This window comes from Tiliqua scincoides, chromosome 2 (genome assembly GCF_035046505.1).
Source record: "Tiliqua scincoides isolate rTilSci1 chromosome 2, rTilSci1.hap2, whole genome shotgun sequence".
Lineage (NCBI taxonomy): Eukaryota > Metazoa > Chordata > Lepidosauria > Squamata > Scincidae > Tiliqua > Tiliqua scincoides.
The window spans coordinates 112,623,897-112,912,254 of record NC_089822.1 but is presented as its reverse complement, the minus strand read 5'-3'; the positions used below and the strand labels follow the sequence as shown (position 1 = coordinate 112,912,254).

The 288,358-nt window shown below is 45.7% G+C and overlaps 3 protein-coding genes and 1 pseudogene across 4 annotated transcripts; 2 read left to right on the top strand and 2 right to left on the bottom strand.

Annotated features, from left to right (window-relative positions):
- Window positions 1–65,741: 65,741 nt before the first annotated feature.
- On the bottom strand, window positions 65,742–65,860 carry LOC136642518 (5S ribosomal RNA; annotated as a pseudogene).
- Window positions 65,861–97,969: 32,109 nt separating this feature from the next.
- Window positions 97,970–220,744, top strand: PDE4A (phosphodiesterase 4A). 2 transcript variants are annotated; one of them, XM_066613584.1, is made up of 15 exons: window positions 97,970–98,528; window positions 151,649–151,834; window positions 153,534–153,570; window positions 157,222–157,295; window positions 160,325–160,374; window positions 164,715–164,827; window positions 193,617–193,710; window positions 202,893–203,071; window positions 205,162–205,260; window positions 206,624–206,788; window positions 207,830–207,929; window positions 211,771–211,925; window positions 214,995–215,117; window positions 215,781–215,963; window positions 216,803–220,744. In XM_066613584.1, exons 1-15 carry the CDS (start codon window positions 98,272–98,274, stop codon window positions 217,175–217,177), a joined length of 2,190 nt encoding a protein of 729 aa, XP_066469681.1. In that variant the 5' UTR covers window positions 97,970–98,271; the 3' UTR covers window positions 217,178–220,744. The 2 variants fall into 2 exon arrangements, with proteins under 2 accessions (XP_066469681.1, XP_066469682.1); XM_066613585.1 differs by lacking the exon at window positions 97,970–98,528 and adding an exon at window positions 132,703–132,968.
- Window positions 220,745–230,574: 9,830 nt separating this feature from the next.
- On the top strand, window positions 230,575–247,651 carry KEAP1 (kelch like ECH associated protein 1). Its single transcript, XM_066615002.1, has 6 exons — window positions 230,575–230,731; window positions 237,762–238,424; window positions 241,113–241,798; window positions 244,121–244,326; window positions 245,278–245,454; window positions 246,667–247,651. The coding sequence occupies exons 2-6, from the start codon at window positions 237,882–237,884 to the stop codon at window positions 246,831–246,833; spliced, it is 1,779 nt and encodes a 592-aa protein (XP_066471099.1). The 5' UTR covers window positions 230,575–230,731; window positions 237,762–237,881; the 3' UTR covers window positions 246,834–247,651.
- A 29-nt stretch (window positions 247,652–247,680) lies between these two features.
- Window positions 247,681–250,680, bottom strand: SPC24 (SPC24 component of NDC80 kinetochore complex). Its single transcript, XM_066618008.1, has 5 exons — window positions 250,509–250,680; window positions 249,330–249,474; window positions 248,571–248,663; window positions 247,970–248,046; window positions 247,681–247,874 (listed from the first exon to the last, which is right to left on the bottom strand). Exons 1-5 carry the CDS (start codon window positions 250,678–250,680, stop codon window positions 247,768–247,770), a joined length of 594 nt encoding a protein of 197 aa, XP_066474105.1. The 3' UTR covers window positions 247,681–247,767.
- Window positions 250,681–288,358: the final 37,678 nt, after the last annotated feature.

Here is a 288,358-nt window from a genome sequence, read left to right as displayed (position 1 = left end):
TGTCTGACTATAGTTTTACCTGATTTATAGTTTTAGTCTGATTTTACCCTAGGCCAGATCCTGAAAAATAACCTACCAGTAATTGTAACCTACAGTTCTTAGGTAACAGTCTCTAATTTATTTTAAAAATATATTTTAAAAATATTTTAAAAATATAGTAAAAGATAATTTTCATTCTTTGACTTTTTCAATTCAGATCTTTACAACCTTTTTGTAAAACACTATCAGAGTAAGTGCACTGTAAACAACATACCAGTAGAACAGTGTTTCCCAGCCTGGGGTACATGTACCCCCAGGGGAACTCGACAGTACCTTTAGGGGTACTTAAAGAATTGAATAATAATGGCAGAAAAGGCCGGTAATGCTCCAAAATGCCTTGCAGGGCCAGCAAGGCAGGAAGTTGGCTGTGAAAGCCCCACCAATAGCTAGTTTGGAGTCATTAATTCATGTATAATTCATGTACAGTGGTGCCTCGCAAGACGAAATTAATTCGTTCTGTGAGTCGTTTCGTTTTGCGAAATTTTCGTCTTGCGAAGTGCGATTTAAAACAAACCAAAAAAAAAAAAAAAAGGAAAAAAATTCGTCTTGCGAAGCACGGCCATAGAAAAATTCGTCTAGCGAGTCACCAAAAAAATCACAAAACGCTTTCGTCTTGCGAGTTTTTCGTTGCGCGAGGCATTCGTCTTGCGAGGCATCACTGTATAAAAAGCTGAAGCATAATATGGAAAGGGATTAATCATCAAGAATTTCTCAGGACACTTTTGCTGCTAAACAGTGAAAAGGCATGGTCTTCAGTTCTTCAAACAGATTAAAAGAGAAAATACTATGATGAATCCATGAAATATGGGTTTTCATGTAGAGGAGAGGAGGGCTTATATTAACATTAACATTTTGCTAATATAAGGGATACAATTTATGGAAATGGGCTGCCAAGGGGTATGCAAGTGAAAAACGGTTGGGAGAACCATTAATCAAATCCTTCTTTAAGATGTGTGATGTGTTAAGCCAGAAGCTCTACATATAACACACAATTTATAACACATAACTGAGAGCATAATTCAATTCACATAATTCAATTGAACATAATTCAATTCACAGTGAAGAGACAAGAAACAGGGAATGGCTGTGAGCAAGTGCAGTTGCACCCTTATTTACACAGTAGACCCATGTCTTTCCATGGGTGTTATTCTTAAGTAATGGTGCACTGAATTGGGAAATGGAAACGAGGATTACATCCTGGTGTTTAGAAAAAAGACCTCTGCCTAATGTGAGAGTTATTATTAATATAATAGAATATTTTGAGGCACACCCAGAGAAGAAATTAGGATTAATCTTTGTAGAGGCACATAAAGCATTTGACAGAGTAAATTGGAATTTTATGATACAACAAATGTATCAGATGAATTTTGGACCAAAGTTTATAATAATTAATAGCGAAGATATACACAAAACAGACAGTGAGAATAAAGATAAATGGTGATATAACAAGAAAGATAGAAATCAAACAGGGAACAAGACAAGGATGTCCTTTATCTCCATTATTATTTATTTTAACTTTGGAAGTATTGAACAACATAGTAAGAAGAGATGAAAGAATTGTTGGAGTGAAGGTCCAAAAAGAAGAATCTAAGATCCAGGCATATGCAGATGATCTTACTTTCATTCTTGAGGATGCAAAGCAGTCCTTAAAATATTTGATAGATAACTTGACAGAATATGGAGAAATGACAGGACTGAAGATAAATTATGATAAAACGAAACTAGTAGTGAAAAATATTAGAAAACAAGAGAAACAGCAAATACAAGAATTTGGTATTAATATTACAAATAAAGTTAAATATCTGGGTATTATCTTAACAGATAAACCCAGTGCATTGATGGAAAATAACTATTTAAAGTTAATGATGGAGATTAAGAATGACTTTAAAAGATGGAATAGATTGAATTTATCGTTGTTGGGGAGAATAGCAACAATAAAAACAAATGTGTTACCGAAAATGCTATTTTTACTCCAGACAATTCCAGTGATATTAAAGAAATCATTTTTTGAAGAACTGAATAAAGTTATGGCCAACTTTATTTGGCAAGGTAAAAAAGCAAGAGTGAAGATGAAGCTATTGCAAGATGCTAAAGAGCGAGCTGGCCTTGGAATGCCTAATTGGGAAATTTACTATTATGCAGCAGCAATGAACTGGATAAAAGACTGGGCAGAACTGGAAAAATCTAGAGAGTTGAAACTAGAATTACATGATCTGCAGGTTGGTCCCCATGCCTTTATGATTTATGATAAAGCTAAATACCACAGTTACTTTAAACAACATTTGATAAGAAGGGCACTGTTATTTGCTTGGGAACAAATCAGATATAAAGTTTATGGGAAAATCCCGAGATGGGTCAAACCACTAGAACTTAATACAAAGCCAGTGTGGATATGGGAATCACAAAAATAAGAAATATGACGACTTATTAGACAATAAAGCAGATCTTTATTCAAAAGAAGAGTTATTGAAGAAAGGGATTGGCTGACAGAATTACAAGTTAAAACAAGATGGATGGAAGATAAAAAAGAAGGAATCTGCCCAGTGGAGACAGAATTTGATAAAATATTCTTATCAAATGAGGAACACTATATTAAGAAGATGTACCAATATTTCTTAAACATAAAAATGGAAGATGAGTTGGTAAAAGAGGTGATGATCTTGTGGGCAAAGAATATTGGACATAATATATCAATGAACAATTGGGAACAGATTTGGAAAAGAGATATGAAGATAATCAAAGCAACAATGATGAAAGAGAATAGCTATAAAAATTTTTATAGATGGTACCTACCTCCAGACAGGCTTGCAAAATTGTATCCTGGTACATGTAATAAATGCTGGAAATGTAAGGAGGCGAAAGGATCTTTTTATCATAAGTGGTGGCTCTGTTCTAAGGCAAAAGAATTCTGGAGAAAAGTACTTATAAATATTCAAATTATTTTTAAATGTGTTATACCCTTTGAACCAGAGATATTCCTATTGAATATTTTTCCTGAAAGCTGTAATAATGATACAAGACATATCATTGTATACAATTATTGCAGCAAGATTAATCTATGCTCAGATTTGGAAGTGCTCAGAAATTCCAATTATAGTTATGTGGATTAAGAAATTATATGAAATTATTGAAATGGATGTCTTAACTGAAAGATTGAAGGATGGTAAGATAGAAATAATACAGCAATTATGGAATCCGTTTTACAGATGGATAGATAAATGAGTATGAGTCAATCAAGTAAAATCAAAATAGACAAAATTAAATATATTAATGTTCATGACAATTATAGATTATAGATTAGAGTGAAAGTTAGAAATAATACAGCAATTATGGAATCCGTTTTACAGATGGATAGATAAATGATTATGAGTCAATCAAGTAAAATCAAAATAGACAAAATTAAATATATTAATGTTCATGACAATTATAGATTATAGATTAGAGTGAAAGTTTTCTTAAATTGGTATTGACATTATAGAATGGAGGAAAGTGGTAATTAATTTTTTTTCTGATGGTGATTTAAAATGGTAATAACTACAGTTCTGCGAATTCCCAATGTTTTTCCCCTTTGTATTACCTTTAACCCATGTATATTTGGTTCCTGTATCCCTATCTTTATTCAATAAAAAATAAATAAATAAATAAATAAAAAAGACCTCTGCCAAGCATTTGCAAAATGGAACAAGGCTACAGCAGGGTCTGCTAGAGAGGAGGCGGATTGCTTGTTTTAAATAGAAGCCTTGCATTTTTCTCAGAAGGAGAAAAAAAGGTTAACTTTGGCTGCAGCTTTGCCCTGAAGGGGTTGCCTTAGAGATTAACAGCCCTCTAATTATCTCTGCATTGCTTCTCTTGAAAAGATCTGACCCTTGTGACCTTGCAGATAAGGCAGGTGATGATCTAAGCTTGATTTATTTGCAGAAAATTCTCACCCTATAGACAAGTATCTATGGTACTTGTTAACTCACAAGCCCTTCTGGTCACGATAACTTCAGTATTGTTTGAAATTAGTTCCCGTTCGGACTGATCCCACCAGTGATTGAGCGCAGAACCTGTCACAGCTGCTGGGGCTCAAAACGGGGTAAGGAAAATCATTGCTTAAATAGGATGGGGAGATGCAAATATTCTAAATGCAAAAAAACCCCAAGCATTTGGACTCTGATTCACACCCTGGTAGAGTATTCAAATAACTTACATCCAGTTTTCATTTTCTTTCATGCAAATTGCTTTACCTGCATAAAAAACCTGAAAGCTTATAATCCATTTGCAGCCTCTGTGCAGTCCCACACTGGCAAAACCTGCCCATGCTCAGGCCAGCCACAGAACCTTCTCTTGGAAATGCAAAGTGCTTCCTTTTCTGTCTCTCTTCCACCGGAGGGTTTCTCACCCTTTCCCTCATATAATTTTTTTTATACTGTCTTTCCAGCTCCAAAAGGAAGCACTCAAGGCAGCTTACACAACCTAAGTAAATTAAATAATAAAACACTAAACAATAAAAACAGATAAAATAAAAACACAATAAAATCAGTAAAAAAAAAATGCACAAGTAACAAGGCAATAAAAAAACCCAGTGGTAATAACTCTGCATTATATGGATAGAGTGGAGAGGGGGCTCCTATAATAAAGTTCCTTCCTTGCTGTTACAAGTGACTATCTCCTCCTCAGCTGGTGGCAGCCTGAATGTTGCTTGGAAACTTCAGTGTTTGACGGGATGTGAAAGCTCCCTCTGTGATACTGGTGTGATCTGGGATGGCATATCCACATGGATAAATCACCCTCTCCTCTTTGCAGTGGTGGACCTCAAAGTGACAAGGCAGAGGCTTTGTTTGGGTGGCTCTGTAATGAAGATGGATTGCCCTCAAGCACAGTGTCTATTTAATTAGGCTAATTGATGCTTGGTCATTAACCTCCTGGGTCAACTGAGAGCTCTGACTGGAGTGTAAAAGGCACTAATTGATGACTTGTCTAGGTGATGGGAATCTCTTGTCAAACATTGCTCAGTCAGGTTCAAAGCCCACTCCACATTTGAACAGAACTGGATTCCTCCAAGCCATTGTCTGAATTCATGGTTCTAGACCTCTGCAGAGATGGAGTACAGGTTCAAAAATTTTAGGGTGAAGACTGATGTAATACTGTAATTACAAATAAATCATACTGGGTTCTTCACCCATGGTGTGAGTCCAGCTTCACAGTTGCATGATGGACAGATAAACCAGCAAGTCAAGTGTTGCGTAAGCTCTCAGTCTTGCCCTTTCCCTCACCCCTGAGCTTCAGGTGGATTGCCCACTTAAATCCTTAGAGCACCCAATGTACATTTATCGATCAATACATTTTAAGTTTTTTTTTTTTTAATAAAGTCAGGAAAATGGGTGCAAAACTGCTCCAGGGTTTTGAGGGAGGGGAGGTAAGTTTCATGGGCATTAATCAACACAGATAGTTTTGATGCAAAGTTGCAAAAATATCTCAGCAGAGTTTGACCCTGGAGATTTGAACTGAAGTGCATTTGAACTGATCCCAGTGAGAATGTTTCTAAAATGTGCACACATCACAATGACATTAAATTCAGACACAGAATTGTGGAGTTGGAAAGTTCCCACAAGGTCATCTAGTCAACCCCCTGCCTCTAGTAGATAATCATCATAGAGCACTCCAGCAGGTGCCTTTTGAGCCTCTGCTTGAAGATCTCGAGTGAGGGAATGTCCACCACCTCCCTCAACAATATGTTCCACTGCTGAACCGCTCTGACCAACAGAAGGCGGGGGAATCGGAATTTATTCCAGATGTCCAATCAGAATCTTCTCTCTTGCAGTTTGTAGCCATTGGATCTAGCTCTACTCTTGGAGGCAGTTGTGAACAAATTTGCTCCTATTCCCATATGGCAGACCTTCCAGTTATTTTATTTATTTATTTTTATTTTATTTTTGCCCAACGGGCACACAAGGCGGCTCACAACACTTTAAAAATACCACATTAAAAACAATTTAGAATAATTAAAAAATCTAAAAACAAACAAACCCCATGGATTAGCATATAAAAAGCAAGAATGCCAGCCAGCCTGTCAACAATTAAAAGCTTTTTGAAATAAGAAGGTCTTCAGTCCACGCCGAAACGTTAGCAACAAGGGAGCAGTTCTCAGTTCTAAGGGGAGGGTATTCCACAGTTCGGGGGCCACCACCGAGAAGGCCCTCTTCCTGGCCACCGCCCCTCTTACATCTCTTAGTGGCGGCACAGTCAAAAGGGCCCCCCCAGATGATCTAAGGGCACGGGCAGGATTGTAGGGAAGGAGGCGGTCCCTCAAATACCCCGGCCCCGAACCGTAAAGGGCTTTAAAAGTCAAAACTAGCACCTTGAATTGGGCCCAGAACAGAACCGGCAGCCAGTGTAGCCGCCGGAGCAACGGCTCGACAGAGTCAAACCGACGAGCTCCAGCAACCACACAAGCAGCCGCATTCTGTACTAGTTGTAATTTCCGGACCGTCTTCAAAGGCAGCCCCACGTAGAGTGCATTGCAATAATCTAATCTAGATGTCACTAGGGCATGGGTTACTGTGGCCAGGTCCGCGCAGCTCAGGTACGGTCTCAGCTGGCGAAACGGCCGAAGAGTGCTTTGAAGAGTGCTTTGAAGAGCATTTGAAGAGTGCTTTCATATCCCCTGTCAGCCTCCTCTTCTCCAAGCTAAACATACCAAGTTCCCTCAGCCTTTCCTCATAGGGCTTGTTTGCCTGTCCTCTGATCATCCTCTTCACTCTTCTCTGAACCCACTCCAGTTTGGCTACATCTTTCCTAAAGTGAGGTGCTCAGAATTGGGCACAGTACTCCACATGAGGTGTGACCAAGGAAGTAAAGTGAAACCACTACTTCTCATGACTTGGAAGCTACGGTCCTATGGTAGCTTGAGTTAGCCTTCTTTGCAACTACATTATGCTTGCTAACTCATGTTTATCCTGTGATCCACTTCAAGGCCAAGATCCCTCTCACATGTTGTGCTGCCAAACCAGGTGTCCCCCATTCTGTAACTGCATGCAGAAGATTCCAAGTTTAGCCCTTTGCATCTGCATAAAGATAGACCTTCCTGAAACCTTGAGGGAACTACCACTAGTCTAAGCAGACAGTACTGGACCTGATGAATTCATACTGACTCTGTACTGGGCACCTTTGTATGTTCACATTGATATATGGTTTTAAAAAAAAACTAGAGCAGAGTTTCTCATGCTTGTGCGCAAGCTGTAGGACGGTTCTGTGCTTTATGGCAGGCAATCCATTTGCTTTGCTTAATTTATTGTTCTAACAATAAAATAAAATGATAAAAACAAAATGTCTGTATGAAGATATTTGGAGATCAGAATCTCTGATGCAGTGATTGAAATGTCACGTATAAAAAGCGGGCAGGCAAACAGAATTTAAACAAACCCTCTGGCAAGTCATAATACCCCTTTACACCTAATTTGGCAGCAGCTACTGGCAGCCTCCTTAGTCATTGCCTTTTCACTGTCCTTTCAGACTGAATGAATAGTGATCAAAATCTTTTTATATTGACACGAGTAGACCTTTGTTGGTGGAGTTTATGGAGAAGGCAATGAAACAAACAGTAAGTGATGCCCATCTTCACAAGCATTTGCAATGTGTGTCAAAAGTCATGCTCTGCATTGCCTGGAAATACAAGGCTGTGAAAACTCATCTTAATTTGGAAGCCCTCAGTTACAGTAGGAATACAGTAGGAATTCCGCACAGAAATGCTGCTTCAGCAGCAGCAGCAGCAGCAGCAGCCGGAAAAGCAAAACATTTTCACTGGTGGTATCACCATTGTTTTGATGAGTACCTGATTCTGGGTTTATAATGTTCAAATGGTATTACAAATGGGGTGCTATTTTCCTCCAGACGTTCTTCCCCTATTTGTAGTGTGCAGTGAAATTCTGTACAACATTTAAAAGCAGCTGCTAAGTTCTTTAAGGTTGATCTTTTACATTAGGTGGAACTCACTAGTTCATCTGTGAACTATATGACTAGAGACCAACTAGCCATTTGCCTGTGTGTGTGTGTGTGTGTGTGTGTGTGTTTTCCCTCTCTTGTTGGGTCAGTTCTCCTGACTTTCTTTTGGGATGGTTGTCCCTCAACCAGATCTAACATCCAGTCTTGGTACTATGTGTGCTCTGTTGAATTCTTAAACTGGGCCTGGGCCAGTGAAATCATAGTACAATTCCCAGGACACAATCAATATTAAGACCCTAGATGAGACCCTGGATTTTTTTTTTTTTTTTTTTTGCTTTCTTTCAAAACCTCACTGGCAGCCCAATCCTATCCAGTTTTCCAGTGCCAGTGCTGCTGTACCAACGGGGCATGCACTGCATCCTGTGGTGGAGGGACAGGTATAGAGACCTCCGCAAAGTAAGGGAACATTTTTTACCTTACCTTGGGGCTGCATGATGGCAGCAACTGATGCTGGCAAGTTGGATAGGATCGGGCCCTGAGAGAACTCACAATTATTTATTAAATTTATGTAATGAATTTATAACCAGCCTTTCTCCTGTAAGGGCACTCCAGGCAGCTTGAGCTTATTCTTGAATTAGGCCAATTAAGGTTTGTCCACCACTAATTTTTAAGAAGTGACCTGTTTTGAATGCTCACGGCTTGCATAATGGCCTTCAGCTGTGTCTCTTGGCAACGAAGGCTAATTCTAATCCTTATCAACATGAAAACACACTTTTCAGAAGTGTTGCTTAAGAACCACAGGCAGTAAGTTACCTTGGTTCGGTTGGGGGTCAACACACAGTGGTACCTACTGCAGGAGGTGGGTGAGCTTATCAGCATTTTTGCATGATCTCTAGTCACTAAATGTGTGGTGTTCTGCTACCCACATTTCTTAAATGCTGTTCATACACTTCTGTGAATTCAAGCCTCCTGATTTGAAACACACAGACTACGCTTCATTTCTTAGTGAAGTTCTTAATCCAGACATGGGCCTTGAATAGAAAGAGCAATTGGAGATGACTGGGTAATGCCTCAGTCCTAAGGGACGTTTACACCACTGGAATGAGCATTCCAGCGGTACTAACAAGTTTACACCTGTCATATGCGCAGCCATGCCTGCAAGCATGGCTTGGCTGCCACCACCACAATTGACTGTGTCCACATGAGGATGGGCAGCGGACACTTGCCACTGGCAAGAAGCTTGTGCAGGGGTTGGGAGTGAGGTGGGATGGGGGGATGGAACAGGGCAGAAGAGAGGCATCAGGGGTGGGAAGGAGGACCGATTGATTCTCCAAAGGGAGTGGGTTTGGCAGCAGCAGTGCCTGCTGAATCCTAGCCCTCTTCCTAGGCCCGATCCACTGTGAATTTGTGCCAGTTCTGGAGCTGGTGCAGATCTGAGTTGACCCATGATAGATGTTTGGGCTTATCCCAGGGCAAAGTAACATTTGATCCCAGAGCTTGGCTTTCAAGTCTTGCTCCCAGGAGCCTTGCACCCCAACTCCCAGCACTAAATAGGAAGATGCACAGAGGCTTCTGTTTAGAACCAGGAAAGCAAGTCGGTCTGGGGAGCTAGACTCTCCCCAAGTCAACTTGTAAGAAAGATAGAAGTGGTAATAATCTGGGAGTCAGCCCTTTGCCAGGCTGAAGAAGCTAGTCATTGCTGTCAGGAAACAGAAAATTCCAAAATGCCACAATTTGATCTTTCTAAATAATCTGAAGCTGAGAGCCTATTCACTCATATTCACATTTGTTCCTTTGCCCCAAGGAGGCCTCAACATGCCGAAACTCCCCTGTGGTAAACAGCGGATGCCACAGTTGGCGCTTCTGCATTGCCTTGCAGAGGGTTAGGTAGGATTAGGCTGCCCAACGTATAGCCTTTGAACAGTACTGAAGCCAGGATACTATGAGGTCACCAGCTGGCCATTGCCATATGATAAATATATATTTTTAATCTACTTTAGAGACTTTTTGGAGTAGTTTAATCTGCCTAACCTCCCCCAGTACTAGATGAACCTGTACACTCTTCCAAACCTGAAATCCATATACAAAACAATTGTTGTATGTTGAATGTTATGATTCATTTACTGGAGTTTGCTCATTTTTAGTGGGAGGGGGATCTTAGCCTTAGAGGCAATCATGGATCTCCCAACTTCAACTCTAACAAATGGGATGCTCTGTGCTTCCAACCATGCATCCCTTGATGATTGTCCAGATGGAAACATGGCACAAGCAAATTAGTGGGAGCAGTGAACATAGTGACGTCTTATTAGAGGAGGGACAGATGGTGTTTCTATTTTGTTGGATTTAGTCCAAATAACTGGAATTGGTCTGGGCCTCTTCTGGTGAAAAAGGAGACAAGGAAGCACCTCATAGTCTCTGGTCTCCTTTTGCAGAGAACTAAGACCATCCATGCCTTTTTGCCTGGCTCAGATAGATTACTTGTGACAGCCAGACATGCACTAAGGCCCCCTTATTGATTATGCACTTTCCTCATGCACGACTTCTTTGACTGGGTTGAGGTGAGAAAACACTGGCTGTGATAGACATTGACAGGCTTTCCTTTCTGCTGAAGGCCCCCTAGAATCCTTTGGACTTGTTCTCAGGGCAAGAGAACTCCACTGAAGCTGTTAACCTTGTAGCCGGTGTATTTTAGCCTGTCTTCTGACCTACCATTTAAACTTTTGTTCTTGCAACTGCAGAGGAGGGCCCAGGTTTATTCCCATGCTAACCATGTTCTGCGCCTGTGTGATTGTGGCTTCACAGATAAACTAAGCCATGCTAAGGAGGTATGAACAGTTCCCTAAGTGGGAGACAGAGATTCCTCCCACCCAGTTTTGATTTGTCTCAACATTCTAGCATGGTACTCTGGTACCTTGTCCATATTTGGCAAGAAGACCAACAAGACCGCAGACTGGTTTGAAGCCCACTCTGAGGAGTTGACACCAGTCATTGAGGAAAAGAGGAGAGCTCAAGCAGCATACAAGGCCTGTCCCAGTGAGCGCAACCTGCAGGTCCTCCGAGCTGCTCGCAGCAAAGTCCAGCAGGCTGCCAGGAGATGTGCTAATGACTACTGGCTCCAGCTCTGTTCCGAGATACAGATAGCAGCTGACACGGGCAACATCAAGGGGATGTATGATGGTATCAAGCAGGCCCTAGGTCCAACACAGAAGAAAATTGCCCTTCTGAAGTCTGCAGCAGGCGAGGTCATCCAGGATCGGGCGCAGCAGATGGAACGCTGGGTGCAGCACTACTCTGAGCTATATTCCAGAGAAAATGTAGTCACCGAAGAAGCGCTGAACAACATTGAGTGCCTGCCTGTGTTGGAGGAGCTTGACAGTGAACCAACCCTAGAAGAACTTCACGTGGCCCTGGACTCCCTTGCCTTTGGCAAGGCACCAGGAAAAGACAGCATCCCTGCTGAAGTCCTAAAGTGCTGCAAAGAGATCATTGTCACTGAGCTGCATGAAATCCTCTGTCTTTGCTGGAGAGAAGGTGGAGTACCACAGGACATGAGGGATGCAAACATCGTCACGCTGTACAAGAACAAAGGCGACAGGGGTGACTGCAACAACTACCGCGGCATCTCTCTCCTTTGCGTAGTAGGAAAGCTGTTTGCCCGAGTTGCACTAAAGAGGCTCCAGGTACTTGCAGAGAGCATCTATCCAGAATCACAGTGCGGATTCCGAACCAACAGGTCCACCACTGATATGGTATTCTCCCTTAGACAACTGCAGGAGAAATGCAGGGAACAGTGACAGCCACTCTTTATAGCCTTCATAGATCTCACGAAGGCTTTCGACCTGGTCAGCAGGGATGGCCTCTTCAAAATTCTCCCCAAGAGCAGATGTCCACCCAGGCTCCTCAGCATCATCAGATCTTTCCACAAGGACATGAAAGGCACTGTTGTCTTTGATGGCTCCACATCAGACCCCTTTGACATCCGAAGCGGAGTGAAGCAGGGCTGTGTTCTTGCGCCAACCTTGTTTGGGATTTTCTTCGCTGTCCTGCTGAAGCATGCCTTTGGAACTGCAACAGAAGGCATCTATCTCTGGACCAGATCAGACGGAAAGCTCTTCAACCTCTCCAGACTGAGAGCAAAGTCCAAAGTCCAGCTGAAATGTCTGCGTGACTTCCTCTTTGCCGACGATGCAGCTGTCACTACCCACTCTGCCAAAGATCTCCAGCAGCTCATGGATCATTTTAGCAAGGTCTGCCAAGATTTTGGACTGATGATCAGCCTTAAGAAAACACAGGTCATGGTTCAGGATGTGGACTCACCTCCCTGCATTACAATCTCTGCGCATGAACTGGAGGTTGTCCATGACTTTGTGTACCTTGGCTCAACCATCTCCGACACTCTTTCTCTCGATACCGAGCTAAACAAGCGCATCGGTAAAGCAGCTACCACGTTTTCCAGACTCACAAAGAGAGTCTGGTCCAACAAGAAGCTGACAGAACATACCAAGATCCAGGTCTACAGAGCTTGTGTCCTGAGTACACTTCTGTACTGCAGCGAGTCATGGACTCTTCACTCACAACAGGAGAGGAAACGGAATGCATTCCACATGCGCTGCCTCCGAGGCATCCTCGGCATCACCTAGCAGAACAAAGTTCCAAACAACACAGTCCTGGAACGAGCTGGAATCCCTAGCATGTATGCACTGCTGAAACAGAGACACCTGCGTTGGCTTGGTCATGTTGTGAGAATGGATGATGGCTGGATCCCAAAGGATCTCCTCTATGGAGAACTCGTGCAAGGAAAGCGCCCTACAGGTAGACCACAGCTGCGATACAAGGACATCTGCAAGAGGGATCTGAAGGCCTTAGGAGTGGACCTCAACAAGTGGGAAACCCTGGCCTCTGAGTGGCCTGCTTGGAGGCAGGCTGTGCAGCACGGCCTTTCCCAGTTTGAAGAGACACTTTGCCAACAGTCTGAGGCAAAGAGGCAAAGAAGGAAGGCCCACAGCCAGGGAGACAGACCAGGGACAGACTGCACTTGCTCCCAGTGTGGAAGGGATTGTCACTCCCGAATTGGCCTTTTCAGCCACACTAGACGCTGTGCCAGAACAACAATCCAGAGCGCGATACCATAGTCTTCCGAGACTGAAGGTTGCCAGCTCTGGTATTGAGAGTTGTTTGTCCCCAACTTCTTCATTTGGTTCGCACTGCCGGGGATTCAAGTCGCTTAAGGCCTTGCTCTCCACATCCTTAAAATGTGATATGGAGTCGTGGATTGAATGTATGGTACCTTTCTCTTAATAAGGAGCAATGGCAAACTGCCTGCTGATAAATTTGCCTTAGGGAAGCCGGTTGGTTCACAGGAGTCACTTGGCATGCTGGGAATGCAGGCTGTCCTTATAGTTGTCAGGTTGTTTTTTCATGAGTTCAGCTTGCAACTCAGCTCATTTTTATGGCTTGTAGGATGACCGCACATACCTTCTGGTCTCCTTTTCTTGATCATGCACATTCTTTATTTGGAACTTTATAGACTGTGTGAAAGCTCTGGCCATGATGGGCATTGCTGTCTTGAGTGCTTGGGTAGGCAGGCAAGCAGGCTATAAATTGTCAAAACAAATGTTGCGCTGTTGCCTAGCCCTCTTCTGCCGTGGCCTTGGAAGTATGTGCGAGAGCAAGTGTGCATGATTTGGCTCTCAGCTCTAGATTATTTATTAAGAGTAAATTGTGGCATTTTTGAATTGTCTGTTATTGCCCCCAACCTGAGTGCCGGGCATGCTTAGAACCAGGCCTCTGGACGTGGAGAGGCAAGCACTTTATTAAGTGGCTCTCAAGACATGCTCTCCATTATACTTTCAGTTGCCTCTACACTATGGTAAGAGGCCAGATTACTTGCATTTTTTGGATCACGCTCTCTGTCAATGGGTGTTTACCAGGACTAGATGCAAAGTCATACCTTCTAATATCTTGACTGGCAGATTTAGTAGTTTAGTCCCAGAGTATGTGCATGTGGTCAAGGGACTGTTGAATCATTGCAGCACATTCGGTTGGATTGTATCTGGTACCAGAATATTCACCTGCATTATTTGAACTCTTTTTTTTCCCTTCTGGGCCGATAAGGATAAAATTCAATACATGCTGAGAGGAACTAATAAGGAGTTGAACAAGAGTGTAGTTTATGATATCCAGCTTAGCATGCAGAGACGTCGCAAGCAGCTGGAATCTATTTCTGAGGCTTAGAGCACAATCCTAACCAACTTCCCAGCACTTACCTAAGGCCAATGCAGCTCCAAGGTAGGGGAAAAACATTCCCTTACCTTGTGGAGGCCTCCACGACTGCCCCCCAACTGCAGGATGCACCACATGCCCCATTGGCACAGCTGTGACAGAGCTGGAAAGTTGATTAGGATTTGGGCCTTAACTGGTGTTAAGAATGTTTTTGTCAAGTTTTTGCTGTTTTGCTATATTTTTACTGTGTTTTGCTTTGTTTGTTTGTGTATTTGCTAGTTATTATCTATTATGCAAATAAAGGTTTTGGATTGGATTGGAATTGTCTGTTTCTGGAGGGGGATGGCCAGCTTCTACAGTCTGAGGAAGGGCTGCGCCCCCCCCAGCATGATATTGGCACTTCTGCCCCTCCTACAGGTTGACTGTACACTTTGATATGCACTGGGGATATACACTGACTGTACAGGTTGATATACACTGGGGAGTGTATATCTCCCCAGACAGAAATGCTTTCCCAGCTCTAACAGAAGCCTCCGTGCATCTTCTTATTTAGGGCTGGTAGTTGGGGCTCAAAGCACCTGGGACCAAAATGTGAAAGCCAGTGCCACCCTTGGGCTCCACCCTCTGCTTGCCACTGTTATTGCACCCTGCCCTGTGCAGTGAGAGGATACCTCAGAGACTTCATTTCATGCAGGGCATCTGCTGGGTCAGATTCCAGTTCAGTGCCATCATTGGCAACCTTCAGTCTCGAAAGACTATGGTATCGCGCTCTGAAAGGTGGTTCTGGCACAGCGTCTAGTGTGGCTGAAAAGGCCAATCCGGGAGTGACAATCCCTTCCACACAGGGAGCAAGTGCAGTCTGTCCCTGGTCTGCCTCCCTGGCTATGGGCCTTCCTTCTTTGCCTCTTAGCCTCAGACTGTTGGCAAAGTGTCTCTTCAAACTGGGAAAGGCCATGCTGCACAGCCTGCCTCCAAGCGGGCCGCTCAGAGGCCAAGGTTTCCCACTTGTTGAGGTCCATCCCTAAGGCCTTCAGATCCCTCTTGCAGACGTCCTTGTATCGCAGCTGTGGTCTACCTGTAGGGCACTTTCCTTGTTCACCATAGAGGAGATCCTTTGGGATCCACCCATCATCCATTCTCATGACATGACCGAGCCAACGCAGGTGTCTCTGTTTCAGCAGTGCATACATGCTAGGGATTCCAGCTCGTTCCAGGACTGTGTTGTTAGGAACTTTGTCCTGCCAGGTGATGCCGAGAATGCGTCGGAGGCAGCGCATGTGGAAAGTGTTCAGTTTCCTCTCCTGTTGTGAGCGGAGAGTCCATGACTCGCTGCAGTACAGAAGTGTACTCAGGACACAAGCTCTGTAGACCTGGACCTTGGTATGTTCCGTCAGCTTCTTGTTGGACCAGACTCTCTTTGTAAGTCTGGAAAACGTGGTAGCTGCTTTACCGATGCGTTTGTTTAGCTCGGTATCAAGAGAAAGAGTGTCGGAGATTGTTGAGCCAAGGTACACAAAGTCATGGACAACCTCCAGTTCATGCGCAGAGATTGTAATGCAGGGAGGTGAGTCCACATCCTGAACCATGACCTGTGTTTTCTTCAGGCTGATTGTCAGTCCAAAATCTTGGCAGGCCTTGCTAAAACGATCCATGAGCTGCTGGAGATCTTTGGCAGAGTGGGTAGTGACAGCTGCATCATCGGCAAAGAGGAAGTCACGCAGACATTTCAGCTGGACTTTGGACTTTGCTCTCAGTCTGGAGAGGTTGAAGAGCTTTCCGTCAGTGCCATATTGCTACAATAAATGTATCTGCTGTGCAAAGCTTGTGCCTTCCCTTCCAAATTCAGCACAAGCTGAACCGTCTGTTCAGAGCCCCTTATTCTCTGTGGTTAATAACACTGTGGTTATCCTTACCATTTGGCTTCATAAATGGTTGGTAGGATCTTATAGTTGCCATCCTGTAAAACATAGTTGTACATAATGCACTTCACTTGCACATTCTTGTGCAAGCATGAAGAATTTTGGTCTTGATGTAATGTAGCATGACTAGACCTTCTTGTAACTTGTATCTTTAAACACACCTTTTTGTTCAAGATCATGATTTTATTAAAGTGCACTTTTTTGGCATTGGCTTGCTTGTGGTCCAGTTTTAATTCTGAATGCAGACTTTGGAATTCTTGGGAGGAAGCTGCAGGGAAGATGAGGTTTGGCCTCTGAATGAGTTTCATTGCCCTCTGAAGTACACAGTTGGCAGTGTCTTGCAAAAAAGAGTCTTTTCTGTAGCAGCCCCTACTAGGGATTAGACTAGTGTCCTCCTTGTCAGCATTCCTTTGCCATTTAAAAACTTTTCTGTCCAAGCAAGCTGTTGTTCCTTCTACTGTCTAGAGCAGTGATTTTCAATCTTTTTCATCTCATGGCACACTAGCAAGGCACTAAAATGGTCAAGGCACACCATCAGGTTTTTGACAATTGACAAGGCATGCCATGCTGGCAATGGGGGCTCACACCCCCATTGGCCCTACTAATAAATGATCTTCCCTCAAATTCCTGTGGCACACTTGTGGACCACTCACTGCACACTAGTGTGCCACGGCACAGTGGTTGAAAATGGCTGGTCTAGAGTTTTGGTTCGCTTCGCTTCTGTATTCATTTTTATTGTTTTTTTGCCGCTTCTTGTGTTATGTTTGCTTTGAAACACTTTGGCTTTATTATTTGGGGGTTTTGCAATGATTCCTAGTCGTTGGGGCATCTCTATTTATGGAATGGAAATATGTGGTGAACTTGTAAATATAAAAAAATAGATAAAATAAGAATATTCTATGATACTTTTAGTGGCTCCCTTTACACACTTTTTCATCATTGCAAAGTCTAATAGTTGGCATTTGTACAAAATCACAAGGAGAACAAGTGAAAAAAACCGCAAGTTTCAAAACTAACAGCCCAATCCTAACTAAATCCCTGCGTGGTGCTGCAGCAACACCGGTGCCAGCTATCTGCATCCCACTGAGTATTTTTGACTGCTGGAGGTCTCCCCAGGGTAAGATCTAGCAGCCACTATGGGTGAATTTGAACCTGTGCCAGCAATATTGCTGGTGCAGATCCAAGTTGATCTGTGCAGGTGGATCAAGTCTGGGAAGGGGGTTTGAATATGGTGTGCACTGGCACCGCTGAACCAGCCCCCCCCCGGGCCTGATGTGCCCACCCCCACTCCATCTCCTTCCTATTCCATCCCTGCCCTCCCGCCACCCCTGCACTGGACTTACTTGTCCAGTGTCCCAACAGATGCCAGCGTTGTCAGTGGTGCTTTTATGACAGCACATGCCAGTGGAACAATGGCATAGGATTGGACCTTTAGTTTAAATTGTTAAATTGGACCTATAAATCCAACTTTCCCTCCTGACCAGCGGATGCTATGGAGGCAGAGTTGAAAAGCATGAACTGTAATAAAGCACCAGGGAAGGACAAATTATTGTTCTCTGCACGGTAGCCTGGCTAGCAGGCTGGAAAGGTTAGCACTTTGCTGTATAGCCCTGCCCAGGCAATTTATACTGTTCGCTGTGCTGGCTCTCCATTTGTATTGTATGTTCTCAGATCTGCTTTACTGCTCAAGACAGAGTGAAGCACATTCAGCCATCCTAAAGACTGGTTGTCTGCAATTCCATCCACCCCATCGTTGATTTAAAACATGCCTATCTGAGGTATAGTTCTGAAGTTGGGTTCTGATAGCACTCAGAAGACGTCGTTTTGCTACATAGAATCGTATTGATACAGTTCCTTATTACAAGGAGTTGAGCAGCAGAAGAGGCAAGGAAAAATTACCGCTGGCGGGGAGAGAATGGAAAGGGCCATTTGAGTGTTGGAAAGGGCTAGAAGTCCATTTTATTTAGTTGCTGGTACCACTAGAAAGAGGTGGCTAATACTGCAGAGAGTTTGCCTGTACAGGTGGGCCTCCGTATCTGTGGATTCAGTGTCTGTAGGTTTGGCTCAACATGGGTCCCCTGGACCAGCATTGAACCAGACTTGGCCATCTGGAGGCACCAGGAGCTATGCTCTGTATCCACAGGGGGTCCAAGGATGGATCCCTGCGGATTCTGAGGCCGCACCTGTACTGGAAATTGTTTCAATCAGGGCCTTTCCCATCCCTGCTGATGCAGCCTTGCCAAAAACAAGCATGCTGTATGCAGCGGGGTGGTGCTGGATTGGAAGGCTCAGGAGGATGGCTTCTGAATTAGAAAAAAGAACTTGTCCCAACTATTTATGTTGCAAGAACCACAGCTCTGGTTACTATGAATCTTGGAACTAGGACCATGGCACCCTTTTTTACTGCTGGCTCGTTGCGGAGACATGCTTGGAACTTCTGATGAACCTCCCAGTGGGGGAACTAAATGTCAGTGTGATGTGACTGAGCTCAGGGACAAGACTAGGCGGATTTGCTGCACTGTGGTAAAAGTTGTCTGAATTTATTCTGGTAGCGCCAATGTCTCCTTTTGTACAATTCCATTCTATCTAAAGAGAGTCTTGAATGTTTTCAGGGTCACCCCCTCCCTGTAAAATGAATTTCTTTGTATTGTGTTTTTTATCTATATGCTGACATAGAAAAGCACTTCACCAAACTGATTAATGGAAATGGATCTTTCCTGCTATTGTTGTTTCTTAGGTCTTTGCCATCCAAATCCCTCATACCTCCAGGTGAGTCTGACCTTTGCACAGTCTGGGACGGGGGGGGGCACAGCAAGATCTCAATGGTCTGTTGCAGGGCTTGATTTGAGTTACACATTAAATGAATTCAAATCATGCACTTGAAGTTTGTTAGTGTTGGCTTCCAGTGTTTGAATGAGAAAATATCCGAGTTTGACATTTTGGGGTTCAACATTAGAATTCCATTTTGTCTGAATGCCAGATTTCAAATATTGATAGCAAATGTACATCTAATTTGTGTGTTGATTCTTTAGCATGGTTGTCACCATGAACCCCCCTGTGGCTGGAGTCAGTACATAGTACATCAGTAGTATCCTAAAAATGGTAGTTGTACGTGTACTTCTCATGTTGTATTAGTGGCCTCTGTGGGGGTGCAGAACTGCCTTGAGAAATAACCTCATGGTCCAGGGGATGTGACTGGTTCTTTTAGATGTTAACTGAAGCCGCATGTAGAACTGAACTGAAGCACAAACCTCCCAAACTTTACAACCTTCTTCATGAGCATCCTGGCAATGTTGCCTTTCTCTGCCTATGCAACTGAGCAGTGCTTCCCCTCTCCCACTTAATCTGTGTAGCAAGCCACTGAACAGTACAAAAAGGGGTTGGTGTCATCTACTTGGCAGGGCAAGACTCTCTCCCTTCTTTCTCCCTATGAAGTTAGTGTTTGTGGTATGACAGAATCTTGCTGCACTATCCTTAATTGGCTAGGATTGATCAGTGAGAGAGGATAAAATAGTGCAAGGGCAACAAAGGTTTACTGCTTCAGATTTCAGGGTTTCAGAAGGTGGGTGCCTCTCTCCCTTTCTGAAGCCAGTGCTTGATTAGGGACCCTGTCTACAGATCTAGCCGCTCTGTTGTAGAACAGAGAGTTAGTGCTTAGTTGGGGGAACCAGAAGATACAATACATTTAGAGCAAAGGGTGGGAGGTCCAAACTCCAAATGCTTGAGAAATGCTTCTCTTGGGTAATTGTAGCAAAGTCAGACTTCAGAAAAGGGCACGTTTCCCCTGCATAAGGTTGGCTTGGGGAAGAAAGATCTATTGGGATTCTTGTCTCTCAGCCCTCTGAAAATCCTGTGTAGATCTATCCTCCTTCTTTTTACCTGGCTATAATGTAGAGTCCGTTTTTCTGGCTAAAGGGAGAAGATGTTGTATGCCAGTATTTGGGGAAGGGGGAATTGGGCTGAAGCAGAGTGTGGTGTTTTGATAATTGTGCCCAGGTCTGTGCTGTATCCTTAGTATACGTATGTTCACATGCACCCGCTCTGAGACTCTGAATCTGTACCAGGCAGCTGTGTGCTTATTGCCTGTCAGTGGGTGGAAGAGACTCTCTTAATGATAAATGTCACCCAGAGGGGAAGGTGGAGAGGAGAGAGAATGAACCTTTGAGTAAGCTAAGGAGTTTCCTTTCGTTTGATTGATTTCTTAACAGAGTGGGGCTGTGTGCTCGCCATCCGTCACCCTGATCAATGGGGCACGGGTTTGGGAGATTACTTGTGCTTCAGAACTCCCTCACGATGAATTACCAGCCTGGTGCCAGAGATCAAGGCAGCAGCCCCAACACCCACCCGCTGAGAAACCAGTTCTGTCCTCCAATCAATCACAAATTGTTTTCTTCCTCAAGCCCTGCCTGAAGGCACTTTCCTTTTCTTATAACCCTCTCACAAAGCTAATGATAGGCAGGATTTCCTTTACAGCGAAGTGATCTTTAAAATAAAATTCGTATTTTTAAGTTCATGCGTCAGAGCAGTGGTTCTCAAACTGGTGGGTCGCGACCCACCAGTTCATGTAACACTTCCCCCGTCCCTTTAAGAGGCAGGGGAAGGGGAGGGAGGCAGTGACGCGATCTCCAGGATGGCGCAGCTAAGGGGGGCAAGGGGGGTGCTTTTGACTTACTTGGCATGGTGTAGGGCTGCATCAGGCTGCAGGAGGTGCGGGGAGCCCTGCGCAGCCCTCTGTAGCGCTTAACTGAGGCTTGGAACCTGCAAAGCATAGAAGCGGGCGCAAAGCAACTCCTGCAAAACGGACGTGCTTTGCGCCCCCTTCTATTACAGGTTCCAAGCCATGGGGAGCGCTGTGCAGGGCTCCCCGCACCTCCTGCAGCCTGATGTAGCCCTACACCATGCCAAGTAAGTCACAAGCATCCCCCTCGCCCCCCCCTTAGTGGTGCGATCCTGGGGATCGTGTCGCTGCCGTAGCCCCTTCCCCGCAAGAACTTACTGAGGGAGTAAAGCTCCCTCAAAGTTTGAGAAACCCTGCTTCAGAGGAAGGTTGAAGTTGTTTTCTCACTCCCAGCTAAAGGGTGTAGAATAAGGTCCTGAATAAAGAACTGACATCTGCACAGTCCCGATCCCCAATATAAACTTTGAGTCCTTTCATTGCAGTTTCCGACTTGCTTGGAATCCAAAGCCCCTTCTCTCTCTCCCACCCACCATGGGGGTGGGCTGTGTCCCTGTGGTGTGATCTCATGCCACTGATACATGTATGTGAATCAAACAACCATGTGGGGGTTGTGGGATTTAAGAGCAAAATCATACTTAAAACTGAGAAGAGAGAGCAGAATTTGGAAAAGAAGCCAGCATCATGTCTGTACCAGGCCCTTGCTGTAAACTTGAAACTGTAAACTTGATGCAAAATCATCTTGCGTGGCAACTGGTGTCAGTAGCAGAAGCAACTGAAGGAAAGGCACAAGGCACAAAATAAGGGGAAAGCCAGTAGTCACAGCAGCGACAGGTGGAGTCATTCTTAAGGCTCAGTTGAGTCATCATGCCAAACCATGGTTTGCACTCACCATAATTTAGAATTCAAACCATGCATTGAGCTTCCATTCATAGAATCCAATCCTATCAGTTTCCCCTTCGCCAATACAGTGGCACCACAAAAGCTACCATTGCATCATATGGGGGGGGGGGGAGTTGTGGAGGTCTCCTCCAGGTAAGCAATCATTTATTCCCTTACCCAGGTTAACCCTCTACTGCACTGAGGGGTCTAATTCCTTTAGAACCACTTTGGACTTGAAACATAGACAAACCTTGAGGTGATACACAAGACTTAGCCATGGCTTTTGGCAGAGACCTGAAAGATGTTTCATGGAGGCTGCTGCTAGTGGCGGTCTATAGGTCCCTGCATCATAACAAGCTGTTCTCAGCTGGGAATGTGGTTGTCTTCTAATTGTCAGTTAAGCAGATGGGCCTGATGCAGAGGCATCTGGAAGGAGTGAGCACAGAATGTGCTGAGGAGAGAACAAAGTCCCATACCGGGAGTGGCACAGGATTAGGCTTGAAAGGGCTAGAGACTGGAGCTGTCCTTTTCTCATGTTCTCAGCCGCTTCTGATTGCCTTGCAGACTTAAAAAGCAGTTGCATCCATATGTGGATGCTGGAAACAGCAGCAAAACACCATCCAGGTGCTCAGCAGCGTAATTTATGAACTCGGTTAGTTGAAATATAAGCAGCTTGTTGTTTTTAAACAACATTTCAAAGCTGGATATATGTACTCCTTACTTAAAAACAAATTGAGCCACCCCCTTCTTCTGTTTGAAAAGAGCATCATGGTGAGGCAGGGGAGAAGTGATGTAATAACCACAAAGGTATTAAAGAAGAAGGGGCAGTGAGCATGAAAGGAGCTGATGGCAGCTGCCTCTCCACATCTCCTTGGCCACCCGAGCTCCTGCCCTTTGAAAAGAGTGATGTAGCTGGCTGTGGCAGGACGTGGTGGTGAATGAAACACTGAAAAATGTAAAAATGGGGAGGGAGCAGAAGGGGTTGTCTTCTGGACCTCATTCTGCCATTTGCTCCCCCAGGTTGAAGACTGCCTGACTTTTAAGGCCTATTGGAGGGCCAGTCTTGGTCTCTGTCTGGATCTCTCTCCCCCTCCCCCACATGCACCCACCCACCATGGCTGCTGCTTTCCCAGGAAGGAAACTCCTGTTCATTCCAATGGAAAATTAAGCATGTCAGAGCCATGTTTAATAAATGTGTAGTTTGGTCTTAAGCTATGAGTGATAAGAGGCTGTGATACTGCAGAGTTTCCATTTCTTTATGGAGTCAGTTTTTTGGCAAGCATATTGTAATAATATTTTTGGTTAAGCAATGTATTTTTTTTTTTAATTTAACAAACCCTACCCATGGCACTACTTAAAATGTGTATATATCTTGCTCTTACATATAGTACAGTTGATCCGTTTGCGGCTCATTGTGCCTTTTAAGAAGTTTTAATTAAAAGTTACTTGAGGTCAAGCCCCATATTCTTCCTGGTTTTTACTCCACCATTAGTTGCTGAGAATGGAATCAATATGTCATTATCTGGCTTGTGGGCAAGGGGAGGGGGGAAGAATCAAGCTCTACTGTGAATGTGTGGCTTATTGCAACTAAGCTGCTTTCTTCTCTCACTCTCAGGCCTAACACAGAGTTTGATATTCTAACAAAAAACGTTCAAAAACCATCAGCGTTTCCCACGGATGTAGTATATATTTGGATGCAAAACCCATGTGGGTTTCCTTATCTGTTAGTTTTCCCTTAAGGAATAAGTGAAGTACCTTCTTAAACTGTGAGTTTGGAATCTTCCATGGGGGCTTAGGGAAAACTCATGCGATCATCCAATATGCATGAGTTCTGCATCCTTGGAGGAGGTGAGATGGTGACCTTGAGTAGACTGTCTCCTTCGTCAGAGCTCACTCTCCCTTCCCTCTTTCCTTCCTAGTAGTCCCTTTAAATATAACAGGAAGTGCTTCTGGGCAAGGGCTTCATAGCAACAAGAGTGTCAATTTTTCCTTGACTCCTGTGTTGTTAAAAGTAGCCTGACATACAGAAATGTCACAAGTGAAGTTTTTCTGGGCGTGAAATGGGAAAAGAAGATTCACCTCCCTAATGTCTGAGTGTCAGGATGCTATTAGACGTGCAGGAGCGTGTAAGAGATCTTCTGATCTGATGGTTTAGCAATAAAGTGCAAGTTTTGTGACTTTTCTGTTCGACAGGGGAGGAAGGATAGTTTCGACAAGGTTATCTTCATATTAGTGTGTGCACACAAGCTAGGTAGAAGCCTTCCCACTTTCATGAATGTTTGCTAGGAAAGTGTGAGAGGCAAAATGTGGAAGGCAATACAGGAGCACTAAAAGCCAGCCATCAAGAAGTTGATTGACTAATTCAGATTGATATATGAAAAGCGCTTATGCAGCCTTGTGCCCTTAGATTCGCCTAATCACAATGTTGCACTGACTTAAAAGCCACAACCTGCCTTCTATGCATTTCCTAAAAGTACAGGAGTCCTGCACCTCCTGTCCTGTATCTGGGGTTGTACCTCCTTGACTGCCTGTCCCGGAGTCCACGAAACCGTCCTTGTTTATCTACTTTCCTATCAGTAATGCACAGTTAATGAACTCCTTAGGCCCCTGTGTGAGGTTTTGTCCAGTACCACTTCTTCCTTGTCCTGTGCTTTCTCCAAATTCATGTCCCTGTCTCCAATTGTTTCCTTTGTTTCCCATCTTGTTTCCCAGCTCACTGCCTACTTTTTCTAGCTTCCTCTAGCCATTTTGTGTTTTGCCTAATTTCATTTCCTTGTAGTCCCGTTTCCCTTTTCGCCAACAACATGCAGCCCTTCCTGACAGCACTGGAGGTTTCTCAAGGAGCCCCGCCTCCCAATAGACTCTTTCCCCTTCTCTTCTGTCCTATTCATCAAGCTTTATTTTCCTCAACCATCCCCTCTCTTCTTTCTCATTCTCTTGCTTGCTTTCTGAGCTTCCTCAGCTATGCTGTCTTTACTTTACTTCCGAAAGTAAATTGTTCAGAAATTGACCAATGAATTTTTTCTAAGTTCTCAGCCTACCTCACCAATCTATTCCTGTCTCAAAAATTTTGGTGAAGTTGAAATCACAGCATACAATATTCTCTTTCCTCACCGAAGCCGTACTATAAACATTCAAACACTTTGGTTCCCAGCTTGGCCAGTGTCTTTTTGCCTTAAGCAAATACACTTTAGAGATGCAAAATCTAGTTCATTTTCAGCTGCAGAAACATTTGCTTCTGTTATGTTATGTTACGTTCTTGCCAAAACGTAAATTTCAGCACCTCAGTGTCCCCAGACTAAAAGGAATATCTTGAAAGCTTCCCCCAAAATAAGTGTTGAAATTCAGAGAGTTGTGTTTGGCCCTTTTTTTTTTATCATCAAAAAGGAATTTTGTGGACTGCTTGGTTGGTTGTTGGTTAAAGCATGAGGAGGGGAGTGTTCTGAACAAACTTGACAGCTTGCCCTTCACTGCTGTGCTGCAGGGGCACTGCTCATGCCTCATCTACTTGCAGGCTGCAGAACAAGGTGGCAGAATTATTTGGTGCACTGAACTATTCCGCAGAAAATGGGGAGCATGCCGCTTTTTGAATGCCCTCCATGCAAAGAGAAAAACCATTCCTGTGAGTAGAAAACTGGCACAAGAGGGATTCTAGTCCAGCTTTCTCCCTTCTATGTTAGGTGCCCCCCCCTTACTTTCTGACTTGACTTTTCTACATACAGGAATACTCAAAAATTTCTGGAGTCATATTGTCCATTCTAGCTATTGTCCATATTGGCAAGATATGGCAAGATATTGTCCATTCTAGCAAGACTGCATGTACAGACCCAGGTCTTGCTCCTGTCTTAATTCTAAGAAGGATGAAATGTTAGAAGCATTCCTGTTGCATCCTCATTTAGGTGAGCAGCCTGTAGAAGCCTCGCTTTCTGACTAGCAATCTGAGTATTTTGGCCCAATCCAGCACACACCCACCCTAGCAAAGCATGTGCTGCATTGGTGCTAGCCATTGTGAAAGTGCTGTAAAGCACTTCTTGATGATATAGCAGTTACCAGCACTGCTATATCATCAAGGGTCTCTGCTGGCTGTGCACACTGGCATAAGAAGCAGCGCATGCCAGAGGGGTAGTTTCTGTGCTGAGCACCAAGGGGGTGAAGAAAGGCAGTGGCATGCCCCACATCCTATCCCTCCCAAGCCCAATGTATTAACATGGGTGCGTGCAGACTTGCACCAGCCATATATGCAGATCCTTCCCCTGGGGGCTGGGGATAAGAATAGGCCCTCAGTTTGGCTGTACTTGTCATAAGAGGCGACTGAACAGCCACCGGGTAGATGGGACTCGTCAGCCTGGGAAGGCAGCTCATCTGAGAGAAGGAGAACTCTGATCCCAAACCTCCACTGCCTTGTGGCTACATCCAGTTGTGGAAAAGGCTTCAGGAGTCAACCTCGAGGCAGAGTCCCTGAGGCAGTTCACGGCTGAACACAGTCACGTTCTGGCAACTCCTGCGACGCCGCTGGAACCAACCGTATTGGCCTCTGCCTTTCCATTGGACCATTTCAGCGACGTGGAGAGGGGGGATTTGCTGCATGGGTAACAGCCTATCCTCCATACCTACTTTACCCAGGCTTCGCGCTCTGGAGAGGACACTCTGTTCCAGAGCCACCATTCAGAGCGTGACACCATGGTCTTCCGAGACTGAAGGATGCCAACATGATATGCAGATCCAGCTAGACCTGTTGCGCAGGCTGAGGCTTTCCCCGGGGCAAGGGGACGAATGTCCCCTTACTTCACAGAAACCTGCAGCCTGCAAAATTCCCACGCAGGATGCAGCACAGCCTGCACTGGCCCTGTTGCATCAGTGTGGGGAAGTTTCCCCTGGATTTGCTGGTATACTTCTTAGAAATGCAGAATCAAGGAAGCCGTCTTGTCATCTGAGGCTCCATTGACTGACCCACAGAACAGAGCACTTTGGGAACCTTCCATTGAGGACTATTGCTCTTTTATGGAGCAGTGGAAACAGTAGTTAAATTCCCACACAATTCCACCTAGGTAGGAGGCCTTGGGGAGAGAACCACAGTCATAACTGAATGTGTGTCTGGGTTAAAGAAAACTCCACAGAAACTGAGACTGGAACAAGATTTCCAGATGGAATAAGCTTGCATGCATTAGCATTTTGCAGTGCTGTGGGGCTGACTCTTCCCCAGATTGGGCATGTTTTGCTTCACGTGGTCAGAGATGAAAGGCTTGGGGAGAACGCAAGCAGAGAATAATGCTAGAGGCAGAGATCTTCTTTTCCTAGCCTTTGTGAAAGCCCCTGCAGCCACCTACTGTTTCGAAATCTTTATTAGAAACTCACACTCTCTTCCCTTTATCTTTTTGGATGACTTGATTGGTTTGGGGAGTTTTCTTAATCCTACTGTGGCAACTGAATTCTGAGGATCCTGCAAATGGTACCAGATTCTACCACAGATGCTTATATTCCTGTCACTGTTGCTATACACATTCCTCAAACTGTGATCATAGCCAGGTGCATTAGGCTGTGGCATTTGATGATTCTGGAATTTCCAGCTTTTCAAAGTGCAGGTGGTGAAGGAAGATGAGCTTGTATAGGAAGCCTCCAAGAGAGTACTGAGAAACCTCTTTCTGTCCACCTTAGAAAAGGTCACTGATTGTAATAAGTGCAAAGTATACCCATAGAGCAGCAGTTTCCAAGCTTATTGCTGCTGCAACGCCCTCAGAACCTGGAAATGAGTGGCAGTTACATGGGTTTGGAGGTTGTCACAAGCCTCCAAACAGTGGTAAGAGGATCAGGGCAGGTGGGTAGGCTGGCTGGCTTTCCCCAGTGCACAGTTTTCACATGCTGCTGCAGCTCTACCTGCTACGCTGAGCCTCCTGGTGTTGCTTGGAGGCTCGTGCTGCAGTCTCCCAGTTTGGCCAGTGCTGGAGCAGCAGGTAACCCGTGGCACCCTGGCAAGTGCCTTGTGACATCCCAGAGCATAGCGATACACAGTTTCACTATGCACAGGAAACTGCTGCCATAGAGTATTTGGTGACCTTGTATTTAGTGTGATTGTTTTCATGAGAGTGGGTGTGCAGGACTCCACCCTTGTCATGGGTGGCCGTGGCCATGGGCTGCTCATTCTCTTGCAGTCAGTCTAGAACAGGGGTCGGCAACCTGCGGCTCTTTTAGCTGTCTGCTGTGGCTCTCCCCCCCCACCAGCTGCCTGAAGTGGAACAGCCCAGAACTCCATTGCCTCCCACTGCCTGAGGTGGGAATGGCAGCAGCGCCACCCGTCCCATACTGGGGGGGAGGGCTTCCTCCCGTCCACCTGGCGCAGTCTCAGCCAACCGGCAGCTCCTGCCAGGCAGGCGTTGCTCAGCCATGTGCCAGACGGGCTGCGCTGAGGCTGAGAGACTCAGCGCCCCCCTCACCGCTGTTCCTGGAGCGTGGCCTTTTTGTGGAGGCAGAGAGCCTGGAAGAGGCAAGGCTGGTCGGAGACGTGCGGGGGAGGCAGCGCTGCTGAGGTGATGGGCAGGAAGGAGCGAGGTGAGCGGCCGTGGCCTCTGCGCAGCCTTTCCCTGAACAGCTCCAACTCAGCGCCAGGAGAGGCTTTTCCTCCACAGCAGAGGAAAAATCCTGCGTGTCTACTCAGAAGTAAGCCCCATTACAGTGGATGAGGCTTACTCCCAGGAAAGGGTGCCTGGGATTGGAGCCTGCTCCTGTGCATGTCTACTCAGAAGTAAGCCCCATTACAGTGGATGAGGCTTACTCCCAGGAAAGAGTGCCTGGCATTGGAGCCTGCTCCTGTGCGTGTCTACTCAGAAGTAAGCCCCATTAGCGTCAATGAGGCTTACTCCTAGGAAAGAGTGGCTGGGATTGCAGACTTAGAGCCCACTTCTGTTGGTGGGGCTTTTTAAAAAAAAAAATATTTTCTTGTTTGAGAAAATGAGCAGTGGCAAAGTCTTGCAGCCACCCCCTCACTGACAATAGTTCTTTACCCAGCATGTAATTAGTCTGTGGAACTCCTTGCCACAGGAAGCAGTGATGACAACTTGCCTAGATGCCTTTAAGAAGGGATTGGACAAATTTCTAGAGGAAAAGTTCATTAAGGGTTACAAGTAATAGTGGGTAAAATATGTTAATGTATGAGTTGTTTTTTTTTAAACTAAAACCTCAATATTCAGGTTAAACTGCCGTGTTGGCACTTTGTGATAAATAAGTTGGTTTTGGGTTGCAGTTTGGGCACTTGGTCTCTAAAAGGTTAGCCATCACTGCACTATAGTTTTTTTATACATAGCATAAAGGTAAAAAAAAACCTATATATGCAGTGTTATCTTCATTTTAGATGTCAAAAGGGTTTTGTGGCTCCTGAGGTTTTCTTTTCTCTGGAAAACGGGTCCAAATGGCTCTTTGAGTGGTTAAGGTTGCTGACCCCTGGTCTAGAACAGGGGTGCTCAATAGGTGGATCACGATCTACTGGTAGATCGCGAGGCAAAATGAGTAGATCGTGGAGTGCCGACCCCCCCCTTCAGGTGCCTCTGGGAGGAAACACCGGGAGTAAGGCCCATTGTACTCAATGGGGCTTACTCCTAGGTAAGTGTGGCTAGGATTGCAGCCTCACAGCCTAATCCTAGGCATGTCTACTCAGGAGTAAGTCCTGTTATACTCAGTGGGGCTCAAGGTACACCAACATACATTGTACACATAAATGTTATATGTTATGATGGCGCGAACATTGTAAACAAAAACTCTGGTAGATCTCCGGGCCTTGCTGGGTTTCAAAGTAGCTCTCGAGCCAAAAAAGTGTGAGCACCCCTGGTCTAGAAGATCAAGAAGTGGCCTGGTTATGAGCTAGACTGAGGGACGACAATTAGCCAATATATGTGTTACCATTTGTAAATAATAAAATTTACTACTACTTTTTGGTGGCAACAATGGGCCAGGTGTCTAAAGGGGCCTGGAAGTGACAGTCCCTCTGTGGAACCATCTCCATCAGGTGTACAAGCAAGAACTGGGAGGTTGAGCAATATAGCTGGGAAAGAGTAGCAGGGGGAGAGCAACTGGCCCACCTCACCCCAGCAGCGTCTTTTCTAGTGGCTGTCTGCTTTTGCATCTTTTTAGATTGTGAGCCCTTTTGGGTCAGGGAGCCATTAGTTGTTTGATTTTTTTCTCTGCAAACCGCTTTGTGAACTTTAGTTGAAAAGCAGTGTATAAATACTGTTAATAATAATAATAATAATAATATGGGAGAAAAGCACAGGGGGAGGAGGCTTCGGGAGGAAAGGACAGGAGATTGAAGTGCTCAGCACCCTCCCTTCTAACTGAACTTGAAATCCTGTTCCCTCCCCACCCATAGTTTATATCTGTTCTGTTGCAATCCATGTTCCGAAATCATAGGTCTGTTGTCATCATGCCTAATTAGACCCTCAAAATGCAAGTTCTGCTTAGGGAAGCTGCAGTGTGGAAGATTTCTAATGGCTGAGCTGAAAGGGGGATCTCATGCTTTATCTGTAGAGATCTCAGGTTCAATCCTGGTTGTCCTCAATCTTGGGTGTTTTCTTAAAGGATTGTAGCCTACTGGATTGAGACAAACCAGCATGCAGACTCTGTTATCATATTCTCTTATAGGCTAAGACCATTCGTGTAACTGTTTCAGGAAGCATTGCCCTCACACTAACTTCATTTGCACTTAGTCAAATCTGACTGGCTGTGCAGTATTGCTACATCATCACATTCACTATGTGATCCCTGATTGGCTGTGTTTTGGCTTTGTTCATTGTAGGAACGATAAAGAAGTCCTCATCTGGAGGGGAGCACTAGCAGATAATGGCAGCAAAAAGCAAACAAAAAAACAGATTTAAAAATGTGAGCATATCTCATATTTCAGGATTTTGGAGAAAAGTAGTTCTGGTGCCCAAGACTCTTAATCCAAAAATTCCAATGGGCAACCCATGGCCACAGTTCTAAGTTTTTGCCTTTTCTTCAGCTTGCTGTCATTTGCCTTTACATGATGACAGGCTGGGGAGGGGTCACCACCCGCAGAGCTTTTTTTGAAATGAAAGGCATTACAGAAATGGAAGGGTTCATTCTCATAAGCACCCCTGAAATGTCAGCTGCTGTTCCCTGTCACTCAAGAGGATAGAGCTAGCGCCACTGTGTGCTCTTCTCTCTTTTTTTCTTTTTTATCTTTACTGCTACTGCTTGCCATCCATGTAACATTTATCAGATGCAAACCTAACTACCTACAGTCATACACAGTATTCTTCAGTCAGTGATCTTGGTTCACTTTGAAGTGTAGTCCTCTTTTCAGTCAAAGCATCTGTCTAGATGTGCAGATCTCCCACTCCTCCTCCCCCCTCTGCCACTAATTGAGAATTTATTTTCCAAAGAAAGAAGGCTGAAGCTTTTTATTTAAAACTCTAGACCTGGAGGAAGATAGAACACTTCCATAATAATAAAAATAGCATCTAGACCAGGGCCAGCTGATAAAAATTTAGCCCTATCTATTGCTCTCTCTGCAATTAAGGTTTCATAACTGAAAGATATTAAATTTTTGAGTATATGTCAGTGCAATCCTAACTTGCGCTGGAACCGGCAGGCCAGTGGGCCTGCACTGTATACAGAACAAGTTTGGGGCTGGCTGAGGCTTGGCCCAAGGCAAGGGGGAAAATTCCCCTTACTCCGGGGAGAGCCACAGTGGCCTAATGGATCTACTCGAATCTACAGCACCTAAAGAGGTGGCACAGAACTGAGCAGCCTGGAGCCGCTCTGTGCTGCCCAAGAATGGGTCTAGTATCCAGCATAAGTGCTTGATCCTTGCCCTGCTCCCCACCCACCCTCCCCCTGTCTTGAAGCACCTCTTCCTCATCTCTTCCCCACCCTTCCCGTACCCTCCCCCAGACCCCCGTGCTGGCCTGGAAAAGCCAGCATGAACTTACCAGTCTCGGTCGGTCTGACCTCCACAGGTCGGCGCGAGTCCTGTGCCAGCCCAGATGACTCACACAGAGGCGCAAACGTGCATTACGGCATGTTTGCAACCCTCTCAGGCTAGTGCAAGGGACTTGCGCCAGCCGAGAACATCCTTAGGATTGTGCTCTGTGTTTTGCAGCCTGGAACACCTTTCCATTTTGTTTTATCAGAATATCTACTACAATTACTGTCAATGTCGTATTTCTGATTTTCATTTGACTCAGGGATCAAAGCTCAGTGTTAATGCAGTGCAAAAGCTTGCACCCCACCGGTTGTGCCTAAGTCAGTGAATTTTGGTGTTCTGGGTCATGATCCATACCAACTGTAATTGTTTTGACGAAGGGCAGCTCACAGATGTTGTTGTCTCCCGCCAGAGCTGGTGTTGGGGTTGGTGATCCCTGAGACCCAGTCTGTAGCATCCACGTGATGGTGGTGGAGCAACTCTCCACCACCCATGGTTTCAGGACCCACCCATGTCAGAGGGGCCCCCGGAGAGCTGTTTGCCGAAGTAGCCCTGAAACCTGAAGTCAGCTCTGTTTACGTTAGTCATTTGTACAGTGATGGATCTTCTCACTAGAGCAGCTGCGTTTTGGGCAGCACTGCTCCTTGACAAACCAGCATGGGAAGGTTTGTACAAAAAAACCAGCTCTTTCCTAAATGTCTGTTTCAGACAGTTCTTATTATTTTCCTAGGTTGACTTCCTGAGCACTCTGGGAGTACTCTCTGGACAGTGTTCTCTGGACAGAATGTCTGCAGACAGCCTATGCCAATACATCAGTACAAAACAGGGTGAAATTGTGAATGAAAAAATGGATGTCGCTCCAGACTATGAAGCAAATTTTTTAACTGGATCATAAGGTGCCTGAGATGCTGCTAAAAAAAGATTTGTCAGAAGAATTCAACCTGGGAAGATGTTGGTGTGGGCTGAGTGTGTCATGCTGCACCATGCTGAGGGTGAGGAGATAAACAGCTCTTTGTGTTTCATAGTTAGCTAAATAGCACCCGGTGACTAGTGGCAAAATCTTGAAAAATCTTGGCTAAATACATTCATTTAGCTTCTGGCCTCAGTTATTTGATTGCTGGTTCTGGGAGATAGGGACTCAGAGTCCCATTGTCTTGCAAAATCAAAGATGCACACAATTGCCTCCAGTCTCTTTTAATAACCTTTTGGAGTGGCTCCAGTAATGGGTCTCATTGGCACAGATCACCACAGTTGAGAATGCCACCTCTATAGGTCTATAGACTTCCCAAGACGAAATCCTCTGCTGCTGTAGCCTAATAAGGCAACTCCTGTTATCTATTAAGAGGGGATTGGACAAATTTCTGGAGGAAAAGTCCGTCACGGGTTACAAGCCATAATGTGTATGTGCAGCCTCCTGATTTTAGAAGTGGGTTACCTCAGAATGCCAGATGCAAGGGAGGGCACCAAGATGCAGGTCTTGCTGTCTTGTGTTGTGTGCAATCATTGTCTTGTGTGCTCGCTGAGGCATTTGGTGGGCCACCATGAGATACAGGAAAGTGGACTAGATGGGCCTTTGGCCTGATCCAGTGGGGCTGTTCTTACGTTCTTATCTGACTCATGTTTATGTATAAAGCAAGCTTCTAGTGATAAGGGTACTTGAGTGATGTGGTGAAAACAGAACACTTAATTTCTCATGGTGATGCAGGGCCAAGTTCAGTGGATAAACATTTAGGAGGAGCTCTGCTGAATCAGACCAAGAATCCGTCTTTGCAGTGTCCAAAGCCCACAAGCAGGACATAAAGGCAACAGCCCTCTCTTGATAGCTCATCCCCTCTGACTTCCAGACAATGAGATTGTTGGAGCATCCCATCACCAGGGTGGTGACATTCCCCCTGCCATGCAACCCCCACCCCCACTGTGCCAAGTGTTGCAATGCAGCAGCAGGTCTGGGCCTGACAGCACCTGCTGTGCAGGCGCAACTGCGCGTCCCACCGAAAGTAGTTTGGTAGTGATGCGATGACGTCATTGTGTCATTACGCACACAGCTAATTGCTTCTGGGGTGCGCTGTTTGCAGCCATTCAGAGCCATGAGAGAGCAGGAGAGCCCATCCACTGCCAAATGTGACATGGAGCCCCCCTTAGTGAGGACTTAGTAAGTGTGCCTGTCACCCCTTGCCCCATTCTGGCACATGGGCACCTCAGTTACCCCCTCTTAGTGACTCCACTGCTTCCATAGGTATACTGCCTCTGAACCAGGATGTTTCATGTAGGAGGGCTAATGAATCTGCCCTCTAGAATGGTAGATTTTGAAAAATATATCATGATCTGTGGTACTGTGTCTGCAGCTCAGGCAGTGTTAAAAGTTCTAGCTCATAATTCATTTTACTACCCAGTAACCAATGGCTAAGTACATTAGGATGTTCCTTCCAGGCTTATTGTGAGGGTGAGAGTATTGCAGAGAAGGGGAGGAAACAGTTTGCTTGCTAGTAATGACCAAAGTTTGTTTGAAAGGTACCTAGTTTTGCAGTTACATTTCTTCAACCATAAGCAGAAGCTTCTTGGTGACACATCTAGGGTGGCTCCTTGAGTTAACAAGCTGTCCAGTTGCTGTGGCATTGATTCTGTACTACTTCTGATGGATATTTTTCCTGTGATGTCCTTACTGCTATTATGCCTTAATATTGTTATAACTAATAACTCAATCTATAAAGTTTTATTCAGGGTTGTTATGGCTAATTGACAGACCTCCAATGAATATGTCTGGGTTTCAGTTTCACAGAAGTCAGCTGCCATCACCTCTTGATGTGACACTGATTTTTTTAAAGTTAATTACATTGTGTGAAGAAGCACTTTTCCTTGCACATATCTTGCCAATCAGTTTCACTGGATGATCACAAGTTATGAGAAGGATGGAGAAAGACTGCATCCTAGAAATAAGAGCACATCTTGTTCAGAGATGCTGGTGATGAGGAGCCCAGAGTGAAAGCTTGAGGAGCAGGTACTGAGTCATCGCTGCATGCAACTGGGTGTTGGTAGAGCAAACTCTTTGTGAGCAGAAGGCCACCAGTCTAGTCCCTGGAATTGCATCTCCAGGTAGGGTGAACCCTAGGGTGCAGGTACCATTCCATGGAGATAACAGTGAGCTAGATGGAGCTCATGGTCTGACTTGGTAGAAGGCAGTTTCTGAGCTTCATATGAACAGGGTGCAGAGTAGCGGGCAGCCAAGAGAGAGTTTGGATAGGTAACAGAATCTGCAGCACTAGGGACAGTTCCCAGATAAGCAGCATGCAGAGCTAAAGGGAGGCCACAGATTTTGGCTCAGGCCTTGAGCCAAAGGGATGTCCAAGTCATCCCTGAGTGGAATGCAAAATGGGACAATGTTCTGGCTTGGAGCTTTGCACCTCTACACTACTCACTACTACTCCTGACAACTAAGTTTCTTTCACAGTTTGATTTGTGAAACAAAATCAAATCACTCTGGTTCTCTGTCCATTTGTTGGTTCTGAATTGCTGTCCTTAGGATGACTCATGCACACTTCTCCCTCAGGCTGGACACTGGAGCATGTGATACCTCTGAATGTGTTATATATGTCTCCGACTTGCTTCTTGGGACTGGGACTTGCAAGAGGGCAAGTTCTTGCATTGCAGCTCACTTGTCCAACACTCTGAAATTCTGATCCCACAAGGAAACAGATGCAATAATGTAACCCATTCAGGAATATAAGCAGTGCTGCACTTCCTGTTCTCTGTGTTATTACCACTGAAAATGTCAGTGTAAACATCCATTCTACCCTTATCCCTAATTGCATGCACTCTTGTTTGCGTATTTGTGTATGGCTGTTGCTGCGAAGATGGATCAAGACTGGAGCTCATCCGTGTGACAAATATTCTAGTGCCAATTTGCGCTCCTTGAAATCTGAAGTCTTGTCTTCAGCAGTGGTCTACTGTGTATTTAGTGAATTCAATACATGTCTGAAATCTGCACCACTGCACCCCTCACATCTTCTACTAACTGCAGTAACAACCATCCTGTGTTGAAATGTATATGCATAGGATGTATATGCAGGAAGGATAGTTTGTCACACCCCCAAACCTGCCATTTCACTTCATGGAAAGATACAGTGTAATAACTGCATGCATTTCTGGTTTCCTGGCCACCTAATGATGATGATTATGATAGCAATAGCCTGACCTTGCCCAAACCATAGAATTGGAGAGCATCTTGGGCATCCAGTTAGTGTGAGTGTGCAGAAGAGCCAAAGTAGAGCAGTGGTTAGAGAGTTGACTTGGAGGAGGTGATAGTTTGCTTCATTTTTCCATGTGCAGAATTGGTTCCTGCAGTAAGCAATCTAACAGAGTTATTATGAAGACAAGCACTAAAAGATTGATAAGATGTTGCAAATTAAAGGGCTGTTTGAATGGAAAATAGTAGTCATTAATGTGGAAATTTTGTTAGATCAATATTGGAATAAATGCATTGCAGTCTGCCACTGCTAAGTACAAATTGCCAAAAGAGTGTTGGAAGTCTTTTGTTTGAAGTTATCAAATGAGGTCAAGATTTAAATGCACGCTTTGCAAATTCTTGGCTTTGTTCCAGCTCTGGTTGTGACTTGGCTACTGAAACAATGTCTTTCTTGAACATCTGTGCTTATAGCTGTAGTGAAAATCTCTGATCCCGCCCCCCCCCATTTTTGCCTTTTGTTAACCTCTTTTGGACCTTTTGTTCTCTCCAAGGTTTATGCAATGCCTCAATGCAGAGTCACTGGAAGACTGTAGCCATGTCTGCCCTCCTGTGGTGGCAATAATTGTTTGAACATCTTCCCCAAACTGACCAGTAAGAAAGAATTTGGCTTTGAACCAGTTTATTAACTGTGAAGCCCTCGTGATTTCCATGAGAAGGAAAAGTCAAGGGCTAAGGTCATTGCACTTTAAGTACCCAATCCCTGGTAAAACCTGGTAATAAAGCAGGGTCATGTACCACCATCCCTGTGTGCAATTGCTGTGTCCATATTCTGGAGCATCTGGTGCTTCATAGGGACTCACCTGCCCACTTAGTTAGGTGCTGGTGCAAGGACTGTGAGCCTGAACTGAAGTACATGGAGTAGGGAAGGTATCCATACAGGTCATGTTTCCGCTTGTCTTTTAATCTCTGCCCCTACCTCTTCCCCTGGCTACCCACCTGGTTATTCCTTACCTGTGCCTCATTTTTGCCTTTACTGTCTCCCCATTTTTTGGTTGCTTTTATCTTTTCAGCAATGTTTAAATCCTTATTTGCTTCATCTGTCTGCTCTCTTGGGAGGGAGTCGGGAGATGGTTGCTTCACCTTTCCAGCAGCACAGCAGGGGTGTACCAAACTACTTTGGCGAAGGTGGAAAATCCAGATGTCATCTCCTACTAATAAGTAACATGGTTGAAATAAAGGAGAGCAGTGGCTGCACCCCTCCTGTTTATTTCATAGAGGTTTGTGTGAAGGCAGTACCAGATTTAGGTATAACCTAAACAAGCTACAGTGTAGGGCCTCACAATCTACAAGGGTCTAAAAAATACTTTTATAATTTGCAGGGGGTGGCTTTAAAACATTTTTGTGCACTGAATGAATAGGGCCTCACCAAGTCTAAATCTAGCACTGTACACAGGAGAACACCACAGTGGACTGTACCCTGGGATCAGATTTCTGTCTTCCTTTCTGCTGTTCAGAATGTGCCCTTGAGGCAGCTGATTCACCATACCTCATGGTAGCATTTCTGCTGCATCTCCTTGACCCTGATGTGCTTCTGAGCAGCTGTCACAAGACAGTTTGCAGGGCAATAATCCCTGAAGAAAATGGATAGAGAGCAACCTTCTCCTGCTTCCCTTTAAATGGGTAGGAGTGGACAGCACAGGCCTATGCACAACTTCTCAGAAGTAAGTCCAGTAGGACTTGCATCCAGGAAAGTGTGCACAGGATTGCAGCCCAAGTGCGAAACCCTTGGAAGCCATATTCTTGGAACATTTTGATGTGGAACTCAAAACAACTGGTTGTGTGTATGTGTGCATGCTCGTGTGTCCATGTGTGTGCGTTTTCATTCCCTTCTCATGTGAATCTTCCTTGGTTCCTTGCCTACTAAGTGGTCCATGTTCCAGTCTGCCTTGTTGGAGTGGAATGCAGAGGAAGAATGTTTTTTTCTCTCTCTAAGCCAAGGAAGAAAGACTTTGATGAAGAAAACAAGGCTTAATGAAACATGAGTTGCTAGTTTTTCATTTGTCACCATAAAAACATCAAAATAGCTCTCATAATGCCAGATTCTTCCCCAAACTGTGGCTGAATCTCAAATATCCACATACCACTTCTTTCTCTAGGCATGGGTCAAAACCTAGGAGGGGGAATTCATCATGTTCTGGAGAGACTGTAAATACATGTTTTGGGGTGCAAAGATGTTTCAAGGGCAGTCTTTAGTAGGAAAACCACAAGATTTGCAGTATCTAAACAAAGTGCTCCCAATTTCACAGAGTTGTTGCAGGAATAAAATGGGAGAAGGAGAACCATATGTTCTCTTTAGTTCCTTGGAAAAGGGCAGGATAAAAATCTCATAAACAAGCAAACAAAGCAAACTCTCCTAAGGGATTCCAAGTTTGGCAAACCTTAACCGAATGGATTCAAAATGAGAGTATGCAAATGGAAGAGGACTGTGCTAAATCATTGAATCTGCTTCCCTGTGCTTGAGCGCAGTTTGCTTGGGGCTGCATTTTAGGCTTTCTCAGGACAGCAACAATAGGTCTGTTCCCAAAAGGAGTCTGATCCAAGCTAGCAATGATTACATCAGAGACTTGAAACAATGCAAAACCAGGTTTCAGGCTTGCGCAATATTCCTTTCAGATCATGCGTGTTCCTTGTAGCATTTAGGGGTTATCTAAAGGATCTCTGTATCTTTTACCAAGAAAGTGTGTTGTGACGGACTCGAGGTCACCTGTTGAGTTTCAGGGATTTGAGCTGGGATTTGAACCTGCATCTTCCCAATTCTAGTCCAGTACTCTAACCATGACATCACACTGTGGGAGGGAGAGGGAGGGGAGCCGTTAAGGTCCTTAACAGCGCAATGCTATCTTGTGCTGGTACAGGCAGGCCAGGAGGAGGCCTGTGCTGTATCCAGCACAAGATAGGGGCCCAAAGTGGCTCAGCTGGAAGCAAGGGGAAACTCTTTCCCTTACCCCCGGGTAAGCCACCACAGCCCCAGTGAATCTCATCAAACTTATACCATCACTGCACTGCTTGAGGAACAGGGTTGGGATCCATCATAACAGCCAGGTCCCAGCCCCGCCTCCCGTTCTCTGCCTGCCTGCCCCCAGGCTGCCCTCTGCCTGCCCTCCCCCCGCCCTGGAACCCCTCCTCCCTGCCTCCTCCCCACCCACCCCAGACCCTTATGTTGGCCTCTGCGGGCTGGCGCACATCCCTGCACCAGCCCAGCTGACTCTTTACAGCATGTTTGCAACCTTCCTGGGCTGGCGCAAGGGATTCACACCGGCCCAAAGTGCAGTCAGGATTGCTCCCTAAGTCCTGCAGGATGTAGTCATGTGGAGCCCAGAAGCAGGGACGGGATTGTTGGATCTTATTTACTGGCTCTTAACCCTTTCATAGTGTCAACCACATCCTGGGTCATGCTGCATGAGAAGCTGTTTGACCACTCTGTCTTTAATCACCAAATTATTAGCTAAATTCTGTGCCAGTTTGATACTGTATTATATGTTTCAGGGACAGTTGCTGGGTGAAAAATCCCAGCCAGGGTATGGGCATGATATAGTTTCTGGGAGCTTTCCCACTTGTCAACTGCTCTAAGCACATATGTATATTTGGTATATTCTAGAATATTCAGCCTTTGAAATTGCCTTCTGGGTTAGTGAGCTGAAGTTCCTGTATGCAGTCTGCTTTGGTTATGCCAGTGTCTCACAGCTATGGCGATATGAGTTCCATGAATGTGGCATGTTCCATTTTGTGCAGTGGCAGAATATAACATAGTCCTTGAAAATCTGGAGATCATTATGTGATCCATGCAAAAATTGCAATTATCACTTGATTTAGGGGAATTGTTCCTTCGTTGCATTAACCGACTACCCAGTGGTCTTCAGTAAGCTAAGGGTGATAAGCCTGCCATATGTTTTCCAATGCTTAAACACACGGAACTCACCTGTAGTTCCTGGTTTGAAAGGTACAACTTGTTCCCTAAGCTCTGCCTCATTCTCCCTCAACAATGTGGTGATGGTGTTGTATTGGCCCTTTCCAGAAGGTTTTTTTTTTTTTTTAAATGTTAATAATACTTGGCATTTGTTGCTCAGAAGCATTTCTTCTGGTAGCAATTATTTTGTGGTGAAATTTTACTTCCCCCAAACTCAGAACTTCAGGATTTCAGCAGAGGAGAGAATAAGCAATTTCAGTATGAGCTCAATCCTATGCATGTCTACTCAGAAATAAGTCCCAATATAGTCAGATAAGTGTGGATAGGATTGCAGCCTATGTTGCATTTGTGAGCCCTGAGCAGAATATGTTTGTGCAAATGATACAGGGACCTATTGGCTAGTGCCTTGGTAATCAAAAGTGATGAAGAATTAAAACTTCTGCCATTTGGGTATTCTGTTGTATGCTCTCCTCAAGCTTTTACTTGTGGTGTTTTGTTTTTTTTAAGATATCAGTAGCTCTCCCAAAGCATTACTTAAGTGGAGCACTCGCCCAGCCTTTAAAAAAAGGTGGGAAGGAGAATGAAATAAATACTGTACCAGCAAAGCTGTCTCATCCTCTGCATCAACATCCTAACCTCCTCCAGCAAGTCCACATCATTTCTCTTATTTGTTTGTGTGTGTGTGTGTGTGTGTGTGTGTGTTTGTTTGTTTCAAGGCCTCTTGCCCATACCTCCTCTAATAATTGGCCTTGGGCATGACTTGAAGATGCCAGATGCAACTACCTTGGTGACACTAAGCAGGTCTGAGACGGAAGACCACTTATGAATCATAAGTATTGTCCCCTTGGACTCAGTGGAGGAAAACCAGAATGTAGAATGTATGTAGTAATTTTTTTAAATCCAGATGTGTCAGCTACATTTCCCCTACTGTTGATGGCACAGATAAAATTGGCAGAGCTCCCATCAGTGAAGGAAAAGATAGAGTGCATGAGAACACTGCTTTCCCCCCCGCCAAGTCTGCAGACTTCGTTGGGGTCACAGGGAGGTGAAGATAGCCAGTGAGAGCCTATCATAGTTCCAAATGAGGCTGCAAAAATCCAAGTGTTGTATGTTTCAAGTCAGTTAATTTATTAAATAATTTCAATAATATAAAGTTAAATTTGGATAGCATTTCAAAAGATTAGCCACAATGAACTTCTTTCTCATTGGCCAAAACACTGCAACCTGGGGACAGTTTAAATACTGAATGGGTAATGAGATGGAAATACTGCCTGCATGTTTTTCTGTATATCTCCATATATTTAAAGGACCATAAACTTGCATTTTCATTTTGATAAATGAGAGCTGAAGATTCAAGGAAGGGAGCATGCCCCTGGCCTAGAGGCAGTAGTTTTTCTGCTCTGCTCTGGTCACAGCCCTGCCACTTGTATGCACAGCGTAACTGCCTCCGATTACTTCTTCTCAATTAGCAGTGGGTGACATTTCCATAGAACCCTGTGACATATGCAGTAGTCGCAGGATTTAAGCATGGAGATCAAGGGCAGGACAACAGTTGCACTCCATAAAAAGTAAATAACACAAAAGGGCCAAGTAAATTTCCAGGAACTCCTTGGCACTGACATGAAGCAAGGATGGAGTTCTCTTGTTTCCTCTTGACAGTAAAGGTCACTAGACATGAATAGTTGGTTGTTTGCAAGAAGGCGGGTAATGGCTCCCCTATGCAAATTCTGTAGAGCCTTTGACATTTTCAAGGAACCTCTCCTCCTCACCATTGACCGACACTTGCCTTTTTACAGCATTCCACTTAAAGGTTAAGAGCAGCGTGTGATGTAGCATATATTGGTGTAAATGTATGTCCGATGAGCAGTTATCATCTTCATGTCATGTTCTTTTTTTCTTTACATGTCTTCAGGCAAACCTCTAAGATGCACATTTTGTTTACTCTCTTCTATAAAAAAACAAATGACCCCCAAAGGTCAAAATGGATATGGAGCTGGGAGGGCAGAATTTAGGGTGAAAGTATACATTACATGTAAAAGGATGTTTAAAACCCCAGCAGCTGATTCATCTTTCTTCTGTAAAGGAAGAAACAAGTCTGAGATGGGTGTGATTGCTTGACTGTTTCCCCTTCCACCATATATGCTTCAGATCATACTAGCTTTTCTCTTTACTAGGAGTGTGTCTGTGTGTGTGTGTAAAAAAGTAAATTAAAGTGTGCTTTTGTAATGACTTAACATTGATTCAGTTTGTCTTTGTTTGGAGAAGCTTTTTTCTGCTTGGTGATAGCCAGTTCAAGGTCAGCAAGCATTGGGCTTGATCCTGCAATCAATTAGACTTCAAATATATGACCATAGATGGCATTTTGAAGTTCAACCTTAGGAGAAAGCTAGGGTATGTATGTGGCATGTGGTCCTAGAGAATCCTAGAGAGTCCTAGAGAATCCCATAAACAGCTGGTGCCATAAACAGTCAGCTGGTGCTGACTGCCTCTCCCTCTCCTTGAATGCTTCAGGTTGGTTTGTAGAGATTCTACAATACTAATCTTGAAGTAAAGTGCACATACTTAGGCCAATTTTAATAGATCAGTCTAATCCTGGTCTTTGAATTTATATACATGAAATGTGTAGTGAACAGTTCCAACACAAAGACAGAGTCAATTCCATAAAAGTCGATACTTTTAGTTGATAAAGTGTGCTGTTGGGGATATCCCATGATGACACATCCTAAACCAGTTATGTTTTCCCTGACCTCTGGCAACTCTAGTGCCTGGCTTCTAGGATATCCACATCCCCTCAAGGTGTCTGTGCCAAGCAATCCTTTGTTTAGTTAGATATGTGAAATGGGCAGTGGAAGTATTGCAAGAGTATATATATGTATCTTAGATAGAGATGGGAGAAAACAGCTTAATTTTTTTCCACTGATTTTGGTGTTTTCCAGTGGTAGAAGTGCAGAAAGTGATGTTATGTGTTTTTATTCAACATTTACATAGTAATTATAGACTACATTCACTTTAAAAGTGTACTAGGGGCAGCAATCCTGACAGGGACCTGGGCCGGTGCAAGTCCCTTGTGCTACTTGTGCTGTCCCAAAAGTGTCACATCTGTGCACATCTGGCCTCCCCACACTGCCGCAGGCCCCAGAGACAGGGTGAGTTGAGCTCAGCTGGTGCAGGGTGGGGGGGGAGCATGGGGAGGGTTCGGAGGAGGTGGAAGGGAGGTGTTCCGGGGCAGGGGAAGGGCAGGTGGCAGGCATTCCTGGGGTGGGCAGGTGGGGAGTGGGAAGCGGGTCCAGGACCCGGTGGTTATGTCAGATCCTGACCCCTTTTCCCAGGCGGCACAGAGCAGCCAGGCTGCTCCGTTCTGCTCAGATCTGTACCACCTCCTGAGGTGGCTCAGGTCCGAGTAGACCCACTGGGGGCCTCTGCAGCATGACAGAGGAAAAAGGGAAGCGATTCCCCTTGCCTTGAGCTTCACTGCTTTCGGCCCCAAACTATTCCAGCATAAATTAGGATTGGACTGTAGGTGATATAGGTGGTCGTGTCAGCAGATGCAGCCACCCATGCACCCCCCATTAAATAATAAATATAAACTAAATAAAATGATGGGGTGTTTTTTTTTGCAGATTTCAGGGTGGGTTTTTTTTGTTTGTTTTATACAAATGAGAAGTGCAGAAAGTGGTGTTATGTGTTTTTATTTCGTTGTCACTGTTTTCTCCCACCTTGAACCACACATGGAGAGAGAAATCTGTTTTGTAAAGTGAGATTAAAAGCCAAAGGAACATGTCCTGAGAGCAAAATTGTCATAGGCTGTTTGATAAAGGAAAGTGGGTAGTTCTTGCTGACTGAAGGTTGTGCTTCAACCATGTTTAAAGTGCCCCAGGAATGATCTCTTTGGCTATAATGGACCAATAGGCCTGCATGCCTGGGATTTCTTCAGTTGAAATAGTCATTGAACCAATTTGACTGGTTCTACGTTGAACAATCTGTATTCCAGGAAGCAAGAACCAAGGCTAATCCTCTTGACACCATAGCACCAAATCCATTGTTTTGTGTGAGTTGGACACATGACTCAGACAAACTGAAGGCTGCTCTTACAGCTTTGGTAGACTGGAGAGAGTCAAACACCAAGCTATATTCTCCTGCCTTTTTGAAATCGCAGTTAGAGAATTGCATCAAATATCTTGGCGCCTGTGCCGAGTGACTCATTCACATAGGGGAAAACTCGTAGAAATGAAGAGAAAGGAATAAAGCCCTTTAGCGTTGAGCAGCCAAAGCTTTTCATCAGAAGCTAAATGGTTTTAAAAGGGCAGATGATGCAGGAAGCACCATTTTTTGCTCTTGTGCTATGGCGCTTCTTTCCACCTGTACTTGCTCTGGGTGTGAGAGAGGAGAGGAACCGACTGGGGAGGGCTTGCTCAGGTGTGGGTGTGCAGTACAAAAGATGGACCTGAGCACCTCTTGGTTTGCAGGAAAAAAGAATGAGGGGGGGGGCATTTGATAGAAAGGCATGCCTGTGGGACTGGGGAGAAGTGTTTGTAGGTTTGCATGCATTCTTCAGTGCACTTTTGTTCTGCAAGTGATTGGCCTGCTGAACTGGCATGCAAAGAAACAGAATCAATGCAGGTGTGTGTGTGTGTGTGCGCGCGTCCCATGCGGATTACTATTAATCCGTGCAGACTAGTTGGCTTAGCACAGGTGGCAAAGCATCTGTCATACCAAAAGAGTGATGGTAGCCCCAGCTACCCCCCTCCCCATGGACATGCCTACTGCCAGTCCCTTGTTGGTAACTTTCAGCTACATTTATTTCCAGCTTGTTGCCTACTTCTGCTCTCATTCAACCCGTGCAGAGCAGCAGATGCTGAGTCTAGTGCTAATCTGTGTAGTGCTCTCAGTACCTTTCTCTGACACATTCCTCTTGCAGTGAGCTTTTTTCAAATAAGCATTGACCTTGTCGATCTGTTCACTTTGGACCTACGTGTCCCACACACCTTTGCCCTCTCCTGCGCGAGAGTGCCTTTGTAGCTGTTTGGTGACGTTAACATTGCAGCACTGCTTTATTATTGAAGCCTTTGTCTGGAATCCCCAAATGCGTACCTGTGAATGTTGAGTATGGGTGGCATACCCGTGCGCAGGAGTATACCTAGGGGAATGTGTGCGTGGCTGCTTGCTTGGCAGCTCCTCAGAGCAGATGGTCAGAAGGAGTTTGGAATGAGCGATTACCAGGCAATTTGGAAATCCAGCTCCACAATCAATGGCAGAGCTGGCACGGAATTGTTAATGAGCGTGCCCAGTATCTGTGCGTGCGAGAGGCGGAGAGAGAAAGGAAGCTGTTGTTACAAGCATCATCATTTTTGTTCTTCTCAATCTGTTTCTTTGGAGGTTGCAGGATAAATAGATGCAGAAGTAAACAAACAAAGACCCAGCCTGCTCCACCAACCTGTTTTTTTTCTGGGAATATGTTAGTTTCCTCCTGTCTGGATACTGGTATGAAATAATGTCTTGGGGAAGGGGATCCTTAAAAAACACCCTCAAGAGACCTAAAATAGGATACGCATGGGACCTTGTTCTACACAAAAAGGGGAAGAAGGTACTTAAATGGATGAAATAGCCATTCCTTGGAGGTGGTCTCACTAATCTTCCTAGTTGTTTGTAACTCTAGTAGTGAATGAAACTGAGTTAATGAGGTGCATCTCTGCCACAGAAAGTGTTCTGTTTGTTACAAGCACAGAAGAAGAGCTAAGGGTGGGTGAATAATGTGGGCATTTGGAATATATAAGAGCAACATTTGCAATAGAAACCACCAACCCAATCACCTTCCGTTGGTTTGAGTGTCCAGCCAAGGAAAGTCAACTTCAGCTGCTCTTTAGGGCATGGCAATTATCTAACAAAACCTCTTCAGCACTCTGAAATCCTTGCCCAACAGGTTGTATCCCAACCAGATGTTCAGTTAGAAAGCTTTGCTGGGAACCAGGGATCTTCCTAAGGCCAGTGGCCAAACCCTGTGGCCAGACAAACAGTGAACAGGCCATAAGTTGGGGCTGCAGCCTGGCCATTAGTATGCATGCATGGCTTTTATAAGACACATACATACATAAATACACTCACACTAAAGCAGTTGCATCATTGGTTTTGGAGCCAGCTTGCTGATAACCAACTATAGCCATAACCAACCAACTGATAACCAACTGATGCCATAGCTTGCTGATAACCAACTATTGTGTCTAGTTGTTTGGATTGTCCCCAGGTAGAGTGATGGTTCTCGCAGCTGAGGCAGGTCTGAGACCAGTTTTGCAGCTGCCTGTGTTGTCTGTGGCAGCATTCCACAAATGTATTGGCAGTGGCACCACTACATCGCTACATGGGGAGTTACCGAGATAGAATTGGGCTGCTTGTGTTGTACTTAGTCTATACAAACAACAATGGCAGGATAAGTGAACTTTCCCCAGCCATTCTAATAACATTTTCACCTGTATCCATAGTTAGTGAGATTTTAGAGAGATCGTTCTAGTTTAGCAACTTCATTTAATCTCCATATGACACCAGGCAACAACCCATTTAAACAGTTAGTATCCCAATATAGATGTATAGCAGAGAAAACTAATCCACCCACTTCCCTTCATCCACAAATAGTACTGAGTTTAATTCTAGACGTTTTACCTTCCCAGTGAAAGGTCTTCAGTGTATTCTGCCACTCATGTATTACTAGGGATGGCAAATGGAGTTTTCTGAATGAAAAATTAATCTTTGGCAATTCAGATTAGGAAACAAAATGCATTTGACCTTTCCCTCATGCCATTTTCCACTGCAAATTCACCCCTCCATTTAAGGAAGCAAATAACTTTAAATGTACCACCATAGGAGCAAATACCAGTGGGGGAAGGCAGATTTCCAACAGGAGAACAGCATGGAGGAAAGGAAAAGTAGGAAAGTCCTCTTCGTGTGCACTGCAGTCACAAAACAGAGAGAGAGAGAGAGAGCGCGCGCGCACTTGTCTGAAACACAATCCTAGGCATATTTACTCAGAAGTAAGTCCTATTCTCTTCAGTGGGACTTACTCTCTGGAAAGTGTGCATAGAATTGCAGCCTTGTGTAATTTGGCCCTAGCATGGTCACCCTTCTAGATGTGCATCTCTGGACTTACCCTCTTGTGATGCAACTGATGCTTCTCACCAGTTGTGCACCATTATCTGCAGAGGTTCTCACTGCTGCCTCCTATGCCTCTTTCTCCTCTCTTCCTTATAACAGCATGATTTTGCAAGGCTGTGGTAAGCCATTGTAATCATTTGGCAACAGTGGAAGAAAGCTGTTATTTTCATTTCTTAGAATTGTTGCTGCATGCACCAGAGGCCTCCTCTTCCTGCAGGAGGCAGGGGAGGTATATCTATGGGCATCATGTTTGACAGTTTGAAAGATGGTCCATTTCATCCTGCCAGTCACTTTCTGACTCAACTGTATTTATTTCTAGCTCTTCAGAAGGGAGGGCAAGGCAAGGCGGAATATGAGAACGTTGCTGGGAAGATCAGTGCACGTTTCAAGGACTCCATGAATATTTTTTAAGAGCCAGGTATGAGGGAAGCTGACCCAGTTCTTGCACTAAGAAATGGACAGACCCACTCAAGAGACTACCACAGAATATCCACCCCATTGGGACTGATTCTTGAGGATTCAGGGAGCTGGGAGATGTCTTGAGTCCACTGTGTCGCCCTTCTTGCCTGACCACAACATCTTTTCTGACTTGCATAACATGGATGGAGCCCAATCTTCTGCCCTGCAAAGTCCTCTGGTGGGGCTGAGTTGACTCTTGCCAGTGTCAGGATTTGGCATCTTTAGGCTACTGCCAATGTCCAAGGTCACGGCTGTGCCCATAGCCTTATGTGCTGGTGACAGCAGCTCTCTCAGTTGAGACAGTCACGTGCAGCCCAATCCGAACTCCCCACGCAACGATGTAGTGGCGCCAAAGTGGCATCCGCTGCATCCGGCAGGCCTCTGGGTGGTTCTTCAGGGCAAGGGAACATTTTTTCCTTTGCCCCAGGATAAGCCCGTGCTGGGCTGACGGGTCTACTTGGACCACTACGGGACTACTTGTGCCAGTCACAGAGTCCGCGAGGACCCATGAAGGTGGATCAAGGCCAGGAAGGGGGTTTGGATACAGCTGTTCCCAAATGAACACACACACGATTCTTTGGATTTTTGGAGAGGCAAACAAACAGGCGACAGGAGAATTCAAAGGACTTCTAACATTTACTCGTTTGCAAACGGGACCCCCAACACACACACACACTTGGAGGACCCCGAAGTATTACAATGATCCAGGTTTTATAGGGCCTTTTAGATAGGTGAGGGGGGACAGGAGCACACAAAGAGAGCAAAACACATCCATGGGAAGAATAACAGACCAACACAAACAACATTTGGCATTGTTATCAGATCAACATCTTGGAGGGCAATTCGATACGCATTGGCAATTTGTTTACAGAGATATCCATTACAAAGGATCTGGTACTCTATGCATCCCTTTTATTTGTTTATGGCTCTTATTTATGACTTTCTGTCTTACCCTTGTGAACCCATACCTACAGCTAGCTTGTTCTTTAAAAGGGACTTTAGATGCTGGCTTTTGGTCAGAGGAGAGCCTTATGGGTGAACTGGGCATCTTGGGATATTTCCATATTGTGAGCTGGGCATATTGATATCACAGCAGACATAGCTGCCACTAAACTTACCCCCTTCCCGGTCCTGATCCACCATCCTCCTTGCCCTCATTGCTGCCCTGTTCTGCCCACCTCCAACCCTGTGCCAGCAGGCATCCACAGGTTGCTGGTGTGCAGAACTGGCTGCTTATTCCTGCATGTCATGTTTTGTGACTGCTGGAAAGTGCAATATACCGCCGGAATGCTTGTTCTGGCAGCATACAGCTCCAGTGGGATTAGGCCATTAATTTTCACTGTTTCCCTCCTATCCCATCAATCAGAGTAAGCCCCAGCATGAACCATGGCGGCGGCACCCAGTTAGGGCTCATGAATGGACCTGGAAATAGTCGTGGTTCACTTCTTGCAAGACACAGCAACTTAGGAGATTCTAACACAGTGGTTGAAAATGGCTGATTTAGGAGGTAACTGAGGGTGTACAGTGAATCCAAATAGGAAGGCTGAGCACTGGAGTGCCTGAGGTCAGAGCTTGTTCCCTATGCCAAGAAATGAAGACATATTAAAAGAGATTGTGGCAACTGGATCTTGCTATAGCATAATCAGTGGCTGTGGGCAGTGTCCCCTTCACCTGAGGTTAAAGTATTTGGTAAACGTGTGTCCAAGATATAGATCTCTGACTCTTGCAATGGCGAAAGGTTTCCCCCACTCTTCCAGAGTGACTCCTAGCAGTGCTTACCACATCCTCCCACTTCACTGAACTATTAAAGCCATCCATCAGGGCGCTGCCAGGCGGCCCCATTAATAATGGATTGGCAGCATGAGTTGTTTGTCTGGAATGGATGCTCCTGAGTGGTCGCGGCAAAAAAGCAAACACAGTTGGGGCAACTGGTGGAGGGAAATCGGCAGCAGCACATGATAATTTTTAACATGCAACAGAGGAACAAACTAGATAGGAGCAACCCAGCAAACATTTGTTTGTTCATATTCTCTTCCATTTACCTATGAATCTGGCTGTGTGTCTAATTTGCATGCTGAAAGGGGTGCTTAATGCTCTCCACTACTTGAAGTGGAGGAAGACAACACTATGTATGTATCCTGCACCTGAAAGGGGCGATAGAGCTAGTAAGCTAGCCAGGTGGGATACGAGGGCTTCTCCTCTTACCCTTCCACTAAAGCTCTCTTTGGTATGCAGATTGCTATTCTTGGGCGCTTCTTTTTCCCTCTCCTTCTTCTCCTCTTCCCAGCTAGATAGTGAGCATTTAGGCCCCGCTCTCACTCCCTACCCAAGTGTGGTATTCCTGTAAATAAAATATTTGCTTTCTTTTTTTATGACCACATGCCTTGATCTTAACAGAAGTCTGTCATATCCTGCTGTGTAAACCAGCTATACTTTACTAGCAAGTTATGAGTCCAACGCAAAGGGAGTTAAAACAATCAGGATGGCTGCACAACAAACAGATGGAAGAACTTCAGACCCAAGATTTAACACTGTGAATTATGAGCTTTGAAAATTCAGGATGAAAATGTGAATGATGGAAGATGACTTGCTGGAAGTTCTTGAAAGCACAAGACCACAGGAAAATCAGGGTGCATGGGCTAAGAAAGATAAGCCAGCAGTGGCCCTCATCACCATTCCCAATTAATTCATATGAAGAGAAGGGGAAAAGCTTGTGAAATGTGGCAAAGCTGAAGGGATTTGCATGCCAAAAGCAGTCTCCAAGACCAAATTTAATTACCTAAGGCAGTGGTATTCAAACTGGGGTGTCGTGACGTCCCAGCCTGTGGGTCCTGACCTCTGTCCCCTTAAGGGGCGGGGGCAGCCAGGAGACAGGGGGAAGGCAGTGGCGCGATCCTGCAGATCGCACCGCTCAGGGGGGATGCAGGGGCTTGGCTGCACTTGCCCAAGCCTCCTGCAGCCTCTCAGGGGTGTGGGGAGCCCTGCGCAACCTTCGGCAGGGCTCCCCAGGTCAAGAAAAGTGAAAGCAGAGCTATCGCGTCCCGCTCCGCAAAACCGGAAGTGAAGCATGATCACTTCGCTTTTCCTTCTGACAGGGCTGCAGGGACTGGGGTGCACCCTCCAGTCTCTGCAGCAGCCGTTCCTGTGTGCGACGAGCCCTGCACGAGCACCTGCAGGGCTCCCCAGGTCAGGGAAACGGAGAGTAGGGTGATCACGCTCCGCTTCCGCTTTTGTGGAGGCAGATCACTCCACTCTCCCTTTCCCTGACCTGGGGCACCCTGCGGGTGCTCACACAGGGCTCCCCACACACAGGGACGGCTCCTGCAGGGCCTGGTGAGTGCATCCCAGTCCCTGCAGCCCCCTGAGCGATGCGATTGTGTCGCTGCCTTCCCCCTGCCCCTGCTCCCCCTGCCCCCGCAAAGACTTACTACGGGTTTCAAACTCCCAGAGAGTTTGAAAACCACAGACCTAAGGAATTGTACTGAGACTGAATAATAATAATAAATAATACAGGTATTTATATACCACCTTTCTTGGTCTTTATTCAAGACTTTATTCAAGGCGGTTTACATAGGCAGGCTTATTTAAATCCCCATAGGGATTTTTACAATTGAAAGAAGGCTCTATCTTTCAAGAGCCACAAACAAGTCAGATGTTTTGTTCTGATCTGGCCTGCATCCTGGCCTCCATCCTCCCATGCTCAGAGCAGATGGAATAGCTCGGCTTCAGCTTGTTAGCTGCTTCAAAGTTGCACGGTGCCGGTGGCCTCGAACTGGCGACCTTGTGGATGTTATCTTCAGGCAAATGGAGGCTCTACCCTCTAGACCAGACCTCCTGCCCCATTTATGAATAATGGGGACATAAACTTGCTGGCTGTGGAAAGGAGATTCCTGAGGAAGACCGTATTGCATTGCTATTAGTGAGCCTGCCAGATTCATTTGGGCCAATTATAAATGGAATCAAGGCAAAGCAAGACCAAGCAAGTCATGGCAGCTCTTGAAGAAAAAGCAGAAAGAAGGGAGCACATAGTGAACTTGCTGGGCAAAGGATCAAATTTCACTGCATTCAGAAACCAGAGGTCTATGTCCCTAAATAAATGCAAATCAGTTGCCATGACTACTGAGGCAAAATGCAGATCAGCTCCCAAGTCTGTGGTGTGTTCCCTTTGTAAAAGCACTCAAAGTAACAATATCAACCAGCAATGAATTCAGACAAGGTAGTTCAACAGAGAAGAAACGAGGAATGCCAGTTCCAATACCAAGCACAGAAACTTGGATGCGATGGAAACAGATTCCAACTTACCATGTTGCGTAGACTCAGGATTCACTGGTCACATGACAAATACCGTGACAAAGACTTTCTCAAACAATGATCCGCAAATGAAAGTGGAGCTGCCTGTGGAGCTGATAGGAAACTAGAAGATATAGCAACAGGCACTAGCCGTGTGGTGCTATACTGCAATATGCCAGAAGGCTGCAAAGCTGTAGAAACTGAGGCAGTGCTATACTTGCCTGAGCTGCATTATATTAACCCAGGCACAGACTACATAACAGTATGCAAAGCAGAATACTTCAATGAAAGTAAATCCCTATGCACAGACACAGTGGGAGACACTGAGGAGTTCATTGTAGTACAGGGGTGCCCAACCCCGGCCCTGGGGCCACTTGCGGCCCTCGAGACCTCTCAATGCGGCCCTCAGGGAGCTCCCAGTCTCCAATGAGCCTCTGGCCCTCCGGAGATTTGTTGGAGCCCGCAGTGGCCCGACGCAATTGCTCTCAGCATGAGGGCGACTGTTTGACCACTCACATGAGCTGTGGGATGAGGGCTCCCTCCACTGCTTGCTGTTTCACGTCTGTGATGCAGTAACGGCAGCAAAGGAAAGGCCAGCCTTGCTTTGTGCAATGCCTTTTATAGGCCTTGAGCTATTACAAGACCTTCATTGATTCATATAAGTTCATCTTTAATATATTCATTTATGTAAACGTATGTAAATTTATTCAAATTTTAAATGTAAATTAATTCTTTTTTTCCCCGTGTCAGAGAGCTGATGTTGCCCTCCTGCCAAAAACTTTGGACACCCCTGCTGTAGAAGGTGAAGCCCAGGAGCAGTCTGTAGCAGAACTCACCCTGAGGAGGGATGTAGCATAAAGAAAGAGGAGCTAGAAGGCGCCATTCAGGTGCTCAACCCAGTCCATGAAGCAGTGGCACAACTAGGGTTTGCATCACCTGGTGCGGGAGGCAAGCGCGTCATCCCCATGATAGACCTCCTCCCATGCAGTGGGTGGGACAGCATCCCAAGTGGTGGGTGTGGTGATGTACCATCACCCCACCCTGCTTGTTTTTTGGCTATACCTTTTGACAGAACACAGGTATTTCAGTGTGGTTTGTTTCATTGCATTCTGCTGAAAATTTTTGCATTGAATGGGATATATCATGAAGGCATTATTCCTGTAAACTGTGATTTTAGCAATTTTGGTCATTAGCACCCCCTCTGTGTACATCACCTGGGGCGGCCTGCACCTCCCTAGTGATGCCACTGCCACAAAGGGAGTTCCACCTGGGTGACTGTCCTTACCTTGCAAGAATGGTAGCAGTACCAGGACCCACCACATGGAAAGAAATAAAAAAGATTCTTACACAGAAGCAGAAAAATGGATAGGAACAGCACAAGAGGAGCTGGAGGTGCTCCACCAAAACAAGACTTGGACACTCACACATTCCCCAGGAAGGCGAACTGTGTGGGATACAAGTGGATCTTCATCTTGAAGCACAATGCAAAAGAAGAAATCCAGCAATACAAAGGTAGGCAGGTTGCCAAAGCCAGAGCTGGTCTTAGGAGCCGTGGGGCCCAACTGGAAATTCTTTTGCAGGGCTGCCTCTACTAATTTTTTTTAGTTCTTCGGTGGAGCTACACCGAGAAAAAACATCTGTACCTTCTGTGCAGGTGGATAGGACTCCTGTACCTTTAGTGGTTGTGCAAAATAGGCACCTGGGAGGTCATCTGGAGTGAGGAAGGGAGTGCATGCTCAGTCCACAGTGCTCCCCAATTCTTGCCCATCACCACTCTGTCTACAGCAGCCTGCTCTGGAGTGAGATGGGTAGAGGATGGTGCTGGGAGATATGAGAGCAGGGAAAGAGTGAGGCTCACATGTTGCTGGCATGGTACCAGTTTTGGGCCAATTGGAAGCAGCAGTGGGCAGAAGGGTAGTGTGGGGCCCACACCATGTGCAGCGCCCAATTGCCTACAAACTGGCCATGGCCAAAGGATACCCCCAGAAATATGGTGGGGGAAAAACCTTTGCCCTTGTAGTGAAACACATCACAATGAGAACACTCCTGAATGTAGCAGCAGCGAAGAAAATGTATGTTGAGCACCCAAATAGCAGAACTGCCTTTCAACATGGAGAATCAAGCCAGACACTTGTGTCAAATAGCCCCCTGGATTTGGAGAATCAAATAATGAGAAATGGGCAGCGCAATCCGAACTTGCGCAATATCAGGAAGGCCAGCTGGACTGCCCCAGCGCGAGTTTCGGGCTGGATGTGGTCTGGCCTGAGGTAAGGGGAATTACAGGCCCTCCCATCACCTGCCCTCTCCCGTCCCAAAACACTTCCTCCCCACCCTCCCCACATGCCCTTCCCAGAGCCTAGCACTGGCCAAGCTCAGCCAGTGCAGACTCACCTGTCTCTGTCAGCACAGAGGCTGGATTTGGCCTCTGCAGGCTGGCACACATCCGTGTGCTGCCCTAACTGACTCCTAAGGAGGTACAGACATGCTTTACAGCACATTTGTGACTCTCCCAGGCCAGTGCATGGGACTCACATGGATCATGGGCACAATTAGGATTACGTCCTAAATAAAATTCTCATCAGAAAAGGCTTAATGCAGGGGAAAACTGATATTCTGTCTTGGTATCCTACAAAGAGAATCTCCTGAGGAAGCATGCCTAATATTGTCCCCCTTATCTGATGATGTGCCAGCCTCTGCTCCTCTCATTCCTTAATGTTCTAGCTCAGCACTCTCCTCCCCTCCATATTTTCTGCTCTCTGCTCCCCTCTTCCTTTTCCAACTCAGAGAGTGGAAGGAGAAGGAGGAACAGATGGAGTCAAGCAGACAGACAGGTGATCCCCACAGATTTGCTGCCTCAGGCAACCAGTTCTGTTGGCTTCAAGGTGGAGCCAGCCCTGACCTATGTTTTGATGTATACTGAATCAAGATAGAAAGGGGAACAGAAGCTACCTGCTTAACCAAAAGCAAACAATTCTGGAAGTCACAGAACACTAGAGCCGAAAGGAGCCTACAGGTGGCAACTCCCATGGTGATGAACTATCTAAAGCAATACGAAGACAGTGAGTTTGCATGAGAGCAAAGAGTTCTCTGAGGGTATGGGGAATCTCCTGTATATAAGCACAACAAGGCTAGATACAGCGGCAGTGGCAGAAATCTTATGCAGAAAAACTAGTTCATGAGTGAAATGGGCCTGGAATGCAGATTGGCAAGAGACCTGGAAGGAACTGCATGTCTCAAGTTAAAGCTCCCTCAGACAGCTAAGCTAGTTTAGTGGGATTCATTGGATGCAGATTGGGTTGGAGACAAAACAGATCACAGGCTATGTGTGTTCAAATGTATCTTCTCAAATAATTATTGCTACCTGAGCTAGACAAGTCCGATCTATTCCCATGTACTGGCGTAAACTCTCAAGAGAAGATGGGTTATAAAAATATAAGGGGAAATTACAGCTGCCGGTTGGATTTGTGGGCTGCTAAGAATTTCAGCCAAAACCTGTATGCCACAAACTTCCTGGAAAAAGCTGCCAAGCTCATGCATATATTCTCTGTCACATTCACAAGCATCACACTCGCACACGAACAGATGTATACTACGATCCCTGCCTATTCATCCCACGCAACGTCTGTCCCTCTGTAATTTCTCTATTTCTGTTCCCATAATCTAACCTGTGTGACTGAGAGACGAGAGAGCAAGAACTATGTATAGACACAATTTGGTGTATCCTTTTGGTTGCGGCGCACCCAGAGCTGTGCATATTAACGTCGTCTTGCACTCAGTCTTTCACAGACTGAGTTCCTGGTTCTTTTTCTAATGTACTTATCTTTATCACATTTATATCCAACTGTTCCTCCAAGGAGCTGAGGGTAGCCTACATGGGGTTGCCTCCCATTTTATCCTCACAACAAGCCTGTGAGGTCCTGTAGGCTGACTAAGTGAGAACTCATATCTGCCTGGTCCAATTCTGTTCCTAGTTCATAACACGACACAGTCTCTCTTGAATAATACTGTAGTGTAAGAGAGCCAGGATGGTTTTGGATTTGGACCTAGACCTGGAGGATCCAGATTCAAATTCCCGCTCAGCCATGAAGCTTCCTTGGTGACCTTGGGCCAGTTACTCTCTCTGAGCCTCCTCTACCTCACAGAGTTGTTGTGATGACAAAAGGAGTGAAAGAACTATGTACACCACATCGAGCTCCTTGGAGGTAGGGCATTATAAAAATGTGAAAAAGAAATAAAAATAAATGTTATTCTTTCTGCACTGGAGCACTGACTCTTGGCCTGAGGATTATAATGTTCAGTTCTTTAACTGAAGGATTACCTTCCCCCATAAGAATCTACTCTTACCCTGATGTCTGCTCGGGGACCCTTTTGTGCATCCCACGTTTGCCCCAGGTGAGATCAGAGGTGGCAGCTTCCTCTCTCTGGAAGTCACTCCCCTGCAAGGTTCATTGTTCTCTTTGTATTATTGCTCACTCAGGACTGACTTCTTCTCTCAGGATGCAATCCAGAGAGAGAGAGAGAGAGAGAGAGAGAGAGAGATGAGAGAGCACAAGTCCCTTGTGCCAACTCAGGAGTGTTGTGAACATGCTATAAAGCATGTTTGTGCCTCCATTAAAGTAAATTGAGTACACAATTGTGTGCTGGCTCTTGAAGGTCAAATCCAGGCCCTGCATTGCCCAGACAGGGTTTCTGCCAGCCAAAGAAGGTGCAGGGACTTGGAGAGGATGGCAGGAGTGTGGAATGGGGCCATTTTTGGATAGGGGAAAGTGAGGGAGGGCAAACTGGTGGGTGGACAGCGCCTGTGAAGGGGTTGGGATCAGGCTGAATCCTAAGCCTCTGCTGAATCCTAAGCCCCTCCTGACTAGTCTGGCAGTACTCTGGCCAGTCTGACCAGTCTGGCTGCTCGAATTTGCATCAGCTGATGCAGATCTGAGTAACCCTATAGGAGTGGCTGGGGCATGACCAGAGCTGTGCTCTGATTGCATCTGGAGCCAGAGGCTTTCAGGGGACAGGAGGCTGGCTGTGGGCCGGATAGAGGCTCGCTGCGGGCCGCATCTGGCCCCCGGGCCGGGGTTTGGAGACCCTTGCTCTAAAGCACTAACTATATTCATGTCTGCTATTATCCAGTCTCAGCTATGGTGGGGACTTAGAGAAATGTCTTCATTTCATTTGTATGAATGAGCGTATTACCTAGGTACCTAGATACCTAGATTTTTGCCAAGTAATCAAGCTCCAATTCTCACTTCACCTTATCTCTGGGTCAATCAGAGGGCAGAGCCTTTCAACTCTGAACAGTTTCCTTTCTCCCTAAGCTTAGGCAGGCAGCTGGTTAGTTGCTATAGTTACTTTCCTGGGACATTCCAGCCAAAGTTAACCTTTTATTCCCCTCCGTTCCCTTTTGCTGCTGCAACCCTTTTGCAAAGGCTTTGCATTTGGCAGAGGTCTTTTTTTTCAGCACCAGGATGTGATCCCCTTTCCATTTGAAGCAACAATTCCCAGGCTACAATTCAATGCAGCATTACTTAAGAATAAAACCCATGGAAAGCAGTGGGTCTACTTCTGAGTAAAAAGGGTTGCAAATATATGCAGCTGCATCTCTCTACTGTGAATTGAATTGCACACTCTCTGTTATGTGTTATGGGTTGTATGTAGTATGTAGAGCTTCTGGCTTAACACACTAGACACCTTAAAGGTGGATTCAATTCATGGTTCAACTTTTTTCACTTGCATATCCCTTGGCAGCCCATTTCCATAAATTGTACCCTTCATATTAGCAAAATGTTTGTAATTAATAATGCAAGCCTTCATCTCCTCCATATGAAAGCCCAGACTTCATGTATTCATCACATATTTTCTCTTTTCATCTGTTTGAAGAACAGAAGACTCTTCCTTTGCACTGTTTTGCACCAGAAGTGCGCTGAGAAATTCTGGGTGATTGATCACTTTCGTTTCAGCTTTTTTACTGTGATGGTTTTCAATCACTGGTTCATACATGAATTGATTACCAAAAACTAGCTATTGGTGGGGCTTTCACAGCCAACTAGCTACCTCCCTTCCTGCCTTGCTGTTCCTTGCAAGGCATTCCTGTCTTGCAAGGCATTCTGGAGCAGGACCTGCCTTTTTCTGCCATTATTCCATTCTTTTTCAATTACCCCTAAAGGTCCTGTTGAGTGTCCCTGGGAGTACATGAATACCAGGTTGGGAACCACTGTTTTACTGGTATGTAGTTTACAGTGCACTTACTCTGATAGTGTTTACAAAAAGGTGGTGAAGACCTGAATTTAAAAAGAATAAAAATGTATCTTATGATCTTTTACTATGTTTTTAATAAATTAGAGGCTACAGTTCTTAGGTAACGATTAGCGGTAGGTTATTTTTCAGGATCTGACCTGGGGTAAAATCAGACAAAACTATAGTCAGACACCCCCCTAAGTTTAACCCCTGACTTATCCGAGGGTCATAGAAAATTGCATGATTGTTGGCTCAAAACCTGCCCTCAACTTATCTGTGGGGTCAACTTATAGGCACGTATCTGCGGTATTTATGCATGGTTAGTAATAGCCCTTAAACTTTAATAGTAGAAATGATTTTTAGTATAGGCTGTTACCTTTTGTCTGGTTACTTATGCATAAGTCTGTTGACTTATGTTGAGTTGGTGGGACCAACAGGTACACGTGTAAACAAGGTTGTAGTGTCATAATCCATGGTACCATATGTACAGTTAAAAACAGTGATGCATAAAATACCTGTCTATTTTCCTAGTCTCCAAGGCTGTTGGTGGGGTGGGGTGGTGTTGCTCTTACAGCACAGTCCTACACTTATCTACTCAGAAGTCAGTCTGATAGTGTTCAGTGGGGCTTTTTGCCAGGAAAACGTGTATACATTTGCAGCTGTAAGCTTTTTGTCTTAGACACCATCACTAGTCTTACTCCCCTCTGAGTTTAGTGCTTGGTCCATGCATCTGGTCCCAAGAGGTGGTGCTAATGACCAAGCCAGAATTTTTCTTTCCATCTGAATATGCTGCAATTGCAAGCCACTTGAGCAATTTTTTTTGCTTAGTTCCCATAATAATCCATTGTGCATTGTTTGCTTCAGATAAGTTCCAGACCCACGTTGAAGCTTCTCTGGCTGGAGGATTAAATCAAGCCAGACCTGCTTTCCATCTTTTCACTCCCTCTGCTTTGTTGTTTTCATTCAGGCAGATGTCTGCATTTAAAGCTTAAACTTTCAGCTTTCAGTGCCACACATAGTCCCCTGGAGGGTTGTTAATCCAATAGCATGATGGCTGAGCCGACTTGCCTGTCTCAGCACTGAAGAATTTAGAAACCAGATGGCATTGATCAAGTTGTCACATTTTGTGACTCCAGTAGTTATGTAGCATCTGACCACTGGCTGCCCCTCAGGAGGGCATGTTAATAGCCAGACATAACAGAAGCAAAGGTGGCACTCAGGCTCTTGCACAGAATGCCAAGAACTTAGCTGCCGCTAGGGCTATACTCTGTGCAACATACTTCAAAGCTTGTGGAAAAGATTAGAAGCTGGAGTTGCCCACTATGCCCAACAGCATAACAAGTTGCAGTGTTCTCAATCTTGCACTAATAGGAAATATGGTTTTCTGGGAAACAGTGTCTGGAACTTCTTGGAAATACTGTGTCCTTGATGAGAAAGGTCTGCTTCTGCCATCTGTGGGTGCAGTGCTGATAACCCTTAATCTCAGAAGTGTAGAAGCTAGTTATGAGGACTGAGTGTGTGTGCGTAGGATAGGTTCTGGGGCTAAGAGAACCCTGGCTCAAATTTAGCTCCCGAGTAACACTTTCTGTGCTGCTGCCACTAAACACTCAACATAATATTATTTCATTTTTTTATTACATTTCTAGCCTTCTCTTTCTCCATAGACATCAGAGAGGTAGGTATGATTATCCCCCCTCATCTCACAATTACCCTGTAAGGTAGGCAAGGCTGACAGTGACTGGCTCAAAGTCATCCAGCGAGCTTTGTGGCCAAGTGAGGATTTGAACCTTGATCCTAGTCCAACATTCTAACCCTAAATTACACCTTGCAGACTTCTGCTAGCTCTTAGTTACTACTAGAAAAAGTAATGAATTACTTTTATAATTCACTTCACAGTCTAAAGAGTCTTCATGGTGTTTGTTCCCATTCCCTTGTAGTTGTGGCATACAATCACAGCTCTTCAAGTTTGCAGGATTATGTTACACAAACTGCAATGCCATCCACACTTTCCTGAAAATAAGCCCCGTTGAACACAATAGGAGTTCTGAGTAGACATGCATAGGATTGTGCCCACAATCCTGTATTTTCCTCCCTTTCCGCTGTAGTTTTAGATTGTGTTTCAGCTGTTTTTTAGATTGTGAGCCCTTTTGGGACAGGGAGCCATTTAGTTATCTGATTTTTCTCTGTAAACCGCTTTGTGAACTTTTAGATGAAAAGCGGTATATAAATACTGTTATTGTTGTTGGCAACCTTCAGTCTCGAAAGACTATGGTATCGCGCTCTGAAAGGTGGTTCTGGAACAGCGTCTAGTGTGGCTGAAAAGGCCGATTCGGGAGTGACAATCCCTTCCACACTGGGAGCAAGTGCAGTCTGTCCCTGGTCTGTCTCCCTGGCTATGGGCCTTCCTTCTTTGCCTCTTAGCCTCAGACTGTTGGCCAAGTGTCTCTTCAAACTGGGAAAGGCCATGCTGCACAGCCTGCCTCCAAGTGGGCCGCTCAGAGGCCAGGGTTTCCCACTTGTTGAGGTCCACTCCTAAGGCCTTCAGATCCCTCTTGCAGATGTCCTTGTATCGCAGCTGTGGTCTACCTGTAGGGCGCTTTCCTTGCACGAGTTCTCCATAGAGGAGATCCTTTGGGATCCAGCCATCATCCATTCTCACAACATGATCGAGCCAACGCAGGCGTCTCTGTTTCAGTAGTGAATACATGCTAGGGATTCCAGCACGTTCCAGGACTATGTTGTTTGGAACTTTGTCCTGCCAGGTGATGCCGAGAATGCGTCGGAGGCAGCGCATGTGGAAAGCGTTCAGTTTCCTCTCCTGTTGTGAGTGAAGAGTCCATGACTCGCTGCAGTACAGAAGTGTACTCAGGACGCAAGCTCTGTAGACCTGGATCTTGGTATGTTCCGTCAGCTTCTTGTTGGACCAGACTCTCTTTGTGAGTCTGGAAAACGTGGTAGCTGCTTTACTGATGCGTTTGTTTAGTTCGGTATCGAGAGAAAGAGTGTCGGAGATCGTTGAGCCAAGGTACACAAAGTCATGGACAACCTCCAGTTCATGTGCAGAGATTGTAATGCAGGGAGGTGAGTCCACGTCCTGAACCATGACCTGTGTTTTCTTAAGGCTGATCGTCAGTCCAAAATCTTGGCAGGCCTTGCTAAAACGATCCATGAGCTGCTGGAGATCTTTGGCAGAGTGGGTAGTGACAGCTGCATCGTCGGCAAAGAGGAAGTCACGCAGACATTTCAGCTGGACTTTGGACTTTGCTCTCAGTCTAGAGAGGTTGAAGAGCTTTCCATCTGATCTGGTCCGGAGATAGATGCCTTCTGTTGCAGTTCCAAAGGCATGCTTCAGCAGGACAGCGAAGAAAATCCCAAACAAGGTTGGTGCAAGAACACAGCCCTGCTTCACGCCGCTTCGGATGTCAAAGGGGTGTGATGTGGAGCCATCGAAGACAACAGTGCCCTTCATGTCCTTGTGGAAGGATCTGATGATGCTGAGGAGCCTGGGTGGACATCCGATCTCGGGGAGAATCTTGAAGAGGCCATCCCTGCTGACCAGGTCGAAGGCCTTCGTGAGATCTATGAAGGCTATAAAGAGTGGCTGTCGTTGTTCCCTGCATTTCTCCTGCAGTTGTCTAAATACTGTTAATAATAATAATAATAATAATAATAATAATAATAATAGTCCAAAGTTCTGTGTTGTTTTTGTTTTTTTAAGAATGGCTTCATTTACATGAAATATGATTTGAAAACATGTTTTCAATGTGGGGATGGTGTGTTGGTGTGCACAAACCATCGTGCACACCCCGTGATATTGGTAGGGCAACGTCCTCATGTGTGTCCCATAAACTCTGGGTATGGTGTGTTGGTGTGCACAAACCATTGCTCACCCCCCATGCCCTTGGTATGGACATGTGTATCCCATTAAGTTAGTCTGTTTAGTGTACATCCCTGTGGGCACACATGTACACGAATGTCACTGGCTGTTCTGTGAATGAGGATGGGAGACAATAATTATGCCCAGTGCTGTCAGATTCCATGCAACAACATAAGACAGTTCTTGAAGTATGTTTCAGTGGTTATACTTTTTTTAATGCACTCCGCAGCTCTGTGAGGATCCAGGAAACCAGCTATGACCCTTGCTGTAGAAAGTGTACATGGCCTATGACTTTCACCCAGAAAATCAGTAATTCCAACCCAGCACTAACACCCACCCTATCATGGAAATAAACAACCACCCTATTATTAATGCTTGGATCTTCCTTTCGAAGAATGCTGATGTACATGCCTTGTAGGCACTTGTGGTGAAGGATTTACTTCATGAATTTGGTTCATTTGGGGTTCCTGCTGACTGACCTTAGGTAATTTTGGCTCAGGTGTGGCATTATATACATGTGACAAATGTAGGAATACAAAGAGTTGACCTAAGTTTCCTGTGTCTGTGTCTGTGTCTGTGCGCACATGCACTAATTTTAGGCTTCAAGCTAAAACAATATCTTATTGGCTCTGTTGACATTACTTTTCAGAAGGCAGATGGAGCGTGAAAGGATGTTCTTGTCTAAAGAGCACATTTAGTTAGGCTGTTAGAGAAAGGCAAACAAAGTGTTGCCACCCAGACAGATTCTCAGAGGCCGCCTGGGAGATTCAGGATGCTGCCTCCAGTCACGATTCTTAAACTTTGTTGTACTACCTGGTTGACTTGTTTCTTTATGGAGTGTCACATGGTCTCATGCTATGTTTGCCGCACAGGAGACAGCTTGAACAGCTTTCAGATAAGGAGCCGTGAGGTTTAGAAACTTGGTCTTTAAACAATGAAATGTGGTATTTGCAGCATATTGTTTGTGCCCCAGGGATGCTTATAGTCACTTAAAAACTTGCTCTCTCCTCCTCAAAAACAGTTTCTCAGCATGAATCAGCTTCTGCAAAACTATCTTTGGCCATTTCTTTTTACATTACGGCTCAGTACAGACATCACACCAAAATATAATTAGGAGGCTTAAATATGTTTTGGCATGGTGCCCAAGTTGACATACCATGGCTTGTGATTGGTCAGCAAACTAGAATCCAAAACTAGGTTTTGAGATGGGTTTGCAAACCAAGGTTTGTGTCAACTCAGGTTTGATGTTATGTTTGTGATGGTCATTGCTCCTCCTCTGGAGGTCACTGCGGGGCCTAAAGAGACAGAAATGCTGAGCAGAAGAAAACCAAAAGCAGACAAGCAGGTCTAAACCAAGATTTACCTGATTGCTGGATACTCAAATCATGGTTAGGGCAAACCATGGTTTGAGGTCATAACCACTTAAGCCCACATATTTGTGTGATCTAAGCATCTGCTTTTGTGCTACTTTTGTTAGAGTTTAGATCAGGGGTGTCAAATGTAAGGCCCACTAACCTAAACACTAACCCCTTTTCCAGCTTGCATGACAATTGGGCTCTCTCAGCTATTTGGTCATTATCTGGTCTCAGCTGATGAGCTGCAAAGTTGTAACAGGAGCACTGAAAGAAGCACTTATTTCAATGGGACTTACTCCTGAGTAGACATGCAGAGGATTGTACTATAAGTCTGTATAACTGCTCCTTTACTCCATCTTAAAGTTTGTATAATGTGCAGATTTTGAGACTGTGCTACTGAGTCCAGCTTTTCTTTAATGAAGAGTTCTAGGGCAGTGGTCTTCAACCTTTTTCATGCCACGACCCCAATAATAAATACAGTGCGAGACTGGGGATCCACCATCAATCTGCTCCCCTCCTGGGACCCTAACCTCGCACCCCGCCTCCATAGTTCACCATTTCCTGACCCTGTAATGCCCTCCCAGCATTGTTAACTGTAACCAAATATTCTTATTAGAGAGAGTAGAAAAAGTTGCCATGAAGTCTGGCACTAGTGAAAACTATTTTAGCAGAATTGCTAAGAACCTGAGCAGGACTGGAACAGAGTCTCCTGATACCTCAAGGGGTACACCAGATACCTCTTCCTTTAGCTGGTGGTGCTCTAGTCCAGTGATCTTCAACCTTTTATGTTCTTATAAGTTGCTGCAACCCCACAACTGAGGCTTCATAACCCCATTGGGATCCTGACCTCAAGGCTTAGAACAGAACACTGTTCCAAGGAATACAAAAGCTTGCTGCTCAAAACATTTTGGGTAAGTCCTGATAATGGTATTAAATGGATTTTGACTTTTGAATTTTTAGTAATGGCTACCTGTGGTTTTTGTCAGGTTTCCCAAAGCTCAGACCATGCTATGCAAATAGCGATGCCTGGCAGATCAAGGGATGAATTCTGGTGGATTTATCAGCCTAATAATGTCAGGCTGAGGGGGCAGAAAATAATACCTGACCATTCAGGGTTGGTGCTTGAAGAACAGGTGGATAGAAATAACAGCAAAACCTCTTATCACGCTAAATAGGAAATCACTTGTTCCTTTTCGGTCCTTTACCCCGAGATTTTATTCCTTCCCCTGGAGACCCTGAAAAGGAAGAGGCTGAAACCCAAGATCTGGCAAAACTCTTCATCTTGAGCTGGCATTTTGCCTTACTCCCAGTGCAGCCCTTCAAATACACTTCTACAAGCTGCCAGGCATCATACTGGCTTGCATCTGTGGCCCTTGCCAACGGAGAGCACTTTGGCAGCTAGCTTAAGATAAAATTGTGCTTGTAAACATTTAGATTTTAATCTGTTTTGGAGCTGGTGTATTAGGCTTTGCCAAATTGTCTGGGTGATGGGTGTAGACTGAGCAGAAATAACTTAAATGCTGTTATCTAGTGGGATAAGCTCTTGGGAGAATGGCTTGATATAAACAGAAACCACTTTGCTGGAGTTGTAGTAAGTTTTCCTTGTTCACAGCAGAACCTGCCAATTGATCCCTGGGAACCATAAGAAGATCATTTAGACATTGCCAAGCACTGGAGGAAACTTCATTTTTTTTGCAGCAATAAAGCACCATTGCTAATTGGGAGTTTTGTTTCCCTCTCCACCTCCTTCTCCCTGAAGTCTTTAACCAGCCACTTGGAACAATACTGCAGCATCTCTGGATTCTGATTACTTTAATGTAGCAGTGATATTGCAGAGCATTTTTTGCAGAGTAGTTCTGCTTCTTACTGGAAGCAGAACTACTCAGTGCTCCTAAGTGCACCCCCCCACACACAAGTAAATTCTGCCAGTGATAGGACACAGTCTGAGTGACTGTGCTCACTTCCTCAAGAACAAGTGAGCTTCATATCTAAGCAGGGATTTGAATGTGGGTTCCCACATCATAGCATTCTAACCACTGCACTAGTCTGGATTGGAGCCACGTGGCTTAGTTCAGCCTTTGGGTTGATGTGGTTACTCTTGATAATTTGTTTACACTCTTAGTTTAGCCCTGAACCCCCATTCTGTTGCTCACTCAAGAGTCCAAGCATGGAGAGCTGCTCATTTATCCCTCTTTTCACAAAATCTTCCATTTTCAGAACGGGGGGGGGGGCGGGGGGGACAGAACATAAGAAGAGCCCGGTTGGATCAGGCCAAAGGCCCATCTAGTCCAGCTTCCTGTATCTCACAGTGGCCCACCAAATGCTTCAGGGGACACACAAGGCAACAGACAATCTGTGTCCTGGTGCCCTCCCCTGCATACCATGACTTGTAACCTGTGATGAACTTTGCCTCCAGAAATTTGTCCAATCCCCTCTTAAACACATCTAGGTAAGATGTGTCAAGGAGTTCCTTCCTGTGTCAAGGAGTTCCACAGACTAATTACATGCTGGGTAAAGAAATATTTTCTGTCTGTCCTAACTCTCCCACTGTACTCCTAATGCCAGTGTGCCTGTTTGCCTCATTCCCTGAAGGCTGTGTATTTGATGGTTGGCAACCTTCAGTCTCGAAAGACTATGGTATAAGCCTACAGCACCCGGTATTCCCCGGCGGTCTCCCATCCAAGTACTAACCAGGCCTGACCCTGTTTAGCTTCTGAGATCAGACGTGATCGGGCATGTGCAGGGTAAAGGGATTGTATCCAAGTACATTGCAGGAGCAGGATGAATAAGGGCTCTTGTTTTGATCCTTTCAACAACTCTGTAAGCAGGGCAGTATAGTATTGCAGATGTTGGGGGGCCGAGGCTGATCGAGTGAGAGTGGCTTGCCTAATGGTTCAGTCCTATCCAGGGCTGGCCTATGCAGTGCAGGGATGCTGATGCACCCTGCACTGCATCCTTCAGGCTGCCTGGGGAGCAGACCAGCTAACCTTCATGGTTAGCTGGTCCCCTATGGGACCAGATCTCTTTGCTAGCTCTTTTGCTAGCATGGCTCTGAACTGCTGCAGGGGGCATGTCAGGCCTGCCTGGGATGGGGGCTCTGGATCTTGCCACTGAGATCCACCCATGACTCGCTCCAGCCCAACCCCTACCCCAGTCCACACCCACCCAACCTACCTGTGCTGACAGCCAGTCTGCAACCCACAGCTGGCAGTGGACCACAGACCATTGGAGCAGATGCAGTAATGGTGGCTATGAGATCTGCATATAGCGAAGATAAAGTTGGGCTGTTAGGATCACCTGGTGAGGTTATTTATTTCTATTTCTATCCTGCCTTTCCCCAGCTGATGTGGGTGACCAAGGAGGCCAACATAAAAAATACATCATAGATTAAAAAATAAAGCAATAAACCTGTACATAAAATCACCAATCAAGGAGCAGCAAATGACATTAAAAACACTATGGCTGCAATTCTATCCACACGTACCTGGAAGTAAGCACAATTAACTATAATGGGGCTTACTTCTAAGTAGACATGCATAGGATTGGGCTGTATATATGTTACAGGCATTGTGTGAAACTTGGGCATTCTATAGAATACCTGGGCGTTCTATAGAATGGCTGGCAAAGTATTAAATAAGTTTGTTTTGTTCTGACCCTACACACTTTGCCTATACTGTATGATCTCAATGAACATAAGGTAAGAAAGAAATAAGCTTATTTCATACTTTGCCGGCAACCTAGGTATTCTAGGGAATGCCCCCCCCCTTTTTTTTTTTTACGCGAAGTATATTAGACAATTGGAGGACACTTCAGTCTCCATTGTGGACAGCACATGAAGTATGAGAGCAGGTGGTCCTGTAGGTACCTTTGTCTCAAGTCATGAAAGAATTTAAAAGAGAAAATCAGTACTTTTAACTGGGCCCAGAAATGAACTAGCAGCCAGTGCAGCCACCAGAGCGGCGGTCCAACAGAATCAAACAGCCAAGTTTGTGGTAGAGTTGAAATTCGAACAGGGTCTCTTGATGATATCTCAGTCTTTTAATCTCTTTGCTGCACTAGCACTCAGAGGCATGCGTAGATAAAAGCAAAATGTAATAATTCACCTGGTTTAACTAAACCTTGGCACTAAAAACAGCTCTTTCTGTTCAGCTCTGGCTCTGATTAAACTGAATGCCCATCTCCACCCCAGTGCTTACTTCCTGCTGCTGACTTTTTGCACATGGTCTGAAAGCCTCCATTGTTGAGAGAGAGAGAGAGAGAGAGATTACAGCCATTGGTCTTGAGGGACCGATTCAAACCTGGTGTGTTAATAATTTATTTAGAAAATTCCTCTGCATCCTTCTTTCTGTTTCATTAGCATCCTCTCAGCTGCCGTTTGTAGCTATGTAATGGGCCAGAGGGATCCATTGCACTAGCAAATTGGACACTCTGTGCTGGGATGGGCAAAACCTTTTGTATGTTTCATGCTGTTTAATAGCTCGTTAGTTCTGCAAGGTAGCAATTTTCTCTTCTTTAAATGCAAGGAAAGACGAGGAAATAAGACAGGGAGCTGCTGATGGAGGAACAGACCCGTCCATGCACCTTTTGATATTTACCAAGATTCTTCATAATCCTTCCTCTGCTCACAAGTGAGGAGTCAGAATAAAGACCTGTGCCAAGTGAATAGCTGCCTCCCAGACAGCATCTTCCAGATTTCAGGAGGCTGTGTGTTTAAATTATAAAATAAATCATGCCTTCTTTAGGCCTTAAGTATGTATTTGTCTTAGCTTGTCTGAAAGAGTTCCTGTTTTCTTGTTCCAGAGTGTCAAATATAAGGCCCACTGGCTGGATGTGGCCCATGGAAGCTCTTTATCCAGCCCATGTGATAATTGGGCTCTTCCAGTGCTGCCTTTTCAGTACCACTGCTTATTCTGAGGTGCTGGGAAGGAGAGATAGAAGGAGGCTTCAGAAGGCAAGGAACACTATGGGGGAGGGGCAGACCAAGAGGGATGAGAGATGGAGATACTGCGGAGGTGCTAGGAGAACCCAATTATCACACGCACTGCCCGCCCGTTTAGCAACTCAGCTTCTGCCAAGGTGTCACTTCGCAGATCATCTCTCAGCTGCTGAGCTGCAAAGTGGTGCTGCTGAAAGGGCAGCCAGCTTGATAATTGGACTCCCCTATATCTTGAAAATATGATCAAGATTTGCATATTTATCTTTTGTCATTTGCACCTATTAAGTACCTACAGGAGAACAAAGTGCTTGTTTCTGGCCATCCTCTGCTTAATGACATCACTTCTTGCTTAATGAAGTCACTTCCAGCCCTTAACAGGCACCATGAATGCTATTCAGCTAGCTGTATGAAACGAGGTTGACACCTTTGTCTTTTCCTATTCCTGTTTTTAAGGGAATGTTTGTCATGTATCCCTCATGAAGATGCTTAGAGTCCACATTTTCTTTCAGTCAGTGAATTCACAGGGAATGCTTTCAGGTCTTAAATCTGACCCAGGGCTGACCAACGTTGAGATCTAAAACCTGCTTTCATTTCCAATCATTGGCCATAGAATATATAAAGAGCATACCCGAGAAAGCACAGTACACATATTCAGTTTAGGATGCAATCCTATCCAAACTTTCCTAGGAGTAAGCCCCGTTGACTATAACGGGGCTTACTTCTGAGGAGACATGCCTAGAATTGGGCTCAGTTCCAGGAAGAACATTTGCATTCCTCTGATTCTAAGGTTTTTGGGAAGGTTTTTAAAGCACTTTTCTACTCTTTCTTCAGAATCTTTTGTGGCACATAACCATCTGCTCCATTTTGTTGTATGCATATTTAATCAGTACAGTACCTATATGTTTCTCATATGTATGGCAGTTTTCAAAGAAGTAATAGGCATACAAGGGGGAGAATTGTTCACAGCAAGTCTTTTGTCAGCCATGTTTACGACAGCAAATCCCTTTAAAAGACTCCCTTTAAACTCCACAGTGTCTGGTTTCCTTAGCAGTGGCTAAGGAAACCAGACACTGTGGAGTTTAAAGGGAATCTTTTACCTCTTCCTGTAGTGGAAACTGATGCATCAAAGAGAATGAACTGAAGAGTGGTGCAAGTGCTGGTTCTCACCTGCATGTTTGTGTCTGAGATCTTAAGCGTTTGTGGATATGCTACTGGAGCTTAACTATGTGGCTGTACTGGAAATGTAAATTGGGTCCCAGTCTATCCCCTGCCAGCTGTGCTGATACAGCTGTGCCAAAAAGGTGTGCACTGCAACCAGTGGGGGGGGGGGTGATGCAAGAGTGAATGGAAGGTAAGCAAAAAAACATTTTTACTTACCTCTGTGTAAGCTCTGGGGCTGCCTCTGGGTCTCCTCAGACATACACGACCTCCTTCGGTGGCATATATCCGAGGAGAGGAAATGGGTGGGAATGTCTGTAATGGAAGGGATAGGATCCAGTGAGCCGTTGCCTCCTCCACATCCTGGTTCTCCCCCTCTCCTTCCAGTTATGCTCCCAATCCCCCATCTCTCCCCTTCCCCACCCACATTCTACAATTCACCCACGTCCCACCCCCAACGCTGACTTACCAGGTCTAGCAGATGTGACAGGGTCCAGCAGCAAAGCTGTGGCGCTGCCCCCTTATGGCTGCCGATGGAGCACTGCATGACAGCAGAAGACTCTTGCTGGAAGGATAGGATTTATAGCAGTGTAACTACCATGGTTTCCCTCAAAGAATCTTGGAAACTATAACTTGGTGAGGATGCAGAGAAATCTTCTCTAATTCTTCTCACAGCTATAGTGTGGCTGTGGTGTGCCTCCTGAACTAGTTGGCTTTTGGACACTCACCAAGTATTACTGGGAAGGGCCATAATTCCTAGGGAGTTTCCATTTCTAGCATCAGTTTCCATTTCTAGCATCACTAGATAGGGTTGGTAGAGAGCCTGGTTCTTAGCCACTGCCTGCTAGCATAGACACTACTGAGCCAGATGGACCAATGTTCTGACTCTATATAGGCAGTATCCTATGAAATCTGCCTTGAGAACCTGTGTGTGTGTGCGTCTGTGTGTACGTGTTTAAATGATTTTTATATTCCACCTTTCCTTCTGAATAAATGGAGTGCTCAGGGCAATGTACAACACAGATGGGGGAAAAAAACACAGTAAAATGCCAAAATAGGAACAAAATAAAAAGTTCAATAATAATAAATAGTACAATTAAAAAAAAAAAGAAACTCAGAAAATGGCAAAGCAACTAATTAAGGAGGGAAGGCCAGGCAGAAAAAGAAAGTCTTAAGCCCTAGTAGTTTTCAGTATTGAAAAGTATATTATATAATGTGTACATCCTATGTAACTTGCCCTGGCAGAATGCTTGACCATATGGTCTGATCCATTCTCAAATGGAGAAAGGTCAGATCCCATCGTTATTGTAGGAGATTTAGATTTGCAGAATCTGCCTGATTTCAGTGGAGCATCATGTATTTGAATGGCAAATGCTTCTTGCTATTAAAAGAAAAATTATGGTGGTTTCAGCCTCATGTACAAAATATTTACTAGGCTTTGAAGGTAAGCTCAGCTTTCAACCTCACTGTCATTAAGTGTGGCAAAAAAAGGGGAACATCCTCTTGTCTGCAGCCTGCACAACAGAGGCTCTTTAGTATCACCTCTCTTGTTTAGTTAGGGACAAACTTTAACCTGCAAATCAACCTTTGTTTAACAAACCAAAATGGGCTGCAGCGCCTGTCAAACCCTAACCCCCTTCCTGGGCCTGATCTGTCTTTATAGATCAATGCGGACTTGCGCTAGCAATATTGCTGCCGCAGGTCCAAGTTGACCCATAGAGGCTGCTGTGGCTTACACAAGGGCAAGGGTACAAATGCTCCCTTACCCTGAGGAGATAGTGGAAGTTGTGCCTCTACCACTGCATTGCTCTGTGGGGAGATAGGATAAACCTATCATTTATTAAACTGATAAAAGTTTGTGCCCCAAATATTTGGTGGTTAAATTGCAACATTGTCAGCACAGCAGTCACTGAGAGGGCCCCAGGGATGATTCTCTTCATGAGCAATTCCTGTTCCAAATCAATTGATTAAAAAGCTCTTTATCTGGCACAAGTCTGAGGCAAGAAAGGGGGCAGGGAGGCTGCCCACAGAGGGTATAGAATCTGGTGTGTGCTGTCACTACTAGATCCACCCCTCTATCACAAAGTTAAGGGGACTTTGGGGTGCTCAGAGTTCTTCGTTCTCAAACCCTAAAGCCCTCAAGGCCCCCTGTTCAGTAGTACTGCCACCACCCTGTACGTGCCAGTGCCTCAGTCCAGGGACACTGAGACCCTCTAGGCTTAATTCTATCCCTTGCAGGCACTGAGCGCTTTCTCCAATTAAAGCTTCAGTTCTCAAGTTACTAGACCTCAATGAGCACTTGGTAGCTTGCTGAACGGCTAGACAGGATCCTAGACAGGATTTTGTCCCCAACAGACAATGAAACAACTTGGTAAAAGATACTTTAGTTTATTAAATACATAAGGTTACATAAGGTTACATAAGGCAGCAATTGCTAGAGGCATAAACATCTAGGAAACATATCAGCAATAAAATAATAAAGCTAGCTGGCTATCTCTATTAATCCCTGTCTCTCACCTGGGTCAGCTTCTTGTAGATCTTTTAGCTCCAGGCTACTTGTGAAGCCAGATGCCCCTGTTGGACAATGGAGCTCACCGCGTGCAGGATGTTGCACCCAAAACCTCTGTCCAAGAAGGAACCGGACACACCCCTTGGGCCTCATTATTATACTTCTTATGCTAAAAGTACTGAGGTGACCATTCTTATTTAGACTGTCCAATCAGAAACTTTTGAGGACAGAACCTTCTCTGTGGGTCTGGTTGCTAGTCCTCCTAGTTCTTACCCCAACTGGAGATCCACAGCTGCATTTCATCAGCTTGATAAGGCGCCGTTCTGTCTGCAAAGGTATTACATTCCAATGGGTTGTAATTCTTGTTGTCTGTCCTTTCGGGCCAGCAAAGGAGAGACAACAATCTTTTTGTTTGTTTACTCACATTCTTCCAGCTAGGAACTGCTAGCCACTTCTCCGTAACTGACTTAGTTTGGTTCAGGCTCCACATGCTAACCAAGGCCTAAAATGTACATATTCACGACACCCTCCCACAACCTTTCCACCCCCATTCTTCCCCCTCCCTGCCCACTTTTGCCCTTCCCCACCCAGTTTCATCCCCTCCCTGCCCCTGTTCCAATTCCCGCTCATCCTATTCTGCCCCTCCCCCTCCTGCCTCCCTTGACATCCTACCTGCCTTGGTGGGTCTAGCATGCTCCTCTGTCGATCGCTGGCCTTCCCACTGGCCTTCCAGCAGCAGTGGCATAGGAGTGGAAGGGGGAGCAATTGCACCAGGCAACAAGCTTAGGTGGAGCAACAAACTGAGCTTGACCAAAATTGTGAAAACCTTGGTATGTATGAATGATACCATCATGTTATATATCATTGGAAAGGTAATTTAATACTGAATGCAATGAAATAAAGCCTGTTGGAATAACTGTCTTCTATGAAAAGTTATAGCCAATTAACCAGAAAGCTTTTTATTTATAGCCAATTAACCAGAAAACCTTTTATTTACTTGCTTAATAAATTTGATTTTGTCATGGAGATTTGATTTTGTCATGGAGGCTCCATAATCTTCTTTGACCCCAGGCAGCAGATGCCTTAGCTATGCCACTGCCCCATTTTTCACTTTTTTAAAAGTCTGGGTGTCACGTCACTTCTGGAAGTGGTGTCACTTCCGGGGCATCATTTTGCAGTTGTCACGAGGCTACACTTTCATTAGCTACGCCACTGTCTGGCAGTACACTATTTGTGCACTGCTGAAGTGCCTTTTGCAGCAGCCATCAAGCAGCTAGTGCTGGCAGAACCTGAGCCTCTTATGTTTGAGCTGTAAGTCAAGTCTGTGAAACTGGGCAGAACCCAAACGGCTCCTGACTGATGCTCTCACAGGCCACGCCAACTGATGCTGCATATCGCACACAAAATGCCTGGGGCAGAGCAAAGGTGAGAGGCGTTGTTCTCTGCCTGGTTGAGCATCAGGCTGAGGACTTTCCTGTTGAGGCATCCCCTGTCTTCGGGGAGGGGGTTAGACAAGGCTATGCTGCAAAGACTGTTTCTGAAATAACTCAGGTTATTGATTACTTTTTGCTTTGTTACAACCTGGTACATTTTTCTCCCAGCATAAATGTGGGTAGAGGAAAATGATCAACGAAATGGAAATTCTCAGATTTGTAATGAGATGAAATTGCAATTAATTGACTTCTCCGTCTGTATCTGGCACAGGGAGCAAAGCAATCAGCAGCTCCCTATAAACGGGAAGGTGGGTGTGGGTGGAAATGAGTCTCCTATTGATCAATTTATTCCAACGTAGCATGTGAGCAGTCAGGTGCAGCTTTTGCTAGGACGGACACGTTCTTCCTGAGTGGGTCAGAGGGAAAAATGGAATCCTCATACCTGCCATTTTGGGTGGCAGCTGTAAACTGCTGTCTGCACGTGTAGTGGGGAGATAGCAAGGTTGGATGTTGCATCCTGTACAGACATTGGCTTTCAGTCTGGATCTCCACAATGCAACAGGAGTATTGTGTTACAGTACTGTACTGTATTTCTATAGAAGCAACCCTGTATATGGGCTTTACAGAGTAACGTAATGAGTGGGCTGGATAGACACAAGACTTTGTCTTTAGACACTTACAGTTTAAATGCCAACTGTGGGGCAGTGGGCTAGTTTCAAGTCTGAGGGAGGCCCTGAACAGAGGACCCACCAGTGGACCATCTCCTACCTTGGCGGTGGCCCATCTGAGTGGGGTAGTCACGTGCCATCACTGGGCCTGGTGGGGGAGATAAGAAAGATGTGAGAATAACAAGGGATGACTGTGAGTAAATTAATGGCACAAACCCAACTGGTCCTTGGGCTGGCCTGGAGGTGTCACGGAAGTGCCACAAAGCACTTTTGCACCACTTCGGGAGTCAGGAAGCCACCTCCAGCGCTGTTGCTCTGGAGGAGAGGTGAGTTCGCTTTGGCCATGTCGAGCTGGCATGGAGGTCTGGGGAGGGTGGCATTCTGGGGTGGGGGGATGGCAGGCGGGCCCATGGGCTTCCTAGGGCTGAGCAAGAGTAGGGTGGGGCCAGGATCTAGAACCTGGGTAAGATCCTAACCCCATTCCCAGGCGACCTAGAGCAGCACTGGGCTGCCACCTCTTTAGGTGGTGCAGATCCGAGTAACTTCATTGGGGCTGCTGCTGCATTACCCTGGATAATGGGAATCAGTTCCCCTTGCCCCGGTCTGAACCGCAGCCAGCCTCAATCCCATGCAGTATACAGGGCAGGCCAGGTGGCCTGCCCATTTCAGCACGGGTTAGGATTGGGCTGTCAGTTACGCATCCTTTGGTAGTGTTTCAGTGCAAGCCAAGGACTGAAGAGATAAGCCAAAGGACAGTGAATTTGTTCTAGAAAGGTGTATGCTGTGGAAGGTCAGAACAATCTTACAACCTAACCTGATGAAAGAGCACTGTTTCCACTAAGCTGTGTGGGCACGCAGTTTGAAGTTTGTCAAAGTTTGACAATGACACACGACATCATTGCAGAGCATTTGGAGACAGCGTTGTGACACCGCACAGTAGTGCAGGCCCTCTTATAGCAGGGGTAGGTAGGCAACCTATTGCACACCACCTTCATGTTGGCATCCTTCAGTCTCAGAAGACTATGGTATCGCGCTCTGAATAGTGTTCTGGAACAGAGTGTCCTCTCCAGTGCACAAAGCCTGGGTAAAGTAGATATGGAGGATAGACTGTTACCCATGCAGGAAATCCCCCCTCTCCACATTGCTGAAGTGGTCCAGTGGAAAGGCAGAAGCCAATACGGTTAGTTCCAGCGGCGTTGCAGGAGTTGCCAGAATGTGACTGTGTTCAGCCACGAACTGCCTCAGGGACTCCGGCTCCAGATTTTGCCTCGAGGTTGACTCCTGAAGCCTTTTCCATAACTGGATGTAGCCACAAGGCAGTGGAGGTTTGGGATCAGAGTTTTCCTTCTCTCAGATGAGCTGCCTTCCCAGGCTGACGAGTCCCATCTACCCGGTGGCTGTTTAGTCGCCTCTTACGACAAGTACAGCCAAACCGAGGGCCTATTCTTATCCCCAGCCCCCAGGTGCACACCACCTATATCAGTGATTAAACCTGATAAAATGCTTTAAAATTTATTAAAATGTTACTTTGGAATAAAAACACTTAACACTGCTTTCACCAATTTTTATTTTTGGATAACACTGACATCCCCCTGAAAAATAAAACTGTTCTAGATTGCCCATGGACTGAATCAGGCCCACCACCTAGAATCATTCAACCTGCAATTGGATTTTGGGGGGACAGGCAGAGGAGGGGGCTGGCTACCGTTGTCATCCTCCCTTTCTGACTTGGCCATCTCACCCTCCCCCAAAGTTGGAGAAAGGAAGAGGAATCTGGACAAACTGGGCTGGAAGTGCATGGTAGGGCTGGAGGGGGAAAGGGAGCAGGTGAGATACCATCTGTTACCACCTTGCTGGCATGCACTGCTTGGAATGGTGACAAAACATTTGTTGGCTGACCAGGCAGTAGCCAGGGCAAACCAGGGAGTCCACAGGGATCTTGGCTAGTCGTGGCCATTGCAAGTCTTTAGGTCAACTGTTTTAAATGCAGTAAATTCATTATACACGTGTGTATAATGTGTATAACACGTGTGTATATGCTCATGCACACACAAAAGCTGCTTCTCCAGGTTCAGCAAACTATCCCCCAGTCTCTGCAGGCCTGTGATCTATGTGCATAACTCTAGCTTTGATATCTCTCTCAGCAACTCAGCCATTCAGTAAGGCCCATTAATTTCCTGCCCTTATATGCACATTATTTTTTCTGTACTGATGGTGCCTTGAAGGGATGACTACAGTTAATCACTGTACACACTCGTCCCTGCCCGCATATTCCCCCATTTTGGAGCCAATTGCTTTAATGAAAGGCTTGGGATCCTGTCACTTAGAGAGAGAGAAGGTGAGATGTGTCTTCAGGCATCTGGGAAACTCCTGCTCCAGGGGGACAAACTTCAAAACTGTTTGTTTGAATACCTTCCAGTTTTCCAAAACGTACTCTTTGGAGTGTTGAGTGAACTTCTCACAGACCACCACCACCCCCCACGCTGGTTTTTGTGTCTTAAGTGATCCAGGAGACTGAATACTATGGGCCTATCCCATCTGTGCGTATTGGTCCAAGGAGAGATCTGTAGGTTGTTTTTCTTTAAAGCACAAAATGTTTAATGAGCGCTCAGTCAGATGCACAAAACCACCATCCAGCATGGCTGAGGTTTAAGAAACTGAACGTCATATGTGTTAGGCTTCCCAGTATTTTATTATTTATCATGTTTTTACCCATCCTTCCTTCAAAGAGCTTACAGCAGTGCGCACAGAGCAGTTTTTGTGGTCTACCTATTTTATCTCTACAACAGTCTTGCAAGGGAGTTTGAGCTGTGTGGCTTATCCATGATCACCCAGTAAACTTTACAGCTAGGTAATAATTCAAACCCAGGAATCACAGAGTTGGGAGTTCCCACAAGGTCATCTAGTCCAACCTCCTGCCTCTAGCAGGAAATGCCCTAGAGCAGGGGTGTCAAACTCATTTCATACCAAGGGCTGAATAGCATTCACGATGCCTTCTGAGGGCTGGATATGATGTCATTAAAGAGGTCATAACCAAAAAATAAGCACATTTTCTCACTTGGGAACTCATTAGCTGCAAATGACAGAAGAGAAAATTACAAAAATCTTGATCATATTTCAAGATACGGTTGAGCCCAATTTTCATGTGGGCTGCTCTTTCAGCAGTAACACCTCAGCACTGCTCAGCAACTGAGAGCCTCAGGGCCAGAAAAAAAAGCCACCGCAGGCTGCATCCAGCTCCCAAGCCTTATGTTTGACACCCCTACCCTAGAGCACCTCCAGCAGGTGCCATTCGAGACTCTGATTCAAGATCTTCAGTAAGGGAGATTCCAGGGCTTCCTTGGGCCTCCTAATGCCTTGCTTCTGATTTCTCCATGCAACTGGAAGTCATGTGTTTTGAGTTCTAAAACTCAATCTGAGCCCGGGAGAGGCCGGGAAGAATAGCCTCTGCTGAGCTCAGACTCCTCTCTGGAGGGAGCACACACGAGGGGGGGGGCAGACCCAATCTGTGGATAACTGAACGAGCAGATACGGGATGCATAGATATGGGGGCCCCTTGTACATCCACAGCATTCCCACTGTCCATTAAGCTAGTAACCCAATCCAAAAAGGAAATGAGATTTGTCTGGCAAAATTTATTTCCGTCTTGACTTCTGTTAATCACCCAGTTGTTATCCAGATGTGGTTCCACTTGGATGGGAGACCGCCTGGGAATACCAGGTGCTGTAGGCTTATACCATAGTCTTTCGAGACTGAAGGTTGCCAACCGTTCTTATCCAGATGTATGCAGACTGTATGTTTTATAATTTGTTCTAATATTTTTCCAGGTATTAAGTCAGATTGCTGGGTCTGTAATTTCCTGGGTCTTCCTTTTTTCCCTTTTAAAGGATTGGGACTATATTAGCCTGCTTCCAGTCTTGCAGCACAACCCTTGTCTTCCTTGTTTCTCAAAGACTCCTCCCTAGTCTGTCTATTGCTATTTCCCTCCTAGTGGCTGGTACCAATTTTGAGTTGAAGCTTTGTGTATTTTTTATTTCAAGTGTCTTGTTTGAAATCTGTTTATTGTCTCCCTTTTTGTTCATTTTTCCCCTTTTTTCAAGGAGGGCACTCCTCTGGGATGTTGCCTTTATTTAGATAGCAAAGGAGCTGTGGATTTGGTCAATCTGAGCTTGGAACTGAAGTACACATGGAAAAAGGTGCTGAGAGGGACCAGGAGAGGTGGATTGTGGCCTGTCCTATTTTAAGAGCTCCTGCTCCTGCCTCTTTCGTCTTCCCTTTAGGGACTGTAGCTGTGCCACAGAGGTAATGTTTTGCATGCATATGATTTTAAGTTCGGTCGCCAGCATCTCTAGTTGAAAGGGATAATCTGATAACAGGATTGGGAAAGACCTGTCAGACTTTGGAGGGCAGCAGCCAGTCAGAATTAACAGTACTAGACTATGTAGATTGCTCAGCATAAGGCAGTTCAGATGCTTCATGCCAGTAATAGACATTTTTTTATCACGTAAAAGGCCAAGTGCCTGCCTTGGCCTTTTGAAGAGGGGAGAATCACCTTGAGGAAACAGCTGCATAGACAGGATGCTCCTTGCATGTGATTTATTTTTTCCTGAAAAGGAATGAATCTCTGTACAGCAAATGATAGAGCAGTGTGACCATGGGCCCAGTGATGTGGGTTTCCTCTGGAGCAGAGGCATGGGTCTCCTTGGGAGCAAGCAATGAGTGCTGCCTGGACCTGGCCCCCATGCGGAGGGTCTCCTTGAGAGTATGGCCCAAGATCTCAAGGGATCTCAGGCCAATCACATGGCTGGAAGGGGTGGTGCCAACTGGGCCAGATAAGGGGCCCGGCAGCCAGAGGAAGAGGTTGTTCCTTCTTGAGCTCTGGCTGGGAAGAAGTGGTATGGGGAAGCTCAAGTAACCTCTTGCCCTCACCTCTGCCCATCCCTGGTCCTGAAGGAGGAGGCCAGCAGAGGCAGCTGGCCCCTCACCTCTGGGGAAGGCAAGCCCAGGCTAGAACAGGGTGCTGTGGACCCCAGGGGTCTTTGGGAACCTTCTCGCATGCTCCAGAATGACTTGGATGGGCAAGTGGGGTGGCACAGTGGGTGGAGGCAGCAGTGGTGAGGGTGCAGCGAGCGCAGCACCTGGGGCATTTGCCCACCCACCCTGCCTCAGGTCCGCTGCTGTGACCAGCAGGGGATATTCTGCACCGTTCATCCTACCTGTTTCTGTGCAGAGGCACAGCTCCTGTTCAGGACTGTATACTGGGCCTTTGTGACGTAACAAGGCCCCAATGAATGCAAAGACTCTCGTCAGATTAAACCATTTGTGCAAGCTAATCTCCAGGACTCAGTGCATCCTTTCTCTCCAGGGTAAGTTGACTGCTGCCCCCGCACCAATGTGGGCATGGACCTCACACCGTCTCAGTTGTTTGTCCTTCTTGGTTTAGACTACTGATGACAGGCAGCTGGCATAGCGTTGTGGCTACCCTATAACAAGACTGACAACCCAGTCCTATCCCCCACCACCAGTACTGATGCAGCCACACCAAAAAGGCACATGATGCCTCCTATTGGGGGGGGGGGTGATCGGACAGCCTGCAGGAGGTAAGTAAAAAATTTGATACCTACCACCTGGTAGGTTGCCCAATTGCAAATAAGTCTCCTCAAACATTTACAACCTATTGAGAGAAAAGGGGCAGGGAGGTTTTTAAAGGAGGGGACATTTGCTCCTTTGAAGACAACAGTCTTGCAAAGGAGGGGACAAATCCAGTGTGTGCATTTGCTGCCGAATCCTTCTGCCACCTGCTCCCCGCTTTTTCCAGCCTGCCAGAAACATCCCATTCCTCCCAATCCCTTCCCATCCCTTCTACTGCCTGCCCCTACCGCTGTCTTACCAGCCCTGTTGGATAGTGGTCTTGCTATGAGCCTGCACACACAGTTGCCAGTGATTGCACTGATGTGCTTGCCAGTGTGTGATGCACACCAGGATCCAAGCACTTCTGCCAGAGGGATGTACATTCTCCCAGTGGATACTAGGTGATAGGCTGGGCTGTAAAATTGCTAAGTCTTTTTGATCCTCAAATCATTTGTCAGTTTACATCTATAAGTAAAAGAAGGATGCTACTTAGCTCTGTTAGCAATTTTTTTTATTATGAAACTGTTCTCTGAAGTTTTGTGAAGCCTAAGGTGAACTCTGTTCTAGGTCTCATGTTTCGGTATTCCACAACCCTTTTAGGGATAATCCATTAAGGATATAAGATTATCATTGCACAGATCCTCCAGTCATGCTTTCAGCCTTTCTCCTGCAGTCCTGAGGGTTATGAAATTTTGCTTATTATCGCAAGCCTCATAATTTGAGCATTCTAAACACCATGATAGCTGACAGGCCTTGTCATGTAATCACTGTTTTTGTTGAAGAAGCAATGCTGTGATCGCATCGCCATTTTCAGTTGACTGTTTTCTTAATTCAAGCAAAAACTATTTATAGAACATTACTCATTCAAAAAGAGACATTCACTTGGAGCTTTGCATTAAATTATCACAGGTTTATTGATTTACATTTATAGCCTGCCCCATCCTAGTGGTTCAAGGCAAGTAAGGCCCATTTTTTACATCAATCAAGGCATGGCTGTCCCCAGAGGCCCATTATGTAGCTTACTCAGGGCATGAAGAAATGAAAGAAGTGGGGAAGAAGAAAGTTGACTAGAGGAACTACTGCTTTTTAAAAACTAGGACTTCAATTCCACGCATAGCTGGGCTCTGGAGATTGATTGAAATGGAATGTATAAACTATGCACCGTATTGATGTATATACTTAACTGTGCACCGTATTGCTGGCATAACTTCAAGGCTGTTTTACCCAGTGTGTGCTTTTGAGTACGTGCATGCATGTGTGCCAGCGTACTTAATCTCCCATTAGCTCTGTGTGCACACTAGTTGTTTTTTTTTAAAGATTCAACTGGCCCACAATATTTTGATGCCTGAGAAAAATCCAAATGTCAGTGCTTGCGCTCTTCATTAGGTAACATGGGGCACAATTTGCTGGGAAATTCTTCTGCCCAAGATCTGTTGAGGTGGACGCTGCTTTTACACACCTTCCATTCATTTCAGTGGGGCTTGTATAGGAGAAGGAGCTTCCCAGGAGCTTGTGCCATTTGGATCAGTTAAGTCTTTCTTCCAGTCTGCTGCCTGGTGACAACGTGGTGGGGGTGAAAAAGTGTTTTACCAGAGAATCCAGACTGGCTTTGTCTTCATTAATTACCACTGTGGATACTTGGCTGAGGGGGGTGGCATCTGGGAGATCTTGCTCTGACAGAATTTGAAAACCCTTTTCTTAGACTCAGGACCTCCCAGATTCATTGTTATTGTCTGTGAGAGTAGCTACCCCACCCTACAGCAAGAACACAGGGAAAATAATACCTTTTGCTTGAATGGCCTTTGGACGCAGGCAGATGAAATTTATCTCACTTCTGGACATTTGAAAAGCAAACCAAACTAGGCTGGTCAAAACTAGACTAGTGGTAACCTGTGATGTTGGGCATTGCACAAGTGTAATTGAACCAAAACCCCTTTGATATAGCTTTGATTATATGTTTGTAATAGTTATAGAAAGCATGCTTGGTTTGTATTCCTTTAAGGTAAACATCTTCACCTTAGTTTTAGAGATCTGTATTATTGAAAAATGAAGTTTCCTCAAGGCTGAACTATTCTAGCCTCTCCCTCCTCCATGTCAATGGAAATGCAATTCCAAAACCAGTTAGTACCTCTAATTAGTCCCTCCCTTTGATCTGCCTCTCTCATTCTGTCAGTCAGGTCAGTGGCTGATGACTGGAGTCAGTTGCATTAATAAACTGTCAGCCTACACTTTTCCTCTTCCCATCTTGACACCTGGGAGCAGGTTGAGATTTGCATAGCATGAAGCTGTTTTGCAATATTTCTAAAGTTTATGGATTTTTGTAGTCGAAAGCCTCTGCCACATGTAGCTGCTGCTAGCTGGGGAGAGAGGGAGGGGGGAAGGAGATTGGGAGCTAGAGCTGGGCCCAGGTGTGAGGGGTGGGTAGGTGTCTGGCCAGCTCCTCCCTTCCTTCTGGTGGTCTCATGTTCTGCGATGATTATCTGGCATTTGTGCTGGACTAAATTTCACTTTCACTTAACTTGTTATGGGGGTGAATGTGAACACTTCTTGCAAAAGCCTACCCTAATTTCCCTAATGAATGGGCATGGAAAACATACACTATTCACAGCCATAGTTCCTCTGATCTTATACTGCGTGAGAAGGAGGGAACGTGTATGTTGCCATAGCAACGGGACTGACACTCACTTAAATTGGGCTGTACATCCAAACCCACATCTCATTGAAAGCAGTTGGCAGTTCATAGGAATGATTTCCAGATTTAGATGTGCATCCAAATTGTGAGGGAGCATTGGTCTGCTTGCTGCAGCAGTGGAATATACCCTTCTTCTCCCCACCAGTCTCCTTGAAATCAGTCTCATACATTTTCACCAGGTGGTGCCAAAAGAGGGCACATTTTCTGGAGGGCCCAAATGCACACTAGTCTGCACTCCATAGAACCACCTTCTTCCCACTCAGTTCTTGAGGTCAGGACCTCACTCCGCATTCTGAAATGCTCATCAACCTGCAGTACTGGGAGTAGTTAACAAGGGATCTTTCTCTTGGTTGTGAGTTAAACTCATCAAACCCCCTCCCCTCAAACCAAGCCCAAGCCTCCAGACCCAGAATATCTTGCAGGAACATAAAGAGTAAGGGAGGGCTGCCTTTGGGTGATTAGCCTGGCATCTTTACCAAGAGTCGATGGGATTCCATCTGCCTAGAAAAAAAGGGAGAAGATGCCATGAGTCAGCCATTGCCATCTGGGAGCCTGGGAAGCAGCCGCAGGGGCTGTTTAATAAACCATGGCAGCACGATGTACCCTGGGAAGGTGATGAGGTGACTTTTGTGGTGACAAGACAAGCAGCAACCCCAGCTCTACCTGTCAAGCTGTGTCAGCTTCCAGGGAATGGCATGCCTAGCTCTTGGCCTTGGTGAAGAGAGGTGTGTGTGTGTGCATGTGGGTGCTTCAGTTTAGCCTCTCCTTCCCGACATGGTTGCCAGCTGGCCGAAATGGCATCCTTTGCACCACTTGCCAGAGCAGGAGGATATGAAGCCCACCACCCCAGTTGTGTTTCCGGTGATGGTGGTGTTTCTCTAAATTCTTTAAGATGGGTTTAAAAAAACAAAAGAAGTGCCCATCAAAGGAGAGCAGTTTCTCCTGAGCAATCAGTGATTGCATTGATCCTTATTTGGATTGTTTTTAAAAGTTGTTTCTTGTCATGGGGATCAACCCTCTGCTTATGCTTTGAGTGGCTTTGTGTCCAGATTCTTTTTTGTTCCTGTTTTTCCACAAATCTTTCCTCTGCTTTGGAGAAAGACATTCTCTTCATGGCCCAGAGATACAGAAGATCCTCAGTATAAGTGGGGGTTTGGTTCATCCCACCCATCCACCCCCAATGGATACGAATATCTGTGGTACTGGAATCCCCTTTTAAAAACATTTAGAACAGTAAAAATCAATAAGAAAATAGCCTTCCCTACCTTTGCACCACACAATCATGCCATTTGCAGGACAGTCTTCTGTGCCTTTGGAAGCGATTCTGGGGTGAGCCAGGGCTAAGGAAGGGGGTTGCGCAACCCGGAAGTGGCTTTTTTTAACAAAGGGACCTGGTATTTATAGCATCTTGAATAGGGAAATCTGCTGATGCCGGACATGGATAAGGTGGGTCCACTGTATGATGCATGAGTTTCTAGAATTTTTGAAAAGCAACAGTGAAAAGCAACAACCCTACTTACTGTTCAGGGCTAGTTTTCTGTTTGGTGCCCATGCAGGATGTCACAACATTACTGTTTGATCTTGTGCAAGAAGTATCACCCAGGAGAGGATCATTCTAGAGAAAGGATTTGGGGAAGTGGGATAGCAGGAAGAGTCATACTAACCAACCCTACATATGCCAAGCTATGTATATAGACTGATAACACAGTCCTATGCATATCAATGCACAAGTAACTCCTGTTATGTTTAATAGTGCTTACTCCCAGGAAAGTGTGTATAGGATTGCAGCCTGAATTATGCAGCCATTTCGGTTACAGATTCAGCTGTACCCTGGGAGTCTGGGATGTTTCATAAAACCTCCCAGATCTGGGATGATCTGGGATCCCAGTCTGGGATGTTTCATAATTGCGCCACAGTCAGGCCCAGAACCAAGTTCTGCAGCTGGAGTACATTTGGCAAATACAACTACTTAATTTGCATGCTATGAAAATGGTACAGAGTAACACAATATAGGTTTCTCTTCAGGGGTTATGCTGGAAGTGGAAACTTTTATGTATCATTTCAACATTAGGTTCACTCTGGCTGTCAAATATTTGAGGAAGGAAAGTTTTGAGTCTCATTAAAAACATGGAAGAAAGAAAAGTAGATGTGCACGGGGAAGAGATAGGGAGGGGAGGCCTTTGAGTTGCAGATGTGCTGTGTGGCAGCCCCAAATCTGTGTGTGAGGGTCTCTTGGGGGGATATAATTGTTTTTATTTTATTTTAGCATATGTACAATGTATTGCTTTTCAACAAAAAATTCTCAAGGTGGTTTCTAGCAAAGTAAATGAAAAGGTGGCTCCCTCCTGCAAAGGGGTTCACAATCTAAAAGAAGACACAAGCCAATAGTCATTGGGTGGGGATACTATGCTGAGATGAAAAGGGGCAGATGCTCTCCCCTACTCAGTGTAGGATAACAACCACTTAAGGCACCACTGATGCCTTTTTATCTAGATCAGTGGTTCCCAAACTTTTTAGCACTGGGACCCACTTTTCAAAATGACAATTGGAACCCACCTAGCTTTATTTAAAAAAAAAAAAAGTTTTTACTCAATCTGTCATTCAAGCCTTTATTTTTCTCCTTTTTACTATGGTATTACTATGATAACGCCTTCCAGAGCATTTGTTGAGCTCCATGTTCATTGACGTGGGACCATTCTGACTATTCTCCCCTCCATTCTTCTCTCTCCTCAGGGAACATGAGGGTTTTGAGTTGGCAGACAGACCCGCATGTAGGTGAAGGGGTGGAAACGTATCCTGTGTTTTTGGTGGTAGTGGAACCTACCCTATATGCATGCACAGGCTGGGCAAGATTGTATCTATGGTTTTGGTGTGATCTCAGGGTGATAAGTATCAGATTTCCCAGAGAGAAACATGGTCCTTCTCTATACTACCCTGGAGATTTACAACAGCACAAGCCTTTTCCCATGCTTTGCAAGGCTGTGTGTTTCCTGTCCCCAGAAATGAATAAAAGCTCAAGAGTCCTGTCCTTTACAGTGGAAATCCTAATTAAGGCTACATGAAAAGGAATGTCAGTCATTTCCCCTCAGATAACTGAGGATCCCAGCTTACCTTCCACGGTATAACAAGGCCATCCTGAGTGATTGCAAGCTAGAATGTGAGGCCTGTCAGGTTGCTGTGGTGCCTGTGAAACAAACTTATGGTGTGACAGACCCAGGCATTCCCACAACCATCGGTTCTGCTGTGCTCTACCTTTCTGCCTGCCTGTCAGGAATCCCCTTGCAATTTCCAGAGAGCTACCTGGCTTGTTCCTTAGAGCTGGCTAGCTACCCTCCAGCCACAGGTTCAGGAGCCAGAGGCTCAGAATAGAAACTGCCTGGTGTTCTTGTTCATGGTGAACCAGACAACTCATTTCGTTGGCAGTCACTGCCAGTTGGGTGCCTATATTAATAGAAATGGTTGGATGCAGTTTCTATCAGCTCCAGGAGATATTGCCTTCTCCTGGGTAGGCTGTCAAATAACATTTGTGGAGTGACAAGGAGAGGTTGAAGGCAACTTCCTAGAGATGAGCAAGACAAGGTGTTCAGGGCAGGAACTATCCACACACTTGAAATACTATTTGAGGATGCAAAAGGCATTTATCATCCAGTGAAACAGAACCATAAAACCGCTGCTGCTTCATACCCTCTCTCTTTGGCTGTCTTGCTGTTTAGGGGGAAAAAATTGCCTATAAAAAGCCCTTTCAACTCACAAGAGCGCTGAGTTTGAAGGCCTTAGCCTAGGGGTTCCCACAGTGTGCGTTGCTACACCTTAGGGCATCACAGCAACTCCTAGGGGTGCCACAGGGTGTTATGGCCCCACCTACCTGGTGCCACCATCTTGGATCTCTCAAGCTCTTGCAAGGTTTGGGTGCAGCCATCTTAGATCTAATGAGATTTCATGAGATCCAAGATAACAGTGTCCAGCTGAGGCAAAGGAAGAGGTGCAAGGGTGCCGTGACCATCGTAAGTTTGGGAACCGCTGCCTTAGCCTGGTGTGATGGGGGCACCGGGAAGTGAGAGTTCCCCTCCCTCCATATGCCTGGCCTTGAAGCACTGAACCAAAAAAAGTTGCGTGTAACTCCACTCTAAATAATCACATTAATTTGTCACTAATACTTTGCTCCCTTGTGGCATTTCAGAGTGCTTCACACACACTGTCTCAGTCTTCCTTACCACAACCGCATGAGCTACTTCAGTATTCCCCCCCCCCCATTGTAGACTGGCAGAATGAAAGCTTGCCCAAGTCCACCTCTGGAGTTCAAGGCTACGGTGAGATGTTGACTTCCTGCATCTCAGCTCAGTCTTTTAGCCTTCAACCTACACTCATAACTTGAGTTGAGAACTGCTACAGCCCACAGCAGCACCGGAGGCGGATATAAATTGTGGCTCCTTTTAGCCTGAGCAGAGCAGAGTGTCATGTCAGTTGTGACACTCCTTTCCGGAGCCACTCTGTGCGTGAATGTTTCCAGGCTTTTGTTTGATTTGCCTATTCTTAGTTTTCTTTGTAATTATGCTGATGTTTCTTATCTGTTGTGAGCTGCCCTGAGCATCTCATTTTGAGACAGGAGGGCAGGAAATAAGTCATTTTAATAAATAAATAGCAAAGCATTACTGTAGGCAGCACCAGTTGTATCTTCTCTCCCAAGCATGAAATTAAAACTATGAAAAAGGTGTAATGATGACCACTCACTTAGATAGCTTTTGAAAAGGATGAGACAAATTCATGAAGGGTTAAGTCTATCAGTGATTATTAGCCATGACAGCTAAATAGAAGCACCATGTATAGAAGCATGTATTATTTGAATAACTAGATGCTCCTTGCTTGTAAACTCTCAGAGGCATTTGACTGTCCACTGTTGGAAACAGAACACTGACATCACAATCCTAAATAGAATCGGGAGTCACCCTTTTCCAGGTCCAGGTGGTACATTTGGGTCATCTAGCAGGATCCTGCCATCCAAGGTAAAGAGAATAGTGGCAAGAAAAAGGGTGTTCTTAGTTGTGGCACCACATCTGACCCTCAGTGAGCTGACCCTCAGTGGCAGAGAGGAGTTGCCGTCAAGCAGAGCGTGGGAGGCAAAGGGCCAGAGAGAGGCCAGACCGGGAAGGAATCCAACTGGAACAGCGAGGAGTTCTATGAAAGACTAGAACTGTTCAATTGTAAAAATCCCTACGGGGGTTTAGAACAGGCTGCCTATGTAAACCGCCTTGGATTAAAGTCTGAGGAGAAATCTGATGACCAAGAAAGGCGGTATATAAAATACCTGTATAAATAAAAATAAATAAATCTCTGGAATATGCTTCCAGAGGTTTTTCCATCGGCTGCCTTTGTAAAGCAGTTCCAGCGAGGCTTAAAAACATTTCTTTTTTACCTAGATGGAATGTGAATTGATAAAGGATGCAAAATAGGTAATCCTGTTGAGAAATGGCATTGGAATTTAAAATGCTGTCATTCTATCATACATAACCATCAAATCCCATGGCATTTTTGCAGTGGCTTAATATTGGCAGAGTCCCACTGAGAGCTAAGCTAAATTGTACCTCAGCAAGTAATTGGGTTGAAGCAGAGCCATGGAAGGCAGCCCTCAGACTCTCATGGCACCTTGCCCAGTGGGGGGGGGGGGGGAGGAAAGCTCATTTGTGGGCTCATGTTAATCCTTCTTCTTCTTCCTCCGTCCTTAGCTGGTGTTTGGGAAGCAGGTTGTCCTCTCAATATGCTGCTATAGGTGCCACTGGGACCCTTGTATCATTCATGATGTGCTTCCACTCTTGGCAATTGTTGGTGATATTTCTAGCCTCTTCGGTGATCAGTCACTGGTTCCTTACTCCACCAAGGACAGTCCCAAGCCCACCTGCAAAAGAACCTGACATGGTGACCAGAACTGGGAAACCAGGCAAGAAACTGCATGAAAATCCCTATTACCCTTAGATTTTGGCAGGGAGAAATACCTTCTTTAGGTGCTGCAAAGCCTTGCTGTTCTGCAAGCCTTGCTGTGGCAAAACAGGAGGAGGATGAGCACCTCACCAGGTGCTGCAAAGCCTTACTGTGGCAAAATATGAGGAGGATGAGCCATCCAGCCTTCATACCCCTGGGGAGAGCTGGGCATTAGCACATACCAGCGGCTGAGACGCTCTTGCCCTCTCCTGTCTTTCCTGAGCAATCCACGTTCCCTGACTTGACATTATTTACCCATTGCCTTATCTGACTTGGAAGAAGCAAAGATAATTTTTAAGGATTTGGAAAGAGTTAGAATTTGGATGGTGACCTCAGGGCGTGCATCCCAGTCCTAGTGAAAAACCAGTGCTGGGCAGGGAGACAGACTTCTAATTCTCCTCAAATGAGAATCGTATGTGGGCTTTGATGTTGAATTGAAGACACTAGCACCCTCTACTGGCCTAGAGAGTTAATTCTTAGAGTCACTAAGCAACTCTACCTGTACGTTTCAAAAATCCCAACAGGGTTAACGAAGTGTGAGCAAAGTGCATTCTTGATTCCCAACTGCTCCAATAGCTGAGAAGAGTTACAAGAACAAAGTTCCTGACAGAGGCAACTATGCCTACTCCAACACACGAACCCCTCTACCATACTGGCTCTTGTAGGAACAAATTAGAGAAGAAGGGGCAAATTGTCATTTAGTTTTCATAGAAGAAACAGACAGACATGGGTTTGACCACAGAGATGGGGTCAAGTAAGTCCCAGAGAGGAGGCTGCTGGAGCCCTTTTCTGGGAAACTGATTTCAAAGGTGTAGTCAGATACATTCCTCCCTCCTCTGTTCCACATAAAGGCAGTTTCATTCTATTCTAGTGTTGAACTTTGAGGCTGCTGTAAAACAGCTGGTGCCCCAGAAGCACAATGGCTCAGCACTCAGATCCATGTGCCTCTTTCTGGCTGCCACTTCTGCAATTGTTCAAGAGTTTCAGCAGCTCTGCCCTCTTTGTCATGAGGTCTGCTCCTAATTGAGTCACCAGAAAGGCTGAATAAAGAAAAACAAAAGACACCTGTTTCTCATAAGCATCTGTAAAGATGGTAATTGGAGGGAGCCAAGGGCATTAATTGTAGAGTACAGTGCATTACAGTCTTGGCAGGAAGCATTCCCCTTGCTTTGTTGCAACACCCAAAATCAAATTCCTCTGTTGGATTTTGACAGGGACTTCTTTGTTTCTGATTGAAATAATCCCCATTATTTATGCTCCCTCATCCTAAGTGTTGTACTTGGGCCAAAAACTTTGGCAATTACGATTTCTTGCTGTTGTATTAGCAGGCTGCAGGGAATGTGTGAATTTAATGGCCCAGTCCTATCCAAGGCCTGCACTGGCCAGATGTTCATTCTGTTGGTGCAGGCTGCCACAAAAGTGCCTTAACAGGCACTTTGCAACAGGGCAGGGAGCTAGCAGGAAGGTGGAGCCCTCCCGTGCATGCCGTGGGAGCAACAGATGCCTGCAGGAGCAGGTAGATGTGGCACAGGAGGGAGAACAGGGCAAGCAAGTATAGAATGGGGGGGGGAGATTGGGCTGGGTCAGCAGATTGGGCCCAGGAGGGGGTGGGTTCTGCGACAGCAGTGCATGCTGAATCCTAACCCCCTTCCCAGGCCCAGTTCACCTGCATGGATCAACTCAGACTTGCATCAGCAATATTGGTGGCACAGGTCCCAAGTTGACCCATAATGGTTGCTAGGGCTTAACCTGGGGCGAGGGGACAAATGCCCAAGGAGATCTCCAGCAGTCAAAAATCCTGCAGAATGCAGCATAGCCTGTGCCGGCACTGCAACAGTACTACATGGGGTTTTAGGTAAGATTTAGGTAAGTTTGGGCTAAAGGCAGGACCTTACTATGCCTAAGAAGACCAACAGGAGCCATAAAGAGAAGCAATGGAATCTGAAGAAGAAAAAGTTACTAGTCCAAACCCGAAAAGGATAGTGTGTGTAGCACACCAGTGCAGGCAGCTGAGAGAGACACTTAACTGCAAAGTTTCATGCATAACAGTGTTTCATTATAGAAATGAGAATGAGAGATTATATAATTACTCATGTGTCATTCACAACTAGAAACAGTAATTGTTCCATTTGGGTAGATCATAATCACTCTAACCCTGCAGACAGTTTTTAACTGTGTGCTCTCTACCTAACATTGTGGCACGGCTTGTCTAGTTCTTTGTGCCCAGTGATTTCCCAACTGCTAACCAATACTTAATGTCCCTAGATAGTTTTGTAAATCAGGCTGTATCTGACGACACTGCCAAAGAAGAATGTGCATAGCTGACCTGTCCGAGAGTCTCAGAATCTGTTGGTAGCTTGTATCAAGGTGGGAGCTACAGCAGATTCTGGCAGGTGGAAGCAGATTCTGGGAGCCAATAACAGTGGGCTCTTTTTTTCCTAGAAGAAGGGATGGTTGTTTGAAGCAAGTAGAATGGCAAACCATAGGGGTTTAAGAGATACTACATCTGTGTGAATGAACCCTTCAGTAGCTGGTTTGTCTCTTCAGTTAGAAAAGAGGATGCCATAGGGTTGTGGTTGTGAGTGACATGGGCTTTAGGAATCTGGCCCCAAGGAATAGGTATGTATATCTGTATTTATTTATTTGATGAATGAATGTATACTCCACCTTTCTCCTGGTAAGGGCATTTGAGGTGGCTTACGTGTTATAGACATGCAATAAAAAATTTTTTAAAAAAAATTAAAAACAAAACAATAAAACAAGACAAAACACCCAATTAAATTAAAATCACATTCAATTAACATTAAAATGCCAGTCCATAATTCTAGTCATGAAAAGCCGTCCTGAACAAAAAGGTCTTAAGTTCCCTTGATACTCCAGGTTTCTTTTCTGAATGTTCAGATTTTATTTAAATGAATGAATGACAGGTCTCTAGTATTTTTCACTTTCGAAGATGTAAACAAAAACCTGCAAACGGCATTTCTACCGAGTGACTCAATAAACAATCAACTTGTTCCCTTCTGCTGGCAGTCTGGTCAGTGAGCCCAAAAGGCATCAGGATGACTGACAAATACTAGTGCCCTTATATTTACTAAAATCAAAAATGGTTCATTAAACTTTATTTAAAAAATTGTATCATTTGAAATATTTGAGACTAATTATCTTTAGGTTTCTGGAATTTCATATTAACTTACAGGCCTGTTGGGCTTCACTGCTAGTGTTCTTGCAGCAGATCCTGCCTTATGACAGGCATAAAACCATAAAACCACATTCTGCCAGAATACTGGGGGGTTGGTTGGAGTGGTCCCCTGCATGGTGGTGGGTCTGAGGAAGGCCCACTGACTCAGATAGCTCAGCAGGGGATGTGGAACGGGGTGGAGGAGGGCAGAATGGGGAGGGTGGGGCATAACGGAGATGGGAGGGGACACCCTGTGTGCATGACCTGCACTGGATGCTATCCCCTCCGATAGCAACTGGCATGCCCCCTTTGTCTCCTTGGACTTACCCCAGCTAAAGTGGTAAAGAGCTGGTACAGGTCTGAAGAGATCCATTGGAGAGCATGGCCCGGGGGCCACTTGCGGCCCTCAGGGGCTTTCAATCAGGCCCTCAGGGAGCCCCCAGTCTCCAATGAGACTTTTTGGAGCCTGTGCTGGCCCAACACAACTGCTGTCAGCAAGAGGACGACTGTTCGACTTCTCACCTGAGCTTGGGACAAGGGCTCCCTCCACTACTTGCTGTTTCACGCCTGTGATGCAGCAGTGGCAGTGAAGGAAAGGCTGGCCTTGCTTTGTGCAAGGCCTTTTATAGGCCTTGAGCTACTGCAAGACCATTCATTCATTCATGTAAGTTCCATCTCTAATATATTCATTTATGTAAATTTATTCAAATTTGAAATTAATTAATTTGGCCCCCGGACACAGTGTCAGAGAGATGGTGGCCCTCCTGCCAAAATGTTTAGACACCCCTGGTGTAGCAGATTAGGTTAAGCAGAACTTTGCCATTTTCCCCTCTCCCATTGTATCATGGCGCGTGCGCGCGCGCACACACACACACACACACACACACACACACACACACACACACACACACACACACACACACACACAGGATACAGCTGAAGCCGGCTTGCTGTGGCTGCAGTGGTGGTGGGGGAAGGATAGGAATGGGCTGTCACTTTTCTCTTGACCAAGCAGCATCCTCCCACACATACAACAACATTTCTGAAATCAGGAGTAGAGCTAAATGTTGCTTTTCCTCTTTTTTTTTTTTTCCTTTTGTGAGCTGCATGTTTGAGACTTCTCATGAAGAGAAGTATTAGATATTAGCTGGCCTTGATACACTTCCCCAGCAAGTAGCCCAGCCTCCATGACAGTAACTCACAGAGACAATCACAATGAGCAACATTAGTCACAGATGATTTGACTATATGCAAGGCTTGTAGGTCATTGATTTATCAGCTCCTTTAAAAACCCATTCCTTGACGAATGAATTACTTCTGGTCCTCCTGAGAGCATGGTAGAATAGTAATGTGGGCACTGGTATCTTTATATGCCCTCAAACAGCCATTTCCATTTGAGCTGTTGCGTTCTTCAAGCGCTCATTAAGAACTACACGTTAGCCTGCAGTTTTCCGAAACTGTTTTTACTGTGTGTTAAGAAAGGAAAGATACTACAGAAGTGTTGTGGGGGGGGGGGGGGGTTGCCAACTGAAAAGGCAAAAACAATTTGGCCTACTTTTGTGTCTTCCAGTACCAATGCAGTCATGCCAATGGGGTGTGTGCTGCATCCTATGGTGGGGGGACAGTCATGGGGGCCCCCTCAAGGATCAGCGATGGAAAGCTGCTTTGGGCCCCAAGCCCCTTTGACACTGCATGCTGATGCCACTGAAAGTCTTTTTGTGCCTTCTGTGCCTTTGAAGCAACCATCACACTTTATTATTCATTTTTAAGTAAAGCTGCTGAAAATGTTTAATCTCATCATGGGTCTGGCTGTACTTAGAGTAGTGGCAAACCAAATACTTTCAGCAATATCTGAGAGCCCATTGTTGTTTTCAGCCTTTTTTAATGAGTTACCACTTCCTTTAGATATGTCCAAGAGTGAGAGGGACACTCTAGTTCCCCCTTCTCTCCACCATGCTACCTCTGCTGCTCTTTCCCTCTCCCCCCCCCCCGCCCCAAATTCTGGAAGCAGCAGAGGCTGGTACATCATCAGGTTGGGGGAGGGATACTATTTGATATGCCACCTCAGGCACGAGGAGGTCTTGTGCCAGCCCTGCAGGGAGGCATGGGTGGAGAGGCTCTGTGGTATAGTTTTGGTAACTGTGTTGGAGTTGTGCCAGTGAGACCTGGCAGGAAATACCTATTCAACTCTGAGGCTCACTGAGTTGGTTGCCAATTCTCAGCCAAACCTACAGTACATCACAGGCTTGTTATGAGGAGAAAGTGGGGTACAGAATGTGTGGTTCTGAGGAGAAGGTGGGGTGGAGAGGGGTGGACATTGTATAATGGAAGGATGGGATGAAAATGTAACCTGTCAAAGGCCAAATGGCTCTTTGTCATTCCTGGAGTAAGAGGCATTATTTATTTTATTTATTTATTTATTTATTCACATTTTTATACCACCCTTCCTCCAAAGAGCTCAGAGTGGTTTACACAGCTGCTCCTCCCCTCCTTCTTGTCCTCACAACAACCCTGTGAGGTAGGTGAGGCTGAGAGAAAGTGACTGGCCCAAGGTCACTCAGGAAGCTTTGTGGCTGAGGGGAGATTTGAACCTGGATCATCCAGGTCTAAGTCCACCTCCCAAACCACTACACCATCCTGGCTCTCATTAATGGCTCTCATTAATGGCTGCTTTCTGGGGCATTGTCCAACCTTTGCAAATCGAGTTGTCTCTCAAGCTGCCCTTAGTCTGTTTGAGTAAACCAATATCAATGATGCCCATATGGCAAGCGAAATAGACAGACTGGAACTAAGAGGGGTGAGATTTAAATCCGGCTTCTTAAGGGATAGACTTCACACTTTTAGCCAGTGGAAAAAACAGTAAGCAAAATCTTCCGCTGTGGATTGATAGAGGAGTGTGGGCCCAAACCTAAAGTGGCCTGGTGCTGATGCTGAGCCTAGTGCCATAAAAATGGGTACCATAAAAATGCTGTAAAGCACGTTTAGGGCACCCTCAGAGTAGGGAGTGCCAGTGCTGGGCCTGTGCCAGTCAGACGCCGGGCCCAGTGCCAGCAAGAGGGTGCGCCACTGCAGAGGGATAAGTGTGACCTCTGGGCAGTGGTGCGGCCTCTGGAGGGCGGAATGAGGATAGGGAAAGGCAGGGTGGGGTGGGGGAGGAACCAGTGTGGGAGGGGGCTATATCTTGAACTCTGTCAGGCCAGAAGGCCTCACATGGAGTCTCTCAAGTCTGTGCCAGCAAAATATCCGGCACTGGCTTGAAAGTCCCATTAAGGGGCTTGGGGAAGTCCCCCTTCCCCGAGGAGACCTCCAGCTGCTTCCTGGCATCTGCTGGATACAGCTTTGGAGCTGCTACTACAGCAGGCGCTGGGAAGCTCAGGACTGGGCTGCCCATCAGCTACTGAAAACTCTTCCCTAGTTTGACTGGAACAGTAGCAAATGGTTAGCTATAAAAGAAACTACCTTGGCCACCACATACATGCAACACTCCCAAGTTGGGGCCAGTTTGGAAGTGAGTACTTACCTCTTTCCTGGGCTGCTTACAACATGAGTGTATCTTTTCCTGGAGAGACTCCTAGATTGCTGTCCAGCAATCTGTTCTGCTGCCTTTTCCATTTATATTTGCACTACTGATGTAGCACTCTGTACATTCCACAAGGTGGCAGCCATGTGTCACCACATCTTTTTCCATCAACCTCTGTTAGCTGTGTTAAAACATGTTTGATGGTGCCTGAATCTCTTTCTTCATTGTATTTCTGAAATTAATAATAATAACAGGTATTTATATACCGCCTTTCTTGGTCTTTATTCAAGACTTTATTCAAGACGGTTTACATAGGCAGGCTTTATTAAATCCCTTATTAAATAGGGATTTTTACAATTTCAAAGAAGGTTCTTTCTTTCAAGAATGACTACATTCAAGGTGTTTCATTCCGATCTGGCTTCACATTCTGCCCTCCATCCTCCCACGCTCAGAGCAGATGGAATTGCTCGGCTTCAGCTTGTCAGCTGCTCCAAGGTCGCACGGTGCCGGTGGCCTTGAACTGGCGACCTTGTGGATGTTATCTTCAGGCAGACGGAGGCTCTACCCTCTAGACCAGATCTCCTGCCCATAAATAACTCCTGATAAATTAAGAGTTATCAAATTGATGAGGTGGCACAAATTTACTGATGAAACTCCCATGATGTGAGCTTTGGAATTGATTAGAACTCTTTAGCACAGGGGTGCCCAAACCCTGGGGCCACTTGCAGCCCTCGAGGCTTCTCAGTGGCCGCAGGGAGCCCCCAGTCTCCAATGAATCTCCAGAGATTTGTTGGAGCCCACACTGGCCTGACGCAACTGCTCTCAGCGTGAGGGCGACTTTTGACCTCTTGCGTGAGCTGTGGAACAAGGGCTCCCTCCACTGCTTGCTGTTTCACGTCTGTGATGCAGTAGCGGCAGCAGAGGAAAGGCCAGCCTTGCTTTGTGCAAGGACTTTTATAGGCCTTGAGCTATTGCAAGACCTTCATTCATTCATATAAGTTCATCTTTAATATATTCATTTATGTAAACGTATGTAAATTTATCCAAATTTTAAATATAAATTAATTCTTTTCCCCCCTGGCCCCTGACACAGTGTCAGAGAGACGATGTGGCCCTCCTGCCAAAAACTTTGGACACCCCTGCTTTAGCAGACCCAATGAAATTTTCTGTGGAACAGAAAATCGATATGCTGATACACCAACAGATGTAGGCCAATAAAAAAGCCTTTTCCTACTTCTGTTCTAGAATCAGTAGGAAGAACCCTGTTTTCTCTATCCCAGACCAGTAATATTATCTGATGCTCCCTATCTACCTTTGATGTGGGTTTGCTCCTAACTGTATGTAAGCAGAGACCCCAAGAGTGTGAGAGAGTTTTATTCTGGTAGAAACTTACATCTCCAACCAAGCTCTGTCCATGGGTCCTCCTGTCTGCTTATTTAAACAGCTGCATACTTTCCAAGTCAGTAGGTGACAGAACCATGGACTCACAAAGGTAGAGTATGATGTTACAAGGAAGGGGTGTAGCTGGAACAGAAAATGGGAGGAGAACCCAGTACCTCAGCATAAATATTGTTCACTCCATACTGGAAGTGATGCTGGAGTCCAGCTATCATGTCAAAGCTATCATTGTAGGGAGCCATGAAGCTGCTCTATGAAGCTGCACTTCCTTTCTTCCCCAAAGTATTTTCAAATACATCTTCAAGTACTTGTCCAAGTATGCCAAAACTTATTAGGTGGCCTCAGACAGGCTGCTCTTCCCCTTCTGAAATAGAGGGATAATACTGACCTACCTTACAGGGTTGTTGTAAGAATTGCAACAAGATAATGTACATGAAGTGCTTGAATACTCAAAAGTGGTATACAAAAGCTAAGTTTTGGCTGAGTTTTTTAAACAAATCTCTGGTTTATTAAAACCTGGCAACCTTATCCATTTGCCCTCCTAAGGGTAAAACTGACCCTTGCAAGCTGAAGCCTCTGTCTTTTTGACTTGCATTTCTTAAGTCTTGGATAGTTTCTTTGACTTCAGAGAGACTGAGGATGTGCGACAAGAACTGCTAATAGAGAAGAACTTGACATAGATGCATGGTGTGGAGTAAAGGGAATACCGGCATGGTGAAGGGGGTAGACAGATTCTCAAATGGAATCTGTCCTCCAAACAGCACACAAGGTATAAAAAGATGGCCTGCCAGAATTTAAGGAGACTCTCAAGGATGTTGCTGTTCTTGCTTACAGAAACGTATCTGCCAGTCATTTCCAGGGTGAAAATATTAATGTCAGGAGGACTTAGGTTCATGTAACAAAGTTGGGGAAACTGAAAGCCAGGAGACCCTAGTATGATTCATCAATCGATCTATTTCCATCTGACATTACAGTGATCATAGAAGTGACTTTTGGGTGCACTCCTGACCCATGCATAAAAATAATGGCATCACAAAGAACCCTGAGTGGATTTCATCTATGTTTACATGGCGCCTTCAGTTAAAACTGCAGATCTGAACTGATCTGAACTCTTCTCATTCCCCATATCGTGCCTTTGCCACAAGCCATGCCTTTCCTGTGCTGCAGTTTGAAAAGCAGAAACAAAACTTGCACCAGCTCTGTGTTTGTCTGGCACCTGGCAAGGAGATTGAAGCTGCATACCTCTAGCTACGACCTTTGCAAGAGGAAGGGCCTCTCCCTGCCTCTTGTTGCTTGGAACTCACTGCCCTGGGAGGGACTAGAGATTGAGATAAGCCTGCTTGCAATTAGCATTAAGCGACATACCAGAGAAGGATAATTTGGCATGAAACCCACACGCCCAGCTCTTGCTGCCCTTGACTCTTCCCGCGGCAGCAGTTGTTGCTTGCCAGTCCTGTGACGCTCGGAAGCCGGGTGAGACCACTTTGGGCAGGCACAGATGTTCTTTATGCTTTCAAGAACCCTTCTCCCACTCTCTTGGGCAGAAGAAGTACGTGGTGGGTCTGTGTTTTTTTTAATTGAAAGCGGAACAGATTTGGCTTGTGGAGGCTGGAAGCAGGAAGGTGTATATGCTGACTTCTGACAGCCTGGATTGGGGGCACCATAAAGAAAGGAGCTTTACCACCAGAGAAGAAATTCTGGACTATAAGCTTGAGGTGCCTCTTCAAAACTTTCTGCAGTTTGCAGTCTCCCCTCTTCCTCCCTGACTCTCTGGGTGCCTCAGAGTGGCTAGAAATGTTGCCTCCTGCTGTTGCAGCTCCAAGAGAGGCTCTGGCTCACTAAAGGACAGAGAGGGGGGTCTGACTTCTCCCCTTCAGGACAGTCCAAACTGAGAAGGAGAGGCAGGGACACTCCGCAGCATGGCTCCTTGATCTGAACACTTCCACCAGGCACCTAGAAGCCAGCAGTGCTACTGTTGCATCCCTATTTTGTCTGGACATGCTATGACCCACGGAGTCTTTGCCTTTGGCCTATTTGATTGGCTGGCTCTTTGCGGAAAACCCAGGTTGTGCCATGTCTTCAGAAGGTCTCTCATACCTGCCCAGCATTCCCGAGTTAGAGCACTCGGGGAGCTTGGATGATGAGACCTTTCTGCCTAGTGACTCTAGTTCCACCCTGCCCAGTGAATCCAGTCTTCCCCAAGCCCCAGCTAAGCAGGAATCCTCTTGCAAGTCACCAGTCTTCTTCACTGCCCATTCTCCCAGCTACCTCATGAAGCTCAAAGTCAACCGGAGCATCCAGGAATTCGCTCGGAGAACAAGAGGTGTAGGGTAAGGAGTGGCTTTAAATTCCAGAGCTTCCAGTGGAGGGTTAAAAACCCTCACTTAGGACAATGAATCAGCAGCTATAGAAAATAAGGAACAAGCAAAAATTCCTTCAAGCATGCGCAGTTTGGCCTGCACCAAAGAGAGCCCAGTTCTGCACTGGTTGATTCTGGTCTCAAAACAAGATGCGCAAGATTTGCTTCTTTTTCACACATTTGCTTAACTTGCCTTTCTTGTTTGTTTGTTTTTTTGGGGGGGGGGAAGGGAGAGCATAATATTTGGGGCTTATTTGCATAATGTTCCTTTTTTTCTTGGCAAGGAGTGGTTTCAAGAGGATCCTGAACATCCTAGTGAAATTTGGGTAGGCTAGCATGGCCAGAGGGTCTGTGAGAGGGGCATGTAGCACCTGCTCTTGGCTTATGATGATTTGGATTACCTAACCATCGCTTGGCCAGGTGTGTGTGGGGTGGGGCTGAGCATGTCAGGTGATGGAGCTCTAAACATATGAACTGCCATGCTTCTGATATGGTCACAAGAAGCATTTGGCCAGTTGTACACAGCATGATTTGAGAGAGGTACAAAAGCACCTGCTTTTGCATGCAAAAGTTCACAAATTAAGGGCCCCGATCCAGATCTTCATGCACTGGTCCACCACTAGTGCACACTGTCACAAACATTCTGTAAGGGGAGCCTTACCGCCACCCAGTGCCAGAGCTAGCCCAAGCGCAAACCCGCGCTGGGCCGGCTCCAGTGCTGGGCCCACAATCTGTCACCTGGCGCTCCGTGTGAAGCACTGGATAGCGGAGAGGGAAGACGGGGCGGGGGGAGGCAGGGAGGAGGTGTTCTGGGACAGGCAGGGGGAAGGCATGGTGGGGGAAGGGAGCAGGGCGGGACCAGCAGAGCTCAGCTCCACTGGATCCGGAGCCTCATGTCGGGCCGCATGGCCTGACAGGGACTCCTTGATTCTGCGCCGACTAAAGAGCCACCACAGAATTGGGTAGCTCCATTGTGGGACTACTTTCCTTACTCAGGGGAAGGGGATAAATGTTGAACAAGATGGACCAATAGTCTGGCTCAGTATAAGGCAGCTTCCTATGAGAGGCCCGCCCTGGCATCCCATCCAGTGCCGCAGAGGACACCTGGGTACATCTCTCAGATCCTCTGTGGTTGGGTCAGATACGAGGTATTTCTCATAATCATTGGATGGGATATTTTGCTTACTCACATGCTACCTCAAGTGACTGCTTGCTTGACTGTTTTGTGCAGTGAGACAGTTCTGGCTTTGGTGTCTGTTTTACAGTGTTCTAAGAAGAAGCTTGAAATTGAACCAGAGAGAGAGAGAGATTGTCAGGAGGAAGGGAATTGCCTGGATTTGCGGGTACAAATGCGTCAGTGGAGGCATTTGGGGGGGTACAGGATTGAATAGCCAGAAAAGAGGGACAAGTGACTGCAGGTGGGAAGTCCTTTATTGTTCAAGGTTTCAACAGACACAGCCCCTGTGTTTCCAACGATGAGGGCTGGACCTATTTTCTTTTCAGAGGTTAAAAGCTAAGTTTCTCAAAATGTCAAATTTTATACAAGATACCAGATCTTTGCATCCATACAGCGATGTAATGGACCTGTAGAACATAGTCTGTCCTGCAAATCCAGGTCTGGCGCATCCATGAGGCCTGCTGAGATGGTTGCCTCAGGTGGTGGATTGAGGGGGCACCCATCTTCCCTACTCCTTGGATTTGAAAAGGAAAGGAACAGAGCAGACAAGGAAGAGTGAAACAGAGTGATAAGCTGAAGCATCACCTGGAAGGCAGCACACTTCTTCAGATGCTAGAGGTCTTGGGCCAGCCTTGTGGAAGGTCAAACAGCAGGGGAGTTGGGGAAGGGGACGGTGTCAAGGGCATTTGGTATTCCCAGTTCAGCCCTATGATGACAAAATGCAAACATTTCTGTCATGCGTAGGGTTACCAGATCCTAACAGGGAGAGAGTGCCTATTCCTTTAACCATTGTATAGAAGAGAGAGCTTTTTAAACCCTTCTGTGTTGAGCTGCCCCTGCCAAAATTTCCTCTTCTATACAATGGTTAAAGGAATAGGCACTCTGTCTCCCTTTGTATCCGGTATCACTGCATGGATGAAGTCCTGTTTTCTTCCAGCAGCAGTCGCCTTGTAGTATTCCCAAGAACAGCCCCAAAATGAACTAGAACGTTCTGGCAGTTCAGAATGGCCTTGAAAGCAAACTAGAGAGAAAGGGTTTGAACTGGGATTCAGCTGGAGTCCTTTCAAAGGAGGATTTTTTTCAGGGCCAGTGTGACCTGCAATATCCTTGCACAATCATGTCACCTAACAGCATTTCCTTGAGGTGGTAAATATGTGGGCTTTTTGCCATCGTGCAAATCTAGCTGGAAGTGCATTTCCAGGATAGATTGGTAACAACACAGAGCTGGGCTTTTGAAGGCCTGAATAGACACTGATTGGGTGCACAGAACACATGACCAGGTTTCCATCAGTCAGAAAGCAGTAGTATTAAGCTAAGACAGTTATCATGCAGTAACTCAGGCTTGCTTTCCACTGTGTTTCCTCTCATATAGTTTCGAGGAACAGTGCTTGTGTTCTGGGGAGAAAGATAATCTGGGTTTGCACAATTTGCCTCTGAAATGAAAATAGCTAATCTTCATTAATTTCAAGGAGCAGAACACAAAAGTGACAATGAAATCTGTTGATTGGCTCTTGTTTAGGATAAACTAAACACACTGCATACTTAAGTGGTGGAAAAGAAATGGATATTTACCAGTTCATGTCTGTAGGATTGTCTGTTGCAGATCTCTCACAAACCATAGCCAATTTTGCATTTTCATTGTCATATTCGAGTTTAGCACCTCAAAATCTATAAGAAATGACTAGTATAATCTTGGAGGCATGACTTTTGTAAAAATCTGTTGTCCAGGGAATCAGTCCTCTGGAACTGTCCCCCTTGCAGGATGCAGCATGTGCTCCGGTGGTATGGCTGCATCAGTGGGTGGGATTTACAACCCAATGCAATTGGGCTGACCCACCAGTGGAACACATGTTCTGCTGGTGCTGGCTGCTGCAGCCATAAAGTGGATCCCACAGGACCCACCACACAGCTAAGATGGTGTGGGAGGTGGAAAGGGATAGGACGGGGTAGGGGGTGGTGGAACAAGGAGGTGATTTGGCAGGGGATGGACGAATCTGTCCCAGGAAGGGAGTGGATTCAGCAGCAGCAACTCCTGCCAAATCTTTCTCCCCTTCCCAGGCCTGATCTGCCTTCACAGATCAACATGGGACTATTGCTGGAGCAGGTTCAGGCTGACCCATAGCAGCTGCCAGAGCTTGCCTTCAGGCAAGGTGACAAATGAAGACCCTGAGGAGACCTCTAGCAGCCAAATTCCCACTATGGGATAAAGTCGAGTTAGTTAGGATTTGGCTGTTAGTTTTCAAGTCCCTATAACTTACCTTCAGGAAGACTTTTCCTGACATTTCCTGCATCTGTGCTGCCATCTGTCTTACCTCACTTCTCACGAGGAAGTTGCCAGTCCCTTATTTTGCCTTTCTTTCCCATCTTGTCCATCTAACACAGGGGTGTCCAAAGTTTTTGACTGGAGGGCCACATCATCTCCCTGACACTGTGTCGGGGGCTGGAGGAAAAAAGAATTAATTTAAAATTTGAATAAATTTGCATAAGTTTACATAAATGAATATATTAAAGATGAACTTATATGAATGAATGAAGGTCTGGCAATAGCTCAAGGCCTATAAAAGGCCTTGCACAAAGCAAGGCTGGCTTTTCCTTTGCTGCCTCTGCTGCATCACAGACATGAAACAGCAAGCAGTGGAGGGAGCTCTCATCCCACAGCTCACGCGAGAGGTCAAACAGTTGCCCTCACGCTGAGAGCAGTTGCGTCGGGCCAGTGCGGGTTCCAACAAATCTCCGGAGGGCCAGAGGCTCATTGGATACTGGGGGCTCCCTGAGGGCCGCATTGGGAAACCTCAAGGGCCGCATGTGGCCCCAGGGCCGGGGTTTGGGCACCCCTGGTCTAACACAAAATGCAAACGTTTCTGACCTGGGACTGTGTTTTGAATGTGAGCTGAGTGCAGGGTTGATGGTCTGTATGGCTCATTAACTGAATGTTAGTAATAGCAGTGTGGGTGTCAGGTTGCTGTGGTCCTGGGCTCTTGGTTGGGCATCAGATGCTGCCTCCACCACCTGTACCTGTTCAGGGGTCAGCTCAGCCAGCTGGGATCTCTGATGACCATGGACCCAACCTGGCTGACCCCTGATGCCAACCTCTGCATAGCGGTAGGTAGTCTAGACAACTCACAACCCAATCTGTTGCTGGTATGATCAGATTTTATTTTGTGCACTTATATCCCATCTTTCATGACATAACTTCTTCACAAGGTGTTTGCCAATCGCCAACTAAAATGACAAAAATAACATAGAACAACATATAAAAATCAGATTATAGTACATTAAAAAAGCAAGACACTATAGTGTTTTGTTTTGTTTTTGGCAGACAGCAAAATCAAGGGCCTTCACTGAAGGCCCTATGAAAGAGCAGTGTCTTCAGCCATAGTTTGAAGATGTATAAAGAGGGAACTTGATGGATATCCTCAAGGAGGGAGTTCTACAAGTTCTCATCTCCTTGCTGAGAAAGCGCTGTCCCTGGCACTCATCACACACCTCAGTTTGCACAGGCCACTTTCTTCAAGTCTTAAGGATTCAGGTGTTACCCATTGTTAGCCTGTTTTGTTTTCTGCAGTCATGGGGCTTTTGACTGAGTCTGTGGCACTCTTGGAGTTTAACTGTGAAGAAGGGGACGTAACAGCTAAAGAGGAGAAAATGTAGGGTGGGAGGCTCTTGAGCACTCTTAAATCTGCCACATTCATCTTCAGCCAGTAAGAATATGATATAGAGTAATGGAAAAAAATAGACTCAGGCCAGTTAGATCCTAAACCAGCACTGCCTCTTCCTGTTGATAAACATTTCAGAGAAGCTTGTCTTCAAAGAACACGATAGCTTGACGTGAACTTTCAGGAGAGATGCTTTCCTGTCTGCTTCATCTTGTCTCAGTGGTCTTTTTGATAATATCTGCTGATGTATGTGCTGAGCTTGCATGTGATCTTGATGCTGGGAAGGCTGGAGTGTCTGGTGAGAATCAGGTCGAGCTGGTGCCAGTGCTTTGATCTTGGGTGTCTCCAAGAGACTCTATGTTGGGGCTTCGTGTTGAAGAAGGTGTTGATGATGCAGAGACTGTGATGAGAGCAAAGCTCTAGCAGTCGTTGGCCATTTTCGTTCATCCTCCCAGTGCCGAACTGGCCTAAGCAAGTGGGCCACGAACTGTGATCATAACCAACTCTAGCACTGAAATCGCCGAGGATGAACAATGGCTCTTTTTCGGGGATTTTCTTGATAGTGGTGGCCAGGTCATCCTAGAATTTGTCTTTAGCTTCTGCTGAAGATGACAGAGTCGGTGCATATGCACTGATGAGAGTGACAAGTCCTGCTGATGAGTGGAGCTGCAGGGACAAAATTCTTTCACTTCCCACAGTAGGTGGGATGATGGATTTCAGCAGGGTATTTTTGACCGCAAAGCCAACACCATGTTCCCTGGACTCGTTTAGTGGTTTTCCCTGCCTGAAAAATGAGAAATTTCTCTCTTTGACAGATCCTGAGTTAGGGATCTTGACTAACTCTTGAAGGGCAACGATGTCCATCTGCAGTCTGCTCAGCTCCATGTCGATGACAGCTGTTTTGCAGGCATCGTCTATTTCTTGCAGGTTGTCAGAGAAGCCAGGTGTCATTGTCCTAACATTCCAGGCGCCCAGCTTTAGGGCAGGAGTTTTCTGTTGCCTGGTGCAAAGTTGTCGATCCACCAGATGCTCCAGCCTTCCCAGCATCAAGATCACACACAGTTATCAGGGTGCTGCTTGCAACACTGACCACTCCCTGGTGTGCAGCAGAGTGAAACTGCTAACTAAGCGACTGTATCACTCAAAAAGGAAGGAAGACCTCGCATTGACACCAGCAAGACCAGGGAAAAGTGGAGGAATCTGCACGAGCACTTGAGGAATCTCTTCCAGGCCCAACCGATGCAGATGCATCCAACAGATGGGAACATTTCAAAAATGCCATTTACAACACCACCTTGTCCGTATTTGGCAAGAAGACCAACAAGACCGCAGACTGGTTTGAAGCCCACTCTGAGCAGTTGACACCAGTCATTGAGGAAAAGAGGAGAGCTCTAGCAGTATACAAAGCCTGTCCCAGTGAGCGCAACCTGCAGGTCCTCCGAGCTGCTCGCAGCAAAGTCCAGCAGACTGCCAGGAGATGTGCTAATGACTACTGGCTCCAACTCGGTTTCCAGATACAGATAGCAGCTGACACAGGCAACATCAAGGGGTGTATGACTGTATCAAGCTGGCCCTAACTCCAATACAGAAGAAAACTGCCCCTCTGAAGTCTGCCACTGGCAAGGTCATCCAGGACCGGGCACAGCAGATGGGACGCTGGGTGCAGCACTACTCTGAGCTATATTCCCGAGAAAATGCAGTAACCGAGGAAGCACTGAACAACATCGAGTGCCTGCCTGTGTTGGAGGAGCTTGACAGTGAACCAACCCTAGCAGAACTTCACGTGGCCCTGGACTCCCTCACCTCTGGCAAGGCACCTGGAAAAGACAGCATCCCTGCTGAAGTCCTAAAGAGATCATTGCCACTGAGCTGCATGAAATCCTCTGCCTCTGCTGGAGAGAAGGTGGAGTACCACAGGACATGAGGGATGCAAACATCGTCACGCTGTACAAGAACAAAGGCGAAGGTTGACTGCAATAACTACCGCGGCATCTCTCTCCTTAGCGTTGTAGGGAAGCTGTTTGCCCGAGTTGCACTAAAGAGGCTTCAGGTACTTGCAGAGAGCGTCTATCCAGAATCGCAGTGCGGATTCCGAGCCAACAGGTCCACCACTGATATGGTATTCTCCCTTAGACAGCTGCAGGAGAAATGCAGAGAACAACGACAGCCACTCTTTATAGCCTTCATAGATCTCACGAAGGCTATCGACCTGGTCAGCAGGTCGACCAGCAGCTGTCGACCTGGTCAGCCTCTTCAAGATTCTTCCCAAGAACGGCTGTCCACCCAGGCTCCTCAGCATCATCAGGTCTTTCCACGAGGACATGAAGGGCACTGTAGTCTTTGATGGCTCCACATCAGACCCCTTTGACATCTGAAGCGGAGTGAAGCAGGGCTGTGTTCTCACGCTGACCTTGTTTGGGATTTTCTTCGCTGTCCTGCTGTCCTTCGCTGTCCTGCCTTCTTCGCAGGCCTTTGAAACTGCAACAGAAGGCATCTATCTCTGGACCAGATCAGATAGAAAGCTCTTCAACCTCTCCAGACTGAGAGCAAAGTCCAAAGTCCAGTTGAAATGTCTGCGTGACTTCCTCTTTGCCGACGATGCAGCTGTCACCGCCCACTCTGCCAAAGATCTCCAGCAGCTGATGAACTGTTTTAGCAAGGCCTGCCAAGACTTTGGACTGACAATCAGCCTGAAGAAAACACAGGTCATGATTCAGGATATGGACTCACCTCCCTACATTACAATCTCTACCCATGAGCTGGAGGTTGTCCATAACTTTGTGTACCTTGGATCAACGATCTCCGACACTCTTTCTCTCGATACCGGGCTAAACAAACGCATCAGTAAAGCAGCCACCACATTTTCCAGACTCACAAAGAGAGTCTGGTCCAACAAGAAGCTGACAGAACATACCAAGATCCAGGTCTACAGAGCTTGCGTCTTGAGTACACTTCTGTACTGCAGCGAGTCATGGACTCTTCGTTCACAACAGGAGAAGAAGCTAAACGCTTTCCACATGCACTGCCTCTGACACATCCTCGGCATCACCTGGCAGGACAAAGTTCCAAACAACACAGTCCTGGAACGAGCTGGAATCCCCAGCGTGTATACACTGCTAAAACAGAGATGCCTGCGTTGGCTTGGTCATGTCATGAGAATGGGTGATGGTTTGATCCCAAAGGATCTCCTCTATGGAGAACTCGTGCAAGGAAAGCACCCTACAGGTAGACCCCAGCTGCGATACAAGGACATCTGCAAGAGGGATCTGAAGGCCTTAGGAGTGGACCTCAACAGGTGGGAAACCCTGGCCTCTGAGCGGCCCGCTTGGAGGCAGGCTGTGCAGCATGGCCTTTCCCAGTTTGAAGAGACACTTGGCCAACAGACTGAGACAAAGAGGCAAAGAAGGAAGGCCCATAGCCAGGGAGACAGACCAGACTGAACTTGCTCCCAGTGTGGAAGGGACTGTCACTCCCGAATCGGCCTTTTCAGCCACACTAGACGCTGTTCCAGAACCACCATTCAGAGCACGATACCAGTCTTCGAGACTGAAGGTTGCCAACAAAAATGTGCTGAGCTTAATCATTCATATCCCTTCAGCAGTGCAATAACAGAGCCAAATGGCTAAGCTGAGCTGCCATCAGCTGATTTTTCCACCAGCTGACTTGAGATCATCTTGTATATGTCAGTGTCCTAGTGGGACCCTAGGTGAACATAGTTATTTTGCAGCTTTGTGGTAACATCTCTAGATACGGGACCTATGAACACTGACACATTTTCTAGTGCTTAGCAAGTGAAACTAACAGAAATCAGGCCCCAAGACTAGATGCACTATGTGGGTTGAAAATTCCTAATGCCCAGGTTATCTTATACATTCATCATCTCTTCTGGCAATAGTTCATCACCACTGAAGTGAAGTCTTGTCCTTTACCTTGGGATCCATTTTAACTGCTGCCCAAATGAAAAATCTGCATCAGTTTAGCTATGCTAGTTGATTATGATGATTAATGGGGTTGCACTCCTGCTGAAAGAGCAGGCTGAATGGGGTTGCACTCCCCCTGAAAGAGCAGGCTCGCAGCTTGGGGGTTGTTCTGGACTCACAGCTGCTCCTGAATGCCCAGGTGTCGGCTGTGGCCAGGAGCACCTTTGCCCATCTTCGGCTGGTGCACCAGCTGCGGCCTTACCTGCCTTAGTCGGAACTGGCCACATTTTGGTACCAAGCAGTAGCAATTGCCAGTGAGTAATAAAAAAAAACATTCCCTGTATCAGTAAGTTGCCCATTAGACTATTGCAACACGCTCTATGTGGGGCTGCCCTTGAAGACGGTCCAGAAGTTGCAGCTAGTGCAGAATGTGGCAGCTCGTGTGGTTGCTGGAAGTCGGCGGTTTGACTCTGTCACACCGCTGCTCCGGCGGCTACACTGGCTGCCCATTTGTTTCCAGGCCCAATTCAAGGTGCTGGTTTTGACCTTTAAAGCCCTAAATGGCTTGGGATCAGCTTATTTCAGAGATCGCCTTCTTCCATATAGTCTGGCCCGTCCAGTCATCAGGAGGGGCCCTGTTGGCTGTGCCACCATTGTGAGGGGATGGCGGCCAGAAAAAGGGCTTTCTTGGTAGTGGCTCCTGTACTGTGGAATCTCCTCCCCTTTGAGGTTCAAACAGCTCCTTCTCTGTTAACCTTCCGGCGAGGCCTGAAGACTTTCTTATTTCAGAAAGCATTTGATGCCTGATAGAGGGCATGATGGCTGCTTTCTGCTTGTTTTAACACTGCTAACCTTGCTGTTTTATTATTTACTTTATTATTGTATTTTATGTATTTTATAGTTTTTAAGTGCTGTTAGCTGCCTTGGGTGCCCTTTGGGGAGGAGGCAGGAGTTCCTGGGCAGGGGGAGGGCGGGCAGCCACCTGGGTGGGTGGGTGGGGAACAGTACGCAGGGCTGGAATCCGGCAGTTATGCCAGATCCCAACCCCCATTCCCAGGGAGAACAGAGCGGCTCCAAGCCACTCCACTCTTCTTGGACTTGTGCTGCCTCAAGAGGTGGCGCAAATCCAAGGAGACTCATAGGGGCCAGCGGCCCTTACCCAGAGGTATGGGGAAATGTTTCTCCTTGCCTCTGGCTGAGCCACTTATGGCCCCTATCCTACACTGGAACAGGCAAGCCTCTTGGCTTGCCTGTTCCAGCGCAGGATAGGATTGTGCCCTTATTTTATTAACAGTGCAATCCTATGCATGTGTACTCAGTTCCACTGTAATTAGTTGGACTTGCTCCCAGAAAAGTAGGTTTAGGATTGCCGCTTAAGACTACTGTATTTATATACATCTTCTCAACAGCCATTCAGAAAGCGATTTACAAATTAGTGTGTTACCTGTTATATTATCAATGAATTCCATATAGTTCCCGTTCTATTTGGTGTTTCACAAGAAGGGAAAAAACCCGCATTATTTTCTCTATAATGTATCTTCTGTTTAAAAAATGGTATACTTCTGCTCCATTCTGTTAGGGGAACTCATAGTGATCTGTTTCACACAACAATAGAGCTCCCAGACCAGGCACTCTTCCAGTGTGCCTAAAACTGGACATTAATAATGAGACTATATGGGACATTAATAATTGGAATATATGAAAACCAGCAGGTGTTTCCCAAGGCATCCAAGCGGTTTCAACTGGGCAGCTAGGGTCAGTGTCCCTAGGCAGTCAGTTTGCTTCAAGGTGGTATTAGAAGTGAAACTGTGGCATATTTGCTTCTCTGGGTTAAAGAAATATATGGGGCAGATCCTGCTTTGCAAAGAATCTGCAGAGCAGGATCTGCCCATTTGGCTGTGCAATATTTGAGCATTCCAGTAATCAGCTCGTCCTTACCCTTCACCTGGCTGACTTTACTTGTTTGCTGTACTGTTCATACCTCCTTACGTCAAGCTAGCATCAGACAATAGTGATTATTTGTTCCCAGAGTGTGGAAGGCCACATAGGAGAGTCACTGTTTCCCACAGTATGCATGGCTTCTCCCTCTCAGTTTCCTGGTTAAAACAAATTTGCAGATTGGGTGGCCTGCTTCTCAGCTGGCCCCTGTGGCTGTATGTAAAAGGAGTTTAAATCTCAGGTTGAGGAGCTGGACTCCTTTTCTGCTGGCTTAATCAGAGCTTGTGCTCTTAGCTCTATTTCCAGATTCATTTAATGGTGTCCCTGAGGCACCAGGCAGTGTCCCCTGCCATACACGGTCAGGTCCAACAAGTTGTGCTCTTGAGTCCCAGAGCCTGTGCCTCAGGAGACCTGGCTGCCGCATACTACAGTCTAACAAATTATGCAGCCAGTGCAATAAAATACAGTACATGCAGAACCATTGCAAGTGGAACCCAGCCCTTAAGAACATAAGAACAGCCCCACTGGATCAGGCCATAGGCCCATCTAGTCCAGCTTCCTGCGTCTCACAGTGGCCCACTGAATGCCCCAGGGAGCACACCAGATAACAAGAGACCTGCATCCTGGTGCCCTCCCTTGCATCTGGCATTCTGACATAACCCATTTCTAAAATCAGGAGGTTGCACACCATGGCTTGTAACCCATAATGAATTTTTCCTCCAGAAATTTGTCCAATCCCCATTTAAAGGCATCTAGGCCAGATGCCATCACCACATCCTGTGGCAATAAGTTCCACAGACCAACCACATGCTGAGTAAAGAAATATTTTCTTTTGTCTGTCCTAAACTCTCCCAACACTCAATTTTAGTAGATGTCCCCTGGTTCTGGTGTTGTGTGAGAGTGTAAAGAGCATCTCTCTATCCACTCTGTCCATCCCCTGCATAATTTTGTATGTCTCAATGATGTCCCCCCTCAGGTGCCTCTTTTCTAGGCTGAAGAGGCCCAAATGCCATAGCCTTTCCTTATTTCTAAATCTCTGAACATAGGGACTGAGCAATGGAAGTCACAAAGGGGAGGTTATTTGGTATTATTTTCCCAAGATTGATGGATTGGTGAGCTGCTCTTTCTCTGTTGTTTGACATATCTAAATATAACTCCCAAGGCCTGCCATGTTCTACCACACAAGGAAGCAAACATAGGGAAATGAAAGTTGTGGCCAGAGCAATGGCATCTCAGACTTAGGGCTTCCTGCTGCTGCTGTCTCCACCACCTTTTTCCCCCCAGTCCTGCCCTTGCCCCCTTAACAGAAGCCTGAAGCTAGAAATCCAACAGATAACCTTTTCTTGGTATAGAGCTAAAACAATGGCGGAAGCTTATCTGCTAAATTTCTGGTGTCAGGCTGCTTGTAAAAAGGCAGCAATAGCATAATGGGGAACAAGCAAATATCCTAATTTGACATCTGTGTAAATGGAAAGTTTCTTCCCCAGCAAAGTGTGCCTTTAAACGGGAGGGCCTGTAATTCAGTGGTAGAGCACCTGCTTTGCATGCATTAGATCTCAAGACCAATCCCTGGCAGTGTTTCCAGGGAGGCTAGGAAATACCCTACCTAAAATCCTGGAGAGCTGTTACCACTCAGCATTAGACAGTGCCAAGGCAGGTTAATTAGTCATCTGGCACCTTATTCTATTTATTGTATCCTTTAGATCCAAGGTGGCAACAATTGAATATATCAATACTGTAATTCGGTTCAGTGATTTTTTTCAATTGCCAGGAAAAAAATTCTGCAGGTGTTTTGTAAATGTGCTAAACAGAACCCTCAAATCAGGTTCAGCTCCTCAGGCTCAGGTTCTGCATATGGTGATATGCCACTTGAAGTCTGGCTCTAAAACTGGCACACTATTTCTAGGGGTCCTACTATGGGAAACCTGGCTGGAACACAACCTGGAGACAGGCAGTAGTTGTTAAAAGAGACTTGAAAGTGGTTTGGAAGAATCATTGTTCCCTTGAAAGTAAATGGACATTTCTCTCGTCCCGTTCTCAGCACTGGTAAGCCAAATTTGGAAGCAATACAGAAACCTGCCAAATTTGTTTGCTGGGGCAAAACTGGGGTGAATGTAGGCTGAGCAGCCACCTTTCTTCCTTCAAGTCTCTAGATAGGAGATGTGGAAAGGCCTCTGTCTCTAGTCTCAGGAGTTTTGACTGTACGCCTGTGCTATATGATAGGAAAGGAACCAAGACTTCTTGTTGCTGACACAGCTTTATGAAGGGTTTCCTTATTTTAAGACAGTAGCTTCCAAACCAATTTCCACAGGCCGGATCCAGCGTGCCAAAATTACCCGTCTGGGCATAGCATGGCAGTGGCAGATGTTTTCCGTTCCGTGCTGCCACCCCCACATTTTGCTGCCAATCTTCTCAGGAAGATGTGCTAGGCAGCCACTTCTGCACAGAAATCAGGAGGTAGAGCCTGCTGGGATGATGGGCAGTGGAAGCCACTGCCCGGCATGAGTTTCTGAGAAGTGTTTTGCACCCTGCTGCACCAGTGAACTCTTGACTAACTATGGAGGCCAGTGCTTCGATGAACAGTCACTTCTTCGGCCTTGGAGTTGGTGAAGACAGCTAGAGTTGGAGGTGCTTCTGTTGTGTCACTAGTATCTTGGTTTCCTCCAAGTCAGGAAGCTCCCAAGAGGTGGGTTTTGTTTGCAGCTTCAGATTTTGCTGTGCAAGTAAGGTGCAGCCATTCATGGAATTTTCCAAGAACATAAGAACATAAGAACATAAGAACAGCCCCACTGGATCAGGCCATAGGCCCATCTAGTCCAGCTTCCTGTATCTCACAGCGGCCCACCAAATGCCCCAGGGAGCACACCAGATAACAAGAGACCTCGTCCTGGTGCTCTCCCCTACATCTGGCATTCTGACTTAACCCATTCCTAAAATCAGGAGGTTGCGCATACACATCATGGCTTGTACCCCATAATGGATTTTTCCTCCAGAAACTCGTCCAATCCCCTTTTAAAGGCGTCTAGGCTAGACGCCAGCACCACATCCTGTGGCAAGGAGTTCCACAGACTGACCACGCGCTGAGTAAAGAAATATTTTCTTTTGTCTGTCCTAACCCGCCCAACACTCAATTTTAGTGGATGTCCCCTGGTTCTGGTATTATGTGAGAGTGTAAAGAGCATCTCCCTATCCACTCTGTCCATCCCCTGCATAATTTTGTATGTCTCAATCATGTCCCCCCTCAAGCGTCTCTTTTCTAGGCTGAAGAGGCCCAAACGCCGTAGCCTTTCCTCATAAGGAAGGTGCCCCAGCCCCGTAATCAGCTTAGTCGCTCTCTTTTGCACCTTCTCCATTTCCACTAGAAACAAAAGGAAACAGCTTCTCCCAGGCTAGCTGGCCTGGGTTGTGGTATCCTGGCAAGCACCCAGTGCCATGTACATGTGTAAACCACACCACACAGAAAAATACAGGAAAAGGGCTTTGTCAGGCGACACTGTGGCTAGATGGGAGACTGCCTGAGAAGCCCATGCACTGAACAGCCACTTTGAATTCCAACATGAAAGAAAGCAAGGATATAAATGTAACTGCTAGAAGCTGTCCAGCCTATATCCAGCCTGTCATCCATATGGACTGTGTGTTTTGGGAACTGGGTACACATCCACTGAAACAGCATCTTTTCTGATCCTTTAAATGAGAACTCTGCTGCTGTCTGGCAGGGCTGGTCCTGAATCGGTTCTTAGTTTAAATGCCAGTTCTTAGTTTAAAAGCTCTGCAGTGAATGCAGTTAAAGCCTCTTGTCAACTAAACTTTCCATCCAGCAAACCATCCAGCCAAGTTGAGTCCAAATGAGATATTCTCCCTGGAGACAGACACACAAAGTAGAAAGGGGAGGGAGGGATTCCTTATCTCCCGGAAAAAGCCCCAGATAACAGCTGTGATCTAAGTCCCAGAAGGAGAGGGCTAGCAAGAAGGTTTGGGGGGGGGGGAAGTAGCCACAATCCACACTCTACCTTAGCAGGGCTGAAATACTTCATTCACATTTCTGCCTACAGGTATGATGCAAGTGAGCAGCTGTGGTGAGGTATGAAGTACTTTCCCAAGGTTTAGCAGGAATCTTACCCTTTACTATAAGGTGTCACTTGGACGGTGTTCTCTGAACACTCTCCAGGGAGAGGGCAGTGTTTATTGTTTATAATGGGAAGTACCAGAGCACAGCCACATATGGAAGTGCTGCTAAATTGGGTGTGGTTAATGGAAGAAAACTACAAGACCACAAAGTGCATACAAGTGATCCCCCCTCTTTATTATATCATTCTAAGTATCCTGCAGGGTGGGGCAGTGAAATAATCTTTCCAGTGTTTATCTGGGACTTGTAATCAGGGCTGTGCAAACACCCCAAAGACTTACTGGATACAGCAAAAACACTAGCAAGGGTAGAAAAGCTCTCTGATGAGCTCTCTGACAGTTACAAATCCACAACTTTGGAGCTACAGAAGGTGGCAATCCTCATGATGTTGAGAAATGAAGCCCACTGGATGTTAAGATTGCAAATGCATACTCTGAAGGGTTAAATGAAAATCCTGAGCTGTTACAATAAGTCCAATTTCTGATATCACCCTGTGTGTCCCTATTCCCTTCCTGTTGTTCCGCATGTGCCCCCTTCAGGACTGTGTTTGAAGAAGCTGCTCCTTCATGTAATATTGTACTACAGAGATGCGGTTTGTGTTGATCTAAGTGCTGCATAAGTTACTTCCTTGATTTAAGATGCAGAGGATTTACTTTTGTATTTACTTCCATTAGTTTCTGGAGTACTCTCTAGCAAGTTGATATTAACTTTGTTACTAGCACAATATGCCCTGAAGATACTTACAAACTGTAGCTTTCCCTTCATTCATTCATTCATTCATTCAAATTCCACCTTTCCCACGCCAATGCCCAAGGTGGCTTACAAAGCTTTGTAATAAAGTACAAAACATCATAAGTAAAAAGAAAAACATCAAACAAGGTCTTAAAACATTAATTTTAACATTACATAGTGAAATGTAAACCAAAACAGCAAAATCTAATGAATATCCCTGCTAATTGGGTAAGAGGCACTTTTTCAAGTGGGTGCTCCTTTTTTTAGCAAGGGGAGAGTAACTGGCCCATCTCACCCCAGCAGTGTCTGTTCTAGTGGCTGATGTTCTGGTGTTCTTTTGCATCTTTTTAGATTGTGAGCTGTTTTGGGACAGGGAGCCATTTAGTTATTTGATTTTTCTATGTAAACCGCTTTGTGAACTTTTAGTTGAAAAGCAGTATATTAATACTGTTAATAAATACTGTTAATAATATCATTGGGCCAACAGGGAATGAATCAGTAAACCTATTGTATTTAGTAAGACTGAGGGCCCAATCCTCAGGAACAAATGTTCCCTTGAGGAGTCCCCACCACTGGATGCAGCACATGCCTCATTGGCACAGCTGCACCAGCACTGGAAAATTGGATAGGATTGGGCCCTTAGGCTGTAACCCTGTCTTACCAGAAAAAAACACCTTTATACAAGCTTATTTTTAAAAGAATTATACATTTGTTACTGCCTAAGGTCTTCACCCTTTCTGCTTTTTGTTTCCGCTTAGCTTAGATACTCACCTATAAGGCAAAAAATTTCTTCCCAGAAAGGCAGCCTGAATCATTGCCCCACCTTATCTCCGGGGCAGCCAAGCAGCGAGGGGGGAAAAGGCAAGTGAGCCTGCCAGGCAACTAGCCAATCACTAGTTTGGGAGGGAGGGAGCTGGGACCAGAAAGAAAGTGATCTTCAGAGAGGAAGCTTTGTGCAGGCTGGGGCTGCTGCAGAGCTGCAGCTGCCTCCAGGGCGAGCTCCAGGTGCTCCTTCAGGCTGTTGCCCAGCTGCAGGAGCTTGATGCTGTGGGCTGGGCTCTGCAGGGCAGGAGCGTCTGCCACCACAGCCATCAGCAGCCCCTTCTTGCTCAGCACCAGAGGCATTGCTGGAGTGGCACCCAAGACAGAGCAGGATGTGCAGGAGGCAATGAACTGTGTGTGGGAGGGAGAAGCAATCATTTGAAAGAGCTGAGTCCATCTCCTCTTTCCTTCTTGTTCCTTCCTTCCTACTGTATTTAAACTTCAAGCACTCCATTGGAGAGCCCAACTTGCTAACCCCCTTCCCATTGCCCCACAGATAAAGGGGGGGGGAAATGTTCTTTTTAAAAAAATAGAAGAGAGAGAGGCAGCCTGCAGAAGGCTGTACCTTTGTTTCAATGGCTTCATTGAAAGGGTTAAGTCCATCTCCTCTTTCCTTCTTGTTTCTGCCCTCTCCCCCCCTTATAGAATCCAAACTTTAAACTCTCTGTTGCAAAGCTGAGGCTTGCTAGCCCCTCTCCCCATCATCATTCACCACTGATGAAGTTGTACTGGGGGGGGGGGATGAGGAAGAGTTTACTTTTATAAAAGGAAAAGTGTGTGAGCTAGATCGAGTGCACTTAATACAGTTAAGGCTACAATCCTGTCCTCACTTTCATGGGAGTAAGCCCCATGGACTATTAAGGGACTTGCTTCTGAGTAGGCATGCCTAGGATTGGGCTCCCAGTCTATTCCCCCTTCTTGTTTTTCTCTCCACCTCTCCCCCTTACTGTATACAGTCACACTTCAGTCTCGCCCTTGCAAAGCTTTTTCTAAAGCTCCTTGCTAACCTCATTTCCCCCCATCTTCACTAATGAAGTTGGACTGGAGGGGAAAAGTCCCTGCATTTGTGTATGTGTGTGGAGGGGGGGAGCATCTGTGAAAGAGAAAAAAGCAATCTCCCTGTGTGTGTGTGTTCTTTTCACTGGAAGAGTCCTGGAGACCTTGCAAAGATGAAAAACACAGGACTACTAGGAGATAATGTCATAGGCTGCATGGAAAAGGCTATATCAAGGTAGGGTCCAAGGGGCTGGTGCAATGCTGTTTGCTGAGGACTTTAATCTGAAGAAGAATCTGAAGATGGTATTTGCAGGTACATGGTATTTGCAGTTCTGTTCCCTACATCTCTTTGCTTTTATCTTTCATCTCATCTGAATGACACATATTCTGATGAGCTAACTGAACAGCTTAACTGGTGAATTCCACAAGTGATGCCTTTGGATTGCTTGGGCACCTTACTGATACAGGGAATGTTTATTATTACTCACTGGCAATTGCTACTGCTTGGTACCAAAACGTTTAGTATCTGCAGCCGTAGTTTTTATGCACAATAATAAAATATTGGGGGCTGGGTGTCCCTTTTGTTCAATGCTTTGCAACAGCTGATGTGCAAACTGATTCCTGCAATGGATATCTTGGCAAATTACTCATCATGCCCACCAGGTGGCACTGGTCCTCTTTGTCCCAGGTGATGCTAGGCTAAGGGTGGAATTATGTGTATACACTACTACTGTAGCATTTTTCAGGAAATGGAAAACCAGCAGAAGCGTGTGCTTATTTTTTCCCAGCCCACCACTTTCCCACTCCAAACGGCCCTACCAGAAGGACTGCTAACTCTTGAATTAAAACAAAACTGAGTGCCTTGTCAGGATCTGGGACCCAGACCAGTGTTCTGAGCTGGGTCCAAGGGCAGAGCAAAAGCGATCTATCTCAAGGTGGGTCTGGACCACCCTGCTCTTTGCTTTTCTGGAAATTCATCCCAAAAGCAAAAGAAGTGGGCTGGATTTTTCTTCTTCTTTCCTGAATGGCAACCGTCGCCTCTGGGCGGGCTTGGAGACCCTTGGAAGCTCCCTCTCCCCAGCAGACTCCCTTCGTTGGAGTAGATTCAGACGCCCTAATGCAGGACCTCTGAGCAGGGGACGGGGCTGCTGCACTGGGCGATCTGCCCCCTCCTTGGGGGATGGAGTGGGTCGGCTCCGCCTCCCTCCCCATCCTCCGGCTGTGCTGCTGGCCAGTGAATGCAAAGCCTCATCATCATTCCGGCCCGGCCCTGAAGCTCTTTCTTGCTGGGGTTGGCCCCTCCTCCCCCAGCCTAAGCCACCCCCCTAAAAGTCCTTGCCTCCAGTGGGCGGCTCCTCCCTTTTGGCTGCGTTTGGTCCTGCTGCGCCTCCCAAGCCATTCCTGCCCCCGTCCCCACCGCTTCCCTTGGTGGTCCGTGGCGCTGCTCCAGCCTGGCCAAGCGCTTCGTCAGCCCTGCGCCCTGGCCCCAAAAGTGCTGACGGTGGTTGTGGGCTGTCGTGGGAAGGCGCCAGCTCTGCAGGCTGTGTGCATGGCTGCACCTCCCCTCTCTCTCACTTGGTGATCCCACCCCCACATCAGATGGCTGTGTGCTCTTGGCAGGCAGAGAAAGGCTTCCAAGGGCATAAAGAGGTTGCTTCTCTCCCTTAGGAAAGCAGCCACCAGTTCTGTGTCTGCGGTGTGTAGCTCTAGCCTACAAAACACAAACTGAACTCTTGTTATCTCCATACCAAGGGCCAACTGGGTATTGTGTGGGAACTCCCTGCTTTTCTGCTCTCCTAAAAACCATCCCTGGTGGGAGGGCTGATGTGCACTGGGGTTGTGGAAGGGGGAAATCTAACACTTGCCCTGGGCCACACAGCTCAAATACAAACAGCACATGCTGTTAGCTGTGGAATAGCTACTAGTAGATTTACAGCCCAGTCCTACAGCTGGAGCTGCCACTACAATGTGCATTCCACTGGTGGCACCATGAAAACACCGTAAAGCACTTTCTGGCAGTGCACTGCTGAAAGGAAGGAAGGCCAGAGCTTTCCATGCCTGTTGTCTGCTCTCCTTCAGCCTGCCAGAGTAGTAGGCCAGCAGGAGAGGCGGGAGGGGTGAAGGCAGGGTGGAACTGGGTGGGAAGAGGGTGAAACTGGGGGGAGGGGCATAATGGGGGTGGGGAGGCTGCTGAAGGGGGTGGATCTGGTGGCAGTGCTGTGTGCCAGATCTTATCCCCCTTTCTCTCCTCAGACTTGTGCTGTCTCTGCTGAAGTCCTCACACTTGCACAATCCCTGATCCACCCTACTCTACAGGATACAGCAGCCTGTTTTTGGCAGGGCTGCACCAGCAGGGTGGGGGGCTGTGAGATGGTGATTTAAGTTGGGGCATTAGTGGAGGGGCAAAGGATTACAGCCCCTTCTTCCTGCATCCCCTATTCAAGTTACACATGAACACCAAAATTAGTCTGTAGCAACAGGTTGTTGGAAAGTCTTGCTTTGCATCGAGGGATAGGCCATCTAAAGCCATAACCAGCTGAAAAGTGCCTTCTTTCCTGTTTGTGCCTGTAACATGTGCCAGGTGCAACCTGTGACTCTCTGCAGTGCCAGTGATCAAGAGGGTCCTCTGTCAGGGGATGAGAGGCTGGTTCCATGTAGGATTCCAGGTTCTGCTCTTCTGTGCTTAATTGCAGGAAACTGGGCGAGTGGGTAGAGACTTGTTCTGGAAGAGTCCAGGATGTTTTCATAGGCAAGTCTATTTTAAGCTGTGTAAATGGGCTCATGAGTATCTGTGCTTTGGTTCTTAGAAGCCAAATAAGTTGGATCACTGGGCTGCAATGCCTAACTTCTAGTTGTGAAAGGCACAGGAGCAGAACTCAGAAGAGTCATGAGCTCTCCAGTCTGGTCCCTGGATCTAGGAAGGCTATTTAGAGAAGCATGGAGGCTCTTTGTAGGTGCATTTTCAGGAGTCTCATGGCCATGCCTTCAGGTTGGGTAAATGCATGAACTGCTGTTTGGGAGAAAATGTACAGGCTAGTAGTGTATTTGCATACTTCCCAGAAGCATTTTCACATACCTTTTCTCTTCATAATGCATTGATTCTTAAACTATAACATGGATACATAATGGTCCTTAGTCTATTTTAGATAATCTTTTACACCATACCTAAAATAAGAGAAAATATCAGAAAAACACTGAAGAGATAGAGGTTTCTTAAAACTTCCCACTATGCAAGTAACCTGCACCTCAGCATTTTTAAGCTTAGACTGAAAAGCAGCATGGGTGCAATCAGTGGCAGTAGAAAACTTGAGTGGAAGGACAATCACTCAAAGGAACCAAGTGAAAGAAAAACTTTTCCTGAGTGGGTGAGAACTATTTTGGCAAAGGACCTCTCAAACAGCCGCCTTACATCATGACCAGAAGATAAAGTTACTAAGTAAAACTTGGTGGTTTGCAGCTCTCAGGCAAATCAAGATAATGGTCTTAAGTGTAACTGACTATAATAATTGATGCTCTAATAGGCCTGTAGAAATTAAATCTGTAGTCCTCCTACAACATAGTGTCTTTTTATGTTTCACTGTTGCAAAGAGCTCTTGGAATGTTTGTGCAGGGTGCTGCCCAGGCCCTATCATCAAGCCTGCCCAATCATCACAGAATTTCTTGTTGAGGAACCCCTGTTAAACTTTCAAGCAACCAGAGGGTCCCCACAGAGCACCCTTGGAAAATCAGTTGGATTGGGTAGTGTAGTAGCAAACACTGTCCACAAGAGGGTGGCACATATCAAGGCTTGCTCAAGCTTTAATGTTTAAATTTGTTCATTAAATTATATGTGTTAAGAAGATACAGTACATTTGCTTTTTGACAATCATTTCACATGATTGATGATCCAATATTAACCCTACCAGAGAAATGACCCTTTTGGTCTGCCTTAGTAATATACTGTAAATTCATCTCGCTTAGTCTGGGCCACAGAGGCATCTTTCCAGCAGCTCCTTAGATTAATATCAATATCTCCCTTGGGGAAAGGCATCTGTGACTAGATTGTCTCTTCCCCCACTGCCTCCCTGCCTTGCTTTTGTGATTTCCAACTTTAGGCCATATAACACCATATGACACAAGTTCCTAGTTCTTAAGGCCATCGGGTGTTTGCCCTGGAGTTGCACAGTTTGATCTTCTTGACCATATTGCAGAGCAGTTTCTATGGATCTCACAAAGAGCAAAGGATGGTGGGCTGCATGGCTGCATTGCGTAACTTTTGTGTGCAAGACTGCAGACGAGCATAGAATGGGTGCAGTAAGGACTATCCTTACTTTGCAAGTTTCTGGTCCCTATGACTGCAACTAGAGAGTGCAAGGATACAGGAAAAGCTAACGTCACTGTTCTCCTATGGTGGCTATTTCCTAGTCTTTTGTCCTCTAACTGTCTTCTTTCCATCAGTGTTTGAAAAAGGTTTCAGTTTTGTTTTGTTTTTTTAAACTTGATGCTTGGATCCAAGAAATAAAGAGCAAAACAAATCAAATATTGGGGACCATTTCCTGATCCATATAATTCTGATTAACTGAACTGGAATGTTCATGGTCCAAAAACTTCAAGATTTATGTTCAACAGGACCAGTTCCCTTAGCATAGAAGACTACTTGTTCCTTTGGGGTTGTATAGAGGTGAGAGGAACGACTTACAGTTCTCTGCTGTTTTGCATCTCACACTCAAGTACTGTATATGTTGTGGCTGCTTTGAAAAGAAAGACAAGCACAGGAGCAATCTGCTCCCAAATCCATCCCAGAGTTTCCTGTCATTTCCCCTCCATGTGGTTCCTAAAGTAGGCCAAGCCAGGGAACCCCTCCCTCTTGTGCATTTTGGGAAACAGGACTGGCCTAGTTACTTTCCCTGCATGTGTTGCAGGGAGAGGCAAGGAGTGTATTCTCTGGATTTGGCCCAGAAGCCTGGGCAGCCTGGAGGGGTCCTGGTTGTGCACAAGAGCACAAACAGCTGTGGAAGCAACAAGGGTGGGTCTTCTCACACACACCCAGCAGCAGTCCATGTACGCTCACTTTTGACTACATTTGGGTGTTTATAACTCTGCTTCTGCTTTTTCAAGAGTGGGTGTATTATCTTACTTTCCACAATGGCACACCTAGGCACAGTGGGGTTGGGGGAGTTGGGAAACAAAATCACCCCTTTTTCACTTTGCAAATTCTTGGGCTCCTGGGAAATCTGCAACATTTGCTGGTTTTGCACACAGGCCCGGGCTCCATCCGTACTGTTCCTAATTCAGCTATGCTTAAGAGAACTGGCTACCAAATTACACCCTCTGACTTTACCCACGGGCTGAATTGAGCCACGTTTTTTAATTTGTCTGAAACTGGTTACAAATCCCAGGTTGAACCAAATCGCAGTTAACATCAACCACAGATAAGACAGGTTTTGAGATAAGTCTTTATCAAGGTCTGCCGGTTACTGCAGGCCCATTGCCATAGTTGTCTTTGTGGTTATTGTACTTGCGCAGGCAAGGGCAAGCTAGGTAAGATGGAAAGAGATCTGTGATTGGATCACCTATGGATAAAATCACTGCGGGGGGGGGGCCTACAACCCCATGCCATTCTCCTGACTGTAATTGTAGATCCCACCCCAACTTGAAAGGGGAAAGGGGAGCAGTTACTTTTAAGCAGCAAAAGCTTCAGGGTGCACTTTTGAGCAGGGGGAAAGATTTTCAAAATACCTTCTCCCAGCATCAACGCCCTTATCTGGTATGTGTACATTTTGGCTGTTTTTCAAAAACCAAAAAGCATGGGAGATGGCATCTGTTGTCTCAATTAGTTTGGCCCACATAATATGGTTCTACTCCAGGTCACAGAGTGGGAATTAGGCTGTAGTCCCAACCCATTTTCCAGCACTGACATAAGGGCAATGCAGCTCTGAGGTAAGGGAACAAACATTCCCTTACTTTGAGGAGGCCTCTGTGAGTGCCACCCAACTGCAGGATGCAGCACACGTCCAATATGCCAGTGCTGGAAAGTGGGTTAGGATTGTGCCCTTAGTCTCCCCTGACAATTATTCTCCCTTTCTAAGTAATGAGTAATGATAAATAATCCCTGATTACTGGGTAAAGAGGCACCTTTAAGCTGTGGCTCTAAGTCGGATGAGAGCAATATTACTTATTCATTTCAGCTTTCGTCTTTTCCAGTGGCTGTTTGCTGGTGTCTGCCTTCTGTCTCTTCTTATAGATTAGGAGCCTCTCTAGAACAGTGGTTCTCACACACTTAGCACCGGGACCCACTTTTTAGAATGAGAATCTGTCAGAACCCACCGGAAGTGATGTCATGACTGGAAGTGACATCATCAAGCAGCAAAATTTTTAACAATCCTAGGCTGCAATCGTATCCACATTTACCCAGGAGTAAGTCCCATTTACTATCATTGTTAAAAATATACATAGTAGCTTGTTAAAAGTACAAGTCTGTAACATTTCCCCAAATGCAGTCACATCCCATGGTAGCATCAAGTCTAATATATTAAAAATAAAATATTGAAATGAATGGGGACCCACCTGAAATTGGCTTGTGACCCACCTAGTGGGTCCTAACCCACAGTTTGAGAAACTTGTCTTGTGTGCTCCCTGAAGCATTTGGTGGGTGGGCCACTGTGAGATACCGGAAGCTGGACTAGATGGGCCTTTGGCCTGACCCTGAGGGGCTCTTCTTATGTTCTTATGTTCTTTTGTTGAGAAACACTGCTCTAGAACATTTTTTTTTCTTTGGGGGGTGTTTTATTCTTCATTTTTTTGGCTAAGTGAACTGCTTTATGAACTTTTGAGTTGAAAAGCTGTATGATGATGATGATAATGTGAGATTAAAAAGATGTTGAATGTGAACTCTGGTCCCAAAAATCATGTCCCAAAAAGCCTGGCAGTGTTCTCCCCATAAAACCAAAGCAAAAAGCAAACAAACAATAACATCCAAATTCTGAGCCAAAACAATATATTCCGAAGAATAACTTTGATTCAAGCTTCTTGGTTTGCGTCTCATATACAAATGTAAATAGTGTTCTTATGTTCTTATGTTCTTAAGTATTGCATAGTTTGGAAAAAATTTTTAGTGGCTTTGACAGCAAAGAAGGGAAAGTGTAGAGGAAGGAACAGGGACAGGAAGGGAGGCAACACACCGAACCTCCATCTTAGAATCATGGGGGCACTTCTGGCCAACTGTTGGATCCCCTGACCCCTTGTATTATTGCAGGGGACCCAGGGAGCAAGCCAGGAGAGCTGCAACCCCTCCCACCCTCAGGAGGAGAGGAAGAAGTGTCCCCATCACCAGCCCACACACATACATAGACATAATATGAACATATTATTTATTTATTTATTTATTTATTTATTTATTAGGAGAATTTATATCCCGCCTTTCCACTACAAAATGGAGCACTCAAGGCTTTAATTTAAAAAAAATTAAATTACAGGCAAGCTGAAACTGTCTTTGCTAAATATTTCTATTTTCTGTTACATTTGTTATTCAGTTATTTCAGGGAGAATACAAAATCTCTGTTGCCCATCTAATATGTCTGTTGCAAGGAACTGCATTTTCCCTAGCATTTGAGTTGCAATATTCTGTTGCCATTCACTTCTCCCCATATACATGCTGACTCTTTTGTGACAGTGAATTCTACATATACAGGTGGGGCCTCAGTATCCATGGGGAACCTGTTCTCGTACCCCTGCGGATACCAAAAACCATGGATAAGCAAATCCGTGGTTTTGGGCCCCTAAAACTCTCCGCGTCCAGAGGGCTTTCTGAAGCCCTCAGAGGCCACAGGCAGATGTGCACAGCTTCTGCAGGCTTCAGAAAGCCCTCCAGAGGCAACCAGCTCTAGTCGCCTTCAGGGGGTTCAGGTTGGGCCAAGTCTAGGTCAGTGCAGGTCCAGAACCATGTTGAGTCAGATCCATGGATAAAAAATCCATGGATAAGTAAGCTCAACGTGTATCATGGTTGCCTGAGCATCACAGTACCTATTGAATATTGCCTGGGACATCCATGATGATACGTGATATAACACTATAATTTCCTGAGATGACCCTCCCCTAAGGCAAGGAGAGCATGACTGTTTTGGATGGCAGATTTTGGACACTGCTAAGGATGGAAGATAGACAGATTTGGTTCCATGAACACAATCTGCCAGAAGGTTCCCCTGCATAAGCCCTGTTAAAATGAAGAGGAGCAGCTCAAAAGCACGGAGGCTTCCCAGCTGGATTTACCCCTCCTTTAACTAGTTGGAGTGGGACATGCCTTTTGGATTTTCTTTTTTCAATTAGAGTTTATTGCCAGTTTTTTCAAAGATACAATGAAACAGAATGGGACAAATCCAAATCCAAAGAAGATCAGAAAGCACAAAACCAGAACTGAATATTGGCATTGTTTAAAAACAAAACTTTTTTTTTTTAATTTTCAAGACTTTTTTCAGAGGTTTTTTTTTTTTTTTAGGTACAACAAAAATAACTTTAATAAACTAAACAACAATCAGTCATGAGAATGATAAACAAAACAGTAATGGTCATAATTTAAAAATGGATTCTCATAGAATTAACATCATACAAAAATTAAGTCCTTCCAAAAAGTTATTTTGTTTGAATTTTTCTGCTTAAGGCATCAAAATGTCTTGAACTGGCCTGCCCTTGCTGGACCTTTTTGTGACCTTAACAACCTACCCACCCCCCTCCACTTTTCCGTTCTTGGATTCTAGTTGAACCACCACTGTGTGTTCAAAATAACCACAGTCTATTTAGCTTAGCTGCTAGGAGAGAAGAGAGCGAAGAGCAAGAGTCTTGCTACATCTCCCATGACCTATGGAGATTTCAGCCAAGCAGCTGTGTCTTTCTCCTCTTCCCCCCCCCCCATCCCCTAGTGCTGCTAGATTTCTTTGGGAACTGAACCAGAAGTCCATCCAGGCTAGTCAGCACAATCTGAGGGCACTAAATTTTGCTTTCTTCAGCTAATGAAAACAGATGTGGGGGGGGAGCAGTGGTGCCAATTACTTTCATCAGATATACTCTCTTCATCTTCTAGCATTTCACATAGTATTGCACAAGGAGTCTTGTATTTGCCTGAAAGTTTCATGTTCTTGGAACTTTGACTTTTGTCTTAGAAACACAGACGACATTTCTAGCACTGAGAAATAGTTGAAAACAGTCTGAGATCCCCTGTAGAAAATGCTATTGCAGTGTTCGTGGGTTGATGATTCTGGGCCTTGCAGGGCTACTGCTTCATAGTCTGTGGGTCAGTCCACCTAGCCTCCTTTTCCCATAGCACTTTGCCAGTCCTTGGCACAAATCACCTAGATGTGCCACCAGTGTCCAACATCAATTTCAGAGTAAGCTATGTCAACAAATGAGTTTATGTCAAGGTGTGTAATTATCTTGAACATAGAATTTTGGTTTCTAAATGCTCCAATTGTTCCTCTTTTTCAGGTGTCTGTCCCTGGTAAATCACTTCCTAGTTTTTCCCTTGTGGGGAGATGCAGGAGATGTTTTTTCTTTATGAAAGAAACAGAAAATGATTTGTTTGGGCACACATGTGTGGGCTTCCCTTCCACCCACTTCCACCTTCTAACTGTCTATCAAAATAGTAAATGTTGCTGCAGGAGCTTGGCTTGTTGCAACTCTTCTACAGACAGCCAAGCTAGATCTAGTGTGATAAGATATCCTACTATTAAGCATTCTTGACTTGTGGGGGGGGGGGGGAGAGATTAGAGCCCTAGGGAGCTGAATACTGAATGTAAAACAAACAAAACAAAACAAGAATAGTTGTGTGGTGAGTTTGCTAACACAACTGGTTCAGAAGCCTGAGCAGGACAAGCTGCTGCAGAGTTGAATAAATACAACTGGGAGAAGAAGTCCCAAGTCCCCCTGAGAAAGGGGTATAGCAATTCTACAAAAGGATCCCCATTTTGTGCTGTAGAAATGCTAGGAGGGCCTTGTCAATAGGGTCTCCAGCCCTCTAGGAATCAATCAACCTCCAGGTGTCTCCTGAAAGTAATCTTAGAGATTTTAACAGAACCTCCCTGGCTTAGTGGCATAATGTCACATTGTGAAAAATCTCCAGGAATAGCTTCAGTCTGTTGGGGAGGAGTTGTAGCTTAACAGTAGAGCGCCTGCTGCTCTACTGCTGTAGATGAGTAGATCTTTTCTACTGGATACCTCATATAGAATTTGTAGATACAGGAGATCTCATGTAGAATTTGTGAGAAGGGCTTGGTGCAGAACCCCTGCTCCATTCAGTTGTTCTGTCCTTAATTGTGTTTGATTTCTTCCCAGGGCTGCCCTGTCTGTGAAGCCCGCTGAGGTGGTTGCTTAGCAAGGGGCACCCACCTCTGTTCACCTCAATCAATCCATTTCCTCCTCCTACTCCCTGAATTGGAAAAGAAAGAGGGGGACAGAGAAGAAGAGTAAGTGTGGTGGTGAGGAAGGTGGTAGGCTCAAGTGCTACTTCCTCCTCCTCCACACTTCCTCTCCAGCCCAGGCAATGGGAAGAGCGGAGGCTGGCACATCACCAGGTAAGGGGGAAGACATTTGGCACAATTCCTCAAGTGCCAGGAAGTCTTGGGCCAGCCCTGTTTTTCCCTAGCATTAGAACCGACCAGACCCAAAGTAGAAACAACCCTGGATAGTTGTGGATATTTGCTAATTCCTCCTGAGCACCTCTTGGGACTTGCATTTATTTTGTTGTTGTTTAAACTTAATGATGCTTTCATCTTCTTGCTAAATCCTTTCCTACCATCCCAAGGGCTCAGGGTAGGTTATAAGAAATGATCTTGCCTTTTCCCTGTGACAGCTGAGCAATGGAGGCTTGCCCAAACACATCCAGTGTGAACGTCATTGCAGGGGGCTACTTCATAAGCATAATAACTCAAACCTTACTTTCATGTGCATCTGGAATGCATGATGGTGGAAGGAATGAGAATGTGCCAGTAAGCCCCACCCCATGCTGATATCCTTCCAAACACTGCCCCCAATGTACAGTGCTGGGCTATGCCAGCAAACACTTCACAGTTAGGGGCTAGGGGAAGGGCATTCATAGCATGTTAGTGCAAGGGCAGGGCTTACTGACAGGTTCTCACTCCCCTCCATCATGCTTTCCAGCTCCATGTAAAGGTAAGGTCTGAACAGAGCTGCATGTAAGGTTTTTTTATGTACTCCCAATATCCTTTTGATTCTTTTTTAGTATGCAAAAATGTCACGTGTGAATGGGACAGGTCTGCTACTGCACAGTTGGCAGCCAAATGGTGCATCCAGAGTTCCAGATGCACACTAAATATCCATGTGCAGTTACACAGCAACTCTAATAGAGCCACTTGTGAAAAACTTCCTCTATAACTGACTCACTGCTACTACCAAGTTACAGGGGGCCGTGGAATAAAGCCCTGTACTGTGTCCCCTGTGACACCACTTGCCCACCCCTCATAGTGCACTGGGTGCTGAGAGTTCAGGGGTGGTCAGATCTGGTGGGTGGGGGCCCTTTACACTCACATAACACCAGAACCAGGGGACATCCACTAAAATTGAGTGTTGGGAGAGTTAGAACAGACAACTTTGTATCATTTTTGTGCAAAAAAAACCAAAATCTGCAGAAAAATAAAACCATTCTCTAACACTTCTTCATATTCTCTAACACCTCTACATGCATGTGGCTGCATCCGCTGACACTATTCCACCAATATCAGCTACCTAGGACAATTTAAAAGCAATTATAATTTATAAAAATGCACCCTTGGAATAAAGACACATAACACCACCTTCTGCACTTCTAACTTTGGAAAACACTGAAATCTGTGAAAAAATAAAACTGTTTTCACCCACCTCCACTTTAACAAGGAAATCTACATGATTCCAATATTAGTAGGCGTTTGGGCCTCTTCAGCCTAGAAAAGAGGCGCCTGAGGGGGGACATGATTGAGACATACAAAATTATGCAGGGGATGGACAGAGTGGATAGGGAGATGCTCTTTACACTCTCACATAACACCAGAACCAGGGGACATCCACTAAAATTGAGTGTTGGGAGAGTTAGGGCAAACAAAAGAAAATATTTCTTTACTCAGTGTGTGGTTGGTCTGTGGAACTCCTTGCTACAGGATGTGGTGATGGCATCTGGCCTGGACACCTTTAAAAGGGGATTGGACAAGTTTCTGGAGGAAAAATCCATTACGGGTTACAAGCCATGATGTGTATGTGCAACCTCCTGATTTTAGAAATGGGCTATGTCAGATGCAGGGGAGGGGACCAGGATGCAGGTCTCTTGTTATCTTGTGTGCTCCCTGGGGCATTTGGTGGGCCACTGTGAGATACAGGAAGCTGGACTAGGTGGGCCTATGGCCTGATCCAGTGGGGCTGTTCTTATGTTGTTAAAGTCCTGAGGTCACAACTGCTGAGTAGATCTGTCTTTGTACTTCATGAGAAGTATCATGAGATACTGAAAGTATCATGAGAAAGGTGTCAAAATTGAAATAGATTACAGTATTGTGCTGCCCTCCCATCACAGAGATAGCATATGTCACACCCCTGTTTCCTTCAATTGCAAAGAGCAGCACAACCCCAGAGTGTGTGGGAAAAACCTGCACTGGGCAAATTTGTCCACAACGAAATCCACTTCTGCAACCACAACACCACACAGTGCCAGCCCAGGAAATGATCCCTTCTCCTCCATCAAGGGTGGGTGGCTATGAACAACTGCAGAGGGCTTACAGTATTCAGGCCACCTGATCCATATCATCCTTGTTAAGTACTCTGGCAAACAAAGAGCCAAAGTTTGTGTTAAGAAGAACCTACCTTTTCCCCCTCCCACCTCCTTTTCTCCACTGCTCTGTGCCCACAGGATGAGGGGAATCATCTGTAAGAGAACAGGAAGAAGCTTGGGTGGGGGCGGGTTAAGGCGACAGAGGGGTTTTGTTTGGTTTTCAAACAAAACTATGATGCACAATGAAAGGAAATGACTCGTTAGGGCTCTTAGAGTGACTCAGTGGCACAGCCAGGAGTCAATTCTAGAGTTGTGTCTCCAAGCCCCTTCCCAACCACCATTCCTTATACTTTCCTCTCAGATCCAGAAAGCACCCCAGCAATCATTGATGCCTACCCCTATAAGATATGATAGTAAACTCTGCAACCAGAAGTGTTCAATATTTATACTCTCTGATCATTTTCTGAAATGATCCCCCCCCCCCAAAAAACCCAGTCTGCTCCCCAAGATGCCTACTTTAGACTGGAATCTATTTCTTTTTGCTAAGTTTGAGTTCTGAAGCACAAGGAGCAATGATTGGGTGCCTCTGAGCATATGCAGAGTGCATTTTGTCAGTATTATTAGTCAGTCCCCATCATATAGGAAAGGAAGGCAAGAGTTGTCCGGGTCCAAAGAGATGATTTCAAGGCTGGCTCCTTATATGTATAAAAATTAAGCATGTCTGTTGGCAACCTTCAGTCTCGAAAGACTATGGTATCACGCTCTGAAAGGTGGTTCGGAACAGCGTCTAGTGTGGCTGAAAAGGCCAATTTGGGAGTGACAATCCCTTCCACACTGGGAGCAAGTGCAGTCTGTCCCTGGTCTGTCTCCCTGGCAGACAAAATTAAGCAACTAGCACATAAATCACCCACATGCTTTGTCAGAGACTTCTGAGAATTGCTGAACCAAACCCAGGGTATTTCCTGCTGCACCAAAAGCACACAACCTGCAGGTGAAACTCAAGGAAGCTAGAAAAGGAGCACACAGAGAAAAGACATGCATGCCTATAGTTGACTCTCCTTAATGGGGGATATCATACGACTGCTGGGTTGCAGCACCACCAGGAAACAAAGATTGTGGCAAAACCACAATCTACCTACCGAGGTTAAGATTTTGCAAAACCGGAAGTGATGTTTTTATGCCTTTAAAAGCTACTAAGGGCTTCCCCAGCCCTCATAATGCCTTTTAAAGGCATGAAAGCATCACTTCCGGTTTTAACCGAAAATGACTTTTTTTGCCTAAACAGCCATTCTGAGCACCACAGAGGCTGCAGGCAGAGTGCAGGCCTCTGCAAGGCTCAGAAAATCCTCTGAAGGGTTCAGGGCATGGGTGGGGTGTCCCTGCTATCCGCTGTTTCATGCATCCAGGGAGGTGTTCTGGAACAGACACACACACCCCCATACCGGGGCACGCCTGTAATTGCTTATTATACATTTCTGTCTTGTGCTTCAGTCCATCAAGTGTGGTCTGAATGAAGTGCAACCATAAGAGTGAAGAGAATTTGTAGCATATCTGTGCATACTGTATTAGTGTATTTGAAAGATTTTATTCCCTGTTAGGGAGCATCAAGATAACATTGTTCCAAACAGAGGAGATGTGTTGTGCTAAGCATATAGGGGAATAATTTAGCTTTTAAAACAGGAATGACTGCTCATTTCTGTCTCCAGTTTTGTACTCACCATCACAGGTTATGTTATTTGCTGATTTTCAGTCCTGTTAAAGGAGCCATGCAGGCAGCTTGAATCATGAATTTGAAGCCATGCAAGCTAGTGGCCATCATCACATCTTGTGACAATGAATTCCACAGACTAATTCTGCGCTCTGTGAAGAAGTAAGAATTCAATGATTAACAAAAAGTTAAATGAAAGAGAAATATAAGGGAGGAGATGATTCTTCAGGTATCCAGGTCCCAAACCAAATAAATTAGGAAACCATTTTTTCACCACCACCACTTGTGGTTAATTACCACAAGTAATTAACTTGTGCAATTCACTGCCTCAAGATATGGTGATGGCTGTTAGATGGCTTTTCTAAAACCCATTTTTGCCCAGCCCACAGGCATATACATTGGTCATTGGTCTCTATTGCGTATATGCAACATTGGGCAGAAATGGCTTAATTAAACTGTGTGTTTTTAAAGATTATAAAAATCCATGGAGGAGAGGTTTTAGCTGTGTTTATTGGTCACAGTAGCTAAACGGAACCTCCATATGCAGGGGCAGTATATCTCTGCATATCTGTTGCTGGGGAACAAAAAGGCAGAAGACTCAGGCCCTGCTTGTGGGCAGTCCAGAAGAACTTGGTTGACCAGTGCTGGAAAAGGAATGCTGGGCTAGATGAACCCTTGGTCTCGCATTGACCAAACAATTCTTAGGTGCTTAATTATCATTCTGCCCATGGATATGCTAGAGACAGCAGTAAAATACAGGTCCTCACCATTCTTTGCATACCCTTCTTGTGCATGTGAACAAATGGTTATACATGCATTAAGGGTAACTAATGGCAACACTGGTCACTGTCAGTCTAGGATTTAGACTGTATGAATATTCAGGTGTGATAGCCAGGATGGTGTAGTGGTTCAGGAGAGATACATGTTCAAATCCCTGCTCAACCATAAAGCTTCCTGGGTGACCTTGAGTCAGTCACTATCTCTCAGCCTTGCCTACCTCACAGGGTGGTTATGACGACAAAAGGAAGGGAGGGACTATGTATTTGAACTCCTTGGATGAATGGTAGTATAAAATGTGAAAAATAGTGGGAGTAGATGTAAGCTCTTAGCATAAGCTTCTATGTGTCTACTCAGAAGTCCCATTATAGCCAACAGTTCTTACTTACTCCTACTATTCAGGACAATCTGAATAGGATTGTAGCTTACTTACTTCTGAGCAGGTATGCCTAGGATTAGAAATGCTGGATTTGTTACCTAAAAGTTTAACAATCTAAATGGGGGGGGGGGGTAGGCAAACTTTCAATTTTAGGGATCCTGGTCAACAATTGTGTAGGAGCGAGAATTTCAGCAGGTACAGCTTCTCATCTGTGAGATAAACTGTGCTGAAATTCCCTCCTCTATACAATGGTTAAAAGTCCAGGAACTCCTAAAGTTGAAAGTTTGCCCACCCCTGAACAAAACTGGTCTAAACTCCAGTTGCAGACTTCAGTGGCCACTAGTCTTGGGGAGGGTGAGTCTGGCCTGCAGGCTTGATGTTAGTGGTCTGGCCTGCATTTGGTTTGTTCTGCTGGCGGTGATGTTCAAAACCATGTGGCACAGTGTTCAGTAAACTTTTGATTCTGGGTCTGGGTTTAGCTTTTGAAAGGAATGGTGTCCGGGTGGACGTTGTGACCTGAAAACTCTGTTCCCAAAACCTAGATTTGTGGAGTCACTCAATGTTAAGAAGGGGGGGGGGGAGAAGGTTGAAAGTACTCTGTGCATGCTCAGTGGCACTCAAGGCTCAGTTCTGTCCAGTTTTCCAGTGCAGCCGTGCCAATGAGGTGTGCACTGCATCCCAGGGAGGTGCAGTGTGTGGGGAGGCAGAGCCTCCAGGTGGCACTTTCCAAAAGACTCAGGCGGGGAGGCTCTGCCTCCCCACCCACTGCAACTCCCTGCTGTCTCCTGCGGTGCGTAGGCACTTCCAGAGGGCTCCTGCAGGTGAGGGAAGGGTGTTCCCTGGCCTGGGGGCTGCATTGCAGCTGCAGCGGTGCTGGGCAGGATGAGGCCCGTGCGCCTCTGGCGCTGACCAAGAGGTGCTGCGCGAAGGCGCGCGGGAGTTCTGGCTGAGGCGAATGGATGGCAGAGCTGCCCGGCGGTCCCGTGCGGAGCAGTGGGCGTGGGGAGGGGCGAGGCGAGGCGAGGCCGGCCCGCGCGGCAGGCCCCTCCGGCAGGGTGCGGGGCGCGCTGCCTGTCCCGCGGCGCCGCCGGCCACCCCGCCTCCCTCGTGCAGCCACCCGCGCGCATCTGGCGCCGGGCTTTGCCGCTCGCAGCTCCTCCCCCGAGCGCGGCTGTGCCTTGGGACTCGCAGCAGCAGCAGCAGCAGCAGCGAGAGGCGCCCGCCCGGTGCTTGCCTGTGCCGACGCCGGGAGTTCTCGGGAGGCTGAGGGACTCGCAGGGCTCTTTTCTCCCCCATGAGCGGCTCCCGCCCCGGACTCTTTCATGCCCGCCAAGGCCTTCGCGGCGCCGCGGTTCCCTGGGCTCCCGACGGGTCAGCCGCGCGCCGTCCAGGCGGTCATGCATTTCTCCTTCAGCGAAGAGGACATTCAGCGGCACCGGCTGCTGGCCAAGGCGGTCAGGTGGGTGGCTGGCTGGGGCCTGGGCAAGGGGTCTTGCCCTCCTGCCTGGGCGGGGGTGTGGGCAGCCCCCACGGGGTCCAGGTGCTCTGCATGGCACCAGAGTGGTGCCCTGGGAGCCTCGGCGGCAGCAGTTCCCCAGGTCCCCTCCGATGGCAGGCACGCTGCCACTGTGGCAACCCTCCAAGTGGCTTTGGTGACACATTGACTCTTGGCCACCTGTGGGCACTTTCTTAGCACCCATAGACATTCCCCACACCTCCTGGGTGGCATTGCAGTGGTTTTTGGGACCCACTGTTGGCTCCCATGACTCCTGCAAAGAGTTGGGGCCCCCCACACTGGGCAGCGTTCCCCAAGAGCCTGGGGGGAGCACACCTGTCCAGCTTCCTAGGCGCTCCGAGTAACTTGTCTGTTCCAGCTGGCTCTGTGCTACTTGTGTGGCCCAGTGAACCGGCTGTGCTCTTGCGTAGCCCAAAAGGGATGGTGCTCCTTTTTTTCTGGAATGCTTTTTGCCCTGGTCAGAGGGTTGTATGTGTGCATACTGGTGGCCTCAGTTTCAGAGCTGCCAACCTTGCTGTCTATTACTAGGACTCTTTTTGAATTAAGCCCTTTAGATCCTGTCTTCCAGCAAGAACTGTGTTAGCTTTTCATGTGTCTGTTTAGTAAGAAGGGACAGGATTTTTTTTTGGGGGGGGGCACATCTGTCTCTGAGTCTGCTTCTGGTTTTGATCTTGCTCTGACAGGCGCCACCCTTTTCCTGCACACATGCTGGGCAGGAAACCTCCTGGCCAAGTGCAAAGGGAAAGGTCTGTCTGGCACCATCTGCCTTAAGGCAGAGAAAAGTCATATTTGCTAGGGCCAGTAAGCATCAAGTGTAGCTTACCCCCTCCCCCAGCCACCCCCTCTTCTCTGTCCCTCCCCCATGGTTTTTGGGAATGTGTGTACAAAGAGCTTTCCTTTTGCTTCTCGTTTCCCATCAGTCAGTGCCACAGCCTTGCATTGAAATGACTTTGGGCCTCCAAACCATGCGTCACAGTTGATGTTGAGCATTTGTGCAACTTTTTTGTGATGTTTGCTCCACGGTACAGAACATCGTAATAAGCAATCCTTATTTTCGGGGTTACTGTTGGGCAAAGGACAGGATCAAACTTATTGTAGCTGTTCGTCTGGGTTTGTGATGGCACCAGGAATCAGGCTAAAAGTTAAGTAGTCTGGAAGGGAACAGCAAGATGGCATCAGTTCCAAGTGCAGTCTGGTGGGTGAGAGAGCAGAATTCATCTCAATCCCATGGACTGACAGGGTGGTCCACGTGGATGTGTTGCCTACGACTCATCTTCTCATGGCCGCAGTTTCCCACCTGTGGCATGGAAACATTAGAGACCTATTGTTGGGTGGAGAAATAAATAATAATTAAATAAATAAATAAAAAAGATTGTCAAGCACTCTGGGCATCCAGAATTAGAACATGCCCCACCCACAACTGTGTGGATTCAATGTTTACAAACATACCAAAGCCAAAGAGGCTTCTTTCTTCATTTGGTAAACTTGTTAGAGTATTTGCAGAAAATTAATGCACTGATACCCCATCAAAATTCCTCCACAATAACACCTTTTCACCCTAAATCCAACTGCAAGGCTGCTGTAAGCCACTGTGGGTCCCCTTAGTGGGAGAAAAAGGAAATAAAATTGCAGCAAATTCAATAAAGCTGAGTTTCAGGAAGAGTCAACAGGCATATTTGCAGTATGTCCTGCTCCCACCCCTGTTTGCATATTGCCAATTGTTGGCACTTTAAGCTAATTAAAATCTTATTCTCATGCTGAGCTACATAAGAAGAACACATCAAATGATCAAGAATTTACTGGGATAGTCTTGCCTTATTTTCATTTTCATTGTCACTTCTTCACTTTCTCTCCTCTATGACTGTGTCTATAAAAACTCCCAGTACTCAGCAAATGAGCTGCTAAGTTGAGTCTGTGCTCACCTACAAAGAGTATAGGCAGCAGATCTCTGTCCAATTTAGGGCACAATCCTAACCCCTTATGTCAGTACTTTCCAGCACTGGCATAGTGGTTCCATTGGATCGTGTGCTTCGTCCTGCAGGTGGGTGTCACTCACGGAGGCCTCCTCAAAGTAAGGGAATGTTTGTACCCTTACCTCAGGACTGGGTCTCAACAGGAACTCCTAGATCTCCATAATCTTCCTGTTCTGGTAAGCAGGTTTGCTCAAATGTGTGCCTACCAGAACAAAACACTCCTGAGTTTCTTTTTGTATTGTGCAATGTACTGTTGCCTTCCCTGCAATTGTGATGGCAGTCTCTAAGGCTGCCATCCTCTGTGACTGCTTGCTTGGGAGTAAGTGTTTAATTGAATTCTTTGGGACTGAATTCTGCATAAACAGGGTTAGGATTATAACAAGGCAGGAAAGTAATGGTGGGGGTGTCTTCCCTGAAGGATCTTCAGCATCTCAGAATCAAGTTGCTTGAGTCTTTTCTCACTTTTTTTTCTCCCTCTCAAGCTTTCTTTGGCAGCTACATAGGGGAGTTAAGAGAGAATCATCATTGCTATATTGCATGCCCAGTCTGGCAGGGCAGAGAAATGTCAAATGAGAAACCAGAGAAGGCAAGCTATATTTAAGCGCTTGGGAAGTGGCCTGGTGTGGTAACACTGCGTCCCAATCTTCTGCTCTTCTTGGTTTTCTCAGGAGCGTGTTACTGGGCCAAGGTCCCTGTACTGCTGCTTATCCCTTATTTCAGGTTCTGCACTGAGTAACTTCAGAGAGGGATACTAGGCTTGCTGCCAGCTCAGAGCACACATGAAAGGCTCAGTAGATGCTTTGCTGCAAATATAGGAAAAGGCTTCTGTCCCCGTTTGCTCCTGCCTGACCCCTGGAATAGGTGAAGGTGGTTGACCCAGCCAGCTGGGAATGGAGCTTCCACTTGGATAATGTCCAAGATAACTCATGACGCACTCAGCTGTTACTAAACAATTGATAAGCAGGCCAGTCGCCCAGAATTTTATGACGGTGGGGCTTAATAAGAGCATGCTGGTGATGAAGTGTAGCAAGTCAATGCAAAGCCCAAACATGAGAAGTCGGCTATGTTTCAAATTGGGTTAGGTACAAACAGTTTGTTTTTAAGGAGCTGAAAGAGCCATCGTTTGCCATGATGTCTGCACACATGTCTTTTGTCCCTCTCTTGTCTAACAGGTTTTGGACTTTTTTGAAACGGTGCACAAACCTGCAAAACCTATTCACCAGGGACTGGGTGGAATGTACCCATCACAAGCAGCATTCCCTCCTTCAAACTTTGCTGCTCTAACCTGAATTTCTGTCTGTCTCTAGCCTTAATTTGTTACAGTTATTTGAGTACAGTTAATGTGCCATTATGTCGTTCAAACAGGTGTCTTTGTAGTTATGGGTGTAGTTATTGAGTTTCTGTACTGAGTAATTTGGAGAATCCTGCCTGCATATTGTTTGTGTACATCTGCATCAGTAAAAAGACCAGACGCTTGCTTTTTCTTTTTTTAATTTAACAATTCAGAGAAGAGGCATTAAGTATTGCAGAAGGGACAAGCATCTTCTTGGCTACAACTCTTGTTTTATAAGCTGCCATTATGTTTTCAACCCCAGTATGTCAAATGGGCCATCCAGACGGTTCATAATTCAGTGGCAGAGCATACTTCCTTTGCACATCGAAGGTCCCAAACGTCAGCGATAGGAAAGACTGAAACTTTCAAGAGCTGATATTTTTAGTTAGAAATATTGAACTTGGATGGACAGTAGTCTGACTTGGTACAACAGTGTCATATGTTCAAGGGGCCATCCAATAGAAAACCACACATTCTCAATGTACACATGCATGCATCCACCCACACACCCAGAGCTGGTTAAAAGGCAGAGAATTTGAGTTCGTCATTCTCCACTCTTAATTGTCTTGAATGAGTTTCTTGGCTGCTTTTTTGTTGTTGTTCTGTAAGCTTGTACAGGTTGAGTATTCCTTATCCTAACCGCTTGGGATGGGATGGTATCTGGAATTTGGATTTGTGTGGATTTTAGACTAATTGGGTAAATATGAGAAATGCTTCCTATTGCTCTTTTCATTGTTACCTATATGTCTGCTGGTCTCTTTGACATTTTTCAGTAATGTAGGTACAGGTACACACCATGGACAGATAATAGAACTTACAGCCTGTGCCCACACTATACAAGAGAATGAGCACAAGACCTTCTATTTTTCACGCTACAGAAAATTACAAAAAAACTTTTGGACAAAAATGTATGGATTTCAGATGTCCGAATAAGGGGTAATGTACCTGTAGCAGTCCTGAAGACCTAAAGAGAAGCCCCAAGTGGAGTGAAGGGGAGATGGATTTAAGATTCCAGTTGCTTTGCTGGGCATTTTGACCAAGACTCAAGCATTAGAATTGCTTGGCAGCTTTTTTTTTTTCCCCCAAGGCTCAGTCCCTTCAGTTAGGGCAGTATTGTGTAGTGCGGTGGCAAAGAGAGAGAGAGCCGTGAAACTGGATTTACTGTGCCTCTGCTTAGAATTTTTTAGGCACTCTTGGGCAAGCCAGCCCCTCTCAGCCTCAGCTGCAATATGGGGATAATAATATTGTACTTAACTTACAAAGGACCCAATCCTATCCAATTTTCTAGTGCTGGTGTAGCTGTGCCAGTGGGATGTGGGCTGCATCCTGTGGTTGTGGGACAATAACTGGGGCCTTTTTAAGATATGGGAGCATGTGTTCCCTTACCATGGGGCTGCATTGTGGCTACACTGGAGCTGGAAAGTTGGATAGGATTGGGCCCAAAGTTGTTGTAGGGGCAACATCAAGATAATACACTTGATGTACTTTGCACACTTGGAAAGTGCTATATTGTACAAATATTTGTTATGGGAATGCTGTGGTATTGGCATGCTAAATTAATATGAACTCTTTCTAACCAGCATGGATGGATTTCTCCCAGCACTACTCCCTCACTGTGAAAGACTGGGCTCAGCGGTGGAGCACCTACTCTACTTCACATGCAGAAAGTCCCAGACTTAATTCTTGCCATTTTGAGTTAGGGTAGAGAAAATTTCAGTACAGTGTTCAATCTGTAATGCTCATTAGCTTGCATTCCGAACCCACAACAGCACCATATGAATAGATTATTCATAGATGTGTATCTATGACCTGTTCAGACAAGGCATGTTCATACAACCCATGACATAAACCTCACATTGACACATCTTATACACCAATGTTCATGTGTTCTGTGCACAAGGATAAGCATTCCTCTTTGCTTACAAAGCAGTACATACCTTGGTTGACTGCTTGTGCACACATACACACCCCGCACAGGACACACACATTCTGTCACTGCACCTAAGCTCTGAATGATCAATATGCTACTCTGGCTTTCCCATTATACCTTTATCTAATTTGTTAACTTTCATTAATTGATTACTTCCTGATGGGATGTTTGCAGTAGATAATTTGTTCAGCGATTGCCATGATTAAATACCAAGGTGTTCTTTTTATTGGGCCTGCAGTTGTTCTGCTTTAGCAGTATGTCTCATTTGCCAAACAATCTTCTCTCTTTAGCAGGTTTGGGCACCGCAGCCTAGACGGAGAGGGAAAAGCAGTTCCTGCTAACTGGAGGAGGTCTCACGGGAGCTAGCAGTGGGCACAACAGCAAAGGCATCAAATCGCTGATTGCCCTCTGAGAGAGTTGCAGAGCGTCAGAGAACCTGTTTACTTGGTCTCTGCATTCTGTAGTGGCTCTTCTTCCAAAGCGTTCCACAAATACTGTGGCATTGGTCTTATTCAGAAAAAAAGCAGTAACAGCCAAGTCAATGGAAGTTGCCAACACTCAGTCAGTGAGTGGAAAGTAGGAATGTTTAGCATTTTGATGGCACTTCTGCATGTTCAAAGTGCTTCATGTATGCTGCTTGCCTTTTCATCCTCTAGTGTTATCAGCAACACTATAAGGTAGATCAGTGTTATTTTTATATTGGGTGGGGGTTCAGCTGAAAGTGAGAGAGTGGCTTGCCTAAGGTCACCTAGTGAGCATGGCAGACACAAGATTCAGTGTTTTCCTGATTCATTACAGTCTCTTGGCTGCTACACGACACCAGTAAGGCCTTGGGGATCCATGGATGCTCTGCTTTAAGCATCTCTCACCTCCCAAAACATGGCTTAGAATCCAGAAATCCTGATCTCCTGCCTCTACTGACTTTGTTGACCCTAACAGAACCCTGATCTTGCATACTATTGTCTACTATCCTTTACAGTTGGATAAGATCCCCCAAATTCTGGTTGTCTTTTTCTTTCCGCTCATTCCACATGTCCTTTATTTGTCTGATATGTAGGTGAGAGCAGGTCATCTAAGAAAACAGGGTCCTTGTGGCAATAATGCTCCCTTTTTGCCATAAAACTCTGAGCAACCTACTGCAGATCGCACACCTTTGGAGGAAATTCACAAGTATCTCTCTCCACCCCTTTTATTTAGGGGGTTGTGAAGCTTAGCATTTGCAAATGTATTTATACCAACAGCCTCTCCCTCCTTTTCTCCCATTTTTGGTCCATTAGCAACCCCCTCTAGACCCACCCCTCTTGTGCAACCCAGCTGCCAAGGTGACGTCTAACTTGGTGCCCTAACCTTAAGTGAACCCTTCGGGTAAAAGATCCTCTGCACACCACAAACCTTCCAAAGAAATAACCACACCCAATCCTAATTGGAAACAGAGAGGCAACTGCGGATATTCCAACATGAGTCTTCTGCTGTGCTTAATTTCATATTTCCAGAGGAATTCTCCCATGCCTGCAGGCTTGGGGGCGGGGGACAGACAGGACTCTTACCAGTTGGTCCCTTACGCTCCTGTTTTCCTTCTTAAGATTTGTAGAGACAAACCAGCCCCTGCAGAGGTTGATATCCGCAGGTTGCTATAGTTCAGAGTGACTAACCAAGCTACTTGGTAGAGCACATGCCTTGCATGCAGAAGGTTCTGTGTTCAGACCCTTGTATCTCCAGGTAGGAAAAGACTTTTCTCTGCCTGAAATTCTGTAAAGCTGCAAGACAGTAAATACAGAGCTAGATGAGAATAGATGCTATTGTGTAAGACAGTTTATATGTTCCCACCTCAAGCATTAAGGCTTGAGGCAAATAGGCATTCCCCAAGTTGGCCTTTATGTTGAAACAATGCAGACAGCGTAACATAATGTATTTATTTAAAATATTTATATCCTGCCTTTCCTCCCATAAAACTGGGATGCCCAAGGCTGTTAAGAAAGATTAAAATATAATACAGTAAAAGAGAAAAATCATGAAAGCTTAAAAATAAGTAATAAAATAATAAAAATTGGAATAATAAGTAATAAAAGCACTAAAAACAGCAGAGCAGTAAAATCAGCAGCAGATGATAAAAACATACTAGTAATCCAGTTTGCAGTAATTGAACAGCAACTAAAACCACCAAAAAGTCTGGCAGGACACTAAATGGAAAGGGAAGATTTTTATTGCTTGCTGAAAGGCTAACAGGGAAGGTGCTGATCTTTTCAAATGTTTCAAAGTTGGGGTACCACTTTGAGAAGTCCCTACCCAATTGGCCATCAGAAGCTGGTACAGTATAAGTTATTACCTTTCCCTTGCTCTTTCTACAGCTCTTCATACTCCAATCCTATTTATTTGTGTTTGTTTCTTATCTGATATCCAAGAGTAAGCAATCTGTCAGCATGCTAGCAGGGAGTGACTTAACTAACACCTTGCAGATAGTTCTATTTTCCAAGTCTTTTCTAGTTTACATCCTTGTTGTTGTTAATCAACAGTATTTGGTCTTGAAATTTCAGTGAAGAGTATACTAATAAAAAAAGGTGTCTTGTTAAAGCAAAACACAAACCCCTCGCTTAGTCTTTGTGCTTATGACTATATAGCCTTCCTACAGTTCACAATTAAAAATAAGGTCTGCTCCAGTACCACTGAGTATCTCAGACTAAGGATCCCTGGTCTGGCCCTCTTTGTAAAATACAACTGCAATCCTAGAAGACAGAATGCACAGCAACTTCGCATAGGGCTCCTGTGTATATGCTTGGTGTCTCTATTATACCCAGGGCAGTCAGTACTTGCTAGGACTGCTACAGGTCTATTAGTTGGGGTTACTTTGAGCTCTTGAAGATGCTCATCCAGCTAAGGTTCAGGCAGTGCAGTGGGCTGTTGCACTTGGCGAGAAGGAGCTTAGGTTCAAGAACTGCAGTGTTCCTCTGCACATAAACTCCCAAGTAAACTTGCATAGAACTGAAGCCATTAAGTCTGATCCCATGTACATTTACTTGGAAGAAATTTCTGTTCAGTCCAGTGATGTTTACTCCCAAGAAGGTGTATGTAAATTGCACAATTCCATATCACTTTTATGTTATGTGAACTGCAGTAGCAAGTTCAATGGAGTCTAACAAAGGCCCACTGCACGTGCCAACTACTAAATAGACACAATCCTAGTTGCCCTGAACTAGCTGAAGCATGGCAAAGGGAATTGAGGTGCAAAAGAAAAGAAGGAAGGAGAAATAAAATAATTCTTCCCCAAGTCAGTTGGAGAACTGACTGGAAATAGAACCTGCATGTCCTCTGTGCCAAAAAATTACAGTGCCCCAGGGTGCAGGCATGACTTGATGACTCCTTGCTTGAAAATGTAAATCATTGCCCTTCTTCCTTGTCTGTCTGGACGCTGATAAAGTCCCTTCACTTTATTTGCACTACGTTGCAGTGACGTCTCCTTAATCTTATCGCCTTCCATTCCCTCCTCTCTGGGGAATGACATAGGCGGCTCTCAACAGCTGTGCCCTCCTGTCTGAGAGGGATTTCCAACTGAACCGACATCAAAAAATGTACTTGCACAAACAGCACCATGTGTGTAAGCAGAGAACCCTTGTGTAGTATGCACTGAGTTAGCCAATATGAGCTGGAAGTATAACATTCTGCATGGGTCTCCCTGATGTTTTCTTGCTGGCAAACATGAAATGAAAGGATCACTCCATGAATTTCTGAATTTCAAGTATGGAAAGAGGCCATCCTTCTTTCACCTGGACTGCTTGTGTTAAGCACATCCTTATCTAAAATGCTTCCCTATCCCAAGTAGAATTAAGACATTGTTCTGCCAAATCCTAATCCACTGGGCCTTGTGCCCGCTTAAGGCTAATTAGCTTCCCTTGTTAAACTCACAAGTGCAGCAGGCAAAAGTCAGGGTCCGGTCCCGGTCCGGTCTCCTCTGGATCAGATAGCGTCTCCCTCTGGGTCAGGGTAGCCTTTGGTCCTTCTGAAGCCGCCTTTTATCCTTTGGATGTCTCATCATCCAAAATGCAGCTCAGCTGTGAGCTACCTTGCTAGCCTCTTGTTAAGTCCAAATTAGGCTCAGCTGAGCCATCTCTTCAGTCCATGTCCATTCAAAGTCCCATCAAGGTCAAATGAAGTTCAGGTGTCCATCAGAGTCCCATTGGCCTTTATTGATTACAGCTGTGGAGCCAGCCCTTCCCTTCCCAGAGCTGTCAACCAGCTGTCAAAACATGGAATCGCTGTCAACACCACAGCATCCACCTGATGATCTTCTGATCTTCCCTTTTCCACAGATCAGAATTTCTCAAAGTTTGTCCTCTGCCATACCACTTCACATGGTTCACCTATTCGAAATACCACTGGAAGTAATGACATCATCACCAGTTACTTCTGAGTTGGGAGAGCAGATGCAATGCAATAAACATCTGTAAGAGATTCAGGGTGGACAGGAGGACTTTTTCGAACATGGAAAAGCATGCTTAGGAGCTCTGCCTGCGCAGCTGAGCCGCTTACTGCTGTTTGTTGTGTCAGGTTTCTGGTCTTATTGCTGGGCGGCAGATGTCCTGGGGTCCTGCGAGTACTACCAGACACCATCTCAAGTACCAGTGGCGGTACCCCTACCACTGGTTGAGAAACACTGCCATAGATGCTTGTAAATCTTTTACTTGCCCATGACAGATGTTGAAACCCCAGATCATGTTCATTGTTTTTACCTTCCTAACCCCAGGAAGAACCTAAATTCTAGGGGTAGGTTCCAAATATGTGCAATTCTTCCTGTACATCAGTTTCTTTGCCTATCAAATTAGAATTATCTCTTTTCAGCAAGACTGTAGCGGAGGAAATTCCATGATATATTAACAAACTGCATCAACAGCTGGTTGGTTTAAGCCCCATCTTATTTGATCTGAATGAGTCTTTAGTGACCCAGGGGAAGACCCAAATCTTCTTATGCTAAATGTATTGGTATTGCAGGTCACCTACAACCCTTCCTCTCTGACACCGTCCTAATGTGCATTACAGAGCTGGTGTGAGGCTATGCTAGAGTTTCATATTTAGTGAACGGGGGGGGGGGGGAAGAGGATAATAATTATAATAATAATAACAGGTATTTATATACCGCCTTTCTTGGTCTTTATTCAAGACTTTATTCAAGGAGGTTTACATAGGCAGGCTTATCCAAATCCCTTATTAAATAGGGATTTTTACAATTGAAAGAAGGTTCTCTCTTTCAAGAACCACTACATTCAGGTGTTTCAATCCGATCTGGCTTCAAATTCTGGCCTCCATCCTCCCACGCTCAGAGCAGATGGAATAGCTCGGCTTCAGCTTGTCAGCTGCTTCAAGGTCGCACGGTGCCGGTGGCCTCGAACTGGCGACCTTTCTTCAGGCAGACGGAGGCTCTACCCTCTAGACCAGACCTCCTGCCTTAAATGGATTAGTTCCATTTTTAAAATTTATGTGACTTTATGCTTTTGAAAAATACTACTACTGTATACTATTCAAAACAAAATATATTTATGTTCTTACTGGCGGTTTCAACCTTGTAGCTTGGACATTCTTGCCTTTGCCTGGTACATGGGGGGGTGAATAACAGAGCGAACATAGATAGACTTGTTCTCCCTCTGGACTGACAGCCTCCTGATCTCTGGGGAAGTCAACAGATCTGTCTGTTGAGCTGCTCTCGCTATAAGAGGATGAGAGGCCTCCTAAGGCCTCCCCAGCTGTTGACAACAGGCACACCCCCAAGCAAACTGAAAAGCCCAGCTGGAGGGAAGCATGTGGTGATGCTGGCTTGTTTGATCCCAGGCATTGAACTGAGGGACATGTTTGCAGTGACTTTGATTCTAGGCGGGTTCCATACTTATTGTGAGTGGTTTCTTAGCCTGTGTTGTGTCATAGCACCAAATACATGCCAGAGGGATATCTCACTGAGCTATTAACATTGAGTTGTTTCAGCGTAGTGTTTACTTTAATAAGCACGCTTGGGAGGTTGGAGAGCAAGACACACTACTTGTAACAACTCTGAGTTACTTACAGCCTAAGATAGGACTGTCTTGACAATTGGTTTTTAGCACAGTAAAACGTGCAGCTGTTTCCTATTTGTGGTTTGCGGTCCAGTTGTTTCCTTGAGGTTGTGCTTTTGTTGGGGGCAGCATTGCATCTGTGAGCAGTCAAATGACAATATTTTGCAGTTGTTCTCCAAGCTGGCACATGCACTGTAATTGCCAAGAGAGATGTAGTGTCATGAATCTCACTGCCCCCTATTGGATGTTGTCTGTGTGTAGTAACAGAATGAAACTCTTCCTCATGCTGCCACCAGTGGCATTTTGAGAACTGTGATGCTTTAGAGCAGGGGTTGTCAACCTTCTTCCGCATAGTGGCCAGGCATTGGGTCCATCAGTAGTAAGAGTGTGTGCATGTTCCATACACATACACCAACCTCCTGATTAGGCCATAGAGCTAAATAAAAAGAGATGGGCACAGTGCATAGGGACACATGTCCAGACAGAGAATGATGCTCAAAGGAAACTTCTGCCCATGGTAAGAACATAAGAACAGCCCCACTGGATCAGGCCATAGGCCCATCTAGTCCAGCTTCCTGTATCTCACAGCAGCCCACCAAATGCCCCAAATGCCAAATGCCCCCAATGCACCAGATAACAAGACACCCGCATCCTGGTGCCCTCCCTTGCATCTGACATTCTGATACATAGCCGATTTCTAAAATCAGGAGGTTGCACATACGCATCATGGCGTGTAACCCATAATGGATTTTTCCTCCAGAAACTTGTCCAATCCCCTTTTAAAGGCATCCAGGCCAGATGCCATCATCACATCCTGTGGCAAGGAGTTCCAGAGACCAACCACACTCTGAGTAAAGAAATTTTCTTTTGTATGTCCTAACCCTCCCAACACTCAAATTTAGTGTAAAGAGCATCTCTCTATCCACTTTATCCTTCCCATGCATAATTTTGTATGTCTCAGTCATGTCCCCCCTCAGGCGTCTCTTTTCTAGGCTAAAGAGGCTCAGACACTGTAGCCTTTCCTCATAAGGAAGGTGCCCCAGCCCAGTAATCATCTTAGTCACTCTCTTTTGCATCTTTTCCATTTCCACTATGTCCTTTTTGAGATGCGGTAACCAGAACTGGACACAATACTTCAGGTGTGGCCTTACCATCGATTTGTACAACAGCATTATAATATTAGCTGTTTCCTTCTCAATACCTTTTCTAATAATCCCAAGCATAGAATTGGCTTTCTTCACTGCAGCCGCACATTGGGTTGACACTTTCATTGACCTGTCCACCACCTTCTTACACTGTAAGCCTCACAGAGGTAAAATTACAAACTTGAATTCTTTTTTAGGACTACTGCAGGCTAGGTGGATATATCTTTTTGGGACTTCAGGCCAGATTATTTTGAGTGGCAGGTCAGATCCAGCATGCGGGTTGTAGGTTGCCTATACCTACTTATAGAAACTGAGTTTTCCCAAGTTGAACTGCCAGCTGCTCATTTAAGTAGTGAGAAATGCCAGCAAGTCACAATCCATAAAATATGATGTACCCTTTTTCCCCCCAATGCCAGTTTTAACACCTACACTCTGTTCATAAGCAGGAACACTCGTTCCTTGCTCCTCCTGTCCCAGATTCTGACGAGTTTATTAAGAATATTCATATACCGCTTTTCAGCAAAAACTAGTTCAAAGCAGTTTGCATAGCAAGATAAGTCAGTAAATGGTTCCCTGTCCCCACAGGACTCGCAATCTGAAAAGAGATGCAGAAGAAACACTAGCAAAAGCCACTGAAAAAGATGCCATGCTGGGTTGAAGAGAGGCACTTACTCTCCCCCTGCTAAATATAAGAGGATACCATTTGGAAAGGCTCCTCTTTGCTCCATTAGCAGGTTTAGTAAAGCTATTTTAACAAATTTAATAAAAGCTATTTAACGCCATAATTAGTTTGAATTCTTTGAGCTATTCTGTTTTCGTGAGCTTGCCATTATGCATTGGGATACAAAGCGCTCTTGCGCCTTTCAGCACTTCCTAAGATCTCCACAGTAACCAGTGCAGGATTTTGGGTCACATGCAACCTGAGAGTTACAGGACATTGTTTGGGGTACTGGGCCATGGTTCTCGGACTGTGGTGTACACCTGCTTGGGGTAGCAAAATGTCTTGGGCTGAGTTGGATTGGTCCTCAATCAAAAAACCTTTGGTTTTTAAGAGTCAGGTAAACGGGCCTGTTAGCAGGCAGGATTCCCCAGTGTTCTAGCTGTGTGACCCAGTCCTGCAGAATCTTAAAAAAAAAAAAAAAGACAGGATGCTGAAAAATGTGCTCCAACAGCTGGAAAGCCATCTTTCAGAGAGTTCATCAGAACAGGGAGCTGTTACTGTGTGCAGGGGGAAGCTAACCCTTTCCTTCTTGCTTCTGAAAGAGCCTTTGGCTTACTAGGAAGGGATTTGGAAGCTTGTCTTTAATCAAGCTCTGCTCTCAAGGAACATAAGCGAATTAGCCAAGGATAGGAGTCAGTGGGTTAGTGTCACACAAACAAAAACATCTTTTCATTTCAGATTTCGAGAATGCTGCGCTTTCTCATTTTTTATTGTTTCTTTTGGCGGGTGTGGACTCTGAGCAGCCAGCTTTTGGTGTTTTGATGCTTGATAAGAGAATTGGATAGATATGTCTCATCATGGAACACAATTCACTGAGCTGGATTCCTGCCACTTGAGCTTTCCACCTCCTGCACCAAAATATGTTGGGTAAAATCTCCATTTGGAGCAGTCACTATGCTTCATGAAAGCAAATTACTTTCTTGCTGGAAGCTTTGCAACTTGTGAAGCTTGTTGCAAACTGCTGTTGCATATCTAGAGATGTTGGCATCCTTCAGTCTCCGAAGACTATGGTGTCACGCTCTGAATGGTGGTTCTGGAACAGTGTCCTCTCCAGTGCGCAAAGCCTGGGTAAAGTAGGTATGGAGGATAGGCTGTTACCCATGCAGCAAATCCCCCCTCTCCACGTCGCTGAAATGGTCCAATGGAAAGGCAGAGGCCAATACGGTTGGTTCCAGCGGCATCGCAGGAGTTGCCAGAATGTGACTGTGTTCAGCCATGAACTGCCTCAGGGACTCTGGCTCCGGATTTTGCCTCAAGGTTGACTCCTGAAGCCTTTTCCATAACTGGATGTAGCCACAAGGCAGTGGAGGTTTGGGATCAGAGTTTTCCTTCTCTCAGATGAGCTGCCTTCCCAGGCTGACGAGTCCCATCTACCCGGTAGCTGTTTAGTCGCCTCTTACGACAAGTACAGCCAAACTGAGGGCCTATTCTTATCCCCAGCCCCCAGGGAGCAACTGTTACCCTGCACATGCCCGATCTCGTCTGATCTCAGAAGCTAAGCAGGGTCAGGCCTGGTTAGTACTTGGATGGGAGACCGCCTGGTCTGTAGGTGCTGTAGGCTTGTACCATAGTCTTTCGAGACTGAAGGTTGCCAAGCTTTATCTAGAGATACACTAGTTCTATTGGGACCCCCAATTCTATTGGGGCTGCAGAATTCCATTTACAGTGCAAAAAACAACTGCTAATCACCTGAATGGACCCTCCATGAATGAATAAAGCTGCACCTGAAATGAACCTTGATGGTATTTCACATAGGGTGTGTGTGTGTGTGTGTGTGTGAGAGAGAGAGAGAGAGAGAGAGAGAGAGAGGTCATAAGCACTCTTGCTTCCACATGATGTTCAGGTATGGGGATGTGAGACAGACATAATAAATTATGCAGTATATTTACAGTTATCAAAATAATAATAAAACACAATGTTTTCTTTTCAGTTTGGGATATTTGAACACATTGTAAAGGCAGCAGATAAAAAGTTTGCTAGAATGCTTGGTGAGTACAGCAGGCCAAGCAGAACAGCATCCTGGCCACTTTTCTGCCTGCAGCCCAACACAGTAAAGCACATTGAGCTGCTGAGTTACTGTTGTGTTGTGGGAAGGAAAAATTGGTCAACCCTAGCAGCCTAGTTTTTTTAAAATCTATATTCATATCTTAAGGCTGGTTTTCTTCCTGTTATAGTATTGCTTGGGCCCCATCTGGCAGGTTTACTCAATATTTAGGAGACCCCCCTCTCCAAATCTGAATAAAATTATAGAATGTTAGATGTGGAAGTCTCTTGGCGGTCATCTAGTCCATACCCCTTGCTCAGTGCAGGTATGATTTTTACATGAATCCTCTCCTTCCTTTCCCTATGTAGTAGTGTGCCTCATATTGTATTTCCTGTTTCTGGGTCTGTGTTCCTGTCTGAGAAGGGCAGTTTCACAGGACTGTTTCCTTGAAGTAGCATGATTCATTTTCTAGATCATGACAGCAAGTAGCTTTCTAAATTTCATTTGTGCCCCTCTTTTCCTCAGTGAATCCCAAGGCAGTGGGTATAAGAAGGTCCCCAATCCAAGGCAGTGATCAGACCCAGATCTGTTTAACTTCAGCAGCTTCCCCTGCTCCAGGGCTAATAATTTTTCAGTGGTGTGTGCTATTCAAATTGGGGAAAATGGTGCAATTTAAATAGGGGGAAATTGTTTCCTCCTTTGCAAGAAGTCTCCTCGGTGGTGCTGTGAGAGGGATTTAATTCTTCCTCCATCTAATTGGAAGTTCCTGTGACTACTGTTAAGTAAGGAAATGTGGGGGTTGGCCCTTAGTAGTGATAATAAGTATCTCCTCAAATGTTTATTGGAGCACTGACACTGAACACATATGAGGCTGGTAACATTGAATGGGGGAAAATAAGATAACTTTTCAACATACGGGAAATACATTCATTAAACTCCAAGGGGCCAAAGTGTTCTTGATGAGGATGTTTCCTTCAGGTTTGAGCAGTCGTCTTACTACTTACTTATAGTTGTTGCCTTTTGAACCTTGTTTTCTAGTAGGAAGAGGAACTCTTTGCAAGGTTGGATGATTTGTATTTGGCTTTTTTCTATTGTCACCTGATTGTCACCTGATTGGGGGGGTGGGGGAATGTTCTGTATTTTACCTTCATTTTGACCATAATCGTTCATTTCATGAAATCGTTCATTTCATTATGTGCATTTCATTATATGCAGACAAACAGTGACTTTTTGGGGTTGTTTGTTTTTGGCACTCCCTCTGTCTTGGAAGTGGAAATCCTTTAGCAAAGACATGTGTGTGTAGAAGAGGAGTTACTCTCTCATCTTTAACTGAAACCAAAACAAACGGAAACCACAGAAAAGAGGAAGTCCAGCCTCCTTTCTTCTGAGAGGGTCTGATAAAGCTGCTTTACACCCCTCTGGACATGTTAGGGATGTCCTCCATTCCTTGGATACATTGGGGGAGCCCCTACCCACCCTGCCTCCCTTACTCCACCCTTTCGAGTGTCGGTTGCAGAGTGATGAGTCAACCCTTTACTCCAGACTTTGTTTCTCAATTGGATTGCACCACTGTCCCCCTAGTCCTCACAGGAAGGGACGGAAGAAAAAGACTGCGGGACTCCTGCAGGTATCTGGGCTGAACTGTGAGTTCCAGCCCAACCTCTGCCAAGCAGCAGGAAGGAGGACCAGCATCAACTTGGCATGTAGGCAGCATCCCACTCTACCTATGGCTTGTCTCGGCACCCATATACCCACCCGAAGGTTAGTGGGGCGATGAGTTTATCTTTGTGCAGTTGGCACAGAGAGTGACATTGGGCAAGAGCTTTGTGCTGTACTTTTCTAGCTCCACCCTCCCAGTCGATTAGCAAGCATGGACTGTGAGTGAATCAGTCCAACCAAGAGGGTCATTTAACAGAATGTTGGTGAGTTGACCGGCCTGTTCTAGCAGAAGTTTATGGGTCTGAATTGATGAGATGGCTACGCTCTGGCATTGGAGGGGGCACAGGTTAGGAAGGGAAAAGGAATATATTGGCAAACCTTTGTGGCTTGAAGTACATCATCTGACTTGACAGAGAACTGGTGCTGTGCTGCTGTTGGCATTTGTGCCTGTGTCCTGCCGGCTATAGATTCAGTGCTTCATTTTTCCATGTTCATTCCAGAGATACTATATAAACTAGGTAAAGGCGATAACTTTTATTAGTGTTTGGTTAAACAGCTTTCAGGTTGCACACAAGTCTGTATTAAGCTGGACAGAAATGTTGTTTACATCTCTGCACAGTTATTTTCTAATAGAAACATCTTGAGTCAATTCCCAGGCCCAGTCTAAATTTTTTACAAATGTATGTCTGCAAGCGTGTGTTTTAAAAAATAAAAACCTGTACCGTGACCAGCAGGGGGAGTTGCAGGAACTATTAGGAAATAAGGAAGGAAGAGAGAGATTCTGAAAGCTCTGTTTATACCCAACATTCCCAATTCGGAAAGGAAATTTAAATTTTATATTGAGAACTCTAAAATTCGGTGTCTGAAATAAATAAATAACTCGGGTCAATATTTGTCTGGTTCAAATTTGCTTAGTTTTATGAACATGCTCAATATACAGGTTTTATACTGAACATATATCTGAATTTTGGCAAAAGGTGTGTGATGAAGAGAAATAGTATAAAAGAACATAATGGGGAGGTCATGCAGAAAAGACATAGCAGAGCCCAGAAACTTCATCCATTAAGTTCACAGTGTGCAAGTACTAGCTGCATGTTTTTAAAAGCATCTTTACAATAATGAGGGCAAATAGCTTGCTTTATTTAAGAAAAGAAAAGAAAAAGGAAGAGAGATTATCAAATTTAAAATAAAAAGCTAGGGATTTTATTGATGGACATACTGTGGCAATATCTTGTATAGCCAACTATCCGTTTCATCAGATGCATGTGTGGGGTGAGGGTGTAAATGAAAAATACCATTTTTGTGTGTGTGTTAGTGAATGCTGTACCAGTTTGGCTTTTGAAACAGAATTCCAGGTGGTTGACAAACATGTATATAGCATTTATGGTTTGCCTTTTCAGTGGAAGTTGCCCACAGAGCCCAATCTTACGCATGGCACTCAGAAGTAAATTCCATTATAGTTAATGGGACTTACTGCCAGGAAAGTGTGGACAGGATTGCAGCCTTACAATATAAAAATGATTGTTATAATACAGGAATAAAAGTTCCAGTCAAATCAAATCAATTTTGAAAGCTTTAATCAAGTAGCTGAAGGCTGGCAATGAAGTTGCTTGGAAGGCTTCTGTGTAGTTCCAAAAAATCGGCAGCCACGCTGAAATTACTCTAGCAGAATATAGATATGAATAAAGAGGAGGCAGGTTAGAGCAGGTGGGCACAACTGGGACTGGGTATTTCTTCCCCCTTGTTATACTGAAGAGCTCCTTTAGGTGACCATGGTGCAGTCTGTCTCTGCATGTTGCAAATGGCCTTTCCCCCTCTGACCTATTTCCTTTTCCCCATGCAGTTTCGAAGTGGAGAATGGCCCATCACCTGGACGCAGCCCACTGGATTCCCAGGCCAGTCCAGGTCTGGTGCTGCACCCCAGCTTCCCTCAGAGCCAAAGGCGCGAGTCCTTCTTGTACCGTTCAGACAGCGATTATGACATGTCGCCCAAGACCATGTCACGCAATTCGTCTGTTGCCAGTGAAGCGTAAGTTTCCCTTCTTTCTTGGAAGGAATACACACACGCGCACACGCACACACATGCACACGGGGTCCACTATTCAGGGCTGCTGGGGAGGTAATATTTTCTTACTTGTCCCTTTAAGACAAGGGACTGAGGACAGGTGACAGACAGGCTGAAATCTGTTGGTTTGGTAATTTGTTGTTTTGGTAATCTGTTGGTTTGGGAGAAAGGGGGCTTGATGACTTTTCTTTGTAGCCAGGGAAGGGAGAAGATCTGGGAGTCTTTAGATCAAGCAATATCACTTGACTTCCCAGACCAGGAAGATTAAAGGCTGTTAATGTGAATGCGGCAGCTGGAACTGCCTGTCATTCTCCTCTGTCCAGCAACCCTCTTGGTTCAAGAAGCCAGTTTCTGGTTCTCATAGCTCCCAGTTCAAGACCTGTGCTGCCTGTTAATGGTCGCTAGGAGCTAGGTTTAGGAGCCAACCTAACAGCTACCTGTGGAAGCTTGGGAGGCTAGAGCTGTATAAGGCAGGATGACGACTGCACTGTAAAGGGAAACATCTGGAGAAATGGAGAGTTCTATGAGTTTCTCTCATAGAGTAACACTTGTAAAAATCCCATTTAAAATAATGGGATTTATGGTTAACCTTTCTATGTAAACAGCCTTGAGTCTAAGAAAGATGGTGTCTAATAAGTACTGTAATAAATAAACAAAATAAAACCTCTCTGCATCCCCAGACACAGTTTCTTATTTGGGAAAGGAGGAAGCATTCCTTACCTCCTTCTCATAGTTTGGAGACCATACTCAGATTGAGAATAACAGGAGGCAGGGCCAGATTTGGAAAAGCAGGCCATCCTTTGTTTTCACTCAGGAATGCAATGGGGGAAAGAGCATGAGCTCTCCATCCCTCTTCCTACAGCTTCTAGCTAGTATAAGTACTGAAGGGGAGAAAATAAACTATCTGACAAATGCATGTGGTGTTGTAGAGTCCAAGGGATTGGATGCAAGCCAAATCTGGCTTCCATTATTGTGGATCTCTTGAGTACCTTGAAGATGGAGGATGTTGGAGGAGAACAGAAAGAGCTGAAGCAGGTTATTGTAGTAGAGTACATTCTTTGTGGGTTTGGTTCCTGCTGTCTCCAGCTAAAAAGATGTCTCCCAGCCTCTTTCTGCCTGAGATGGAGAACCCAGTGGTGGTGGACACTACAGGACTAGTCCTTAGGTGAACCATTGATCTAACTCACTATAGGGCAACTTTTGAGAAGATACATACATACAGTGTATGTACATTATATATATACAGTGCCCTGCCTGCTGGATTGCAAATACTTTAACGAAGTCTTATCTGCTTGCCAGTGTAAAATTATGACTAGTATGCTCAGAAAAATATGGTTTCCAAGTTGCAGATTACTTGGCTTAGTAAATATGACAGGGTGTTGGTAGTAGTGTCTAGAATGTAGACTGGCATCTCCTGCACAGCTCTTTTGATCTGTCTTTGTTAAGTATAAGTGGTTTTGGAGCCACAACAATTGATTCCTCTACTCAGCAGAAATGATCCATCAAGTTTATTTGTGATGCTTTACACAAACCTCTTGCCAAGAAAGATTTCATTTTCAAAATGCAAAGTTGAGGTTATAATTCAGGGTTATGGGGTAGAATTTTTGCTCTACAGTGTGTATTTCCTGGATAATTTGTGTCCTGTCATTTTTGTCCCTCACAGACATACTGAAGACCTGATAGTGACACCATTTGCCCAGGTATGTTCTAGGCCCCTGTGCATGTTAGATGAGAAAAATCTGCCACAATTGGATGCCTTTAAGGATTCTGGGAGATTGTGTCTTCTCCTACAGTAGTGTGTATTTTGCCCTTTCTTCAGCTTGAGTAGGGAGTAATTAGTTGACTGCACAGATGATTGGTCAGTTAGTTAATGACTATTAGCTATAACTAAATTTAGGGTCCCTCTTCAAAGGCATCATGCCTCTGAATGCTAGCAGTTAGGGATAAATCATGGGGAAGCATTGTTGACTTCATGTGAGCTTCCTTCTGGTTGACCATTGCTGGAAACTGGATGCTGGAATAGATTAAACTTGGCTTGGTTCGACAGATTTTAAGAACACGAGCAGCCCTTCAACCAGTAGTCCCTGAACTCTCTGGGACTTTGGGAACTGCTGTAAGTGCTTGTGGGGGGAGGCGCGAAGGCAGCGATTCAATTGCCTGGATTGTGCCACTGCCAGGGATAAAAGGTTGTTTTTGTTTGTTTGTTTTTTTTACTTACCTGTGGCGGTGCCAGACCTTCAGAGAACCCAGGGAGCCTGCAGATCCCTCTGCAGGGCTCCCTGTGCCTCCAAACTGCTGTAAATAGTGAAAAAGGGCACTTGCAGTTTCCCAGTGAAAACCAGAAATTGCCTTTTTCATTATCTGCAGCAGTTTGGAAGTGCCAAAGGGCCTCCAAAGGGCCAGCACTACCACAGGTAGGTAAAAAAAAAACCCTTTTGTACCCGGCAGCAGCATGATCATGGCAACTGCATCGCTGCCTTCACCATCACCCCGCCTCTTAAGGGGGTAGAGGCAGGGCTTCCCTGGCTGAGATGTCGCAACACCCCAATTTGGGAACTTCTGCATTAAGCCATTCAGCCCAGTGAGGAGAAGAAAGAGAAAATTAGACTGTTAACAATGGGAACAGTCCTTTGTTCATGTCAGCTCATTCATTCCTCATTCAGTGTTAGAAGCTGACAACTCTGATATCTCTTAAATGTCCCAGGCTGTGACAGTTCAGTATTTGTCCTCCATGGATGTCTTTCTCATTGATTTTGCAGAGTCTCTTGCCTCTCTGAGTCAACGCTATTATAATATTTTAGCAATTTTAAATTTAGCATGAAAATTTAGCTGTGTTGCCAAATGGCATTCCAGAGTTAAAATTATTCAGATATCCGTTCTACATCTGAATGACTCTCAGGTTGAAAGCAATGTCAAAAGCTCATGTTGTTGTTGTTGTTATTGTTATTATTATTATTAACAGTATTTATATACCGCTTTTCAACTAAAAGTTCACAAAGTGGTTTTCAGAGAAAAATCAAATAACTAAATGGCTCCCTATCCCAAAATGGCTCACGATCTAAAAAGATGCAAAAGAATACCAGCAGACAGCCACTAGAACAGACACTGCTGGGGTGAGATGGGCCAGTTACTCTCCCCCTGCTAAAAAAGGAGCACCCACTTGAAGAAGTGCCTCTTACCCAGTTAGTAGGGGTAAATGTTCTTTCAAATGCAAGATTTAATGTTAAGGGGAAAAGGTGAATTTTTGTTTGCTTGTTTTAAATATTCTAATGCTTCCTGTGCACCGCTTTCCTAGCAAGGAAAAAAAAAATTCCTGTATTATTTTACCCATATTGCAGATGGAATTCAGGCAAGGCTGAGATCTGATGGACCCATGTTGTGGGCTGGATAGATTACATAGGTGATGTTGCCATATTGGGGGGGGGGGAGATGATGAAAGCATGGTTTATGACAACCCTGCATGTTCCAACCGCATCTGTGCAGCCCACCAATCTCTATTGGAGTGGTAAGGAGATCCCAAATCAAACTGGAAGTTAGGGGGCCATATGTTACTTTAGTGATGTCTTTTTGTCTCTGTGGTCCATCTGTGGAAGTGACAGATAGGAAACCTGTGTAGAAAGGCCAAGGTTTGTTTTTCCTTGCCTCTTTTAATGCAAACAGTTTAGAGCAGGAGTGTCAAAAATAAGGCCCATGGGCCGAATGTGGGCCCCTGAAGCAATTTATTCACCCCTGCATTATAATTGGCTTCTCCCAGCATGATAATTGGGCTGTCTCATATCTTGAAAATATGAAACATTGCGTCCAGTTCTGGTCGCCACATCTCAAAAAGGACATAGTGGAAATGGAAAAGGTGCAAAAGAGAGTGACTAAGGGCACAATCCTAACCGGTAGTTACGCCGGTATAGGTGGCCCTGGAGGGTCGCAAACGTGCTGTAAAGCATGTTGGCGCCTCCTTAGGCGGGACCGCTCCAACGTGCAGACGGAGGCGGAAGCCTCCGCCGCGGTTCCCGTGCTGCCGCTTGTGTTGGCGCAAGTGCGCCGGCATAAGCACCAAAAGCAGGTGTGGGGAGGTGGCATTACTGGGTGGGGGGAGGGCGGGCATGTGGGGAAATGGGGGCGGGGCTGGGACCCGGCGGTTATGCCAGTTCCCAACCCCTGTCCCTGGGGCGAGCGGAGCAACTTCAAGCCACTCTGCTCTCCTCAGACTTGAGCCACCTCCGGAGGTGGCACAGCTCCAAGGAGACCCATAGGGGCACGCAGCCCTTACCCACGGGTAAGGGGAAGAGCTTCCCCTTGCCCGTGGCTGAGCTGCTGCTCGCTGCAATCCCGCATTGGATGCAGCACAAGCCTCCTGGCTTGCCTGCTCCAGCGCGGGTTAGGATTGCGCCCTAAGATGATTACTGGGCTGGGGCACCTTCCTTATGAGGAATAGCCACGGTGTTTGGGCCTCTTCAGCCTAGAAAAGAGACGCCTGAGGGGGGACATGATTGAGACATAAAAAATTATGCATGGGAAGGATAAAGTGGATAGAGAGATGCTCTTTAGACTCTCACATAACACCAGAACCAGGGGACATCCACTAAAATTGAGTGTTGGGAGAGTTAGAACAGACAAAAGAAAATATTTCTTTGCCTAAAGAAAATATGGCATCTGGCCTGGATGCCTTTAAAAGGGGATTTGACAAGTTTCTGGAGGAAAAATCCATTATGGGTTACAAGCCATGATGTGTATGTGCAACCTCCTGATTTTAGAAATGGGCTATGTCAGATGCAGGGGAGGGCACCAGGATGAGGTCTGTTGTTATCAGGTGTGCTCCCTGGGGCATTTGGTGGGCCGCTGTGAGATACAGGAAGCTGGACTAGATGGGCCTATGGCCTGATCCAGTGGGGCTGTTCTTATGTTCTTCTGTCATTTGCAGCTAATTAGTATGAGAACAAAGTGCTTATTTCTGGCCATCATCTGCTTAATAATGTCCCCTTCTGCTTAATGATGTCACTTCCAGTCCTCGGCAAGCACCATGTATGGTAATTTTTGCCCTCTGTATGAAATGAGTTTGACACACCTGGTTTACAGTCTCTTATAATTTGAAAAAATGTCTTTGTCCCACTACTCTAAGTTGAAAAGAAAATGTCTGTCCTAACTCCTCCCATGTCACACTGGCTGTCTTCCCTTTTTTCTGTCTGCATCTGGAAATAACTCCCTTCAGCTCATATTTCAACCTCTACTTGTGGTCACTGCTCCTTTATATGGAGAAAATTTACCTCTGTCTTGTACTTTTTCATTGTTAGGTCTTCCAGTGGCTACAAATAACTCTTTTGTAGTTTTTAACCCTCTCTGTTTATTTCTTGCAGGTATTGGCCAGCTTGAGAAGTGTGCGTAGTAATTTCTCCATCCTGGCAAATGTGCCCACGCCAACAACCAATAAGTAAGTGCCGGGCAGTGCTGGGAACTTAAAGAAACTGCTATATGCGACTCTGTGCAATGAATTATTTTTCCTATTGATAGAGGTGTTTTTAAACATTTTTACTTTTTACAGATTTTATTTTTTCCCAAAGATCAAAAGTGCAGAAAGCGGTGTTGTGTGGTTTTTATTCCAAGGGTGCATTTTTATAAATTCTAAATTATAATCACTTAAAAATGTAGTAGGTAGGTGATATATGCGGTATAATGTCTGCAGATACAACCACAGTCATTACCCATGAACCCTCCTGGTCCAGCCCATTATTTATTTTGTCACAGATTTCTCAGTTCATTTTTTCCACAAATTTTGGGGGGTTTGGTTTGATTTTACAAAAATGAGGAGTGCAGAAAGCAGTGTTATGTGTTTTTATTGTGTTATCGACAAAAAATCATAGCTCTACCTATTGGGGAACTTCATACTCTCTCATCTTGCCTGGAAGCTTGTTGGGTAAATAGTATTTTCAGGGCTTGAACACTCCTAAATAGGGCATCAGATCTTTGCGATCTGCACCACATTTGCTTCACTCAGCTTGTGCTGTTCTCCTACTCATGTGCTCTTCAGATAGCAGGAGAGGAACTGCAGACTGTGCATAGTTTGCTCTGCCCACGTGAGTGAAAAGTGCTGTCAGAGTAGGAAATACTGTACTGCATTTAGCCATGGTAGCTGAAAGGAACTTCTAGGGTAAGAGGCAGCATACATCTGAATATCGGTTTCGGGGAGCATGAGTAATAGGGCCGTAATGGCCTGCTTTTGGACTTCCCAGAACTATCTATCTGGCCTCTGTTGCTTGAATCTTGAGCTGATCCAGCAAGGCTCACTGCTCCAACTCTACTGCCCACCATTCTTGAAGCATTTTACCATAAAATGGCTCCACTGCAGGAACTCAGAATATGGCTTTCATGAAAAAAAAGTTGCAGTACTCATTAGCAATGAGTATTAGCAGTGCTCAAAGTAAAATTAGCAATACTAAAATACTCATTACGCTTTCCTGGGTGTCCCACTGCAGTCAGTATGATGATCCATTGGAATCAACCATTGTATTCCTTGCCAGCTGGAAACTGGGCCCAAGCATGCCAAAAAGAGAATTCTGTCACCTTGCATAGGCCTCAGGTTAGGCTTCTCTTCTCAGTCTACCCCTCCCACTGTCTGAAGCCCAGTCAAGATGCTAGTGGCAGCGGGTGAAGCAGCAGCACTGTTGCAGCTCTACTACCTACACCTACTCATGTTTCGGCAACTTTGGAGAACCCAGAGGTGACATTGTGACATCTCCACCCAGGGTGCCTCTGCCTCTAGTGATGCCATTGGTTTAGGGTACAAAGCAAGGAGGAAGCCAACTGTACCCAAGGCCTCCCTGTCTTGGTTCTAAAGGCACATTTCGATTAGTGGTGTTAGGTCGCCCAAGGAAATGGTTGTTTTGTGGGGCTGCTTTGGATTTGCCCCTTTATAGAACTATAATTCTTTGAGACATGACAGTAAAACCAGCCTGAAACTAGTTATACATATTTTAGATTAGTAGTTCCCTACATTTCTTTTATGTTGGACTACAAGGCCTCCATACCCTCTCTGTTTTTTCAAAGCCAGTCTAGCTCAGCCACTGCTTATCCAAAGAGGTAGGAGCTCAAAAACCCATAGAGATGAAATTGCCCTTCTTGTTACATCCTTCCACTCACATTTCCATCCATGGTTGAAGTCTACAAGCCCAATCCTGAGCTCTCACCGCTGGCACTCTGCCGGTGGTGAGTGTACTAATGTGCAGTAAAGCATGTTTGCGGCCCTTAGCATCAGTCCAGCATTGGTGCTAGTTCAGCGCAGGCCAGCGCTGCTCTAGTGCCAGTGGATCTCTGCTGCTCAGCGATCATCTGAATCATGGGGCAGCAGAGAGGTAGGTGGGGTGTGGGAGGAGGCATTCCAGAGTGGGGGGAAGGCAGAGGGAAGGAGGAGGAGGTGTGCTGGGGATAGGGAGCAGGGTGGGAGGGAGGTGGGACCAGTGGAGCTCAACTCCATCGGATCCTGAGCCTCTGTGTTGGGTCTGCCACCCGAGACTGCTGATTCTACAGCAACCCAAAGGTTGCTGCAGAATCGAGTAGCCCCACTCTGGGACTACTTGCTTTATCTGGGGGAAAAGATGAAAGTTACCTTCCCCCAAGGAGCTTCCAGTGGCTGCCCAGTTGTGTTGAGGATGCCACGGCAGCTATTTTCGGCACCATAGTAGCCCCACACTCCAGGCAGCTCAGGATTGGGCTGCCCAATGACTTTCGGCTTTCGTATATTATGAAAGGTCATTGCTAGTCGTGAACTGCAGGGAGAGAAGATTACTGTCAAGTCAGCAGGGGAGGATAGCCCTTGCTTTCCCGAAAGCAAAGTGGCATGGGAGCGTAGGAAGACAGCACAAGAAGCAGGCGATCCCAAACAGAGCCAGAGACGCAGACACAGGTTTGTTTGTCGCAGGAGCATGTATTGGTAAAAGGAGCAGGCAGAAGAGTAGTCAGTCAAACGGTCCAGAAGTCAGGGATACAGCAGGTCACAGTCACGAGAAGGCAGTCCAAATCAGCACACAGAAACTCCACCACAACAACCCACACCATGGTGTCTGTGCTTGCCCCATATATACCGGGGCCAGCCAATCAGAGTAGGGTGACCTCATAGTCACAAGACAGTCTTGTGACCCACTCTGATAGGCTGTCCAGTGGTGCATTGCACCACTCCACCATAGCCTAGCATAGACTCTGCACCCATCTCTCCCCAAGTCACGTGACTCCCATCTGTAACAGGTGCAGCTGATTTCATCAGCATACATATGCAGTGCTGCTGCTGTTCCTTTAATTACATTTTATACCGGCCTGGACATCAAGGGCCCTCCTGCCACATCCTGGCTTATAACAATTCAGGGCCTGGGGTGCCAAAGGCCTGACAATTATGAGTCTCTTACATGTCTCTTGTAAGGGAGATGCCCATGTCTGAGCTTGAATCTTTTCTTTCTTCTGTCCTCTTAGGAGATCTCCCATGGGCAGCCAGCCGACTGTTTGCAAAGCCACACTCTCAGGTAATGGAAGTTTGTTGCTTTAGTATTGAAGGGATTCTGGTTCTGTAGGGGCAAACAGAAGATCACACAAGGCCTAACACTAGGTGTTGGGATAAAAGAAAACATAAGCAGATTTCTGCACTCTTCTCTGGGGTTCATGGTTTGCATACATACAACCCCTCAAAGGCTCACGTTCCATAAAAGGTACTTTAGGCAACAGAGAGAATGCAGTTGACTGTGCCAAGGTGCACTTCATCATGAGGCATCTTGATTAATTGGGCATCAGATTTTGGGCAACTGACAGGTGGGAGCCAAGGAGTGCAGACTACCAGAAAACTTGCCTGCACAAGGAGCATTTAAATGAGCAGTGCAAATCCACAACTCCTGCCTATTTCTGTGGTGCTTGCCCAGGAGAGCTTCTGATGGGTTATGACCCATGTTAATTAGTGGGAGATGTGCCCTTTAGAATTTCCTTCCCAGACACCTAAATGTCTTGGTTTGGCCTGCATTTTCCACAAGCAAAGTGCAATCCTGAAAGGAAAAGAAGGCAACATTCATGTGCAGAATGATTGTGCAAGCTGCTGTCTTTCAAGTGCTTGTACCTAATGTACCATTGTTATCTCCAGGTGCATTCTTCACTTCTGTGAGTATTGGCTTCCCCTGCTATTCAAATGAGAAAAATGTGGGGCAGGGAACTGGCTCTAGTCACTCCTACGTTGCCATGAAGGTGCTCTGTGATTTAGTGAAACCGCAAGAAGCCTTTTGCCTGACCCAGCAATGATTTTCTTATGTTCTTGTGAAGCCATGTTATCCAGAGCCAGCACTGGAGAAACTCAGGCAGTGGGGTGACTTTTTACCCCACCACTGAGAAGAGCCCCATTATGAGGCTCCTTCACCTGCAGTATTGGTTAGAACTCTGACTAGTGAGGGAGGCTGAAGGACTCCTGAAGAGCTAGTGTAGTGGCTAAGAATATGAGTAGTGAGGTGGAAAGTCCCCAGTTCAAACCCTGCTGCCTCCATAAACGCTCTGGATGACCTTGGGCAAACCACTATAGAACGGCAATGTGTAGGGATTATTGACTGACTTTACAGGGTTGTTGTAAGGGTTACTGAGCTACTGTATACAGATAACTGGAACCACACTAAAATACTGTATAAATGCTAAGAATGAAAAGGAAGTGAAACAGCAGGATTTGGCAGCTGGCAACCCAGGGGCTGAATTTGACCTTTCTAGAGTCCCATCTGCAAAACCTCCTCCTCAAGCTGCATTCTGTGCCTGCCACTAGTCTCCCCTTAGCTCCTTAATGAGCAGCAAGGCTTTGGACAAGGGGCTTTGGTTAGGCATCTGACCTTGGCATGTACCCCCAGAGGCCTCTGTATTGACACTCCAAATTTGTACAGGGCAGTAGTGCCAGCCATGTCAAATGCAACACTTTCAAATGCAAAGAAGTACCACTTTCAATTCTTTCCCTCCCCACAGCTGCCCCATGCAAAACTTGAATGGTTCCCTCCGTGACAGTGCAGGAATATTCTCCAGTTTTATGCGCCCATCTTTTCTTGGCCGCTTTCCCCCTCCACAATCTGCCGAAGAGTTGAGTAGTGTGGCCAACAATGGTGGGTAGATAGACATAGTCCTCTGCCTCCTAAGCCCCATGCAAACTGACTTGTAGCCTAAATTTCTTGCTAATGAGCACAAGTACAGACTTGCAGGTCAAGACTGAGACTCAGTTTCTGTCCTCTATACTCCTCTTCTCCCTTGGTCCTGGCTGCTCATTTCCAAGAGGATCCCATTTCTGAAGAGTAACAAAACAGACTGCAAGCTAATCTACCACCTCTTCTGGAAAGAAGCAGATATGTACACACTAGCCTGCTACTGGAAGATACAATAGGGAAACAACGTGAGCACTTTTTGCTCAGCAGTGGGAGGCTCAGTGTCTGGCCAAGTGCCTGTAGCAGAAAATCCAAATGGGACACTTCCTTCCCCTTTCCACTAATTAGCTTAGGGCGTGTGTCGCTGGGAAACTCTCCTGCACAGTCTCTGTTGTAATGAACTTCTGGGAGAATTGTGCCACCCCTCTCAGATTTGTCTGTCTCCTACCCTGCTCCAGATTGACTGCCTGAGGCGTTGTCTTGCCATGCCTCATGATAAAGTTACCTTTGGGTAAATGGGCTGAATGCAGTTTTGCATGCAACCATTCAGACAGCTTTGGAGAGCTTTGCATGCAGTTGGTGCTGATTTCACACTTTGTGCCAGCAGCCATTGTTTGGTGTTTGCTGCTCCCATGTCATCTGCATGTTGATACACGTGTCATCTGCATGTTGATACACATCTACCTGTCATGCTTTGTGTGTTCTGCACAAGAAACAGCAAGTTCCATGTGCAGGTACAGCAAATATATCCGCCTTTATGCAGGATGACCTGATGCTATATCCACACCTGCTGGAATCATGAGAAGATATCAGTGCACTGTAGTTTACCCAATAGACTCTTCTTTACCCAATAGAATATGTTCACATGCAGTTAGCTGTGTCTTTGACTCTAACCAGGTTTAGAGAATATGTGCTAGTTTATTACTAATAAAAGGACTGCTTTGTTTGCATATAGAACTAGCTCAGCTGATGCATTGTCCAGAGATTTGGTATGTAAACCGCTTTGTGAACTTTTTTGTTGAAGCGGTATATAAATATTCTTAACAATAATGAACTGCCCATCCGTAATTGCAGCCTAGTTTCTGGGCTAGGGCAGCTGGCGTGATTCTGAGTTTTTAATTTGTTCATAATTGCAACCCTTAAGGTTAAAGAAGATATGCACACAAATGCATGCTAAAGAGGCATACTCTCAACCAAATGTGCCTTCTCTGTAATTATAAACAGCGCGGGGGGGGGGGGGGAGACCCTAGTCAGAAATGTGGTGCTGGAGGTGTCAAGTGGCTATTTCTGCTTCAAAGTGCACACAACAGGATTGCCACTCTGCACCTGGCATTCTGAGGTAGACTGCTTCTAAAACTAAGAGCTTGCAAGTACCCGTCATGACTTATAACCTGTGATAGACATTTCCTCTGTCCAGTCCCCTTTAAAAGATATCTAGGCCAGGTGCCATTACCACATCGAATACAAGGAGTTCTACAGATTATTTACACGCTGGGTAAAGAAATATTTTCTTTGTACTTTGTGCTTCTCCATAATATCTGATAGGGTATTTTTCACATCTCCCCCAACTTATGGAAGTTACCCAAGCTCCCAATATGGGGATTACTTGGGGATGATATGCAAAGCTTTCCTTTCAGACTTGATGCAAATGTATGACTGAACAGGGAAGCACAAATCAATTGCTCTTCCTCTCCATCTGCTTATTGTCATTTCCAAAACAGTCTCAGTTTCTTGTTTTTAAAAATTGAACAATATCATCCTATCTCATAGGGTTGTTGTCAATGACAAGGCAGTCAAGAGGATTGTAATAAAGGGATATTGTTACCTGTCCTGAAGTCTTGGGGACTATGTGGTAGATAAACCCAAGTAAATACCATTAGTGGTTTTCCTTGGTCTGGTTCAGATGAGCAGAGGTGGTCAGCCTTTGTGCCAAACCAGTAAGTTGTAGCCAGTTGAGCAGGGTTCTGTGTAGCGGGGTCTCATTGGTGAGAGTTTTGTGGGGAAGTTATGAGTTTTGGAAGTGGTACTTCACTTACAGATCCAGATAAACCCTTGGCTTTAAAGTAGCCCTACACTGAATGCAGCCAGCCATATACAGTGGGCCCTTGGAATTTGTGGGGGATCCATTCCAGTACCACCCCCCCCCCCCACAGAAATCAAATTCAGCAGATAAGGTAATCCGCTGGGGGCATGAGCAACACTTCAATTCCTTACCTCTGAGCCGTGCCTGGCCCTCTGGAGGTTGCACTTGGCTTCCCCGTGCCTCAGAACACTTGCTGGATGCAACTGGAAGCCACTTGCGGTCACGTTCAGTCCTCTGAGATCCTCCAACCACAGGCTTGGCATCTGCAGATATTCATATCGGTGGAGGGCCTACTGTACTGTGACCTGCCAAACTATTTCTCGATCATCCTGTTTTTGCGCTCTCTCGCAGGCATTGAAACTAGGTTTATCAAACCCCTGATGGGCTTTTAATGTGGGTTTTGCAGGCCTGCTCTAGGACCATTCTGTACCTCCTACTCTGAAAAGTGGACCTTACTGCTCTGGATATGGGTGGTAGATGAAACTGGCCTTCTCTTTAATGAGGTAGTTAATGGATAGTCTGTAAATTGTGGGAACAAGAGGCGTGCTGAAGGGGAGGTTCTCAGTTCTTTATCAGATTCTCCAAAGATAAATTAAGAGGAATGTATTGGTTTCTCCCTCATCTGCAGAAGAGACATACCAGCAACTGGCCAGAGAGACCTTAGAAGAGCTAGACTGGTGCCTTGACCAGCTAGAGACCATACAGACTTACCGGTCTGTCAGTGAGATGGCATCCAACAAGGTAAAGACCTCATGCTTGGAAATTCAGCAGCAGCCATTCTGGTCCCCAGGATGGGGCCAGCAGCCATTGTGCCATCATGTCCCTCCAACCACCTTCCCACTTTGTATGTATGCTTCCTGTAATCATCTTCTGTTTATCCTTCCTCTGTATTCTGCCTTAAGCACCATTCCCAGTGCATGGCCATCTAGCCCATAGCTCTGTTTCAAGCTCAATTCATTCCATGATTCTCTGTCCCCCACACCCCTCTGTATACGTTTTTTTTATTGCAAAAGAACTAGGAAGCCATTTCTACCAAATGCAGTTTCCTTGTCCTTAAAATCTGTTCACCCAACACAGTTCTCACATGTACATTGGCAGCCCAATCCTGAGCTGTCCACAGCATGGGACTGATGTGGCATCCTGTGCACCATGGGCAGCCGCCACTGCCTCCTCAGGAGAAGGGGACTTTCGACGCCTTCCCTTGAGTAAGGGAAGTAGCCCTGCAATGGGGCTGTGCAATTCTTTGGCAGTTCTTGAGCCGGTGCAGAACTGAAGAGTTCCATGTCGGGCCACATAGCCCAACACAGGGCTCAGGATCCAGTGCAGCTGAGCTCTGCTGGTCCTACCCCTTCCTGCCCCACTCCCTCCCCCATCATACCTCCTCCGTCTCCCTCCCCCACCCAGAATACCTCCCCCCATGCCACCCACTCACCTCCCTGCCACCTGACAGTCTGGGTGACCACCGGGTGTTGGAATGCTGGCCCAGCAGGGCCTCGTGCTAGGCTTGTTCCAGTGCTGGGCCCATGGTAGAAGCTCACAGATGTGCCTTATGGCAGGTTTGCAATAATGCACGTTGGTGGTAAGCCAGTGTGCAGGGCTCAGGATCGGGCCCTAAGTGCCCTTCTTAAGGAGAGATTAGGTTCCAGAGGTCTGTATGTAACAGATGTAGATCGGGACATCCAGTTCTTGCCAGCCCAGCACTATTGTGTGGGAGCACCAGAAAAGGATGCACTGTGCCTCTGCAAAACTACTGACACAGACATCCATTAGTTGGGGAGTGCATGTAGTAATTCTCATAGTGCATATCTGATTCTATCATGAAGGCCAAACTGGCTATTCCCCAGCATGCTGTGACTTTATCCCTGCCCCCTCCTTTCGCGTTTTTCTTAACCAAAGCTGGGCAAGCTGTGAGTTTAAGGGCGCAATCCTAACTTGCTCTGGAACAGGAAAGCCAGGAGGCTTGCGCTGTACCCAGCGCAGGATTGTGGCCAGCAGTGGCTTAGCCAGAGGCAAGGAGAAACTTTTTCCCTTACCCCTGGGTAAGGGCTTCTGGCCACAGTGGGTCTCCTCGGACTTGCGCCACCTGCTGAGGTGGCACAAGTCCAAGGAGAGTAGAGCAACTTGAAGCTGCTCCATGCTCCCCAGGAACGGGGGCTGGGATCCAGCATAACTGCCGGATCCCAGCCCTACTCCTCGCCTACCCACCCGCGGGGCCGCCCATCGCCCTCTCTCCCCCCGCCCAGGAACGCCTTCCTCCCTCATTCTCCCCGCCCCCCCACACCTACCTTTCATCCCTGCGTCGGCTCACCTGACCTTACGTCGGCTATGGGGAAGCTGGTGGGGAGGCTTCTGTCAGCCTCCGCAGGCTGGCTCTTCTCAGAGCGCCGGCCTGGCTTCCTCCCACAGAGGCGTGAACGTGCTTGACGACACGTTTGCGACCCTCCCAGGCCAGCCCAAGGGACTTGGGCCGGCATAGCACACAGTTTGGATTGCAGCCTAAGTCTGAGAAGTGTCTGCTTATCCCTTTCCCTCCAGTCACTTTCTAGTTTAAAAGTGTCCTCTGCCATTTACTTTTCCACTGCAAGGAAGAAGCTATAATACTTTCTGATGTTTGGACACCACACACACAGACAAAATCTCCCTCTATCTTGTAAGTACTGTAACTTTCTGTCCTTGCCTATATATATATCTCCCCTTTCCCTGGCTTTCTGGTTAGCCATTCAACTCCATAAATGATATTCTGTCCCCAGCGTAATATGCCTGTATCTTCATACAGAGCCATCTGTTCGTTCATTTATTCATTCATTCATCCCACCCTTCTTTTCTCCTGGGGAGACATTCCTTCATATAGCTGTACACATCTACATCTGTAGGTAAAGCACTTGTGTTATCTTTTTCTGTTGCTGATGGCTGCTACAACCCTTTAAGATCTGGCTCTATGGATATGATCTACAGAGTGAGATAGTAAGTCCCATACCAATGTGGGACTGGAAGTTAAAACTTTTGTTTTGAAAATTACAGGGTAACAGATTCCAATCTTTATGATATTTAATGATATAATGTGTGTGTGTGTGTGTGTGTGCAGGAGAGAGAGAGAGAGATCATATGACATTTTTGGCATGAGATGGAGAGCATGGCATCAAAAATTATTGTTCCACTCCTGCTGTTTGTATCTTTGTTTAGCAGGGTAGCTGTGGTTTTAAAGCCAGGTGTGTAGCACTAGGATGGCATTGTCTGTAGAGTGTCTTATGGTAAAAGATAGGTGGTTCTCACTTTAGGGAGAGTCAAAGGAAGTTGGGGCACAAAGTGAGGAGCCATTCAGGTGGTGAGGTGTGTGAACAGTATTTTGCGTGAATTTGTATTTATCCTGCAGGTGCAGTGTATGCTAATGTCTAATTTTTAAAAAGTCTGATACCCAGTATCTGGATGAAAGTACATTTGTGGTATGTGTTTGGTTATGACCCAGTGCCTAGGGCTGTGTGAGAGAACCAGCCTGGGAATCCCTATGTTGTGGGCAATGACTACATCAGCACCATATTTCTTTTTTCTGTGTTTTAAGTTTGTAACCAGCAGCTCTAGAATTAATTGCAGCCACCCCCTAGTTGACCACCTTGCAAGGATTGCTTGTGAGTATGGGGGGGGGGGGATATCCACATATCCCGTATCCACCGATTCAGTTATCTGTGAATCAGGTCCAGTCCCCCACCACCACCACGCACATCCTCATGCATGCCTACTCCAGAGGCTCCCCTCTCATCTGGGGAGGGTAGTCTGAGGTCAAGTGAGTTTGAGCTCTAAGCCCCCAGACCTCCCAATGCCTTATAAGGCATTAAAAACATCACTTCCAGTTTCTCCATGAAGCTGGAAGTCACTTGTTTTGAGCTATACAGCTCAGTCTGAGCCTGGCAAAGCTCGAGGACAGACATCCTTGCCCTCTGCTGAGCTCAGGCTCCCCTTGCCTCCAGGGCTCCCCCCCCCGACGGGTGTTAGCCTGTATCCACGGTTTCAGGTATCCATGGGGAGGGAGAGATTATGGGATGGAACCCCTGTGGATAAGGGGGCATGCTTGTAGTTTCACTGGTGAGAATGGAGTAGGAGAATCTTCAGCCTGTTTGACCTGGAATTCTTCCTCCTCAGCAAGTGTGAAGCAGCACACATGTTGTAATTGTTTTGAACAAGCCTAAGGAAAGAAGAGGCCAAAAGATCATACTGCACTTGATTTATCTTAGAAGTGAAATTGTTTACACCAGAAGCTGCTTGGCAGGATCTACTTGAGAGGGAAAGTTGCAGGCTTTTAGTGCAAAGCTTGAACATACTCACAGATTAAGAGAGCCCTAGCAGTCTTGATGCTTGATCCTACCTGTGAGCTTCTGAGACTACTTCTTAGTCTCATTCCCAGTATCAGGATAATGCTGTTGTCTTTACATGGATGTTGTAAGGAGAAGATAATGAGATAATGTGTTGTGAAATGCTGTGAACATTACAGAATGTTTTAGCAATACTGTATTAAGGTTTGTTTTTGGATTCTTGTTTGCTAGTAAGCACCCTAATGTTTCATTTCGTGGGGCAGGCTGGGGAGCTGTGTCCTTTGTGATACCATGTAGACATGGGACATAATTCACTGGGACATTCTCCTACACAACTCCCATTCATTTCATTGAGGCTCGTGCAAGAGAATTTTCTGGTAGATTGTACCTGTAGGTCAGACCTTTTGGTCTTCTTCCTTTAACAGTACCCAAGTCCTACTGCTTATGATGGGTGCTTCACCTTGCCTTATCATAGGGCTGCCCCTATTTTTTAAATCTAAGTCACACCCTTCTGAACCCATTAATTCAACTCTAAGCAAGTGCTTCTGCTCACACGATCACCTTCAGTAGTGAATCTCTTTGTGCTGCACCCTCCATCTGCAGTTTTGTTCTCTGAAAGATGAAAGAGGGCATTCCTGACACATGGGAAGTCCCTGTCTGACAAAGGTCTTCTCCTTTGGGAAGGTGGCCACTTTCCACAGACTGGCTTTACCTCTCAGAGGAGACAGGGTCTATTTTTCTTACCTCAACTTTTTCTTTGTTTTTTTTTAAAGAACTTTTTCTCTTTCTGCCTTTCCTCCCTTACCTGGGCTAGCTGGGCTGTGCCCCTCCTGGCTTGGGGAATATGAATTTTGAAGAAAATGTCTCCCTGCATCTAGGAGAAAGAAAAGGAAGAAAGTGTTCATTCTGGGGGCACTTAAAATTTGAGGACTGCCCAACTGTGCACCAGTAAGGCAAAGTGCAAACCAAGAAAGATGCTCCAAGATCACTTGCAATATAGCAGCAAAAGAGGCTATTGCATGGTTCCCTGAAGAGTTTACTCAACTTTGTGAAATTGCAAGGGATTCACAAAGAGATGTGCTAGCACGAGGGATGTGCTAGACCCTATGTTGAGATCTTCTAAGACAGCAAAATATCTGGGACTGGTCCTTTTTCTACTGGCCCTTCTTAAGGAGTTAAACCCAGTACTGTAGATTTAGCTTTGCACTTCTGTTCATGCCTGTGTTTCAGGAACTTTTCTAGCTGATTTGTTTATGCTGAAGTAGTTTACACTGCTTGCCTTAAGGTCTGCATACTAAATAAAGGAGTTCATATTTCCTGGGGAATAGTGAGTAGCAAAAAAGAGAACAGCAGGTAGTGTTTTGAGCAACCTTCTCTGAAAGCATAGTGAGACAGAATTTCTTGATGTTGGTCTCCTGTAAGACTCATGACAAGCATCAGATGCATCACATCTTCTGTCAGTGGATGTGTGCTGAAATCATATTAGGAATTCAGTGTACAAAGGCACAATTGTGGTGGGTGTGTGAGCAGTGGGACAGTGGGTTCCCACCAGGTGTTCAGTTTCTGCATCATGCTCAGTGAGATGGGAAAGCAGAGTGTTCCTTTGAGGGGCCTCTTTGTGTTCTGTGGTTTTCATGTTGCCACAACTGGAATATGGGAGCCCCAAGAGCAGGGTGCGTTATGAGTTAGCAGAAGAACATAAGAACAGCCCCACTGGATCAGGTCATAGGCCCATTTAGTCCAGCTTCCTGTATCTCACAGCGGCCCACCAAATGCCCTAGGGAGCACTCCCGATAACAAGAGACCTCATCCTGGTGCCCTCCCTTGCATCTGGCATTCTGACATAGCCCATTTCTAAAATCAGGAGGTTGCACATACGGCTTGTAACCCGTAATAGATTTTTCCTCCAGAAACTTGTCCAATCCCCTTTTAAAGGCGTCCAGGCCAGATGCCGTCACCACATCCTGTGGCAAGGAGTTCCACAGACCAACCACACGCTGAGTAAAGAAATATTTTCTTTTGTCTGTTCTAACTCTCCCAATACTCAATTTTAGTGAATGTCCCCTGGTTCTGGTGTTCTGTGAGAGTGTAAAGAACATCTCTCTATCCACTCTGTCCATCCCCTGCATAATTTTGTATGTCTCAATCATGCCCCCCCTCAGGCGCCTCTTTTCTAGGCTGAAGAGGCCCAAACGCTGTAGCCTTTCCTCATAAGGAAGGTGCCCCAGCCCAGTAATCATCTTAGTCGCTCTCTTTTGCACCTTTTCCATTTCCACTATGTCTTTTTTGAGATGTGGTGACCAGAACTGGACGCAATACTCCAGGTGTGGCCTTACCATCAATTTGTACAGCGGCATTATAATATTAGCCGTTTTGTTCTCAGTACCTTTTCTAATGATCCCAAACATAGAATTGGCCTTCTTCACTGCGGCTGCACATTGGGTCGACACTTTCATCGACCTGTCCACCACCTCCCCAAGATCTCTCTCCTGATCTGCCACAGACAACTCAGAACCCATCAGCCTAAATGTGAAGTTTTGATTTTTTGCCCCAATGTGCATGACTTTACACTTACTGACATTGAAGTGCATCTGCCATTTTGCTGCCCATTCTGCCAGTCTGGAGAGATCCTTCCGGAGCTCCTCACAATCACTTCTGGTCTTCACCATTCTGAAAAGTTTCGTGTCGTCTGCAAACTTAGCCACCTCACTGCTCATCCCTGTCTCCAGATCATTTATGAAGAGGTTGAAAAGCACCTGTCCCAGGACAGATCCTTGGGGCACACCACTTTTCACTTCTCTCCATTGTGAAAATTGCCCATTGACACCCACTCTCTGTTTCCTGGTCTTCAACCAGGTCTCAGTCCATGAGAGGACCTGTCCTCTAATTCCCTGACTGTGGAGTTTTTTTAGTAGCCTTTGGTGAGGGACCGTGTCAAACACCTTCTGAAAGTCCAGATATATAATGTCTACAGGTTCTGTACAGGTCCTACAGAAGGTTCTGTGTCTTAGTTCCTTTGCTCTTAGTAGAGCTCTCATGTGAATAAAAAGAAAATCAAAACCCTCACCATAGGTGATTTTTTGTTTTGTTTATGCAAGAGAAGGACAAAGTGGTTTGGATGCTCTCTGGCAATTCCACCACCACCACCAAAATTCATTTTGGTAGTGGGGGTGGTGAAATTGCCAGAGAGTTTGAGTGATTGATAGATTTTTTTTTAAGATGCAGAATCAAAACAGCAAACAAAGACTAGAAGTTTGATTGTAATAATGTAGAGCAGTGTTCTTCAACCTGTGGGTCATGACCCCAGGGGGGTCTCGAAGCTCATTTGGGGCATCCTAACAACCTTTCAAAGCCTGTGCAAGAGAGGGCTTGGATTCAGTCCAATAATGGTACAGGTTAGGCATCCCTTATCCAAAGTGCTTGGGAACTGAATATTTGATTTTTCCATATGTCGAAATACTTGCATATACATAATGAGAGATCTTGGGAATGGGGCCCAAGTCTAAACAAAAAATTCATTTATGTTTCATATACCCCTTAAACACTTAGCCTGAAGATAATTTTATACAATACTTTAAATAATTTTATGCATAAAACAAGGTTTGTGCATGAAACCAGTTTGTGATATAATTTCTTTTGGCAAAAAAGTGAGGAATTGTGGCATTAAAAAGGTTAAAGACCACTGATACATAGATTTTAACAAAATACCAACATGTGGTTTGCACAACCTGGTAAAATTGGGGCAGCAACTGCTGTCATTGCTGCCTTCTCAATACCTAGAAATTTAACCTGTGACTCTTTCCCTCATTCCACCGATACATTAATTTATTGGACTTTATTGGAGCAGGGAATAATAGTGTAACCAGCTGTAGTTGTCATGAAAAGATGTGCTACTGAACAGAATGGGGAAAAAAGGAATCATGCGGTAGCTTCTAGCTCTTACCCCTTGCTTGAAGTCATGCTGCCCCCAGTCCCATCACAGTGCTGGGGAGAGAACCTGGTTTCCATCCCACTCAGAGTTGCAGTTTCTTTGCTTTTCTGTCCAGCCCTGGTCTGGAGCTACTGGCTGAAGGCAAAGTACTGAATTGTTGGGAGGCAGCTCTCTGAGTCTCAGATGCATTTTTTATATTGCATTTTCATCTGTTTTCTCCACTGCAAAGTGGAGCTGGGTTACCCGGTCACCATCTGTGGAGAATTCTGCAGCCTCGCCATGCTTTCTGTGGGCTGTGCAGATGGGGAGGCTGGAGCCTCTGATGGATTTCCCGGGGAGTTTCTGAGCTCCAGAGCCTTGATTAATTGAACCTGTGCGGGACAGCTCCCTCTCTCCCTGCTGTCCCTTCCCTTTGCTGTTCACACAATTTGTTCGGCCAGCTTTCTGTTTCATGTACTCCTTAAACCACCTCCTCTCTCCCTCCTCCCTCCCTCCCTTCACTTCCACTCGCTCTCCCTCAGCACCACCTGACATCATATCCCATCCACCCAGTGCTGCAGTGAGAAATTTGCGCACACACCGCACACACACTTACACACACGCACTCAAACGCCAAGCCGGGAATGCAGCTGAGGCCATACTAGGAGGTACCGTCTCCGTGGTGACCGCTGCCCTCAAACGCACGCCTGGGAGATGATGAGGACGTGCCTCTTAGCTATGCAGCTTCTGCCTTGTTAGCTGGATGGCTGCCATGTGGTACCCAGAAATGGCCGGGAATCTCCCTCCTGCTCCGCCTGGAAGAAATCATTCCTCTTTGCAGTGATCCTGCCTGCCGTGGTCTTCATCCTCTCTTTTTTTTCCATGTGTACTGGACTTTTTCTCCTCTTGCTCTCCCATGCACTGAAGATGTGATTGGAGTGGGAGGGTGCATACAAGGAATTGGGGGGGTTGTGTTTTGTTTGTAGCTGAAGCAACATTGCACTGTGGGTATTTCCATCCTCATCTGCAGTACAGCCAGAGAAGTGGGGCTTGCTCAGACTTTGGCCTATCCTGCATGCCTCCCCCATCCACAAGCCCTTTGTGGGGGCACCAGAGAGGAGCAGCAGAGATGTGAGGGACCTTGTGCAGGGCAGGTTGGCCAGCAAGAGCCAAGCCAGGCCCAAGTCCACTCATGGAGGAAACAGCTTTGGGAGATTAACCTCTTCCTTTCCTTTCAACACCAAGGAAAGGGGGCACCACAGATCAGCATCCTGCCTGGAGATAGGGGAGACGCCGTTGGTGGGCAACTCAGAGAGTCTCTGCTGCCCCCTGGCAGAGAACAGAAGATGCCCTTAGTGGATTTTTTCTGTGAGACCTGTGCGAAGCCATGGCTGGTTGGCTGGTGGGACCAGGTAATTGGGTTATACCTGGGGGCATGGGTGAGGGTGGATGTAATTGTGAGGTTGGGTGTGCACCCATGCTGTGTGAGCTTTTTTCATAGGCAGTGCCTGACCTCACTGGCAACTGTGGGTGACTTGGCGAACCAGGTTAAGGGGGAACTTGAGAGATGGCCAGTAGCTTTAACTTTGCTGCATAATGTTGCTTTAAAATGTGTGGGAAATGCTGATGGGGTGCAAGGACCCTGTTGTGGCATGTATACTGGCAAGGTCAGAAATGGGTATGGCTGATTTGGGAGTACTGCTTGCAACAGCTTACTCCTTGGAGCGTGGGGTGCTGTGCCTGCCAAGAGAGGCTGGAGGGAGGCCTATGTCCTTCCTGCCTCCTCACAATGTCACATTGGAGCTGTTGCCACTTCTCGGTTTCCTAGTCTCTCCCCTCAGAGATGTGCAGCCTCAGTAGATACCCCCCTCTTGATATTCTCCAGATTTACAAGTGCCACAGGAGAGACCTCATGTGTGTGGTGTGTCTGCTGCCCTGTATCTGTGTCATGTGTGTGTATGTATGTCGCATGGTCCTGCTCCATGGAACCAAGTGCATTAAGGTGTTTGAAGAGTATGGCTGGAACGTGGGCTCTAGTGCTGTGTTTCTTTGTGCAGATCAGTTGAATTACTTGATGTGCCTGGGGTGTGTGTGTGTGTGTGTGTGTTTGTGTGTGTAAATGTTTTTTAAGAAGTATGTTGATTTTGTATGTTTTGGTTTGCGCAGGTTTGACAAAACATCTGTAAATTGAATTACAGGTTTTCAGGATTGTGTGTCAAATGTGCATATAGAGGTCACAAGGAATGTCGATGTGTTTTTGCACCCTTTATTTCCACAGCTTAATTCACATCTTCTGTTTCTTTGGATATGAGTTTCAAAAGAAACCTCTGTGCCTTGGATGGGAACACACACACACATACAAAAACAGTGTATTAGATCAGGGTTTGTTTTTTGAATGGGAGCCTGCAGTTATGCAGGTTTTGAGAGGTATTTACCTACCTGACAAAGCTGTAGGTCTTTAGTGGTTGAATGTCATTGTGATTTTGTAGAGGTCAGTGTGAGAATGATGTTTGTCTAGGATGAAGGGTGTGCAGCTGTCAGTATATGCACATGTGCTTCCACAGAAGTGTGTGGGTGTTGAAGGTTATCAGTAGAATTGTGTGAATTCATGTGTTATGTTGGGACTGTGTAAAGAGCCTTCCTGGAACAGGACTATCTTCATGAGTGTACAGTGTGCTAGAAATATGTGGGTGTGTCATGTTGGGTGTGTGTGTTTGTGGGTGGGAGAGTGCTTACTAAATTGCATTTCCCCAGACTGTGTGTGTGTGTGTGTGTGTGTGTGTGTGTGTGTCACAAAGACTCCAGGTTTGTAGCTGTTGCTGCTTAGGAGTACAAAATACTGTATGCCACCTTATTTATCTTTGCATCAAGCCTTGAGAGCTAGGTCACCACTTCGTTGGTTGGGAATGGTGGAGTTGAGAGAGACTTGACCAAGGCCACAAAGTTTGTCCATGACTAAGCTGAGGTTTTTGAATACAGTACAAGCCTTCCAGGCTGCCATGCTAGTTCTTAGTACACCTTGTATCTTTCCATTTCCCTGGCTGAACTCTGACAGCTGAAGAAAAACAGTGGAAAGCAGAGAAATTGAATGCGGGGGAGGGGATGCATTATTGTGAGCAGTTTATATTCCCTGAAGCTTCTGAGAAATTTGGCATCAATTCTTGTTCCCCTCAAGCAAATCACTAAAAGTTAGGCTCGCTCTTTCTTCCTGAAGACTTCTGCTCCTCTTAGTTCACCATGAGGGGCTCAGACTCTCAGAAAAACCTAGGTGCGCCTCCCCCCACAATCTGGTTCTGATTTTGACACTGTAATGAGAACCAAATATTCTTGAGAATTGTGCAGACTGGTTTTCAGAAGAGCTCCACTCTTGGTGGAGGGGGGTGCTTTCATCCGTTTTCCCAGTGTTTTCAGCACAGTAGAGACAAGAGTCTCTGATGTGGTTGCTCAAACAGTCAACACAGTCTGATGAAAATAGTCTTGATCATCCTGTTCCTAGTTGTCAAAGCACTTTGCAAGGATGGCAGGTAGAGCTGTTCTGGAGGTGGGGGTGGCAGCAGTGCTGAAACAAGACCTTTGACCATTCTGGAGATCTTGCATTCTTGTCTGCTGCTACATTTTTCTAGAGTTGTTGGGAACCATGCTTTGGGGTACTGGCCAGCCTTTTGCTTCCATACTCATGTTTCCATGAAGAGATTTTAAAAAATCCTTAAAGAGTCTCCTTTACAGTACAAATCTGTCAAAACAAGGCACATGCATCCAGAACCTTTTTGGGGTGGAGTGGACCAATATGATAGCAGCATACACTCTGGCCATTGTTCTGCTTTCTGTCCTCATTCCTCAGCATCACTTTGGATCTCTATCCCTCTACAGCCCACCTGACTGAGGTGAGGCTAGGCCCAAGTGAGGCAGGCCCAAGAGTAGGCAGCCCACCTGCCTACTCCTATAGCCTCCACTTTTCAGAATCTCCATTCCCAGAGATATGCACAGAATTCAAGGATTCTGCTTCCTAACCCCCACCCTATCCTGGGTCAGTGGGCCTTACTTCTCCTGCCAGAGATGTAAACAAGAATCCAGAAATCCTCAACCTCTGCTTTTCCATCGTATGACTGGTGAGGGAAACACCAGTCTACAAGATATTTTCAGTGTTCATGAATGAACGAAGTTTGAAACAAGACAAGCTGGAGATGTTTTGGTGACTATGGCAGACATCCCTGCCTGTGGGTAATTACCATGTCCTTCCTGTCCATTCCAGTGTTACTTGAGCGAAACTTGCTAGTAGATTATGTTCCATGGGTCAGATCTGTCTCAGTGTTGGTTGCTGCGCTTAATGGTGGCCAAAATGCGCCACCTAAGATGCCAGCCCCCCACCTTGCCACACGCTTACAACAACCTCGAAGTTTGGTTTTCGCCTGCTTCGTTTCCATTAAGCAAGTCTTGCTGTGGATGCTTGACTCTGAGTGGACCATGGAGACCAAGTCCCTTCTGCCCTTGACTTGAGGGATGTGGCATGGTAGCTTTTGTTTAAGCTCATAATGTTCCCTAGAATAGTTTCTCTGCTGTGATGTTCAGCACCATTTGGGCCTAGCCCTTACCAAAATACCTGGAACCTGAAGTAATAGTCACTCACTCTTGGCTTGTAACACAATTGTGTCTGTAGGGGCTGGGTAGCTTATCTATCTGTCTATCAAATTTGTATTCCCATCTTTCATCCAAGAAGCTCAGGGCATCAGTCATCCCTGTTTATCTTCATAACGACCCTGCAGAACAGATTTGAGAGTGTCTGGCCCACCCTCCCCCCCCAGCAAGCAGGGATTCAAATCCATTGCTTTTCTGTTGAAATGCAGTCCTGTCTCTGTGCCAGTGGTCTACAACATTGCTAGACTCAGAAACGCCTCTTAACATCAATCTGCAATGTGGGACCTACTTCTGATTCTTTTTAAAAACTGTTTACAGTGTGTGTGTGCCCTTCTTTCTCTCCTTTTGTTTTTATCTCCCTTTCTCACTGTGTCTCCACCTCTATCTCTCTTTTCCTCCCCCTTCTCTTAAAAAGCTAGGTACTGGAAAATGTTGATGCCCCATAGAAGGTTGGGAACAACCACCAAGCTGTGGATCATAAGCCACCAGTTGAAATCCAGTGCATTCTGTCTTGTTGGTTCTTTGTTTATAGATTTTTCTACCACCCCAGAGTTGGGCACCGGGGAGAGTAGGGAGGGAGTGTTGTTACCACATCCTGATGGGACTTCAGGCCTTGCCCTCCAAGCCCCCTTCACACAGGCTTGGGGGACAGCATTCTGTTTGTTGTAGGTCTATTGCCAGCCTCTTTTTCTTAAATCAACCTCTTGCATCTACTTCTTTATAGATCAGCAGGTGGCATGCACATTCTAACTCCCACCTCATCCAATTCTAGTCTCCCCTTGTTGCAATGGGCTGCTTTTCTTGAACTGTGTTTTCCATTGTAAATTTTGACCTAATTTGCTGTGTGCAGGCACCAGCCTGCAGAACCCAACACAGGCTGCGTGCTTTTTGATTCTTTATGAGAGTGCTCTTCTCCTCCCTACCCATATATGCCTGGCTGTAGTTGGGATAGTTGTCTGTTTGTGTCTCCAATTTTTTATTCTTTTTTTTCTCCACAAGGAACCGGGCGCATTTATTAGGTTCTATGGGGGGAGATGCTGTTGCAGAAGGCAACCACAGATTTTCAGTGTGTGTGTGTCCCAATTCTGAGGAATGAAGGAGGACTGTGTGCATGTGGGGATCTTGAAAGATGAGGAAAAGAGATGGGGGAGCATTTTGTTTGAAAAAGGGGGAGACTACAGGGCTTTCCAGATCAGTCCACCACCACCACCGTTTGGTCATTGCAATGTAGTCACCAGAGATCTAGTTTAAACTTGTAGCATAATAAGGCAGAAAGGGCAGAGAATAGCATTGTTGCAGTTAACATGAAGTAAGGTGTACAGTACCTGAGCAGAGAAGCACCATGACCTTCAGAGTACTTTATAGTTGGCATCCTTCAGTCTCAGAAGACTATGGTATCGCGCTCTGAATAGTGCTCTGGAACAGAGTGTCCTCTCCAGTGCGAGAAGCCTGGGTAAAGTAGATATGGAGGATAGACTGTTGCCCATGCAGCAAATCCCCCCTCTCCACGTCGCTGAAATGGTCCAATGAAAAGTTCAGAGTACTAAACTTTCAGTATCCAACTGACTGGTGTGGGTTCTGACTCCCATTGTCTAATATTGTCGAAGGATCACTCTGTGAGGGGTCCTGGCAATGAAGAGAGAATATCTCTACCCGCATGTCTATGCACTCTTTTATTGTTGTCTGTTTTCATTGCAGGCCCTTAAAGAAAGTGGGCTCAGATAATGAGGTCCAATGTTTGGCCACGCTTTTATCAGAGACCACCTGATTGCTTGGATTGATACTGGTCACCAGCAAAGTTATTTTCTGGGCATAATTATTTTCCTTCATCTGCCAAGGCAGGCATTTGGGATGTGATCGAGTCCTTTCAGTGCAGCGATGTATCTTTCACGCCTTAGATACCTTGAGGAGTCATGGTGCATCATTGACTTTTTGTTGCAAATAGTCCATATATAAGAACCAATTTTTCCACTAGAAATGACAAGGTGGCCTGATATGACCACAGCACACTCAGTAGGGAAATTCTGGTTCTCATTGCATCATATAGTCCAGCGATTCTCAAATGTTTCAGTTTCTGGAGCCCTTCACACTTCTAAATGGAGTCTTGGGGAGCCCTACCAGCACATGTGCAGAGTCTTGGGGATCCCCAGAGTGAGGATGCATACGTATAGTATCATGATGCTGAGCAGGTTGCAGCAACTTCTGATGTGGTCATGGAGCCCTTGAAAGGGAGCCCCAAAGCTCTTAGCACACTTTGCAAAGCACTGATATAGTCCAACTCTGCCTTTAAACAGAATGTTTAGGTGAATGCATCCCCAAGAGATCAGGGGGCTGGAGGACAAGCCCTATGGGGAAAGATTGAGGGAACTTGGCATGTTCAGCCTGGAGAAGAGAAGGCTGAGAGGGGTTATGATAGCTCCCTTCAAATACCTTAAGGGCTGTCATATGGAAGAAGGGAATAATTTATTCTTAGCTGTCTCTGAAAGTAGAACTACAACCAATGGGTACAAACTGCAAGAAAGGATTTAGATATCAGGAAAAAATTGCTGACGGTATGAGAGGTTCGGCTGTGGAACAGATTGACAAGAGAGGTGGTGGACTCTCCCTCACTGGAGATATTCAAGCAGAGGCACAACAAGCATGTTGGAGATGCTCTAAGAGGATTTCCTGCCTAAGGCAAGGGATTGGACTAGATGACCTATTAGGTCCCTCCCAATTCTGTGATCATGATTTCAGGAATTGGGCACACATCCCTAAAGGGCACAATCCTATGCAGATCTGCTCAGAAGTAAGTCTTATTGTTTAATGGGGCTTACTCCCAAGAAAGTGAAGATAGGATTGCAGCCATAGGGTGCAATCCAAACCTGCGCTGGAGCAGGCAAGCCAGGAGGCTTGCGCTGCATCCAACACAGGTTCGTTGGCTGCAGCGGCTCAGCCAGGGGCAAGGGGAAGCTCTTCCCCTTACCTCTGGGTAAGGACTACATGCCCCAATGGGTCACCTCGAGCCTGCTCCACCTCCAGAGGTGGTGCAAGTCCGAGGAGAGCGGAGCGACTGGAAGCCGCTCCATTCTCTCCAGGGACAGGGGTTAGGATCCGGCATAACCACTGGGTCCCAGCCCTGCCCCCGGCTCCCCACGTACCTGCCCCCAGGGCCATTCATCGCCCGCCCTCCCCCGCCCAGAAACGCCCCCTCCACGCCTACCTTTGCCACTTGTGTCAGGTGCGGGAACCGCCGCGGAGGCTTCTGCCTGCCTCCACACATCAGTGCATCTAATTGTGCCGACGCGGCTCCCACCCACTGAGGCTTGGGCCTGCATAAGGCTCACAAGGGACTTATAAGGCGGCATAAGGGACTTGGGCCGGCATAAGGCACCTTTTGGATTGTGCCCATAGTTTCTTAAGATGCGTCAGCACTTTTGGTCTCCAAAGGAGGAGATGTGTTAAATATACATATTTAAGCTTATTCTGTTGCTGAATTTTGTCTAGCAGTAGGAAGTGTTTTCCTGAATTTTAACTTCAAGGCCTTTCCTTCATAGGGATCACTTCATAGGGACCAAAAAGACAGTGGTGGCTCCTTTGTTAAAGAGAATCTAGATGTGTTCTTTCAAGCTTCTTTTTCAGGGTTTTTTCATATGCCCAACCTTCCAACATATTGGGAAAGCATAATATATTGGGGGGATATGCTTCATATTCCAGTTAGCACTGTAATTTGGAGTGTGGTTGCACTAATGTTGGGGTCACCTATTGGGTAGCTCTCGTGATGTCCATGATAATGCAGCATTCTCCCACTCACAGGTTGTGGACCTTAAGTAATGTTATCCTGCAAAAAGGGGAGTTGCATAGGAATGAGGACTAAAGGGGCAAGCTTCCTCTCCATGTGTATAGATAGAGATAGGATAGTGGTTCCCAAAGTTTTTAGCAGTGGGACCCACTTTTAAAAACAACAGTTTATTGGAACCCACCTAGGTTTACAAGACGTTTAAAAAAAAAAAGTCACCAGCCTCTGTTTTTTAAAACTTTTTACTATGGTGGGGGGCTGCCTTTTTAAGAGGGATTTGTTGAGCTCCACATTCAATCAAGACCACTCTGGTGGCTTTGCAGTCTTCACCTGGGCTTCAATAAGACTTGAGGCATGCTTGCCAACTCACAAAATTACACGTGCATGTGGCTCAGTGTTGCTTTCTGTTGAGCTCAATGCATTTTCCTTGACAGTGGGGGGGGGGTCTTCCTTCTCCAGAGTTGTTTGGGACCTGCATTCATCGGATTGTGACCATTCTGATGGCATTGTGTTCCTCTCACCTCTTCAAAGTGGACTGAGGCACATTGGCCTACTCATGAGTAAATATGCACATGTGACTCAGTTTCACTTTCCATAGGGCTCTATAAATTTTCCTTGTCAGCTATCAGCTTGTCAGTTTCACAACCCACCAACAAAAGTCAGGGCCACTGGTGGATCAGGGAAACACTGAGGTAGAGGCTTCTAGTGTTTAGATGTGGTTTTTCAGGGAAATTTCCTGCTGAGGTGAAACCAGGAAAAAAAAAATCACTTTCAGGTATTTCAGGACTTTGCCAGTAAGGACTGCCTACTTGAGTGCTCTTGCAAGTTCCCTCTGTGCAGCATGAGTGCTTCCCCTTTTTGTGTGCTGAAGCATACACAGTCAGGTATTTTAAAAATAGGGGGATAGCAGTTCTGCTCCCCATCCCTTGCCTGTACATAACATTCCATCCTGAGCAATTACTTATGAGTAGTATACTGTATTATTGCCTTTGGGTCTGCCCCAACCCAAAAAACTCAGGTGTGAATGTGCTTTGAACTAATAATTGTTTGATTAATGCCCTAAGTAAACCTTTCTTCCTGCAGTTTCTGCAGGAACCCTTTTTGTTTAGTCTTTTCACACAGGATTTGCCTTTCAGTCCTTTTCAGCTTGTACAACTTCCTTGAATTGTACCTTTCCCAACCCTACCTGGAGTTGCCAGAGATTGACTCAGAGAACATATGTAACCATGTGCTCTACCACTGAGCTATTGCCACTCCCCAAAGTTTATACATTTGGTGGAATCGATTAGTGTAGATTTTCCTGGAGTCTGCAGTGGCTTCCAGCTTCCTACAGAAAAGCAGCATGTCTGGGAGAAAACTAGGTTGAGACTGTCTCTCTGGTGATGGTTATATTTATGCAGGAAGCGTTTTAGATGGCGGCAGTCCATCGAAACAGCCAGTCCTCCACCACCATCTGCAGCCAGGAAAAGCCACTTGATACTGATGAATGTATAATTCCTTTTAATGAAAGGTTCAAACCACCACTTGATTCTGATGAATGTATAAATTGGCCTCCATTGACTCATGTTCAGTGTGTTAGTGACTGTGACTCTTAAATGTAATTGGACGTTCCTTAGCGAGTGTCTCCTTTCTTATACTGGTGTATCTAGGTTTTATTCTGATATATAAAATTTTATAGTTAACCTTGAATAATTTCATGTTGTTACTGTGTGCCCTGTTTCTGAGTTTTTTGGCATCACTTTCCATTTTTAAACTATCCTAGCATATTTGCAGTTCCCTCACAATTTTGTTGTATCTAAAGCAGTGGTTCTCACACTTTTAATGTCGGGACCCACTTTTTAGAATGAGAATCTATCAGAACCCACCGGAAGTGATGTCATGACCGGAAGTGACATCATCTTTTTCACAATCTTAGGCTGCTATCCTACTCATACTTACCCAGGAGTGACTTTCATTGTTAAAAGCATAGACATTGTAGCCTGTTGAAAGTACAGATCTGTAACATTTTCCCAATTTCCCCTATTCAAAATAAAATATTGAGATGAATGGGGACCCACCTGAAATTGGCTCGTGACCAACCTAGTGGGTCCCAACTCTCAGTTTGAGAAACACTGACCTAAAGAGTTGATGTACTGCTACTTTTTACTGTTTTATCAGAGTTAACTGATAAGGATACCGAACAGCACAGTGTTCCAACTTTCCCTTGATCTATCTTCTACCTATGATTACTTCACCAATTTACATATTGATTTTTAATACTTCATCAAGTTTATATCTCCCAAACTTTCTTGTAAACAGTTATTATGAGAACTAGATTCCAAAACCTTGCCCAAATGCATGACATCAAGTAGGTTTACCTCCTCTAGCAAATCAGTTATTGTTTCAAACATGGAAGGCTAAGGTTGGTTTAGGATTGGTTCTTGAAAATTTATATTGGTTATTGGTACTCCATTTTGCGTTGGATAGTTATGAGTTTACCGCTATGTTTACTTCTTGTAATACTTTTCCTGTTGCAGTTGGGAAAGTTCTACTACTATAATTTTATGTGGTCTTCCTTTCCTTTTTAAAGATAGGTGTTTGTTTTTCTCCAGTCCTGTAAGGCTAAAAAATATGGCAGCTGTTTTTCTAGTTAAACCCGGTTATTCTGAGATCTTTTGATATCCAAAATTGAAAATCTGAATGTTGCATATTTCTCACACTGACATGTGACACATGTTAATGTGGCAAGTTCTATTGCACAGGTCTTATTGAAATGAATGGGAAGTGGGCAAGAGTGCTACTATGCTGTTGCACAACTTCTGTTCATGTTGATGGGCCTTATGCAGGATTGTTCTTCTTGGGTCAGAACTATTGCCCTTAGTGGCATCCATGATCACTGCCTGAGGTTGCCTTAAGGGGGAACCACCTCTGGGAATTCTTGGTCAAATGCTACCTAATCCTGCTGATTTGAATTCATTCTGATTATCCAGTTATTTTTTGACATTCTTCTTTACTATTTTGACCTACGATCCTTGTTTTCTTTGTGGAGTGTTGCTACTTTCCTTCTATATCATGACTGAAGCAATGTGGGAAAAGGAATTGAGTACTTCAGCCTCTGTCATTGCCTTTCCTCTGAGTTAGAGCAAGTTGTGGAAACCAGTGCTGTGGTTTCTAAGCATGACTTGGTGGCAGGCTGGGTGTGCTCTTTAATGCCAGCTCCCTCTTCCCTGTCATACAGGGGAAACATTCAGTCTGGACTAAGGGAAGTCAGTCTTTGGGTACCTCCACAGCTTGTACCAGTGGGTTGCCTTCCTAAATCCAGGATTTACCAACACGTTGTGTGAGGGGGTGAGCTGGATAATCTCCTTAGAAAAGCAAGTTATGGGAAGGAAGGGAGGGAGAATTTGGAAGGAAAGGGAACTGCAGTCACTGGACTTCTTGCCATAGCATACATATGAGTGAAACAATATGGAGGGGGCATATTTGGACAATGTAGGGTAGAAAGACAAGAGAGAGATTGGAAGTGATTGCATTGGGGTGGAAAAACTCACTGCAAAGAGCCATTGAGGCTCACCACCACCACCCCTGCACCACAGATTGTAAGGATATTTGACACTGATTGCCTCCGTGAAATTTGGGCTAGAGGGAGGCAGCTTTTTCCAAAGATCAGTAGGGATATATGTGCCTCCAGCTCCAGGAGAGAATGAGTTAAATCCAGTGGATTCTGTCCTGTTCCTTGTCCTCTTATGTAGGGTTTCCCAAAGACCTGTCCTTTAGTCTGAAGATGAGGGCAGTTGCTAAGGAGATTCTTGTTGCTATGGAGATTGCTCAGAAGCATAGCTGATTGGCTGCCAGCAATGATGAGGATGCCACCTCTATTCCCCCTTTTCACATTACCCCCCCTTCCCCGAATTGTGGCTTCGCTACATGCAACTCTTGAGGAAACAGGTTATGGAAAGCAAGCAATGGAGAGTGGGCAGGCAGGCAGGTGGACAGCTTGGCTGAGGAGAAAAGGTATAGTCACAGCAGATAGGGAAGATGTTGAAAACAGATGATCAGCAAGGAGAGAAATAGACTAGCAGGTATCATGTGGGGAAAAACACAGACCCATTATTCCCCAGTGTAATCTGTGAAATTGCAGGAGACAAGGGGGCACAACCAGGGGCCACAACTTGGGGTGATAAAGTGTCTCAGATCAATCCTGGATAGACAAAAACAGAGAAGGTGGGACAAGAGAGAGAAAATTTGTGAAGTCCAGGCGTATCACCTGTCAAGATGAGCATCAAAATGAGAGTACCCCTGTCTTTGACTGAATATTGGTAGTCTTTCTGGAAATCCATTAGCACTGCTTTCCCTCCCTACTTGGAGATAGACTGAGGCCCAAATCCTAACCTGCTTTCCAGCACTGGTATAGCTGTGCCAATGGGACGTGTGCTGCATCCTGCAGTTAGGTGGCACTCACAGAGGCCTCCTCAAAGTGAGGGATTCCAAAACCTCAGAGCTGCACTGCCCTAATGTCAGTGCTGGAAAGTGGGTTAGGATTGCGCCCTGAGCTTAACAACTCAGTTCCAGCCTCTGGGAGAGTTAGACACGGGCCTCATTCTCACATGCAGCAACTGAAGTGACAAACCTGTGTCTTGGACTGTCTTGTGACTGAAGTGTCACATTGTGGTAGTGGGGGAGAATTCTCTTTCCAAAAAACCAGACCCTTCTCTGCATAGAAAACTGTACATGGTAAGGAGGCTTGACTAGAACCCTTCTGCCTGACACATGGTAGAAGGATGTGCACTTTGGTGTGCAAGATTTTCATTTATTCCTTTGATTATGAAGGGAAATTCAGATATGTGAGCTGCCTCCTATCATTTGAAGTGAGCCAAGCCAAACACGGGATTGCCACCTCAGCTGCAGTCTGTGAGCTCTAATCATGGGCAGCTACAAGTTCGAAGTTCGAGTTTCTGTGGGCTGTTATCAGTGAAGTGGGAAGCCCATTTGTCTGTGGTACCTGACTAAGTAGTGGGGGAAAATACAGTACTACCACTCCCATCTTTCCCCAGATTTCTCATCAGGTATGGGGGGGGGGTATATATATACTTATCACATTGCAGTGATGTTTATTTTGGATGTTTCTCCTGGGCTTTTCTATCATAAAATAATGCCCAAGGTGTCTTGCAGTAACAGCATAAAATAAACACAGCATCTAAAACGAACAAGCAATAAAACAGCAGTGAGGCAGCAATAAAAAAGGCAGCCTAATGAAAACAGAGCACAGCATTAAAAACTGGGAAAGTTGACTGGAATAAAAACATCATCACCAAGCAGAGGAAGACCTACAAGGATGGGGCCAATCGTGCCTTTCTAGGGAAGGCATTCCACAGCCTGGGTGCAGCAGTGGGGAAGGTTCTTTCCTGAGGCCCAAACAACCAGGTGTCTGATTCTGGTGCAATACCCAGGAGGACCTCCCTCTAAAGAACTTAACAAACAGGTTCATATGGGATCAGGCATCCAATTTACTAGGTGGTTTCATGCTTGCCATGGTAAATAAACACTTGTTAAAACACTGTTTCTAGGCATCCACCGTGGTTGTCCCTGAGGACTGGGAAATCAGGATGCTGGTCATAAGAGGGAATGGGCTACTCAGAAATAGAGGACAGTAGAGATAACCGACAGCTGTGGTTCCCGAGCCATGCCCAGTTTATGGACAAGAACAGAGTTCTTGGCACTGCGCTGGTGCAAGTCCATTTGCCCCTCCTCGAGTGTCAGCTGGGCTGGCACAAGAACATGTGCCAGCCACAGAGGCTGCATCCAGCCTCCATGCCAGCCTCCGGACCAGTAGGTTCACGCTGACTGAGCTTGGCTGGCGCAGGGGTCTGTGGAGAGCAGGGAGGAGGTGTTCCGGGGCAGGGGGAAAGCAGGAAGTGGGCGGGCCCATGTGCGGGTGGCAGGAGAGTGGGGGTGGGGCAGGAGAGTGAGAGTGGGGGTGGGACCAGGACACTCATTTGTGCTGAATCCTGACCCCATTCCCGGGCAACTGAGAGCAGCTCCAGGCTGCTCGGATCTGTACCATCTCTTTAGGTGGTGCAGATCAGAGTAGACCCATTGGGGCTACAGCAGCTCTTCCCAGGGTAAGAGGAAGCAATTCTCCTTGCCCCGGGCTGAGCCACTTTTATCCTCAAACTGTACTGGATATGAGGCAGGTCTGCCAGCCTACCCATTCCAGCGCAAACTAGGATTGCGCTGTAAATTGTGCAAGAAGCCTTGACCTAAATCAGTGAATCCCAAACTTTTTAGAGGCCCTAGTGGCTGCAGCCTGGTTTATCAATGCCAAGGACTGTAATGGTGTTTGGGCAGCAATGCTTCCCCCCCCCCCGGTAGCAGCTTGTTTAATTCTTGAAGCACTTAGCCTAATCTGCCTTTTCAGTTTCGTTAACCACCAAAAATTGGGTCATGACCCACTGGTGGGTACCAGACCCACAGATTGAGAACTGCTGGCCTAAATCACATGAGCACTTTAAATTGCTTTAACATATCACTTGAAAACCTTCCTTTCCTTCAGTTAATGCAAGTTACCCCCATTAACTAGTTATATGTTTTCTCTAAGTTTTAAGTGTCACATCACGAATGGGGGATTAAAAACTGTGCAAAGGGGGGTTGTAAATCCACCTTACCATCAGTTGAATTAAAAAAAAAAAAAAAAGCTTGATACAAGCACATTTAAAATTGTATTTCTTAAAATATGGTGCCTGTGCGAGCCCTCTTTAGAAATGCCAGAGAATTAGCCTGGAACCTTCTGTTTACTAAGCAGATACTTCACACCTGAGCTTGCGGCCCCATTCCCTGTCTTTCTTATATGCACACTGTTAGTGACTAACAGCAGGGAAGAGGCACTAAAGTGCTATAAGTGGCTCACAAGAAATTGGTTTTATGGGGAACACTTCTTGTAACTGTATTTGTCACAATGAAGGTTGTATTTTCTGGACAGGGATCCTTTATGGTTCAAGGCCATTGACCTTCTCAGTGGTCTTAGGCCAGTCTCTTTCTCACAGTCCTAGCTCCCCACTTGAGAAAAGGGAATTGTGACTTATAAGAGAGTTGGAAGGAGAGAGGAGATGTGGGATACAAGTATTAGATCTGAGTCTAATGATCAGAACACGAGTGAGAGTGTGTGTACTTTCACCAATTAAATATTACTTAACACTCTGGCATGAACAAAACAGTGCCAAAGGGCAGGGCTATACAGACAGGAATAGGCTGTATTCTCTAGATCTGGTATATCCATTTTCAGGGAATACATCAGTGGTGTTCATATACACAACTGCTTCTCCTATAGAAGTGAAGAGCAAAATCTTCCCTTGCTACTGGGTGGTGTGGCCTTTGCTCAGTTGGTACACAAAGCATGTCTGTATGGATTGTTCCATGCCAATTCAACAAAGCTTGCACCATAGTCATAGATTGTTTTGAAATTTTGCAGTCATTATACATGTTGAAATGTCTTTAAAGCCAACATTTTTAGAAATTTCCCATCCCTGGAGGCAGAGCCACATCCTTCCAAAAATGTGTTTAAGGGCTCATTTCCCGTCAATCATATGCTTGTTCTTGTTGCTGTAAATGAGGTGTTCTCTCCTCATGTTAGTCATTAGAGGGCTCATTTTGAAATTCAGGATATCTTTCTGAAATACAGGGAAATTAGCAGAAATGCAGCTGTGAATGGAAGGCCAAAAATTTTTAGGAAAATTCCATTTATTCATTCCATGTGTGTATGGGCATGTTACCAGGAAATATGCTTGGTGAACTGATCACTAATAGTTGAATCAACATATAACCGAAGCCATTACTGGGTGGTCTGTACACAAGAGATAATGGAGATGAAAATTTCTGAAAACTTGAAATTTTTCTAAATGTTTGGCCATATGGCTATTGGTCAGTTTCTCTTATCCAGGGTAATGGTGGCTGAATAAACTAAAAGTTTTGCGGGTGGGTGGGGTGGATTTTGTGTGGCATTCTTAGGTTTGTTCAACTCTAGGCTAGGTTAAGGACATATGCAGGTGACAGATGCTCCTGCTTCCAGGTGTGCAGGTGGAAGCAGGTGTGCACCTGCTTGCAGGTGAGAAGTAGCTTGGGGAAAGCTAGGCCCCTTTTCACACATCCCTTACCTCACCCATGTTGCCCTTGGGAAGCTAGCTGGACAAGTTGCGTAATCATCCTGGACTCCTGAGTGTCTGGCCTGACTTGAAGCATGTAGCTTGAGGCAATTAGATGCACCCAAACAGAATTCCTAGTCTGAAGAGCTACTTGGACATACACCAAATATACAGCCATTGCTTTCCTGTTCATTCTGTGTGCACTTTCCTGGGAGTAAGATCCATTGAATATAATGGGACTTCTGAGCAAATGTGCATAGGATTATCCTATCGTTCTCCTTACTAAAGAACAGGAGCTGCTGTCTTCTCACACAAACAATTTATTCATTTGTTGAATAAATTTGTTGTTCAAATGAATTTATTCATTTGTTGCGCTTTACACTTTGTTACTTCTATATGCTGCCTTTCCTCCAAGAAGTTCACAGCAGCATTTTTACCTTTCAGCAGTTGTGTAAGAAATGATGAAATTGGAATGAGAAAGAGGAGAAATCGTTTAAAAATGCATGACAAAGGAGGCAGTATTTTCATTTTCATTCCCCCTTCTTCTAGTGCTCAGGATGGTGTACATTGTTCTCTCCCCTTCCACCTTTACTTTTGCAACAATCCAGTAAGATAGGTTATGCTGGGAGAGTGTGACTGGCTTACAGCCATACAATGAGATTCATGGCTGAGCAGAGATTTGAACTCAAGTCTTCCCAAGTTTGAATTCAGCATTCTGGTCCAGTGATTTTCAACCAGTGTGCCACGGCACATTAGTGTGCCATGAATGGTCCATAGGTGTGCCGTAGGAATTTGGGGGAGGGTCATTTATTAGTAGGGCCATTGTGGGATGTGAGCCCCCTACCAGCAGTATGGTGTGCCTTGTCAATTGTAAAAAAAAAAAAACTGATGGTGTGCCTTGACAATTTTAGCGCCTTGTCAGTGTGCTGTGAGATGAAAAGGACTGAAAATTGCTGTTCTAGTCCCTATGTTATACTGGCTCCAGCAGTGTAAGTTTTTGATCTATGTCCATAACACCACTTTTTCCATGTGGCTTGCAAGTGCATATGGTGGAGATCGATGAGGACAGGGCAAGAATGTTGCCATGTCTGCAGAGAGCTATCAAGTGCTTTGGTGAGTCCAGGAAAAGGAGAAAGTTTGTGGCCCTGGAGCAGAAAAATGTGCACCACCACCCAGTATGCTTCCACATACAGCATTCCTATCCCTTGTTGCAGAATAGCTGAAGGAATGCTGTGGAAGCCCTTTCTCTACCCAGGAGGTTTCTCCCGGGGGCTGTTGTGGTTAGGAGCCTGTAGCATTACCCGTCTCACTGATGAGATGATGAGTCACCTCAACCCTTCTGCCAGGGAGGAACATCCGGGAGTTTTCTCAAGGACAAAGTGGCTTTTAAAATGAGAGTGTTGAAAAACAAAACTGTGTTGAAAAACAAAACTGGAAAAAGCAAGCCGATCCCCCTGCCCAAATATTCAAGGCTAACTCTGCGAAGTTCTTTAGGCCGGCTATGCTATGCCATTGTGCCAGCTTACGGAAAGAGAATGGGGCATTTAATTGGAAACTACACTGCCAGGTTCTGGTCTAATTGAAGGGTTACAAAACATTTTTTAGGACCAGGTCCCCTTACAGAGACTGTGGGGCCCAATGAGTACACTTCAGGGATGAAAACCTACTACCGGTATCTCATCTATTGTCTTTTTAGCTAATCGTTTCAGTTCCCAGTTCAACCCCCCCCCCATCCCATTATTACAGAGGAATGTCCTTTTTTAGATTCCAGGTTTGAATTCCAAAGGTAGCTGATTGGACCTGGGAACTGGGCTTGTTTTGTTATGTGGGCTGTGATGTTTGTAAGGAAGGCAACATGTAAGGCACATGAGTCTTAAACTGGGGATCCAGATAACAGGGCTTAGATGTCTTTTTTCCAGACTGAGTTGTTATCCTGATCTCTGCTGCACTGCAGTGTGCCTGTCATTCCGCCCCGCCCCTGCCCCCCCCCCCCGCCACAATGGCCAAAGCTAGAACTGTTCCTTTTCTGTCCCGGTGACTTGAGGAGCCAACAGCAGTCTGGTTGGCTGTATATAACAGTTGTTCCAGTCCAAGTTTCCTTAACCTCAGTAGCATCTCTCATCTGGAGTAGCAACACAGACTGCCCATCTGAGGCCATCCCCCCCTTCCTCCTACTTGTTTCCTTTTGGTAGAGTTACGCAGAGGCAATGGGATGTCCGGGTTATTGCCCCTCATTTCTTCTACGTTTTGGAAAACTGAGCAGCCAGATGGGCATGTTGGGATTGAGAAGAATCCACGGGAAGACAGCAGGCTGGGACATATCTGGGTGAGGGTCATGCACTAAAGTTGTTCTCTAGGACTGGGATTTTGAGGCAATAGTAGAAGAGAATGGTAAACCATTTGTTTTTGCCTCAATTGTTCCAAAAACTCAATTTGAAATAACCAAAATAATGAAGCCTTAGACCAGGATGGAGCAGCAGCAGAGTTATATGTGCAAAAAACCATAGAGAAGGGCAATTACGAGCAATGTTAGAATAAATAACAAGAATGGACTGAGGATTTGATTGAGCCAACTCAGATCAGTGAGCAGATTGGAGCCCAAAATCTTTAAGGCTGTGTTTCTCAAACTGTGGGTCAGGAGCTCCTAGATGGGTCACAAGCCAATTTCAAGTACGTTCCTATTCATTTCAATGTGTATTTTATTTTTAATAAATTAGACTTGATGCTGCCATGGTATGTGGCTGCATCTGGGGAAATGTCACATTCTACTTTTAACGGGATACTATGTATATGTTTTTCAATGGGTTTTAGTCAATGGGACTTACCTCCCGGGTAAGTGTAGATAGGGTTGCAGTCTTTGGGATGTTTGGGGGATGTTTTTTAAACAGATCAGCAACTGCTTGGGAGGGTTAGGAAGGGGTTCTTATTTATTTTAAATAAATTTTTAAGCTGAGACTTACTTAAACTTTAAATTTTCTTAATTAGTTTTTATTTTGTTGTATGGGGATGTTAAAAAATTTTCCCTGCTTGATGATGTCACTGCCAGCCATGACATCACTTTCAGGTTAATCACTTCTGGTGGGTCCTGGCAGATTGTTATTCTAAAAAGTGGGTCCCAATGCTAAAAGATTTGAGAACCATTGCTATAAGGAAATATCTGACCTTTCTGGCCTAGTGGTGGCAGGAAACTTACTTGGCTGGTCTGCCTGCTGTTCCCTCCTTTGGCCAGAGCTGGGGAGCAGTGCACTGGCTAAATCCCTGACTGACATGCCATTTAAAGACCTACTGCAAGCCCCATTCCTGGTATTTCCATGCAGTGCAAGCCAAAATACACTACAAGCAAACTCTGGTAACATTGAGGAAGATCATGGAGATATATGGTATTCTGTCATCATGACTTAAGTTGGTGATAATTTTGTCCTAAAAGTGAGGATTCTGACCAAGGAATCATGGAAGGGAGGAAAAGGTTTGAGAGCCTATAAGGTTTACCAGCAAGATAGATTCGCACATTTTGTGATATTTTAACTACAACCTGTGCCTATACTGAAAATGGCAGCAGCCACCTGTATTAAAAAGGGGGGGAGAAAGTACCAGGTATACATGCTCTTTGGTACACCTGTGCAGGTAAATCACTTGGCCTCTGTGTTCACAAAATCCAGAAAAAGACTGAATCTCAACATGTTTGTACTTGCTGGTGTTTGTACTTGCTGGTGTACTTATCTGGTGTGCTCCTTGGGGCATTTGGTGGGCTGCTGTGAGATACAGGAAGCTGGACTAGATGGGCCTATGGCCTGATCCAGTGGGGCTGTTCTTATGTTCTTATGCTCATGAACATGCAGCATTACAGAAACAAGTATCAGAAACAGAAGTTACAGAAACAAGTATCACTAGAGTACTGGTTTTCAAACTTCCTGCCCTCAGGGAATCCTTTCCACATAATTTGATTGCTGAAGAACTCTTTTATATCAGCCACAGAATCTCAGTGTGTTGCTAAGGGCTCCAGCATACATTCCAGGAGGCAGTCTTAATTCACAAGTGGTTCTGACTAGGTCAGTTGGACTAAATTGTGACACATTCTGTTCTGAAGGGCATCTTAAGCCCAATGCTGTCCTCTAGCTGCACTATATAGAGAAGGTTAGTAAAGATTAACATTATTAACAGTATTTATATACCGCTTTTCAACTAAAAGTTCACAAAGCGGTTTACAGAGAAAAATCAAATAACTAAATGGCTCCCTGTCCCAAAAGGGCTCACAATCTAAAAAGATGCAAATGAGTACCAGCAGACTGCCACTAGAACAGACAGTGCTGGGGTGAGGTGGACCAGTTACTCTCCCCCTGCTAAAAAAAGGAGCACCCACTTGAAAAAGTGCCTCTTGCCCAATTAGCGGGGGTAGCAAGATAGACAAGTGTTTATTTCCCGCCATCTATCTTTTTACTGAGCAACTCCTGATGGGCCTGTGAGGAGCTGAAAGGGTCAAAGGAATGCAGTTTTGAAAACTACTGCACTAGAGCAGCATGTGTGTTTGCTACATCAACCACTGCAAACAGGTGTTGATACCAGTGTGCATAGTTATTCTCACTCTCCAGACCTCTGTGTTTCCATGAGCACATGCAGCATGGACACATCCATGAGACTGTTCTCTTGCCAAGTGTGAGTCCCGCACAGCCCTACACAATTAGTAATTACCCAGTAAAAAGCATGCACCTGTGGGGGCATTCACATTCACATACATGACCAAAAATCTGTATTTTAACTCCTTCCTCTTTCTTTTCCTTGATAGTTCAAAAGAATGTTGAACCGTGAACTAACTCACCTCTCTGAAATGAGCCGCTCTGGAAACCAAGTCTCTGAGTACATTTCCAACACCTTCTTAGGTGAGTGCAAAGAAGTCCATACCTTTGGAATATCGGGACCCTGCTCCTGTACCCATGTACACTCTTTTTGTTGTTGTTATTGTTCATAAATACGTAAGTGTAGATTTTTGTTTGTTTTTTGTTTCTCTGGTTAGAAAAAAATAATTTAGAAATCATTTTCTGCAAATGAGACATTCCAATCAAGTACAATCTGTTAGTACCCAATTAAGATACTGATTTACCACAGGTTTCACAAAACATAACCAGCACTCAAATGTTTTTCTTTCGTCTGTACCAGACTAGTCAAACAGCAAGTGTCAGTACGGCTCTCACGGTTGTCAAATTTCTTCAAGTGTTCCAAAAAGAGTTTACCGCCTTTGGGTTATTGTATACTGTATGATCTACATGGTAAAGTAATTTAATTTACATGGAAATCCTGTCAATATTGGTTTTGTTTTCTGATAAAACTGTAGTAACAAACCCCTTATGTTTCTGATGAAAGGTCTGAGAGGATTTAAATATTTATGTAATTGGCAGCCTAATCCTATGAGCTATTTACGCCACCAGAACGAACATTCTGGTAGCAGAATTATCTTTATGGCTGTCATAAACATGTCAATGCAAGCATGGCCTGGCAGCTTCCACCACAACCAGCTAGGTCTGTGTAATGGTCAGACACCCACCACCAACCTTGCAGGGGTTGGGAGGGAAGCAGGGAAGAGGTGGAAAGGGGCAGGGGATGTACATAAGAATGTAAGAAGAGTCCTGCTGAATCGGGCCATAGGCCCATCTAGTCCAGATTCCTCTGTCTCACAACGGCCCACCAAATGCCTCAGGAAGCACACAAGACAACAAGAGACCTGCAGCCTGGTGCCCTCTCCTTCGTCTGGCGTTCTGAGGTAGCCCCTCTAAAATCAGGAGGTTGCTCATTACACATCATGGCTTGTAACCCATGATGAACTTTTCCCCCAGAAATTTGTCCAATCCCCTTCTAGACCACATCCTGTGGCAAGGAGTTCCACAGACCAACTACAGGCTGAGTAAATTAATATTTTCTTTTGTCTGTCCTAACTCTTCCAACACTCAATTTTAGTGGATGTCCTCTGGTTCTGATGTTGTGTGAGAGGGAAAAGAACATCCTTCTATCTACTCTATCTACCCACTACATAATTTTGTATGTCTCAATCATGTCCCCCCTCAGGTGCCTCTTTTCTAGACTGATGAGCCCCGTACACTGTAGCCTTTCCTCGTAAGGAAGGTGCCCCAGCCCAGTAATAATTTTGGTTGCTCTCTTCTGCACCTTTTCCATTTCCACTATGTCCTTTTTGAGATGTGGTGACCAGAACTGGATGCAGTACTCCAGGTGTGGCCTTACCATTGATTTGCATTATAATATTGTATTCTCAATACATTTTCTAATGATCCCAAGCGTAGAATTAGCCTTCTTCACTGCTGCCGCAGATTGGGTTGACACTTTCATCAACCTGTCTACCAGCAGGTCAAGATCTCTCCTGATCTGTCACAAACAGCTCAGACCCTACATCCCTATATGTGAAGTTTCTATTTTTCTATTTTTGATTTTTTGCCCCAGTGTGCATTACTTTACACGTAATGGGGAGGGGAGGGGGGCAAGGAGTAGAGTGGATTTGGCCCAAAAAGGGGGTGGATTCACTGGCAGCAGTGCCTGCTGAATCCTAACCCCCTTCCCCAGCCCAGTCTGCCTTCATTGGTCAGAGATATAGCTTCCGCAGGCCCAAGTTGACCTGTGGCTGCAGTGGGGGCTTATCCTGAGGCAAGGGAACACATCTTCTGTTATGCAAAGGAGACCTCAACATACCAAAACTCCCCTGCAGGATACACATTGGCACTGCCACATCACCACATGGGGCTTTAGGTAGAATTGGGCTGCAATAGAAATTTCAGGGGTTTACTATAAAGCCTGTAGAATTAATCTCTTAGATTTGTCAGAGTATTTGACTAAAATGTCTCTAGGTTATTCATCTTTGTCTACATAGCTTGTCTGCAATCTAAAATTCTTATTCCATGTCTAATAATGAACTAATTCATTCTCCAGTGATGACTGTATTCTGTTAAGGAACATTTCTTAATATTATATTTCCCTTAGAGCTGAGCTAAAAGTAAAAGACCAGTTTACATGAAGATTTACATGTGCACACATGCACTCTAAAAACATATACATACACAGAAAGAGAGTTTTCAGTCGTTTTTCGAGAGGTGACTTGGAAGCAATATGAAAACATTGGGAGAGAGGTCAATTCTGGTCCATTGCTTCTTAGGTAGTGCTCAAATTACAGGGTGACAAGAGGAGGCAGCCCCCTTACTAGTTGTGACAACTCCCCAGCTGCTGTTTTTAGAAGGTGATGGGTGGGCAAGATTTGGCTAAAATTTGAGAGAATCAAGGGATACAGCTTGTGGCCCCGGGCAGTCTCATGATGTTCCACATTTATTGTGTGGATTGGAATGAGACTGAGTTTGTCTGTCCAAAAGCTCATCCCATACAGAGTCATCTAATAAAATGGAAGATAGTCAGCATCTGCATTCTGAAGTGTTTCCAAAGACAATTCTGGGTCATGGGGAAAAACTCTCCTTGTGTTCAGCATTTGTCTCTGCAGGCAGGGGTCTAGCACCATTGGATACACATTTGAGAGAAGCCTCACATGCCTTTGCTCTCCTCAGGAGTGTTCCCAGTGCCAAGGCAATCCTGACAACCAATTAAACAGAGGGCAGAGCATTGACTTTTTTGCTCTTGGTGGCACAATCATGTAGCCAAATCTGTTTGGTTGTGTGGAATCGTGACATTCTCACCTTTCCCGTGTAATCCCTGATTTGTTGATTTCTATGGAATCACTAGCAAAAGGGGGGGGCCAGTCCCAAGAAAGGCACTAGAACAGGGGTGCTCAATAGGTGGATCGCGATATGAGTAGATCGCGAAGTGCTGACCCCCCCTTCAGGTGCCTCTGGGAGGAAACGCCGGGAGTAAGGCCCATTGTACTCAATGGGGCTTACTCCCAGGTAAGTGTGGCTAGGATTGCAGCCTCACAGCCCAATCCTAGGCATGTCTACTCAGGAGTAAGTCCTGTTATACTCAGTGGGGCTCAAGGTACACCAACATACATTGTACACATAAATGTTATATGTTATGATGGCGCGAACATTGTAAAAAAAACTCTGGTAGATCTCCGGGCCTTGCTGGGTTTCAAAGTAGCTCTCGAGCCAAAAAAGTGTGAGCACCCCTGCTCTAGAACAACCAGGAAAACAAGAGTAGCACCTCACAGCAAATAGCAGTGTAAAAAGGTACTGCAGAGATATACGGAGGGGGTAGATGCACTCTCTAAAATACGTCCTTTTGCATCAGATTTTTAAAAGTGTAAATTATTTGAAGCTCTGTATTTCCATCTTAACATCTAATCTTGTCAGACTTTTTTTCTGCATAACGCTGCCCTAGTAATTAAACATTTGTTTCAAGGTTTCTTATTTCATATTTAGTTTCACTGAGGTTTGCCAGTATTAACAAGCTTTTGTTCTGTTGCAGCAAATGCATGTAGCTGTAGGCAGTGCATAATTGTAGAGGTGCTTTAACCCCACCTTGCACAAATGCAGATGTCCAGCTTTACCTTTTTGTTGCTCATCTCAAACCCAGTAGGAGACTTGCCTCTTCTACACAGCGCAAACCAAGTGCTGGACAATTCTGAGCATGAGACCTGGATGCAGCACCCTTGGGTGCTTGGAATAGACTTTACTAACTTCTGGTTTGATGACTGGGTCACCCCCATGTTTGACAAACTAAAGTTTGAAAGACTTTGCTACTGCAGATTAAAGCTATAGTCCTGTGTGTGGTTCTTTGGGACTGACTTCCTAGTAAACATGCATAAGATTTGAGCACAAAGTACTTCTACAGTTTATGCCCACACCATCATATACAAAATTCTCTCCTTCAAACAATTATTATGTTCATAAACATATCCAACACAAATGGACAGATGACATAACTCTCACTCTGTTGCATATGCTGGCCTTGCATGTAAAGCCATGTACCGGTTTCACATTCATAAACAGGGGTATACATGATCATGCAGAAGATACTTGCTGAGTTTCAGGCCTCCCCACGTATCTGTCTCCTCACAGATCCACACACTCCCTGAGCCAGGAAGGAACAGCGAGCCAGGAAGGGATTCCGAAACAAACTGCTGTGTGCCTCCCTCCATTGAATTCCCCAGAAGTCAGGCCTCCATTGACGTCAGTAGATGCAAATACCCAGCCTTAAGCAAATGTTGATGCAAACTGCCACTTCAATGGGAGCCTTGTGTGAGAGTCAGAACTTGGACTCGAGGGCTCAGGCCGAGCATTAGTTGTGCAGGGGCCAAAACTCTCACTCCCTGCTCCTGCCACAGCTGCATGTCCTGCCAAGGTCACTTGGCACAGCAGTGCAAGCTGCTGCATTGCAAAAGGTGAGAGAAAAGCATGTCAGGCTCCTGGTGTTTGATGGCTTGGCCTGTAGCCCAGAGAATTGTAGCCAGCACAGAGCTTGTTTCTGCGGTGGGGAGAGAGTTGCATATCAGATAAGGCGCACAGGTTGGACAGCTGGAGGTGTGTGCGACTAGTACTGCCAAGTACAGGCCCAGATATCACGATCCTTAGTGATTTCTGCGGAAGTTGTGTCTAGCAGCACACCTTGGGGGTGACAAGTCTGGGAATTGCCTCGACATCTGGATTCCATTCTTGACTCTGGAACAGGAGCAGAATTTAGTATGTTTTAGGAAGCAGCCAGGGCCCTGAGGTCTTATTGGCTCTGAAGAGGGAATGTAGGCTATTAGTTGGAGGAAGGAGGAGGGGAATCGGGACTCTTGGTTCTGCTCCCTCCTACTCTCTCTTATTGCCTCTCTGTTTGTTGGTCTACCGTTCAGGCATTATCTTGCTTTGTACCTGCTATGACTTCCCTCCGTGTACTTGCACACATGTCCACCCATCTATCCCTAAATTGTCTGTGCTAAACAAGCAAACTAGGCCTGGGAATGCTAAATTCAAGTAGTGCTCACCATACAAAAGGCAGCCCATTAGTCTGAGGCCTTAACCTACTTCTGTCAGGGCCAGCTCCCTGTCAAATCTCAAACTCCTCTCAATAACACAAGAAGCTGGCTCACTAAGGAAGCAATAGGTGAAATGGGGCTCCTGCACTGTCTCCTGCAGGGCTGCTCCCATTCACTCAATCCTCTGTGACAATGCAAGTTGTTCTAGGGCGCCACCTCAGCCTGCACAAGGATGGACTCCCTTTGCCAAATTTGGTAGAAAACCCTGAACTTGCTCACATTACTTATACTGTATACATGCAAGGGTCTTATGAGAGCTGAACTTGGCAGGAGTCTAAGCACTTTAGAATACGTTCCAGAGATTTGGGCAGGGCAAAGAAAAGGCTCTGAGGGAGGGAGTGTTGTTTCCCCCAGGCACTGTTTTCACCCACCTCAGAGATTTCAGCTGCGTGCTAGTTGGTTTGCGTGTTTTGTGATGTCACTGTTCTGCTTCCTAGCAATTGTAGGACCTGGCACTCTAGAATGTCACCATGGCTCATGCTCTGCTTCCCCCAAGGGCCTCAGGCCCACCCCTCCACTCTGCCATGAGGCCCCCGTGCCGCTGCTACTCCCGCAGCTATCATTGGGGCATAGCCGTGCCCTGCCATGATGTGACTCGCTCTCACTTCCCTGTCACCCTGCGCCCTCCCCATTTCCTGCCCCCACTGGGCTCTCCCAGTGTCCCTCACTTACCCTTGGGCAGGATATCCCCACCACCTCCGCTCTTCTCCCAGTGGGTACCACCCACTCGTGACTTCTTGCCCCTGGAGACAGTCCTAGAAGAAGCTGGGGGAAGCAGACCCTGCACTCCTGAGGGTAAGTCTCCCCCAGACTGCTTCACACTGTGCTGAGAACCCTCCAGGACCCTATAGGACCCTCCAGTCCTGCACACCACACCACCCCTGTACACACAGAGAAGTCCATTGGAACTCTCATGTGCCAGCCACATACAATTGCATGCTGTTCCATCCACACCTAATAGATGTCAGTGGAGGCAGGTAATAACCTTGCTCTGAGGGCGGTGCCTTGCAGGGAGGGGCATATGCAGACCTGCTGCTTTTTCTAGTCCCTTTCTAAATAAATATTAACAACTGGGCAGATTTGTACCTCCCACCCCACCCCTGGAAAAGGTTTGAATCAGGGAAGAGGGTTGAATCCAGGAAAGAGGCTTGAATCAAAAGGTGTGTGTGTGTGTGTGAGTGAGAGAGAGATTAATGGTATTGTTGTTTCCAAAGCCCCACCTCTTCTTGTCTTTAGTTAGCTATAAAGGCCTGTCATGTTTGAAAGATAGGGAAGATACAGAAAGGTCCTCATCTCTGAAGCCATTGCCTCAAGCAAAACACGAGGCATGGATAGCCAACCTATTTTTCCAAGTCTGTTCCTGCTCCCCTAGTCTGACTGCAGGCTTCACCACCCATCCCTCAGGAGGTTAGGAAAACTCCCCCATCCAAACCCAGAAGCTGACTTTGAGTTGGAGGCTGCTTTCTCCATATAAAATCAACTCCTGTGTTTGTATTCCTGACCTCCTCCTTGTGTCTAGAGGCCATGGACAATTTGAGAGGACAGGAGTAGAGTCAAGTCTGAAAAAGCAGGCCTGGCAATGCCCCTTGTTCTGCCAGTGGGATGAAGAGAAACATACTACCACCCCTTATCCACCTTGTTGGAACATTCTTCAGGAGAAGAGAGGACGCATTACTGCCCAACTCCAAAGGGGTTGTTGATGATTGGCAGGATTTGCTCCTTCCTAAATGTTGTCATGCAACATTTTGCTTTCTCCATCCTCCTTCCCCCTGTGAACGACAGCCATTCATTTATGTTAGAAAAGGCAGCAGAGGGGCCTCATTCTGCCCTGATGATCCCAATGTCTGCAATAAGAAGCCTCAATCCTGCTTCAGTGGTTTGATGACTGTAAAAACTTGAAGAGGAAAAGAGGGCACCATGTTGTTGATGCAACATGGGTGGGAAACTTGTGTACTTTTAAAAAAAAATAATTGTTGTGCTGGGGATTTGGAGTGCTCACTGGCACGCACAGACAGACAGACAGACAGACCTTGAACTGGCATTGCACAGGTAGTTTGCAGTTTTGTTTCGTTAAAGAAACATTGGTATAGTTTAGTGTTTCTGGAGATAAGTACTCATCATTTCACTTGCTACTGTTAATAATAATTTTTTAAAACCATTAAAAATAGTTGCAAAGCAGCTCTGGGCATTGGAACTATGCAAAAGGTGCCAGCAACAATTGGACCCATTGCATACTCACATTTATGGCAGCCACACTTCTGAGATCTCGTTTCTGTCATTCCAGGGTACAGCTAGAAGCATTACCAAAAAAAAAAAAAAAAGGAAAAAAACTGTTACAAACAGAGACCATGGTGGATGGGACAGCACATAAAATGTGTGCCATGGGCACCGGCAGCTCTACATTTTTGTGCATAGCCTGGTACTGTTTATCCCCAGCATCTGTAGAAATCTTTCCATTCTTATGCTCTGACCATTCGATGCAAGCGAATCAGAGACATCAGGAATAGGATTGTTAGTCCTTTTACTCCATAAGCATGTGCTTTCATTGTCTGCTAAGAGACAATGAACTGTGAGTTAACAATAAACCTCTTATAGCGTACTACAGTTGAGGGACTTGGAGAGCTACACACATCTTGTTGTTCATGCAGATTTGCCTACAGAGATTCCTGCACAGGCCAGGCATACGAACATAAGAACAGCCCCACTGGATCAGGCCATAGGCCCATCTAGTCCAGCTTCCTGTATCTCACAGTGGCCCCACCAAATGCCCCAGGGAGCACACAAGACAACAAGAGACCTGCATCCTGGTGCCCTCCCCTGCATCTGACATAGCCCATTTCTAAAATCAGGAGGTTGCACATGCACATCATGGTAACCCGTAATGGATTTTTCCTCCAGAAAATTGTCCAATCCCCTTTTAAAGGCATCCAGGCCAGATGCCGTTACCACATCCTGTGGCAAGGAATTCCACAGACCAACCACACGCTGAGTAAAGAAACATTTTCTTTTGTCTGTCCTAACTCTCCCAACGGTCAATTGTAGTGGATGTCCCCTGGTTCTGGTGTTATGTGAGAGTATAAAGAACATGTCTCTATCCACTTTATCCTTCACATGCATAATTTTGTATGTCTCAATCACGTCCCCCCTCAAGAGCCTCTTTTCTAGGCTGAAGAGGCCCAAACGCCGTAGCCTTTCCTCATAAGGAAGGTGCCCCAGCCCAGCAGTCATCTTAGTTGCTCTCTTTTGCACCTTTTCCATTTCCACTATATCCTTTTTGAGATGTGGTGACCAGAACTGGACACAATACTGTGGCCTTACCATTGATTTATACAACGGCATTATAATATTAGCCGTTTTGTTCTCAATACCTTTTCTAATGATCCCAAACATAGAATTGACCTTCTTTACTGCCGCCGCACATTGGGTTGACACTTTCATTGACCTGTCCACCACCACCCCAAGATCTCTCTCCTGATCTGTCACAGACAGTTCAGAACCCATCAGCCTATATGTGAAGTTTTGATTTTTTGCCCCAAGGTGCATGACTTTACACTTACTGACATTGAAATGCATCTGCCATTTTGCTGCCCATTCTGCCAGTCTGGAGAGAGCCTTCTGGAGCTCCTCACAATCACTCCTGGTCTTCACCATTCTGAAAAGTTTGGTGTTGTCTGCAAACCTAGCCACCTCACTGCTCACCCCTGTCTCTAGGTCATTTTTGAAGAGGTTGAAAAGCACCGGTTCCAGTACAGATCCTGCTTTTCACCTCTCTCCATTGTGAAAATAGCCCATTGACACCCACTCTCTGTTTCCTGGTCTTCAACCAGGTCTCAATCCAAGAGAGGACCTGCCCTCTAATTCCCTGACTGTGGAGTTTTTTCAGTAGCCTTTGGTGAGGGACCATGTCGAACGCCTTCTGAAAGTCCAGATATATAATGTCCATGGGTTCTCCTGCATCCACGTGCCTGTTGACCTTTTCAAAGAATTCTAAAAGTTTTGTGGGGCAGTTGCACCAGTCTTTCGCCCTCCCTCTCTCTCTCCCTCTCTCTCTCTCTCACTCTCTCTCTCTATCATATCCACTCTTCTCATTCTCAGACAAGCAGAATGATGTGGAGATCCCATCCCCAACACAGAAAGAGCGAGAGAAGAAGAAGCGGCAGCAACCCATGTGCCAGATCAGTGGTGTCAAGAAACTCACGCACAGTTCCAGCCTGACCAATTCCAGCATCCCTCGCTTTGGGGTCAAAACAGACCAGGAAGAGCTGCTCAGTAAGGTAAGCTTTCCACTGGTGGGATGCTGATCCCAGACGGTGGAAGTCAACTGGGGGAGATCTAACCCTAGCTTTGATGGGGTGGGGGTGAGGTCACAATTAGGACCTTGCTGTTGCAAGACTCCAGAAAAGAGCTGCAGCCTTGCTCTGTACCCCAGTTTGCTCAGCCCTAGTTCCAGAGGTAAGGGTGAGGATCTTGTTTTGTAGAATGGACTCTCCATTATCTCAGAATATATGTAGTTTTAAAAAATGTTTTTTAGGCAGTCTTTTCACAGATTAGTGCGTTTTGCCAGAAATTTCCAAGAATTTTTTTTTTGTTCTTGATCTCTAATACCAAGTTTCTGAGCTCATTTCCAATTTTTTGCTAGCTCCTTCTGAATAGTTAGCAAGTGGATAGTTAGCAGAGGGCCTACAAGTGAACCAAGTAAAATGGGTATCTTGCTGCATGCCTGGACATGAGCTGCATAATCTGTGGGCCTAGCACCAGGCTTGCACCTCACCTGCTCTGGGCCAGGGTATCTTAGAGATCGCCTACTCCCGTACAATCTGGCTCGTCCTCTTAGGTCATCAGAGAAGGCCTTTTTGCAAGTGCCGCCACCTAGGGAGGTATGTGGGGCGGCAGCAAGAAATAGGGCCTTCTCAGTAGTGGCACCAACGCTATGGAACTCCCTTCCCCTTGACTTAAGAAGGGCTCCCTCTCTTGAGACTTTTCTGCAAGGCCTGAAGACCCTTCTGTTTAAACGAGCCTTCTGAGTTCTTGGCCTTTTTAACATCTTTTAATATTTTTTACAGGCCTGATTCTTTTATGATTTGCTGCTGCTCTATGCTCTTTTTACCTGACTATTTTTTATCTGACTGCTGTTTTTATGATATGTGTTAATATGTTTTTATTTGTTTTAAATTATGTTTTTAATCTGTTTTAACCTGTTGTAAGCCGCCTTGAGTCCCTTCGGGGAGAAAGGTGGGGTAAAAATAAAGTTATTGTTATTATTCCTGTCTCTCCAGCACTACACTACTGTCTGATCCAAGCTCACTAAATGAAAAACAAAACTGTCCCTAATGCAAAAGTGCCTGCATATGTACCACAGCACTTAGTAAAGTGGCATATGGCACACTTGACCAAAGGAGTGAGCCTGCCATTGAGAATATTCCTTAAAAGTTCATGATGGTTAATTTGTAATTCATATTCGTTGTACAAAATGTGAACTACCGCAAGATGGTCAAAAGAATCTTGGTACCATCTTAGTACTGCACAAACCCTCTTCTCTCTCCCTCCCCCAATCACCTCACTTTATTTGCAAGTATATGCACAATTTTTTGCTGGTTAGTTATGTATTCACTCCCAACAGTTAATCAGGACTGATAATTGCATCAGGCACCTTTAGAAAGTGGACAGCAAAATATGTAGTATGTGGTGCCCTCTCTATATGACACCCTCATCGCAAATGCATCGACATTAACTAAAGGAACTGTTCCAAGATTGCTAATTTAACGTGTGTGCTAAACATATAAGAAGCACAAATGATTTTTTAGAGAGAACATCCTGATGATCTTGTAATTTAATCAGAATATACATAATGAGAGCATACTAAGAACTTGTCTTCAGATGGGACAAAAGAAAGAGATTGTTGGACACATGTTTCTCTTACTATACTGTATTTTTAAATTCTTCCAGACTTGAGGTTTCAAAAATAGCTCAACTGTGTTCACACATCTGGTTTTTTAAACCAGTTATGTGAAGTACCCTTTCAGAAGAGTTCATCAGCAAAACTAGTCAGTCCTAGTGTCTTAAAATCTCAGCTTTGCTCTTGTCAAGCAAAGCACCCCAGGCTTTCATGTCCTTAAATGACTACTTAAATTTGTTAGGAACCATCTCAAAAATGAATGTTCCTTTGTTTAGTCTCCTTGGTTTTCAACCTTGGCATCAGTGGGGTATCCACTTGAGCCCCAGGCCTGGCATGCCAGCTCAGACTCTATTTGACAGTGTCAAGAAAACATCTTATGGGGCCTTGTCCTTGACTTTGTCATGATTTCTTTTTCTTCTTGAAGCCTGCTTGTGACAACCTTGCACTAATAGCTTTCTCTTTCTGCAGGAACTGGAAAACCTAAACAAGTGGGGCCTTAACATTTTCCGGGTTGCCGAGTACTCCAACAATCGGTCGCTCAGTTGCATCATGTATTCGATATTCCAGGTATATTTGCTAATGCTGCGCAATGCTAAACATCTCCTCTACTTGTCGGCACTGAGCTTCCCCCATAGCCATTTTGTAGAAATGAGACCACGACCAAGCAGCATCTGGACCTGTGCATGAAATGAGAGCATGTCCGCAAGTGGACACAGATACTGAACATGGATTAAAGAGTGGTCTCTGCCTATGGTTCAGTATATCCAGTACTTACAAGCCACACAGATTGCTTTTATTCTCTGCCCTTCCTCATGGCAAATATGAAGGGTTGTAGACTCTGCATGTGTAGCACAGTCCTCAGGAAGGAAGGAAGGCAAGGATGTGGAAGCCATTGCCTGTACCATGTTGCTCTTTTTTTCCTCCTGATACTGTTTTCTGCTCTGAAGCCCCCTTATGTAGGCTTCTTGCCCTAGCCCTTGAAGCTTCAAGTTCTTTCCCTGTTTTCAAAGGAGGAATTGAATGAACAAGCTGTCTGTTAGAAATCAGCACACCTGGGTTCTCTCAACAGGAGAAGCAGGATCTAGTAGTAAAAACAAAATCTATGTGTGACATCTTAATACAGTTATGGGAGCATAAGCTGTCAGGTGTGCTAAAGCTCATTTTGGTCCATTGCATTTGATAGACTCAAACACTCAAAAACTTATTCTGCATTAAGGACATTTGTCTCTGTGATGCCAACAGACTCTTAGGGCCCAGTCCTATCTAACTTCCCAATACTGATGCAGTTGTGCCAGCAGGGTGCACAATGCATCCTGCTTGGGGGAGTGTAGTTACAGAGGTCTCCTCAATGTAAAGGAATGTTTGTTCGCTTACCTTGGAGCTGCATTGTGACTGCCTCGGCGCTGGATAGAACTGGGTCCTTAGTGATTTTGTTTTGGGGGTTTTGCTCCAACAGACTGTAACAAGGCTTAACTCCCTGAAACTGAATCTAAGGCTATATTGAGGCAGAAAGACAAGTATTTTCTTTAATTCTATTCCCATGTCACTGTGCTCCTAGGGGTCAGAGACCTTTCTACTAGTATTTGTGTATGCCTCAAACTAAAATATAGGCAATGATTTAATAGTAGATTATTTTACTTGGAATGGAGTAGACACTAGCAGATTGAAAGTCCTTCTAGCAGATTAGGTCCCGCTCTTTCTTCCTTTCTCTATTGTGTAGTAATTCTGCTTAAAGTATAGCAGTTCTCTGTGCCTCACTTTTCTCTGTCCCCAAATGGGACTTCCAGTCCTGTGCCTGTGAGATTGGGAAAAGCAAAGCTAATTGTATTAACACAGCAGAAACAAACTCCCAAGGAAGACACACAGTTACTTTCTTCTTAGCCTAGAGTTATCTTTTTCAACAAATGTGTTGCTTTCCCTTGCCACCCAGGAAAGAGACTTGCTGAAAACTTTCAAGATCCCCGTGGACACGTTAGTCACGTACATCATGACACTAGAAGACCACTATCATGCCGATGTGGCCTACCACAACAGCCTCCACGCTGCTGATGTCACACAGTCAACGCATGTCCTCCTGTCCACACCAGCTTTGGACGTAAGTTCCTGTACCCGATGGTTGGTGAATGGGCAGAGACCTAATTCTATCTTCAAAATCTAGCCCCGCTGAGGGGTTCCTCCAAAATCTGGTGGACTGGAAATTCTCATGGTGTGGAGGAGAGGGGTATGCTTGCCTTGGCAGACTGCGCTCTTGAGTTAATGTTCAGGGATAAACAGCCTTGAGCAAGCAGCACCCTCTAAGATCTATGTTCTAATGTATATCGAGAGGTCCTCCATCCAAACCCACACCCATGCACATTGGCTCACTAAATTCAGCTTGAGGTATGAGGATTTTTTAGATCTGGATGACAGTGTCACTTTGACCACAAGTTTGTTGCCAAATGGCATGAGAATGGAAAGTAGGCCAATCTCCCTGGCAGCCGGGGCAGTGCGACCAGCAACACCAGGTCCACCATTACCTCCTCTGCTACAGAGTTGCACCCCCACCCCATCAAAGCTGTACATTTCCATGTCTAACCCAGATCCCTTTCCTAAAGACACCCTTGTCTGTTGTTGGCAACCTTCAGTCTCGGAAGACTATGGTATCGCGCTCTGGGTGGTGGTTCTGGCACAGCGTCTAGTGTGGCTGAAAAGGCCGATTCGGGAGTGACAATCCCTTCCACACTGGGAGCAAGTGTAGTGTGTCCCTGGTCTGTCTCCCTGGCTATGGGCCTTCCTTCTTTGCCTCTTAGCCTCAGACTGTTGGCCAAGTGTCTCTTCAAACTGGGAAAGGCCATGCTGCACAGCCTGCCTCCAAGCGGGCCGCTCAGAGGCCAGGGTTTCCCACTTGTTGAGGTCCACTCCTAAGGCTTTCAGATCCCTCTTGCAGATGTCCTTGTATCGCAGCTGTGGTCTACCTGTAGGGCGCTTTCCTTGCACGAGTTCTCCATAGAGGAGATCCTTTGGGATCCGGCCATCATCCACTCTCACGACATGACCGAGCCAACGTCTGAGTTTACTGTATAGTTTACTGTTCCTCGTTGGAGCATGGCAGGCACCAGGTGTGTAGTAGTTTTTCTCATCCCCAGTATCTTTTCAGGCCGTCTTTACTGACCTGGAAATCCTGGCTGCAATATTTGCTGCTGCCATTCATGACGTGGATCATCCTGGTGTTTCCAACCAGTTTTTGATCAACACCAGTAAGTAACCTTCGCTTGGTGGGCAAAGAGGTGTGTGTGTGAGTGAGAGAGAGGGAGAAATGTTTGGAGCTACCTTGCTGGGAGCAAACTTGCTTTTCTCATCTGTATCATGCCTGTAACACATTCACCTTATATTATTTGCACCCCAACTGTTTTTCCTCATAAAATGCACCATCTGAAAATTTCCAGGTTCAGAGTTCCATTATTAGAAAACAGCCGGGCCACAGCCATTGTGGGGTAAAAAATGCTGTCAGTGAGTAATTTCAGCTCTCACCCTTACCTACGCTTTAAAATATCCCTGGAGTTCACTCCAGCTCCATATGGATTTAGCAGCAGATCATATTTTAACATATGAGGACCCAATCCTATCTAACTTTCCAGTACCAGGGCAGCTGCAATGCAGCCCCGAGGTAAGGGAACAAATGTTCCTGTACCTTGAGGAGGCCTCCAAGACTGCCTCCCCAACACAAGAAGCAGTGCATACCCCATAGGCGCAGCAGCACCGGCACTGGAAAATTGGATAGGATTGGGCCCTGAGTCAGCAATTTAGTTTAGCCCTCTCTCAGGCTTTTATCTTTCAGACTTATATACTTATGCATAGGTATTCCCTATGAAGTTATTGAAATATGCTCTAAGGTCAACTCTGGAACATGCAGTGCTCTGATAAGGTTTGCCCTTGGTGAAATGTTAATAATGACTTAGTTTGGGATGACAGTCAGGGCAAACCACCACCACCGTGAGGACTTACAGCCCAATCCTATGCATGTCTACTCAGAAGTAAGTCCCATTAGTGTCAATGGGGCTTACTCCCAGGAAAGTGTGGCTAGGATTGGGCTGACAGTTTCTATTCTCCCCCACCCCATCAGTGATGTGGCTCAGCCTATTTACACACACACATCCCATTCCAGCCAGCTCAGCCCCTTCTTCACCTTACCTTATTCTTCTGTTGCTGAAGCCGCAATCCTTCGTCTTTGGTACTGGGGTAGAGCAGAACTGGATTTGGAGAAGAGAAGGTAACGCTGACACCAGTGTCCCATTTGCTAATGGGTGACCATCATCCATCCGTTACTTGCACATGAGACTCTTACACTGGCGTAGAGCCCAATCCTGTGGTCCATGGCACAGATCCGTGCCACGGACCACAGTCACAAACGTGTCGTAAGGCACGTTTGCGGGGCTCACCACCGGGCTACTGCCAGTGCTAGCCCAGCGCCAGCTAGTGCTGGGCTAGCGCTGGGCGGTTGCCCAGGTTCTGCGGCTCAGTGGTCTCCCGGACCGCCGGGCTGCAGGATGGGGGGGCATGGACGGGGGCGTGGGGGAGGCTTTCCGGGGAGGGGGGAGGCCGGTGGGGGAAGGTGGGAAGCATGCCAGGGCGCGGGCGGGAGGCGTGTTGGGGGGAGGGAGAGAGGTGGATCCACGGAGCTGCACGCCCTACACAAGCGCCTTTACTTTAGCACCGACCAAGACGCTAAAGAGAGTAGCCCCATTGCAGGGCTGCTTACCTTACTCGGGAGAAGGGGACTAACATCCCCTTCTCCCAAGGAGCCTCCCGAGGAGCCTCCTGCGGTAGCGTGGGAGGCGCAGGATTCAGTGGCAGCCCTTTTCGGTGCCGCCAAGCCTGGGCACTCCGGGCAGCTAAGGATTGGGCTGCCCTATATTTATCTAAAATATTTTAACTCACCTTTCTTAAAGCTCAAGAAAATGTATGATAGCTTTTAAATGATACAAAAATAACATTTAAAACCCCCACTGTAGCAATGCTCCGTAGTAACCCAGAACCAAACCTGAGCAACCTCTAACCCAAGGCCTTCATAAACAAATGGGCCTTGCATAAACATCTAAAGCAGTGGTTCTCACACATTTAGCACCAGGACCCATCGGAAGTGATGTCATGACTGGAAGTTAAATCATCAAGCAGGAAATTTTTTAACAATCCTAGGCTGCAATCCTACCCATACTTACCCAGGAGTAAGTCCTATTTACTATCATTGTTAAAAGAATATTCATAGTAGCTTGATAAAAGTACAGGTCTGTAACATTTCCCCAAATGCAGTCACATACCATGGTAGCATCAAGTCTAATATATTAAAAATAAAATATTGAAATGGACCCACCTGAAAATGGCTCATGACCCACCTAGTGGGTCCCAACCCACAGTTTGAGAAACACTGATCTAAAGCCTCACGTGGAAGGGAACATAAAGACACTTCCTAGAGGAAGTCATGCCACAACACTAGGGAAATCACAGAGCAGACCCTACACTATGTAGTAGACAAAACAGGAGCCAACAGGATTAGAGCCATCAAAGAGGATAACCAGATCAGGTCCTAAGAGGAGAGGTGTTCTCTCAGGTGTGCCTGAATGCACAGACTGCACCTCATCCTCCCTTCCTCCCAGGTGGCTGAAGAAATATTATTGCTGACATCACTGCAACACTCCATTTATGCATTATCTGAAAATGGATGTTAACAAACAGGAAAGGATTCTAAGAGAAACTGACAAGGCACTCAAAAACAGAAGTCATGGTGACTGAGTGTCTTAGGGTACAATCCTAACCAACTTTCCTACACCAAGGTAAAGGCAATGCAACTCCGAGGTAAGGGAACAAACGTCCCCTTATCTTGAAGAGGCCTCCATGACTGTCACCCAACTGCAGGATGCAGCACATGTCCCATTGGCACAGCTATGCCAATGCTCGAAAGTTGATTAGGATTTGGACCTTAGCGAAGCAATAACTTCTGTACGGGACTGACCCTGGGTTGACTTTTAAGGGGAAATCGCTAATCAACTTTAATGCCTGTACTACATTCAAGTTCAAACTCGGTGGCCATCACTCCACCAAATCTTTAACTTCATGCAGATGGAACTACTGATGGATTTTGCTGTTGGAGAAGCCCTGTTACTGGAAGATGGAATATAAATTAACAAAATTAAATGCATTCCAACAGAAGTAAATAGGGGGGAGGGTTTGAAGTTGAGCCCAAAAATGCCCCTTTCCTATTTTGTTACCAGGGCCTTTTCTATTCCACTATCCAGGAGCCTGTATATTCTCAAGACTTTTGCCGAAGTGGCAGAGGCACGAGTCGAGTGTAGACAGCTTAGTGCAAAATAAACTCAAAGCAGAACTTGATTATCCTTCAGATAAGATGATTATATAAACCTGGGAAGACACAGTATAACTTACTGTAAAAATGGCTTTACTATAACCAAATGGAAGTACGGATGCATAATGTCAATTGCATTGCAAGTCCCTTTTTGATCCCAAAAGGGGTTAAAGAAGAAAACATGTTCATCCTAGGAGCAGGAATGGGGGGCATGGAACACTGCCACTATTTTTCAAATATTGAAAAGGATGTTAGGGAGAAGAAAGAAAGCAATTGCGCCCCAAATCCACTAGAAATAGGACAAGAAGCAATTGTAAAACTACAGGGACCTATATTTCAGTTACTTATTTGGGAGAACTTTCCAGTTCAAGGAACCTCTCAGCAATACAATGAAAAGGCAGTATGGTACTTTATTCTTTAAGGCAGCAGTTCTGTGGATGCTTACCTGGGCATGCCTCATTGTACACAGTGAGACTTCTGAATATGTATGCATAGAATGGTGGTATGAGATACTGCAGAAAGATTGTTCCCTGCACCTTTTCCTGTCATGACTTACTTGGCTTTTGGATTCCAGAAGCACCCAAGTCATATCAGTCAAACCACAGCCAAGGGAGAGCAGAGGAGTTGTCAGCAGTGAGATAGATGATGGGGAGGGGGGGAGTCTGTGGATGCTCAGGGGATGTGTGCAGCCTCCTTCTTTTCTATGTCACTCTCTCCATTGTGACCTTTCGTGGCAGATTCAGAACTGGCACTGATGTACAATGATGAGTCTGTACTGGAGAACCATCACTTGGCTGTGGGCTTCAAGCTGCTGCAGGAGGAGAACTGTGACATCTTCCAGAACCTGACCAAGCGACAGCGACAGACATTGCGCAAGATGGTCATTGACATGGTGAGCCCTGCTGGGGATTGGCTTCCAAGAGCAGGTCTGCACCTAGCCTGGTTCCATCCCCTTATTTATGGCAATGCCATAATTACTTGAAGCAATACAGTGAACTCTTGGTATCTGCGGGGGACCCATTCCAGGAGTCCCCATGAATAATGAAATCCACGGGGGATATGTGCCGCTGCAATTACTTACCAGGGGAGCACACCCAGCCTCCTCAGAACACCTCCTGGGTGTGACTGGAAGGCACTTCCAGTTGTAGCCCAGAGGTTGTCTGAGGCCTTCTACCCGCGGGCTCGGCATCTGTGGATATTCAAATCTGAGGATGCCAAGGCCGCAAATAAGGAAAGCCCACTGTATTCACTTTGCCACTGTGGCCTTGGTGACCATGTCATGAGGAACAAATACCAACCCCACCCCTAAAGCTTGCAGGATGTAAAGGTGAGCTGAAGCAACAGATTGCCAATTGTTTTACTTATTGCTCATCTTACCTCTGCTGCCCAGGGTATGTATGTTGTGTGCAAAGAGCAAAATGGGAAGGGTAGATGATCCCTGAGCAGGGGAAAACTAGCTAGGTTGTCCTGTCTGATCTTGTTACCTGATCAGGAAAACCGTTCTTTTTGCATTGGCTTCTGTGTTGCTTCCCTCTGCCTTGGTTCTTATAAAACAGGAATATCCAACTGAATACATTAGAATGCTGTGATAAACTGACAAGCAGGTTATGCCCCTGCTCTCAACAACAACAACAACAACAAAGCAAAATACATTTCAGTATTACCTGTCTAATACCTGGACTGATTTTAGGGTGCCCTGAATAGAGACCTAGATCTGCCCATCTTCTTCACACTGTACCCCATTTCCCCCCTCAAGTTTACTTTTCAAAGATGAGTCAACCACTTTGTGAATTATTCTAGAAGCAACAGGAGACACTGATAAGAGAGGGAAAATAGCTATCCAGTCAGTAGTGTAAGTAGTTGGTCTTAGGACCTGTATAACAAGAGCAGCAGAAGCATTCCACAGCTGGCTGTGTTTGGGCCCCTACAGGTCAGGATCCTGTTCTTGCAATTCATCTGCCCAATATATAGGCATGTCAGTTCTAATACATTTGAGGTGGAAGCTAAGGGGACTGAAACATGTGCCTTCCAGTGATCACTTCTTGCCAAACACCATGTACAGCAAAATCACAACTTTGACTTTTTAAATTTAAAAACGTGGCAATATTTGATTAAATATCATATCTAGCACTTTTCTACCTACATTATAGACACCCCCTTCCTGTCTTGTGCTTTCAGAGAAATCCTAATGATAAGGGGCCAGTTTTAGTAATTATGACTGAGGGTTCCAGGCAGGCTTGTTTTATTATTTATTTGATTGTGGCTGTTTCCAGTCTGTGATAGGGAATGGAAAAAGAAACTTGCTTGAATGAAGGAAGTTATCACACACTTCAGTATCTCACTGAAGTTTTGATACTATGCATCCTAATTTAAATTGGTAAATCCTTTAATTAGCTGAGAGCCACAGTGTTTCTTAAGCTGACTGAAGTGTCCCCCTATAGCAGTGGTTCGCAACCTTTAGGAGTCTGTGGACCACTAAGATAAAAATTGGAATCGTCGTAGACCCCATGTGGCTGTGGGTGGTCTGGCCTCTGCCCTCTCTGGTGGTCTGTCTTCCAAGCACTCCCCTGCAGACTGTCAGAGAAGACAGAGAATGGACTTCCCACAGCCACAGCTGACGAAAGGGTGTGGCTGTGGGCAGTCTCCACCTTCTTTGGTGGAGATTGCTTGCTCAGCAAGATACTGGAAGTGATCAAAGGCAATTTTTTTTCCTTAGTCCTTGCAGACCACTTCTCAGGCTCTCACAGACCACCTATGGTCCCTGGACCACAGATTGGGAACCAGTGCCCTATAGGAAGGACATGGCAGAACCTTCCATGTTTCTTAAGGGTGCTAAGGAAGGGCATCTTCTTTCTCTGTCCTCCCACCGAAGATCATCCCCAGAGCAGGGGCCAGCAACCTATGGCCCATGGGCCAGATGTGGCCTGCCACCATGTGAAGTTTGGCTTAGGAGGCAAAGCCTCCCACCCAATTTGCCATTTGCCAGACAGGGAACAGCAGAGCCCAGGGTTGTGGAGGGACTCTGCTGTTCCTTGTCCAGCACACAGCAAATTGGGTGGGAGGCTTTGCCTCTGAAGCCAAGCTCCACTCTGCAGCTTCAGAGGGCTTGGCAACTCAGAAGTTTGGTGATGATGTCATTGCCAAACATCCTGCCCCTTTTCTGAAAAGGTTGCCGACTCCTGCCCTAGAGGGTGGCACTCCTACAGTCTCTGGTGTTCGTGGATTAAATAAAGTGACACTAAGGATGCTGTCTGAAGACAGAGGAGGTTAAGTAATCTAGAAGGAACAGGTAAGAGCAAAGGGATGACATCAATGAAAGTGGAATGAGGAAGACTCTTTTCAGGGAGGGAAGCTGTAGCCCAGTGGAAGAGGATCTGCTTTACATGTAGAAAGTCCTAGGTTCACTCCCTGGTAACATCTTTAGGTGGTAGCGTTGGGGGGGGGGACCCTAAACAGCTGTTGCCAATCAGTGCAGACAATACTGAGGTAGATAGACCATGAGTTTGATTCAGTTTGAGGCAGCTTTCTACATTCACATCTGTTCAACAGCCCCTCCTTCCATTAGTCTCTAATGGGGCAGGAGGTCTGGTCTAGAGGGTAGAGCCTCCCTTTTCCTGAAGATAACATCCACAGGTCGCCAGTTCGAGGCCACCCGGCACCGTGCAACCTTGAAGCAGCTGACAAGCTGAGCCGAGTTATTCCATCTGCTCTGAGAGTGGGAGGATGGAGGCCAGAATGTGAAACCAGATCAGAAAGAAACATCTGAAATCTTGTGGTTCTTGAAAGATAGAACCTTCTTTCGATTGTAAAAACCCCTACGGGGATTTAAATAGCCTGCCTCTGTAAACTGCCTTGAATAAAGTCTGAGGAGAAATCTGAGGACCAAGAAAGGCAGTATATAAATACCTGTATTATTATTATTAGTCTCTAGTAATTAGAGTGTTGGCTTGTGCTTCTGCAGGTCCTGGCTACCGATATGTCCAAACACATGAGCCTCCTGGCTGACCTCAAGACGATGGTGGAGACCAAGAAAGTGACCAGCTCAGGGGTGCTGCTGCTGGACAACTACACTGACAGGATACAGGTGTGCAAGGAGGGATCAAAAAAGCTTCAGTTCTGCAAACTGCAAATAACTTTTCCAGGTCTGGTGGTCTGGAGGCCACACTAAGCATGGAGAAGGCTGGTTGTCACCGTGTATCAGGCTGGGGTGGTGAAGTAAGGTAAACAGTAAGCTGGCAGACAAGCACATTGAGAAATGGAGAAAGGCCTCTTTATAATCACAGCACCCTGATCTTAACTCCAGAGACATTGCTCACACTGATAAGCCAGTTCAATGTGTTATCTCTGATAACTACTTAGTTGGTAAGCTGCAGTATCTCCTGTAGACCATGGACATTTGTGACAAGCAAGTATAGCAGAGAGCAGGTCAGCAGTTACTTTTTCTGCCAGGCTACCATGGTGGCACTGAGAACAAAGTGTCTGACTGCTAGGTCTTTAGTCTGAGACCCCAGTCCCTTATGCTCTAAATCCATTTCCTAGATTTGTCACTCACCAGTCTCCTTGGGCTCTTTGAGGCCAAGGGAATTTGATCCCATTAGACCCTTCTGTTCCTGTGCACAACAGACCCATCCTGGAAATCTTTCACTTTTTTGGGAAGGTTTTCCCCTAGATAAGGCTCTGAGAACCCTGCTTGTGAGAGGAGGAGGTGGTACAGTTCTGACTGGCCTTCTTTTTCCAACCCAAACAGGTTCTGCGGAACATGGTTCACTGTGCGGACTTGAGCAACCCCACCAAGCCCCTGGAGCTGTACCGGCAATGGACAGATCGGATCATGGAGGAATTCTTCAGACAGGGAGACAAAGAACGGGAACGGGGCATGGAGATCAGCCCCATGTGCGACAAGCATACGGCATCCGTGGAGAAGTCGCAGGTGGGTAAATGGCCAAGGAACATACAATCCAGTACATGACATTGCGGGAGGGAGCGGGTCTCTATCTCCCCGAGTCCTTCCCTTCTGCCCCTACCCAGAGCAGGAAGAAATCCCTCTCTTTAGATATGGAGAGGATTCTCTCAAAATTTATTTTTGCTTTGGAGCAGCCTTTCTCCCCCACCTCCCCTGGCTCGGTCTTAGCATTGTAGTGCAGAAGCAACTGGAGAAGTATTAAGGAATTGGAGGACAGCCAAAGGCAAAAGGGAAACCTCAGGCCATTTCTTGTGAAACGGAAGACCGTAGGGTCAGTGGGAGGAGGCAGGGGAACTGGAGCAGGAAGCAAGAATTTCTCTCAACGTGTCCCAGCTGCCTCGTCCGCTCTGATTGCCAGCACCTCAAGTAGCCCTCTGAGTTGTATTCATTGACTTGGCTTTCTTTGCTTCACCATTTCTCAAAAGCTCAGGGCAGGCTGCAGTACTGGAAAGACCATGGACATAAAATACTGAGTGCCTATTACAAAGTTTTCTCTCACATGTTTAAAATTTTATAGATCATATTCACTCTGGTAAGGAAATGAGACAGACTTAACTTTTCCTGCCTTCTCCAGCACCCTTTGTCCATAACAACCCCCACACAAACACACACATGCTTTGCTGCACATATGAAGTGAGCACAACATACAGGTAGGCATTTTGTGGCTAGTCAGTTCCTTGGGAGCCACCGATTTTGATAGCTCTCTGTTCTTTAATGGTTAGAGGCAACTAACCTTCCCGTGGCCTCCATTGAGACTAATCTTTTTCTCCCCCACTGCACCCTACCCCCTGGCTGTTCTTCTTCAGGTGGGATTCATTGACTACATCGTGCACCCGCTGTGGGAGACCTGGGCTGACCTGGTTCACCCTGATGCACAGGACATTTTGGACACCCTTGAGGACAACAGGGACTGGTACCACAGCATGATCCCACAGAGCCCCTCCCCGCCTCCAGACGATGCGGAGAAGGACGAGGATGCCTGCCTGGAGAAATTCCAGTTTGAACTGACCCTGGAGGAGGAGGGGGAGGACTCGGAACAGTCAGACAAGGACCACATCAGCCCCGGCGAGGAGGACAACAGCTACTACACGGCCACTGAGGAGCACCAACACGAGTCCCTGGAGGGGCAGGACGGATTATCAGACGGCACAGTGAATGACACGTCTCCTGGCGAGTCATGACTGTGGGGAAGGGACAGTTGACAAAGCAAAAGACACACCAGGAAAGTTTTCACAAGGGAGGGGTGGGGATAAAAACAAACAGGAAAAAAAACTCATTTTTTTATTTTTATTGTATTTTTTATAAAAAGAAAACCACCAAAAAAAAAAAAAGGGAACACACACAGCAACTGTAGATCCAGGTTGGCCCAAGCAGGGGCAGCGGCCTGCTGCTGCAGTGACTGGCCGGAGCACTCCAGAAATAAGCTTACCTTTTTAATTTGCTTGTTTTGTTCCTCATTGTTGCTGGGTTTTTATTATTTTATTTTGCTAACTTTTTTTTTTGGAGACCGATGTGAGCAGGAGGAGGAGGAGGGTACTGTGTTGAGAGGCAGGCAGCGGGGGCTGAGGGAAAGCTGGTGGGTTTTAAAAATAAAACAGTATTTTAAGCCATTAAAAAAAGAACACAAGCAGAGAGACAGCAGGCTGCAAGAACTTTCACAATGGAACACTCTGCTCACAAGGCTCCCCTGCGTCAGACTTGCCCTCCCCAGCATGGCTGGTCAGTTGGTGCCTTTATTTCAGTGTCCACTGCCCATCTCAGCACAACCCTCCTCACTGGGAAACAGGCTGTTTCTTTAAACAGGCTAGAGCTGCCAGTCGGGGGCACTAGGTCATTTTGTTTTTTGTAAGTTATTGTTTTTAAAGCTAGGGCTAATTTATTTTTGTGAATTTATATAGATTTTGTTTTACTTTGGACTGATGCAAAGAAAGGACATTTACCTTTTTTTCTTTCCTTTTTGGAATGGATTTTTCTTTTTCAATGTGGTTTGGAACCAGGAAGTTGTTTTGTTGCGTTTTTTTTTTTGCTCATGACGCCATAAAATTCTCTCAGAAGCAAATGGGAGAAGATATTACTTTAAATGAAAAAGGGAACAAGAAATCAAATAAGCAAAACGTTTTATCTGAGTTTCCAAATAGCCAAGTCTTCCTCCGTTCATCATTTTGCACAAAAAAAGGCAATACGGCCAGGATTGAAATGGTTACAACTGGCCAACTTGCTCAGACAGCAGCTGGGGGGTGGGGATAGAGGGTGAAGAGTATCCTCTTCCACTGTTGGGGTCTGGATGGGCAGGCATGAGGAGAAGAGGGAGTAGGGTAGGATTACATCCTTCCCAACCCAAAAGGAGACTAGAGAGAAATCCTTCAGTGATGTTTATTTTAGCACTAATTTGCAAGTTACTATAATTATTCATTTCTGGACACATGTGATTTACGAGCTGATGAACCTTTGAACTGTAGCACCCCACAACTCCTTTCATTGTTCACAGGCTTGTCAGACAGTAAAGTCTCATGTATTAGCCATTCTCACACACACATACGCACGCACACAAATGTGCACACGAGCGCACACAACTTTGCATGTGTCTTTAGACACATAAATTTTTCACAGCAGTCTGAAAGAAGCAGAATCTGTACACACCAAGCTCAAAACTTGATTTCTGTGCAAAGCAGTGTAATGTGGCTGGAACACATGACTTGTGAAATTGATATGCATTGGGTTGTGGGTAGGGGATTTTTTACTTTCAAATGCTCTTGGTTTCAGAGGCAAGGATTCACCTCAGCCCCCATCTGCATCTAGAAGACTGTTGTGGGGGGGAGTCATTTTTCTACATGTACTCAAGTCCCACATTAATCTCTCACTCTGGTGTTATAAGCCACTTGCCATTTTAACCACATCCTGGGTCTAGCTTCAGAGACTTTCTTCCCCTTGAAGATCAAGGTAATTCAGTGCCAGATGGAACTCCTGGGGCTCGATCTCAAGCAGTGGGCAGATTTCTTACTGAGACCCTTCTGCCACTTAAGCAGATATGGAATCAGCTGTGTCACTTGAACCAAACAAATGGAGAAGGAGGTCCCTGATGTGTGTCTTTGCCTCTGTGGGGTGACGAAGCAAGAGCTGGATGTTGCTGTTTGTGTTACCGTGCTGATGGCTGCGCTCTTGACTTGGTCCCTCTGCTGCTCCATTCTTGGGCATAGGGTCACATGCACAAGCCATCTGCCATGCACATTCCTTCTGGAAAAGCAGGGGCCTGCTGCCCAGCACCTTCACCAGGAATTGGCACAGCTCAAAGCCGCCCTGTGGGAATTTCAGAAGAAATCTTTTGGCTGTTTTTGTTCTTTGCCTTAACCAGTTAGTGGAGTTCTGATTTGCTCACTTGCTGCATTGTTGTCCTTCTGGCATCCCAAGGAGAACTTCTCTGTATCCCCCAAATGCCTTGCCCTAATCATCCACCCACCCCCACAGAGAGACTTCAGTCTGTCCAGTGGGCCACCAGCACCAGAGAATCCAGTCTTGAAAGAAAACAAGTCTCCAGGATCCCCTTGTGCTGTGTCTCCATCCACCCTGGGGGCCTGTGGCCTGGTTCATTTCAAGATGAATGGGTGGGTGGATTTCTGGGCACTGTTTCCCTACTCCACTGCCAGGAGGGCCTGTTGTCTCTACCCTTGATGGGGGAGCTGTGAAGTGGGCTGGTCTCTGTCTGAGATCATAGAAGTGGTCACAGCCTGGCTTCTCCCCATGTCCTGGCAAATGGCTGGGCCTTCTTGATCCTCTCTTATGTGGCTGGGTGGGGCTGGCGTATGCCTGCCTTAAACCTTCCCACACAAGGGGTGAAGCAATAACAAGTGAGGTCCCCTTTCCATCCCCATAACAAGCTGAGCTTTTGAACCAAAGCCATGTATCCTCTTTTGCAATGTTTCCATCTCCCCACCCCCATTCAACTTGGTTTATGCTTGACCAGCCCTCCTAGCACATAGGTTGTGGAAGGGGCACAGCCTTTCGTGACGTTTCCAGCCCAACCATGGAAGGGGCGCCTGGGCTTTTGAGGGTGGTGCTGTTGGCTGCTGTAGTGGGCATGTGCTTTTCCTAAGCTGCCAGAGTTATTTCCAGCTGTATGACAGCCTGAAGCCCCTGCAGCTTTGCAGGCATATTATGCCATTAGAAGGTCCTCAGTACGGAACCCCCCTGGCAAGGTACAGTGGTGTGGCACTGCCAGCTAGCAGCTGCAGCCTTCTCTTCTTGAAAGCCAGTGTAAGGGTATCTCCTTTCCAACCCAAGGAGAACATGGCCATCTCTGAACACAGTACTGTAGCCATTTTTCTTTGTATTTTTTTCACTTTTCTTTCTCGAAGCCTCAATCAAAAAAAAGAAAGAGCATCTCTTGACTCTTTCTTATTTCTGTATAGCTTTTATTTTTGTATGCAGTTCTGTTCCATGAGTTTGTTGGGTCGGGTTTGGATTGTAAATAATTGTGAATAAGCAGATTGTAAATTATTCTAAAGAGTAAAAAGAATCTTACAAACAATCCTCTCCCTTTTCCCTCCTGACCCTTCCTTAACTCTGCACCCCCTCCCCTCCAAATCCTGCCATGGGTCCTGTGTTCGACAGCATCTGTGGAGAGAAACAAGGTCTCTGGGAGACTCTCTTAGCTGCATCCTCTCCACAAGAGCTCTGGGGCGCAGACCATCCTTCACCCCCATTTCTCCTGTCTGTGTATTTATGGTGTAATATAGACACATTGGAAATTGTAGAGTTGTCATTTTTCTTCGCGATGTCGTTAATCAGCCGTTGCAATGTTCTCTCTCTCAAATGTTACCAAAACAGTTTCAGCAGCCAAGCTCACAATAAACCAGGAGGAAGGGGCCTCTTCTGTGACTGTGACATTAAACCTGATTCCTCTGCAAGGCTGGGAGAGGGTTTGGGGTGCTACTGTTACTTAAACCTCTGGGACTGCCAGAGGCCAAAGGGAATCCCAACAGGCACTGTTTCAATCCTTCCCCCTCCCCAATGCCATCTTTGGCAGACAAAGGCTGCTGCAACCTTTTAAAGGCCACTGGACTGCATCCCAGTGATGGAGTTTGTTGGGTGGGAGGGTTTCTCTGCAGTGCTGCACCTTGCCCTTTCCTTTGTTTTACTTTTAAAGTTTCCCTTACTTTACTTACCAACAAGTAGCCCAACCCTACACTAGCTTCTCAGGAGTCTCTAGATTACCCATATGTGATTTTAAAGACTGTATCCACACCACCACCTCACAAAAACAAAAAAAAAACCCCATAGTTTAAAAACACAAACAGAATTAAATTATCAAAATTTAAAAATAAATTCCTGATTACAGCACATCTAGCTACCAAAAATCTTCCTGAAAGGGGGGTTTTATGTCCTTGAAGTGACAAGGAGGGAAGTAGCAGCATTCCATATTTCCTCAGAGATCCAGAGCAAATGCCCTTTACCTCACAAAAGGAAGGTGCCCAGAGCAGGGCCTGATCCATGGAACACAGGTGGAGAGTCTCCTCATGGGAAAGTTGATCTCCAAGATTGGTGGGTCCCAAGCTTTGCAAGGCTTTAACATCGACACTAGTACTTCACATTGAGCCCAGATGCTAATTAGCAGCCAATGAACTCAGCCCTGTTCCTGCTTCCTGAGGTCCATGCAGAGGTGAGCCGTAGGCATTCGGCACCAAGTTTGAGTCTTCAAAGGCAATCCCACATAGAATACAGGACCCTGACCAATTCTGGAGTAACAAAGCGATGGATCAGCAAAGTGAGCTCCTTTCCAAAAATGAGCATGACCCTGTACAACAGAAGAAGCAGTGAGAAGGCATTCCTCGCTGCCACCACCACTGATTTGTCAAAGCAAAACTGGATCCAAGAGCACAACTTTGGCCCTGCCCAAACAGGAGAAGTGCCACCTCCATCTAAAACAGGCTACATTGTTCCCTCTAGAGCAGTTCTTCACTGCCAGTTTCACCTTTCATTACACTGTGCTCAACATCAGCATGGTTATGTTCATTCATTCCATCACCAATCACTGGCTTAGAAGTGAAGTGGAAGATTTGTCAACCTGACCACCACCCTGATGCTGTAAGAAGGCTGCATTGCAGATTGTGCCCCAGAATCTCTTGATGTTTCAGGGGATGACACTCAAGGCACCACTCTAATTAGGCAGTTTCACTGATGTCTCTAAAAACCATTAAAATGTAAGAAAAGCTCTGCAGGATCATACCAAAGACCCACCTAGTCCAGCAACTTGTTTTTGCCAAATCTCCCACCAATCAGTATCAATAAATGAATCCTGGTTGTAGGATTGTGAGGGGGAGAAAGATGGCTCTCTCCATACCACGAATGTCTCAAGCGTGTCCACTCTGACAGCAAAATCCTAGGCATGTCTACTCAGAAGTAAGCCCTTTGTGTTCAGTGGAGCTGCTGCCAATAAAATGTGTATGGGGTTGCAGCTTTGATCACCTTTTTTTCCTAGCTAAAGAGTTCTAAATATTTTCCCTAAATAGCTTCCCCCAAGCTAGAGAGTCCTAAATATCTTCCCAAAGAAGATGCTCCAGGCCTATAGTCAGTTTGGTTTCCCACCTCTTGCACCTTTTTCCAGCTCTACAGTATCACAGCGTTGCAGTGGCAATGAACTGGAGTTGCTGTGCAAGCATCTGAGGACCTGATCTTATACTGTGGGCATCTGCTGGAGTATAGCAGCCATTTTAGCTACCCTGACTGCTGCCATCTGTTGGAAACTGAGTGCAATAGATTAGAATAGATTCATAGCCTTATTTTCTTCTGAACAGAAGCTGTTTTAATAGCCTGATCTCTGCTGCCATCTTCTGGACATACCCTGCAGCAATGAGCGATGGACCAGGTATGGGGGGGAGGTCTTAAATACTTCACACAAGCACATGATGCCATCTGTTGTGTCACAGTTGTAATTGCAGCCTTTTAAGCAACTGTTTTCTGGTGTTGGATTTCTGAGGAATAATAACCATGTTCATCTGTTGCATTGCAGGAAAACCACAAAAGAGTCTGGCAACTGATTCCTTGAAGAGACAGGCAGACTGGTGCTGGTCCTTCCCACCTCTGGATAGGTGAAGGGAGAGGACAGATATTGTGATGAAGCTGGAACTGATCTCCCAATATTCCTTCTCAACTTGCAGGGCAATTGCAGGTTTAGAGTTGGGGGGGATATACATTTGGAAAATCCACCACTCCCCCTCCCAACCTGCCACTCAAAATGGTTGCTTCAGTCGGCCTAATGCCTGAGCCAGCTCTGATGATTCCCATGTTGCAACTGAGGCTGAGAGGGAATGACTTGCCTGAGGTTCCCCATTGAAAATCCATGGCAGAGGCAAGCATCAAAGGCTGGAAGGCCTGGTGGACAGCTCAATTTCCACTTCACCCCACCCCACTCCCGTTCTACCTGTTCCTCAACCTTGGAGAGCAACTCCTTTTCCACCGAACAAACAATCTACACACCCAAGGCCAGCCCAAGACCTCCTGATGCCTGAGGCAGCATGTCAACTGCTGCCCCCTTTACCTGATGATGTGCCAGCCTCTGCTCCTCTCATTCCCCAATGTTCTAGCTCAGCACTCTCCTCCCCTCCACAAATCCTCTTCTTCTCTATCTCCCTGCTTACTTTTTTAGTCCAGGCAGTAGAAAGAGGAGGAGGAGGAATGGAAGCCAGTAGGTGGACAGAGATGGGTACCCTCTCCATCAATCTGCTGCCTGAGGTGACTGCCTCATGGATGGGCCAGTCCTTCCCAGTATAAAAAGATGGGTAACTTATTAGCACTATCACAACAGGAAAGCGCCACAGTCAACAGCACAATCTCCCTTTTATTTATTTGTTTGTTTATATTCCCCCAAAGTGGTGTATATGGGGAGGGGGAGATGGGCTGTTCTGGGCCCTACTTAACAGTAGGCATTTGGCACCAAGAGGTGTCAGCAATACCACCTCTGCCAGGCACCAGCTTTTTAATAGAAAAAGAGAACTTATGAAACCATTTAAAATACAACACCAAAATCTGTCTCCTGAGATAAAGAATAATAATAATAACTAGGTATTTATATACTGCCTTTCTGGTCATCGGATTACTCCTCTGACTTTATTCAAGGCAGTTTACATAGGCAGGCGTTTCTAAATCCCTCAAGGGGATTTTGACAATCATAGAGGTTCTCTGGGGTTACCCCAGGTTACCCCTGGGGGCTAGGGATAAGAATAGGCCCTCGGTTTGGCTGTACTTGTCGTAAGAGGCAACTAAACAGCCTGGTAGATGGCTACTAAACTAAACTAAACTAAACAGGTAGATGGGACTCGTTAGCCTGGGAAGGCAGCTCATCTGAGAGAAGGAAAACTCTGATCCCAAACCTCCACTGCCTTGTGGCTACATCCAGTTATGGAAAAGGCTTCAGGAGTCAACCTCGAGGCAAAATCCGGAGCCGTTGTCCCTGAGGCAGTTCATGGCTGAACACAGTCACGTTCTGGCAACTCCTGCGACGCCGCTGGAACCAACCGTATTGGCCTCTGCCTTTCCATTGGACCATTTCAGCGATGGGGAGAGGGGGGATTTGCTGCATGGGTAACAGCCTATCCTTCATACCTACTTTACCCAGGCTTCGCGCTCTGGAGAGGACACTGTTCCAGAACCACCATTCAGAGCATGACACCATAGTCCTTCGAGACTGAAGGATGCCAACAACAACAGAGTTTCTCTCTTTCAAGAACCAACATTTCAGAATGGATCTTCCTGGTTTGGTCTCACTTCTGGCCTCCAGTTCTCCCATGCAGGCTGGCAAGCAGCTCCATCTCTCACATGGAGGGCAGCCAAGACGCTTCTTGCTCACACCAAGAGCAGGTGGAATCACTCAGCTCGGCTTGTCAGCTGCTTCAAGGTCTCGCCATTCTCAGCCATTCAGGGAGCTGCTGGTGTCCTCGAACTGGCAACCTTCTGTTCTTATCTTTGGGCTAACGGAGGCTCTACCCTCTAGACCAGACCTCCTGCCCAGATCCTGCTTCGTCTCCTGACAGCTGTATTGGCAGCGATACCAACTGCTCCTCTGGCATGTTCACAAATGGAATGTGCTTCCATTAATTTTTTTCACCTGTACATGCCACCCTTTCTTCCACAGTGTTCAGTGTATTATTCATGGCTCCTCCCCCTCTTTTATCCTCAGAACAACCCTGTGAAGTAGATTAGGCTGCGACTGACGGGCCCAAGGTGAATTTCATATCTCAGTGAGCTTCATGGCTGAATGGGGACTTCAACCCAGGCGTTCCTGGTCCAAATCCAACACTCTCACCACTGCATGGTAGTCTCTTATGTTTTCTGGTGCATACAGAGAAGGAAAATAGGAAGGTAGTGTGAAATAAGGCTCTGTAAAGGGGAGCTGTCAGTCTGGTAACAGTGCCAAGTATATTATATTAGAATGCGACTATCCATTGATAACAGTAGTTAACAGTGAAAAATTAGCATCACAAGCAACGTGGCACTATGTTGGTAAGATGAGTCCATTGCTTTACTTGCTGCCCCCCTTGCCCACCAGTACATTGGTAGGTGGAAAAATGGGTTCCATCATTTGTATAGAGGAGAGCAAGAAACACAGCAGGAAAAATTCCTTCTTCTGGAAGTCCATTAAAATCTGTGGGGTTCCAATGAGTTTTTGATGTGGCCCTTTGCCAAAATGTTCTAAGTCAACATGGCAGTGCTAGGATAAGAGCAAACATATGCAGGGAAGGCCTCAAGGTCCAGCCAGGTCAGGCACTGGCCAAGACACCCATGCCTATCAGTGGGTCTACTTGGCTGGGCCACAATGTGGGTGCATGGCAATGGCCATCAGAGCAGGTGAGGGTATCATGGGAGGGTCCATTGCAGGGGTTTGCTCCAGGGCCTCCAGCAAAGTGGCATTGGCACAACAGTTAGAGATCAGTAACCAGGTAAATAACTGAAATGACTGGAGAGTTAGCATAGGAGCAGTCCTATTCACCAGTCTGGTTTACTCTCCTATCCTCTGGTGATATATTGTGCCATAGTAGCTAATTTAACCAAGAGCTGAGGCTTGTTTGCAAACTCGTTCTCTGTCGTCTAGATTGTGAGGGTTAACCCTGAGTGAAGGAAGAGGCTGTGTGAGGCTGAACTGTATGAAATTAAGACCCACAGTTTTCAACATGTCAAAGCAATCTAAATGGCTAACCTCAGTTTTGGTTTAATAAATTGCAACACAAGTGTTCCAAGTCACTGCTTCACATCACAGTCTCATATTATGTGATGTCCCAATTCTTCACAGGTGCTTAGGCAGAAGATCTAGTCAGATCTACCACCATCACAATTGTTCCTTATTAAATGCATGAGAAACCTGGGGTACATGTAGTGGTTTGTTGTTCTCTAATGCAGTGTTTCTCAAACTTTGAGGGAGCTTTACTCCCTCAGTAAGTTCTTGCGGGGGAGGGGCTAAAGAGGGTGAGGGGGTGCTTGTGACTTACATTATGTAGGCAAGGCTACAGCAGGTGCGGTGAGCCCTGCACAGCCCTCCCCCGAGGCTCGGAAATTTGGAAACAGCAGGAGCAAAGTGCCTCCTGCAAAATGGAAGTGCTTTGCACCCACTTTTTCCAAACATTACAAGCATTGCGGAGCGCTGCGCAGGCCTTCCTGCACCTCCTGCAGCCTGCTGCAGCCCTGCCTACATAAGTCACGAGCCCCCCCCTCACCCCCCAATACAAATGCAAATCTGGGGATTGCTTCCCTGCCTCTCCCCCGCCCCCCCTTAAAGGGACAGGGGAACCTTTACACAAACTGGTGGGTCACGACCCACCAGTTTGAGAACCATTGCTCTAATGCACCAAGGGCATCCTCCTGTCACGTTTCCCTGAGCTAACTTTGCACTACATGCATCTCATTGCAACGTCTGGCCTGGGGTACTAAAATGACCTTTCTGCTTTCTTTCACAAAGTTTCCTGTGTGTTTTGGAAGCTTACAAAAACTTTCACAGAGCTGGGAAATGGGACTTTGTTCCAAGAGGACAAAATATCCAGTTGTCCACCTACTAGGGTAATTAGGGCTATTAGGCTGACTCTTTTTGACAGGGGCTTTCCAAATGAATGTTGTTATTTTTGGTCATCCCCCAAGTTCTGTGAGACCAACACACAGACATCCCTTGCTTGCTTTTGGTAATTATATTGCCATAAACTGCTTTACTTCTGGCCTGGAGGGCATTTATGTAACCTGAGTCCTTTCCACCTGTGAGGTCTCTTTCAGCTTCCTGCTTTTGTTCTGAAAAGCAACAGAAGCATGACAAAGTGAAACTGAACAATACATCACTGATGACTGGCTTATTTGCATGGAATGAAACCAAAGACCCTGGAAAACATCTTTGTGACTCAATTGTCTAACCTCTCAGAGTCCCTATTACTAGGAACAGCCTCTATTTTTTAATTTCTTTTCCTGATAAATTACTCTATCTAATTTTGCAGAATCAAAGGAAGTTGGACTGGTTCAGAAGAGAAAAAAAAGTACTGGACCAATCAAAGTTATTTGAACAAAAGAAAAGGTAACAAAATATCAAACAACTAGTTTCAAGTTCTTCATCAGACAGGTGGTAAGCTAAAGGCCAGTGGGAGTAAGGGGTCACAGTGTAGGAGCCCCAACAATTGGCAGCTAAATTCCATCTTTAGATTTTACAAGCGGGAGACTATTGAGGCTCCTACAGTGTACCGTCTCTCCCTGCCACCACCAGTTCTTTCCTTACTGCCTGCCTGATGAATAGTTCTGTAAAACTCAAAAGCTTGCAGATTGATATTTTGTTATGTTTTGTTTGATTGATCTTAAAGGTACAGCCCTACTTTAGATGGTGGATCATATAGTACCTAATACATGTGTCAAATTATACTTTATACTTTATGAAGTGACATCATTAAACAGGAAGTGATGTCATTAAGTAGATGATGGCCAGAAATGAGCTCTTTGTTCTCACATAGAAACTCATTAGCTGCAAATGACAGGAGAGAAAGTGTACAAATCTTTATTGTATTTTCAAGTTATGAGAGAACCCAATTATTCACACTGGGAGAGTCCAATCATCACATTGGCCAGCCTTTCAGCAGTGCAGCTTTTGCCAAGGCATCACTTTGCAGCTCAGCAGCTGAGAAGTGGTCTGCAGAAGTGATGCTGCTGAAAGGGCAGCCTGCATAATTGGACTCCCCCAGCACCTCAGCAGCCCTCTCTCGTCCCTCTTGGTCTGCCCCTTACCCTGTATCCATGCCTTTTGAGGCCTCCTTCCCTTTCTCTCCCAGAGCCTTGGCTGCTGAAAGAGCAGCTCTGGAAGAGCCCAATTATAATGGGGGCCAGATAAAGAGCTTCCAGGGGCTGCATCAGGCCCATGGGTCTTATATTTGACAGCCCCACTTTATGGGGAGATTTGGAGGATGGTCTTTTCAAGGGGCCTTAGTGTAGGCACATGTGCAATAGCTTCCCTTCCACCACTATGTGTCCAATAACTGCTTGACCATATACGCTAGGTCCCCAAGTTAAGGACATCTGAGTTACATCAATGCTTTCACACAGTGCATCTGTTGTGGTGATTTTGCACAGGTGCAGTAGTGCTAGACCAGCGAGAGCCAGCTGTTTTGATCTATGTATGTCGAGACTGAAGGTTGCCAATACAAATGTTCCAACTTCTGAACAAACCAATATGTATCTTGGGGTCTTACTGTAGTAACTGTGGTTACGTTTAAGAGTCGTTTGGTGCTTTTGCAGATGGTAAATGTGACAGTACTGAATTGGTTTACTGCACCTTATTCATTGTGAAATCAAATTATTTCTAAAAACCAATTTCTAGAAGGCCAAAAATGTGGGGTACACACAGGAAAGAGGGATTACTCACATACCCTCTTTCAAAAGGGAGCACAGGATGTGTTGTTTCAGAATACAGTACTGTAAACAAATACAAAATGCAGCAAGCAAAAAAGAACCTCTTGCAAAGAGGATGGAGAGGTGTATTGGTGTGAGATGGCAAAGTATAGCAAAGGGTCCCTATTTTCCTGTGGTAGGTATGGTGTAGTTTGCTAGTGAGTCTGGACCACAGCATCCAGGGATGAGCGATGTGAGGTCGGCTGGTGAGGCAGAACCACCCCACTGGATTCCTTCAAAACAGATTGCATGGGTTGCAAGTGCTTGTATACTTCACATGGTGGCAGCAGCAATGGCACTTTTTGAAGGACTGGAGAGGCAATTCTGCCTCAACTCCCCCCCCCCCCAATGCACATTCCCATAGCATGATCTCACTTGTGATAATCCACCTCAGGACATTTGTGTGCCTGAGGAAGCAAAACCAAATGAGTTCTGATGGAGGGGAAAACAAAACCTTAAATAATTTGTACCTGGCTTTTACTGGTACTCCAGAATCTGCTGCCTGAGACCAACTGCATTATCCTCTGCGAATTGACACAGTGCTATTATTAAAACAGCATTTTATAATGTATGAAGTTTACAGTCAAATAAAAATATAACAATAAAAAAGGGATAAAGGCTTTCCCATGTCTCAGAGAAAAGAAATTGATTGATTGATTAGTAATTAATTCCCAATTCATCACTAATTTCCCCAGCCCTGAACAGGGAGCAACAGGACGGGCAGAAGCTGCAAAGAGAAGGCTTCTAAAGTTGCAGGGCAACTTGCTGTTGAGTAAACATAACTGAAGGATCTTCAATTATCGGCTGGAACAAATATTGATGAAACAGTACAGGTTGAGTATCCCTTATCTGGACTGCCTGGGAGGGGAAGGTGTCTGGATTCTGGAATAATTGCATAAACATAATGAGAAAAGCTCTTTTCACTGTTATCCACGTGGGTGCCTCTTTGACATTTTTAACCATCTCTGTGCAGGTACACACCACAGAGCCTGTATGTGGAAATGAGCACAAGCCCACCCCACACTACAGAAAAAAGGCTTGGACAAAAATGTCATCTACCGTGTGGAACACACACTTCCAATCTGAGTACAAAAGGAAACGGTTCCTTGGGCCTAATAGTGCATGCAGGGCCCAGCCCCTTCCAGCGCGGATGCAATTGCAGCGCAGCCTCGAGGGAACGGGACAAACATTCCCTAACTTGAGGAAGCCTCCCTGACTGCAGTGCATGCCCCCTGGGCAGGGCCACGTCGGCCCTGCAGAGTTGGGCAGGGCCGGGCCGGGCCGGGCCGGGCCGGGCCCACGGGGAGGACCTTCAGCAGTGGAAACGGGAGGCTGGCGGCAGCTCCGCTCCTGATCATCGCCAGCACGTGCGCAGCCCCGGAGCGGCTTTGCAACAGCGCCTCCCGCGAGAGAGGCGCCCGAGGCGGCTTGCAACAGGGCAGGAGGAGCCCGCCGCTCGGGTCTGTGCGGAGCGCGCGAAGAGCCCGCCGCACTGCAAGCGCCTGCCTTCGGGGCAGAGAAAGGGGAGGCAGGCAGGCAGGCAGGCAGGCTGGACGGAGCGCCCTCCCCCTCGGCGGGCCCGGCCCGGGGACTCTTATTCTGAAGGCAGGGCGGCTGCTTCTCCCTCTTGCTTAGTCATGGTGACTTACACGCCTCCCTCCCTCGCTCCCGCCCGCCCCGCTCGCTTCCTTCTCCACCCGCCGCGGCAGCAGTGGCTGCTGCCTGCACTATGGAGGGACGGGGCGGAAGGAGCGCTCGGCCGGACGCCGCAGGAAGGAGCGGAGGAGGCGGCGGAGGAAGGAGCAGAGGAGGCTGGAGGGGGCAGCCCTGGAGGAGTGAGTAGCGGCGCGGCCCTCTGCACATGCACAGAGGAGGGCTTGCGCTCTGCCTGCTCTGCTGCTACTGCTGGAGAGTGCAGCGCCCACCGGCAGGCCGGCCAGCCAGCCCGTCTCGCGGCGCCGTCCTCCTGAGGCTGTTGGAACCAGCCGGGGGGCCTGGAGACCCTTTGCGGAGGGGGAATCGGGGGCCTGGGGCGGACTCGCTCCTGCTGGTTGACCGGGAGGGGCGGACTTGAGCTCCCCCCTGCCCTGGCAATCGGAGCTCAGGTGATCCCTTTGGTAGAGTCTGCCTTTGTTGCACAGCAGGTGAAATGGCTTGAAGCAGCTGTTGGGCTGTGTGCATATAAAGGTTCTTGCGTATCTTGGGTGCAGACGCCCTGGGGTGGGGGTAAAGCGTCTTGTGTATCTTGGGAGCAGACACCTTGGAATAAGGGGTGTGTGTAAAGATTCTTGAGTGCAGAGGGAGTAAGGGCTGTGAAGGGGAGGTAGGATTAAGCCTTGGAGGAGGGGAGGAGTTAAGCAGACTGGACTACGGAACCCATTCCAAGTGGGAAACTTGGGGTGGTGGTCAGGCAGTGGACCATCTGCAAGGCATACCCCAAGCATGCCCCTGGCACTGTTGCTGTGAGGGTGCACAGCTCTCGTTGTGCACAGAATTGCACACACAGCCTGAGAGACATGCCCTTTCTCAAATAGCCTTGTAAGATCATATGGTACAGCCACCAAATGTCCTCTCTAAGGGATAAAGGAAGGGGATGAGGTTGAAGAAATTGAAGTACCTTAGGGTGGCATGTGGAAGAAACTGCTGAGGTGGTTTCTTGATTATTGGAGTACTTCTCATGGGTAGGGCTGCAGTCCGTGACTGAAGAACACTGTGGTGGTAGTGTGTTTAGTGCAGGCCCCTGCCATCCCAGTGATGTCAACAACCAGCCTGTAACCTCTTCTCCACCCACACGCAGGCAGTTGCCAGCTCAGCCTCGAAAGAAAGAGGCATGTTTACTTGAGCAGTCAACCGCTATCATTATTTTTAGGTGATTAAGCACCTGCTCTTTAACTGATGAAAAGGGGACCCATAAACACCTATAAATAATATTAAAAACTGTATAACTTGACAGAAAAGTACTTAGGCTGCTTTTTTTTTTTACTGTAGAGAAATATCCAAATGGGATAACTCTTTTGAAAAACATATAAATGAGCAAGAGTTGCTGCTGTACTTAAACAGCAGCACCCACTGACTTTCTGCTATCCCAGCTTACTGTCTGGCCATCAGCCTGATAAGACTCCAAGCCAGCCAGAGCAGCAATCTCTCTGAACCCTTCCTAATAGCAATTGAAGAGACTGAAATCTCGTACCTTGGGAAACTGTAGCTCACTTGCATCAGTGCTTTTTGGTAAGATTGAAGCAACAGTCACTTTATTTGATAAACAGGAGCAAAGGGCGCCTTTTTTACTTTCATTTTCATTCCCCATTAAAGAAATGTTCAAGAACTAGAAGGGACTCAGAAAAGAAAAATTGAGTCCTTGACTCATAGCCTCACTCTTTCCCTGAGTCAAGTAAAATTTCAATTGGTTAATCTACCAACTAAAGTTTGCAGTCCTCATGTTTACACTTAACCTTTTAAAGGGAAAAAAAGACTCCTATACCTTGGTTGTAATGCGTTCATGCTTCCGTGGAGAGGAACCAGACTTTGTAATGGATATTATCATAGGCAGTTGTCATAAGAGAAATTAAATGTGGAAAACCTGGAAAAAGTGATCAGGATGATTTGGCTTTCACCCACGGAATCCAACCAGGTGCTTGTAAGCTAGGGACATGCAAGTCTGGGTAGTTGTAAGAATTCCTTAATGTTGATAGGCCTTTCCAAAGTTGTTTCTTGTTTAAAGCAGTGATTGATGGGCAATAGGAATCTGAACATCCTTTGTGCAAAGTTTGAACAGCGCATGTTGCTGTTCTAGGTGCACTGAACCCAATTCCCTGCTTATTGTCTCTCTCCAAGCACTGCTGCTTTGTCCTGCCTTTGGTGGGACTTGAAAAGCCGGAGGAGGAGGAGGAGGAGGAGGAGGATGACGACTGCCTGCTTCAGCTGGAATTGCAACACGTAGCAGCTGCTTGTAGGAAAGAGCTAGTGGCTGGCAAGATTTCCTGGCGTGTTTCAAGGACTCCCTGCCTCTTTCTGCTGAACTTGCATGTAGCCCTCTCCCTAAACAAGCCTGCCAAGCTCAGGCTGGGAGTGTGTGGTTTCTGCAGACACATTGACTGTACAGCTCCTGTTCCTCTTAACATCCACAAGCAGGGAGGGAATGGAACTTTGTTAGAGTTCCATTTGCAAGACCTAAGCAGGCTGCTATGACCAGTATCTGTGGGCTTCTAGGTTTAAAAACACGTAAGGGAAGGGAAGGTGCTTTATTTTCCTATGGGGGTAAATGAAAAATCGGTGTCCTGGACTAAGTTTGTTGACTTAAGGAAAGCAAGCTTTAACTTATTCTTTCTGAGAGGCCTAGATTCTGAAACTTAGGGGTGGGAGTACAGGTAGAGGCCTTCCTCTCTGTGAATGGGTGGAAAATCACATATAGAAGTATAAAATTTTGAGGGTCACTTAATCTATTCTTAAAGCTTAATGTATTTAGCAGTTGTGATGCTAAATACAACTGTATACACAGGTGCACCCTTCATTTCCTTTTCTGTCCAAATTCTGCATCGAGAAAACAATTGGGAAATGTTCATTGAGCTAGTTGACTTATGGACCTAAGTATGTAATACTTCTGTTCTGTAAAGGACTGGTGCCTAGGCTACAAGACTTCCTTACCAATGCTCATGCATGTCTTCTGTTTATTTCAGTGGGGTTTGCAGAGGAGAACGTTCCCAACAGATTGTAATCTGTTGGGCAGATCTGTCTGCCCCTTGCTTCACTGCACTTAATAGCACCCAAATCTTCTACTTTCACTTACTTTTTGGTAGGGTTACTTTTGTGTTGCATTCAAACAATGCCAAAAGGGTATGTGGTTCTCTGCTCCTGTTAAGCTCTTGTTTTAGAGGCAAGTCTCATGTCTGGATGCATTTGCAATCCTACACACACTTATCTAGAAGTAAGTTCCATTGAACTCAGTAGGGCTTCCTTCTGAGTAGATATGGATAGGGATGTGCTGTGAATTGCTGAAGAGCAGGGCTCGCCAAACTGCGGCTGGATCCAGCACAATGGCACAGCCCTCCCTAGCGTGAGTGGCGCTTATGTTCTGCTGCGTTGCTGCTAATCTTTCCATCCGATCTGTACACAAGGACGCTCTGGGCAGTTGCATCTGCCTGGAAATCTGAACGCAAAGCCTGCTGGGTCCATGGGCAGCAGACATGACTGCCTAGAGCATCCTTGTGTACAGATCGGCTGGAAAGAGTAGCGGCAGTGCAGCAGAATGGTAAGTGCTGCTCATGATGGGGAGGGCTTTTCCATTGTGCAGCAAAGTCTCCAAACTTTGGAGACCACTTCTGAAGAGGAAACCACTTGCCTCTAGAAACAAGAGTTGCATCTCACCACTGTGTCTTGGATTCCACAAGAGCTCATCTAGTGTATTTGTAAAATCTCATATAAACACACCTTTGCAAGGAAGCTCACAACAGTTATTAGTTGACCAAAATTTTTATGGGAACCTAAGACTATTAAAAATGGGAGCAAGGATAGGAAAAATGTCTACCTCATATGTCTTGTATTACTCTTCACTCCCTGGTCCTGGAATCTCTTATTCTGGTGTTAGAAGCCCAGAATAACTGAAGATTCTTAGAGGCGCCCCCCCTGCCCCAAGCTCAGTAGATGTCTCGCTAAACAGGTGTAAGAGGGAGGGCTGAGGACTCCACCTTCATTGTTTTGGAAAACTTCCCCATGCACACTGAGGCGGGCTCTTCAGTGCTATGTATGGAGGGGGGCTTTATGGCACTATCTGCTGCATCCTGGGCCACATTAGCTAGTGTGTGCATTAGCCATACATGTGCATGGTACTGTGGATCCCTGCATTATTGTGAGCCCCCACAGTGTGATGAGGCACCCCTTATATTTTGAGCATGGCCTTTTTAAAATGGTAAGGATTCCAGTCTTTTCTTAGCTTTTGTGAATTCCATGTGCTGTGGCATAGTTTGTGTACAGAAGCAACTGTCAAGGATTGGCTGACACTGCTGTCTTCACAGTGGACAGTTTTTGCCTTTGGTCTGATTCTCTAACTCTGCTCAGTGTTGTGCGCCCTTCAGTTGTGGTTCCAAAGAGCAAGCCTTTTATTTGTTTAAGTTGAGACAGAGAATTACTGCTGAGCCCCTCGGGCTGGGCTGAGGAAGGTCTTGTGATCACTTCTCTCTTAGTGTAGAGGGCCTACTTGATGACCTGGAGTGCTCTAGACTGGCCTGAAGGAGGGATGGCCAAGATCAGTTCAGGAAAGAATTACTGCCAATGAATCAGCATAGTGCCCATAGGGAAGCTGGGACAGCTGATGTTCAGCTCAGAAGTCACGGAAAGGCAAAAAACAGTGAAGCAAAGTCAACTGACCTCTGCCCTGCTGAAGCAAGAACAAAGTTACCTCCATCCAGGAAGCCTGGCCACATGCTGTGTCAGTCCAAGGGCAAGAAATGGGACTGAGTGTACAAGGCCATAAGTGATGTGACGAAGCTACAAGGCCTAGCATGGTACCGTTTATTCGTTTTTCAGCCCGTTTCTGCAGCTTCAATTGCATTTCTGCCTGAACTTGGGAGAATCTTTTGTGGAGTGCTATAGAGAGGTATATTAAAAATTCAAATTGTTTATGCATCCCCATTAAGCTCCTTGGAGGTGCGGTCTGTTTTCATTTTCCAGGCTGATTTCAGTGCTGTTTCTAGGGCAACCTCTTTCCTACTCAAAAAGCACTTCTGTATGAGAAAAAACAAGCGTAGACTAAGGGGCACTGGGGAAGGGTGAATGCAGACCTTGGGGGTTTCTCACTGGGTCCCCAGCATAGCTACTAACTCCAAGGATTTGCCTTCTGTTAGCCCCTTTCTCCTCAGCAGAGGTGCAGCAGTACCTCTTTCAGAACATGTTTCATTTTAAACAAAAAGGAAGTGAAAAATTAACAGTCGGTGTGGTCTGCACACCTTTTCCCAGTACTGAAGTGCTTTTCTGTTGTAAGGAGTTGCTTGTGTTTGATGTGACTTTTAGAGTGCAGCTGTAGGCACTGATGTCCTCTTAAATCCTTAAGTTCTCTTATTCTCCCCCAAGCCAGAAGGAAAACCTGTGCTCCTTGAGATAGTGGGGGAGTGGATACCCATATATTTGTTTTTAAGTACAGAAAGCTGGTTCAGGGTCAGAGGGGATGCCCCCAATTCAGATCTCACTTTTGTCATGAACTCCTCTCTCGCAAGACACTATTCCCTCAGCCTTAGCTTCTCAATCTGCTGTATGGAGATGATAATACTTGCTTACTTTCCAAGGTTGTTGAAAAATTCCTGAGATAATATGCATAGAAGTGTTACCTATCTACCAGGTAATTTATGACACGGATGATGAAGTTTAATTCTGTTTATGACTACAAAAATACAATGCAGGCTGCCTTGGTATGGAATGGACTATATGTTACAGTGTTATGCAGAGTGTAAGTTGACTGGGCAGTGGTCTTTTGCTGTGCTTTATGTAATCCTTATTACACTGGCATAAAAATAAACATTTTAATAGTACATATTATTAAACAATAAATCAGAGAGTGCCTTGCAGAAAGATTATTACCTGCATAATATCAGTATTCATAAAGAAATAACACTGGATGAGATTTGGATTTATATTGTAGTGCTATATTTGCTGATGGCATAACAAGACTCAGTGGGCATCAGATGACTGGGCAAAATGGAGTACAGCAAAAAAAATTGCTCTGCATCCAAGGATACAGTTGTTGGTTAACTTGCTGACTCACAGTGAGCAATGTGTGAACTTTAGTTTATTATGGCTGGCAAGCACAACTCTTTGTAGCACTGAACCCCTAAGAGAAGCAAGGAAGTCCACACCTTTTGTTAAACAAAGAGAGAGGCGGAAAAGTAGCACTTCTCTTGTGAATGGAGAGACAGGTACTTGTGTTGAGCAGTATGGCTGTAGAATGCTGAGTGAGTGATAGCCCTGTCCGACAGCATACCTGACTCAGTTGTTTTAAAAGTGCTTTGCATCTGTTAGTCCTCCTCCAGAGAGGAGACTGTTATCTGAAGCAACACTTTGCACCGATGCTTGCAGGTTCCTTGCTATAACTTGACTGCTCATAGTGTTGGCATGGAAACTTCTTTTCCTTGATGAAGGAAGTAGTATATACATTCTCAACAAGTCATACACCCTAACATGGGCTGTGCTTGGTGCTGTGGAGACTTTCAGACTCACAAGTCCATTGCCACTGCAAAGGGCTCAACTACATATTATGGGGGAGTGCATGTGCAGGCCTGTTTTTTTCTGTTCTAAAAGAAAAAAAATAATGCTGTTAACCTAATCCAAAGCATAATGAAAATGTGACCGGGGGGGGCTTTGATTGTTTGCTGCCTCCGTGGTTCCCATCCCAGTCGTTCACCCCACATGCTATGTGGAAAAGTGTTCATTTGTAGGAGGTTACACAATCAAAATTGGATGTGGTGGGGTCAAAATGTTAAAGCCTAATCCCCACCACTGTGGTTTCAGCCCATTTTGGGACTATCTGCTAGCATTTGTAAAGGAAAAAGAAATACAATTGGCTGGTGCATGCATTCCCCATAACATGTGTCTGACCCTGAGTGCAGATCTCACTTCCTGGCTGTCTTACCTCTAAGCAGCTATTGCCCTTTAATTTCATAAGGCCCATTAATTTCAAATGTACATCAATTAGATCACACAAGAGAACCCCAGGCTTTCACTTGTGTAGAAGGGCTTGTGAATGCTGTTGATGATACAGGGGCAGGCAGTGATGATTGCTCAGGGGGAATTGTCCCCATTGTTCCTATTAGGTGACGGGAAGAGTGGGTGAAAGCCTGAAGTTGCACCTAACCAGATCTCTTGCATCTCTTTGTACAGGTGTGGAAACTCTGGTGCACGCTGGGTCTCTGTAGTAAACCCACAATCCTAGCTGGTGGTGCTGCTGCTTCTACTTTTTCCTCTGTTCCATTGTGCAATGAACGTGAGGCTGCTTCTGTGATGTACTCCCCAGAGTGCAAGGCGGAGGTGACTCCCTCACACAATAGCAATCGCACGTTCAGCTACACCCTGGAGGACCACACAAAGCAAGCCTTCAGCATCATGAATCAGCTGCGCCTGAGCCAGCAGCTGTGTGACGTCACCTTGCGGGTCAAGTACAAAGACATTCCCCCAGCGGACTTCCAGGCCCACAAGGTTGTGCTGGCCTCCTCCAGCCCTGTCTTCAAGGCCATGTTCACCATGGGCCTCCGGGAACAAGGCATGGAGATCGTGACCATCGAAGGCATCCACCCCAAGGTGATGGAGCGTCTCATTGAGTTCGCGTACACTGCCTCCATTTCGGTGGGTGAGAAGTGTGTACTGCATGTCATGAATGGAGCTGTCATGTACCAGATTGACAGTGTGGTCAAAGCCTGCTGTGACTTCCTGGTTCAGCAACTGGACCCCAGCAATGCCATTGGCATTGCCAACTTCGCCGAGCAGATCAGCTGCACTGAACTGCACCAGCGGGCACGAGAGTACATCTACATGCATTTTGGGGAGGTAAGTGCTGGTGGAAGGGGAAGATGTGCTGGCTAAACATGGTCAAAGATTTGTGGGAATGGACAGTGTAGGTGGCTGTACCTGTTGTCAGGAAAGGGTGGGTTACTCTAGAGCAGGGATGTCAAACATAAGGCCCGGCAACCCACGGAAGCTTTTTATCTGGCCCTCAGGCTCTCAGCTGCTGACCCATTCTGAGGTTACTGTTGAAAGCGCAGCCTGCTTGAAAATTGAGCTCTCGCATATCTTGAATACGATCAAGATATGTATATTTTCTCTTCTGTCATTTGCAGCTAATGAGTTCCCAAGTGAGGAAAAGTGCTTATTTTTGGTCATGACCTGTTTAATGACAGCACTTCCGACCCTCAGCAGGCATCATGAATGCTGTTTGGCCCTCTGTATGAAATGAGTTTGACACCCCTGCTCTAGAGTGTTATTTCTGCTTCAAGAAAAGCTGAATTTTGCACATCTGAATATTTTTGGCCATCTTTCATAGTTTATTTTGCTACTCTTTTCCATGGGATGGGGGGAAGAGTCAAGAATCTACACAAAGAACATACAGAGGTTGTAACCTCTTGATTACTGCAAATCTTATTCAGTCACCTCTGGGGCTTCTGAAATTCACCAGCCAATGTCACATGTTTCATATTCAAGCTTGATAACCATGAAAGCTTGAAACTTGTCTGCCTTTAAAAAAAAATGGAATGCTGAGACTTGAGAAGTTAGTTTCTGTGCCCGGTGTTGCATTTCGTGTGTTCTTGGTGCTTGTGTAGGAACATGGCATTCTTGCCAATGGCAGGCTCTTATTATGAATCAGTGACATTGACTTTTACAAAATGTTTTAAAATATATTAAAATATATTTCCCAACTTTGCTATCTTATTGGAAGGGGTGGTTGTGGAAGTAGTTGACTGCATTTATCCAGTATTTTCATAAGCATCTTACAAAAAAACCATAATGTTAAAAAACAAAATGCATAAATCACCATAAGAAACCTACAAAAATAGCATTGCTACAGGTGTTTGTTTCTGCTGGGTAAGACTTAGACTTACAGCCTAAGTCTTAATGAATACAGTGGGCTACTGAGTAAGGTAAATAACCCAATTATCAAACACCTCTAAACATTGCAAATTCATCTGTAAGCTGCTCTTAAACAGCAAACCAACTAAAAACAATCAGTGAAAACTGAGGCAGACCAGTGTTCCAGGGGCCACCATCTCCCCTTGCCTAGTGCCCCCAAGTCTGCATGCACAACTGATTCAGGGTACGTACCTGGGTTCTCCACGGAGCTCCTGTGGTTCAGGCTATTTGGCAAACATCCTATTCTTGTTCTGTGGTGACTCCCAGTTGAGGATGTTGTTTATGCCAGGTTGCTGTTAGTCTAGCACATTTAGCTTGCTGCTCAGCAGTGACCTGATGCCCTTGAGACCAGCCATTTCTCACACATACACCCCACTACCCATAAATAATATCATTAAAGGTGCTAGGGAAAGAGGGGACTGTGCTTGCATGGCCAATTCAGTTCCGGCAGCAATCCAGCAAATACACTGGCAACTTCTTCACCTTTCAAGGGTCACCTCAGACAGATCAACAGAGGAGGTGTCCATGGTGGCAGCAGCTGCCTGCTTCTTGACTTCTTAATCTGTGGACATTTCCTTTCACAGCTCTGGTATTCAGAGGTCTTGAACAAAGACCTTGCCTCAACTACTATGCCTGGGGAGCCATCAGGAGCTCTGCAAAACAGTATCTTCTCCTTGTGCACAGTTCCTAGCAATGTTGCCAGATTATCAGTTTGAAATCTTTGCCTCAGAGCTGCAAAATTATTGGTTTTTCCTGTCTAATGTTCCTCTTGTACTCTTCTGGTTTCCCTCCGCTAACGGCACAAGTCAGGTCATCTCCATTGCAGTTCACCAGCATCTCACAGCCGCTGTTTTCTTCAGCCATTTCTTCTTTTTTTTATTCCTTTGGTATATAAACTGAGCTTTCTTTAAAAAAAGATATACAGGTCCAGCCTTGTTATACACTGATTTTTTTTTATACACGAATTTGACTCAACACGAATGACCCCTGCAAATGAGAAGGAATGTACTGATCCCTGGAGAAGGGGAAAAATGCACCCCTTTAAAATCATAGTTTAAAAAACTGCTTTTTACTGTTGCAGAGAGATAGTCATACAAGTGATTACAGGTATAACCTAAGTATCCACAGGTTTTTCTATCTCAAAGCTGATGAGAAGGACCCTTTAAATTAAAGAAAAACAGTCGTTTAATAATGCCAGAGAGAGCAGCCAGCTAACAATTCATCAATCATTCTCTCTGTCAGCTTCACTTCTCCCTTCCCCCTGAGCAGGGAGTTTATAAATGGGAGAACATTCAAATGCAGTATTCCTACTGGTAGTCTGAAGGAGTACTACTTCATTCCTACCTCACTCTGCTGCATGCATAGGCCAGATTTTTAAGAGTATGGCTTGCCTAAGGCAATTTTTGGTTAAAATGAGATGCAGAACATGGACTTCCTGCCTCACAATTCTTCACCACTGTGCTCCACCAGCTGTGCTTTGCAGAGCAGTGGTGAAGCCTGAAACATTTGCCAAAAGGTGTGCTTGCAAAAGTGGAGTGTGTGTTCCCCTGCTCGTTTCCCTTCTGCAGAGTTTTGGGAATCTGTGGTCATGCTCATTGTCTCCCCATGCAGGTGTCTAAGCAGGAGGAATTCTTCAACCTCTCGCATTGCCAGCTGGTGACATTGATCAGTCGGGATGAACTGAATGTGCGCTGTGAGTCGGAGGTCTTCCATGCCTGCATTAACTGGGTGAAGTATGACTGTGAGAACAGACGGCTCTATGTCCAGGCCCTGCTGAAGGCCGTGCGCTGCCACTCACTCACTCCACATTTCCTCCAGATGCAACTGCAGAAATGTGAAATTCTTCGGTCGGACTCGCGCTGCAAGGATTACCTGGCCAAGATCTTCCAGGACCTCACTCTGCACAAGCCCACCAAGGACATGCCCTGCCGTGCACCCAAAGTGGGTCAGCTCATCTACACAGCAGGTGGCTACTATCGCCAGTCTCTCAGCTACCTGGAGGCCTACAATCCTTGCGATGGCTCCTGGATACGGCTGGCTGACCTGCAGGTGCCCCGCAGTGGCCTGGCTGGCTGTGTGGTGAGCGGGCTGTTCTATGCAGTGGGTGGGAGGAACAACTCACCTGATGGCAACATGGACTCGAATGCCATTGACTGCTATAATCCCATGACCAATCAGTGGTCTCCCTGTGCTCCTATGAGTGTGCCTCGCAACCGGATTGGCGTAGGGGTGATTGACGGCATGATCTACGCAGTGGGTGGCTCTCATGGGTGCATTCATCATAACAGCGTGGAGAGGTGAGAGGAAAATGTGCATTGTTGGAGAGCAAAAGCCTGTCATTTCAGAGTTGGAGAAGAGCTTGGGTTTCTTGAGTTCTGCCGCATATCCCATCCCTTGAGCTGGTCTGTAGGGCCACATGTGCAAGTGCTGAATGACCAGAGAAACCCAAGATTTTCCATACAGACACTTGAACTTGGGTCAGGTTTTCTAAGAATCCAAGCCCCGAGTAATACTTCATATTTGCTTCCATACTGGTCCCAGAGGACAAAAATTTACTTGGACCACTTTCTGTGAAATGTGTAGAAGCCTTCAAACTACAGAAAACTCCTTATTGGGCAGAATGAAAAAGTAATATAGAGCCATTCAAAGGTGTAGAAACTACATGTAGTTTAGTCCTTGGGGCTGAACCTCAAGAATGCAGATGTGGGCACTGCATTTTTTCATGTCTTTTCACATAAAAACTGCTCAGTATTTAGAAATTTAGCATGGCAGAGTGTGTTATGGAGAGCTCTGCAGATTGAGAACTTTGGGGTCTTCTTAAAAGCTGTGTCCTTGAGATGCTTGTTTTCTTGGAAAAAAACAGTTGGACCACTTTCATTCATATCTAGCCGTGGCGCTTGTCAGTGCCTTTAAATGAATGGATAATGAGGGTGGGGTTGCATGTCTAGTGTGACTGCATATTTCTGAGTGCATTTTGTGAGCGAATGGGTTGCACCCTGGCAAGACTGTTGGGAGTGGCAGAAGCTGCTTTCTGGGAAAGCAACCTTTTCACTAAAAGCGACAGGTGCTTGTAGGTAAGGAAAAAGAAATAGGAAACAGCTGATCAAAAGCAGAGGGACAGATTGAGAAGGATCCCCACCCAGCTGTGGGGATGTGCCCTGAACTGAAAGGACAGGGGAGGCAGGCAGGCAAGTGGTGCTTTTCAGCCTGCTGCCCTGAAACCCAGATGAATGGAGTCTGAATGTGGTCACTCTCCAGAGGAGGGTGGTAGAGTTTGTGGATATGCAGAACTCCCTGAAGACATGAATGAGCAAAGCTGATTCAAAGCAGAAGGGATTTAGGGCAGGAACTAAACTGTCGGATCCAATCTAGTACCAGCAGAGGTGAAAAATCATAGGGGAGGCACTTAGTTAATTGAAGGCACTCCCAGTTTTAATTTTAAACCAATAACATGTATTTGCATTCCACTGAACATTTTTTTTGTCCTTTTACTGCCAGGACTGCTAGAATATATCTTTTCTCTCTCATTTTTTGTTCCTTTCTTTGTTTGGAATGGGTAAACTGATAGGATTTGAAAGGGAATCTACTCTCATCTACTATTAAGTTATTGGTTGGCTCTTTAGAGAAAGCACAAGAAAAGAGTTCTTCTGAGGCTTTGCCATGTCTGGAAAGTCCTCTGGTGTAGCATAGTTGATGCTTGTTGCTCCTTTTGAGGCTCAGCAGATCAAAGTGGAAGCCCCTTGGACAGCACTTCCTTCTATGGTATCCTCATTTTGAGGAGGGGCCAGATGGTGAGGGCCAGGGCCTTGCACTCAAGACTTAGAATGGGTTCACTCCTTCTAGAAAATCTGTTCTCATCATCCTTCCCTCTGTAACCCACTTGTGCCAATATATATGGGGGGCAGAGGGTTGCGATTTGACTCTTTCCCTTCCCCCATTTCTGCTACCTGCTCTATCCTGTTCATAAAATCGCTAGAGCAGGTAACCAGAGCATAAAAGCCTATTGGAAGGCTTCTTCAAGGCCAACTAGTCCATCCCATTGTTTGAAGCAGGAAAATTAAGCATCTGCAAAAGGTGCCTGTCAGACATCTGCTTGAAAAACCTCCAGCAAGGGAGAACCCTCCCCCACCCTTGGTCATCGGTTCCATTGTTGAATTCTTAACAGTAAAAAATTTATTCTTGATATCCAGCTGGAATTTCACATCCTACAACTTAAGTCCATTAGATCTAGTTCTACCCTCTGGGGCAGCCGAGAACAAATCTTTGCCTCTTCCCTGTGACGACCCTCCAGTTATCTAAAGAGCCTCTTCAGCCTTCTTGTCTCCTTTTCTCATAGGTCTTGTTTTCCAAAAGTCTGACCATTCTTGTAGCTCTTGTTTGAACCTGCTCCAGTTTGGCAGAATCCTCCTTACAGTGTGGTGACCAGAACTGGACACAGGTGAGGTCTGTCCAGTGTGGAGTAATGTGGAACCACTGTTTCTCATGATTTAGAAGCTTTGGGTTCTACTAATGTAACCTAAAATGTTATTAGTCTTCTTTGCAGCCTTCAGCTGCCTCATGAATCATCATCAGAATCTTTAGTCTCTATATTGCCCTGAATGAGTTTTTCATTTCTCCAGGTACGAGCCAGAGCGTGATGAGTGGCAGTTAGTAGCACCCATGCAAACACAGCGGATTGGTGTTGGGGTTGCTGTGCTGAACCGTCTCTTATATGCTGTGGGTGGCTATGATGGCACCAGCCGCCACAGTTCAGCAGAGTGCTACTACCCTGAGCAGGACAAATGGGAGCCGATTGCCCCAATGAAGACCATTCGGAGTGGAGCAGGTGAGAGTGATCATGGCAAGTGTGTGACTGTGACTGCTTCAGCTGTTGATTGTACTGAAATTGGAGTATACCAGGACTTTCCCCCCTCCTTGGCCATGAGTGGAAGTGAACATGCCTTTAGCATGTTCTTTGCCTGTTGCTGGGAGAATGGTTGTGATGTTGACTCTTGGCTGTGGTGGGAAATAAGTCTTTGATCTCTGTTCAGCAATGAAAGAGAGTTGCCTAACTCTTGCTACACTGGAGGCCTAGGTTGAGCTGAAACTCAGCTGGAGCAGGGCTGAGGGGCATGGAGCACCTGCCAGTTGTAAGGAATTCTAACCTTCATTTTGCTGATGGGCAGGCTGCCCTGGTGCCAAGATCCACCCTATACTAATGCCAGCTTTCTGTCTCCTTACACAAAACAGCCACTTTCAGGGGCCCCAAAAATCAGTCTCATGATTGAGAATGCTGTCCAGTTAGGTGGATCAAATGAATGTCTTGGGAACATCTGTCAGTGAATCTTCAACCTTTCTCATGCCATGAACAGCCGCCCTTAATAAATTATGAGACTGGGAACCCGGTGCCAATTCTGCACCCCTCTTGAAATCCAATCTGTTGACCCACCCCCACCTGCTCCATTTTCCCCCCTACTTGTATCTTTACAAGTACCCTGTGAGGTAGCAGCGGGTCTGGCCTTAGAAGCCGCAGGAAAAAAACAGCAAGAGGCTGTGCAGGATTATATTAAAAACTCAGTTTTGATAAGTCTCCCATTATTCGGTTGAATCCAAGCCCTCTCTTGCACAGGCTTTGAAAGGTTGCCACAAACCCCCCCCCCACATGAGGCTTTGCAACCCCATTGGAGTTGCAACCCACAGGTTGAAGAACACTGGTTTATGTGGTGCACATCTTTGTGGTTGGTTCATGATAGTGAAGACAGACATGCCTGACTGAACATTGCTATATTTTATACAGGGGTTTGTGCCCTGAATAACTGCGTCTATGCTATGGGAGGCTATGATGGCACAGACCAACTGAATAGCATGGAGCGTTATGATGTAGAGACAGACACCTGGTCCTTTGTTGCACCTATGAAGCACCGCCGGAGTGCACTCGGGGTCACTGTGCACCAGGGCAAGATCTATGTGCTGGGTAAGTTTGGCCAGAACATCTCCACTGGAAGGGGGATGGCAGAGCACTAACGGCAACAGACTCTTTTGGCTGGGCACAGGTAGGGCTGAATTACCTTTTGCTAATGAGTATGAGCAAATCTAGAGGTCAGATTACACGTTATGGAGAACACAGTAGTTTGGCCCATTTATGGCTTTTGTTATTTTAGAAAAAAATAGTGTGTGCGTGTGTGAGAAACACTGCAACTGAGGAAGCATATAACTGAGATGGGAGCCCTCGCACTTCTGTTGCTCCCTGTGCTGTCATTTAATGACATTCCCATCCCTGGTGCTAGTGAAGAAAAAAAGGGTCCAAACATTCTTATGAAATTTGGCCCTAAGAAGTACTACTATTGCTGAAAGTGTAGCCATTATTATTTTTTTTTTTTAATCAGAAATGTGTAACTTATGGCTCAGTCCTATTAAGGCCTTAAGCCACTGGAACAAGCGCCAGTGGTGTAAGGTCCAACATACCCTGACTGCTGTCACAGGTGGTGAGAGACCAGGCCCATGTGTCAGTGGCCAGAGGATGCCTGGCAGTACTGGTAAGATGGGTGGGCGGGCAGGTGGAACAGGGCAGAGATGGGGGTAGGAAGGAGGGCAGATTGAGCCTGGAAAGGGGGTAGTAGTGACAGTGGTGCCATCATTATCCTGACCCATGTCTACTGCACCGTGTGCCAGTAAAATCACTGGTGCAATTCTGAGTAAGGTGGATACAGCTGCATCACCACACTGGGAGTGCCACTGGATTGGGCTGCCTGTATATGAAAAGGTTTCAGATACTCCAAGGGGAAACTTGGTAGTCTTGTGCATGTTGGTAGCAGTGAAACCACCATCCACAGACAAGATAGGCTGAAGTTTCTTATGTGGCTGGAGCCATGCTAGAAATGCCCAGAGGCTTCCCAAATGGGGGACTTGTTTCTAACTTCAGTACTACAACCTCCTTCCCTGGTTGCTGAGATCCAGTGTGGCTGGTCAGCCCCTTCATTCTGCCCAGGGAACAGCTGCATCCAGGAAAGGAGGAGTGTCAACAGAGGAGTGGAGCTTCTGAGATTTCTTGCTCTTTCAGGAGGCAAGCATAGCCTGCATCCTCAAAAGGCACATTTTTCCACAGGACTGGCACATCTGGGCCAAGCTCCTGTCAGAGAGTTGAATGAAGCTTGCCCTGTTAATTGCTGGTACATTCTTCCTGCAGGTGGCTATGATGGCAATACCTTTCTGGACAGTGTTGAATGTTACGATCCCACTCTGGATACTTGGACCGAGGTGACATGCATGACGTCGGGTCGTAGCGGGGTGGGTGTGGCCATCACCATGGAGCCCTGTCGCAAACAAATGGATGAGCCGAACTGCCATTGTTGAGGGCAGCGTGAAGGATGGAGTTTTCCTTCACACAGCGGAAGGCAAGTGAATGGACAAGGAGTCAGTATTAAGACATGCTTGCTGCTAAGTCCTGTTCTGCCAGAATCAAGGAAAAGTGCCAAGGATACTTCAAAGCGCATTTGAACTGCAGGAAATGATGGTGCCTGTTCTCACCTCCATTTAGCAGAAAAGTTATACCTGCTGATTTTTTTTGTTGCCTCTCCTGTTGGTCTGCCTGGTTCTGGGCAGGGGGAGCAATGTGACAACCAGGATGAAATAGTTTTTCCCTATAAAAAATACTAATGGAGAGAGCTTGACACCAATGCCCTTGCAGGAATTTCTAATTATGGGGTCCTCTCAGCCCATTGACATATTTGGCCTCCTTGTGTAGATGGGTAGGAATATCTTGTACAAAAGGTATTCTTTCCCTTTTGAAATGTGTTTGAACAGAGTGTTGACAGCAAATTTAGATTTACTTTATTTTCTTTTTTCATACCCCTCTGAAAAATTACTGGGCAACATGTCAACATGCAAAAGAGCTAGCATGGTGGGAGGGGAAGCTGTTAAGAGTTTTTCTCTGTGGCTGGTAGTCTGCAGGTAAGTGAAAAGAGTACTGGGAACATGGCAGCTTAGCTGTGCCCTGCCCAATGCTACTTTTGTACGACCCTGAGAGAAAAATACTCCCTCAGGCCACTGGTGATAACTAGTGGTTTTCATATCCACTGCTGGTGCAGCCTCTTGATAGGCAAGCTGGCTTGAAATGAACTGGTTTTTGAATGACACTTCTCACATAAATAAAACACTTTTTGTGATTAGTAGTGATGTCTGTTGCATCTCTGTTTGTATTTATTCACACACAAAGCCTCCACAGAAGACTGGTAAACATGGTGGATGTATGTAAAGCAGTAAACAACTGTTTTCCACAGCCATTTCTTCACCAAGATGTGCTTATCAAGTTCCACAGGTAATCACTGATGAAACAGCTGGAATGGTGGCTGCTGTCCATGCTGATGGGCTGGGCAATATCTGGCCCATAATGGACTGAGGGAGGAAAAGGAATTAAGGGGAAACAACACAGTATTATAACACCCCCCCCCCCAGCAAGGAACCGCTGTTCAAGTAGTATGAAAGGATACTTCCTTTAATCATTGTTGGCTCACAGGTGTAGTCCCAGTCAATGTGGCAGATTTGGTAATAGAGGTGTGCCAGATACCTGCAGGACACCATTGAACATATGTCTTTTTCATAGTTGTGCCATTAAACCCTATAACCCAGTATTGCCTACTGTAAGTGGCACTAGCTCTAAGATCTTGGGCAGGGGTCTTTTGTCAGCTTCTTTAACAGGAGATGCGGGTGGTGGGGCTTTCTACTTACCCATACCATGTCTCTGTGGGCCAGTTTCTTTTTGGTGCACTCTCCAAAGGAGAAAAACACGACACATGCTCATAAAAGAACTGAGCATCATCACAACCCACCATGGAGCACAAGGTGGGTCATAGCATTCCAGAGTTTGCAAAGCACTGCTCTGTAGGATGACTGCAAACAGTATCTTTGAATAAAGAAGCATCTTTAGTGCTTTCTCAGCAACAGGCCTACATTTATGCACACAGCTTTTGTCTGAAGAAATGCCACAAGTAGTATACACATGCAGGTCATTCATTCATAATTTACCCTACCTCCATCCCTTTTACAAGCATTGTGCTGCAAATTGAAGAAGCACAGAAAATGTAGACTCACGTCGCTGACATGGACGCATTGGCATCTTCATCTGATTTCTTCTCCTGTTGCCTGATTTTTTCTTTCAGTGTCTCCAGCTCATTCCTTAGTTCTGTTCATTGGAATAAAGGAATTTTGCCTCCAATTGATTCTTAAAATTAATAATCATTTGTTTAAAGAAAAATGTATACCTTGCTTTTGACCCACTAAGGATCAGTTCCACGACCCCCTGCAGATACCAAAATCCACAGGGCGCTGCAGGGACTAACCTGGGGGCCGCGCCAGGCCCTCTGGAAGTTGCATCAGCTTCCCAGTGTCTTCAGAAGACCTCATAGATGCAACAGGAAGTCACTTCCAGTTTGCATTCCTGTGTTCTGGTCATATCTGGGAGGTGTTCTGGGGCCAGGGAAGGGCCACAGCCCAATTATTGGGCCTTCCCCAGCCTCAGAACCACTCCCAGATGTGACTATAAACAGAGGAAGTCCCCAGTTGAGTTCTTAAAAATGGAAATCATTTGCTAGATATGAGATTCTAGCTGCTTTGTTGAATTGGAGCAGGAAAACACACACCCCCACTTACAGAGGTAACCAAACCATGGTTTAATGGTGGTATGGTTTCAAAACCATTGTGGCATGGCCTAAGAGGAAGACATGTTTCCAGGTTTTGAAACCTCGATTCACACCGAAGAATGTTTGTGTTGGACACTTCCCAACACTCATTTGCTATGGCTATCTCAAGCTTGGCCTCTGCCTTTTTCAGAGGCAAAACATGAAAGGATATTTGGTGCTGGTCCTCATTTTGACATCTTCCTCGTTTGCCTGAAGCAATCTTTCCTCAATTTTCTGCAGCTTTTGGAGGCTTGCATTCAGCTCTTCCTCCCTGTCAGAGAGTCTCTGCGCTACCTTCTCCTCAGTAGTCATGAGCTCTGCAGTGAAGAGAACACAGGCACCTCCCCAATTAAGATGTAGCTGGTTGTCAAGACACAGCTGTGACACTCTGATGGATGAAGAGGAAGAAATCACAATAATCAAGAGCTGCCACAAATTCCCCCACTAGCTTGCCTATGCTGAGCAGCTCCTGCTTCCTAGGCCCTACTAGGAATTGCTGTAGTGGGGCAATATTGCCACAACTGGGTTTTGCAGCAGAAGAAACTCAATCTGCTTCTTCCTCGTGCATAAGCCCTGCTGGAAACGAAACAAGACATGAGCCTCTCCTTATGCACAGAGGACTTGCAGAAGAGTCAGGGTCTGCTTTCACCTCATCCCCTACCACCCCAGGCTTCTGGCACACAAGGGGAATCATGGGAGGCAGTGAATGGGAGAAACTACAAATAATGGCTGGCTAGAAAGCCAAACCAAAATGCTTGGACTCCTCATAATCAAATATTTCATTCAGAGAAACCAGCTGCAGGCACATGCGGATGGGTGGTACTAGACTGTAAAGAAGGCTGATGCTCGCAGGGAAAGTGGGGGAAGAGACCTGCAAGCAAAGCAAGGAAAGAGGGAGAGCAGCAAAGTGCGAGAGCAAACAAAAAGAGGTAAGAGGAAAGAGGGGAAGAAATGCAGAGATGGAGGCAACCCAGAAAAGCGGACAAGGGACATCCCTGAGCAGTTGACAAAGCCTGGGGAGGGCAAAGCAGCAAGCCTGTCATTGGGCCAAAAATGGCAGGTGGTGTCAGAAAAGAGGGAAAGCAAAACAAGTAACACGAACCAGGCTAATACTTGGCAATTAAAGTCATTTCTGCAAACTTTGCACATCCACAATAGGAACCAAATGTGTACACCTGTGGGCCAGGGAAAAATGGGTTAAGCTTCAACAAGGGTGTGGGTACACGTAAATGCTGAAGCATTCACAGCCCCAACTAGATCAATACCACTGGACTACAAGTGCTTCAGAGAGGCCCGGGCCATGTAGCTGTATAGAACACTGCTCCTGTGCAACACAGAGTCCAGGGCATACCTTTGATGAGCTGTGCTGTGGTCTTTTGCGTATCCAGAAGCTTGTCTATCATCTGCTCCTGCTTGGCCAGGTTGTGCTTCAACATGCTCACCGCCTTGCCTCCCACCATCACTTTGAGTAGCTCCTTGCTTACAAGTTCCATGTCTTCCATTTGGTCACCGGGAGCTGCCATTGCAGGTTAATTCACCAAACTGCAGGGAAAACATCCAAATTATTATTATATATGATAAGCCCTATAATCAATATAACGTTTTAGGAGTATTTATATGCCACTTTTTTCAACAGGAAGTAGTTCACAAAGCAATTTTCACAGCCAAAGTCACTCTTTGTAAGTACATTTGCTATACAGATGCTCATTGATCCAGACAGCACCTAGTTAGGCTTGAGCCTGGGGGATCCCCGGGGATTCCCTCCTCATCCCCCCCTCCCCCCGCAGGTCTTTCCCAGAAGCAAACAACAACCTCACTCACCGGGCTCTGCTCGCCCACTGAAGTCTAAACCTGGCGCCCCTCCACTTGATTGGTCGCCGAACATTCGCGAGTCGCTGATTGGTCATTCGCCTGACGTCAGCACTTTCTTTCCGCGCGCCCATTTCGTTTCTTTAGCTCCGCCATTCAGGAGGAAAAGGAGAGAAGCGTCACACTATAGAGATAGGAAAAGTCAAGAGTGACGTCAACCACATGGACTTTCCGGGCTTTCAAGATCCTTGATCTATTTTTTGCCCGCTGCACCGCAATAGACCTAAGAGCTGCCCATAGTAAACAAAGGCGAAAATGCAACACAGCTGGTCTGGGCGACATGGCATTCCACAGCCCAAAAGAAAGGCAATCGCAAAACCAAAAACTCCTTTCTAAGAGCCAAATCCTCTGCATGTCTACTCAGAAGTAAGTCCCATTCTAGTCAATGGGGTTTACTCCCAGGCAAGTGTGGATGGGGTTGCAGCCTGGCCATCCAATCCCATGAGTGTCTACTCCCATGCTAGTCAGTGGGGCATACTCCCAGGAAAGTGTGGGTAGGACTGTAGCCTAACAGCCCAATCCTGTCCACCCTTTCCTGGGAGTGAGCCCCATTGATTTTAATGAGACTTACTTCTGAGTAGACATGCCTAGGCTTGGGCTGCCAGTCAGGTCCTATATTGAAACAGGAGATTCTTTTGCGTTTTTAAACACGTTAATATTGTCCTGCCACCAGTGTCAGCATAGTTCATTGTCCACACTTTGCAGGGCTGGGGCGTGAGAGGGGTTTATGAAAGGGACCTGCTGTGGATGGGGAGGCAGGTGAGGCAGAGCCTCCCCACCACATCCCTGGTTTATGACAGTCCTGCTGCAATGCAAGTTCACTTCTAACATTGCAGGTTGGTGCAGTGCTTAGGCTGGTTTGGCTTTCTAGCCTCCAAACTGCACACATACAACACATGCCTCAGATTGCAGTGATGGTTAATCTGTTTAAATTGTCCCCCACAACTTCCAGCTGCAAAGTGTAGGCAGTAGCCTTGTGATCCACTGAGTTTTATGCAGACATGTTGCTCTTGAACAGTTTAAAGTCAAAAAGAAATCGAAGTTTTCATACAAGAGAATTAGAAAAAGCAGTTACGACACTTAGATTTGTGTATTTATAGAGCTTAAGAAAGAAAAGGAAGATACTTCTTTCTTTGCAACTTTCTTTTGCTTGGGCGCTTCCCAAACACAGCTATACCAAACTCCTGGCTTTCTTTATTATTTACAATGGGCAGGTCTCACTTTCTTCCCAGGAAGACAAAAACATGGTGCCGTAAGGCAACCAGAAAGCTCACACTTGTAAGTCTACCAGCATGCTACAAACTTTTTTGCCATAGATATGCCAGTACCTAGAGCAGCGATTTTCAACCTTTTTAATCTCATGGCACACTGACAAGGCACTAAAATTGTCAAGGCACACCACCAGGTTTTTGACAATTGACAAGGCACACCATGCTGCCAGTGCGGGGTCTCACATTCCCATTGGCCCTACTATTAAGTGACCTTCCCCCAAATTCCTGTGGCACACCTGTGGACCACTCATGACACACATGGCACACTGGTTGAAAATGGCTGGCCTAGAGCCACACAGTCATCACGGCCAATGGCGGCCTTCCAGGATTGCTTTGGTCACTTTTTTAGATTCCAGTGTGCTAGGCATGCTAGAATTTCTCCGAGTGAGCTCAGAGCTAGAAAAGTTGGCTGCCACCATTCTCACCTCACTTCCTGTGTAAAGAATGGAGGAACCTGTCAAAAACATGGTGGCCCCCACAGTGTATGGAAACAACATGGTGACCTCCATACAATTGATTTCAATGAGGAGACGCCATTTCCCCATTTTTAACCATGCTAATAGCATGCTGGAAACTTCACTTCCGCCACTTCTCCTATCTAAAAAAAGAACACAGCCCAAGCCTGTTTTGATTCCCCAGGGTGCACTCTCCACCCAACCCTCCCAGCTTTCTGCTTCTATGCATGCGTCCCCCTGTCCCGAACGTGCATGCGCTGTCACGGTCAACCAAATTTTGGGCATCCTTGAAGGAATGGGGACAGTGTACCCATGGAGGGACAGTAGAGGGCACTGCTTCGCTTTCTGGCTGGAACCTGGTTTAGCTATGGGCTGGGACCGCTTTCCATAGGAATCATCACACTCAGCACTTCTACAGCATTTACAGTGTTCCAAGCACTTTGCATGTCCTGTCCTTTTGTTATCCCCAGTGGAGTAGCTAATGATCATGTAGCCCAATGCCAAGCTCTGAATGATGCCCCAGAAATGATGCCACACCCAGGCTTTTAAAAAAGTGAAAATAGTGGAAATTTGCCTCCTTCCCCAGCAGCTCACCGCCCACTTGCTCTGCCACCTCCCCCCAGGCTCCCCCCATATGAACACCTTATTGGTTCTCTGCTGTATCAAAATAACATCTAATTGGCTCTCGGAACAGTCAGTCTCATTGATCAGTCTTGAGTTTTAAAAATCCAGTTTTTGTTACATGGTACAGTTGTGTTTTCATTTTCTGGTTATTTGGCTATAACTTTTGATAGACTAGAGCAGTGTTTCTCAAACTGTAGGTCGGGAACCACTAGGTGGGTCATGAGATAATTTCAGGTGGGTCCCCATTCATTTCAATATTTTATTTTTCATATATTAGACTTGATGCTACCATGATATGTGACTGCATTTGGGGAAATGTTATAGACCTGTACTGTTAACAAACTACTATGTATACTCTTTTAACAATGATAGTAAAGGAAACTTACTCCTGGGTAAGTGTGGGTAGGATTGCAGCCGAGGATAGTTAAAAATTTTCCTGCTTGATGAGGTCACTTCCGGTCCTGACATCACTTTCAGTGGGTCCCAACAGATTCTCATTCTGTCCCAGTGGGTCCTAGTGCTAAATGTGTGAGAACCACTGGACTAGAGATATTTTGTCACGGGTTTGTTTCATTGCATTCTGCATGAAATTTTGCATCAAATGGCATATAACATGATGGTATTTTGAAAATATCAAGGTTTACACAATTTTAGCCACTAGTGTCAACCTCAGGATGTTGCCCCCCCCCCAGCTTGTTGTCTGGTGCAATTGCTACCCCTGCACACCTTTAGCTACGCCACTGGTTATCCCTGTTAGGGAGGACCAATGTTAGCAGTGCTGTATTACAGGTTTGGAAAGGAGGCGTAACTAGCACTATTATCAATTGCTCAGGCCTACAAAAAAATCCCATTTTTTTAGCTACCAAGAATGATTGAACAAATTTAGGATATTTTTGGGGTGCTGAATCGAAACATAAGTTTTGCCTGATTGGCTCTGGTTTTGAGGGGAACGGCATAGCCACCTTATATGCTGATTCAGTGAGGAAGTTGATGCCATGGTGGCTATAACATACCCCAAAACTAGTGCAAATTGGGCAAAATTGCCATTTTTTTATTCTGCCCCCCAAATATACCCAAGAATAGGTCTAACTTTTATGACAACAAAATGTGTATAGGCCTGTGCTATTGATAATTTGCCACCAATGTACACTGTACAATGCTGCATTACAACAAGTGGGAGGAGAAGACCTGCCCTTATAGTCCAGTGTTCTTAGGATCAAGAAGACTTGAACTAAGCACATCCAGTTTTGTAGCTCAGTCTCTTAGCTCCTACATCAGCACACCAACCGGTCACAGGACACTCTTGTAGAGCCTAGGAGAGGGGGGTAATTTGCACCCGGGCCCAGGGTCAGAACCAAAGGAAGGGGCCCAGAAAGTTCCTGGGATCTGACATTTTCCAATCTTACCCAGACTCACTGCCCGCACGGGATGCATATGACAGCAACTACTGCCAGAAGCCACATGCACCAGGCCCAGGAATGCATACATTCCTTAACAGTGTCACATCTGGGAGGAAGCTGGTATGCTCCAGGGGCTCTTTGGCTTGTGGATCTGCTGACCATGAAGGAGTGGATGGGAGCTCAGGAACACAGCTGCGGGGCTACAGATACTGCAGAAGTGCTGCCCCCCCCACTGCCCCCACTCTTTCATCCCCTCCCTCTTTGGGAAGGGGCCCCAAAGAAACTTTGTACCCCTGATAGAATTCCTCTTGGAGGCCCTGCACTCGTGTACACTGATACTGCCCCATTCTCACACCAAGGATCAATCACTGGTCCCTCCACTGTCCCACTTGCTCTTCTCCACCTGCTACTGCATGTTTCTTTTATTCTGCAACAGCATGTCCAGCACTGGCCACTGAAACAGAGTGTTAATAGGGCTGTAGCATTTAATCCTGGATTAAAGCTATTTTGACTGGTTACAAAGTGCCTCTGATTACAACTGGCCAGCAAGTGTTTAAATAGTCCACTATTTTTAATACAAGTCCTCTAAAAACTGTGTGGCCGGTGCCATCTAAGAGCCCAATCCTGGGCTTGACGTGCCAGCTCACCACTGGTATGCACTGTCGCAAACATGACATAAAGCACATTTGCGAGCCTTACTGCCAGGCGAGCACCCATGCTAGCCCAACGCTGGCCAGCGCTGAGCTAGCACTGGGCGGGTGCCCAGCCTCTGCCACTTGGCGGTCTCATGGACTGCTGAGCTGTGGCATGGTAAATGGGGGCAGGGGGTAGGTGGGGAGGAGGCGTTCCAGGGAGGCAGGGAAAGGGCGGGCAGGAGGCATGCCAGCGGGAGGGAGTGGGGATGGAGGGAGGTGGGTCCGGTGGAGCTCCACTCCACCAAATCCTGTCCGTTTGTGTAGGGCTTGGTGCCCTACATGAATCTCTTTACCTCACCGCCGACCTTTTAGTCGGGGCTACTTGCGGGGCTACTTCCCTTACCCGGGAGAAGGGGACAAAAGTCCCCTTTCTCCCAAGGTGCTGCCCGTGGTAGCCCATTGCAGAAAGGATCCTGCGGCAGCCATTTTTGATGCCGCCAAAGCTGCGTGCCATGGGAGTGCAGGACTGGGCGCTCTCTCTCTCTCTCTCTCTCTCTCACGCACACACACACACACACACACATTCTCTCTCTCTTTTTACACAATAAATCATTAAAAGTCTACAATTAGTCACTTCCAGAAACAAAGCATCTATGGCAACACCAATCTGTTCTGAAGTTCAGAAACTTTAAGCTCTTTGTAATGAACACCTTACTTTAATAAGTAAGAGCATCTTTATGTTACCCTTTAGCTCCATTAAGCACCCTGACATGTCTGCTCCCTGACATAGTAGCTCCATGGGATTTTTATTTTTTCTTCCAGGATCAGTTTATGTTTAAGGAAGGTGAATGTGATCTTGAAAAATTCACCCTGAGCTGGGGAGGGAAGGGTTTCTTGGGTCAATATACTTGAACAGATCACATGAGTGGAGTTTGGAACTCTCCATGGAGGAAGACAAATAGCCCCAGTTGTTGTTTTTTTCCAAAGTATACATTTTCCTATGTTAAAAAGTGGAAGTTGTCATGTTGCATATTTTAAGGCTTATATTTTTTTAATCTCGTAAGGCCCCACAGTATGTGTGCATGCATGTGCAACTTATTGGCTCCACCTTGTTTGTACCAAATCTACTAATTTTGTCAAAGACTTTGAAAGTCTGAAAATTAGATCATTTGATACCTAGATTTCTGTGGTGTGCTGAAAATGTACACCTTTGCCATAGTCCACCATATAAAAGGAATATACAAAGCTGCTTTGATCTTATTACAAAAAGCAGTATATAAATCTTTTAAATAAATAAAAAATAAATCTGGAGCTATTTGTGTGTTATTGACATTTACATACTAAGTGCTATTAAAGCTCATAGCAAGCTTAGCAAAAATTCTGACAATTGTCATTTTCTTTACATATGTCAATCCGGCAGCCCTACAATGCATCTGTACACTCTAAAGTTCCCAGTTCAAATTAACCACAAAGGTATATAAACACAGAAATTACAGAGAAGACACTTCTGCTGGAGGTTTTTGAAAACAGTGTTATTTATTTTAGTCAGAAGCCCATTGTGTTCAGCAAGACTTGGGCTATAATCCTCCTATCTTACACCCCAGAAACGAACACGTCTAACTGCTCTATTAGTTTTTTAATACAATCTCTCTACCTGCAATTCTCCTGAATTAGGTAATTAACACTGAGACCATGCAGATTCCCAGCAAACCCCACCTCTTCATATATTTATGGAGAAAAGAGAAGCATACTGTATTGTGTATTCCAATACCTACAGTCACCATGGACAGCGACTAAGGACAGCCAAGAACTGAATTCCTCTCTCTCTCTCTCTCTCTCTCTCACTTGTGGAATTGCTTTTGAAAGCCAAAAGGATTCAGAAGCACATCAGACAGGCATTTCTTTGTCTGGACAGGTCTATTAACACTGTGCCAAACAAAATATATTAACTTGGGCTATTTGCATAAGTGTACTGAGAATTTCCTTTAATTTGGAATGTGTCACAGGAATGCTGCCCTTGTAGGACAGATGATGGAACACAAATCATTTTAAAATTGAATGTATATTCTTGCTAACACAGGATTTATATCTGAGTTACAGGCACAAGGGGGTCAATTTAAATATCACTTGTGAAAATGTCTGTATCCTTGGAAGCCACATATACGATCATACTTAGCATATACTGTACAGTATTTTAAATATGGTATATTGGGAAGCATAAAAACAGTTTACTTTGCCTACTGAGGCTGCTATTCACACTTACCTGAAAGTAAGCCCCATTGACTACTATGGGATTTACTTCTGAGTAGATATGGGTAGGCTTGGGCTCTGAGTCTCCTAGGCAGCTTGGAAAGTTATGGGGCTAGCAAGGTTGAGTTTAGCCAATTCCACTATGGCAAAATGAGCATATTGGTCTATTATCTAAGCTTTGCCTCTGTCATACTACAATGCTAGGTTCTGCCCGTGTCTGTCTGTACTGTGTCACCCAAGTTCTCTATCAAGAACACACATTTGACAGCCAGAATAAATTGGGCTATATTTGCATGGTTGGTATGATTTATTATGCTTTGAAAGTCAAGGTTTCCAAATAATTTGGGGCTTTTGATGGGGACAAAATTTGAGAAGATGAAATTTTCTAGAAATTTTGTGGGTTGTAAGGGAGCAGGAGCCATGAGGAACTGCACAGGGCACTGGAGCCTTCTTCCTGGTCCACTGGAAGCCCTGTGCAACCTTCCTCAGGCACCTAAGATTGAATGCCACATGTTCACTGCCTGCTTTTTCAGCCTTGCTTTGCTACCTGTGCTGTAGCTCAATATGCTTGAGAAGCCTCAGTAATATAGAAGACAGTTTGATTACTCTTTGAAAGGATTAAATCTGTTGCTCCTGAAGGAAAGTTGCAAGACTTTGAACACATTGCACTAAAATAATCAGTTTAGGTGCATCTTTGAAGTATCCTCTCCCTTTGTTATTGTACTGTTGCCTTTCCCTTCATTCCCTCAATCATCGCTCTATTATCATATGCACAACACACAGGACAGCTCCCTCCCACAGGCAATTGCATTTCCACAAAAGTTACACTTAACATCCATTATTGCTCATCTCACTACACATCTCCCGCAGGAACAGTTAGAGACAGAAAGCATCCACAGCAACAGGGGCGTGCAAAGATTTGGCTTGCTCCCTACAAAGAGATTTCATGGCTGGAGAATTGCTCTCGGCAGCTAGCTAGGACTGGCTGTGCCTCTTGGACCCATCAATGCCAATTGATTTTCTTAAATGCCCTGCATTAGGCCTGCTCTTCTCACCCCTGTAATTCCCATTCAATATATTGATCTCAGCCATCCTCTGATTGTGTGTGTCAAGGCTGCTGAAATGGAGGTGAGGGGATTGAGAAAAGGCCTAGGATGTGAACTTTGCTGGAGGCCACTACAGTGGCAGAGTCAACTCCAGGTCTGAAGGGGCCCTAGGCAAGGTGACCTCTAGTAGACCCCTCTCCTACTTGGGTGGGGGCCCCTTCCTTTTTTTGTGATGGAGTACACAAATTTCTTGCATCCTTAGTAGGGCAGCAGCATCTACAACGTTTCTGCTGGCAGTTGACACCAGTCATGCTTTTCGTCCTCAATACCCTCAAACTGTGGGTTGGGACCCATTAGGTGGGTCGCTAGCCAATTTCAGGTGGGTTGCCATTCATGTCAATATTTTATTTTTAATATGTTAGACTTGATGTGATGTGATGGTATGTGACTAGTTGGCAACCTTCAGTCTCGAAAGACTATGGTATCGCGCTCTGAAAGGTGGTTCTGGAACAGCGTCTAGTGTGGCTGAAAAGGCTGATTCGGGAGTGACAATCCCTTCCACACTGGGAGCAAGTGCAGTCTGTCCCTGGCCTGTCTCCCTGGCTATGGGCCTTCCTTCTTTGCCTCTTAGCCTCAGACTGTTGGCCAAGTGTCTCTTCAAACTGGGAAAGGCCATGTTGCACAGCCTGCCTCCAAGCGGACCGCTCAGAGGCCAGGGTTTCCAACTTGTTGAGGTCCACTCCTAAGGCCTTCAGATCCCTCTTGCAGATGTCCTTGTATCGCAGCTGTGGTCTACCTGTAGGGCGCTTTCCTTGCACGAGTTCTCCATAGAGGAGATCCTTTGGAATCCGGCCATCATCCATTCTCACGACATGACCGAGCCAACGCAGGCGTCTCTGTTTCAGTAGTGCATACATTCTAGGGATTCCAGCACGTTCCAGGACTGTGTTGTTTGAAACTTTGTCCTGCCAGGTGATGCCGAGAATACGTCGGAGGCAGCGCATGTGGAAAGCATTCAGTTTCCTCTCCTGTTGTGAGTGAAGAGTCCATGACTCGCTGCAGTACAGAAGTGTACTCAGGATGCAAGCTCTGTAGACCTGGATCTTGGTATGTTCCGTCAGCTTCTTGTTGGACCAAACTCTCTTTGTGAGTCTAGAAAACGTGGTAGCTGCTTTACCGATGCGTTTGTTTAGCTCGGTATCGAGAGAAAGAGTGTCGGAGATCGTTGAGCCAAGGTACACAAAGTCATGGACAACCTCCAGTATGTGACTGCATCTGGTGAAATGTCAAAGATCTGTATTATGATAGTAAATAGGACTTACTTGTGGGTAGGATTTCAGACTAGGATTGTTAAAATTTTCCTGCTTGATGATGTCACTTCCAATCATGACATCACTTCTGGTGGGTCCCAACAGATTCTCATTCAAAAGTGGGTCCCGGTGCTAAAGGAGTGAGAACCACTGCCATATAGCATTGTGACACTACATGGGGCACTGTGGCTTAAAACACAGTCAGCAAACCATAGTTGCAGCTGCCGCTACCCAGTCAATATGAAAGGAACTCATGCCTATCACCACAGTAAAGGAAGAAGGGCTATCCAGCCAGTAATATCTGGTTACTGGTTAGACACAGTCCTCTCCAGATTGAAAGTGAGCCCTGGGAGCCCTGCTGTCCTTGTGCTAATGTTAGCCTGTTTAGTGAGCCACTTGCAAGTCTTGTTCTTAAAACATCTTTTGTCCAGCTTCAGTGATAAAGGAGAAATTGGAAAATGAGGCCTACATGGTTTCCAAGGAGATTTGTGCTCCACATTTCTCCAGACACTCACATATGTTTAGTCCTTAAAATATAAAACTAATGTTCAGCAGAAATGTATTTTTACTATAATTGTTATTTAAAGAAATTGTAGTCAATTAATCATTGATTTTTTTTTTTACTGAATAATCAATCAAAGTTGCATGTGAGAAAAAAGTAATTCTACCCAAAAAAGCCTACTTTGATTTTAGGTGATGCTTGCGCATGGTGCAGGAAGGCATAATCTCCAAAGAGGCATTCCCACTCTCTTGGATGCAACAGGGAATGCCTTTTCTAAGATGCTCTTTGCTAGCTGTGATTGGTCTGAGTAAAAACCACAGCTAGCAAGTTGTTTTCCTATGGGTGCAATCCTAACGCACTTTCCAGCACCAACATAACAGCAATGCAGCTCCGAGGTAAGGGAACAAGTATTCCCTTACATTGAGGAGGCCTCCATGAGTGACACCCAACTGCAGGATGCAGCACATGCCCCACTGGCACTGCTATGCCAGTGCTCAAAAGTTAGTTAGGATTTGGGCCTATGAAAATAATTTAACATTAAAAAAATGGTAATTCAAAAACTTGACAATCTGCTGCTTGCTTGATCTAGGGCACCCTTTTCAGATAATCAAAATGTTTTTAACCAATTAAACCAATTGATTTATAGCCTAAAGTTTGCAGGCCTAATTTTAACTTGCATTTTAAATTTCTGACACACAATACACAGGAAATATTTTTCTTCATTTATCAGAATTTGATCCACTGGACGGTGACTGTGGTTTCTTGGATTAAGTATAGCATTCTGGAATCCAATACACAATCAGCACTGGCAGCTCACATCAGTTTACCGCACTGATGGTTTCCCTTGTATGCAACAGACGTCTGTCTGTTAAGAAGTTTATGAAGGTCCCCCAGACCGGGCCAGGCCCATCCATGAGGCCAACTGAAGTAGTCCCTTTAAGCAGCAAATTGGAAGTCCAGTTACTTGCTCTTCCTTCTAGTCCAGTGGTGCCCAAACCCCAGCCCGGGGGCCACTGAGCCTCTGGCCCTCCAGAGATTTGTTGAAGCCCACACTGGCCTGACGCAACTGCTGTCAGCGTGAGGGCAACTGTTTGACCTCTCGCGTGAGCTGTGGGATGAGGGCTTCCTCCACTGCTTGCTGTTTCACTTCAGTGATGCAGTAGCAGCAGCAAAGGAAAGGCCAGCCTTGCTTTGTGCAAGGCCTTTTATAGGCCTTGAGCTATTGCAAGACCTTCATTCATTCATATAAGTTCATCTTTAATATATTCATAAACTTATGTAAATTTATTCAAATTTTAAATGTAAATTAATTCTTTTTTTCCCCGGTCCCCGACACAGTGTCAGAGAGACGAAGTGGCCCTCCTACCAAAAACTTTGGACACCCCAGTTCTAGTCCCTTGAACTGGAAGAGGGAGACAGAGAGGAAATGTGGAGGGGAGGAGAGTACTGTTCTAGTACAATGCAGGGTGGGAGAAGCAGAAGCTGGTACATCATGGAGTAAGGGGACAGCAATCGACATGCTGCCTCAGGTGTCAAGGAGATCTTGGCTAGCCCTGCTCCCAGGAAAAAGCGCTGAGCAGGCTCGGGCGCTGTGTGTGGGTTTGGTGAGATCTGCTTAAAAAAGAAGTAATCAAAATTCTGCAGCATGGAAAGCTGACTTCTGTGAACTCTATAAATTATGTAGATTCACAGAGTTGCCAGATTTTATTTTGTGAAATGTATTTTGCCTTTCTTTTTGTACTGTTTTCAATAATTCATTCTGTCTCTACTAAGAGCCCAATCCTATCCTATTTATGGGAACAGGCTGATGTCTCTGCTCTGTGTGGCTAAGGGCCCAGTCCTATCCAACTTTCCAGCACTGATGCAGCTGTGCCAATGGGGTGTCTGCAGCATCCAGTGGTGGGGGGGTCAGTCATGAAGGCCTCCTCAAGGTAAGGGAATGTTTGTTCCCTTACCTGTGGTTGCATTGAGGCTGCATCGGCATTGGAAAGTTGGATAGGACTGGGCCCTAAGTTTATTAAAGGTGCAATCCTAACCCCTTATGTCAGTGCTTTCCAGAAGCAATGCAGCTCTGACATAAGGGAACAAACATTCCCTTACTTTGAGGAAGTCTCTGTGAGTGACACCCAACTGCAGGATGCAGCACACATCCCATGGGACCACTATGCCAGTACTGGAAAGCAATGACATAAGGGGTTAGGACTGCGCTCTAAAGAAGTAACTTAGTGGCTTGTGGCAATTGTCTTGGACTATATTTCAGACAGTCAAATGTGCTGTGACCAGACCCCCCTCCCCAGCACACATCCAGTGGATGTATCTGGCATCATTTTTGTGTGTCATTTTTATTTTTGTTTTTAGATTGTGAGTCCCTTGGGATTCCTTTTGTTATGGAAATGGCTTTTTTTAATTAAAAAAATGGTGTACTCTATAAATCATCAAAATCTTTTTCTGTCTTAATCTTTGTCCTCCCTCACTGTTGTTGATTTTGTTAAGAAAATTGGTCATCAGTTCTTCATTTATTATTGCTTTTTCCAACCAGTACAGAGTTTATACTCTGTATATACAATACAATAGTTTATATTGGAGTTCCAACTCCAATACAGAGTTTATTCATTTATACAGAGTTCCTAGGATGATCCCATTTTGGATTCTGTGTGTATAAGTGCATACGTATGCATGTGAGCGAGGCAATTCTTTCCTCTCCTTTATTAAAAAAAAACCTCCTTGCTTGAAATATAGTTGTTGCACATAAAGAAGTCTGCTCCCTGACATGCCCATTTTCCATGAGCAGGGAGGATTTTGATGTGGAGAAATAGTCATATGCCCCCAGAAATGCTTGATTGCATTATTTCGGTAAATGTGCAGAGCTGGCTGAAAGTGTGTTTTGGCTTAAGACAGAAAATCAAAACAACACACATCTCCCACTAATTAACATGGGGTACAAAGCATCCTGTGATCTTGCATAGCTCCCGTTCATTTCAATATGGCTCATACAAGATAACTTCTAGGTGGGTTGTACAGCATGGATCATCAATCCCCACATCTTCCACTGACTTGGTTGCCTTTGATGGTGTGCCTGATCTCTGCCACCTGAGCCTCATTTTGTCTCATGTTAAGGCTGCAATTCTATACACTCTTGCCTGGGAGTAGGTCCCATTGAACTTAATAGTACTTACTTCTGAATGGACATCCATAGAATTGGACTGTATGGATGTCTATGTGACTATGTAGGTTAGCTTAGAGTTTCTCAAACTGTGGCTGCGACCCAGTTGTCCGGCAGGTCCTGGGTTGGGCCGTCCCACCTGCAATGCATTCAGTTGGCTCCTGATGCAATTGAAGGCTGCACAGGGCCTCTGCAGGCCTCCAGAAGCAGCTGGAAAGTCACTTCCAGTTTACTTCTAGGTTCATGAAAGTGACTTCTAGTTGCTTTCAGAGGCCTGTGAAGGCCCAGTGCTGGAGAAGGAAGTGGATTGCAGTGCCCTTCACTGCAGAACAGGTGGGTCTCAGCAGGGGGAAATTTGAGAACCCCTGGGTTAGCTCATGATTGGCCAATTAGAATTTGCTTTTGATTTCATTGACTATTTTGTTAAAATCATGCATTTCCTGGTGATTTGGTTACTTACTTTTCCTCTAAATATCTATTAACATAAACATAAATATCTATAAACATAAACATATCCTTGCATAAACTCTGAGTGTCTCCACATTGTATTTAACTCTTTGAGCCAACTGTGGCCTATAGCCCTGGATCTGAATCCTTTCCAGAATAAGTGATATATCTCAGAACCCAGACACATTATGGCAGCCATTGTCAAATTTCATAAACCAAGTGACTTCAGTGATTCAACCTCAGGGTAAGTGCTTTGAGGACTGTAGCTTATAAGTGACAAAATATAACCTTCAGGCTCTACAGTGACAACAGATCTGTGGTCTCAGATGTCTCAGGTAAGCCTATTACTCTGTTTCCCCCGGGGATAAAGCCTGCCTGCAAGCAGATACACATCTACTCTTGTCTCCTTGGCAATGAGAGATCCATGTTCTCAAATCGACTCCTCAGCTAGAGACCCATGGTTTTGAATTTCCATGACAACAAGACCTCATGTGTTGACTCTCTTACAGAAATGTGTGGGGGAAATCCTAGGATGACCACAGAAAGTAAGGTTTCAGCTTTATAATTGTGGCCTCCATAGCAACATTTCCAGTGTCATGACACTCCCTTGCTGATGCCTTATGAAACTGAAGGGCTTGCTGGGTCTAAAGGAAGATAAAAGGGCTCTGCATGCAAGGGTGGTAAGGTCCAAAGTGACCCTAATCAGCCTATTCAATGTTCCCACTTCTGCCTGTTTCCCTCTTACCCGCTGCCTTGGTGTCTTCAACATGCTGCTACAACAGCTGCCATTTTTAATATTCATGCATGTGGGCATCAAAATGCCTTCCATGTGTAAATCAGGTTGGGAGCAAGGCAACGACAGCAGTTGTGTGCATAACTACTGTGTACATAGCAGCAGAATAGTGATGCCACTTGAAATTATGGGAGTAGCAGTGGTAGAGGGCAGCAGTACCCTTACTTCAAGCTTCTAATTAGCCTCAGTACTTGTCTCTAGAAAGAAGAGCCCAATCCTATCCAATTTTCCAGTGCCGGTGCTGCTGTGCCTATGGGGTGTGCACTGCATCCTGTGGTGGGGAGGCAGTCATAGAGGCCTCCTCAAGGTATGAGAACATTTGTTCCCTTACCTTGAGGCTGCATTGCGGCTGCACTGGTGCTGGAATGTTGGATAGGATTGGGCCCGAAGTCCTCAGGATTGTGTCATGGGCAATCATTGGACATGCCAAGTATCTTTGATGGAGATGGGGGGGGGAGGGAGCCTACATTATAGTTCCTTGCTTTCCAAGGAACAATCTGGAGGAGAACCACCTGCAGATCCATGGAACAGGGTGCAGTATCAAATATTACCTCAAGAGCAGAAAGCAAGATGGTTCAATAAAACACCCAAGTATTTTTTCTCCCTGCAAACATACCATTCATTCAGAGCTCCCCATTACCCTCAGATGACGGGGACCATCACAGAGAGAAGTTTCACCTAGAGGCCATTTAAAAGCGTTGGTGTAAAAGGCTCCAAGCCAGGATTCTTTTGAGATCCTTTCATGCAGCACTGGTTAAGATTGGGCTGCCCATAGGCAACAGGCCTAGTCCAATATTTACAGACTTGGTTAACCTCCGAGTCTTGTAGGAGCAACTTTTATGCTGCTTGGGAGCTGTTTCTGAAGTGCCCACAGGACAAGGACTGGCTGAACTAAGTCTGTGACTAATGAGGCTGGTCAGAGTTTATGAGACCAGCTGGAATCCTATTGGTCCTCAATGTCACCTGACTGTGAAGCTACCCTAATCCAAGTCAGGCCATCTCATTCAATGGTTACAAGGTTTATGTGGTCATGGTGCCCTTCTTTCATGGCAGTCTCTTCTTCCTGGCTCTCCCAGGCACTGCCATCTTGGATCGTGCAAGATCTCTGGACAGCATCATAGCATTCATCTAGCAGCTGGACAGCATCATAGCTTGCATCTTGTCTTCTGTCATCTTGCAAAACCCAATTTACAGATTGCATTTCCTACATACCTTGCTCTTCCACTCAGTTTGGTAGCTCTTTATAATCCCATTTTAGGGAGTATAGCCTTTCAAGCTCTGATAGGTTGATTTGAAATTGATAGTCTCATTTCTTGTTCCCAAGTCAGGTGAGTGAACTGGACCAATGACCAGATGAGAGCTATTCTCTGGTGATACTAGGCAGTCATGGGATTCCAATTTACAATTGAAAAAAGAAAGCTATATGTGATACAAGACCTAGAACCCTGGTCAGCATGAAAAATGTGGCAGGTTGATTTCTAAGGCAGCCTCAGTATATACAGAAAGCGGACTTTTTGGGGGGAAAGAGATGTTTTCTCAGGAGAGAGCTGCTTGCACATGACAGGCATGTTTCCTCAAGCGCTGTTGTGAGAAGGAATTCAAACTACAGTATATTACTGTAGAACTATTGTTGTCTGCGTATGTTAAGTGTAAAATGGCAGCCATCTTCTGATTTACCCATAGGAAGTAACTTGCTGGAATAATTAACATGCCTCTGTCAGATGTAAATAGCTCTTCCTCCTTTAAACACTTGACTCCTCTGCCCAAATCAGTGGTCCATCAAATGAACCTCTCCTTTGCAGAAGCAACCTTAGCTAAATCTGCCTCCAAGTTGGTCTCTTTGTTAGAAATGTCATCCTGTTACATGTGTGAGTTTCTTCTGGAAATTGGTTTACATGTTATTCTTTAGAAAGCCTCTGAGAAAGAAGATCTGGGATTGGTTAGAAATGATGTCACCCCTTCCCTCACCCAGGCCTCTGTTGTCAATTTAGCTCATGTTTTTGACTCTGACCCAGTTTTTGACTTGCTTCGATGGGGATGAATAAATGGCACTGAATAAATGGCATCCATCTTTTGTCTTAGTCTTTTGGGGACTAGGGCATGGACAAGTTGCTGAGATATGCAAATCCTATCTGAAATGACCACGTAAACTTCTGTGGCTTTCTAATTTAAAGCATGTGCCTGAACATTAGAACATACCATTGTTCTTAAGCCTCCCTCCAGATAGGTTAGCAGGTCAGACACACTTTTCATAGTCTTTGATTGTATAATTTGACTATTATTATCTGATTTTTATGAATTGCCTGGTTGGGGAGAAAGGTGGCATGTAAACATTCAGATGAATGAATGGACAAACTTCTAATATGGCCTGAACTTGTTCTCTTTTTCTCTCTTCTCCATATACACACATACATACAATATCCTGTCACATAAATTGCTGCCATTGATCTACACATATTCTTTTTTGTTGTTGAAAAAAGTAGTACATATACATTCTTAATATTAATTATGAAAAGCAAGATTTGCTGACATCTAGTTTTTAAAAAATATATATAATAATTTGCATTTGGAAACTCAAGACAATGATTTCTTTGATGTGTTAGGAACTTCTTAAACAGAGCTTATTTCAGATTTATGTCATAGTAAAATTAATTAGTATGTAAAACAGGTGATATGCTTTCTATGGTTAAGGGCATGTGGTGAAGATGCTTCAAACTGCAGTCAGAAACAGCTGCAGCAAAATTTTACTCTAAAAAATTAATTTCTAACCTACATGCTCAAGGAATTTCAAAATCTGAGCCACACTTGGAAAGCAGAGCTACTGCAACGATGACTTTGCAGCCTCCGTCAACAGAGAAGGGTTATGTAGCCCTATGCTCTGAGTGTAGCTAGCTAGCTGGCTGGCTGGCTGGAGGGAATTCAGAATGTCTACTTCCCTCCCCTGTTGCTTAATGGTGGGTCAGAGGCCAAGCTCACTTTCTTCCGCTGCCTGCTCTTCAGACTTTAATAATAAATTACCTGCATGAATATTTCATCAAAGCTAATTTTGCAAACATGGCTGGGGCTGTTCTGACTCCATTTGCTGGGCATTTACGGTCTTGATTTTTCTGGGGCATAGGAAGAAAAAAATCACTGAGTATAAAAGAAGTAGAAGATGGGGAAGGCATTTCCCACCTCCCACTGCTACTTCTAAACACCCTCTCATGTTAAAATGCTGCTGTGGGCAGGGAGCTTGGATTGTCTTGACTTTTAAGGCACTGTGTGCTGGTGCTTGAGGTAATGGCTAAGAGTGTGAGTGCTGAGCCAGATTCAGATCTCACCCCAGCCATTAATTCAGTAGCTGAATGCTTCCCAGGGCATAGCCAAGCAATCATATTTCACCCTCCCCCCTCCCATCTGCAGTATGAGATAATCATACTGCTTACCTTGCTGGACTTTTGTAAAAATTCATGAGAAGTGCTTCAAACACCCAACACCCACTGCATCATATCATTGTATTCTAGAACTTTATCACTACTGAGTGTGCCAATGTTTATCTTTGACTTTTTTATACCTCCCTTCCTCCAAGGAGCTCGGGGTGGTGTACGTGGTTCCCTCCCTCCATTTGTCCTCACAACAACCCTGTGAGGTAAGTGATGGTGAGAGACAGTGACTGGTGGCCCAATCCTATCCAACTGTCCAGCACTGATGCAGCCATGCCAACAGTACATGTGCAGCATCCTGAAGTGGGGGGGAGGGTGGTGGTGGTCGTGGAGGCCTCCTTACCTTGTTCCCTTGAGGCTGCTTGCAGTTGCATTGGCACTAGCATGTTGGAGAGGATTGGGCCCTGGGTCACCCAGGAAGCTTCGTGGCTCTGTGGGGATTTGAATCTCGACCTTCCAGGTCAAAGCAACTCAGGAACCACCACCCCATCCTGTGTGTAGATGAGAGAGAAAAAGATTTGTGTCTTCTTGAGCAATAGTCACCCCTTTCAACTTTATAGTTATGGCAAAGAACAATAGTTGGAAGGATGAATGAGCAGCCAACACCCTATCCCCATCATGGTGTTCTTGTGTATGCATGATACAGACACACTTGCTTTAATTGTGAATCTGCTCTTTGTAGATGGGTGCCTAGATTGCCTAGATTGTGTGAACATTCCTATTACCAGATGCAAGGAAGTGGCAACATGATACAGGTATCACGTTGTCTTAAGTGCTCCAGAGGCATCTGGTGGGCAGGCCACTGTGAAATACAGGAAGCTGGGCTAGATGGTCCGGCGTTCTGATGCAGCAAGACTCTTTTTATGTTCTTATTATGGGGCTATTGTCAAGGAGAACTTATCTTTAAACCAGATTGTGGGAGAAGAAAAGCAAACATTTCCCATGGTGTACTTGATATCAGTTGGTAAGCCAGTGGTCTGTATCCATCCGCCAAGATGTCAGGAGAGTTTTACCATTTGAAGATAAGAAGTTGCTTTTTAGAGAATCAGATCCTTGGTTCATCTACTACAGTGACTGGCAGTGGCTTTCTGAGAAGGCTCTTTTTCTAGCCTTGCCTGGACATGCCCATGATTGAAACTGAGACTCTGCTACAGAGCCCTGCCTCCTCTGCACTATTTCCTGGCTTCACCAGATTTCTGTGCAGATCACAAGAGTGTAATAACATTCTCTGCACCACTTGGAAGGCTTATACAGACCACCTGCTTACCCAGTGGTAAGTACACCCCATGATCAACTGGAACATGGCAGAGTCAATAGTTCCCAGGCACAGACTGACACTAGATTCACACAACTGCTTTTGTGAACTCTTTTTACATCTATTGTGACTTTTCTTTGCCACTATGGATTGATTTATCTTTCACATTTTTGTACTGCCCTTCCTCCAAGGAACTCAGGGTGCTATACATACACAGTTTCTTCCTGCCTTTTGTCCTTACAACAACCCTGTGAGGTAGGTGAGGCTGAGAGAGAATCTGCATGATGTAGTCATATGAACATGACATTAGGGATCCAGGGCCCAATCCTATCCAACTTTCCAGCACCAGTGCAGCCACAATGCAACCTCGAGGTAAGATAACAAATGTTTCCATACCTTGAGGAGGCCTCTGTGACTGCCCCCCCCCCACTGAATGCAGTGCACACCCCATGGACACAGCTGCACCGGCACTGGAAAATTGGAATAAGATTGGGCCCCCAGTCCTTGATTTTTCATGTTTAAAGTCACCCCAGGTTGAAAAGGAGCCTGTAGACCAGCTGTGTGAATTGGCCTGGAGATTATCTGGCCAAGGTGGTCTATCAAGGCATGCTGGTAGCCCATGGACCCTAACTGATAAATGTGCCACCAGTGACCCACAGAATGGTGACTTGCAAAATTTCCACTGGTTGTAGGAAGCAAACACCTTGGCTGTCCAGGGCAACTGCTCCATTGCCCTTAGACTAAACCCTTTTTCCATGCAACCCACACTATGATGGTGACAAAACATATGGATTTATTATTAAAGTTATAGGATTTAATAGACTGCTCTATCAAAAGGGCTTGGGGCAGGTAACAGCAATGACACACAGGGCTAATCATACAACCCAAGGGAACAGAAGTAGTAAGCTCAAACCTTTAAGTGTTCCTAGCTCTCAGGAGTTCACTGTCCTCATCACACGCCTGACCATCACAAGTCTATACCCCCCCAACCCATCCTTTGCCAAAGCTTACATCATGAAATGGAGATTCCTCCCCTCTTCCCCTACTGCTGTTGTCCCCAGCAGCCTCATAGGGGATTGATAATGTGGGATAAGTGAAATAACCGCTCTCCTCTGTCACCTCCATATACACCCCCTCCAGGATTGCCTGACAGATAAGCAGGGAGCACTGGTAGTTCTGGGGCTGTTTTCTCAGCCTCTGCTCCCCTTGGGACCAGGAACCAGAGACTGATCAATAATGCAGCAATGCTCTAACATATGTCAGGGCACTGAGATGCAGGACAAGGCAATATTATAAAATCACATTTTATTACATTTCTCTTATGATGTCTTTCCATACCCATTAGCCCTTCAAGCTTCCTGATCCCCTCTCTCTACCCTCTTTATTTTGTGAGCCTTAATAATAATAGGTTGTGATTCATCCAGGATGGGGGAAAGAGAGAGAAGCCTCTAGGCTGGTGATCTAGATGTGAAAGGGTTTGTTATTAATCTTGTCCTTAATCCCAAAGCAATTAGTGTCTAGAGAAACTCCGCAGGACTGGGGTCTAGTTCACACTGAGGTGGTAAAGCTCAGGGCTGTAGAATTTTAGACTACAGGAAGGGGCTTATGATGGAATATTAATCTGAATTAGGAAGAATACTTCTCCCTAACATGCTGGTTTTCTATGTGCTGGGATGTTTTGTTTTGTATGGAAGGGCATTCCGTTCATGTGGAACAACGTATCATTGTGATTTAGAGCTAGGCCAAAATCTCTTCTCCCCAAATAGGCCAAATGGAATAGTCCTATGATTGCTGATGATGCCTAGAAGTCCCAGTTACGCAATTAACCCAAGAAGTGAGGCTGGCCTATCTATGAGGTTGGCCGAGGTGGCCATTTCCGACAGCAGATTGGCAGGAGGTGGCTGCAATCCGTCTGCCCACCTCCATTGCTCCTCCTTCTTGTATTCCAAAAAGAAAAGGGGAATGGAACAGAAGTGTGGAGGAGAAAAGCATTTAGCCCACCATTTTCCTCTCTTTTGCACCTTCTTCCTTTCCATTCCTCTCTTGATTTTTGATTTGAGGGAACGGAAGGAGAAGGAGCAGTAGCAGCTGACACTAATGGGTAAGGTTCCGTGTGCTACCTCAGGAGCTGGACTATCTTGGGTCAGCCTTGCCAAATAGTCCTTTTGGATAGCAAAATTATCAGGGCTGCCAATGAAGCAACATCCGCTTGGTGAGGTGAGCAACCTTGGAAATGTTGCAGGGGCTGCAGTGATGCAATCCAGTGATGTGCAGTGAGATCCAGGCCAGGGGAGACAATACACACGCACTCTCCCCTCCCTCCCCCCTTAAGCTCAGTCTCTGCAACATACACTCTCTTCCCCCCGAAAATAAATACATAAATAAAGCTCAGTCTCTGCAACACACTCCCCTCCCCAATAAATTAAAAAAACAAACAAAACTCATCCCTTCTTCCCCCACCTGGAGCTGGGGAGAGGTCAGCACAAGCCTTCTGAAGCAACTAGAAAATGGCTGCTCCTGGTACTTTAGACAGCCAGTTGGTTGCACAGGCTCCATGCCTTTTTTTATTGGGGTTAAAAAAAGAAAAACAGAAAAGAAGCAACCGTTCCAGCTGCCCCCCCCAGCTTGCTTAAGCAGGCATCCTGCTATTTTATTGATTAGCTAGCCAGCCATCCTGCTTTTTTTTGGGGGGGGGGGTTAGCTAGATAGTAATACAGCCCAGAGTCTTGGAGGCAATTCTTCTTTATGCCTCCCCAGAGTCTGATGACACAAGCGCTATCTTTTTTATAATTGGGTAAACGGAGGTAGCTCTCCCTGGATGCCCAGGATGCACTGGATGCCCTGCCTCTTTTGTCCCTTGAAAGCCACCAGAGCACTTGAACTGACTGGAAGCTCTTCTTGTTCCCTCCATGTTTGTGTATGTGTGTGTGTTGCTTTAAATCAGTGACTTCTAATCGGGGGGGGGGGTATGTATACCCCCTGGGGCACTTGCCAGGACCTTTAGGGGTACTTGAAAAAGAATTGAATAATGGCAGAAAAAGGCAGGTCTGTATTAGAATGCCTTTTGGGACTAATATGAGGGGTAAAATTTGTAGAAATGGGCTGCAAAGGGGTACTCAAGTGAAAAAATATTGGGAACCACTACTTTAAATGAACTGTGTGCTGCAGCAGAGAGAAGCAGCTTGGGAAAGGCAAAAGGTTTTTTTTTTTAAACTTGTTGGGTTAGGTGAGCTCTATCTACTGTGACTGCAGGTCAGTGATGCAGTCGTTTAGATTGTGTGTCCTTCTGGGGCAGGGAGATTGTGTGTCCTTCTGGGACATTTTTGCTGAAAGGCAGTACATAAATATTTCAAATAATAATATTGCAAAATATGCTGGAGCACAGATATTCACACACACAAGGAATTCTGCATGTTTTTGGGACAGCAAAACATCTTAGGTTGATCCTGAACAACGGGTGTGGAAGAAATAATCTTTTGGTAAGATGTTTGTTCCAGTATATGCATACTGGAACAACCATATTGCATGCAGAAACAGGCACCCAGAATGATTGAGGGCATGGAGCATGATCCCAAGGACAAAATATTTGTAGTTACTTATTTGTTGAAATTCTTCTTCTTCAGATTGGTTGTGTCTGCAGAGTTTTGGAATGAAGGTGGAAATGCATGCCAATCCATGAATGTGCACCACAACAACCCCTCCATCATAGGCCACCTTCTCTAAGGAAAGGCAGCTTCAGTAGGGGTGATTTGGAGCAGAGAAACAGTGGGGAAAAAGAAGTTGGTTAACCCTTCTCTGGCCAACCATTCTCCTGTTGCAATCCCCCCCTCCTCCCTCCAGCCTCCTTTCATTAATTAACACGTGGCACAATCCATCAAGAAAGTGTCTTGCACTAAAATGAACGATACACGGGCACTGTGCTGGAAAAGATTTGAGCTCCAGGGTTGAGATCTGACTCCCAGTTTGCTGACCTGAATTGTGTGCCAAATCTGCTATCTTAGGTAGAAGATCCATCCCCATCTATCAAGCCGACATCTTGATGAGTATTGCGATGCAGATGTATATCTGCATCTGAATGCACATTCAACTTTCATTGGTTTGTATCCATGCAAACTAATCTTTCCTAGTGAACTGGAACTGTAGCTTACCTTCCTCCAATACCTTTGTCATTTCTGCCAGCTTACCTAGGGCAACTGCATATCCACGGACACCAGTCATTCACCCCCCCCACCGCCACCCCCCTTTACAGTTGCGTGTGTCTGCAGTGCCTGTTTTTGCACAAGTTCACAAACCTGTACATTTCTCCATTATGTGTGCATGTGCATTATGTGTACTTTAATTGCAAAGCAGTGAACTGTTCAAGGGATAAGCAGGCAAATGCTCTGCTGATGGGGTTGGCAAAAAAACACGCGCAAAGACGTAACGAAGGAAATAAAAAGACACAAATAGTGGCCATTGCTGGCAGGAAAAGGTGGTGGTTTTGCAGTTTGCCAGTTCCAAAAAAAAAGTTATGATCTCCTCAAATACTCCCAGAAGCATTGGATTTAACAATCAGCATTTTGAAGGCTTAACAGGTCTAACAATCAGCATTTCAAAGGCTTCCAGGTAGACATACTGAAACATACCTCTGCCTGACATCCTGGAGACTAGCAGACAATACTATCTGTATCAGTGATTTTCAATCTTTTTCATCTCACAACACACTGACAAGGTGCTAAAATTGTCACACCATCTGTTTTTTTACGGATATACTTTATCATTTAAAAAATGAATATTAAGATTGTGTTTAAAGTTCAATAACTGAAATTTAAATCATTATGTTGATGAGTGTTTCAGTTCCAGTCCTCTGATTTCTGCCAGCTCATCTGCTACAACAGTTAATTCTGCTGATTTGCATGCCTTAACACAAACAGATCTCTCACCCAATCCAAAGAAGACGCATCAAGTGATGGGAAATACTTTTCAATGCTTTTACTCAGCAGTGAACAAACTTCATAGAATTAAGGGTGCAATCCTAACTCCCCATCAGGCTGGTGCAAGTCCCTTGCTCTGGCCCAGGAGGGTCGCAAACGTGCCATAAAGCATGTTTGTGCCTCCTCGGGAGTTGGCTGGGCAGGGATGCACACCAGCCCACGGAGACTGCATCCAGCCTCTGCGCCAACTTGGGGAGGGAGGCTTGCATTGGCCAAACTCGGCCGACGCAGATGTCTGGGGAAGGTAAGGAGGAGGCTGGAGGGAGGTGTTCCTGGGCGGGGGGAGGGCGGGCAGATGGCACTCCAGGGGGCGGGCAGGCAGGTGGGGAGCAGGAGACAGGGCTGGAACCTGGCAGTTATCTCTGAGAGGTGTGGAGTGGCTTGAAGTTGCACCATTCTCCTTGAACCTGTGCCACTCCTCCAGACTGAGGAGACCCATTGGGGCTGTGGTGGCTTCCCCGGGGGTAAGGGGAAGAGTTTCCCCTTGCCTCCAGCCAAGCCACTTCTGGCCCCAATCTTGCGCTGGATACAGTGCAGGCCTCTTGGCCTGCCTGTTCCAGCGCAAGATAGAATTTGTTCAGTCTGCACCTTTATGTCAGGTCAAACATTTCAACTTTGTTCTCTTTTTTTATTCTGGCTCCCCATAGTGTTAGTTTTTCCTTAAAGGAGATAACCTCTCTATATTTCCAAAGCCAACAACTTAAAAAAATTTCTTTTGGCCAAAATCCAGGACAGAAGAGGCTAGCCAGGAAGCAAGGATTCCGCCTTTATTTTTTGACAACCCACACTAAAAAATTCTATGCCCCTCTCCCAATGTAACTAACTGTTTCCAAAAAGCCACAACCATGCCTCTTTTGGGCTTTTGATTGGTCTGCTTGGCTGCCACCCATGCATTTCCTGACTTTGGGTGGTGTATTTTAAATTGCCCCACCTCTCCCTGTTTGGACAGAAAGCTTGGAAATAACACGGTGAGGCAAATAAGCCACAAGATAAAAATTTCTGGTTTTTTTTTCTTGGAAAAATCACAAAATATTACAGAAGAGAAACAACATTTAAACTTTTGACAAAAAAAGTAGCTTGTGTTAGTAATAAATGGGAAATCTGGTGGCTAGCAGTGATGGGCAGAATTCAGCTAGGTGGGACCCCAGTACACCTGTGGACCAATTGTGCCACACCAACATGCTGCAGCACAACAGTTGAAAACTGCTGGTCTAGATGGATCAATAGTCTGACAAGGCATAAGGAAGCTTTCATATGTGAGGTATAGTGGAAAAGCAATCAGCATCAAACTTTTTAGGGCCATGACTCACTTTTAAAACAACCACCTATCAGGACCCATCTAACACCTAGGGCCAGGAGTGATGTCATTAAGCAGGAAGTGATGTCATTAAGCTAGTGATGACCAGAAATAAGCACTTTGTTATCACCTAAGAAATAATTAACTGCAAATGACAAAAGATCTGCAGATCTTGATCCACTATATTATCGCGTGCAAGCATATCATTTGCTTCCCTTCTGCATTTCAGCAGCCCGAACAGCAGGGCACCAGGTATGCATTCATTTTGGTACAAATAAAAAAACTGAACTGTATTGGGGCCATTCCGTTCAATTTTTATTCATTTCTAAATGAAGGTCTCAATGAAAGTCAAATAAGCTGAACAGCATATGAATCATTCTGTTTGTTCATTGCACCTATCGGTTTTTTAATTGGTGGTTGGGTGGCTCACCTTGAAGTACAGTAGAGTGGAGGATCTTTTTTTCTTTTTTTAAACATTTTAAAATAAGAAAGGAGCATCAGAATTTCTCCTGGTGGCCACCTTCCAGCAATTTCCATGTCCCCCCTAGTGGGAAACAGCTCTTCTACCCTGTTGTTCCTCTTGCTCCTTGCTGGGCTCCAGCAGTACCTACTCATCACAACATGACGCAGGCTGTATTCAAAAAAATATTGGCAGAAGTTGTGTGGTTCTTTAACTGAAGGCACAGAAATGGAGCTATTCTTCCCCTTCTCCAAACATGAAGAACAAAAGGTGAAGGAACTTATGGGAATTGTAGACTTTGTGAGAAGTACTTCCATAGAAGCACACACACTACAACTCCCATAAGCTCCTTCACCTTTCTTCCTGTTGGGAGAAAGAGGGGAAAAATAGCTCAATTTCTGTGCTGCCTCTGCCAATAATTTTTTGAATATTTTTGATCTGTGATATGACAAGGCAGAGGCTTGTTTGTCTTTGGCTGTAGCAGCTCCTCTGGGTTTGAACACACCACAAGCTGGCTCACCCTGGTGGGTTGCAACCTATAGTTTGGGAACCACTGCTCAACATGTTCATCTCAAATACTTGTCACAATATGGTATAAGCCTGGTGGTGGGACTAATGCCATATTTCACATTTGCACAATTGATGTCTTACCTGAGGGGGAGGATAATATTTTTCTGTGCTGGGAAAACACAACATCCCTCCATGAGAAGCATCACGTGCAAGAAGGCTGCACATGCTTTGCACTAAAACTGATCTTCTGGAAAACCACCCTAGTTCACTTCCACTTATGCCTCCTAGACTGTTTTGTCCCAGAAAACCAGATATATTTTGCCTAGGTTTTCTGCAAGAAAACTATTGTCTTTAAATTGTTATGTCAATAGATTTTCAGTATGATAGGAATCAAATATTTTGAGAGTTCCTGTCTAATGAGGGTGCCAGAAGTAGCAAAATTACTGCACTATCTACTTGTCTGGGTCATGACTTCAGCATTTTAACACTGGTCACAGTGATGCACTTCTTACCTCATGCTAAATGATGCAGGGATTTGTTCTATTGCCATAAACAAGGTGAAATGAGTCAGCTCCAAACAGGGAGTTTGATGGCACACCTCATTGATTATTTTTTTAAATACTTAGTTGAAAATAGGTATTTCTCTACAACCCAGGATGCACAATCCATTGTTAATATTATTAATTATAAAACAGCAGGTATGAAAAATAGGGGCTCTCTCTCTCTCTCTCTCTCTCTCTCTCTCTCTCTCTCACACACACACACACACACACACACACACAGAGCCCTCTCTCTAGTAAAGTTGTGAGATCTGGTTTTCAAGATGGTTCTCTGGTAACCAGGTAAGTATTCAACTTTAGACCATCATCATTACAGATCACCAGCTTGTACAGATCCATTCTAGGAAGTAAATGCCCTCATACAGCAGGTCAAATCTACACAGTCCTCACATACAGGTTGCCTCAATATATGCCAGCTTCCTACTTGTTTGTGTGACTGCTAGAGTGGTGTGGACAGTGGCAAGCCTGGCCCAAGACATTTCTCTTCTCGAGGTGATAAAGCCAAATGGCAGTCTCCTCCTTATTGTTACTCTAGGTAACAATAAGATTTTGTGAGATTTGGGCTGCAAGCCGATACACACCTACATGGAAGTAAGTCTCATGGTACTCCATGAAACTTGCTTCTGAGGGTCTACACTCAGCTTGTGTATAAGCCTGAGCTGTTTGACTTGTGCATCGATGAGCACATCAGTATTGTACTCAATAAACATGATGCTGTGCCTTATCCCCCTAGACACTTTCCTAGAGTTTAATTCCATTTTTTTTTTGTAATACCTTGACCTCTAAAAATGGCAGCTAATAAAATATGGGCCACAGCGAAGGGAAAAAGAGTCACAGCTTCACATACGGAAAGGTCCAGGTCTATCCCAGCATCTTCAGTTAAAAGAGAGTGACTGCCAGTCAGAGTGAACAATGGTGGGCTAGATGTGTCTGTGATTTTTATAATTTGATACTTTCATTTTGTTGATTAATTGTTGCAAAATGATACTGAAGCATGGTAGAAAGAAAGAAAGAAAGAAAGAAAGAAAGAAAGAAAGAAAGAAAGAAAGAAAGAAAGAAAGAAAGAAAGAAAGAACCTATTTCATTATAAGGAAACTTTGTATGTTCAGGTAGGTGGGGGGAGGGAAATGCTAATATGATGATGTTGCATCATTCATCACTTCATGTGTACATTAGCAGTTGCTGGCAATGGATGACCACATAATGTGTATTTTGGGGCTCACTTTGCTTCTTAAGGTTTAGGTCTGAAGCCAGGTTGGTGGGGCAAAACTTTCAATTGGACCCCTCTGCAGCACCCCTATCTCCCCCTGATGGTGCTTAGAGCTGCACTACTGCTACCAGTACTGTCTCAAGGGTTGGCATAGCCAGCTGGGCCTTCTGCCAGATCAACTGATCTGATCAACTAATCAGATCAACTCCTGATGCCGCCTCTGGAAGGGTTGCTTCTGACTGCAGGACTAATGCAAGCCTGGCATTAGTCTGGCATTCAGCTTTTGGGGTGGAGTGCAGCATTTCCTTAGAGGGAAAAGTTACCTGCCCTTTCTACAGTTTCCATCCTTCTGTTTACATGCATGGCCACATTGGGAAAATAGGCATTTACCACTGAATAGGTGTCATATCACTTGGTCTCTTTTTACTTGATGACTTGCAACAGTTCTAAACAATACAAATGTCATACCATTATTTCATCAGAGAAATCAATACAAATGTCATACAATTGTTCAGAGAAATGAGTCATGGGGGGGAGTTGCGGTGGATTCCTATGGTGGAACAAGGAGGACATCTCATGTCATAACACAACTCAAGAACCTCAGCATCATGTAAATTTTCTGCTCCACACAGAGTGTATTGTTTAGATTGGGTCTAAATGTGTGAAAAGTCATGTTTCAAGTGACCAGAAGCATTGTTTGATCCTTGATGGTAGTTTTGCACACACGCACACAAGTCACTGCTTGATGCAGTCAGCGACCAGTAGCTGACATATTAGAAGACAGCTTGGGAGTGTCCAGAGAACGGCTGGGAGATGTAGTCTCCAGTGAAGTAATCCCTGTCCAGACATCTACAGTACAGTCACTGCTTACTGGAAGATCCATATGACTGGCAGGAAAAAAAAAAAGCAATTCCATGCTTATACAAATTTCCACCAGGAAGAAATGGTTGGCTGCTGTTGCAGGTCAGACTGTACTTCCATCTGAGCCAGTTCAATTTGTTTCAAGGCCTGATGGCTGAATGGGACCCCCAGGTGTACATGCCTGTGTGAACAGCACCTGAAGTGGCTCTCTACTTTATGCATGTGATGGAGTTGGCTATTGCCTACGAAACAAAGGCATCTGCTATAGTTAGTAACAGCTTCAGCCTTGCACCTACTTCCTTAAACTCATTTTTGCCCGACCAACAGGTGTACACATTTGGTGTGACATTTGCCAAAACATCAGCTACAGAGCAAGGTGTTGGTTGTGGGTGCTCTGCTCACCACCCCCTGTGCAGGAACCCTCCAGGTGCAGGGCCCAATTTGGCCAAATTGTCCTAAGGCCAGTCAGGGGGCCATTCTTTCGAACAAAGATATGTACAGAACTGAGCTGCACTTGGAAGCCAGATGGGTGTACGTAGAAGATAAGTGGTGGGGCCCTCTAAATTCCTCTCTCCCTTCACAAAAGGAGAGTTGGGGAAAGGAAAGGTTCTAGTTCAGGATTTCTCAATGTCTGCCCCCTGCAGTACCACATTGCATGGTCCACATATTGAAAGTACCACCAGAAGGTAACTGGTGATGATGTCATCATGATACTTCCAGACTGGGGGCCCAATCCTATCCAATTTTCCAGTGCTGGTGCAGTTGTGCCAGTGGGGTGTGCGCTGCATCCTGTGGTGGAGGGGCAGTCACTGGGGCCTTCTTAAGGTTCTGGGAACATGTATCCCCTTACATGGGGCTGCATTGTGGCTACACCAGAGCTGGAAAGTTGGATAGGATTGGGCTGGGAGGCCAGATGCAACATGACAAATAAGATGCTCAGGATGGACGGGAGCATGCAAAAAGCTCCTGCTAGAGTTCCGCCTGCTGTGGGAGCCTCCTACGGCTGCTTGTTGTGTCTCCCCGCCAGGTAGCACTGGTGGCAGGGGTTGGGTTGGGTTGGGTAGGGGTCCCATGAGTACCACCAGCGGTACGAGTATCACTGCTTGAGAAACACTGTTCTCGTTCTGAGTGAGACCTTGTCTGAGGCGGAGTGAAGGTTCTTGCAGAGCCCCCAAAGGAAAGGCAGAACTGAAGCTGTGGAAGAGACACCCTGAGGGAGAAGGCTCCAAAGGGCAGGACTTGGGCGGGCGGGGTGCGCCCAGGTCGGGCAGCCGAGGAGTGTGCCGGCCCCGCCCGTGGCGCAGAGAGCGAGGAGCCGGGGAGGGGCAGCGGCTGCTGCTGCTCCCACCGCCTCCCTCCTCCTCCTCCTCCTCGCGGGCCGCTTTCCAGCTCCTGCAGCCTCGGCCATGCACGCTGCCGGAGAGCCAGGGGGCGCAGCGTAGCCCAGCCCCGGCAGGGCTGGCGGCGCCCTCAGCCCGCTCCCCGAGAGTCCTGTGCCTTGCCTAGGAAGAGCCGAGGCGGCCGCTTGCCCGGGACTCCGCCGCGGCTTCTGCAGTCGCGCGCCAAGACGAGCCGCCCGCGCACCGCACCTGAGCCTCCCGCCCGCCCGGCCCCGCCCCGGGCTCCAGCCTCTGCGGCCGGCCCAGCCCAGCCCAGCCCGCGGCCTTGCAGGCGGCGCGAGCGAGACTGAGCCGCGCTTGGCTGGCAGGCAGGCAGGCAGGCAGGAGGCGTAGCGAGTCGATGGGGCGAGCTCGCCGCGCCGGGAAGCGATGGATGACTCCGGGATCATACGCCGGAGGCGGCTCCAGGTAAAGGCTCGAAGCAGATCCGCTCCCTCCCTAAGAGGCTGTGCGCGTTACCTGGGAGTAAGCCCCGCTGAGCATCGCGAGTCAGCCTGCATCGGACTGCGCTAGCGGCCAGGTGGGGTACGGCTGAGGCAGGTCCTTGCCGCCCCTCCCCCCCGTCTTCTGGAAGACAGCAACGCCTTTGTTTTTCTGCAGGGCGCAGGTGTGCGCGCCGCCCGGCCGGCACTTTCTTTCCCTGCCAGCGTGCATGGCCGGAGAGTGATGGGGATGGCTGAGGTGGTAGCGCCGTCCCCTCTTTGCCAGACCCAAACAAACCACCTCGTCGTCGCAGGAAGAGGTGTGGAGAGGAAGGGGGGGCTGCCTGCAAGCACCTGAACTAGCCTGGGTATGTTCTGACAAGGGAGCCACCTGCCATCAGTCAAATCCTTGGGCAGTGCCAATGGGATGTCAGCGATGGCTTGTGGCTGGCGTCCCATTGGCACTGCACAGTGATCATTTTGCAGCCGTGGAGCTGAGAAGATCTGCCACCACCAGGTCTGGGAAGAGGCTGAACAAATCTCTCCCTCCTCTTCCACTCTATTCCATCTTCTGCAGAGGCAGAGTGGGGACCTTGGCTTTCTTCAAGATCTCCGTTCTTTGCCTTGCACAGTCCTAAGCAGGACTACTCAGAAGTAGGTCCTGTTGTGTTCAATGGGACTTACTTCCAGGAAAGTGAGGTTAGGATTGCAGCCTCAGACTAGTAGTCCATCTGGCTCAGCATACTGTTGACCAGCTTAAAAATCAAGCGTCATCCGTGGCTGTGGTGCTTCACCATTAAGTACAAGCCAAGAAATAAAAGGCAGAGAGCAGAGTTGCAAGGAACTTGCTACCTAGATATAGGCAGGAGTGCGGATAGCAGAAGGAAGGGAGGAATGGAAAAAGCAAAGATAACAAGGGATGAATGCATTTATTTATTACACATATATGGGGTTTCTGTGTAGTTTCTCATCCTGCGACTGACCAGATCAACACCATCTTAGCCTTAGTAAAGTTGCTCCATTGTATGCCTCGGCCCAGGCAGTTGGAGGCAATGAGCCTTCATTCTTAGTTGTGATGAGGGCTGAAGAGTCAGATCAGTGGCTTTACAGAGAAGGTGAAGAGACTTAGAAGGAGATAGTGAAGTGGCATCACCGCCTAAGTATTCTGGGAAGGCGTTTCAGGCATGGGTAGCCCACCAGAGACCAGAAAGGATGTCATTAGCCAGGCCTTGTCTTTTAAACACCAGTGTCTGGCACTCAGAGTTTCTGAACATAGTCAAAGATGCCAGACTTTTAAAAGAGAGTGCCTAACTGCTTGCAATTTTTATAACTTGATTTCTGTTGTGCTTCTCCTCTGAGTTGCACAATTCTGAGTTGGAATTGTTCCTCTTTCTCTTTGGCTGATGCTGAGATGAGCATTCATAGAATGTTTAGAATGGGCTGGGAGGCCTTTAGGATGAGCGTTCAGTTCCCCATGGTACACCTTTGTGGTTCCTGTCTTGCTTTTAGTGTAATATTTCCTTCCCCCTAAACATTGTTAGGAAATGTTGTTGTATAGAAAAGCCTGCAATGGAAACCTTCTGTGCCAGGGCTCTTAGGAAACCCCCTGGGGGTTAACCCATCAGCAGCCCTGACAAGCCTGTAAACATGTTTGTGTTTTTTTTTCCTGTTTTTCAAGCCAGTGGGTCCAAGGCTGGTTTCGTTCTTACTGCGTTGGAAATATGGTAACATTGGGTTAGCCTGTGGTTCTAGATAAATTCAAGCTTGATCATCCTTTGTCAAAAACGTTTTTGTGGGATTCAGGAGTGTGTTTTTTTACCCCACTGCTTGACCTACACTAAGTATTAAAATAGCTATACTTCTGAGCTCAGTGATGAATGTAGATGGTGGTGTTGATAAGTGGCATCGTGTTCACCTCCAGGGTGCCCAGGGCAACATAATAAGGAGTTATCTTAGTTCTTTACCTCTCTAATAGATCTATGAAGTAGATCTGGCTTGTTCAGGGTCACCCACTGAACTTCTTGGCTGAGCAGGGGTTTCAGCCCTGTCTCAAGGCAAATGCTCTAATCACTATGCCACACTTGGCTGCCTCCTGTTAACAACAACAACAACAACAACAACTAGGTATTTATATACTGCCTTTCTGGTCATCGGATTACTCCTCTGACTTTATTCAAGGCGGTTTACATAGGCAGGCATTTCTAAATCCCTCAAGGGGATTTTTACTATCATAGAGGTTCTCTCTTTCAAGAACCAACATTTCAGAATGGATCTTCCTGGTTTGGTCTCACTTCTGGCCTCCAGTTCTCCCATGCAGGCTGGCAAGCAGCTCCATCTCTCACATGGAGGGCAGCGAAGACTCTTCTTGCTCACACCAAGAGCAGGTGGAATCACTCAGCTCGGCTTGTCAGCTGCTTCAAGTTCTCACCATTCTCAGCCTTTCAGGGAGCTGCCGGTGTCATTGAACTGGTGACCTTCTGATGTTATCTTTGGGCTAAGGGAGACTCTGCCCTCTAGACCAGACCTCCTGCCTCCTGTTGGTTACTTTCTCTTATGCCTCCTTTCAGGTTACTGCTCAAGTAAGAACAAGGATTGAAACAAGGATTAGTCTTGATTTTTTAAAGTTCCTGGATGAAGATGATTGCACAGTTGTCCAAGGCTGACCAGCTACACAAATAGTGCTGTTTTTAAGGGCACCAGTGAAGTAAGGTACAAGCTTACAGTTGTGCTCCAGAAATTCTTGCAATGTCCAAAAAGATACTGGGGCGAGACTTTGGAGGATCTCTTATGACATTGCAAGGGTCTTAGAATTCAGGGGTGTCAAAACATAGACCCACAAGCTGGGTGTGCCCCCCCCCCCGGATGCAACTGTCTTTATCCTGCCTACAAGATAATTGGGCTGTGCTGCCCTTTCAGCAGCGCTGTTTCTGCCTAGTCATTGCAAGGGAGAGATGGAAGGAGGTCTCAAAAAGCAAAGATCACTGCAGGGTAAGGGGCAGACCAAGACGAGTGTGAGAGAGAGATGCTGCCGATGTCCTGTGAGAGCCCACTTCTGCCAAGGTGTTACTTCGCAGACCATCTCCCAGCTGCTGAGCTGCGAAGTGATGCTGTGGTAGAATCAGTGCTGCTGAAATGTCTGCTTGCTTGATAATTGTGCTCTCATACTTTGAAAATATGAACAAGATTTGCACATATTCTCTTCTGTCATTTGCAGGTAATGAGTTCCTACTTGGGAAGAAAGTGTTTTATTTCAGTCCATCATCTGCTTAGTGTCATTGCTTCCTGCTTAATGACATAACTTCCGGCCTTCAGCAGGCACCATGAATGCTATTGGCCCACTGAAACTATGAAACTGCTTTGATACCCTGTCTTAAGATTGTGCTGTGCAGTGAATTTGTTTGCACTTGTATGTAAAGAATATGCTGCTTTTGGGCAAAAAGTAGTGTTTTTTTTAATTTAGAAGATTTCTGTACTGCCTTTCCCCAGGCAAAAAACCTGGTGCTCACAGAACAAAAGAATATTCCAGTCTTTCTCCCAGGAGCTGAGGGCATATCTTTAGAGACATATTTTCTTCTTGCAGCTGCCACATGACATAAGGTTGGGCCAGATACTACCTCTTTGAGAGGGTTCCATATCTTCATTATCCACAGTTGCTCAGAGTGAGTGGGCTGATGCTCCTGGCTTCTTTTCCAACCTTGAAACTGCAATTGGATGGGGAATCATATTGTATTTGTGTAGTAATTCTTGCCCTCTCCACATCTCCAGGTTAGAAAGAAGACTGGGAGTTGTTTAGCCATTGCATTGCTGAGATGCTTGGAGTTCCTGGGTGGCAGAAGGCCAAGCCAATCAGCCCCTGCCAGCTCTGGAGCTGGAGAGAGGGTGAGGGCTTCCTTGGGTGCTGTGTTATCAAGCTGCTGGGAGTGTCTGGACAGCACAGGTCCAACCTGGCAGACACTGCCAACTCTGGAGCTGGTGGTTGTCCACCAGAGATGAGGAATCTTAATGCAGCCCCCAAAAGCAATGCATCTGGCCCCCGTTATAATTGGGTTCTCCCAGCATAATAATTAGGTTCTCTCATATCTTGAAATTATCAAGGTTTGTCATTTGCAGCTCTTGAGTTTCTATGAGAGAACAAAGTGCTTATTTCTGGCCAACATCTTCTTAATGATGTCACTTCTGACCCTCAGCAGGCACCATGAATGCTAACTTCAGCCCTCTGTATGTAACAAGTTTTGACACCCCTGATCTAGAGTGCCTGGCCAACACGGAGGCAAACAGAAAGCGCTTTACCACCCTCTCTGGCATGTAACCAGGAAGAGGAGCAGGACATATTCCTTTACTTCATGCAGACTTGTGCAAGATAGCATTGGGAACAAGGGATCCTGACAATCACAGTTTTGGGCTTGGCTACCAAAGGAAGCTGAGCATTGTGGATCCTTGCTTTTAGCCTAAGGCAGTGGTTCTCAAACTTTTCTGTACCAGGACGCACTTTTTAGAATGGCAGTCTGTCTGGGACCCACCGTATGTGATGTCACGGCTGGGAGTGACATTATCAAACAGGAAGTTCAGTCATTATGATGCCAGAGCCGGCTGCTTTCCTAAGAATGCAGCAATAAGTTGGGTTATTTCTCAGCTGTTTTCCAATAGAAAAGTGAATCAGAAAGGGAAAAAAAGCCTATCTACAACCTTGACACAAGCAAAATAACCACACAGCCTCCCCCCTTTCCAACATCCCATCTTCCCATATTTTCAATGGCTGCTGCACTTGGTGTTATGCGACCCACCTGAAATTGGCTCAGTGGGACCTGACTCACTGTTTGAGAAACACTGGCCTAAGGTATCTCTATGAGTATCATGGCTGAGTGGGGATTCTAACATAGATGTCTCTGTTTTAAACCCAGCCCTTAATGTAAGTTGACTACATTACATGTGATCTAAATATTATAATTACCACACTACAGTATTAAGAAAAAAACACAACACCACAATTTAATCACAGAAGAATTGAGATAGAAAGGGAAAGAATTCAGCTAAATTATTCATGGGATATCTAACCTAACTACGAGAAGATATTACCTAACTACGAGAAGTGTATCGTGTAGACAGGGTCTTACGCTGACTGTCGAATGTTGAGGCTTGAGTGAGTGAGGCTTGAGTGAGGCCATAGTATGGCCCCTGATTTACCAATACCAGTGCTGTAAATACTGACTTATGAAACCATCTCTATATGCTGGGTTAGTTCTGTGCTTGACTACACCATTGCTCTGCGAAGCATTGGTGTTACCTGTTAATACTGCATATAGATTGTACCTGAGACTAGATGCACCAAAATGGGCAGTCTTCTCCTTTTCCCATAACATGTAGCTATGGAAGCATATGACATGGTGTTCTCGCATCATGACCTTCCCCATCCACTTTTGCATCTCCGGAGGGGAGTGGAATTCACAATGTAATGGGAAAAGTTGATATGGGGTTGCTGTTTTCTGCAGCAGCCTCATGTTTGTCATCCTGGAATTAGATGACAAATTCCACTCATTTTATCCTTCAGATGTCCAGAATAACTGTGTGATGGACTAACTTCATTTACTCCAGTTGATTGATTTTGATGAGCTAATTGAATGCCTAGAAGACTTTAAAGTACAAGCTGAAACTTACTGAGCAGTGAGATCTTGCTTATATTACTGCTTCTTGACTATACTTCTTAACTACTGTGTTTTTTGTAAGAACAGATTCAGTTCAGATAAGTTAGGCTGCCACCTTTTAATTGATTTGATTAATCGACATCTTCAGTTGACGAAAAAGGCACCCCCAATTAATTGGGCAACACTTTTTCATTTTAGAAAGTTCATTATTTTTAATGTAAGGGCATATGAAAACTGCAGTGACTATTTTAAAAGAGTGCCCTACTGTATATGTGAGTGAAGGGAGAATCTCTCTCTCTCTCTCTCTCTCTCTCTCTCTCTCTTTTTAAGATGGTGTTTGCTGTAATCAACTGCACTGGTTAAAACTGGTCACTATATGTTGTTCAGCTAAATACACTGATTCAATAAATTGGTGCTTGAAACTTTAATTTATCTTTGTATATGCATAAATATATATATATATAAATCAAATATATATATATTTATCAAAGAGTCATTTAATAAATGAAACAAGATTGACACTGGAATATGTTCAGTTTTACCTCTCGGAGCGCAATCCAAACTGGGAGCTCCGCTGGCACAACAGTTTCTGCGCCAGTGGAAGGTGATACTAACATGACATAAGGCATGTAGCAACACAGCGCACTGCCCCACCAGTGCTGCATTTGATGGACCTGGCTGCCAGCGTAGCCAGGTAAGGTGCCAATTACTACTGTACATTTTAAAAATGTGACGAATGGAAATACATGAACTGTTACTTGACTCCCAAGTTCAAACATTAGTACAGATTGTTCTGTACTACACATTCTTCAATGTGTTTGCCTCTGGGAATTCAATTCACATTTTGTTCAGCATTCACATTTATTTTGTTGTAGGTGTAATGGATACTGTTGAATTTGGGAGACTTAGGTTTAAATCCCAGTTAGCCCTGAAGCTTGCTGAATGACTTTGGGCTAGTCACCGCTTCTTGGCTTAATCTACCAGTTACAGGGATGTTCTGAAGATAAAATGGAGGGAAAACTCATGCTTGCCATGCTATTGGTATTGCTCATATGACTAAGGACGCAATCCTAACCCCTTATGTCAGTACTTTCCAGCACTGGCATAGTAGTGCCAATGGGACGTGTGCTGCATCCTGCAGTTGGGTGTCACTCATGGAGGTCTCCTCAAAGTATGGGAATGTTCGTTCCCTTACCTCAGAGCTGCATTGCCCTTATGTCAGTGCTGGAAAGCACTGACATAAGGGATGAGGATTGCGCCCTTATTATGGTAACAACATGGTGGCCTCCATGCATTTGATTTCAATGACTCTTCTATAACTGGATGCCATTTTGTCATTTTTTAAAAATGAGCTACTCTAGAAGCATGCCAGAGGCATGCTAGAAACATCACTTTCTCCTATTTCCTCTTAGGAAAAGGAACGC

Coding starts and splice junctions, on each gene's coding strand:
- KEAP1 (XM_066615002.1), top strand. CDS start 237,882: ATGTACTCCCCAGAGTGCAAGGCGGAGGTGACTCCCTCACACAATAGC. Junction 238,425..241,112: donor TCTACATGCATTTTGGGGAG/GTAAGTGCTGGT, acceptor CTCCCCATGCAG/GTGTCTAAGCAGGAGGAATT. Junction 245,455..246,666: donor GGGCAAGATCTATGTGCTGG/GTAAGTTTGGCC, acceptor TTCTTCCTGCAG/GTGGCTATGATGGCAATACC.
- PDE4A (XM_066613584.1), top strand. CDS start 98,272: ATGTCTTCAGAAGGTCTCTCATACCTGCCCAGCATTCCCGAGTTAGAG. Junction 151,835..153,533: donor TCGTCTGTTGCCAGTGAAGC/GTAAGTTTCCCT, acceptor TGTCCCTCACAG/ACATACTGAAGACCTGATAG. Junction 164,828..193,616: donor GTGAGATGGCATCCAACAAG/GTAAAGACCTCA, acceptor TTTCCTTGATAG/TTCAAAAGAATGTTGAACCG.
- SPC24 (XM_066618008.1), bottom strand. CDS start 250,680: ATGGCAGCTCCCGGTGACCAAATGGAAGACATGGAACTTGTAAGCAAG. Junction 249,475..250,508: donor CACAGCACAGCTCATCAAAG/GTATGCCCTGGA, acceptor TCTTCACTGCAG/AGCTCATGACTACTGAGGAG. Junction 248,047..248,570: donor AATGCGTCCATGTCAGCGAC/GTGAGTCTACAT, acceptor GGTGTCCTGCAG/GTATCTGGCACACCTCTATT.